General features: G+C 34.1%; 3 protein-coding genes and 1 long non-coding RNA gene across 4 annotated transcripts; 1 reads left to right on the top strand and 3 right to left on the bottom strand.

Moving 5' to 3' along the window:
* Positions 1 to 65,887: 65,887 nt before the first annotated feature.
* LOC149771235 (uncharacterized) lies at positions 65,888 to 68,301 on the bottom strand. Its single transcript, XM_089948684.1, has 3 exons — positions 68,187 to 68,301; positions 67,179 to 67,310; positions 65,888 to 66,949 (listed from the first exon to the last, which is right to left on the bottom strand). Exons 1-3 carry the CDS (start codon positions 68,272 to 68,274, stop codon positions 66,684 to 66,686), a joined length of 486 nt encoding a protein of 161 aa, XP_089804810.1. The 5' UTR covers positions 68,275 to 68,301; the 3' UTR covers positions 65,888 to 66,683.
* Positions 68,302 to 68,336: 35 nt separating this feature from the next.
* LOC149771234 (uncharacterized) lies at positions 68,337 to 197,977 on the bottom strand. Its single transcript, XM_089948683.1, has 14 exons — positions 197,928 to 197,977; positions 195,740 to 195,793; positions 190,788 to 190,915; positions 185,043 to 185,124; positions 178,465 to 178,725; positions 175,952 to 176,659; positions 167,519 to 167,625; positions 162,770 to 163,024; positions 127,989 to 128,110; positions 109,710 to 109,876; positions 104,105 to 104,226; positions 91,279 to 91,854; positions 68,684 to 68,938; positions 68,337 to 68,465 (listed from the first exon to the last, which is right to left on the bottom strand). Exons 4-14 carry the CDS (start codon positions 185,110 to 185,112, stop codon positions 68,430 to 68,432), a joined length of 2,679 nt encoding a protein of 892 aa, XP_089804809.1. The 5' UTR covers positions 185,113 to 185,124; positions 190,788 to 190,915; positions 195,740 to 195,793; positions 197,928 to 197,977; the 3' UTR covers positions 68,337 to 68,429.
* A 2,487-nt stretch (positions 197,978 to 200,464) lies between these two features.
* Positions 200,465 to 266,697, bottom strand: LOC149771233 (uncharacterized). The gene is made up of 8 exons (XM_089948678.1): positions 266,652 to 266,697; positions 266,183 to 266,252; positions 226,651 to 226,792; positions 220,033 to 220,679; positions 217,956 to 218,063; positions 208,112 to 208,165; positions 206,480 to 206,533; positions 200,465 to 200,760 (listed from the first exon to the last, which is right to left on the bottom strand). Exons 4-8 carry the CDS (start codon positions 220,643 to 220,645, stop codon positions 200,465 to 200,467), a joined length of 1,125 nt encoding a protein of 374 aa, XP_089804804.1. The 5' UTR covers positions 220,646 to 220,679; positions 226,651 to 226,792; positions 266,183 to 266,252; positions 266,652 to 266,697.
* A 449-nt stretch (positions 266,698 to 267,146) lies between these two features.
* Positions 267,147 to 278,132, top strand: LOC149771232 (uncharacterized). Its single transcript, XR_016418386.1, has 5 exons — positions 267,147 to 267,219; positions 271,029 to 271,188; positions 272,392 to 272,484; positions 273,693 to 273,772; positions 277,751 to 278,132. It is a non-coding gene; the product is annotated as an uncharacterized LOC149771232 (long non-coding RNA).
* Positions 278,133 to 288,358: the final 10,226 nt, after the last annotated feature.

Genomic DNA, 288,358 nt, shown 5'->3' with positions numbered 1-288,358 from the left:
GATACAAGAGAAACTGACACAAAATACAGTAAAGGATGCCAATATTACATTGCTGGGGAAAAACTAAAACCATCTGAAGACAAGGTAAAAGCTGTCTTGAGAGACTGCTCCATCTCGAAACACAATAGGTTCTCTCAAGAGATGTGGCTCCCAAAGAAGTATTGTACAAAAAGACAAGAATCCAAGGTAGGATTTGATCATCTTATGTTACTTGTTTAGGCTCGAATAAACAGTAACACAAGAAATAGTGAAAACAACAGGCTTTGAAAAATATCATTTCTTTTGATAGAAAAATTCTTTAAAAGTGAGAAAAAAAGTATGAATTTACGGTTTTAAGAATCAAATACAAAAATAATCCATGAATACAATTTTAGTAGTCCTAATAATAAAATTTTCTAATGATTTCAAGTTTCAGTCGCCACGAAGAATCCATGATGGAAGATGACATATACTGTAATCTATAGTGTTGAAGTCTACAGCTCCTTATATAAAGAAGAATTATCACTCCTAGATTTGGAAATCCAAATAAATCTTTCAAAGAGATGTCTTTGCTCAGGAATCTCGTATGCAGAACATGTATTTTCCAGGAAAAAGGAATTAATCCTTTTGAATTCAAGTAATTTGAAATTATTCCAGACAGCACAACATACAATTTCCAGTGTAAGAGCCCAACTACTACTGAGAATGTCTCTCCAAAACAAAGGTTATATTGTATTCTAAAATGCAGAAAGGGGATGATGTCATCATGTTACAGAACATCGTCGAAATTATTTACTTGTTAAAGCGCATATACATGTAGTGTGGTCCTGACGAAAACCAATCATTTTACTCTAAGAAATACAATTTTAAGAAATTGTTTACATCTTGAAAACGTAGTCCCATCATGACCTCGACAACAAGCAATCATTTTAAAAGAAAAATAGAACCAATTTACGTGGGTGCTACTAATTTTGAATCGAAGTCAGGATCTAGGTCAACACCTGGTGTTTACAAAACGAAAAAGTCAAGGTCAAAATATTTTCTGAAAAAGGTATCGTTTCAAGTGAATAAATTTACATTAAAAACGCATGAAATCAGAAATAAATAAAATTCAAAACTGACAAACAAATAAATTGATATAAATATATTTGAAAGAACAGAGAATTAAATCAAATACACATAACAAGCACTTTTGAAGAAGGAGAAAGAACCACAATCACTTTACATACAAATATCAGATCCAGTATTCATAGTTTTTGTTAAAATATTGTATTCATTCTTTTGAAAACAAAATTATATGGCCAAAAAGTGATAGATACTTCAAACATTAAATGTCAATCACATTTACATTTGAAGATGTATTTAAATGACTTAACATATAAAATTAATTTCTAGTTTGTTCCTTGACCGTTTTAACACCCTGAATATTGTTTCACTGCACATTTAAATTGCTATTTTAAAATAGTTTCTTTTTCATTTCTTTCAGTTACCATAATGATTTTCTCCAGTGTTAAAATTCTCTCCTTGTACTGGGAGTTTATGCCGTTGCTTTTAAGGTTCTAGGTGTTAACATTATTAGTGCTCAATAGTAACAACAGCTGTAATAATGGTTTTGATCATGCTTTGGGGAAACTTCGAATATACATAAATGTACGCTGTACATATAAAAATGAATGAAATAAAAAGACAACTATCACATCCACAAACAAAATCATTAACTCAGAGACTCAAGTCAGTGGCGTAATTTACAGATAATATACAGGAATGAACTCTATAAAGAAAGGATGTAACCGACTGCACCAACTTTAACTGATGACTTGATGTGTGGGATGTGATTAATGTAGCATCGGAAAAAAAAGGATCACACAACCCAATCATTTAGCAATATCAATCGAATCCGGGAAACAATAATTACTTGCTGGTTTAATAGGCAAAAAGACCTCCTTCACCCGAAGTTAATATGGTTTAACTCCAAAGACAAACTATGTACACAAATGCCTACTTGCCTTTGGCACTGAAAGGTTCGTTCGTGACACGTACTTTAGTCTGGTTTATAGTCTATACAACAAATCATACTAAATACTTGACCTGCCAAACTACATTCTCTTTCAAGATTGTTAGAAAAATTAGTTATTTTTCTGCCTTTTTATTCTCTATTTCAGATGAATGTATTACTGTTTAGACCAAGTAACAGAAAACTTCAAGATATAATACTTACACACTGTTTTGTGAAGGATATGATGAAAAAGAAGAAAATAACAAGAATTCAATAATATGATACTGATTAATATCATAAATAGGAACATACTAATATCATTTGCTGTAATATTAAAAATACATAAAACATTTACTGAATACATTTATCCTCCATCACAATAAAACAATTTCCTCCTTAACAATCAGCAAGTTCTACATGGTTAAATCTCTTACGTTACATATCTTGCATGACAGTAAACTTGCTAGCATATACTAGGACAATGAAAGAGTTTGATACATGTATCTATGAAGGATGTATGGATGTTTATGTACATATATGCATGCAACCATGTTGAGATGAATTTAAGCATGTACCCCTGTATCTTTAAAAAAATTCTCACAAAGTTTTCATACAAATCTGGACAGTATTCAGTTTTGGGAATGAATTCAAATAGAATTAGGAAAAAACTTCAAAAATGCAAATTATTTACAAATAGTTAGATATCCACAAAACCCTAAAATTCTGATGCATACATGAATAAATGAATACTTAAATGGAAGCAAAATCTCAATGAAAGATTAAAGAAAATCAAACTTTTTGGAGGTAGTTGGCATTACACTGCCCAATTGGAATTTAAATCATAATTTCATGGATGCAAGAGAAACGGACACAAAATATAGTATAGGATGCTAATATTACATTGATGGGGAAAAACTAAAACCAACTGAAGACAAGGTAAACGCTGTCTTGAGAGACTGCTCCAACTCGAAACACAATAGGTTCTCTCAAGAGATGTGGCTCCCATAGAAGTATTGTACAAAAAGACAAGAATCCAAGGTAGGATTTGATCATCTTATGTTACTTGTATAGGCTCGAATAAACAGTAACACAAGAAAGAGTGAAAACAACAAGCCTTGAAAAATATCATTTCTTTTCCGGTTTTAAGAATCAAATACAAAAATAATCCATGAATAAAATTTTAGTAGTTCTAATAATAAAATTTTCTAATGATTTCAAGTTTGAGTCCTCACGAAGAATCCATGATGGAAGATGACATATGCTGTTATCTATAGTGTTGAAGTCTACAGTTCCTAATAGAAAGAAGAATTATCACTCCTAGTTTTGAAAATCCAAATAAATCTTTCAAAGAGATGTCTTTCCTCAGGAATTTCATATGCAGAATACGAATTTTCCAGGAAAAAGGAATTAATCCTTTTGAATTCAAGTAATTTGAAATTATTCCAGACAGTACAACATACAATTTCCAGTGTAAGAGCCCAACTACTACTGAGAATATCTCTCCAAAACAAAGGTTACATTGTATTCTAAAATGCAAAAAAGGGGGTGACGTGATCATGATACTGAACATCGTCAAAATTATTTACTTGTTAAAGCTCATGTACACGTAGTGTGGTCCTGACGAAAACCAATCATTTTACTCTAAGAAATAAAATTTTAAGAAATTGTTTACATCTCAAAAACGTGGTCCCATCATGACCTCCACAACAAGCAATCATTTTAAAAGAAAAATAGAATTAATTTACGTGGTTGCTACTAATTTTAAATCGAAGTCAGGATCTAGGTCAACACCTGGTGTTTACAAAACGAACAGTCAAGGTCAAAATATTTTCTGAAAAAGGTATCGTTTCAAGTTAATAAATTTACACTAAAAAGGCATGAAATCAGAAATAAATAAATTTTAAAACTGACAAACAAATAAATTGATATAAATATATATGAAATCAGATAGAATTAAATACATATAACAAGTACTTTTGAAGAAGGAGAAAGAACCACAATCACTTTACATACAAATATCAGATCCAGTATTCATAGTTTTTGTTAAAATATTGTATTCATTCTTTTGAAAACAAAATTATATGGCCAAAAAGTGATAGATACTTCAAACATTAAATGTCAATCACATTTACATTTGAAGATGTATTTAAATGACTTAACATGTAAATTCATTTCTAGTTTGTTCCTTGACCGTTTTAACACCCTGAATATTGTTTCACTGCACATTTAAATTGCTATTTTAAAAGAGTTTCTTTTTCATTTCTTTCAGTTACCATAATGATTTTCTCCAGTGTTAAAATTCTCTCCTTGTACTGGGAGTTTATGCCGTTGTTTTTAAGGTTCTAGGTGTTAACATTATTAGTGCTCAATAGTAACAACATCTGTAATGACGGTTTTGATCAGGCTTTGGGGAAACTTCGAATATATATAAATGTACACTGTACATATAAAATTGAATGAAATAAAAAGACAACTATCACATCCACAAACAAAATCATTAACTCAGAGACTCAAATCAGTGGCGTAATTTACAGATAATATACAGGAATGAACTCTATAAAGAAAGGATGTAACCGACTGCACCAACTTTAACTGATGACTTGATGTGTGGGATGTGATTAATCTAACATCGGGAAAAAAAAAGGATCACACAACCCAATCATTTAGCAATATCAATCGAATTCGGGAAACAATAATTACTTGCTGGTTTAATAGGCAAAAAGACCTCCTTCACCCAAAGTTAATATGGTTTAACTCCAAAGACAAACTATGTACACAAATACCTGCTTGCCTTTGGCACTGAAAGGGTAGTTCGTGACACGTACTTTAGTCTGGTTTATAGTCTATACAACAAATCATACTAAATACTTGACCTGCCAAACTACATTCTCTTTCAAGATTGTTAGAAAAATTAGTTATTTTTCTGCCTTTTTATTCGTATTACTGTTTAGACCAAGTAACAGAAACTTTCAAGATATAATACTTACGCCCTGTTTTATGAAGGATATCATGAAAAAGAAGAAAATAACAAGAATTCAATAATATGATACTGATTAATATCATAAATAGGAACATACTAATATCATTTGCTGTAAAATTAAAAATACATAGACATTTACTGAATACATATATCCTCCATCACAATAAAACAATTTCCTCCTTAACAATAAACAAGTTATACATGGCTAAATCTCTTTCGTTACATATCTTGCATTACAGCAAACTTGTTAGCATATACTAGAACAATGAAAGACTCTGATACATGTATCTATGAAGGATGTATGGATGTTTATGTACATTTATACATGCAACCATGTTCTGATGGATTTAAGCATGTACTTCTGCACTTTTAAAAAAAATTCTCAATGAGTTTAAAAGGAAAATGAGTTATATTTTGCAAATGAATCTATATCTTCCATAAAGTTATCATACAATTCTGGACAGTATTCAGTTTTGGGAATGAATTCAAATAGAATTAGGAAAAAACTTCAAAAATGCAAATTATTTACAAATAGATATCCACAAAACCCTAAAATTCTGATGAATACATGAATAAATGAATATTTAAATGGAAGCGAAATCTCAAAGAAAGATTAAAGAAAATCAAACTTTTTGGAGGTAGTTGGCATTACACTGCCCAATTGGAATTTAAATCATAATTTCATTGATACAAGAGAAACTGACACAAAATATAGTAAAGGATGCCAATATTACAATGCTGGGAAAAAACTAAAACCAACTGAAGACAAGGTAAAAGCTGTCTTGAGAGACTGCTCCATCTCGAAACACAATAGGTTCTCTCAAGAGATGTGGCTCCCAAAGAAGTATTGTACAAAAAGACAAGAATTCAAGGTAGGATTTGATCATCTTATGTTACTTGTTTAGGCTCGAATAAACAGTAACACAAGAAAGAGTGAAAACAACAAGCTTTGAAAAATATCATTTCTTTTCCTAAAAACAAATCTTTAAAAGTGAGGAAAAAAGTATGAATTTACGGTTTAAAGAATCAAATACAAAAATGATCCATGAATAAAATTTTAGTAGTTCAGATAATAAAATTTTCTAATAATTTCAAGTTTGAGTCCCCACGAAGAATCCATGATGGAAGATCACATATGCTGTTATCTATAGTGTTGAAATCTTCAGTTCCTTACAGAAAGTAGAATTATCACTCCTAGCTTTTCAAATCCAAATAAATCTTTAAAAGAGATGTCTTTGCTCAGGAATTTCATACGCAGAACACGTATTTTCCAGGAAAAAGGAATTAATCCTTTTGAATTCAAGTAATTTGAAATTTCTCCAGACAGCACAACATACAATTTCCAGTGTAAGAGCCCAACTACTACTCAGAATATCTCTCCAAAACAAAGCTTATATCGTATTCTAAAATGCAAAAAGGGGCTGACGTCATCATGTTATAGAACATCGTCGAAATTATTTACTTGTTAAAGCCCATGTACACGCAGTGTGGTCCTGACGGAAACCAATCATTTTACTCTAAGAAATACAATTTTAAGAAATTGTTTACATCTTAAAAACGTAGTCCCATCATGACCTCGACAACAAGCAGTCATTTTAAAAGAAAAATAAAACCAATTGACGTGGTTGCTTCTAATTTTGAATCGAAGTCAGGATCTAGGTCAACACCTGGTGTTTACAAAACGAACAGTCAAGGTCAAAATAGTTTCTGAAAAAGGTATCATTTCAAGTGAATAAATTTACACTAAAAACGCATGAAATGAGAAATAATTAAAATTTAAAACTGACAAACAAATAAATTGATATAAATATATATGAAATCAGATAGAATTAAATCAAATACACATAACAAGTAGTTTTGAAGAAGGAGAAAGAACAACAATCGATTTACAAATATCAGATCCAGTGTTCATAGGTTTTGTTAAAATATTGTATTCATTCTTTTGAAAACAAAATTATATGGCCAAAAAGTGATAGATACTTCAAACATTAAATGTAAATCACATTTATATTTGAAGATGTATTTAAAGGACTTAACATGTAAATTCATATCTAGTTTGTTCCTTGACCGTTTCAACACCCTGAATATTGTTTCACTGCACATTTAAATTGCTATTTTAAAATAGTTTCTTTTTCATTTCTTTCAGTTACCATAATGATTTTCTCCAGTGTTAAAATTCTCTCCTTGTACTGGGAGTTTATGCCGTTGTTTCTAAGGTTCTAGGTGTTAACATTATTAGTGCTCTATAGTAACAACAGCTGTAATGATGGTTTTGATCAGGCTTTGGGGAAACTTCGAATATATATAAATGTACACTGTACATATAAAAATGAATGAAATAAAAAGACAACTATCACATCCATAAACAAAATCATTAACTCAGAGACCCAAGTCAGTGGCGTACTTTACAGATAATATACAGGAATGAACTATATAAAGAAAGGATGTAACCAACTGCACCAACTTTAACCGATGACTTGATGTGTGGAATGTGAATAACCTAACCTCGGGGAAAAAAAAGGATCACACAACCCAATCATTTAGCAATATCAATCAAATCCGGGAAATAATAATTACTTGCTGGTTACTCGTTCACCCGAAGTTAATATGGTTTAACTCCAAAGACAAACTATGTACACAATTACCTACTTGCCTTTGGCACTGAAAGGGTAGTGCCTGAGACGTACTTTAGTCTGGTTTATAGTCTATACAACAAATCATACTAAATACTTTACCTGCCAAACTACATTCTCTTTCAAGATTGTTAGAAAAATAAGTTATTTTTCTGCCTTTTTATTCTCTTTTTCAGACGAATGTATTACTGTTTAGACCAAGTAACAGAAAAGTTCAAGATAGAATACTTACGTGCTGTTTTGTGAAGGATATCATGAAAAAGAAGAAAATAACAAGAATTCAATAAGATGATACTGATTAATGTCATAATAGGAACATACTAATATCATTTGCTGTAATATTAAAAATACATAAAACATTTACTGAATACATTTATCCTCCATCACAATAAACAATTTCCTCCTTAACAATCAACAAGTTATACATGGCTAAATCTCTTTCGTTATATATCTTGTTTTACAGCATACTTGATCGCATATACTAGGACAGTGAAAGACTTTGATACATGTATCTATGAAGGATGTTTGGATGTTTATGTACATACATCCATGCAACCATGTTGAGATGAATTTAAGTATGTACCCCTGCATTTTTAAAAAAAATCTCAATGAATTTAAAAGGAAAATGAGTTATATTTTGCAAATGAATCTATATCTTCCATAAAGTTTTCATGCAATTCTAGACAGTATTCAGTTTTGGGAATGAATTCAAATAGAATTAGGAAAAACCTTGAAAAATTCAAATCATTTACAAATAGTTAGATATCCACAAAACCCTAAAATTCTGATGCACACATGAATAAATGAATATTTAAATGGAAGCGAAATCTCAAAGAAAGATTAAAGAAAATCATGCTTTTTGGAGGTAGTTGGCATTACACTGCCCAATTGGGATTTAAATCATAATATCATGGATACAAGAGAAACTGACACAAAATACAGTAACGGATGCCAATATTACATTGCTGGGGAAAAACTAAAATCATCTGAAGACAAGGTAAACGCTGTCTTGAGAGACTGCTCCATCTCGAAACACAATAGGTTCTCTCAAAAGATGTGGCTCCCAAAGAAGTATTGTACAAAAAGACAAGAATCCAAGGTAGGATTTGATCATCTTATGTTACTTGTTTAGGCTCGAATAAGCAGTAACACAAGAAAGAGTGAAAACAACAAGCTTTGAAAAATATCATTTCTTTTGATAGAAAAATTCTTTAAAAGTCAGGAAAAAAGTATGAATTTACGGTTTTAAGAATCAATTACAAAAATGATCCACGAATAAAATTTTAGTAGTCCTAATAATAAAATTTTCTAATGATTTCAAGTTTGAGTCCCCACGAAGAATCCATGATGGAAGATGACATATGCTGTAATCTATAGTGTTGAAGTCTACAGCTCCTTATATAAAGAAGAATTATCACTCCTAGATTTGGAAATCCAAATAAATCTTTCAAAGAGATGTCTTTGCTCAGGAATTTCGTATGCAGAACATGCATTTTCCAGGAAAAAGGAATTAATCCTTTTGAATTCAAGTAATTTGAAATTATTCCAGACAGCACAACATACAATTTCCAGTGTAAGAGCCCAACTACTACTGAGAATATCTCTCCAAAACAAATTTTATATTGTATTCTAAAATCCAAAAAGGGGATGACGTGATCATGTTACAGAACATCGTCGAAATTATTTACTTGTTAAAGCTCATATACATGAAGTGTGGTCCTGACGAAAACCAATCATTTTACTCTAAGAAATAAAATTTTAAGAAATTGTTTACATCTTGAAAACGTAGTCCCATCATGACCTCGACAATAAGCAATCATTTTAAAAGAAAAAAAGAACCAATTTACGTGGGTGCTACTAATTTTGAATCGAAGTCAGGTTCTAGGTCAACACCTGGTGTTTACAAAACGAAAAAGTCAAGGTCAAAATATTTTCTGAAAAAGGTATCGCTTCAAGTGAATAAATTTACATTAAAAACGCATGAAATCAGAAATAAATAAAATTCAAAACTGACAAACAAATAAATTGATATAAATATATTTGAAAGAACAGAGAATTAAATCAAATACACATAACAAATACTTTTGAAGAAGGAGAAAGAACCACAATCACTTTACATACAAATATCAGATCCAGTATTCATAGTTTTTGTTAAAATATTGTATTCATTCTTTTGAAAACAAAATTATATGGCCAAAAAGTGATAGATACTTCAAACATTAAATGTCAATCACATTTACATTTGAAGATGTATTTAAATGACTTAACATGTAAATTCATTTCTATTTTATTCCTTGACCGTTTTAACACCCTGAATATTGTTTCACTGCACATTTAAATTGCTATTTTAAAATAGTTTCTTTTTCATTTCTTTCAGTTACCATAATGATTTTCTCCAGTGTTAAAATTCTCTCCTTGTACTGGGAGTTTATGCCGTTGCTTTTAAGGTTCTAGGTGTTAACATTATTAGTCCTCAATAGTAACAACAGCTGTAATGATGGTTTTGATCAGGCTTTGGGGAAACTTCGAATATACATAAATGTACGCTGTACATATAAAAATGAATGAAATAAAAAGACAACTATCACATCCACAAACAAAATCATTAACTCAGAGACTCAAGTCAGTGGCGTAATTTACAGATAATATACAGGAATGAACTCTATAAAGAAAGGATGTAACCGACTGCACCAACTTTAACTGATGACTTGATGTGTGGGATGTGATTAATGTAGCATCGGAAAAAAAAGGATCACACAACCCAATCATTTAGCAATATCAATCGAATCCGGGAAACAATAATTACTTGCTGGTTTAATAGGCAGAAAGACCTCCTTCACCCGAATTTAATATGGTTTAACTCCAAAGACAAACTATGTACACAAATGCCTACTTGCCTTTGGCACTGAAAGGTTAGTTCGTGACACGTACTTTAGTCTGGTTTATAGGCTATACAACAAATCATACTAAATACTTTACCTGCCAAACTACATTCTCTTTCAAGATTGTTAGAAAAATTAGTTATTTTTCTGCCTTTTTATTCTCTTTTTCAGATGAATGTATTACTGTTTAGACCAAGTAACAGAAACGTTCAAGATATAATACTTACACACTGTTTTGTGAAGGATATCATGAAAAAGAAGAAAATAACAAGAATTCAATAATATGATACTGATTAATATCATAAATAGGAACATACTAATATCATTTGCTGTAATATTAAAAATACATAAAACATTTACTGAATACATTTATCCTCCATCACAATAAAACAATTTCCTCCTTAACAATCAACAAGTTATACATGGCTCAATCTCTATCGTTACATATCTTGCATGACAGCAAACTTGTTAGCATATCCTAGGACAATGAAAGAGTTTGATACATGTATCTATGAAGGATGTACGGATGTTTGTGTACATATATGCATGCAACCATGTTGAGATGAATTTAAGTATGTACCCCTGCATTTTTAAAAAAATTCTCAATGAGTTTAAAAGGAAAATGAGTTATATTTTGCAAATGAATCTATATCTTCCATAAAGTTTTCATACAATTCTGGACAGTATTCAGTTTTGGGAATGAATTCAAATAGAATTAGGAAAAAACTTCAAAAATTCAAATTATTTACAAATAGTTAGATATCCACAAAACCCTAAAATTCTGATGCATACATGAATAAATGAATATTTAAATGGAAGCGTAATCTCAAAGAAAGATTAAAGAAAATCAAACTTTTTTGAGGTAGTTGGCATTACACTGCCCAATTGGAATTAAAATCATAATTTCATGGATACAAGAGAAACGGACACAAAATATAGTAAAGGATGCCAATATTACATTGCTGGGGAAAAACGAAAACCAACTTAAGACAAGGTAAAAGCTGTATTGAGAGACTGCTCCATCTCGAAACACAATAGGTTCTCTCAAGAGATGTGGCTCCCATAGAAGTATTGTACAAAAAGACAAGAATCCAAGGTAGGATTTGATCATCTTATGTTACTTGTATAGGCTCGAATAAACAGTAACACAAGAAAGAGTGAAAACAACAAGCTTTGAAAAATATCATTTCTTTTCCTAAAAAAATTCTTTAAAAGTGAGGAAAAAAGTATGAATTTACGGTTTGAAGAATCAAATACAAAAATAATCCATGAATAAAATTTTAGTAGTTCTAATAATAAAATTTTCTAATGATTTCAAGTTTGAGTCCCCACGAAGGATCCATGATGGAAGATGACATCTGCTGTTATCTATAGTGTTGATGTCTACAGTTCCTAATAGAAAGAAGAATTATCACTCCTAGTTTTGAAAATCCAAATAAATCTTTCAAAGAGATGTCTTTGCTCAGGAATTTCATATGCAGAACACGTATTTTCCAGGAAAAAGGAATTAATCCTTTTGAATTCAAGTAATTTGAAATTATTCCAGACAGTACAACATACAATTTCCAATGTAAGAGCCCAACTACTACTGAGAATATCTCTCCAAAACAAAGGTTATATTGTATTCTAAAATGTAAAAAAGGGGGTGACGTGATCATGATACTGAACATCGTCAAAATTATTTACTTGTTAAAGCTCATGTACACGTAGCGTGGTCCTGACGAAAACCAATCATTTTACTCTAAGAAATAAAATTTTAAGAAATTGTTTACATCTTAAAAACGTAGTGCCATCATGACCTCAACAACAAGCAATCATTTTAAAAGAAAACTAGAACTAATTTACGTGGTTGCTACTAATTTTGAATCGAAGTCAGGATCTAGGTCAACACCTGGTGTTTACAAAACGAACAGTCAAGGTCAAAATATTTTCTGAAAAAGGTATCGTTTCAAGTGAATAAATTTACACTAAAAACGCATGAAATCAGAAATAAATAAAATTTAAAACTGACAAACAAATAAATTGACATAAATATATATGAAATCAGATAGAATTAAATACATATAACAAGTACTTTTGAAGAAGGAGAAAGAACCACAATCACTTTACATACAAATATCAGATGAAGTATTAATAGTTTTTGTTAAAATATTGTATTCATTCTTTTGAAAACAAAATTATATGGCCAAAAAGTGATAGATACTTCAAACATTAAATGTCAATCACATTTATATTTGAAGATGTACTTAAAGGACTTAACATGTAAATTCATTTCTAGTTTGTTCCTTGACCGTTTTAACACCCTGAATATTGTTTCACTGCACATTTAAATTGCTATTTTAAAATAGTTTCTTTTTCATTTCTTTCAGTTACCATAATGATTTTCCCCAGTGTTAAAATTCTCTCCTTGTAGTGGGAGTTTATGCCGTTGTTTTTAAGGTTCTAGGTGTTAACATTATTAGTGCTCAATAGTAACAACAGCTGTAATGATGGTTTTGATCAGGCTTTGGGGAAACTTCGAATATATATAAATGTACACTGTACATATAAAAATGAATGAAATAAAAAGACAACTATCACATCCACAAACAAAATCATTAACTCAGAGACTCAAGTCAGTGGCGTAATTTACACATAATATACAGGAATGAACTCTATAAAGAAAGGATGTAACCGACTGCACCAACTTTAACTGATGACTTAATGTGTGGGATGTGATTAATCTAACATCGGGAAAAAAAAGGATAACACAACCCAATCATTTAACAATATCAATCGAATTCGGGAAACAATAATTACTTCTTGGTTTAATAGGCAAAAAGACCTCGTTCACCCGAAGTTAATATGGTTTAACTCCAAAGACAAACTATGTACACAAATACCTGCTTGCCTTTGGCACTGAAAGGGTAGTTCGTGACACGTACTTTAGTCTGGTTTATAGTCTATACAACAAATCATACTAAATACTTGACCTGCCAAACTACATTCTCTTTCAAGATTGTTAGAAAAATTAGTTATTTTTCTGCCTTTTTATACGTATTCCTGTTTAGACCAAGTAACAGAAAAGCTCAAGATATAATACTTACGCCCTGTTTTGTGAAGGATATCATGAAAAAGAAGAAAAAAACAAGAATTCAATAATATCATACTGATTAATATCATAAATAGGAACATACTAATATCATTTGCTGTAAAATTAAAAATACATAAACATTTACTGAATACATTTATCCTCCATCACAATAAAACAATTTCCTCCTTAACAATCAACAAGTTATACATGGCTAAATCTCTTTTGTTACATATCTTGCATTACAGCAAACTTGTTAGCATATACTAGGACAATGAAAGACTTTGATACATGTATCTATGAAGGATGTACGGATGTTTGTGTAGATATATGCATGCAACCATGTTGAGATGAATTTAAGTATGTACCCCTGCACTTTTAAAAAAATTCTCAATGAGTTTAAAAGGAAAATGAGTTATATTTTGCAAATGAATCTATATCTTCCATAAAGTTATCATACAATTCTAGACAGTATTCAGTTTTGGGAATGAATTCAAATAGAATTAGGAAAAAACTTCAAAAATGCAAATTATTTACAAATAGATATCCACAAAACCCTAAAATTCTGATGCATACATGAATAAATGAATATTTAAATGGAAGCGAAATCTCAAAGAAAGATTAAAGAAAATCAAACTTTTTGGAGGTAGTTGGCATTACACTGCCCAATTGGAATTTAAATCATAATTTCATGGATACAAGAGAAACTGACACAAAATATAGTAAAGGATGCCAATATTACATTGCTGGGGAAAAACTAAAACCAACTGAAGACAAGGTAAAAGCTGTCTTGAGAGACTGCTCCATCTCGAAACACAATAGGTTCTCTCAATAGATGTGGCTCCCATAGAAGTATTGTACAAAAAGACAAGAATCCAAGGGAGGATTTGATCATCTTATGTTACTTGTTTAGGCTCGAATAAACAGTAACACAAGAAAGAGTGAAAACAACAAGCTTTGAAAAATATCATTTCTTTTCCTAAAAAAATTCTTTAAAAGTGAGGAAAAAAGTATGAATTTACGGTTTGAAGAATCAAATACAAAAATAATCCATGAATAAAATTTTAGTAGTTCTAAAAATAAAATTTTCTAATGATTTCAAGTTTGAGTCCACACGAAGAATCCATGATGGAAGATGACATATGCTGTTATCTATAGTGATGAAGTCTACAGCTCCTAATAGAAAGAAGAATTATCACTCCTAGTTTTGAAAATCCAAATAAATCTTTCAAAGAGATGTCTTTGCTCAGGAATTTCGTATGCAGAACACGTATTTTCCAGGAAAAAGGAATTAATCCTTTTGAATTCAAGTAATTTGAAATTATTCCAGACAGTACAACATACAATTTCCAGTGTAAGAGCCCAATTACTACTGAGAATATCTCTCCAAAACAAAGGTTATATTGTATTCTAAAATGCAAAAAAGGGGGTGACGTGATCATGATACTGAACATCGTCAAAATTATGTACTTGTTAAATCTCGTGTACACGTAGTGTGGTCCTGACGAAAACCAATCATTTTACTCTAAGAAATAAAATTTTAAGAAATTGTTTACATCTTAAAAACGTAGTCCCATCATGACCTCAACAACAAGCAATCATTTTAAAAGAAAAATAGAACTAATTTACGTGGTTGCTACTAATTTTGAATCGAAGTCAGGATCTAGGTCAACACCTGGTGTTTACAAAACGAACAGTCAAGGTCAAAATATTTTCTGATAAAGGTATCGTTTCAAGTGAATAAATTTACACTAAAAAGGCATGAAATCAGAAATAAATAAAATTTAAAACTGACAAACAAATAAATTGACATAAATATATATGAAATCAGATAGAATTAAATACATATAACAAGTACTTTTGAAGAAGGAGAAAGAACCACAATTACTTTACATACTAATATCAGATGAAGTATGAATAGTTTTTGTTAAAATATTGTATTCATTCTTTTGAAAACAAAATTATATGGCCAAAAAGTGACAGATACTTCAAACATTAAATGTCAATCACATTTATATTTGAAGATGTATTTAAAGGACTTAACATGTAAATTCATTTCTAGTTTGTTCCTTGACCGTTTTAACACCCTGAATATTGTTTCACTGCACATTTAAATTGCTATTTTAAAATAGTTTCTTTTTCATTTCTTTCAGTTACCATAATGATTTTCCCCAGTGTTAAAATTCTCTCCTTGTAGTGGGAGTTTATGCCGTTGTTTTTAAGGTTCTAGGTGTTAACATTATTAGTGCTCAATAGTAACAACAGCTGTAATGATGGTTTTGATCAGGCTTTGGGGAAACTTCGAATATATATAAATGTACACTGTACATATAAAAATGAATGAAATAAAAAGACAACTATCACATACACAAACAAAATCATTAACTCAGAGACTCAAGTCAGTGGCGTAATTTACAGATAATATACAGGAATGAACTCTATAAAGAAAGGATGTAACCGACTGCACCAACTTTAACTGATGACTTAATGTGTGGGATGTGATTAATCTAACATCGGGAAAAAAAAGGATAACACAACCCAATCATTTAACAATATCAATCGAATTAGGGAAACAATAATTACTTGCTGGTTTAATAGGCAAAAAGACCTCGTTCACCCGAAGTTAATATGGTTTAACTCCAAAGACAAACTATGTAAACAGATACCCGCTTGCCTTTGGCACTGAAAGGGTAGTTCGTGAGACGTAGTTTAGTCTGGTTTATAGTCTATACAACAAATCATACTAAATACTTGACCTGCCAAACTACATTGTCTTTCAAGATTGTTAGAAAAATTAGTTATTTTTCTGCCTTTTTGTTCGTATTACTGTTTAGACCAAGTAACAGAAAAGTTCAAGATATAATACTTACGCCCTGTTTTGTGAAGGATATCATGAAAAAGAAGAAAAAAACAAGAATTCAATATTATCATACTGATTAATATCATAAATAGGAACATACTAATATCATTTGCTGTAAAATTAAAAATACATAAACATTTACTGAACACATTTATCCTCCATCACAATAAAACAATTTCCTCCTTAACAATCAACAAGTTATACATGGCTAAATCTCTTTCGTTACATATGTTGCATTACAGCAAACTTGTTAGCATATACTAGGACAATGAAAGACTTTGATACACGTATCTATGAAGGATGTATGGATGTTTATGTACATATATGCATGCAACCATGTTGAGATGAATTTAAGTATGTACCCCTGCACTTTTAAAAAAAATTCTCAATGAGTTTAAAAGGAAAATGAGTTATATTTTGCAAATGAATCTATATCTTCCATAAAGTTATCATACAATTCTGGACAGTATTCAGTTTTCGGAATGAATTCAAATAGAATTAGGAAAAAACTTCAAAAATGCAAATTACTTACAAATAGATATCCACAAAACCCTAAAATTCTGATGCATACATGAATAAATGAATATTTAAATGGAAGCGAAATCTCAAAGAAAGATTAAAGAAAATCAAACTTTTTGGAGGTAGTTGGCATTACACTGCCCAATTGGAATTTAAATCATAATTTGATTGATACAAGAGAAACTGACACAAAATATAGTAAAGGATGCCAATATAACAATGCTGGGAAAAAACTAAAACCAACTGAAGACAAGGTAAAAGCTGTCTTGAGAGACTGCTCCATCTCGAAACACAATAGGTTCTCTCAAGAGATGTGGCTCCCATAGAAGTATTGTACAAAAAGACAAGAATCCAAGGTAGGATTTGATCATCTTATGTTACTTGTTTGGGCTCGAATAAACAGTAACACAAGAAATAGTGAAAACAACAAGCTTTGAAAAATATCATTTCTTTTCCTAAAAACAAATCTTTAAAAGTCAGGAAAAAAGTATGAATTTACGGTTTAAAGAATCAAATACAAAAATGATCCATGAATAAAATTTTAGTAGTCCTAATAACAAAATTTTCTAATAATTTCAAGTTTGAGTCCCCACGAAGAATCCATGATGGAAGATGACATATGCTGTTATCTATGGTGTTGAAATCTTCAGTTTCTTACAGAAAGTAGAATTATCACTCCTAGTTTAGCAAATCCAAATAAATCTTTAAAAGAGATGTCTTTGCTCAGGAATTTCATATGCAGAACACGTATTTTCCAGGAAAAAGGAATTAATCCTTTTGAATTCAAGCAATTTGAAATTATTCCAGACAGTACAACATACAATTTCCAGTGTAAGAGCCCCACTACTACTGAGAATATCTCTCCAAAACAAAGGTTATATCGTATTCTAAAATGCAAAAAGGGGCTGACGTCATCATGTTACAGAACATCGTCGAAATTATTTACTTGTTAAAGCTCATGTACACGCAGTGTGGTCCTGACGAAAACCAATCATTTTACTCTAAGAAATAAAATTTTAAGAAATTGTTTACATCTTAAAAACGTAGTCCCATCAAGACCTCAACAACATGCAATCATTTTAAAAGAAAAATAGAACTAATTTAAGTGGTTGCAACTAATTTTGAATAGAAGTCAGGAGCTAGGTCAACACCTGGTGTTTACAAAACGAACATTCAAGGTCAAAATAGTTTCTGAAAAAGGTATCATTTCAAGTGAATAAATTTACACTAAAAACGCATGAAATGAGAAATAATTAAAATTTAAAACTGACAAACAAATAAATTGATATAAATATATATGAAATCAGATAGAATTAAATACATATAACAAGTACTTTTGAAGAAGGAGAAAGAACCACAATTACTTTACATACAAATATCAGATGAAGTATTAATAGTTTTTGTTAAAATATTGTATTCATTCTTTTGAAAACAAAATTATATGGCCAAAAAGTGATAGATACTTCAAACATTAAATGTCAATCACATTTATATTTGAAGATGTATTTAAAGGACTTAACATGTAAATTCATTTCTAGTTTCTTCCTTGACCGTTTTAACACCCTGAATATTGTTTCACTGCACATTTAAATTGCTATTTTAAAATAGTTTCTTTTTCATTTCTTTCAGTTACCATAATGATTTTCCCCAGTGTTAAAATTCTCTCCTTGCACTGGGAGTTTATGCCATTGTTTTTAAGGTTCTAGGTGTTAACATTATTAGTGCTCAATAGTAACAACAGCTGTAATGATGGTTTTGATCAGGCTTTGGGGAAACTTCCAATATATATAAATGTACACTGTACATATAAAAATGAATGAAATAAAAAGACAACTATCACATCCACAAACAAAATCATTAACTCAGAGACTCAAGTCAGTGGCGTAATTTACAGATAATATACAGGGATGAACTCTATAAAGAAAGGATGTAACCGACTGCACCAACTTTAACTGATGACTTGATGTGTGGAATGTGAATAACCTAACCTTGGGGGAAAAAAAAGGATCACACAACCCAATCATTTAGCAATATCAATCAAATCCGGGAAACGATAATTACTTGCTGGTTACTCCTTCACCCGAAGTTAATATGGTTTAACTCCAAAGACAAACTATGTACACAAATACCTACTTGCCTTTGGCACTGAAAGTGTAGTACGTGACACGTACTTTAGTCTGGTTTATAGTCTATACAACAAATCATACTAAATACTCGATCTGCCAAACTGCATTCTCTTTCAAGATTGTTAGAAAAATTAGTTATTTTTCTGCCTTTTTATTCTCTTTTTCAGACGAATGTATTACTGTTTAGACCAAGTAACAGAAAAGTTCAAGATAGAATATTTACGTGCTGTTTTGTGAAGGATATCATGAAAAAGAAGAAAATAACAAGAATTCAATAATATGATACTGATTAATATCATAAATAAGAACATATTAATATCGTTTGCTGTAAAATTAAAAATACATAAAACAGTTACTGAATACATTTATCCTCCATCACAATAGAACAATTTCCTCCTTAACAATCAACAAGTTATACATGGCTAAATCTCTTTCGTTATATATCTTGCTTTACAGCATACTTGTTAGCATATACTAGGACAGTGAAAGACTTTGATACATGTATCTATGAAGGATGTATGAATGTTTATGTACATACATCCATGCAACCATGTTGAGATGAATTTAAGTATGTACCCCTGCATTTTTAAAAAAATTCTCAATGAATTTAAAAGGAAAATGAGTTATATTTTGCAAATGAATCTATATCTTCCATAAAGTTTTCATACAATTCTAGACAGTATTCAGACTTGAGAATGAATTCAAATAGAATTAGGAAAAAAATTCAAAAATTCAAATCATTTACAGATAGTTAGATATCCACAAAACTCTAAAATTCTGATGCACACATGAATAAATGAATATTTAAATGGAAGCGAAATCTCAAAGAAAGACTAAAGAAAATCATACTTTTTGGAGGTAGTTGGCATTACACTGCCCAATTGGGATTTAAATCATAATTTCACGGATACAAGAGAAACTGACACAAAATACAGTAAAGGATGCCAATATTACATTGCTGGGGAAAAACTAAAACCATCTGAAGACAAGGTAAAAGCTGTCTTGAGAGACTGCTCCATCTCGAAACACAATAGGTTCTCTCAAGAGATGTGGCTCCCAAAGAAGTACTGTACAAAAAGACAAGAATCCAAGGTAGGATTTGATCATCTTATGTTACTTGTTTAGACTTGAATAAACAGTAACACAAGAAATAGTGAAAACAACAAGCTTTGAAAAATATCATTTCTTTTGATAGAAAAATTCTTTAAAAGTGAGGAAAAAAGTATGAATTTACGGTTTTAAGAATCAAATACAAAAATGATCCACGAATAAAATTTTAGTAGTCCTAATAATAAAATTTTCTAATGATTTCAAGTTTGAGTCCTCACGAAGAATCCATGATGGAAGATGACATATGCTGTAATCTATAGTGTTGAAGTCTACAGCTCCTTATATAAAGAAGAATTATCACTCCTAGATTTGGAAATCCAAATAAATCTTTCAAAGAGATGTCTTTGCTCAGGAATTTCGTATGCAGAACACGTATTTTCCAGGAAAAAGGAATTAATCCTTTTGAATTCAAGTAATTTGAAATTATTCCAGACAGCACAACATACAATTTACAGTGTAAGAGCCCAACTACTACTGAGAATATCTCTCCAAAACAAAGGTTATATTGTATTCTAAAATGCAAAAAGGGGCTGACGTCATCATGTTACAGAACATCGTCGAAATTATTTACTTGTTAAAGCTCATGTACACGCAGTGTGGTCCTGACGAAAACCAATCATTCTACTCTAAGAAATACAATTTTAAGAAAGTGTTTACATCTTAAAAACGTAGCCCCATCATGACCTGGACAACAAGCAATCATTTTAAAAGAAAAATAAAACTAATTTACGTGGTTGCTACTAATTTTGAATCGAAGTCAGGATCTAGGTCAACACCTGGTGTTTACAAAACGAACAGTCAAGGTCAAAATATTTTCTGATAAAGGTATCGTTTCAAGTGAATAAATTTACACTAAAAATGAACGAAATCAGAAAAAAATTAAATTTAAAACTGACAAACAAATAAATTGATATAAATATATATGAAATCAGATAGAATTAAATCAAATACACATAACAAGTACTTTTGAAGAAGGAGAAAGAACCACAATCACTTTACATACAAATATCAGATCAAGTATTCACAGTTTTTGTTAAAATATTGTATTAATTTTTCTGAAAACAAAATTATATGGCCAAAAAGTGATAGATACTTCAATCATTAAATGTCAATCACATTTATATTTGAAGATGTATTTAAATGACTTAACATGTAAATTCATTTCTAGTTTCTTCCTTGACCGTTTTAACGCACTAAATATTGTTTCACTGCACATTTAAATTGCTATTTTAAAATAGTTTCTTTTTCATTTCTTTCAGTTACCATAATGATTTTCTTCAGTGTAAAGATTCTCTCATTGTACTGGGAGTTTATGCCATTGTTTTTAAGGTTCTAGGTGTTAACATTATTAGTCCTCAATAGTAACAACAGCTGTAATGATGGTTTTGATCAGGCTTTGGGGAAACTTCCAATATATATAAATGTACGCTGTACATATAAAAATGAATGAAATAAAAAGACAACTAGCACATCCACAAACAAAATCATTAACTCAGAGACTCAAGTCAGTGGCGTAATTTACAGATAATATACAGGAATGAACTCTATAAAGAAAGGATGTAACCGACTGCACCAACTTTAACTGATGACTTGATGTGTGGAATGTGAGAAATCTAACATCGGGAAAAAATGGATCACACAACCCAATCATTTAGCAATATCAATCGAATCCGGAAAACAATAATTACTTGCTGGTTTAATAGGCAAAAAGACCTCCTTCACCCGAAGTTAATATGGTTTAACTCCAAAGACAAACTATGTACACAAATACCTGCTTGCCTTTGGCACTGAAAGGGTAGTTCGTGACATGTACTTTAGTCTGGTTTATAGTCTATACAACAAAATCATACTAAATACTCGACCTGCCAAACTACATTCTCTTCGAAGATTGTTAGAAAAAATTAGTTATTTTTCTGCCTTTTTATTCTCTTTTTCAGATGAATGTATTACTGTTTAGACCAAGTAACAGAAACGTTCAAGATATATTACTTACCATCTGTTTTGTGAAGGATATCATGAAAAAGAAGAAAATAACAAGAATTCAATAATATGATACTGATTAATATCATAAATAGGAACATACTAATATCATTTGCTGTAATATTAAAAATACATAAAACATTTACTGAATACATTTATCCTCCATCACAATAAAACAATTTCCTCCTTAACAATCAACAATTTATACATGGCTAAATCTCTTTCGTTACATATCTTGCATTACAGCAAACTTGTTAGCATAAACTAGGACAATGAAAGACTTTGATACACGTATCTATGAAGGATGTATGGATGTTTATGTACATATATGCATGCAACCCTGTTGAGATGAATTTAAGTATGTACCCCTGCACTTTTTAAAAAAATTCTCAATGAGTTTAAAAGGAAAATGAGTTAAATTTTGCAAATGAATCTATGTCTTCTATAAAGATTTCATACAATTCTGGACAGTATTCAGTTATGGGAATGAATTCAAATAGAATTAGGAAAAAACTTCAAAAAATCAAATTATTTACAAATAGTTAGATATCCACAAAACCCTAAAATTCTGATGCATACATGAATAAATGAATATTTAAATGGAAGCGAAATCTCAAAGAAAGATCAAAGAAAATCAAACTTTTTCGAGGTAGTTGGCATTACACTACCCAATTGGAATTTAAATCATAATTTCATGGATACAAGAGAAAGTACACAAAATATAGTAAAGGATGCTAATATTACATTGCTGGGGAAAAACTAAAACCAACTTAAGACAAGGTAAAAGCTGTATTGAGAGACTCTTCCATCTCGAAACACAATAGGTTCTCTCAAGAGATGTGGCTCCCATAGAAGTATTGTACAAAAAGACAAGAATCCAAGGTAGGATTTGATCACATTATGTTACTTGTATAGGCTCGAATAAACAGTAACACAAGAAAGAGTGAAAACAACAAGCTTTGAAAAATATCATTTCTCTCCCTAAAAAAATTCTTTAAAAGTGAGGAACAAAGTATGAATTTACGGTTTGAAGAATCAATTACAAAAATAATCCATGAATAAAATTTTAGTAGTTCTAATAATAAAATTTTCTAATGATTTCAAGTTTGAGTCCTCACGAAGAATCCATGATGGAAGATGACATATGCTGTTATCTATAGTGTTGAAGTCTACAGTTCCTAATAGAAAGAAGAATTATCTCTCCTAGTTTTGAAAATCCAAATAAATCTTTCAAAGAGATGTCTTTGCTCTGGAATTTCGTAAGCAGAACACGTATTTTCCAGGAAAAAGGAATTAATCCTTTTGAATTCAAGTAATTTGAAATTATTCCAGACAGCACAATATACAATTTACAGTGTAAGAGCCCAACTACTACTGAGAATATCTCTCCAAAACAAAGGTTATATTGTATTCTAAAATGCAAAAAGGGGCTGATGTCATCATGTTACAGAACATCGTCGAAATTATTTACTTGTTAAAGCTCATGTACACGCAGTGTGGTCCTGACGAAAACCAATCATTTTACTCTAAGAAATACAATTTTAAGAAATTGTTTACATCTTAAAAACGTAGTCCCATCATGACCTCGACAACAAGCAATCATTTTAAAAGAAAAATAAAACTAATTTACGTGGTTGCTACTAATTTTGAATCGAAGTCAGGATCTAGGTCAACACCTGTTGTTTACAAAACGAACAGTCAAGGTCAAAATATTTTCTGATAAAGGTATCGTTTCAAGTGAATAAATTTACACTAAAAACGCATGAAATAAGAAATAAATTAAATTTAAAACTGACAAACAAATAAATTGATATAAATATATATGAAATCAGATAGAATTAAATCAAATACAAATAACAAGTACTTTTGAAGAAGGAGAAAGAACCACAATCACTTTACATACAAATATCAGATCAAGTATTCACAGTTTTTGTTAAAATATTGTATTCATTCTTCTGAAAACAAAATTATATGGCCAAAAAGTGAGAGATACTTCAAACATTAAATGTCAATCACATTTACATTTGCAGATGTATTTAAATGACTTAACATGTAAATTCATTTCTAGTTTGTTCCTTGACCGTTTTAACACACTAAATATTGTTTCACTGCACATTTAAATTGCTATTTTAGAATAGTTTCTTTTTCATTTCTTTCAGTTACCATAATGATTTTCTCCAGTGTTAAGATTCTCTCCTTGTACTGGGAGTTTATGCCATTGTTTTTAAGGTTCTAGGTGTTAACATTATTAGTCCTCAATAGTAACAACAGCTGTAATGATGGTTTTGATCAGGCTTTGGGGAAACTTCCAATATATATAAATGTACGCTGTACATATAAAAATGAATGAAATAAAAAGACAACTATCACATCCACAAACAAAATCATTAACTCAGAGACTCAAGTCAGTGGCGTAATTTACAGATAATATACAGGAATGAACTCTATAAAGAAAGGATGTAACCGACTGCACCAACTTTAACTGATGACTTGATGTGTGGGATGTGAGTAATCTAACATCGGAAAAAAATTGATCACACAACCCAATCATTTAGCATTATCAATCGAATCCGGAAAACAATAATTACTTGCTGGTTTAATAGGCAAAAAGACCTCCTTCACCCGAAGTTAATATGGTTTAACTCCAAAGACAAACTATGTACACAAATACCTGCTTGCCTTTGGCACTGAAAGGGTAGTTCGTGACATGTACTTTAGTCTGGTTTATAGTCTATACAACAAATCATACTAAATACTCGACCTGCCAAACTACATTCTCTTTCAAGATTGTTAGAAAAATTAGTTATTTTTCTGCCTTTTTATTCTCTTTTTCAGATGAATGTATTACTGTTTAGACCAAGTAACAGAAACGTTCAAGATATATTACTTACCATCTGTTTTGTGAAGGATATCATGAAAAAGAAGAAAATAACAAGAATTCAATAATATGATACTGATTAATATCATAAATAGGAACATACTAATATCATTTGCTGTAATATTAAAAATACATAAAACATTTACTGAATACATTTATCCTCCATCACAAAAAAACAATTTCCTCCTTAACAATCAACAATTTATACATGGCTAAATCTCTTTCGTTACATATCTTGCAGTACAGCAAACTTGTTAGCATATACTAGGACAATGAAAGACTTTGATACACGTATCTATGAAGGATGTATGGATGTTTATGTACATATATGCATGCAACCATGTTGAGATGAATTCAAGCATGTACCCCTGCACTTTTTAAAAAAATTCTCAATGTGTTTAATAGGAAAATGAGTTATATTTTGCAAATGAATCTATGTCTTCTATAAAGATTTCATACAATTCTGGACAGTATTCAGTTATGGGAATGAATTCAAATAGAATTAGGAAAAAACTTCAAAAATTCAAATTATTTACAAATAGTTAGATATCCACAAAACCCTAAAATTCTGATGCATACATGAATAAATGTATATTTAAATGGAAGCGAAATCTCAAAGAAAGATCAAAGAAAATCAAACTTTTTGGAGGTATTGGCATTACACTGCCCAATTGGAATTTAAATCATAATTTCATGGATACAAGAGAAACTACACAAAATATAGTAAAGGATGCCAATATTACATTGCTGGGGAAAAACTAAAACCAACTTAAGACAAGGTAAAAGCTGTATTGAGAGACTGCTCCATCTCGAAACACAATAGGTTCTCTCAAGAGATGTGGCTCCCATAGAAGTATTGTACAAAAAGACAAGAATCCAAGGTAGGATTTGATCATCTTATGTTACTTGTATAGGCTCGAATAAACAGTAACACAAGAAAGAGTGAAAACAACAAGCTTTGAAAAATATCATTTCTTTTCCTAAAAAAATTCTTTAAAAGTGAGGAAAAAAGTATGAATTTACGGTTTGAAGAATCAATTACAAAAATAATCCATGAATAAAATTTTAGTAGTTCTAATAATAACATTTTCTAATGATTTCAAGTTTGAGTCCTCACGAAGAATCCATGATGGAAGATGACATATGCTATTATCTATAGTGTTGAAGTCTACAGTTCCTAATAGAAAGAAGAATTATCACTCCTAGTTTTGAAAATCCAAATAAATCTTTCAAAGAGATGTCTTTGCTCAGGAATTTCGTATGCAGAACACGTATTTTCCAGGAAAAAGGAATTAATCCTTTTGAATTCAAGTAATCTGAAATTATTCCAGACAGCACAACATACAATTTCCAGTGTAAGAGCCCAACTACTACTGAGAATATCTCTCCAAAACAAAGGTTATATTGTATTCTAAAATGCAAAAAGGGGCTGACGTCATCATGTTACACAACATCGTCGAAATTATTTACTTGTTAAAGCTCATGTACACGCAGTGTGGTCCTGACGAAAACCAATCATTTTACTCTAAGAAATACAATTTTAAGAAATTGTTTACATCTTAAAAACGTAGTCCCATCATGACCTCGACAACAAGCAATCATTTTAAAAGAAAAATAAAACTAATTTACGTGGTTGCTACTAATTTTGTATCGAAGTCAGGATCTAGGTCAACACCTGGTGTTTACAAAACGAACAGTCAAAGTCAAAATATTTTCTGATAAAGGTATCGTTTCAAGTGAATAAATTTACACTAAAAACGCATGAAATAAGAAATAAATTAAATTTAAAACTGACAAACAAATAAACTGATATAAATATATATGAAATCAGATAGAATTAAATCAAATACACATAACAAGTACTTTTGAAGAAGGAGAAAGAACCACAATCACTTTACATACAAATATCAGATCAAGTATTCACAGTTTTTGTTAAAATATTGTATTCATTCTTCTGAAAACAAAATTATATGGCCAAAAAGTGATAGATACTTCAAACATTAAATGTCAATCACATTTACATTTGAAGATGTATTTAAAGGACTTAACATGTAAATTCATTTCTAGTTTGTTCCTTGACCGTTTTAACACACTAAATATTGTTTCACTGCACATTTAAATTGCTATTTTAAAATAGTTTCTTTTTCATTTCTTTCAGTTACCATAATGATTTTCTCCAGTGTTAAGATTCTCTCCTTGTACTGGGAGTTTATGCCATTGTTTTAAAGGTTCTAGGTGTTAACATTATTAGTGCTCAATAGTAACAACAGCTGTAATGATGGTTTTGATCAGGCTTTGGGGAAACTTCCAATATATATAAATGTACGCTGTACATATAAAAATGAATGAAATAAAAAGACAACTATCACATCCACAAACAAAATCATTAACTCAGAGACTCAAGTCAGTGGCGTAATTTACAGATAATATACAGGAATGAACTCTATAAAGAAAGGATGTAACCGACTGCACCAACTTTAACTGATGACTTGATGTGTGGGATGTGAGTAATCTAACATCGGAAAAAAATGGATCACACAACCCAATCATTTAGCATTATCAATCGAATCCGGAAAACAATAATTACTTGCTGGTTTAATAGGCAAAAAGACCTCCTTCACCCGAAGTTAATATGGTTTAACTCCAAAGACAAACTATGTACACAAATACCTGCTTGCCTTTGGCACTGAAAGGGTAGTTCGTGACATGTACTTTAGTCTGGTTTATAGTCTATACAACAAATCATACTAAATACTCGACCTGCCAAACTACATTCTCTTTCAAGATTGTTAGAAAAATTAGTTATTTTTCTGCCTTTTTATTCTCTTTTTCAGATGAATGTATTACTGTTTAGACCAAGTAACAGAAACGTTCAAGATATATTACTTACCATCTGTTTTGTGAAGGATATCATAAAAAAAGAAGAAAATAACAAGAATTCAATAATATGATACTGATTAATATCATAAATAGGAACATACTAATATCATTTGCTGTAATATTAAAAATACATAAAACATTTACTGAATACATTTATCCTCCATCACAATAAAACAATTTCCTCCTTAACAATCAACAATTTATACATGGCTAAATCTCTTTCGTTACATATCTTGCATTACAGCAAACTTGTTAGCATATACTAGGACAATGAAAGACTTTGATACACGTATCTATGAAGGATGTATGGATGTTTATGTACATATATGCATGCAACCATGTTGAGATGAATTTAAGTATGTACCCCTGCACTTTTAAAAAAAATTCTCAATGTGTTTAAAAGGAAAATGAGTTATATTTTGCAAATGAATCTATGTCTTCTATAAAGATATCATACAATTCTGGACAGTATTCAGTTATGGGAATGAATTCAAATAGAATTAGGAAAAAACTTCAAAAATTCAAATTATTTACAAATAGTTAGATATCCACAAAACCCTAAAATCCTGATGCATACATGAATAAATGAATATTTAAATGGAAGCGAAATCTCAAAGAAAGATCAAAGAAAATCAAACTTTTTGGAGGTAGTTGGAAATACACTGCCCAATTGGAATTTAAATCATAATTTCATGGATACAAGAGAAACTACACAAAATATAGTAAAGGATGCTAATATCACATTGCTGGGGAAAAACCAAAACCAACTTAAGTCAAGGTAAAAGCTGTATTGAGAGACTGCTCCATCTCGAAACACAATAGGTTCTCTCAAGAGATCTGGCTCCCATAGAAGTATTGTACAAAAAGACAAGAATCCAAGGTAGGATTTGATCATCTTATGTTACTTGTATAGGCTCGAATAAACAGTAACACAAGAAAGAGTGAAAACAACAAGCTTTGAAAAATATCATTTCTTTCCCTAAAAAAATTCTTTAAAAGTGAGGAACAAAGTAAGAATTTACGGTTTGAAGAATCAATTACAAAAATAATCCATGAATAAAATTTTAGTAGTTCTAATAATACAATTTTCTAATGATTTCAAGTTTGAGTCCTCACGAAGAATCCATGATGGAAGATGACATATGCTGTTATCTATAGTGTTGAAGTCTACAGTTCCTAATAGAAAGAAGAATTATCACTCCTAGTTTTGAAAATCCAAATAAATCTTTCAAAGAGATGTCTTTGCTCAGGAATTTCGTATGCAGAACACGTATTTTCCAGGAAAAAGGAATTAATCCTTTTGAATTCAAGTAATCTGAAATTATTCCAGACAGCACAACATACAATATACAGTGTAAGAGCCCAACTACTACTGAGAATATCTCTCCAAAACAAAGGTTATATTGTATTCTAAAATGCAAAAAGGGGCTGACGTCATCATGTTACAGAACATCGTCGAAATTATTTACTTGTTAAAGCTCATGTACACGCAGTGTGGTCCTGACGAAAACCAATCATTTTACTCTAAGAAATAAAATTTTAAGAAATTGTTTACATCTTAAAAACGTAGTCCCATCATGACCTCGACAATAAGCAATCATTTTAAAAGAAAAATAAAACTAATTTACGTGGTTGCTACTAATTTTGAATCGAAGTCAGGATCTCGGTCAACACCTGGTGTTTACAAAACGAACAGTCAAGGTCAAAATATTTTCTGATAAAGGTATCGTTTCAAGTGAATAAATTTACACTAAAAACGCATGAAATAAGAAATAAATTAAATTTAAAACTGACAAACAAATAAATTGATATAAATATATATGAAATCAGATAGAATTAAATCAAATACAAATAACAAGTACTTTTGAAGAAGGAGAAAGAACCACAATCACTTTACATACAAATATCAGATCAAGTATTCACAGTTTTTGTTAAAATATTGTATTCATTCTTCTGAAAACAAAATTATATGGCCAAAAAGTGAGAGATACTTCAAACATTAAATGTCAATCACATTTACATTTGCAGATGTATTTAAATGACTTAACATGTAAATTCATTTCTAGTTTGTTCCTTGACCGTTTTAACACACTAAATATTGTTTCACTGCACATTTAAATTGCTATTTTAGAATAGTTTCTTTTTCATTTCTTTCAGTTACCATAATGATTTTCTCCAGTGTTAAGATTCTCTCCTTGTACTGGGAGTTTATGCCATTGTTTTTAAGGTTCTAGGTGTTAACATTATTAGTCCTCAATAGTAACAACAGCTGTAATGATGGTTTTGATCAGGCTTTGGGGAAACTTCCAATATATATAAATGTACGCTGTACATATAAAAATGAATGAAATAAAAAGACAACTATCACATCCACAAACAAAATCATTAACTCAGAGACTCAAGTCAGTGGCGTAATTTACAGATAATATACAGGAATGAACTCTATAAAGAAAGGATGTAACCGACTGCACCAACTTTAACTGATGACTTGATGTGTGGGATGTGAGTAATCTAACATCGGAAAAAAATGGATCACACAACCCAATCATTTAGCATTATCAATCGAATCCGGAAAACAATAATTACTTGCTGGTTTAATAGGCAAAAAGACCTCCTTCACCCGAAGTTAATATGGTTTAACTCCAAAGACAAACTATGTACACAAATACCTGCTTGCCTTTGGCACTGAAAGGGTAGTTCGTGACATGTACTTTAGTCTGGTTTATAGTCTATACAACAAATCATACTAAATACTCGACCTGCCAAACTACATTCTCTTTCAAGATTGTTAGAAAAAATAGTTATTTTTCTGCCTTTTTATTCTCTTTTTCAGATGAATGTATTACTGTTTAGACCAAGTAACAGAAACGTTCAAGATATATTACTTACCATCTGTTTTGTGAAGGATATCATGAAAAAGAAGAAAATAACAAGAATTCAATAATATGATACTGATTAATATCATAAATAGGAACATACTAATATCATTTGCTGTAATATTAAAAATACATAAAACATTTACTGAATACATTTATCCTCCATCACAAAAAAACAATTTCCTCCTTAACAATCAACAATTTATACATGGCTAAATCTCTTTCGTTACATATCTTGCAGTACAGCAAACTTGTTAGCATATACTAGGACAATGAAAGACTTTGATACACGTATCTATGAAGGATGTATGGATGTTTATGTACATATATGCATGCAACCATGTTGAGATGAATTCAAGCATGTACCCCTGCACTTTTTAAAAAAATTCTCAATGTGTTTAATAGGAAAATGAGTTATATTTTGCAAATGAATCTATGTCTTCTATAAAGATTTCATACAATTCTGGACAGTATTCAGTTATGGGAATGAATTCAAATAGAATTAGGAAAAAACTTCAAAAATTCAAATTATTTACAAATAGTTAGATATCCACAAAACCCTAAAATTCTGATGCATACATGAATAAATGTATATTTAAATGGAAGCGAAATCTCAAAGAAAGATCAAAGAAAATCAAACTTTTTGGAGGTATTGGCATTACACTGCCCAATTGGAATTTAAATCATAATTTCATGGATACAAGAGAAACTACACAAAATATAGTAAAGGATGCCAATATTACATTGCTGGGGAAAAACTAAAACCAACTTAAGACAAGGTAAAAGCTGTATTGAGAGACTGCTCCATCTCGAAACACAATAGGTTCTCTCAAGAGATGTGGCTCCCATAGAAGTATTGTACAAAAAGACAAGAATCCAAGGTAGGATTTGATCATCTTATGTTACTTGTATAGGCTCGAATAAACAGTAACACAAGAAAGAGTGAAAACAACAAGCTTTGAAAAATATCATTTCTTTTCCTAAAAAAATTCTTTAAAAGTGAGGAAAAAAGTATGAATTTACGGTTTGAAGAATCAATTACAAAAATAATCCATGAATAAAATTTTAGTAGTTCTAATAATAACATTTTCTAATGATTTCAAGTTTGAGTCCTCACGAAGAATCCATGATGGAAGATGACATATGCTATTATCTATAGTGTTGAAGTCTACAGTTCCTAATAGAAAGAAGAATTATCACTCCTAGTTTTGAAAATCCAAATAAATCTTTCAAAGAGATGTCTTTGCTCAGGAATTTCGTATGCAGAACACGTATTTTCCAGGAAAAAGGAATTAATCCTTTTGAATTCAAGTAATCTGAAATTATTCCAGACAGCACAACATACAATTTCCAGTGTAAGAGCCCAACTACTACTGAGAATATCTCTCCAAAACAAAGGTTATATTGTATTCTAAAATGCAAAAAGGGGCTGACGTCATCATGTTACACAACATCGTCGAAATTATTTACTTGTTAAAGCTCATGTACACGCAGTGTGGTCCTGACGAAAACCAATCATTTTACTCTAAGAAATACAATTTTAAGAAATTGTTTACATCTTAAAAACGTAGTCCCATCATGACCTCGACAACAAGCAATCATTTTAAAAGAAAAATAAAACTAATTTACGTGGTTGCTACTAATTTTGTATCGAAGTCAGGATCTAGGTCAACACCTGGTGTTTACAAAACGAACAGTCAAAGTCAAAATATTTTCTGATAAAGGTATCGTTTCAAGTGAATAAATTTACACTAAAAACGCATGAAATAAGAAATAAATTAAATTTAAAACTGACAAACAAATAAACTGATATAAATATATATGAAATCAGATAGAATTAAATCAAATACACATAACAAGTACTTTTGAAGAAGGAGAAAGAACCACAATCACTTTACATACAAATATCAGATCAAGTATTCACAGTTTTTGTTAAAATATTGTATTCATTCTTCTGAAAACAAAATTATATGGCCAAAAAGTGATAGATACTTCAAACATTAAATGTCAATCACATTTATATTTGAAGATGTATTTAAAGGACTTAACATGTAAATTCATTTCTAGTTTGTTCCTTGACCGTTTTAACACACTAAATATTGTTTCACTGCACATTTAAATTGCTATTTTAAAATAGTTTCTTTTTCATTTCTTTCAGTTACCATAATGATTTTCTCCAGTGTTAAGATTCTCTCCTTGTACTGGGAGTTTATGCCATTGTTTTAAAGGTTCTAGGTGTTAACATTATTAGTGCTCAATAGTAACAACAGCTGTAATGATGGTTTTGATCAGGCTTTGGGGAAACTTCCAATATATATAAATGTACGCTGTACATATAAAAATGAATGAAATAAAAAGACAACTATCACATCCACAAACAAAATCATTAACTCAGAGACTCAAGTCAGTGGCGTAATTTACAGATAATATACAGGAATGAACTCTATAAAGAAAGGATGTAACCGACTGCACCAACTTTAACTGATGACTTGATGTGTGGGATGTGAGTAATCTAACATCGGAAAAAAATGGATCACACAACCCAATCATTTAGCATTATCAATCGAATCCGGAAAACAATAATTACTTGCTGGTTTAATAGGCAAAAAGACCTCCTTCACCCGAAGTTAATATGGTTTAACTCCAAAGACAAACTATGTACACAAATACCTGCTTGCCTTTGGCACTGAAAGGGTAGTTCGTGACATGTACTTTAGTCTGGTTTATAGTCTATACAACAAATCATACTAAATACTCGACCTGCCAAACTACATTCTCTTTGAAGATTGTTAGAAAAATTAGTTATTTTTCTGCCTTTTTATTCTCTTTTTCAGATGAATGTATTACTGTTTAGACCAAGTAACAGAAACGTTCAAGATATATTACTTACCATCTGTTTTGTGAAGGATATCATAAAAAAAGAAGAAAATAACAAGAATTCAATAATATGATACTGATTAATATCATAAATAGGAACATACTAATATCATTTGCTGTAATATTAAAAATACATAAAACATTTACTGAATACATTTATCCTCCATCACAATAAAACAATTTCCTCCTTAACAATCAACAATTTATACATGGCTAAATCTCTTTCGTTACATATCTTGCATTACAGCAAACTTGTTAGCATATACTAGGACAATGAAAGACTTTGATACACGTATCTATGAAGGATGTATGGATGTTTATGTACATATATGCATGCAACCATGTTGAGATGAATTTAAGTATGTACCCCTGCACTTTTAAAAAAAATTCTCAATGTGTTTAAAAGGAAAATGAGTTATATTTTGCAAATGAATCTATGTCTTCTATAAAGATATCATACAATTCTGGACAGTATTCAGTTATGGGAATGAATTCAAATAGAATTAGGAAAAAACTTCAAAAATTCAAATTATTTACAAATAGTTAGATATCCACAAAACCCTAAAATCCTGATGCATACATGAATAAATGAATATTTAAATGGAAGCGAAATCTCAAAGAAAGATCAAAGAAAATCAAACTTTTTGGAGGTAGTTGGAAATACACTGCCCAATTGGAATTTAAATCATAATTTCATGGATACAAGAGAAACTACACAAAATATAGTAAAGGATGCTAATATCACATTGCTGGGGAAAAACCAAAACCAACTTAAGTCAAGGTAAAAGCTGTATTGAGAGACTGCTCCATCTCGAAACACAATAGGTTCTCTCAAGAGATCTGGCTCCCATAGAAGTATTGTACAAAAAGACAAGAATCCAAGGTAGGATTTGATCATCTTATGTTACTTGTATAGGCTCGAATAAACAGTAACACAAGAAAGAGTGAAAACAACAAGCTTTGAAAAATATCATTTCTTTCCCTAAAAAAATTCTTTAAAAGTGAGGAACAAAGTAAGAATTTACGGTTTGAAGAATCAATTACAAAAATAATCCATGAATAAAATTTTAGTAGTTCTAATAATACAATTTTCTAATGATTTCAAGTTTGAGTCCTCACGAAGAATCCATGATGGAAGATGACATATGCTGTTATCTATAGTGTTGAAGTCTACAGTTCCTAATAGAAAGAAGAATTATCACTCCTAGTTTTGAAAATCCAAATAAATCTTTCAAAGAGATGTCTTTGCTCAGGAATTTCGTATGCAGAACACGTATTTTCCAGGAAAAAGGAATTAATCCTTTTGAATTCAAGTAATCTGAAATTATTCCAGACAGCACAACATACAATATACAGTGTAAGAGCCCAACTACTACTGAGAATATCTCTCCAAAACAAAGGTTATATTGTATTCTAAAATGCAAAAAGGGGCTGACGTCATCATGTTACAGAACATCGTCGAAATTATTTACTTGTTAAAGCTCATGTACACGCAGTGTGGTCCTGACGAAAACCAATCATTTTACTCTAAGAAATAAAATTTTAAGAAATTGTTTACATCTTAAAAACGTAGTCCCATCATGACCTCGACAACAAGCAATCATTTTAAAAGAAAAATAAAACTAATTTACGTGGTTGCTACTAATTTTGTATCGAAGTCAGGATCTAGGTCAACACCTGGTGTTTACAAAACGAACAGTCAAAGTCAAAATATTTTATGATAAAGGTATCGTTTCAAGTGAATAAATGTACACTAAAAACGCATGAAATAAGAAATAAATTAAATTTAAAACTGACAAACAAATAAACTGATATAAATATATATGAAATCAGATAGAATTAAATCAAATACACATAACAAGTACTTTTGAAGAAGGAGAAAGAACCACAATCACTTTACATACAAATATCAGATCAAGTATTCACAGTTTTTGTTAAAATATTGTATTCATTCTTCTGAAAACAAAATTATATGGCCAAAAAGTGATAGATACTTCAAACATTAAATGTCAATCACATTTACATTTGAAGATGTATTTAAATGACTTAACATGTAAATTCATTTCTAGTTTGTTCCTTGACCGTTTTAACACACTAAATATTGTTTCACTGCACATTTAAATTGCTATTTTAAAATAGTTTCTTTTTTATTTCTTTCAGTTACCATAATGATTTTCTCCAGTGTTAAGATTCTCTCCTTGTACTGGGAGTTTATGCCATTGTTTTTAAGGTTCTAGGTGTTAACATTATTAGTCCTCAATAGTAACAACAGCTGTAATGATGGTTTTGATCAGGCTTTGGGGAAACTTCCAATATATATAAATGTACGCTGTACATATAAAAATGAATGAAATAAAAAGACAACTATCACATCCACAAACAAAATCATTAACTCAGAGACTCAAGTCAGTGGCGTAATTTACAGATAATATACAGGAATGAACTCTATAAAGAAAGGATGTAACCGACTGCACCAACTTTAACTGATGACTTGATGTGTGGGATGTGAGTAATCTAACATCGGAAAAAAATGGATCACACAACCCAATCATTTAGCATTATCAATCGAATCCGGAAAACAATAATTACTTGCTGGTTTAATAGGCAAAAAGACCTCCTTCACCCGAAGTTAATATGGTTTAACTCCAAAGACAAACTATGTACACAAATACCTGCTTGTCTTTGGCACTGAAAGGGTAGTTCGTGACATGTACTTTAGTCTGGTTTATAGTCTATACAACAAATCATATTAAATACTCGACCTGCCAAACTACATTCTCTTTCAAGATTGTTAGAAAAATTAGTTATTTTTCTGCCTTTTTATTCTCTTTTTCAGATGAATGTATTACTGTTTAGACCAAGTAACAGAAACGTTCAAGATATATTACTTACCATCTGTTTTGTGAAGGATATCATAAAAAAAGAAGAAAATAACAAGAATTCAATAATATGATACTGATTAATATCATAAATAGGAACATACTAATATCATTTGCTGTAATATTAAAAATACATAAAACATTTACTGAATACATTTATCCTCCATCACAATAAAACAATTTCCTCCTTAACAATCAACAATTTATACATGGCTAAATCTCTTTCGTTACATATCTTGCATCACAGCAAACTTGTTAGCATATACTAGGACAATGAAAGACTTTGATACACGTATCTATGAAGGATGTATGGATGTTTATGTACATATATGCATGCAACCATGTTGAGATGAATTTAAGTATGTACCCCTGCACTTTTTAAAAAAAATTCTCAATGAGTTTAAAAGGAAAATGAGTTATATTTTGCAAATGAATCTATGTCTTCTATAAAGATTTCATACAATTCTGGACAGTATACAGTTATGGGAATGAATTCAAATAGAATTAGGAAAAAACTTCAAAAATTCAAATTATTTACAAATAGTTAGATATCCACAAAACCCTAAAATTCTGATGCATACATGAATAAATGAATATTTAAATGGAAGCGAAATCTCAAAGAAAGATCAAAGAAAATCAAACTTTTTGGAGGTAGTTGGCATTACACTGCCCAATTGGAATTTAAATCATAATTTCATGGATACAAGAGAAACTACACAAAATATAGTAAAGGATGCTAATATTACATTGCTGGGGAAAAACTAAAACCAACTTAAGACAAGGTAAAAGCTGTATTGAGAGACTGCTCCATCTCGAAACACAATAGGTTCTCTCAAGAGATCTGGCTCCCATAGAAGTATTGTACAAAAAGACAAGAATCCAAGGTAGGATTTGATCATCTTATGTTACTTGTATAGGCTCGAATAAACAGTAACACAAGAAAGAGTGAAAACAACAAGCTTTGAAAAATATCATTTCTTTCCCTAAAAAAATTCTTTAAAAGTGAGGAACAAAGTAAGAATTTACGGTTTGAAGAATCAATTACAAAAATAATCCATGAATAAAATTTTAGTAGTTCTAATAATACAATTTTCTAATGATTTCAAGTTTGAGTCCTCACGAAGAATCCATGATGGAAGATGACATATGCTGTTATCTATAGTGTTGAAGTCTACAGTTCCTAATAGAAAGAAGAATTATCACTCCTAGTTTTGAAAATCCAAATAAATCTTTCAAAGAGATGTCTTTGCTCAGGAATTTCGTATGCAGAACACGTATTTTCCAGGAAAAAGGAATTAATCCTTTTGAATTCAAGTAATCTGAAATTATTCCAGACAGCACAACATACAATTTACAGTGTAAGAGCCCAACTACTACTGAGAATATCTCTCCAAAACAAAGGTTATATTGTATTCTAAAATGCAAAAAGGGGCTGACGTCATCATGTTACAGAACATCGTCGAAATTATTTACTTGTTAAAGCTCATGTACACGCAGTGTGGTCCTGACGAAAACCAATCATTTTACTCTAAGAAATAAAATTTTAAGAAATTGTTTACATCTTAAAAACGTAGTCCCATCATGACCTCGACAATAAGCAATCATTTTAAAAGAAATATAAAACTAATTTACGTGGTTGCTACTAATTTTGAATCGAAGTCAGGATCTAGGTCAACACCTGGTGTTTACAAAACGAACAGTCAAGGTCAAAATATTTTCTGATAAAGGTATCGTTTCAAGTGAATAAATTTACACTAAAAACGCATGAAATAAGAAATAAATTAAATTTAAAACTGACAAACAAATAAATTGATATAAATATATATGAAATCAGATAGAATTAAATCAAATACAAATAACAAGTACTTTTGAAGAAGGAGAAAGAACCACAATCACTTTACATACAAATATCAGATCAAGTATTCACAGTTTTTGTTAAAATATTGTATTCATTCTTCTGAAAACAAAATTATATGGCCAAAAAGTGATAGATACTTCAAACATTAAATGTCGATCACATTTACATTTGAAGATGTATTTAAATGACTTAACATGTAAATTCATTTCTAGTTTGTTCCTTGACCGTTTTAACACACTAAATATTGTTTCACTGCACATTTAAATTGCTATTTTAAAATAGTTTCTTTTTCATTTCTTTCAGTTACCATAATGATTTTCTCCAGTGTTAAGATTCTCTCCTTGTACTGGGAGTTTATGCCATTGTTTTTAAGGTTCTAGGTGTTAACATTATTAGTCCTCAATAGTAACAACAGCTGTAATGATGGTTTTGATCAGGCTTTGGGGAAACTTCCAATAAATATAAATGTACGCTGTACATATAAAAATGAATGAAATAAAAAGACAACTATCACATCCACAAACAAAATCATTAACTCAGAGACTCAAGTCAGTGGCGTAATTTACAGATAATATACAGGAATGAACTCTATAAAGAAAGGATGTAACCGACTGCACCAACTTTAACTGATGACTTGATGTGTGGGATGTGAGTAATCTAACATCGGGAAAAAATGGATCACACAACCCAATCATTTAGCAATACCAATCGAATCCGGAAAACAATAATTACTTGCTGGTTTAATAGGCAAAAAGACCTCCTTCACCCGAAGTTAATATGGTTTAACTCCAAAGACAAACTATGTACACAAATACCTGCTTGCCTTTGGCACTGAAAGGGTAGTTCGTGACATGTACTTTAGTCTGGTTTATAGTCTATACAACAAATCATACTAAATACTCGACCTGCCAAACTACATTCTCTTTCAAGATTGTTAGAAAAATTAGTTATTTTTCTGCCTTTTTATTCTCTTTTTCAGATGAATGTATTACTGTTTAGACCAAGTAACAGAAACGTTCAAGATATATTACTTACCATCTGTTTTGTGAAGGATATCATGGAAAAGAAGAAAATAACAAGAATTCAATAATATGATACTGATTAATATCATAAATAGGAACATACTAATATCATTTGCTGTAATATTAAAAATACATAAAACATTTACTGAATACATTTATCCTCCATCACAAAAAAACAATTTCCTCCTTAACAATCAACAATTTATACATGGCTAAATCTCTTTCGTTACATATCTTGCAGTACAGCAAACTTGTTAGCATATACTAGGACAATGAAAGACTTTGATACACGTATCTATGAAGGATGTATGGATGTTTATGTACATATATGCATGCAACCATGTTGAGATGAATTTAAGTATGTACCCCTGCACTTTTTAAAAATATTCTCAATGTGTTTAATAGGAAAATGAGTTATATTTTGCAAATGAATCTATGTCTTCTATAAAGATTCATACAATTCTGGACAGTATTCAGTTATGGGAATGAATTCAAATAGAATTAGGAAAAAACTTCAAAAATTCAAATTATTTACAAATAGTTAGATATCCACAAAACCCTAAAATTCTGATGCATACATGAATAAATGAATATTTAAATGGAAGCGAAATCTCAAAGAAAGATCAAAGAAAATCAAACTTTTTGGAGGTATTGGCATTACACTGCCCAATTGGAATTTAAATCATAATTTCATGGATACAAGAGAAACTACACAAAATATAGTAAAGGATGCTAATATTACATTGCTGGGGAAAAACTAAAACCAACTTAAGACAAGGTAAAAGCTGTATTGAGAGACTGCTCCATCTCGAAACACAATAGGTTCTCTCAAGAGATCTGGCTCCCATAGAAGTATTGTACAAAAAGACAAGAATCCAAGGTAGGATTTGATCATCTTATGTTACTTGTATAGGCTCGAATAAACAGTAACACAAGAAAGAGTGAAAACAACAAGCTTTGAAAAATATCATTTCTTTCCCTAAAAAAATTCTTTAAAAGTGAGGAACAAAGTAAGAATTTACGGTTTGAAGAATCAATTACAAAAATAATCCATGAATAAAATTTTAGTAGTTCTAATAATACAATTTTCTAATGATTTCAAGTTTGAGTCCTCACGAAGAATCCATGATGGAAGATGACATATGCTGTTATCTATAGTGTTGAAGTCTACTGTTCCTAATAGAAAGAAGAATTATCACTCCTAGTTTTGAAAATCCAAATAAATCTTTCAAAGAGATGTCTTTGCTCAGGAATTTCGTATGCAGAACACGTATTTTCCAGGAAAAAGGAATTAATCCTTTTGAATTCAAGTAATCTGAAATTATTCCAGACAGCACAACATACAATTTACAGTGTAAGAGCCCAACTACTACTGAGAATATCTCTCCAAAACAAAGGTTATATTGTATTCTAAAATGCAAAAAGGGGCTGACGTCATCATGTTACAGAACATCGTCGAAATTATTTACTTGTTAAAGCTCATGTACACGCAGTGTGGTCCTGACGAAAACCAATCATTTTACTCTAAGAAATAAAATTTTAAGAAATTGTTTACATCTTAAAAACGTAGTCCCATCATGACCTCGACAATAAGCAATCATTTTAAAAGAAAAATAAAACTAATTTACGTGGTTGCTACTAATTTTGAATCGAAGTCAGGATCTAGGTCAACACCTGGTGTTTACAAAACGAACAGTCAAGGTCAAAATATTTTCTGATAAAGGTATCGTTTCAAGTGAATAAATTTAAACTAAAAACGCACGAAATAAGAAATAAATTAAATTTAAAACTGACAAACAAATAAATTGATATAAATATATATGAAATCAGATAGAATTAAATCAAATACAAATAACAAGTACTTTTGAAGAAGGAGAAAGAACCACAATCACTTTACATACAAATATCAGATCAAGTATTCACAGATTTTGTTAAAATATTGTATTCATTCTTCTGAAAACAAAATTATATGGCCAAAAAGTGAGAGATACTTCAAACATTAAATGTCAATCACATTTACATTTGAAGATGTATTTAAATGACTTAACATGTAAATTCATTTCTAGTTTGTTCCTTGACCGTTTTAACACACTAAATATTGTTTCACTGCACATTTAAATTGCTATTTTAAAATAGTTTATTTTTCATTTCTTTCAGTTACCATAATGATTTTCTCCAGTGTTAAGATTCTCTCCTTGTACTGGGAGTTTATGCCATTGTTTTTAAGGTTCTAGGTGTTAACATTATTAGTCCTCAATAGTAACAACAGCTGTAATGATGGTTTTGATCAGGCTTTGGGGAAACTTCCAATAAATATAAATGTACGCTGTACATATAAAAATGAATGAAATAAAAAGACAACTATCACATCCACAAACAAAATCATTAACTCAGAGACTCAAGTCAGTGGCGTAATTTACAGATAATATACAGGAATGAACTCTATAAAGAAAGGATGTAACCGACTGCACCAACTTTAACTGATGACTTGATGTGTGGGATGTGAGTAATCTAACATCGGGAAAAAATGGATCACACAACCGAATCATTTATCAATATCAATCGAATCCGGAAAACAATAATTACTTGCTGGTTTAATAGGCAAAAAGACCTCCTTCACCCGAAGTTAATATGGTTTAACTCCAAAGACAAACTATGTACACAAATACCTGCTTGCCTTTGGCACTGAAAGGGTAGTTCGTGACATGTACTTTAGTCTGGTTTATAGTCTATACAACAAATCATACTAAATACTCGACCTGCCAAACTACATTCTCTTTCAAGATTGTTAGAAAAATTAGTTATTTTTCTGCCTTTTTATTCTCTTTTTCAGATGAATGTATTACTGTTTAGACCAAGTAACAGAAACGTTCAAGATATATTACTTACCATCTGTTTTGTGAAGGATATCATAAAAAAAGAAGAAAATAACAAGAATTCAATAATATGATACTGATTAATATCATAAATAGGAACATACTAATATCATTTGCTGTAATATTAAAAATACATAAAACATTTACTGAATACATTTATCCTCCATCACAATAAAACAATTTCCTCCTTAACAATCAACAATTTATACATGGCTAAATCTCTTTCGTTACATATCTTGCATCACAGCAAACTTGTTAGCATATACTAGGACAATGAAAGACTTTGATACACGTATCTATGAAGGATGTATGGATGTTTATGTACATATATGCATGCAACCATGTTGAGATGAATTTAAGTATGTACCCCTGCACTTTTTAAAAAAATTCTCAATGAGTTTAAAAGGAAAATGAGTTATATTTTGCAAATGAATCTATGTCTTCTATAAAGATTTCATACAATTCTGGACAGTATACAGTTATGGGAATGAATTCAAATAGAATTAGGAAAAAACTTCAAAAATTCAAATTATTTACAAATAGTTAGATATCCACAAAACCCTAAAATTCTGATGCATACATGAATAAATGAATATTTAAATGGAAGCGAAATCTCAAAGAAAGATCAAAGAAAATCAAACTTTTTGGAGGTATTGGCATTACACTGCCCAATTGGAATTTAAATCATAATTTCATGGATACAAGAGAAACTACACAAAATATAGTAAAGGATGCTAATATTACATTGCTGGGGAAAAACTAAAACCAACTTAAGACAAGGTAAAAGCTGTATTGAGAGACTGCTCCATCTCGAAACACAATAGGTTCTCTCAAGAGATCTGGCTCCCATAGAAGTATTGTACAAAAAGACAAGAATCCAAGGTAGGATTTGATCATCTTATGTTACTTGTATAGGCTCGAATAAACAGTAACACAAGAAAGAGTGAAAACAACAAGCTTTGAAAAATATCATTTCTTTTCCTAAAAAAATTCTTTAAAAGTGAGGAAAAAAGTATGAATTTACGGTTTGAAGAATCAATTACAAAAATAATCCATGAATAAAATTTTAGTAGTTCTAATAATAAAATTTTCTAATGATTTCAAGTTTGAGTCCTCACGAAGAATCCATGATGGAAGATGACATATGCTGTTATCTATAGTGTTGAAGTCTACAGTTCCTAATAGAAAGAAGAATTATCACTCCTAGTTTTGAAAATCCAAATAAATCTTTCAAAGAGATGTCTTTGCTCAGGAATTTCGTATGCAGAACACGTATTTTCCAGGAAAAAGGAATTAATCCTTTTGAATTCAAGTAACCTGAAATTATTCCAGACAGCACAACATACAATTTACAGTGTAAGAGCCCAACTACTACTGAGAATATCTCTCCAAAACAAAGGTTATATTGTATTCTAAAATGCAAAAAGGGGCTGACGTCATCATGTTACAGAACATCGTCGAAATTATTTACTTGTTAAAGCTCATGTACACGCAGTGTGGTCCTGACGAAAACCAATCATTTTACTCTAAGAAATAAAATTTTAAGAAATTGTTTACATCTTAAAAACGTAGTCCCATCATGACCTCGACAACAAGCAATCATTTTAAAAGAAAAATAAAACTAATTTACGTGGTTGCTACTAATTTTGAATCGAAGTCAGGATCTAGGTCAACACCTGGTGTTTACAAAACGAACAGTCAAAGTCAAAATATTTTCTGATAAAGGTATCGTTTCAAGTGAATAAATTTACACTAAAAACGCATGAAATAAGAAATAAATTAAATTTAAAACTGACAAACAAATAAACTGATATAAATATATATGAAATCAGATAGAATTAAATCAAATACACATAACAAGTACTTTTGAAGAAGGAGAAAGAACCACAATCACTTTACATACAAATATCAGATCAAGTATTCACAGTTTTTGTTAAAATATTGTATTCATTCTTCTGAAAACAAAATTATATGGCCAAAAAGTGATAGATACTTCAAACATTAAATGTCAATCATATTTACATTTGAAGATGTATTTAAATGACTTAACATGTAAATTCATTTCTAGTTTGTTCCTTGACCGTTTTAACACACTAAATATTGTTTCACTGCACATTTAAATTGCTATTTTAAAATAGTTTCTTTTTCATTTCTTTCAGTTACCATAATGATTTTCTCCAGTGTTAAGATTCTCTCCTTGTACTGGGAGTTTATGCCATTGTTTTTAAGGTTCTAGGTGTTAACATTATTAGTGCTCAATAGTAACAACAGCTGTAATGATGGTTTTGATCAGGCTTTGGGGAAACTTCCAATATATATAAATGTACGCTGTACATATAAAAATGAATGAAATAAAAAGACAACTATCACATCCACAAACAAAATCATTAACTCAGAGACTCAAGTCAGTGGCGTAATTTACAGATAATATACAGGAATGAACTCTATAAAGAAAGGATGTAACCGACTGCACCAACTTTAACTGATGACTTGATGTGTGGGATGTGAGTAATCTAACATCGGAAAAAAATGGATCACACAACCCAATCATTTAGCATTATCAATCGAATCCGGAAAACAATAATTACTTGCTGGTTTAATAGGCAAAAAGACCTCCTTCACCCGAAGTTAATATGGTTTAACTCCAAAGACAAACTATGTACACAAATACCTGCTTGCCTTTGGCACTGAAAGGGTAGTTCGTGACATGTACTTTAGTCTGGTTTATAGTCTATACAACAAATCATACTAAATACTCGACCTGCCAAACTACATTCTCTTTCAAGATTGTTAGAAAAATTAGTTATTTTTCTGCCTTTTTATTCTCTTTTTCAGATGAATGTATTACTGTTTAGACCAAGTAACAGAAACGTTCAAGATATATTACTTACCATCTGTTTTGTGAAGGATATCATAAAAAAAGAAGAAAATAACAAGAATTCAATAATATGATACTGATTAATATCATAAATAGGAACATACTAATATCATTTGCTGTAATATTAAAAATACATAAAACATTTACTGGATACATTTATCCTCTATCACAATAAAACAATTTCCTCCTTAACAATCAACAATTTATACATGGCTAAATCTCTTTCGTTACATATCTTGCATTACAGCAAACTTGTTAGCATATACTAGGACAATGAAAGACTTTGATACACGTATCTATGAAGGATGTATGGATGTTTATGTACATATATGCATGCAACCATGTTGAGATGAATTTAAGTATGTACCCCTGCACTTTTTAAAAAAATTCTCAATGTGTTTAAAAGGAAAATGAGTTATATTTTGCAAATGAATCTATGTCTTCTATAAAGATTTCATACAATTCTGGACAGTATTCAGTTATGGGAATGAATTCAAATAGAATTAGGAAAAAACTTCAAAAATTCAAATTATTTACAAATATTTAGATATCCACAAAACCCTAAAATCCTGATACATACATGAATAAATGAATATTTAAATGGAAGCGAAATCTCAAAGAAAGATCAAAGAAAATCAAACTTTTTGGAGGTAGTTGGCATTACACTGCCCAATTGGAATTTAAATCATAATTTCATGGATACAAGAGAAACTACACAAAATATAGTAAAGGATGCTAATATCACATTGCAGGGGAAAAACCAAAACCAACTTAAGACAAGGTAAAAGCTGTATTGAGAGACTGCTCCATCTCGAAACACAATAGGTTCTCTCAAGAGATCTGGCTCCCATAGAAGTATTGTGCAAAAAGACAAGAATCCAAGGTAGGATTTGATCATCTTATGTTACTTGTATAGGCTCGAATAAACAGTAACACAAGAAAGAGTGAAAACAACAAGCTTTGAAAAATATCATTTCTTTTCCTAAAAAAATTCTTTAAAAGTGAGGAAAAAAGTATGAATTTACGGTTTGAAGAATCAATTACAAAAATAATCCATGAATAAAATTTTAGTAGTTCTAATAATAAAATTTTCTAATGATTTCAAGTTTGAGTCCTCACGAAGAATCCATGATGGAAGATGACATATGCTGTTATCTATAGTGTTGAAGTCTACAGTTCCTAATAGAAAGAAGAATTATCACTCCTAGTTTTGAAAATCCAAATAAATCTTTCAAAGAGATGTCTTTGCTCAGGAATTTCGTATGCAGAACACGTATTTTCCAGGAAAAAGGAATTAATCCTTTTGCATTCAAGTAACCTGAAATTATTCCAGACAGCACAACATACAATTTCCAGTGTAAGAGCCCAACTACTACTGAGAATATCTCTCCAAAACAAAGGTTATATTGTATTCTAAAATGCAAAAAGGGGCTGACGTCATCATGTTACAGAACATCGTCGAAATTATTTACTTGTTAAAGCTCATGTACACGCAGTGTGGTCCTGACGAAAACCAATCATTTTACTCTAAGAAATACAATTTTAAGAAATTGTTTACATCTTAAAAACGTAGTCCCATCATGACCTCGACAATAAGCAATCATTTTAAAAGAAAAATAAAACTAATTTACGTGGTTGCTACTAATTTTGAATCGAAGTCAGGATCTAGGTCAACACCTGGTGTTTACAAAACGAACAGTCAAGGTCAAAATATTTTCTGATAAAGGTATCGTTTCAAGTGAATAAATTTACACTAAAAACGCATGAAATAAGAAATAAATTAAATTTAAAACTGACAAACAAATAAATTGATATAAATATATATGAAATCAGATAGAATTAAATCAAATACAAATAACAAGTACTTTTGAAGAAGGAGAAAGAACCACAATCACTTTACATACAAATATCAGATCAAGTATTCACAGTTTTTGTTAAAATATTGTATTCATTCTTCTGAAAACAAAATTATATGGCCAAAAAGTGAGAGATACTTCAAACATTAAATGTCAATCACATTTACATTTGAAGATGTATTTAAATGACTTAACATGTAAATTCATTTCTAGTTTGTTCCTTGACCGTTTTAACACACTAAATATTGTTTCACTGCACATTTAAATTGCTATTTTAAAATAGTTTATTTTTCATTTCTTTCAGTTACCATAATGATTTTCTCCAGTGTTAAGAATCTCTCCTTGTACTGGGAGTTTATGCCATTGTTTTTAAGGTTCTACGTGTTAACATTATTAGTCCTCAATAGTAACAACAGCTGTAATGATGGTTTTGATCAGGCTTTGGGGAAACTTCCAATAAATATAAATGTACGCTGTACATATAAAAATGAATGAAATAAAAAGACAACTATCACATCCACAAACAAAATCATTAACTCAGAGACTCAAGTCAGTGGCGTAATTTACAGATAATATACAGGAATGAACTCTATAAAGAAAGGATGTAACCGACTGCACCAACTTTAACTGATGACTTGATGTGTGGGATGTGAGTAATCTAACATCGGAAAAAAATGGATCACACAACCCAATCATTTAGCAATATCAATCGAATCCGGAAAACAATAATTACTTGCTGGTTTAATAGGCAAAAAGACCTCCTTCACCCGAAGTTAATATGGTTTAACTCCAAAGACAAACTATGTACACAAATACCTGCTTGCCTTTGGCACTGAAAGGGTAGTTCGTGACATGTTCTTTAGTCTGGTTTATAGTCTATACAACAAATCATACTAAATACTCGACCTGCCAAACTACATTCTCTTTCAAGATTGTTAGAAAAATTAGTTATTTTTCTGCCTTTTTATTCTCTTTTTCAGATGAATGTATTACTGTTTAGACCAAGTAACAGAAACGTTCAAGATATATTACTTACCATCTGTTTTGTGAAGGATATCATGAAAAAGAAGAAAATAACAAGAATTCAATAATATGATACTGATTAATATCATAAATAGGAACATACTAATATCATTTGCTGTAATATTAAAAATACATAAAACATTTACTGAATACATTTATCCTCCATCACAAAAAAACAATTTCCTCCTTAACAATCAACAATTTATACATGGCTAAATCTCTTTCGTTACATATCTTGCAGTACAGCAAACTTGTTAGCATATACTAGGACAATGAAAGACTTTGATACACGTATCTATGAAGGATGTATGGATGTTTATGTACATATATGCATGCAACCATGTTGAGATGAATTTAAGTATGTACCCCTGCACTTTTTAAAAATATTCTCAATGTGTTTAATAGGAAAATGAGTTATATTTTGCAAATGAATCTATGTCTTCTATAAAGATTTCATACAATTCTGGACAGTATTCAGTTATGGGAATGAATTCAAATAGAATTAGGAAAAAACTTCAAAATTTCAAATTATTTACAAATAGTTAGATATCCACAAAACCCTAAAATTCTGATGCATACATGAATAAATGAATATTTAAATGGAAGCGAAATCTCAAAGAAAGATCAAAGAAAATCAAACTTTTTGGAGGTATTGGCATTACACTGCCCAATTGGAATTTAAATCATAATTTCATGGATACAAGAGAAACTACACAAAATATAGTAAAGGATGCTAATATTACATTGCTGGGGAAAAACTAAAACCAACTTAAGACAAGGTAAAAGCTGTATTGAGAGACTGCTCCATCTCGAAACACAATAGGTTCTCTCAAGAGATCTGGCTCCCATAGAAGTATTGTACAAAAAGACAAGAATCCAAGGTAGGATTTGATCATCTTATGTTACTTGTATAGGCTCGAATAACAGTAACACAAGAAAGAGTGAAAACAACAAGCTTTGAAAAATATCATTTCTTTTCCTAAAAAAATTCTTTAAAAGTGAGGAAAAAAGTATGAATTTACGGTTTGAAGAATCAATTACAAAAATAATCCATGAATAAAATTTTAGTAGTTCTAATAATAAAATTTTCTAATGATTTCAAGTTTGAGTCCTCACGAAGAATCCATGATGGAAGATGACATATGCTGTTATCTATAGTGTTGAAGTCTACAGTTCCTAATAGAAAGAAGAATTATCACTCCTAGTTTTGAAAATCCAAATAAATCTTTCAAAGAGATGTCTTTGCTCAGGAATTTCGTATGCAGAACACGTATTTTCCAGGAAAAAGGAATTAATCCTTTTGAATTCAAGTAACCTGAAATTATTCCAGACAGCACAACATACAATTTACAGTGTAAGAGCCCAACTACTACTGAGAATATCTCTCCAAAACAAAGGTTATATTGTATTCTAAAATGCAAAAAGGGGCTGACGTCATCATGTTACAGAACATCGTCGAAATTATTTACTTGTTAAAGCTCATGTACACGCAGTGTGGTCCTGACGAAAACCAATCATTTTACTCTAAGAAATACAATTTTAAGAAATTGTTTACATCTTAAAAACGTAGTCCCATCATGACCTCGACAACAAGCAATCATTTTAAAAGAAAAATAAAACTAATTTACGTGGTTGCTACTAATTTTGAATCGAAGTCAGGATCTAGGTCAACACCTGGTGTTTACAAAACGAACAGTCAAAGTCAAAATATTTTCTGATAAAGGTATCGTTTCAAGTGAATAAATTTACACTAAAAACGCATGAAATAAGAAATAAATTAAATTTAAAACTGACAAACAAATAAACTGATATAAATATATATGAAATCAGATAGAATTAAATCAAATACACATAACAAGTACTTTTGAAGAAGGAGAAAGAACCACAATCACTTTACATACAAATATCAGATCAAGTATTCACAGTTTTTGTTAAAATATTGTATTCATTCTTCTGAAAACAAAATTATATGGCCAAAAAGTGATAGATACTTCAAACATTAAATGTCAATCATATTTACATTTGAAGATGTATTTAAATGACTTAACATGTAAATTCATTTCTAGTTTGTTCCTTGACCGTTTTAACACACTAAATATTGTTTCACTGCACATTTAAATTGCTATTTTAAAATAGTTTCTTTTTCATTTCTTTCAGTTACCATAATGATTTTCTCCAGTGTTAAGATTCTCTCCTTGTACTGGGAGTTTATGCCATTGTTTTTAAGGTTCTAGGTGTTAACATTATTAGTGCTCAATAGTAACAACAGCTGTAATGATGGTTTTGATCAGGCTTTGGGGAAACTTCCAATATATATAAATGTACGCTGTACATATAAAAATGAATGAAATAAAAAGACAACTATCACATCCACAAACAAAATCATTAACTCAGAGACTCAAGTCAGTGGCGTAATTTACAGATAATATACAGGAATGAACTCTATAAAGAAAGGATGTAACCGACTGCACCAACTTTAACTGATGACTTGATGTGTGGGATGTGAGTAATCTAACATCGGAAAAAAATGGATCACACAACCCAATCATTTAGCATTATCAATCGAATCCGGAAAACAATAATTACTTGCTGGTTTAATAGGCAAAAAGACCTCCTTCACCCGAAGTTAATATGGTTTAACTCCAAAGACAAACTATGTACACAAATACCTGCTTGCCTTTGGCACTGAAAGGGTAGTTCGTGACATGTACTTTAGTCTGGTTTATAGTCTATACAACAAATCATACTAAATACTCGACCTGCCAAACTACATTCTCTTTCAAGATTGTTAGAAAAATTAGTTATTTTTCTGCCTTTTTATTCTCTTTTTCAGATGAATGTATTACTGTTTAGACCAAGTAACAGAAACGTTCAAGATATATTACTTACCATCTGTTTTGTGAAGGATATCATAAAAAAAGAAGAAAATAACAAGAATTCAATAATATGATACTGATTAATATCATAAATAGGAACATACTAATATCATTTGCTGTAATATTAAAAATACATAAAACATTTACTGGATACATTTATCCTCTATCACAATAAAACAATTTCCTCCTTAACAATCAACAATTTATACATGGCTAAATCTCTTTCGTTACATATCTTGCATTACAGCAAACTTGTTAGCATATACTAGGACAATGAAAGACTTTGATACACGTATCTATGAAGGATGTATGGATGTTTATGTACATATATGCATGCAACCATGTTGAGATGAATTTAAGTATGTACCCCTGCACTTTTTAAAAAAATTCTCAATGTGTTTAAAAGGAAAATGAGTTATATTTTGCAAATGAATCTATGTCTTCTATAAAGATTTCATACAATTCTGGACAGTATTCAGTTATGGGAATGAATTCAAATAGAATTAGGAAAAAACTTCAAAAATTCAAATTATTTACAAATATTTAGATATCCACAAAACCCTAAAATCCTGATACATACATGAATAAATGAATATTTAAATGGAAGCGAAATCTCAAAGAAAGATCAAAGAAAATCAAACTTTTTGGAGGTAGTTGGCATTACACTGCCCAATTGGAATTTAAATCATAATTTCATGGATACAAGAGAAACTACACAAAATATAGTAAAGGATGCTAATATCACATTGCAGGGGAAAAACCAAAACCAACTTAAGACAAGGTAAAAGCTGTATTGAGAGACTGCTCCATCTCGAAACACAATAGGTTCTCTCAAGAGATCTGGCTCCCATAGAAGTATTGTGCAAAAAGACAAGAATCCAAGGTAGGATTTGATCATCTTATGTTACTTGTATAGGCTCGAATAAACAGTAACACAAGAAAGAGTGAAAACAACAAGCTTTGAAAAATATCATTTCTTTTCCTAAAAAAATTCTTTAAAAGTGAGGAAAAAAGTATGAATTTACGGTTTGAAGAATCAATTACAAAAATAATCCATGAATAAAATTTTAGTAGTTCTAATAATAAAATTTTCTAATGATTTCAAGTTTGAGTCCTCACGAAGAATCCATGATGGAAGATGACATATGCTGTTATCTATAGTGTTGAAGTCTACAGTTCCTAATAGAAAGAAGAATTATCACTCCTAGTTTTGAAAATCCAAATAAATCTTTCAAAGAGATGTCTTTGCTCAGGAATTTCGTATGCAGAACACGTATTTTCCAGGAAAAAGGAATTAATCCTTTTGCATTCAAGTAACCTGAAATTATTCCAGACAGCACAACATACAATTTCCAGTGTAAGAGCCCAACTACTACTGAGAATATCTCTCCAAAACAAAGGTTATATTGTATTCTAAAATGCAAAAAGGGGCTGACGTCATCATGTTACAGAACATCGTCGAAATTATTTACTTGTTAAAGCTCATGTACACGCAGTGTGGTCCTGACGAAAACCAATCATTTTACTCTAAGAAATACAATTTTAAGAAATTGTTTACATCTTAAAAACGTAGTCCCATCATGACCTCGACAACAAGCAATCATTTTAAAAGAAAAATAAAACTAATTTACGTGGTTGCTACTAATTTTGTATCGAAGTCAGGATCTAGGTCAACACCTGGTGTTTACAAAACGAACAGTCAAAGTCAAAATATTTTCTGATAAAGGTATCGTTTCAAGTGAATAAATTTACACTAAAAACGCATTAAATAAGAAATAAATTAAATTTAAAACTGACAAACAAATAAACTGATATAAATATATATGAAATCAGATAGAATTAAATCAAATACACATAACAAGTACTTTTGAAGAAGGAGAAAGAACCACAATCACTTTACATACAAATATCAGATCAAGTATTCACAGTTTTTGTTAAAATATTGTATTCATTCTTCTGAAAATAAAATTATATGGCCAAAAAGTGAGAGATACTTCAAACATTAAATGTCAATCACATTTACATTTGAAGATGTATTTAAATGACTTAACATGTAAATTCATTTCTAGTTTGTTCCTTGACCGTTTTAACACACTAAATATTGTTTCACTGCACATTTAAATTGCTATTTTAAAATAGTTTCTTTTTTATTTCTTTCAGTTACCATAATGATTTTCTCCAGTGTTAAGATTCTCTCCTTGTACTGGGAGTTTATGCCATTGTTTTTAAGGTTCTAGGTGTTAACATTATTAGTCCTCAATAGTAACAACAGCTGTAATGATGGTTTTGATCAGGCTTTGGGGAAACTTCCAATATATATAAATGTACGCTGTACATATAAAAATTAATGAAATAAAAAGACAACTATCACATCCACAAACAAAATCATTAACTCAGAGACTCAAGTCAGTGGCGTAATTTACAGATAATATACAGGAATGAACTCTATAAAGAAAGGATGTAACCGACTGCACCAACTTTAACTGATGACTTGATGTGTGGGATGTGAGTAATCTAACATCGGAAAAAAATGGATCACACAACCCAATCATTTAGCATTATCAATCGAATCCGGAAAACAATAATTACTTGCTGGTTTAATAGGCAAAAAGACCTCCATCACCCGAAGTTAATATGGTTTAACTCCAAAGACAAACTATGTACACAAATACCTGCTTGCCTTTGGCACTGAAAGGGTAGTTCGTGACATGTACTTTAGTCTGGTTTATAGTCTATACAACAAATCATACTAAATACTCGACCTGCCAAACTACATTCTCTTTGAAGATTGTTAGAAAAATTAGTTATTTTTCTGCCTTTTTATTCTCTTTTTCAGATGAATGTATTACTGTTTAGACCAAGTAACAGAAACGTTCAAGATATATTACTTACCATCTGTTTTGTGAAGGATATCATAAAAAAAGAAGAAAATAACAAGAATTCAATAATATGATACTGATTAATATCATAAATAGGAACATACTAATATCATTTGCTGTAATATTAAAAATACATAAAACATTTACTGAATACATTTATCCTCCATCACAATAAAACAATTTCCTCCTTAACAATCAACAATTTATACATGGCTAAATCTCTTTCGTTACATATCTTGCATTACAGCAAACTTGTTAGCATATACTAGGACAATGAAAGACTTTGATACACGTATCTATGAAGGATGCATGGATGTTTATGTACATATATGCATGCAACCATGTTGAGATGAATTTAAGTATGTACCCCTGCACTTTTTAAAAAAATTCTCAATGTGTTTAAAAGGAAAATGAGTTATATTTTGCAAATGAATCTATGTCTTCTATAAAGATTTCATACAATTCTGGACAGTATTCAGTTATGGGAATGAATTCAAATAGAATTAGGAAAAAACTTCAAAAATTCAAATTATTTACAAATATTTAGATATCCACAAAACCCTAAAATTCTGATGCATACATGAATAAATGAATATTTAAATGGAAGCGAAATCTCAAAGAAAGATCAAAGAAAATCAAACTTTTTGGAGGTATTGGCATTACACTGCCCAATTGGAATTTAAATCATAATTTCATGGATACAAGAGAAACTACACAAAATATAGTAAAGGATGCTAATATTACATTGCTGGGGAAAAACTAAAACCAACTTAAGACAAGGTAAAAGCTGTATTGAGAGACTGCTCCATCTCGAAACACAATAGGTTCTCTCAAGAGATCTGGCTCCCATAGAAGTATTGTACAAAAAGACAAGAATCCAAGGTAGGATTTGATCATCTTATGTTACTTGTATAGGCTCGAATAAACAGTAACACAAGAAAGAGTGAAAACAACAAGCTTTGAAAAATATCATTTTTTTTCCTAAAAAAAATCTTTAAAAGTGAGGAAAAAAGTATGAATTTACGGTTTGAAGAATCAATTACAAAAATAATCCATGAATAAAATTTTAGTAGTTCTAATAATAAAATTTTCTAATGATTTCAAGTTTGAGTCCTCACGAAGAATCCATGATGGAAGATGACATATGCTGTTATCTATAGTGTTGAAGTCTACAGCTCCTAATAGAAAGAAGAATTATCACTCCTAGTTTTGAAAATCCAAATAAATCTTTCAAAGAGATGTCTTTGCTCAGGAATTTCGTATGCAGAACACGTATTTTCCAGGAAAAAGGAATTAATCCTTTTGAATTCAAGTAATCTGAAATTATTCCAGATAGCACAGTGTAAGAGCCCAACTACTACTGAGAATATCTCTCCAAAACAAAGATTATATTATATCCTAAAATGCAAAAAGGGGGTGACGTGATCATGGTACTGAACATCGTGAAAATTATTTACTTGTTAAAGCTCATGTACACGCAGTGTGGTCCTGACGAAAACCAATCATTTTACTCTAAGAAATAAAATTTTAAGAAATTGTTTACATCTTAAAAACGTAGTCCCATCATGACTTCAACAACAAGCAATTATTTTAAAAGAAAAATAAAACTAATTTACGTGGTTGCTACTAATTTTGAATCGAAGTCGGGATCTAGATCAACACCTGGTGTTTACAAAACGAACAGTCAAGGTCATAATATTTTCTTATAAAGGTATCGTTTCATGTCAATAAATTTACACTAAAAACGCATGAAATCAGAAATAAATAAAATTTAAAACTGACAAACGAATAAATTGGCATAAATATATATGAAATCAGATAGAATTAAATCAAATACACATAACAAGTACTTTTGAAGAAGGAGAAAGAACCACAATCAATTTACACACAAATATCAGATCCAGTATTCATATTTTTTGTTACAATATTGTATTTATTCTTCTGAAAACAAAATTATATGGCCAAAAAGTGATAGATACTTCAAACATTAAATGTCAATCACATTTATATTTGAAGATGTATTTAAAGGACTTAACATGTAAATTCATTTCTAGTTTGTTCCTTGACCGTTTTAACTCACTGAATATTGTTTCACTGCACATTTAAATTGCTATTTTAAAATAGTTTCTTTTTCATTTCTTTCAGTTACCATAATGATTTTCTCCAGTGTTAAGATTCTCTCCTTGTACTGGGAGTTTATGCCATTGTTTTTAAGGTTCTAGGTGTTAACATTATTAGTCCTCAATAGTAACAACAGCTGTAATGATGGTTTTGATCAGGCTTTGGGGAAACTTCGAATATATATAAATGTACGTTGTACATATAAAAATGAATGAAATAAAAAGACAACTATCACATCCACAAACAAAATCATTAACTCAGAGACTCAAGTCAGTGGCGTAATTTACAGATAATATACAGGAATGAACTCTATAAAGAAAGGATGTAACCGACTGCACCAACTTTAACTGATGACTTGATGTGTGGGATGTGAGTAATCTAACATCGGGAAAAAATGGATCACACAACCCAATCATTTAGCAATATCAATCGAATCCGGAAAACAATAATTACTTGCTGGTTTAATAGGCAAAAAGACCTCCTTCACCCGAAGTTAATATGGTTTAACTCCAAAGACAAACTATGTACACAAATACCTGCTTGCCTTTGGCACTGAAAGGGTAGTTCGTGACATGTACTTTAGTCTGGTTTATAGTCTATACAACAAATCATACTAAATACTCGACCTGCCAAACTACATTATCTTTCAAGATTGTTAGAAAAATTAGTTATTTTTCTGCCTTTTTATTCTCTTTTTCAGATGAATGTATTACTGTTTAGACCAAGTAACAGAAACGTTCAAGATATATTACTTACCATCTGTTTTGTGAAGGATATCATGAAAAAGAAGAAAATAACAAGAATTCAATAATATGATACTGATTAATATCATAAATAGGAACATACTAATATCATTTGCTGTAATATTAAAAATACATAAAACATTTACTGAATACATTTATCCTCCATCACAATAAAACAATTTCCTCCTTAACAATCAACAAGTTATACATGGCTAAATCTCTTTCGTTACATATCTTGCATTACAGCAAACTTGTTAGCATATACTAGGACAATGAAAGACTTTGATACACGTATCTATGAAGGATGTATGGATGTTTATGTACATATATGCAAGCAACCATGTTGAGATGAATTTAAGTATGTACCCCTGCACTTTTTAAAAAAATTCTCAATGAGTTTAAAAGGAAAATGAGTTATATTTTGCAAATGAATCTATGTCTTCTATAAAGATTTCATACAATTCTGGACAGTATTCAGTTATGGGAATGAATTCAAATAGAATTAGGAAAAAACTTCAAAAATTCAAATTATTTACAAATAGTTAGATATCCGCAAAACCCTAAAATTCTGATGCATACATGAATAAATGAATATTTAAATGGAAGCGAAATCTCAAAGAAAGATCAAAGAAAATCAAACTTTTTGGAGGTAGTTGGCATTGCACTGCCCAATTGGAATTTAAATCATAATTTCATGGATACAAGAGAAACTACACAAAATATAGTAAAGGATGCTAATATTACATTGCTGGGGAAAAACTAAAACCAACTTAAGACAAGGTAAAAGCTGTATTGAGAGACTGCTCCATCTCGAAACACAATAGGTTCTCTCAAGAGATCTGGCTCCCATAGAAGTATTGTACAAAAAGACAAGAATCCAAGGTAGGATTTGATCATCTTATGTTACTTGTATAGGCTCGAATAAACAGTAACACAAGAAAGAGTGAAAACAACAAGCTTTGAAAAATATCATTTCTTTTCCTAAAAACAAATCTTTAAAAGTGAGGAAAAAAGTATGAATTTACGGTTTGAAGAATCAATTACAAAAATAATCCATGAATAAAATTTTAGTAGTTCTAATAATAAAATTTTCTAATGATTTCAAGTTTGAGTCCTCACGAAGAATCCATGATGGAAGATGACATATGCTGTTATCTATAGTGTTGAAGTCTACAGTTCCTAATAGAAAGAAGAATTATCACTCCTAGTTTTGAAAATCCAAATAAATCTTTCAAAGAGATGTCTTTGCTCAGGAATTTCGTATGCAGAACACGTATTTTCCAGGAAAAAGGAATTAATCCTTTTGAATTCAAGTAATTTGAAATTATTCCAGACAGCACAACATACAATTTACAGTGTAAGAGCCCAACTACTACTGAGAATATCTCTCCAAAACAAAGGTTATATTGTATTCTAAAATGCAAAAAGGGGGTGATTGTGATTGACATTTAATGTTTGAAGTATCTGTCACTTTTTGGCCATATAATTTTGTTTTCAGAAGAATGAATACAATATTTTAACAAAAACTATGAATACAGGATCTGATATTTGTAAAGTGATTGTGGTTCTTTCTCCTGCTCCAAAAGTACTTGTTATATGTATTTGATTTAATTCTGCTTTCATATATATGTATTTCAGTTTATTTGTTTGTTTTTCAATTTTAAATTTTATTTATTTTTCATTACATTCGTTTGAAATGTAAATTCATTCACTACAGATGATACCCTTTTCAGAAAATAGTTTGATCTTTAGTGTTCGTTTTGTAAACACCAGGTGTTGACCTAGATCCTGACCTTTATTCAAAATTAATGGCAACCACGTAAATTAGTTCTATTTTGATTTTAAAGTGATTAGTTTTTCTCGAGGTCATTTTCAATCTACGTTTTTAAGATGTAAACAATTTTTTAAAATTTTATTTCTTAGAGAAAATTATTGGTTTTCTTCCGGGCCACACTGCATGTACGTGAGCTTTAGCAAGAAAATAATTTCGACAAGGTTCTGGAACATGATCATGTGACCTCCTTTTTCCATTTTTTTTTCAGATTTCATTTCCATTTATATATTCATTTATTCATGTATGAATCAGTATGTAAGGGTTTGATGGATGTATAACTATTTGTTGAATAATTTGAATTTTTTATTTATTTTCCTAATTCTGTTTGAAGTCATTTCCAAAACTGAATACTGTTCAAAATAGTATGAAAACTTTATGGAAGATATAGATTCATTTGCAAAATATAACTCTCATTTTCCTTTTAAACTCATTGAGAATAAAAAAAAATAGAGGGATACGTACTGAAATATATCTCAACATGATTGCTTGCGTAGATGTACATAAACATCCATACATCCTTCATAGATACATGTATCAGAGTCTTTCATTGTCCTAGTATATGCTAACAAGTTTGTTGTAATGCAAGATATGTAACGAAAGAGATTTAGCCATGTATAACTTGTTGATTGTTAAGGAGGAAATTGTTTTATTGTGATGGAGGATAAATGTATTCAGTAAATGTTTTATTCATCTGAAAAAGACAATAAAAAGCCACATCTCTTGAGAGAACCTATTGTGTTTCGAGATGGAGCAGTCTCTCAAGACAGCTTTTACCTTGTCTTCAGTTGGTTTTGGTTTTTCCCCAGCAATGTAATATTAGCATCCTTTACTATATTTTTTGTCAGTTTCTCTTGTATCCATGAAAGTATGATTTAAATTCCAATTGGGCAGTGTAATGCCAACTACCTCCAAAAAGTTTGATCTTCTTTAATCTTTCTTTGAGATTTCGCTTCCATTTAAATATTCATTTATTCATCTATGCATCAGAATTGTAGGGTTTTGTGGATATCTAACTACTTGCAAATAACTTGAATTTTTGAAGTTTTTTCCTAATTCTATTTGAATTCATTCCCAAAACTGAATACTGTCCAGAATTGTATGAAAACTGTATGGAAGATATAGATTCATTTGCAAAATATAACTCATTTTCCTTTTAAATTCATTGAGAATTTTTACAAAATGCAGGGGTACATACTTAAATTCATCTCAACATGGTTGCATGCATGTATGTACATAAACATTCATACATCCTTCATAGATATATGTATCAAAGTCTTTCATTGTCCTAGTATAAGCTAACAAGTTTGCTGTAATGTAAGATATGTAACGAAAGAGATTTAGCCATGTATAACTTGTTGATTGCTAAGGAAGAAATTTTTTGATTGTGATGGAGGATAAATGTATTTAGTAAATGTTTTATGTATTTTTAATTTTACAACAAATGATATTAGTATGTTCCTATTTATGATATTAATCAGTATCATATTATTGAATTCTTGTTATTTTCTTCTTTTTCATGATATCCTTCACAAAACAGGTGGTAAGTAATATATCTTGAACTTTTCTGTTAATTGGTCTAAACAGTAATACATTCATCTGAAAAAGAGAATAAAAAGGCAGAAAAATAACTAATTTTTCTAACAATCTTGAAAGAGAATGCAGTTTGGCAGGTCAAGTATTTAGTATGATTTGTTGTATAGACTATAAACCAGACTAAAGTACGTGTCACGAACTACCCTTTCAGTGCCAAAGACAAGCAGGTATTTGTGTACATAGTTTGTCTTTGGAGTTAAACCATATTAACTTCGGGTGAACGAGTAACCAGCAAGTAATTATTGTTTCCTGGATTTGATTGATATTGCTAAATAATTGGGTTGTGTGATCCTTTTTTTTCCCGATGTTAGATTAATCACATTCCACACATCAAGTCATCAGTTAAAGTTGGTGCAGTCGGTTACATCCTTTCTTTATAGAGTTCATCGATGTATATTATCTGTAAATTACGCCACTGACGAGTCTCTGAGTTAATGATTTTGTTTGTGGATGTGGTAGTTGTCTTTTTATGTCATTCATTTTTATATGTACAGTGTACATTTATATATATTCGAAGTTTCCCCAAAGCTTGATCAAAACCATCATTAGAGCTGTTCTTACTATTGAGCACTAATAATGTTAACAACTAGAACCTTAAAAACAACGGCATAAACTCCCAGTACAAGGGAGAGAATTTTAACACTAGAGAAAATCATTATGGTAACTGAAAGAAATGAAAAAGAAACTATTTTAAAATAGCAATTTAAATGTGCAGTGAAACAATATTCAGGGTGTTAAAACGGTCAAGGAACAAACTAGAAATGAATTTGCATGTTAAGTCATTGAAATACCTTTTTAAATATAAATGTGATTGACATTTAATGTTTGAAATATCTATAACTTTTTGGCCATATACTTTTGTTTTCAGAAGTATGAATACAATATTTTAACAAAAACTATGAATACTGGATCTGATATTTGTTTGTAAATCCATTGTGGTTCTTTCTCCTTCTTCAAAAGTACTTGTTATATCTATTTGATTCAATTCTATCTGATTTCATATATATTTATATCAATTTATTTGTTTGTCAGTTTTAAATTTTATTTATTTCTCATTTCATGCGTTTTTAGTGTAAATTTATTCACTTGAAACGATACCTTTATCAGAAAATATTTTGACATTGACTGTACATATAGAAATGAATGAAATAAAAAGACAACTATCATATAAACAAACAAAGTCATTAACTCAGAGACTCAAGTCAGTGGCGTAATTTACAGATAACATACACAGATGAATTCTGTAAAGAAAGGATGTATCTGACCGCACGAACTTCAACTGATGACTTGATGTTTGGGATGTGATTAATGTAACATCGGGAAACATCGGGAAAAAAAGAACACATAGAGCAATCTTTTTGCAATATCAACCGAATCCGGAAAGAATAATTATGTGCTGGTTTAATAGGCAAAAAGACCTCGTTCACTTCAAGGTAATATGCCTTAACTCCAAAGACAAACTATGTACACAATTAAACACCAGCTTGCCTTTGGCACTAAAAGGGTAGTTCGTGACACCTACTTTAGTCTGGTTTATAGTATATACAACAAATCACACTAAATACTTGACGTGCCAAAACTACATTCTCTTTCAAGGTTATTAGTAAAATACGTTATTTTTCTGCATTTTTATTCTCTTTTTGAGATCACTATGTCTGTTTAGACCAGGTAACAGAAATGATCGAGATATAATACTTACACGCTGTTTTGTGAAGGATATCATGAAAAAGAAGAAAATAACAAGGATTCAATAAGATGATACTGATTCATAGCATAATTAGGAACAGACTAATATCATTTGCTATAAAATTAAAATTACATCAAAATTTACTGAATACATTTATCCTCCATAATCATGATACAATTTCCCCCTTAACAATCAACAAGTTATACATGGCTTAATCTCTTTCGTTACATATCTTGCATTACATCAAACTTGTTACCATATACTAGGACCTTCAAATAATTTGAAACATGTATCTATGAAGGACGTATGGATGTTTATGTACATATATGCATGCAACCATGTTGAGATATATTTCAGTATGTACCCTTGTACTTTTTTATTCTTAGTGATTTTCAAAGGAAAATCAGTTATATTTTGCAAATGAATTTATATCTTCCATAAAGATTTCATACAATTCTGGACAGTACTTACTTTTAGAAATGAATTCAAACATAATTAGGAAAAGAGCTTAAAAATTCAAATTATTCAACAAACTGTTATATATCCATAGAACCCTTGCATTTCGATGCATACATGAAAATCACATTTTTTTGGAGGCAGTTCGCATTAGACTGCCTAATTGGGATTTAAATCATATTTTCATGGATACAAGAGAAACTGACACAGAATACAGTAAGGGATGCCAATATTACATTGCTGGGGAAAAACTAAAACCAATTGAAGACAAGGTACTATCTGTCTTGAGAGACTGCTCCATCTCGAAATAAAATATGTTCTCTCAAAACGTGTGGTCTCCCATAGCAGTCTTGTACAAAAATACCAGAATCCAAGGTAGAATTTGATTTTTTCTGCCAGTACCACCCTCCTCCTAGTAGAAAAAACAAGCTGACTGAACCTCTATTTTTGGAGCAGTTTCCGAATCTCATGGAGTATGGAAATTCGATAAGTGGAAACCTCATTATTCTTGGAGATTTCAACTTTCACTTTGTCTGTCCTGGAAACCCAAACACTCGATTCCATTAATGTTTTTAACCTCAGTCAGTTAACCAACCCACCCATAAACATGGTCACATTATAGACTGGATTCTTCATAAACCTGATGATAACATTCTATGGTCCTCTCTGATATCCCATGAACTTGCATAAGATCACCTGTGCATTATATGCCATCTTGACGTATCAGTCCCTAACCCTCCACCTATATCTTCTACTAAGAGAAACCTGCGTATGATCAATAGAACCAAATGCATGGCATCCAAGCAAACCTAACAACCTGTTGACCCCCTACAGCAGAACAACTCGATAACTACCTGCATTCATTGCTCGACCAACATGCCCCAGCTACCAAGTGCAGAGTATCAATTCAAAAGTGTTCTCCATGGTATAGCAGTGTTAGGGACCAGCTTCGCACTGCTAAAAGAGACCACCATAAACCTGAGAGGCTTTTTCTTTCTGCCAGACTCACTATTCATAAGCAAATCTATGAAACCGCTAAGAAGAAGGTCACAGATAGAGTCCATGCAGTGAAATCAGCCCGCTTAAAATTACAGTCCCATTAAATTTAATAAAATGATCTGCAGTGTATATGTTTTCTTCATATATGAGCTTAATTAGAAATTAATGAGATAACACCATGTAAATATACACCTAGTTTGCAATACTGAAAGAAAGAGCCAATGCAATTGTTCAGCATATCTTTTGATGTCACCGAATGTCACAAATATAGTCCATGCAGCAAAATCAGCACACTACACATCTAACATCATGGAAAGTTCCAGCTGCAAAGAGCCCTTCGAGATTACTAACAAGCTAATGTCAAGGAACAAATCTACACCACCTCCAACTACCTTCCCTCCAGTTGACCGTCCGGACATGTTTGCAAAATTTCTTCCTTGACAAAGTACAAACCATTAGAGATAAGCTTGACTACACAATTTCAACTGACTCGTCATCATCATACAGTTGGGATACAGAATTTGAGCGGCAACCATTAGCAGCATTTGAACCTCCCAAACCAAAATGCATCCTTGCTGAAAGCTTGTGCCAAGCTTGCGGTAAGCTTGCGATAAGCTAGTTTGATGTTTATAAGCTAACATGGATGCTTGCGCAAGCTTGTACAAGCAAGTGCAGGCTTAGGCAAGATAGCTGGATATAACTGCAAGCTTGCACAAGCTTGTACAAGCTTTCTTGTTTGCTTCAGAAATTAAAACTAGCTTGCACAAGCTTTCTTGTTTGTTTCATAAAGTACAACTAGCTTGCGCAAGCTTTCTTGTATGTTTCAGAAAGTAAATTTAAACTAGCTTGCAACAAGTTTCTTCATATATATATATACATATATATATATATATATATATATATATATATATATACACACACACACACATATGTATATATCCATTGCTTGTGAAAGTTTGAGACCATGTATCCAAGTAGCAGGCACCATTACTGTCACGCCCCTACGAAAACAAATTCATGACTTGATGAACAATCATGAAGTGTTCATGAAAGTTCCTCAACTAAGTTCATGAACTTGAAGAATTTTGATGAATCATGTACTTGAAGTTCATGAACACAATGATGAATTTTTATGAACTATTATAATATCTTTGAAGTTCCTGAAATGTCATGAACTAATGGTTCATGAACAATTCAAGTACTTTGATGCAATACCATGGTATTTCTTAAAAAAATTTATATTAAATATCTATATCATTATATTCATAAAATGTTCATGAAAATTTATCATACAAACTTCTCACAATATTAGTGAAATTTAAATAAAGGTGAATTTTTTCTTCTTGTTTTAAAATGATATACTGTATAAAATGTTCATACAGATCTTTAATTCAATACTTGTGTACTTAACCTGAGTATTTCTGGATTAATATGGGAGAATATTTTCTGGCCAGCATCAACAAAATGTATTTGCTTTAAAAAGCTTTCAATGACTTTGTCCTAACGTTTTTTTTTTCTTCTCTCCATTACTGTTATAAACTTCACATTCTATTGACTTAGTCACTGGTTGCCAATTTGCAGTAAAAACCGAAATATATTAACAACGATTATCCTGATTGGATGACTTTGAAAAGAGACGTGATAGGATTGGTTAATATACGCGCGCGATTTCAACAGTTAAGCTTCCTCAGAAACCAAAGATCATGCAGATGGTTAGGCAAAAACCTCGAACAAAAACTGTGGACTCCATGGAATGGACAGATGAGAATATTTTCAATATCATTTTTTTTTTAAAGTAAGTAGAAGTGCAGAGAAGCGATTTTGAAGAATATGAAGGAAATGATTTGGTGAGAGCAAAATTAGGTGGAAAAGTGTACCAAGCCTGGATGACCAAAATTACGGTGAGTATATTTTTCTTGGTCATTCGTGATTATTTCATTAGAAGTTATATGGATATTTTATTGGTTTATATATGTCTTCATATTATTTATAACCAAGCTAATGACACGATTTTGTTCAGACCTAATTTAAACTTGCTCATCGAAGTTTTGAAAGTCACTAAACATTATCACCCCCACCCCCTAGACCAGCAAGTTGTTCTCCACCTTTTTTTTTTCTTTGACTGGCGGCGGAGACCAACGTTGTTCTGCACCAGTCGTGCTGAGACGTCCGAGCTATGTCACCTCGGATGATCGGACCGCACGCTATTAATTAATAAATTTATTTAGACTAACCTTTGTATCCAGACGGTAAGTATAATCCCTCTTCTAATGATCCACAGCGTTAAATCCTTTAGAACACACACTTTATTAGTATAAATCCCTGTCAGAACAGAACACCTGTGTATTCATCGGCTGTTGACCTCAGATTTGAATTACCCACGCATGCGTGTAAAGCAGCATCACCATGAGATAAGAGTAACGCGTGAAAACCGTCTAGCGAGGCGTAGATCACTAGGAATTTACTGATGCTTGGGTGGGAACTGTGTCGTTACGGCAGAAATTTAGGAGATAGAGAGAGAGAGACTTCATGTCAGAAATGTGAGATAGAGTGAATGATAAATAAATTGTAAAACGACTACAAACTGTATTCAGATGTGAAAATATGCTACACAATAATAATAATAATAACAATTTATTATTATTACTAGTGGTAGTATCTTCAATCATATTTAATAACATTTACAATGGTATAAATGGATTTTATGACATACATACATATCTACATATTAATACTTTACATTACTTATAAGAAGAACATGATTATTATGATGAATATTATTAATAACATTTGCAATGGTATTTATGAATACATACATACATTACTTAACATTACTTATAACATGATTAGCATGATGAACTTTATTAATAACATTTACAATGGTATTTATGAATACAAACATACATACATACATACATATATACGTCTGTTATAATTATACACCATAACTTGTAACATATGGATAATGTTATATTTTAATCAAAAACAATAGTTTCTTCTTCCCTTCTGACCACTGGTCTTCAAAATTCCTTGATAATTCTGTCCTATGTCTCTTGATCCGTGGAGGAATGATACTTTTCAATCAAACGTGTCTTTGCTGATTTTTCGCCTCGGTATACTTGGTCTCCCATTTCTTCAACCAACCATGACCAAACAATAAATACAGCACTGTATGTTCTAAAATAAAAGAATAATAATAATAACGATCCTTTTCATATGAAATATTCCCCCGCACTGCTGGTATCAAACCATGTACATCCGACTCACTTCCCCATTTCCTGTTTTGACTGCACATGTAAACCTTTCTCCTTCATACTTTAATCCCTCGTGCAACAAATCGTTACTTATAACATGATTAGTATGATGAACTTTATTAATACATACATACATACATTATAAATTGACATGTGAGCTAGCGATAATTTTGTTACTTTTGTCAAATTTGCATGATAATTTGTTAATTTCCGAGATGTATATGTCTGGGTTCTTTATTCTTGCTAATGAGCGGAAATTCTGATAAGAGTTTCTCGTCCTTCAGTACTCTGACAAAAGTCTCAATTTCCTTTCTTCGTGAAAACTTTGATTTTCCTGTCTGGAAACTTTCCAATTCGGAGACTGTTGTAGAGTATATTTTATCTAGAGCATGGCCAACCCCACCAGCCAACTTGCTATGCCTGTCCAAAGTGGCGTCACTCAGCTGATGACTGGCCGATCGTAAGCTTTCTATAAAGATAATAAAAAGTCAGCATTACTATTTTAACCTCCAAAATTAACATTATGTGATAGTTTTCAAATTAATGAACACATAATATATTAGACACCAAGAAATCATGTTAAACTCGTATTTCCACGAATTACAAAATACTGCATATACTAAGACTTCATATATTTATAAAACAAAATTCTTCTAGTTTAAAACGATTAATTATAATTCCGTTATCAAATGATTTACCTTTGAACTCCTTGTTCAAATATTCATTGACTAGGTCAACCTCATCATTGTTTCTGGCACCTCCTCGAAGATTAACTGTTCTGTTCCACATCAAGTCTTGCTGCATTCTCTCTGATACGCACCCAGATAAGTCTGCAAGAATTTAAATTGCTTTGTTACTTAGGACAGTTTTCTCGTTGTTTAACCGATTCTTATACAAATTTACTGTTACTGACCCACAAATGAAATAAAGATGTTATATACTACCGCAGAATGATCACACTAAATTAAAACTATTTTCTTCAGAATATTTGATATATGCATCTGATGATTCTGATGTAGTCCTAATCAGGGCCGGCGCTACCATATAGGCAAACTAGGCAGCCGCCTAGGGCGCTGATTTCAGAGGGCGCATTTTTTTTATTTTTTGTATAATTGTTTATAAATGTTGAAATTGATATATTTTTTTTGGGGGGGGAGGGCGGCGCCAGAATCTAACCTTGCCTAGGGCGCCAGATAGTCTGGTTGGGTTTGGCGCCCGCCCTGGTCCTAATGGGTATTCAGCTGTCACTTCCTTGATGTTCCAAAATTATATTAAATATAGGTGACTTGTTTTTAAATAAATGAATCGATACAATCTTTACTGTGGAACTTTTGTAACATCCAACTAAACACTTGTCATAACTTTTATAATTTATTTTCACATGACATTTTAATATTTTTTGTACAGTAACTCTAAAGCAAACACTAAGTACGGCAAAAAAGGACCCCAAAAAATATAAAGCAGGAATTTTTTTTAAAATTACATTATGAACAAGTAAGCATTTAGTGGATTTTTCTTGTATGTGTTTTGTCATGGATAACCATTTTGTTCTTTATAGTCGCTGGGATAATGAACTAATATAGAATAATTACAGTAATAAAAGTCTTCAATATAGGTTGTTCCTTCATAGATGTTAGATGGAGTTAGCTTGACCTAATTAACATATAAATACATTAATGCTCTGAAACAAATATTACATGGCTTACTTGTAATTAGATTGTGCCCCAGGATAAAGTATCTTCTGTGGTTATTGTTGTGGAATTTGACCGTGTCTTGCTTCCAAAAGGACACCATTGATGGGCCATCATTTTCTCTGACAGCATCTCTTCATACTTTATCTTCCATCCCTCGGATGAGAATCGTCTTTGTATACTCGAATTTACGGTCAGCAGCCTTTTCACTTACAGAGTCTTTCTTGCTCTTCCTTTTCTTAGATTTCCTTCTTGATATCATTTTGCAATTTTCAGAGCAAAACCATTCTTCGTCTGGAAATGAAAACACATGTATCTTACATAAAAATGAGAATATGAAAAAAAATTCTAAGTACGTCAATATGACCATTGATACTGATTTTGACTAAGTGAGGCACATTGGTACTGATGTTTATCACTTGTGCAAAAAAACAGAATACGGATAATTTTGAAACAATAGAATTTCCATCATAAAGCTGTACAAAACAAGCTATAGATGTGTATTATTTTACCTGAAGCAGTAGTATTCTTTTGTGAAATTCTCCAGGTGATGGCACCAAGCCCTCCAATCTTTGTACAGGATTCCCAGCATTGGATCTTGCATTTTGAGCATCTATGTGTCTTTCACAAGACAGGCCATCCCCCCAGCACACTATGGGATACACATGATTATCATCTCTTCTTGGAACATAATCATGCAGCCGCTCCAGCATCCTAATAACACCTGCGGTTGTTGAAGGATTTTCTGGGATCACACCAATATTAAACTGTGAAATGGAACACAGTTTAATTATAATAGAGTATGCAGTTAAAGCGTTTGAGACAAAAAATAATTTTCTCAACTTGCTATTGTTGTATTTTTGCCACAAAATAAAAACGCACATTCTCTTACTTTTCAACCTGTTAGAGTAAGAAAAGAAAAACAATTCAAATCTAAAACTAAGTGCACACATATCGCCTCAGATCGTAAAAGTACATTTGTTTAAACTGCTTCATGTAAACGTTTAATCCAAAACACGGACAAATCGTAGGCACTAGCATAACAATGTTGAACATACATCAATACAACGAACAGTACATCGTTTGAATGAGATCATTGTTATTATCGTGATAGGAGAATGGCATTTAGTATAAATATCAGGCAAGTACATACTACTTCACTTTTCCGCCTTGATTTGGACCAATGTTTGTGATCAATATGATGACAAACAAGGTCCGCCAGTGGATAGAGGCATGGGACATTTTCAGTCAGGATTCGAGACATCACAGCTTCCATTCTATCCCTGGTCGCTTGTATCTCCTCTCGAGAAGGAAAATAAGTGGACATTGGTAGATCTACAGCTCTTCTCACATCAGAGGCCTCCTTGTACATTATGGTGTTCACTGTTCTTTGCTATATATGCTAAGGCCCAAATCATGTACTTGTTGCCATGGTTCCTAGTATGATGCTTTGCCTTTAACTGTCGACCAACATTGTTCCAGCAAATAGTATAGCCTATTTATGGTGTGAAATTTAAGAAACTAATTAAATGCTGTGTTTAATATATGTCCGTGATTCACTGTACTATGATTTATAGTCAGTATTGAAATGTATCATTCTTCCACGGATAAAGAGACACGGGACAGAATTATCAAGGAATTTCGAAGACCCGAAAGCATAATTCGCTGTCTTGTTGCTACGGTAGCATTCGGAATGGGGATCCAAACTAGCGATGTAGATATCGTTATTCTTTGGGGATGCCCAAAGAGCATTCTGAGCTATTGGCAAGAGATGGGAGATGTGCCAGAGATGGGAGAAAAGGTTATGCTTGTCTCCTACCTTACATGACAAGCATGATGACGACAACAGATGAAAACATGATAGAAGTTGCGAAAAATCGTCAAGTCTGTTTAAGAAGAAAAATTCTTGAGGCATTGTGGATCCCCGAAATGGATAAACTTCCCGCTGGCCTAAAAGAATGTTCCGCGGGAAGTTGCAATATATGCTCTTGCGGCAAATGCAACTGTTATGTAAATTGTTGCAACACTTGTCAATGCAGTGATCAGAAGGGAAGAAGAAACTATTGTTTTTGATTAAAATATAACATTATCCATATGTTATAAGTTATGGTGTAAAATTATAACAGACGTATATATGTATGTATGTATGTATGTTTGTATTCATAAATACCATTGTAAATGTTATTAATAAAGTTCATCATGCTAATCATGTTATAAGTAATGTTAAGTAATGTATGTATGTATTCATTAATACCATTGCAAATGTTATTAATAAAGTTCATCATGCTAATCATGTTATAAGTAATGTATGTATGTATGTATGTATGTATTCATAAATACCATTGTAAATGTTATTAACAAAGTTCATCATACTAATCATGTTATAAGTAATGTATGTATGCATGTATGTTTGTATTCATAAATACCATTGTAAATGTTATTAATAAAGTTCATCATGCTAATAATGTTATAAGTAATGTTAAGTAATGTATGTATGCATGTATGTATGTATGTATTCATAAATACCATTGCAAATGTTATTAATAATATTCATCATAATAATCATGTTCTTCTTATAAGCAATGTAAAGTATTAATATGTAGATATGTATGTATGTCATAAAATCCATTTATACCATTGTAAATGTTATTAAATATGATTGAAGATACTACCACTAGTAATAATAATAAATTATTATTATTATTATTATTATTATTATTATTATTGTGTAGCATATTTTCACATCTGAATACAGTTTGTAGTCGTTTTACAATTTATTTATCATTCACTCTATCTCACATTTCTGACATGAAGTCTCTCTCTCTCTATCTCCTAAATTTCTGCCGTAACGACACATTTCCCACCCAAGCATCAGTAAATTCCTAGTGATCTACGCCTCGCTAGACGGTTTTCACGCGTTACTCTTACCTCGTGGTGATGCTGCTTTACACGCATGCGTGTGTAATTCAAATCTGAGGTCAACAGCCGATGAATACACAGGTGTTCTGTTCTCACAGGGATTTATACTAAAAAAGTGTGTGTTCTAAAGGATTTAACGCTGTGGATCATTAGAAGAGGGATTATACTTACCGTCTGGATACAAAGTTTTGTCTAAATAAATTTATTAATTAATAGCGCGCGGTCCGATCATCCGAGGTGACATAGCTCGGACGTCTCAGCACGACTGGTGCAGAGCAACGTTGGTCTCCGCCGCCAGTCAAAGAATAAAAAAAAAAGGTGGAGAACAACTTGCTGGTCTACCCCACCCCCCAGTTCTCGATACCAGACGTGGTACGATATCGATAGGAGTTGAGATGTTCGAGATCGTTTTCTTTTACATGACATCACTATTTCTATAATCTGATGTAATTTGGTAATTTAAAAAAAAAAACTTAAGAAAATAGTTAATGCGTGAAACTGTTCACAAAGAAGTGCAAATAACAACGTGATGAAACCGGAAGCAGCTATACGCAACATGCGGAGTCGGAGTGGATGCATTAGTGACATACTAAGGGCCTATACCACACAAGTCTGGCGTTTTATCAGTAAAAAATGGCGAGAATATTTGAAGGCATGAAATAACCGTTGTCTGTAATATATACGGTTATTTAGTGTAACGATGTTGTCAAAAAAAAAACCTGTCATATTTTACTGAATAAAACATCCGTCTCCTGTGACCATACCTATGGCTAGACAGATTCAGTTAATATAAAAGTGACAAAATTCTGCAGTAATATAAATGCTCAGTATTATGTGTCAGGGATTAAATCATTTTTGAGTTGGATCATATTATTCCAGTAAGTAAAGTGGGGTACAATGATAATGTGCTAAAGGCTAAAAACAATGTTGATCAGAGATTATCTGTAATTAACTAACTTTACCTTTTTTTCAGACCAGACAGCAGAAAAGTAAAATTGTTAGAGGATGAAGTTTGTAGGTTGAGGAGGAAAATTTGAAAACTGGAGGATCCACGATGGAAGAGACATTAAATTGTGACTGCTGCAACAATGTTAAAGATCCAAACAGTAATCGGATGGAACAGCTTAAGCTGCAGAAGGAGACATTCAGTAGTGACAATGGACAGGATTTGATTAAATTATAGACCCTGAACATCTTCACAAAATAGTTATCAGACAGGTCAGTCTCTGGAAGAAGATTGGTCAGGAGAAACCCCAGCTGAAAGACAGCCCCATGACGATGAAATATGCTTCAACAGTTGATTGCAGGCAACTGCCCCAATATCTCTTGAACATTTTTCAAAGAAAAATTACAGAACATACAAAAAGTGTTGCTAAGGGTAAAAAAAAAAGAATATCACTTGTCAGTTTAAATTTATCTGAAATCAAATACAGTTTTTAAGATATGTTGCATTTTATACTGTATTAACCCCATCCCCTATCTAAGGTTATTGTGTGATTCATGATGAAATAGGTATTTGTGACTTGTCAGGTAATCATATTTTGTTTTATAGGCACTGTTCATGAAGTCATGAATCATTGAGAGACTTTGTTCATCATAGTTCATGAATATGTTCATGCACTTGTTCATGAATGATGATGATCCAATTTGTGGACTGTTTTCAGTTCATGCACATTCTAGAATACTTCATGAACCTTTTGATGAACTTTCATCAATGGTTCTTGAACCAAGTTCATGAACAGTTCATGCCAGTTCATTCATTATTCATGATCATTTCATAGGGGCGTGACACTTGCAGCTAGGGGAACACATAAAGCTTCTGCAGCCTTGGGTAAGCTTGTAGTGAATGAATAAACTTGAACAATAGAATTAAACTTAATGTTTTGGTGGAACAGATTTGTTTTCCACTGCATTGCAACTATAAGATTACATTATTTAATCATTAAATATGCAGATTACTTCATTGGAATGAAGTAAAACTTTGCAATATATTATGATAATATGGTCCACCAGGAGCAGTTGAGTCTAAAATGCATGTTTGGACAGGGGCCTTCGGACTCCCAGACCCCCCCTTCACATTTTCAGGGTTTTTTTGGAAGGGGGGAAAACACAATCATGTCTGATTTTTGAAAGCCCAGATGCTTGTTGCAAGAAATCTCTGCAAGCTTGCAACAAGCTAGTAACAAGCTTGCGCAAGATTGCAACAAGCTAGTAACAAGCTTGCGCAAGCTTGTGTATACTTATTGTACTAGGTAAATAAATAACAAGCTTGCGCATGCTTGTGCAAGCTTAAGCTTGTGCATGCTTATGACACTTTTGTTAAATAAGCTTGCTGCAATGTTCCAAATACAAGCTTGTCGCAAGCTTTATAAATAAGCTTGTCGCAAGCTTGCTGCAAGCTTTAAAACAAGCTTGCGCAAGCTTGCTGCAATGTTCCAAATACAAGCTTGCCACAAGCTTTATAAATAAGCTTGTGGCAAGCTTGCTGCAAGCTTTAAAACAAGCTTGCAATTTTGGTTTGGGCTGTCTCTATGGATTTCGTACGTACAATCCTGATGACAAGTGCTCCAAAGTCATGTGAACTTGATCCAATTCCAACATCACTGCTGCTTGAGTGCTTAGATCCAGTATAGATTCACTGATGTTATTGTTACCGCTCTTTCATCAGGGGAATTCATATCCTTTTTCAAAACTGCCACTGTAAAGACTCTGATGAAGAAACCAACACTAGACCATAACGATTTAAAGAACTACCACCCAGTTTCTAATCTCCCATTCATATAAAAAATCTTAGAAAAGGTTCTTCTGTCCCAGCTTGTATCTCATCTAAATTCAAACAGTCTTTTTAGCAACGTACAATCTGCATATCGCCCTTGCCACAGTACTGACAATACTCTTCTAAAAGTAGTTAATGACATTCTCTCTGCTTTGGATAGCGGAAAGATTACAGTCCTCACCCTCTTTGATTTGTCTGTGGCATTTGACACAATAGACCATGATATATTACTTCACTCTCTCCAGCATGTTTTTGGCATTCATGATACAGCCTTACTGTGGTTCAAGACCTACTTGGTCAACAGGACACAAATTGTGTCTGCAAATGGAATACACTCCAGCCCAGTTGATCAATGTTGTGGTGTTCCACAGGGGTCTGTTCATGGACTTGTTTGTTTCATTCTATACACTCAGCCGCTCTCAATTGTCATAGATCATCATCCAGTGTCTCACCAACTGTATGCTGAAGACATCCAAATATACAAATCTAGCCACCCAACTGAAGTTGATGCTACTGGCCAAGGTGTAGAGAGGTGCATTTCTGATGTGAAATCATGGATGACATGTAACAAACTGCAGATGAATGATGATAAAACTGAGGTCATTCTGATCACAACACAAAGACTTTCTCATTCACATCCTTTACCTCAAACAATAAATATCAGCAACACCAACATTAAATTCACACAATCAGTACGGAACCTAGGTGTTACTCTGGACAGTACTCTCACACTGCACCAACATGTCATGAACATATGCAAGGCTGCATATTTTGAGCTGAAACGCATCAGCTCCATTCACAAATATCTTTCAGCTGATGCCACTAAAAAACTTGTGTTCATTGGTACATTCAAGACTGCACTATTGTACCTCAATTCTGTCTGGTTCATCTCAATATCTACTCCAGAAACTTCAAAAATTTCAAACACAGCTGCATGGATCATACTTACCATGATCAGAGCACACCTCCCCACTGCTCTGTACCCTAGACTGGCTATCCATTCAATCCAGAATCAAACACAAAATTTGTTCTCTGTGCTACGTTGTACTGACGGACTCCAGTCCAACATACCTATCCGACCTCACCCATGTGTACACACCAGCAAGATACTTATGCTACTCTCCTGACAATCGTATACTCATTTTACCCAATAAAAAAACAAAGTCCTATGGACAGCGTTCTTTTGCGTACCAGGACCCAGCAACGTGGAATGAATTGCCCACTGAACTTAGACACAAGGCGATATTTCAGTATCTACCCCGGTATTACTGTATTCTCAATGAGTTTAAAAAGAAAAATGAGAGTTATATTTTGCAAATGAATCTATATCTTCCATAAATTTTTCATACAATTCTGGACAGCAATCAGTTATATATCCATAAAACTCTTAAATTTTGATGCATACATGAGTAAATGAATATATAAATGGAAATGAAATCTGAAAAAAAGATTAAAGAAAATCAAACTTTTTGGAGGTAGTTCGCATTACACTGCCTAATTGGGATTTAAATCATACTTTCATGGATACAAGAGAAACTGACACAAAATATAGTAAAGGATGCCAATATTACATTGGTGGGGAAAAACTAAAACCAACTGAATACAAGGTAAAAGCTGTCTTGAGAGACTGCTCCATCTCGAAACAAAATATATTCTCTGAAGTCGTGTGGTCTCCCATAGCAGGCTTGTACAAAAATACCAGAATCCAAAGTAGAATTTGATGATCTTATGTTACTTGTTTAGGCTCGAATAAACAGTAACACAAGAAAGAGTGAAAACAATAAGCTTTCAAAAATATAATAATTTCTTTTCCAGAAAAATTATGTAAAGTGAGAAGAAAAAAATATGAACAAATCCGAAAATAATCAAAGAATAATCCACGAATGAAATTTTTGTAGCCCTATTAATAAAATATTTCTGGACAGCACTCAGTTTTGGAAAAGAATTCAAACTAAATAGGGAAAAAAACCTGAAAACTTAAAATTATTCATCAAACAGTTATACATCCATAAAACCCTTACATTCTTACTCATACAAGAATAAATAAATATATAAATTAAAATGAAATCTAAAAAAAAAAGATTAAAGAAAATCAAATTTTCTGGAGGTAGTTGGCAGTACACTGCCTAATTGGGATTTAAATCATACTTACTGTATATAAGAATAGTTCACACAAAATATAGTAAAGGATGCCAATATTTTATTGCTGGGTAAAAACAAAAAACAACTGAAGACAAGGTACAACCTGTCTTGAGAGACCGCTCCATCTCAAAACAAAAAATGTTCTCTCAAGACATGTAGTCTCCAATAGTAGGCTTGTACAAAAAGAACAGAATCCATGGTAGGATTTCAGAATTTTTTCAGAAGGAAAAGTAACCAGAATCACTTTACAGCTATTAGATCCTGTATTCATAGTTCTTGTTAAAATATTGCATTCATTCATCTGAAAACAAAATTATATGGCCAAAAAGTGATAGATACTTTAAATATTAAATGTTAAAATCATTTATATTTGAAGATGTATTTGCATGACTTAGCATGTACAATCATTTCTAATTTATTCCTTGTCCTTTATAACCTGATTGTTTCACTGACCATTTAAACTACTGGTTTCAAGTAGTTTCATCTTTTTCTCTTCTTTCAATTACAATAATGCTTTTCTCCAGTGTTAAAATTGTCGCGTTGTACTTTCTGTTTATAAGCAGTAGCATTAAACAATTTTCAAGGTGGCTGCTGTGGTGGAAAGGATGTCTGAGCTATACCATTTTCAATTGTAACAACCAAACCATGTAATCAGTTTGTTTATGTGCTTTTGTGTAATGTTTCTTGGCAATCATCTAAGAAGTTTAGGAGGAACAGCGATAACAAACTTGTTTAAATGGGTGGAGCTCTAATAGGCCATCTCATAAACTCTATACTCAGGAGAGCTAAACAAAACTGAACAAATGAAAAGTGAATGGTATTTTATAGGCTTTCCCTGTCATTAATAGTTGTCTATCAAGATACCAGCAGATTATGGTTGACACTAAAGATTATTGATCAAAAGGCTCTAAGTGATTACTACATTTGATATGGAATCTTAAGGCTAATTGTATGTGTAGTGACCATTCTTTTCTTATTAGACTTATCAGAACCATTACTTGGACTCTAGAATTTAGATTTTATTACCCTAATTGGAAGCAATCCACACAATTTGGTCAAAGTACTTACTCGAGAGCAAAAGTGATGCAAATGCCCATTTTTTGGCACCACTTTTCAAAACAAAACATACAGGACTATTCCATACCTTAAGTATGAGAATTCCACAAACCCACATCTAGAACTAAAGTTACAAACATTGTTCATCATTCAGTCACAGTTACCTTGACCTTTGACCTTTTGAATCCAAAAATTGATATTGTTGTGTACCCAATGTTGAAGTTTTCCCGAAACATTGGTGAAGGACATGATCAATAACTGAAATGTCTGTGTGGAAACTGTTTTCTTTCCAAATGACCCTGACCCGCACCTTTTGACTGCAAATTCAAAAGGCTTCTCCAAGTAAAGGAAGCCACAAAGTTTGTTACAGAATTTTCATGCAGAATATGACTGTTCAGAAATCATTTGTATTCTTACAATGACCTTCACCTTCAACCTTTGGGCCATCAATAGTCCTTTCATACCATCTCTCTTCTCAGAGTCAGTGACTTTGACCTTTTTATCAGAATATATAAAGGATTCGTCCTAACACCAAGTACAACTATCCACAATGTTTGGTTACTTATATTTGCAGAACTCAATGTGCAAAAAACAATGTTCTGCTATCAGTAATAGTGATTTTGAATGATGTTCTTTTTATGACACATCAACTGGATTCTTCCCAAACTTCAAGCCATGGACAAAAATTGTTTTCTATACATCATGAACAACTTAGAAACAAATAACAATAAAAAGGATGATGAGTCTGAAAGGTAGTCGCACAAACTATTGCTTTATTAAAGCACATCAATTCATATACTTACATCTTTCCCCAGAAACAATTTCCTAAAATAAAGAAAACAAAGTAACAATTTAATATTCATTATTTATTCTTATCATTTCTTGAATTATTTACATCCAACAATATGAACATTTCATTACATCATAAACCTGCATAATGAACTTGCTAAGACTGTGATTTAGATTATGGTGTAAGGAATCTTCAAATATTCTTCACTTGCCAAGCATGCTAGTGATACTGATGTTGTATGTGAGGAAAGAAAATGCACAGAAATTGGTTAATATAGCAAAATATAAACATCACACGTGTAAATAGCTATACTCCTGATTAGCAATTACGTAAGCAAATTCAATCTCCTCGATACACCAACATGTCAAGGAACAAATCTGCACCACTTCCAACTACCTTCTCTCCAGTTGACCTTCCGGACATGTTTGCAAAATTTCTTCCTTGACAAAGTACAAACCGTTAGAGATAAAAGTTTGATACCACAATTTCAATTGAATCGTCATCACTATACAGTTGGGATACAGAATTTGAGTGGAAAACATTAGCAGCATCTGAACCTGTCTCTATGGATTTTGTACGTACGAACGTGATGAAGAGTTCACCAAAGTTATCTGAACTTGATCCAATTCCAACATCACTGCTGCTTCAGTCCTTAGATCCAGTATTGCCTTCACTAACTGATGTTATCAATACCTCTCTCTCATCCGGGGAATTCCCATCATTTTTCAAAACTGCCATTGTAAAGACTGATGAAGAAACCAACACTAGACCATAACGATTTAAAGAATTACCGCCCAGTTTCTAATCTCCCATTCATATAAAAAATCTTAGAAAAGGTTCTTCTGTCCCAGCTTGTATCTCATCTAAATTCAAACAGTCTTTTTAGCAATGTACAATCTGCATATCACCCTTGCCACAGTACTGACAATACTCTTCTAAAAGTAACTAATGACATTCTCTCTGTTTTGGATAGCGGAAAGATTACAGTACTCACCCTCCTTGATTTGTCAACAGCATTTGACATAATATACCATGATATATTACTTCACCGTCTCCAACATGTATTTGGCATTCATGATACAGATATACTGTGGTTCAAGTCCTACTTGGTCAACAGGACACAAATTATATCTGCAAATGGAATACACTCCAGCCCAGTTGATCTATGTTGTGGTGTTCCACAGCGGTCTGTTCATGGACCGGTTCTCTTCATTCTGTACACTCAGTCGCTCTCAAGTGTCATAGATCATCATGCAGTGTCTCACCAATTGTATGCTGATGACACCCAAATATATAAATCTAGCCACCCAACTGAAGTTGATGCTACCATCCAAGGTGCAGAGAGGTGCATTTCTGATGTGAAATCATGGGTGACATTTAACAAGCTGCAGATGAATGATGATAAAACTGAGGCCATTCTGATCACAACACAAAGACTTTCTCATTCACATCCTTTACCTCAAACAGTAAATATCAGCAGCACCAACATTAAATTCACACAATCAGTATGAAACCTAGGTGTTACTCTGGACAGTACTCTCACACTGCACCAACATGTAATGAACATATGCAAGTCTGCATATCTTGAGCTGAGATGCATCAGCTCAATTCGCAAATATCTTTCAGTTACAATGATGCCACTAAAACACTTGTATGTTCATTAGTACATTCAAGACTTGACTATTGTAACTCAATTATGTCTGGTTCATCTCAATATCTACTCCAGAAACTTCAAAATGTTCAAAACACAGCTGCTCTGATCATACCTTGAGCACCATGATCAGATCACACCTCCCCACTGCTCTGTACCCTACACTGGCTATCCATTCAATCCAGAATCAAAAATAAAATTTGTTCTCTGTTCTACGTTTCACTGTCGGACTTTGGTCCAACATACCTATCTGACCTCACCCATGTGTACACACCAGCAAGATACTTACGCCCCTCTTCTGACAATCCTATAATCATTATTCCCACTATGAAAACAAAGTCATATGGACAGCATTCTTTTGCATAAAAAGGCCCAGCAAAGTGGAATGAATTGCCCACTGAACTGAGACACAAAGACAAAGTGATCACATTCACGAGGGCTCTCAAAACACACTTATTTCGACTGCAAGAACAAACCTAAAGACCCAATAATGTTTCCTACCTTAAATATTCTCAGCATGTTTTTTAATGTTTTCTAATTTCATGGTGTTGGTTTTTGTAATCATATCATTATATGTTTTTTTCTGTGACCCGGGACTTGAGTCGTGTGCTAATGTGCATGGTTGTTGTGAGTGAGTGAACGAGTGAGCGATCGATCATGGTGCATGATTCATGTGTGTCACGTGTATGAAAACCACATCTCTGCGATACTAAAAAAAGGGAATTACTACTCGAGGCTAGAGAGAGAGTCATACAATACCTCGAGCAGTACGGAGATTTGTCTTTCACGTAAGTGAAAGACAAAGGGATTGAATACCTTAATATATTTCGGGAAAGTAATACTCTTTGATCCTGGTAAGGAATTGTTTTTATTTTTGTGATAAAATTATAAATGCCGGTGGGTGGGTTATATAATGTGTATTGTATTTGTTATATTATGTATTTTGTTCGATTTACAAAAATGGCACTAACAGCTGCCTCGCTTGGCGCTCAGCATTAAGAGGTTAGTGTTAGGACTGGTCGGCCCAGTGTCAGGATAATGTGACTGGGTGGGACATCATGCTACATGTCTGCGGCATGATGCCCCAGTGCTAGACATCACTATAAACTGCCACATTGCAGACATCGTAGCGATATGACTGAACAATTATTAAAGCTACGTTAAAAATCAAAATCACATCGCATATTTTGTTCATCTTGTATTCTAAGTATGTGTTTTGTATTGTTTTAGGTTTGTTTATTGTACCTCAGACCAATTGTCATAAATCCCACAATCGACATCAAGAGTACTTATTTCTTTGCGAGAGGAGTGAGAGCTCACATAACTTATAGGTGTTGTCTAATGTTGTAAAGCGCTTAGAGCATCTAAAGATTAGGCGCTATACGAAGTCCTCATTATTATTATTATTACAAAAGTGCTAATTTAAGCACAAGTTGTTTGATAAATATCGGTGAATGTACGACGAAACTGAGTAACTGGAAGTAAAATAACCATCCTTAAGCCTGGATATATTGAATTTCAATGGGAAATGATGCTCATAATCGCTTTCACCATTTCATTCAGGGACATGTTCTACACATCAACTACTACTCACTAGCTATAATTTCCAATTAACAAGATAGTCCCTGTGGAAAACAAAAAAAAAAAACAACCAATGTCACATAATTGATACTTTACTGGATGAAAATATGGAAATACAAGAAGTTATTTTTTGACCAGAAATAATGGCATCATAAAAAATAAAACTTACAAACTATTTATACACATAAATACATCCTGTTCCATTTCCTCAGTTATAATACAGAACTAAAAGAGGAAGTTTAATAAGGGAAATTATGCAACATGTAAATTTCATTTCTGGCCAATATTCCTTTACATTAACTTTAGCAATAATTTGTTTGAGATTCAGCTCAATCAGAAGTTGGAATTTTGATCCTCACATTTTTCTTTAACAAGAATCTGTATGACAATAATTTCCTGGAATTCAAGATAAAACTATTTCAACAGACCAAATGCTGAGTGTTGAAACCATGTCCAATATTCTTTAGAAATCAAACAAGGATTTTCAAATTAGGTGTTGTGGTAGAGGATAGCATCTTGGCACCATTTTCATTGAAGAACACTAAGACATAGTTAGAAATCTTTTTGTGAAAACCCCAATATGAAAATAACTTTGTATTTTTTACAAGGAAAGATACTATTTTCAAGATCATATGGCCATATTGAGGGAAAATTTGCATCATTTTAAGTTTGAACTAATCTTCTGATAAAATCCCTTATCAGAATTTAAGGAGTTGCAATAACATTTTCAAGCTTGCCACCATATGTCCATATCTGACCTCAGATCAGCATCATTTTAATTTGTGACCAACATGCCAGTATAAAATATCTTTTAGTGAGAATCTTGATATGACTTTCCATTTCGGAAGAACAACAGTAATAATACTTTCAAGATGGCCTCCATGGTGGTCATGATGGATAACAGAAGCACACAATTTCTCCTGAGGGTCAATTAGAACTAATATCAAGTAGACGGTTCTGAATCTCTTGATCACATTCCAAACCTCTTTGAAGTGTGAAGACATGAGCTCGGTCTAAGAGAGAAAAAACAAAACCGAGAGAGAACTTGTAGTTTCTGGTATAGAAATAAAAGAGCCCCATCTTAACAGCAAAAATGGAATACACAACTAAAAAGCACAGTAATGGGAACAACCAGTCAATTTCCAAGACACTACTGGTTACTTTGTGATTCACTTGCAGTAATGGAGGCGATGTTATTCAAGAAATTTTTCAGAAGACATCTAACAAGACAGGATATACAATTTGTGGTTCTTTGATCACTAAAAGCCATGATGTAATTCTACTAGGCTACTTAAAATTGAGCAAAACATGGAACAACTTTTTTCAATGATATTCCTGATTTGAAATGAGAGAGGACATCAACAATGGGATCAAGGGGTGTGATATCTGTACAGCAGATAAGAGACTCAATAGAAAACCAAAAGTGCTAATGGGATTTATAGGAGTAGGACTTCCTTTCGATAAGCAACATACATATTGGGACCATTGCCAGAAAATACAAGGGGATAATAAGTACATATTAGTAGTCACTGATCACTTTTTCTGAATGGGTGGAGATTTTCTAATATGCCTGACCCAGTTTAATCAGCAGAAAATGCGCTAAAGATTATGGATGAAATCTTTAGGAGATATGGATACCCATTGTTGCTGCATGCAGATCAAGGAAGAAACTATGAAAGTGTCATATTTTCTGAACTTTGTAGAATTTTATTACTTTGTAAACAAGAACAAGTCACAGAAACCAAAGATGTTATGGCCAAGCTCAACAGCTGAACCGCACCTTGCTGAGGAAGATAGTCATATCTTAAAGAGGAACAATAAGACTCGAGATCTGCATATTAGGGTGTTTAGCTGCAGCATACCAAGCCACACAACAATTTACAACTATGACACCATATATTTTGATGCTAAGATGAGATACTGCTTGGAACAGTTGCAAGCAAGGAACAAGTTACAACTTATCAGGAATAAGTCGATATCTTTAAGAATAGATTGAAACATTATAATGGTGTCCTCAGGAAGAATTTAATAAGCAGCAAAAGCCGAACTGATCTGTATGATGTGAAATTATCCTAGTTAAATTACAGTCCTTGGCTTTGATCGTTACTGAAGCTAGATACAAGGTATTTCACCAAGGCTACATATGTTGTATGATGATCTGTTTGTAGTTAAGAAGAAGACCTATGGTCTGAATTCTATTATTCTACTGTACCAAAAAGGATGGGATAAGCTGTTACATAAACTGAAGCCTTATGTTGGATAGAGTCCACCAGAATGGATGATGAAACTATGGAAAAAAATAGCAAGGTTGGATTTGTATCAAATTTTAAGACTAGAATCCAGTCAAACATTATACTTGAATGAATGCATTACGTAAAGTGAAGCTGAATAAATTGTATCATAATTTGTGGGGGTTTTACTTGTTCTATCACATTGGACGCATCAAACAAGGTTGCAAATAAATAAACAAATACATAACTATATGTGTACAGATGTATAATGAAAAATAATGTGATGTGCAATTTTCAGTCATATCGCTACGATGTCGGCAATGTGGCAGTTTAAAGTTATGTCTAGCAATTGGGCATCATGCCGCAGACATGAAGCATTAATTCCCACCCAGTCACTTCATCCTGACACCAGGCCGACTGGTTCTAATACTAACCTCTTAATGATGAACGCCCAGCAAGGCAGCTCTTAGTACCATTCTTGTAAGTCTTTGGTAAGACTCGGCCAGGGATCGAACCCATGACCTCCTATATCCAAGACGGACACTTGAAAAATAATAATTATACAAATCTGCATGCACTTCAACAACATCAGAACAGAGCAGGATATCGCCTAATCATTTTTCAGGTTGAGATGGCATCAATACTGATTACTGTCAAGTCTCTAACAGTAGAAGAAGAGTCTAGCAGTGTCACAAATACATAATGGAGGTGGTTGTCATTGGAGATAAAGAGTAAGGTGGTGAGCCACATTCATAAGAAGCAGACACCCTAAGATCAAGTGTTGTTTCACTGCAACAGCGGAGGATTAAGATGCAAGTATTAGCATGCAATATTACCTGACACACAAGGAGAAAGTTAATCATCTGAGATAACTAGTGCATCCTGTAAATGAGGAGGATAACCTATTCCATGATCTAAGTCCTTATGTTCCTTGGAAAAATGATATGGGTGAGCTTCACCACGAAGAATCAAAGCAAATTTGGAAGGAAATGACATGCTAAGATGAGGAAGGAAGACTTCTGTCATCCATGCAGGTGTCTGCACATGTGGATCCAGAGCTTGGTACCATTATGACTAAAGGAATTTTTAATGTGGGGAAAAAAGTTAAAATATAAAAGTTGAATGGGCAAAACAAAACATAATAGCAGTGCCAATATCAGTTTTCTAACCAGCAATATGTTGGGTGTAAGAATTTGGAAAACATATCAATACCTAGTATGTGTGTGGGTAAAGCAGTGACAAATGTGGGTAAATGGGTCAGCATCATGACAAATATGGGTAACTGGATGATATTCCTGCTGTTTCAGCACAATTTAGTTATGGTATGATCTCATGGGAATCGGGCTGTCCTTCATTTATTAATGGTTAGCCAATCATATTATGTAAAGAAAGTGGGTGTGCAATTATCATATATATAGGTAAAAGACAATAGCCTGAACAAGATAAAAGTTTGATATATGAAATGGGAATAGAGACATACCCCAAAAAAATGTTTTTGAGGGACTCCATCACCAAGAATGAGGGACAGAGCATGCAAATGAGGAACATAAGTGTGTTAGAGTAATAAACATAATACATTCTCTCAAAACATCATTAAATACCAGTAATGCATATTTATAATAAATATTTATGTATAAAAACCAGTACCGACCTATTTACAATATATACAATATATAAAATTCAAGTCTGTGACTACTCAATTCATGCTAAGTGGCTATAGTAAGCACTTTTCAGGCCCTGCAGCTCATGTTCAGTGTAGATCCTGTTGGTAGCTGACCCTAGTCTACATTTTGAAATTAAATGTGCCCTACAGTTTCTGCAAACAATTTACTCCTGAACTCTGACTTTTTTTCTCACTAGAGAGAAAACTCGCTCAAAGTGTGCAGAAGAATGAGACATTGTCATTAATGAAAGCATTATTTTTGACAATATTTTGAAGACCACTGTTCGATCTTGCTTCATCTGACCGACAGCAACCCAGGTTTCATCAATTCTGTTTCTCAGACATGACTGATTATCTGTGGACTGATAAATTGCCATTTTCAATTTCACATCTGTTACAGTCACTTCCTTGGGTAATAATACTGAAAATCTTTCAAAGAAATAATCCAAAGATGCCATTTTAGCTTTTCAGATGCAATGCTGGATCCAACATTTTAGTATGCCTTAATAAATCATCCCAGTTGTCCCAGAAGACTTTGTAAGCACCTGTTGATGCTTAGCCATCTAGTTGAAACATTTTAGAATTGTATTTCCTTGGTAACATGTAGAACCTGCATATCTTTGAACACTGCTTGCCATTTACTGCATTTGTCCAAATAATAATATATATAAAAAGCTGATGAACATTAAGTGGCAGACATGCAGCTATATGTATCAGGTGATACACACAGCCTGAAAGATATAAATTGGGTTGCTCTTTAATCATAAACCCATATACTCCTCTGTCCTTCACAACCATCACAGTGGCACTGTTAGACCCAAGGGCCCAGCAATTCTTCCAAGGAATGTCATGAACTTGCAATTCATTCTGTATCAGATTGAATATTGCTTCACCTGTTGCACTGTCTTCACAAACAGGGATTGAAAGAATGTCTGATGTTACCGATGATGATAATGGATCAACAGATCTGATAACATGAGGAAAGATCTTGAAGTTTCCTTGATCACTGCTTTCATCTGTAGAAACAGTGAATGGGCAATTACGCATTCTTCCAGCTAATTGTAATGTAGTACTTGCTGCTATTTCTTCAACAATAGCAGTTCCTTTTGATCTGCCACAATGAAATTATTTAGCAATGTCAGAGTCACTAAACATAATTTTAAAAGCATTTGATATTGATTCAAATGCGCTAATAGGCAGATTGAGTTCAGTAATAATATCTACTAACATAACTTCTACTCTAATTATATCAGACTTAGGCACAGAGGATGAAGTCGCACTAGATCCAGCCAATAATGAAAAAAAAATCCCACAAAATTCTTAGAGCGTTTAATTTCTTTTTCAAGGTTGGAAAACCTTTTTCCTGAAATGTTTCTGCATATACCGAACATTCCTCTTTATTGAAAATTCAAAATTACAGAGTGTTCTTTTGATGTAAGTTTTGAATTACTTTCATTAATATCCAATTAGATTTTTGAAGCCTTGAATTTTTTGTCCAGAATCAAAAACAACTCATTGTAAACAGAATGTAAAAGAATCCATGAATGCTGATTTTTGTATTAGAACTGCCTCAGAACACGTTTGCAATGGCTATTTTAAACCACCACTCATGTACAGATTTGATTATTTCCTGTTCTGGTCAGTGATAGCATATTTTATGACAAGCGGAATTTTTATCCTCACTTTTGCGGATTTTCAACACTAAATAGGTATCTGTAGGACGCAAAGGCAAATTTGGGCATTTTGCGGGACTAATATACAAAATGTGGGATGGTAGGCATGTCTGATGGGGAATAAATAGAAGAGATATGATACCTAATAGATATGATGGAATGATAGATATTATGAATGGACATCTACATCAAGAAACCATGTACCTAAACGGTAGTGTAGAACTTGGAGAGGTAGACAGAACTTTAGAGCATATACATCAGAGATAAACAGTAGTTTGCAAAATGACGTGATTAAAATATTATATGGCACTGGTCTTGCCTCACCCTGAAGTCAGACAATAGACCTAACGCATCAGACATGGTGGAGAATTGGGGTAGCTGACTTTTTAGCTCATGTGGAACTGAGGGAAAAAATGGCTTCGGGTAAAGATCAAGGGAGAGACCAATATTCAGTTGTGCAGAGATTGGGATTAAGTGACAATGTGGCTGGTTATCTGGAAAAAGTTAGTTCAATGTGAAAGGACCTGGAAAAATAACATCAAAAATCTTTGACCTTACAATAAATGGACTTGATCCACATATCCTATCATTCGTCTTGGCCAAGGAGGACAAAACACTGGAGGAAGAATCAAAAAAAGAATGACTTATTTGGTGGTGGCAGTAAATTCATAAAAGAAAATCTCAAACTTAAAAACTAGAAATTCAAGAACTGAATCCCAAAATAACATTCTTGATGCCATACAGAAGGAAAGGGGCAGCAAGGAGGCCAAAACTGGAGTTTACAGGAACAAAAACACACCCGTGCTACAAAGGTGTTTACCACCATAAAGCAACAGATGGCGTATTCCAAAATGCAAGGTGCTTCAAATACGACACATTGGGGCATATCAAGGCTGCATGTCATTCTACATGATACATACCATCAAAGTAAAATAAAGATATGGGTATGAGCATATGCCAGGGCCTCTTACATAAATACCACAGGGATAGAAATTTTTCTAAGGTTGGAGATAATGTAAGGCAGGAAGGTAAAGGAAATACTGCATATAATAGTAACTTAGTAGAAGCATGATAAATATTAGAACAGGTATAAAAGTATTTCAGGCTTGAATAGTTACTAGTAAATGACAGGTAATACTGTATATACTGGAATGTCACTTAGACTTGATAAAAAAAATACAAGTAATTGAAAACCTCAGTTACTCAGTCATATTCAACACAGATTTCTTACAAAACCAAAATGCAAAGATAGATTATACAAATAACTGCATAGATATGCAGGGTGTATATCTGTGGTAGGAATACCACAATTAGTGGAAGAAGTTTGTCCAGAAGTTGTACTTGGTGAACTCCCTGACACACTGTATGTAACTGCATAACAGATGTTCACCACAGTAGTGCAGGTAGGGAATCCTGGCAGTGTTATGAGTGGTTTAAATCAACTCGCTGTTGCTAAAATAAACTTGACAGATGGAACCCTCCCAGCATCACAGTAAGTATTGGGTCCAGGATGCTGATCATAAATATATCAGTATAGCAATGACCTAGGAATTAATCTACCCAATTCTGACCTAGCTAAGTTTAAATAACAAAATTAACAAATGTTTTTATGTAATAATAGAGATGCTTGTGCCCAAGACTTGTCTAATGAGAGAGTTTCATATCTATAAAACTCTGAAGAAGAAAAGAAAATGAATGTTCAAACCATATAATCAATAAAGGAGGGAACAACCACCTAATTACATGCATGGGGGATCAGAAACAAAACAACACAAAAGAAAGAGACCCACACTATTGTCTATTTTGCTTTCTAAGTCTTCATTGATTAGAAAATGTCAAACAAAAAGCTTGTAGGTGTGACTATAGATAATAATTTATTATGGAATGACCATATTGATAAGCTTTGTAAAACAATGTCCTCCAAAATTGCCCAGCTCAGCAGAATCAAGAAATATTTACCTATGGAAACTTGAAATCTATACTACAAGTCATATTTTCTTATAACAATTAATTATTGTTCAAATGTACGGGAAAACTGTACTAAATCTGAGCTTGGCGGGATTTATAAACTTCAGAAACAAGTAGCACACATAATTTTAGATGCATCTGTTGATCATCCCTCAAAGGCATTATTTACAGAACTCAAATGGTTCACAATATATGACAGGATAGATTTTCAAGAGGCAGTTATTTTATATAAATGTCTACATGTAACTGCACCAGAGTATCTTCACGACTTATTCAGGCCTTTTTCAACACAATACCAATTGAGATCAATATCAGATGGAAACCTTCCAGCACCAAAACCAACAGAGCAATTTAAAAAGAGCTTCCAATACTATGGTACAGTTCTGTAGAACAAGCTTCCACTACACGTAAAATCTGCTGAAAATGTTAGAGTATTTAGGAAGAGATATCATGAGCATGGATGTGCATCTAAGAGATAATGGAATTTAGTATTTTAATGTTAAACATGTTAAAATAAACAGTAATTATTGATATCTTCATATAATGTGCATTGTTATACTCTCCTTAAGAGGGCCTCATGGGAGAACAGTCCTTGACAAATGAGTCACCCTCTATAACTAAAGCATTATTGTTATTAATATTATTATTTTTATTATTATTATTATTATAATTATCTATGAGGCCAGTTTAATGCAATTCATTAGCCAATTCTTGTCAAATTGTTAAAATTAGTGCCAGTTCAAGGAAAGTGGGTGTGGCATTATATATATATATAGAGAGAGAGAGAGAGAAAGAGAGAGAGAGATACATTATAATAGTTAGAACAAGATAGATATTTCAGATACGAAATGGTAACTTAACAAAACAACTTCATTATAGGACTTACAAAATATAGCTGGAAAAAGAAACAGAAATATAAAAGACTGGGAATTAAGAGAAGAGATAGGATGCCTAATATATATAATGGAGTGATAGATATTATGAGTGGACAACTACATCAAGAAACCATGTAGGTAAATTGAAGTGTAGAACTGGGAGAGTAGGACAGAACTTTAGAGTGTGTATATCACATACAGACAGTAGTTTGTGAAAGGACTTAGTGTTTCAAATATTATAACACTGATCTCCCGTCACCCAGAAGTCAGACGACACAACGCGTCAGACCGTTATCGTACTGGCTCACGCAGTGACCCTTACCATCCTTCCTCTGGCAGAAAGAAGTGGTGGTGTTTATGAATGACCCCAATTTCCAGGTTTGACAATTTTAAAGCTAATCAGTTTTATTTGTATTAATACACTTATTAATCTAGACTTTTAATTCAAATTATCCAATGATGTGTGGTTTTGTTATTATCAGTAGCAATGAATGGGTTACCCCATGTGTGTGTGCACTTGCAGAAGTTTTCTCTGTGGTTGCTACCCAGAAAAGAAGAGAATTTTCTCTGCCTGGTGCGTAATTCTGCAGACTTATGTGTGGAGTCTCAAGGAGCTTGTCAGCTTCTGAGCTATGACCTGGTCTAGTTTCCAAAGTATATTTTAAGAGTTCTGTGTGTTCAAACCATGCATGAAAAAAGTCATTTTAATATTTTACTACATAATCTATATAAGGAGTGCAAAATCAGTACATGTAATTTACAACTTTTTTGTGATGTCTAACATCTTTTTAGATTAAATTCTGGACAGGTCTAAAAGTCGGATGCAAAATCTGCATATATAATCTAAACCTATTCGTTCATTTATTTCTATGTTTTAAAACCAGCAATGTTAGAATAGATATTTGCCTATTCAGATAAATTATATGCAAACAATATTTCACATGACATTGTGAGGTCAAATTAAGTGTCCCTTGCAGATTAAATCAAAAAATATTACTTAAATGCAGTTCAATATAAAAAGGAAACAACAGACTAATGATAATAATGGTCTTCATATTTGTTTATTGCTATATGTATTTGTGACTCATTACACTAAATGAAACTTAAATCTGTGTATGAGCTTGAACCCAAAACCCATTTTTATGTATCATTTTATGTGTCAGTATGTATCAGTCTGGACTGCTACCAAGCATCCAATTTTGAAAACCCATATTTAGATATCATGTTCTATCAGACTTATTTCTCCTTAACATGGTAACAATTAGATGGTTTATGTGTATGGCCAAAATTATCAAACACCGTTGATGAAACTAAAATATACATGATGACCAGTTTTAGATGATGTTGAAACATGTTTCTGGTGAGTAATAGTATTCACTCCAAAACTGCTCCAGCTGTTAAATCTACTGCATACTGCTAACAATGTTCCCATATTCACCAGATCTAGCTTGCTTGTTCATCAGTGACTGTCCATAATCTATTATTGAACCAGGCATCTGACTCATATTGGTGTTCGCTTCTTTAACTCCAAGTCATATTTTCAGCAAGCAAAATTAGTTCCATAATCAATAAATATAATAGACAGTTAGGGTTAAAATATTCATATGGATGAATTTGAATAGATACAATCGGTGATGATATATTGCACCGATACATAGATAAATAATGTAATACCCATAATTTAAATTTTTGTGTTTGTTTTATCATTTTAAAGTATTGCTTGCATTAGAAAAGGTTTCTGATTGTACTCAGACTCCAAGAAGAAAGAATTTAAGAAAATACCTTATTTTGAAACCAGTATTTCAGAAGGGTGTTTGACTCAACAGTTTTATCATCATGGAAACGGCATGTCAACTCAGAATTGCCCTCTAGATCTTTCACAGAAAGCATACTGTCCAAACAATCACCAATGGAATCAGGGCACTGGCACTGCATGAACAATTCAAAGTTCAAGTTCTGGCTGAGGGTTCCAAGAATGTTTGAAAGACTGTCGTTTATGAATTCTCTGACAGGGATGCAAACACTTGCATCCAATGTCTGTTCTTTGGATCCAGCTGCTAGTGAAACTCTTGCAAAAATAACATAGCTCTTGAAATACAGAGTCAGTCTGTGAAGACGGTCGATTTCAAAGACTCCACAACCACAGTAGATCTGATTTGTTCCCCTCTTTGTAAGTATCGGCCATTTTGCAACACAGACAGCGAGAAGCCTATGAAAGATTGGGGATGGTAGAAACTTCCCCTTAAAGACAAAACAAAGGACTGATGATCTCTTCATCTCAGGTTTTACTTTAGGAGAAATTATCTCCCTTGGGGATGTCTGCTGAAGCATACATGGGGCAAGAAAGAAATCTTCTGCCTGAAAATACAAATTAATTAATTTCTTGAGAAAAAAAAAATACAAATATTTTCCAGAGATAATGAGTCTTTGCTATATAATTTGAATTGTCGATAATATAAACATACGAACAGATTCACAAGGTCTGGATACCAGATAAACAAGCTCCCAATATAAAGCAGATCTGCAAATGGAAAAACCAAAACTTACAAAGGTGCTAAGAATACTTGTACAAACTAATAAATGATCAAGGATTCTCGATATAATGATATGACACAGCAACAGAAATTGACAACAAAACATTTAAATGCAAATGTTGAAAGATCTTTAAATAAACAATATATACACATCTGAAACAAAAACACAGCAAAATATATTTGATAAACTCAGAAAATATATAAAAGGAAACTCAGAAACAGACAAAACAAAGAGATTTATAATTTCAAACATCAGTGTTGTCTATATATAAAACTTAGAATAATAATAATGAACATATAAAATAGAGAAATAATAAAACTTACAATAATAATAATGAACATATAAAATAGAGAAATAAAGAAACCTGACAGGACATACCAAGATGAATGACAGTGGGACACAGAAGCTAATGTTTCTAATCTGACTGAAATATGAAACTCTGAGAATTATGAGCAACATGCTGTAATTAGTTACACCATCATTAAATTGAACAGGTTTAATATCAACTGAATTAAAACTGCATTAAACTGCTGCACCATATTTTTAGTCCATGAAAAAGTGGTATCTTCAAAGTAATTAGCTATAAATACTATCTGTAATATGCACATGTACCAATTGATTCTTCCTGTTGTATAAAAACAAACCAGGCTGTAATGAATGGATTCCCTTTAGTTGTAATACTATCGAGAAAATAAATGTAACATGGTCAAATAATCATTCAACAGGTGTACAAGTACTTTATGATGAAACTCAACATAGCAAATAAATTGCTTACTAGCTAATGCTAATAGCATACAATGCTTTGCCTATATAAGGGTACATGCAAAACATTCACAGAGTTTCATGTTTCAATCAGATTATAAATATATTTGAAATTATATATCTCTTTGATTTGTATGTACATAACAACGTATCATCACTTTAAAATGTAGAAACCCAACTGGAATATTTAATAAAATCACTGTACATTTTATTCAGATCATAGAGAAGACAAGAAGACAATAAATGCATTATCACAAATGGATTCATTTATGTCTGCACTGAATAACCACTTTGTGGAATATATATATATATTACTATATGAACATGACATTTCTTGTTTCAACCAGAGTTAAAATTTAACCTTTGAGCTTAGAAATGTGCCCAGCAATTTGTAAGATTGTTATAATAATAAGCAACACAACTGGAGACAATCAGCTTAAATTATGAAATAGTTTTATTTAAATTCAACAAATGAAATGAATTGAATACTTTCATTTTACAGTTCATTATGAAGACTTTACAATAATAAGCCAGCACGTTCTTATGTCACGTGTATAGTCTCAAATTAGCAATAGCACAAGAAAGAGCAAAAACAACAAGCTTTGAAAAATATAATAATTTATTTCCCTGGAAAAAATTCTATAAAAATGAAAAAATATGAACTTACGGTTTTTTTATGATCAAATCCAAAAACAATCCAAAATAATCCACGAATAAAATTTTTGGAAGCCCTAGTATCAAAATGTTCTACTGATTTTAAGTTCGAGTCCCAACAAAGAATCCAAGATGGAAGACAATGACATATGCTGTAACCTGAAGTGTGTTGAAGTCTACAGTTCCTTGTAGAAACAAGAAATATCACTCTGGTTTTGGAAATCTGAATACAATTTTTATAAGCGCTATCTTTGTTCAAGAATCTCACATGAGCACACGTATTTTCCAGGAAAAAAGAATTAATCCTTTTGAATCCAAGTAATCTGAAATAATTTCAAACGACACAACACCTTCCAGTGTAAAGAAAAAGCCCAACTGAGATTATTTCTCTAAAACAAAGAATATATTGTATTCTAAAGTGTAGTTAAAAAAATCCCCAAGATGCGAAATCGAAAAGGGGGTCATGTGATCATGTTTATGACATATGCTTAACATGACCCTGATGAAAATTAATTATTTTACTCTAAGAAATAAAATAAAAAAATTGTATCTTAAACCACATAGTTATGTCATGACCTCAAGGACAACCATCATTTTAAAATAAAAACAGAACTTATTTACATTGTTGCTCTTGATTTTGAATCAAGGTCAGGCTCTAGGTCAACACCTGGTTTTTACTAAAATCAAACTATTTTCTGGAAAAAGTATCATCTCCAATGAATAAATTTACATTACAATAGCATATAATGAAAAATAACAACAAAAATACTGACAAAACAAACAATTAAATTGAAATAAATATATATTATATCAGATATAATTAAATCAAATATACATAACAATGTTCATATGTAACTCGAACATTATCATTTATTAATGTATATTGTTTTATTAAGTCCTGAGCTTATATGAGACAATTCATAAACTGAAGTGCATCAAGTGATATTCAATATCACTGCATTTCATACATGTAGCTTCAGTTGGGGTTTTGTTTTATTTTGATTTTCCAACACTTCGTGTAAAGAGATCTTGGGGAAGCTAAATGGCATTAAATTGCAACATAAATAATGCTGAAAAAGAATCTACAAATTTAATAGTCTCAAATATAACATTATTGCCTATATTGTATCTCACAAGTTTTTTATTCGACTAAACTGTCCTTCGGGGAGAAAAAAGCAATGCTGATTTCCATATTATTATCAATGATTATCTGCAATTAACCACTCGCTTAAAGCAAAGGATAATAACTGTGTCGATACAAGAGAGGGGAATACTACTGTTTTAATTCTTTCCAATATTATTGTTCAAGACAATTATCTATGACCATACTTTTACTTCATCCATGCATGACAGTAAGTAACATCTGTAGGCCAGATTTGGCCTACCTCCCTAAATAAATCCGGTATATACTGACTCCCATCCCCATTAATATTAAAATAAAAACAAACTTGTTATGGGGACAGATTTATCAGTCTACTATGAATATAACAGGACTCTCTTAATCTATCTTAAAACAAAAATATAAATTATCAGCATTAACAGGCAAGATCTAAATAGAATTAGCACCTTCAGAAGCAATCATAATCCATTTAATACAATGTAAAAGAATACACACTGATGCTTCAGTGTTTTCATTAGAACACTGCAGATCGAGACCAGAAATAGATACAGTAGTATGTTATAAACATAGGTCCTGTACAAGACCAGAAATTCAGACCAGTTTTAGTCAAGGGTATCATAGAACTAGGGTGTTAAAAATCACAAACATAAATTAGATGCAAAAGTTAACTTATAGGAAGTTTTAAATGATGCACAAACAATATGACCATGAAATGAGTGAAGATACAAAGTAAGGTTTTCTTAAGATAAAATACTACATAAGAAGAAAATCATACAAAAATGATGAAATACTATGCCTGTCTTACATTACATAATATTAAATATATCTTCTACACTGCATAAAAATGCTAAACTGACAAAATGATAACCAGTGTCGAATACCAAAATTCATTACATTGATAAATTTAAAACTGAATTCAACATTATATGTGAATGGATGCAAGACCATAGAGTGACTTATCAGGCCAGCTAGAGTTACAGAACCAGAAAATCACATTAGTTGTTATGTTAACTGTATTTGTTTGTAAAGGAATTATATAAATCCTTTTATTTATTAAATACATTTACTCAGGTTTCGTTTTTGTTGGGTACAACGATACATTCTACAAATATTTTGAAATAGTGAGTTCGGTTTATCCTATGCCGCATGTGCGAAGTTTATTCAATGGGAAGAACCGAATACTTCCAGCGCACAGACGATGTATTTCGGCATCGTCTGTGTATAAATACCTCACCGTAGGTCAAAATCTTTACAATATGGAATGTCTTGACAGTGAGTGGTCTACTTTAAGGACTTGCACATCTTCAGCTGCAGAGGTATGTGAGTTATTAATTTCTTGTGCATAAGTTATAACTATTGTACTACCACGTTTATTTCTGTATATTTTCTAAGTAGCTGCAGCTTACGTAGTATCGTGCAAATATTTTCTATTCTTGTTTGTGACTTAGGAAGAAATTTACATTAGCAATATATAAAGTTGCATTTTTAAGAAACATTTAGTACCATAGGATTTTTGTTGGGCAGTTAGGTTCACATCTTAACTTGTGTATTGTTTTGTAATTATTGTGCCAATAATGTAATCTGTGTAGCTTACCATATATAACATCATTACGTTTTTATCATATATGCCCGTGTCATGCATAGTGCATGGTGCTAGATGTATTTTCAGTTGACCAGAGTGATCGGAGTCACAGCTGTATAGCTGACCAGAGTGACCAGAGTAATCAGCGATCAGAGTTATCGGAGTCAACATGGTACCAGCTGCAGAGCTAACCATAGAAGTTGGCCATAGCAGCTGTGACGCTGAAGCATAGCAGCCTAGTTCTACCTAAACAGTGTTGCTGGTCGAGTAGCAGGCGATCAGGCATTGCTGATCAAGATTGGTGGGCACTGATTGCCTGATTGACCAACCTGGAATACTGACTGCTTGACTGACCAGTGTGACTGGTAGCCAAGTGTGCTGGTGATGGAGTGTGTAACTCAACACTTTGCCACTACCACGTTGGCCTCTTGTGATGCTAGACTGGTTTTCGTACCTTCCATGTAAGGAAAGATATGGATATTGAACTGACTTTGAAAATAAAAGTCTACTAGATGAATCTAATCCACTGAACGTTTGGATTGACTCAGCATATAAGTTTAATGCAAGCAACCAAATAATACATAATGCACCCTCTGAATATTCTGGTTAGAACTCGATAAATTTAACTCACGATCAGTTTAGTTATGACTCAATTATGTGACTGTTTCAGGCATCAAGTGGTGCCAAAAAATTCCTGGGTTTTTCCCAACTTTCGTCAATATTTGCACAATTCCAGGACTTTTCAGAGTCAGGAAAAACATTATCATTTCCCCCGACTTCCTGGTAGCGTGGGAACCCGGTATATAAAACAACCATCACATCATATCAGTATTATCCTTATAAAAGTTAACTTTTTGCATACATCTGGAATGGGATACAAACTTGATTTGCCAGTCTTACCAGAAAAAAAAGGCAATTGTATGCACAATTATAGCCTGCATTCCATTTTTCCCTATTTAATGAAAGCAGAGAAAGAAGTATTGCCACTTAATGATATGCACATACATTGTGCCATTATGAACAAACAAAACTTGCTGTATGAGGTAGAAAAGCAGTGCAGATTTGAGCAAACCTAAGATTCCTTAATAGTACACTCTAACTTTCATGGGCTATACTTCGAAAGAGAATTTATTTCATATAGCCTCAAGTTATACTGATAGGTAAGCATGAAAGAGACAGGTGATTTATAATTGTTCATGCCATAATTGTGTTGACCATAAACAATAAAGTGAGAAAGAATATTTTTAGTAAATTGTATTTCTCCAACAATACACACATGATCACATTATATTATGGATAACAATCCCTGCTACCTCTGAATCCATCCCTCATGAAAGATAAAAAGCATATTTCTGTCTTTACGTTACATAGACAAAGGGAAACAACTAATTCATGATGTCAGCATTGCAGGGAAGGTGGGAGGAGTAATTTGTAATGTGATCAGGTAAGTATCATCTGAAAAACATAATTTACACAAAAAAAACTGCTTTGTCCATCAAATACATTATCTGATCGCATTACATTAGGAGAACAGACGAGAAGAGGAAGAAATGCTGAGCATCCTACCTCACACAGTAGGAGCATGATTGCTCTACTACAAGGATGAACTTCTTTTCTTAGTTTAGCAGAAGTTTTATACAAATCCACAGGAGATCCTGTGGGATTCCGAACTTGGTTATTGTCTCAGAATCAAAAGTCTCCCAGGTGAATCCAGCAAGAGTGGAAAGGTCTCATTCAAAGGTTGCATTTCATGAATGGGAAAGTATCACCGTCTGTGCAGCTACCACTAACCTAACAAGATTCAGTTATTTCCTTAGCTTAGCAATGTAGAAAGGCAGACTGGCCATGCCAGTCGGCTGCTATGTCCCGATTCAAGACTTACATTTAAGGTCAGGCTAATAGCTGAAATTATTTTTAGTGTACCTGACTCGGAAAGAGAGTTCAGATTACAATGATTTAATAACTCTCTTTAGCCAAGCTGCCAGCAACTGTTGTGTCATGTCTTGCATTCTTGCCTTCAGCGATAAGAATTGTCTTTTACAGCGGATGCAGATACTGTCTGTGCATTTCAGATAACAACTGCAAGCTGCAGTTACATAGCGGGTCCTGCACCTTTACATCTCTTAACAGACTGATCAAGAAAAGGGATGAGATGGTTATTCTTCATTGATTAGTGACGGCAAGCTTTTCTTAGAAAGGAATCTGGCTGTGTCATTGTAATGACTAAATCTTCACAATGGAGCTGCAAGTTGTTCATATCTACAGATATCATATGCAGCTCAGTCACTCTGCATGTTTAAATTAACATTATCATAAATTGCACATCATGCAAAAATATGGTAGCTGCTTCAGTGTGGTGGTAGGGGGATGGTGAGCCAAGCTCAGATGACTTTGAACAGGACAAAACCCAGAACTGATTCCACTGCCAATAATGTGTGTGAGTGTGGTCTGGATGTCAGAACTGGACTGCAAGTTGGAGATTACCCATTTTGGGCCAAAATCATTTCTTCCATGAAGTCTGAATGTGTCTGAGATCATGTAACAGTATTTCTTGATTGTGATGGGGACTAACGTTTTATCTTCAAAGAAAAGAAGAAAGAAGTTTGTCATTGGGCAATGGCTACTGGCAGTGGTCTGCATTCATTGACATGACATCAGTCACTGACAACACATGATTTCCGCTTGGTTTGATCCTCTCCAAGGTTGATACTCCAAACTCCTATTCAACCAGAACATCCCTGAAATGTGCATGGAGTGAAGGGGTTTCCATGGAAATGGGTGGATTATTGGCAATCTTGACTGCTTAAGTGGAGTGGTGGTCACTATGACATGTCTAGGTAAGTCTGTCACTAAATTGAGCAGAATGTAGATGCAGGATGCTTCTTCACAGTGAAGCACATTTCATCACAGCGAAACAATCAGAGCTACTGCAGTCTGTACCCATCATTTTGTCATTGGTTTCATAATTAAAACCGATGGAGGGAAGGTATGTGCCCACATTGCCTCCCATCTGATTAAAAGTGCATGAATGGACCATGCTTCTGTGATCATGGTAAAATGAAAAAGAAATGTCAAGCAATGGATGGCCCCAAAAGGCATGGACCTGATGGAAGTTTCCTGGAGGGATAATTTTTAATGAAACAGTTGTCCACCTTTATCACTGAGCTGGCCAGGGATGTGTCAGACTTTGAATATTATCTGGGAGTACCCATGAAGATATTCCCTACCAGTAGGCATGGGCATGATGAATACCTCTTCACACCCCACGCACCCACTGAGGAATGTCACAGCAAGCAAGCTGTCCAGCATTTTCTATGTTTCACCAATGTGACTGGTTTGAAAAGCCTTCTTTAAAGTAATCCACATGCCACTAGCCATCACAGGTCCAGTAGTAAACTTGCATAGTAATGGGTACACAGCTGCATTGAGTAAGTCAAGGAGCCGTAACAAACTTCCTCATGTTAACAATGTCTTGCTGATGCTTTCTCCAGAGCATGAGTTATACCTTCAATGTATTTGGGCAAGTTGTTGTTGTTGTTGTTGTTGTTGTGGGGTTTAATGCCATTTTTCAGCACATGATAGGCTATGCATGGCGGCCAGTATTAATGGTGGAGGAAGAACCCTAGAAAACCCCAGGAAGAACCACCGACCCACGAGAAGCTACTGGCAAGCTTTCTCACATTCCCACATTAGCCGAATTCTGGACTTGAACCCATGCAGATAGAGATGAGATGGCAATGATCCATAATGGAGAGCACTTTAGACCACTTGGCCACTATTTGGGCAAGTTAGTATGTGCAAAGAGTTCCATATCTAGATGGACAAAATGCTGAGAAGGGAAAAACTCCAACTTCTCTACGTTTAGTATCCACTCTGAACTGTAACTAAGAGAAACAATGTTGCCCATGATGTGAAACAAAAACCATACTTATCCAATGGTTCTGTAGTGTCATCCAGGAACAACACATTCTCTGGAAAATGTCCTGAATTGGCATGGCTTAGCCTAAGTTCCTATTAAACGTTTTGGTTCATGCTTTCTTCAATGCTTGAAAGATTCATTTGATGCATCAGGGAAGACAAAACCAAGTTGACACATGTTTATGGTTCCACACAAGGAAGGACCAAAATGTTCTAAAAGGTCAAGGGCTGACTTCTCTACACTGATTATCCACCACACACGTAGGGAAGCAATGTTGTTCATGTCATGAAGGAAACACCAAACTTACCAAATACATTTGTGTCATACAGAAATTTCACCATCTCTGATGGATATTTTCAACAATTCGTGAAGACCCAAGGACTTAGGTTTGTGCCATATGAATAGAAATCTGGAAGTATGTGTCCATCAAGACTGGTATGTTCTCACTGCATCTCTATCACATACCTCAGCTGACATTTGACTTTGGAATCAGAAATGTTCTGGAGAAGAAGTCTTGTTTGTGATGTTGTCATACTACCTACATCACTCTTTAAAAACATTGTCATGTGTAATAAAAACATTCCCCTCTACTGAGTAGCTAAGAAGATCCTTCATGAAGGTAAGAAGATGAAAGTGGAGGCTTTTGGATAATCAAATCAAGGGGCCAACTGACACGGTTTGGGATCGGCTATCATTTTGCAAGAATGATTTGTCCATTTCTAACAAAAAGGGAGTGGTCTGGTGCTTCACCCAGGCATGTGAGAGTGTCGTGAGAATCAACACAGCAAATTCTCTGGCAACTATTGTCACTTCACTTTTCAATTCCCTAGGATGGTAGTGCAAGGATAGGAGATTGCACTTGAACTTAAAGTGCACCTCTTGTGCCTCTGACTTTCTCACCTACTCTGATGCCCGCACATAAGTGTAGAACTGAAAGGGAAGAAGTGTACAGAAAAAGTCATCAGACACACAATGTCAGGTATGGATGAAGTTGACACAACCTTGACATAGCATTAAAGACCTGTCTGTACATTTTATCAAGATCTATTAACAAGGTAAATGTGGAGGAAATATATGTGAATCTGACATTTTACCAGTGAGTGAGATAGTTCCACCTGGCCTAACATAAAGAAGCTCTTGATTTACTGGGACTGAAAATGCTCCAATCTTTAACAATTGTGTTAAGATTTTGAATGATGAGCTGACATCACCATCGTCTACATACACCAAGGTTATTGCCCTTGTAGTTAAAAACTGATTGAAGGTGGAAGATGGCATTCCAATGGTGACAAAATCTTACATATTTCCTCTCTTAATGTCATAATGTCCATTCCACTATCAGATCGGTATGTTATGGCATTTCCGTTTCATCTCTTTTATTAACATGAAATGATGAAGTATCACAAGCATGCCACCCTATATTTTCCACTGGATGTCATCACTAATGATCACATTATGGAATGCAAGTCCAGCAAGACCAGTTTAGTTCAGTTGGATGACTTCATAAGTAATGTTGGTTTACTATGAATTGGCAGAATGGTTGTCTGGCTCTTCAGTCAGAAAAAAAAGACTCATAACTGCTGTACATGTACATAGCTCATTCTGGACATTTTGGTCAGCAGCTTGAATAGCACATTAAAGATGGTATATGCCTTGCAATTTGGCCCACTGGTGCAGTATTGTCGATATGGCTGGCTATGTAGTTCGTATGGACATATGGCTTGCCAATCTGAGATTGCACACTCATGATTGCTGTAATTATACACTGTTCATTCCTAATACCTGGACAAAATTGGTCAGCAGTCACAATGGTGATATATGCCTTTTGGTCCAGCTGGCTGAAGCAGTATCATATTTGTATAGACTGTCCATCTGTACTGCATTGTTTAAAACTTCACATCCAACAGGCTTTCTTAATAATATCATACAAGGATGGGTAAATAATTTCAAGTCCTCATGCCTCAAGTAAGTGGTCGGATTTGTTTGTAAGCCATCATGAATAACTGGCAGTCCTAGGCCTATCTTCAGTGGGATTACAATATATAAACATCCTTTTTACTCATCAATGTATTTACAACAAAGCATGTTTTAATCAGATTGATCATATTCAATTCCAAGGCTCAACTGGAATTGCCTGTGCTATCTACTATATTCATGGATGCAATAAGTTATGGCATTGTTTCTTCATTTCCGTGGGGTGGTGGGAGATGGAGATGGCATTTCAACAACACAAATGAAATGAAAATGAATGATTTAATTGGTTTCATGGTTACATTATATTCTTTTATATTCTTGTGTTAGTCTGCATCTTCATGGTGGTGGTGGTGGTGAATTCTTCATCACCCATGGGACTAACCAACAATTCCAATGTATTCCTGCCTACATATGTTGCTATTCTGCATCTACATGGACATTGAGAGGCCTTCTCAACATCACCCACGAGACTAAACAACCTTTCTACTGTCATCATGTCCAGGTGCTGTTTCTGCATCTGTATGAGGGTGAAGAGGGTATTGCGACATCCAGCTCCCCTCGACAAGAATTATCAATAATTCAGGTGCAAGGTGTTGGTTAAAAGTCTTGACATGATGTTACTGGAGCAAGCTTGTTTTTGTGGCCTACGATTTGCTTTTTTGAAAATGGTGAAGAAAGTATGTTCATACCAAAGTGCCAAAGAGCAATTGTATGCTTAGACACAAATCATGCCAAACCTCAATGACCTTAAATTGTTTGCACTTCTTACAAGTAGTTGTCATCTATCTATCTATATATATATATATATATATATATATATATATATATATATATAATCTTTAAATGCTGTGATTTGTGTTATCACAATAACTTTGAAGTGTAATAGTAAAATCAGTGCCTGAGAATTATTTTTGGTGAAACTGAACGTTACCAAATTAAATTATGTGTGACAATAACAAATGGTTTGATAATTGCAAACATATTCACTGGAATTCACAAAAATATTGTAAGCATCATATAAAACACAATAACTAACTATACCACTGAAAAAAAACAGATGGATTACTTGAAATTTAAGAACAAGATTAAATGGATCATATTGATGACATCATTAGAGCATGACAGTGAAAGTAAAAACCGGTACATCCAGGTACAATGGTGGCCACCTAGTAGGTAGAAAGGGGAGTTAACCTGTAAGAGTTGTGTCCCTTTGTTTATTTACAACACACATATATATATATATATATATATATATATATAAAGGAAAGATGTTTTTCATCTTTCTGGGACTGGATCTGGAGGTAGCAGAGAAAGTTTTCCTTACAAAAAATTTGATACGGAATGTATTTGATGGATATATGAAAGCACACAATATTCATCAATAAGATATAAAGTGTTCTGTACCACTGCAATATGGGACAAGAAGCTGCATTTTTTATTCATGAAACATCTGAGATCATCCAGTCATTTTCCATCCCGAATGACATTTACTATACTTTCTTGTCATCAACCTCCAACACAGACTTGACTACATCGATATAAAATTGAGCCAAGGCAAAATATCGGCAAATACTTAACATGTACACATGTTCAACTGATGTACCTGCACTTCGGGCTGGGTGAAGAAAATGCTATTACTTAATCAGCAAATTAAACTGGTGAATGCTCATCTGTTGATGTACTGATCAACAGTGTGCAGTCCATGCATGTATCTATCTATCCATCTATCTTTCTCTCTCTCTCTCTCTCTCTCTCTCTATATATATATATATATATATATATATATATATATATATATATCTCAACCTGCTTAACACTGCTTAATTTCCCCCGAGCTTTACATAGAAGGATATGTTTTTAGCAAGAAACTTTACTAAGGACTTCATACCATCTATCACCTATTTTTTTAAATTTGGTTGAATGGATGATGATGGATTTTAGATTATGAATAGAGTTAGTATTTCTGCCAATTTCTCCAGATAATCAGAATCAAAAGTTGCTTGCAATTTTGAAACACAAAGTTCTAATAAAGAATTAAAATAGCTGAAAAATGACTCTTAACCTTAACTCCATCCTTAGTGAACATCCTGGGTCTGGCAATGATGTTCAAATGTTCCATTAACTGTAGAATGAGCTTCTTGTTGTCATATAGGTCTGCGTCATGCTCCTTACTCCAAATGACATCTGCAAAAACAAATTGCCATTCGTATTTTAAAATAGTTTGTCCAATATTTTATTCATCTAAAATGTCAAACAAAAAAAACTTATGGCCAAACTGTAATGACTGGAAAGTCTGATGACATTAGAGCAGGGAGGGAGGAGGGAATTAATCAATAGCGACAGGGAAGTATTACAGAAATAAACACAGTTCCCCCCACCAAAAAAAGATAAATTTTGATATCAATAATTACTTACCCATCATTATTTTGTAACTATATTTATCACCTAGGTGGGGTGGCTGATGCTCTCATTCTAACTGATCAACAACACAGACAATGGAATGTACTCACTATTGAGGGAGAGATCCCTGTTTTTCATCACAGAATATTTGTTTCTCTGGGCCACACTTTTTTGCAACAAAAAGTCCAAAAGAAAAAATGTCTGTGCTTTGTTAAGCTCGTGAGTGTATGCAAAAGGAGGAGAAATTAATGTGGCAACTCAAAAATGCTGCCTTCATCATATCCGCCAAGAAAGAGGGACTAAAGTAGGTCTATGAGGTAACAACGGTTCAAACCTCATGGGGCTTTTAGTTTCATGAAGGAGTGGTCACAATTTGCAATGTAATGACACATTCTTTTAATTGTGGTTACAATCAACCATGAGACAGTGGCATTAAAATCTTGTACTACTTTCCCTTTTTCCTTTAGTTGCCTTAAGATGGAAGTGGATGGATCTCACTGGGCACAGTAGTCTTGATTTTTCCTAGCATAGTTTCGACTGAAACTGGGATCTCTATATCAATAGTAGAGCTAAGGAAGGTTACTGAATTTCCCCCAAACCCCTGTTGATTAAGAAAAGAATGTTGTAATTTTTCTTAAACTGTAGACATTCTGTGTCAACAGACAAGGCATAAATCTGGCTGCATCTTCTCACAAACACTAGAGCAAGTACAAACAGTCTTGAGTATGTGGTTCTGAAAGAAGGCCTCACTCAAAGCCAAATGTTGATCCTGGTCACAAACAGGTCTGCAATGGGTCTTCCCCACTGTGTGAAATGAGACTCTGTTACAGGTTGAAGAGATGGATCTGCCATTCCTGTAAAGGCCATTCACTAATATGTTCTTCGTTCCCTGAATGTGGCAGACTTCGATGGTGATGTTCTCCGAGGTGGCCAAGCAGGGGATGTTCCAGACCTTCAAACAAAGAGAAGGAGCAGTGTGCCTCCTTGATGTTGGAGAGACTACAATGGACATGCTGTCTGAGGAGACCATGACAAATCAATCCCTTACTCTGTTGATGCACCCTTGCAACAACAGAGATACTGCTTTAATTTCTAGTCTGTTGATTTAAAGGGACAATTCAACCAGAGTCTAAAGACACTGGAAAATATGGTTCTAAATGAGCACCCAAAACCAGAATATGACGCAGTACAAACCATTAGGAGTGAGCCTCAGGTACATGCATTTGGACCCAAGTCAGGAATCTGTCCCAATTCATACACCAGAGCAAATGTTGATGGAAAATTGGTCCTACAAGTGATCAGGGTTGATAGAGAATATCTGTGTAGTTTCCACCTTGTGAGAAGGAGGAACTGTGGAGCATCTCACACATATGGATGTCCTAGGGGAACCAGTCTGCATCATGGATCCCAATAGGAATAAGGAAAGATAAGCAGATAAGGGTGTTTTTGTTCACAGCACCAGTGACAGTGTTAAAATTCAACCTATCTAGTTTAGTGGAACTGGACTATGTTCTGATTCATCAAGAAGTAGACAATGTCCTGGTGTAGAAAATCCAACTTCTCGAGGTTGGGCAGAAGACCCAATCGAGTTCCTGTGAATGAACAATGGAAAAGATACTGATGAAGGAAATGCACCCGAATAGTGTGGATCAGCCAATTGTCAAAATGCTGGAGGTCAATGGAGGCTGACCAATCTGATGGAAGATGTGCATTCTGCATTGAGGAAGTGGTCTCCATCTTGAAAAGTTAATGTGTTTAATTGTACACAATACAGGTGCAAATAACAACATGATGAAACCTGAAGCAGCTATATGCAACATGTGGAAGTAAATAGGATGCATTAGTGATATACTAAGGGCCTATACCACACAAGTCTTTTGTTTTATCAATAGAAAATAGCAAACAATTCTGAAAGCACGAAATAACCATTATCTATATATATATATATATATATATATATATATATATATATATATATATACATACATACATACATACACACAGATAAGGTTATCGGTGTAATGATGTTGTCAAAATTGATTGTCATATTTTAATGATTAAAACATCCGATTCCTGTGACTATACCTATAGTCAGCTTTCAGTTAAAATGCAACTAGTGACAAAATTCTCCAATAATATAAATGCTCAGTAAGTTGTGTATTAAGTGTAAGGGATTAAATAATTTTGAATTGGACCATAATTATTCCAGTAAATAAAGTGGGGTACAAAAATAATGTACTAAAAGCTGAAGACAATGTTGATCAGAGGTTATCTGTAATTAAATAATCTCACCTTTCTTTCAGATCAGACAGCAGAAAAGTAAAATTATTAGAGGATGAAGTTTGTAGGTTAACTTTTATGAACTGTTCATGAAGTCAGTTCATCAATATTTCATGAACTGTTCAAGAACAGTTTGTGAAGTGTGAGTTCATGAATTCATAATTTCATGAACTGACCATTTTCAGTTCATGCAAATTCATGAATAGTTAATGAACCTTTTGATGAACTTTCATGAACCATTCAAGAACAGTTCATGCCAGTTCATGAATTATTCATGATCATTTCATAGGGTAGTGCACCACCTGCCAAGTGGAAAGAGAAACACACTAACATGGGCATGAGATGTCCAGTGTACCACCTCATTAATGGGAGGGACCAATATGCTGGGATGGTGCTCCACCTCCCTAATGGGTGGGGTAATTGCGCTTATTTGGTGCTCCACCTCACTAAAGGGTGGGAGCAACACGCCATTTGGGGTTCAATATGAGCAGAGCAACACCTTCCTATCAGCAGGGAACAATGTGCTGCATAGAACATAAAGAGTTACTCATATCTCCTCCATTTTGGTGGGAGGCTATCAACTCCTTGAATGTTCAGTCCCTCTTTCTGGGCTGCTCTCATATGCTGCTTTAGCAAGTTGGTCCCATAAAATCCTGAGACATTGGCGTGCTCACAGTCCTGGGGAAATTATGATGAGGGGGATTCATTTTGTTTCCTCTACTGGCCATAGTTTTCGAAAAGTCATAATTTGTAGTGTGCACAAGGAGCAATAGATGCAATTTGGGTGTGCCAAGTGCCCTTCTTGTGGCCATACTGTCCTTCAGACTGTCCTTACATTATTCTGAAAAACAGAAATATTGGCAATATTTTAAATCTCCAGCGTACACTCACCTGGTTATATTGAGTGCATGCCAAGTACGTTCGTGTGTTTACATGAGGTAAACACATGATGACCCGATTTAAATATCTTATTCCTTTTATTTACAACAAGAACTTACCGTTTTAACTTTGTATGGAAGAAAAAGTACAGATACACATGAACTAACAGCAGAGTGAGAGCATGGATGTTATAAGTTTACTTATTATATGCTCATTTATTTCTCAGTTAACTTTACATTGTCAGAATCGTTCAGTATTACCCGATACTGAACTCGCGCGCCAATACGCATATAGCATTCACATGCATAAAGGAACGACTCTCTAATGCAAACAAACAATGGACGCAGACACAAGCACTTTTGATTTGTAAACAGATAATATACACTTGCATAAGAGGCAATTTACATTGTGGTTGTTTAAATGTTTCTGAATTAACTAAAATAGATGTTTCATGGACTGCCACATCCCAGCTGCTTTGGCACATTCCGCATTAAATTTGTTGATACAATGTTTCGGATTTAGGCTAGCTACAGTATACAACAGATTCAAGAAGGGTCCTTACAAATAACATACAAGTGACAAGTCATACACTGTCTTCTTTAGCTGGTGATAAGAATGGCAAAAGAAAATACTTACAGTTTTACATCCTGAATTTCCTCAAAATATACTTTCTTAGTTCTGCAAATCTGAATTACATGAGCCATCTCATAGGTTCTCAATCTTGATTACACATTTCGAAATTGTACTGTAATTTCGATGATAAGTGCAATTACATCCTCCTTAGTGCACTCAAAATGAAATAAGCATTAAATTCCATAGCGACTTTTTGATAATTGCAATTGAAAGACTTCATATTTTTCCCAAATTATGATTTCAAACATTCAATGACAGAAACAGAAACACATTTGCAGATGTCGACACATTTCTCCCTCGCTGCTTCAATCCCATGTATTTCATGTGGAATTGTCACATATAAATCCTGTCCATAATCACAAAAGTTTGTAGAATCGAAAAAAATACCAAAATCTATTAATTCCAGATCAAATGGAAAAGTTGTTGCAATATGCATTCATTCACAACATGACTCCAAATTTCAATTTTAACTAGACACACCATTTTCTTTCGAAAGTTATGTCGAGCACGCAGCTATGTTCAAATTTATCTTTGCAGAGTTATGTGCACAATAATAATGTTGTTGTTGTGTAACGATGAATACGTTCTGGTGTATTTAGTTTGAATGCAGCATACATTCAGTTACTTTGTTTCTTGTCGTGTATTTTGTTAATGTTATTAAACATTAGGCAGAATAAAAAAAATTAGCATATAATAAAAAGGTTATAGCATTTGTATGGGAAAATATGAACTCGTTTTGTCGGATGGGTATATTGCACTCCCGAGGTTGTGCAGTATTTCCATTAGAAAAACTCGTTCATATTTTTCCATACAAATGCAGTAACCTATAAATCTTAAAGGAAACACCAACAATAACATAATTTTTTACTCAGCATGTCAATTTTATTTTAATAGAAAGAAAATGCTAGCTTCTCATTGCCACTTAATGTTAGGCAAGTTATTGCTGTTATTTATTTACACTTTTAAGGACTTACTTGTACATTATTTGTTCATTTTTGAATGGTTTAACCAAACCCCAAACAGGTGGGATACTTAAGATAACTTAATGTCTCTTAATGAATTGGAATCTTTAAAGGGAGAAACCATTACTGGTACAGAATTATTAATTACGGAACATTTGATCATTTGAAATGACTAGATGGATGAGTGCTTAGGTGGTAAACACTGGCTAAAGGTAGATTTTCTCTAGTGAACAAACATAATGTCCATACAGCAAAACATCCTTGAAAACTATGACCATTCTTCATAAGTCCCAAGCCAGGTGCATAAGTGGTTTGCATCATACTGACAAATCTCTAGTCTGTAGGAGTCTGTACTCACACTGAATTCAGTGTTTTCTTGGCATGAAAAAGCATAAGCTACACAACATCAATGTGTAAGTAATTATTATAAAAGTTTTAAGAAACAAATAGCCCTAATGCAGAAGGAATCTAAAGTAAGAATTGTGACATTAATAACACACTATGTCTACAAACCTAGTAATTTTTGTGTCAGCTTTCCCTCTTCTTTAAACTTGCGCCAATATTTTGTGGCTTGGGGATGTTTTCTCAGGACAAACTTCTCAGCAGTGATGAGGGACTTCATAGCCTTGATCAACCATTGTGGTTCAAGCACAATCGATTCCCTCAGTTGTTCATTTGTGCTAGAAAAAAACAACAAACAATAAACAACAAAATTTCATTCAGAGACAGAGCATTTCCAATAAATGGTAATTGCAGCCTTGGTCAAGTAAAGGGGTATATACTATTCCTTTTCTTAAAATCACTCATTCTAGCCTTAACATCTTGAAGCAGAGCCAGTCTTATTGTTGTGTTCAGTTTTCAATTTGAGTGAAATTATTTATTCAAATAATTATTCACTGGAAATACAAAGTGCTCATCAATAATATTCTTCAACAGGAACATTAATCTGGAATGAAAGTTATTCAATTCAGACAAGGCCAGTTTTTGGACTGTATTATTGTGATACATCAAAATACACATTGCCACAGCCAAGGCCACTGGCACATAAGCATATTCAAGAATACTGGCACATCAACACATACATCTGGACTTGTGATAGAATGTTAAGGACTATTTTGAATCTAATTCACAATACTGTAAGTTCTTTATAAATCTTGCTTGACTTTGTATTCTAGGGAGATACATTATTTCTTGAATTTTACAAAACGTGTTGGTTTTTGTTCTTTTCTATAACTTAGTTTATGACCGCAAATTGAAATTGAAATCTATTTACCTCTACAACTATACAACTAGGTAAGCAAAATTTTCAAATGATTGTTCACAAATAAACACATCCATTAAGTGTATTTGATGTTGTTCTGCCAAATATGAGGTGCACTGAAGGTACAATATAACAAGTCTGCATGAAGGTAGACAGCATTAATGTCAAATTACCAGATTCAAACTTCTGTTCAAGGAAAAAGGCTTTTTAGAAAGTTACCACTATTTGTTTCCCACAATAAAGTCAAAATATGATAGCGGAAAACTTCACTGTGCATGTAAACTGAACTTTATTTAGTACAAGTCACTGACATAGCTTCTGTTACAAACATACTGAAGTCAAGATAACATTTCTTTAGCACAAGGTACTTCTGGTGCATACTGCCATGCAGAGCACAGGTACCTGTGACACATCCTTCCACCTAATTGCTTTTTCCTCAATATATGACATAGCCAGTGAATACATCTTGTACAAACTTATGGCAGAGTCAAACAATTATCCACCATAAGTGTTTTGTCATCATCTATGCAATAATAACTTCTTCACATCTGCACTGTAAATGTCGTGACTGCAAGATCTCAAGATGCTGAGACTTGACCACTTGTCTCTGAAATTTAACAGGCAAACTCTATAGTCATAACAAAATGTAATTTCTGGGGCAAAAGAACTACTTTTAATGATATAATACTTATATGTCATTTTTACCCTGCTCACATTTTGTCAGGACAAACCATGATCCACACTTTGATGTTCCCAATATCCCATACAGAAGTTTCCAAAACATCCAAAAACTGAAGTAAAAAAAAAGTCTGGCTCCACATCACAGGCCCTTGTGCAGTAGTCGTAGTCCTATATTTTTGCCTAGACAAGATCCTTTCCGAGTCTGCCCAGCTCAGCAAGTTCCAGCTCATCATACAATGCCTACTTAATTGGTTGATGTACCCCTGTTGGGCTAAGAATACTACCTTCATTTAATAAGAGACTCTTGTCAACACCCAAGAAGCAAGAGATGAAGAGGGTAGGGATTATTCAACCCAGTAATGCAATCACCTGTAACCAACCTCTGTCAGGTTATCTTATCCTGGACCATTAGCAGATGCAATGGTTGCTCCATTTCATGAGGTGGATGCCATTTCCATACTTTCAGAGTGGATGACGATTTTGAGAGCCCTTTCATAGGAAGTCTCAATTTACCCAAATCAAGGACCACTGTTAAAGACCCAAGCATGGTATACACACCCACTCCAACCTAACCTAGGTTATCAGACCTAAGATAAGAAAATAATGCTGAATCTTAATGATTGGAAGTTTGTGATATCTGTCTCAACTTTACAGATGGATAATCTTCTGTTCAGGCATACCTAGTTATGTGAAATTGTCCTTTAAAGCATATCACACTGAAAGTGTGTACACCTATTCATATATCGAGACCCCAACCATTTCAGGCATGTTCTAAACTATCTAACAAATGGAGAAGCAGACATGACCAGCAATTTCCCACACATTATTAGATACCCAAGTTAAGTGCAGAGGGAAGCAGAACACTACAACTTTCAGAATCTCAGTCTACATCTAGAGAGAAAACCTTCCCAACCAACCAAAACGAGAAATAGATTTTGTTCTTTATCTTGGTGTTAATTTTTTATATCTGTATCTTGAATGATTTTCATCAGGATTACTATGAAGTACTTTTGAAACAGTGTGGTTGTAAGTTTTTTTTCCCAATATAATATAAGACATTTCCATAATTAAATCAATTTTAATCACTGTATCCACTTTGTTATACTTCTTTGTGATGTACACATGTTGAAATGTATAATTACTTTTTAATTTTCATGAATGTTCTCAACTATGGGTGATAGTAGTATCGATTAATGGGAACATTTTTGTGTGATTTGTGTGTGTGTGTGTGTGTGTGTGCATGTGATTTGGATTTTTAACGCAGCGTTAACAATTTTTAGTCATATTGCTATGATATCTGCAGTGTGGCAGTGTATAGTGATGTCTTGCACTGGGGCATCATACCGCAGACATGTAGCCTGATGTCCCACCCAGTCATATTATCGTGACACCAGAATGATCAGTCCTAACACCAACCTCTAAATGCTGAGCGCCAAGTGAGACAGCTGTTAGTACCATTTGTAAATTTTTACTAATGTATCTGTTATATGTGTACACAAAAGCAAATTACATCTCAAATATAACCAAACCAATTTTTCTTATAAATGTTTTGCATAGAGGTTAAAATTAAATGCATGCTTAAGTTCTAAATACATTCAGGTTATGTGGTACAATAATGTGTTTTCTAACATTTATGCTGTTCTTATGAGGTCTGGGGACAAAATGTCCTTAAGAGGGGGCCATGTAATGAACACTGACCTCGATACCCATTGAATTAACAACTGAATTACAATCTATAATTTCCTGGATGCAATATATGATTTATGTATAAAAATATATAATGTGGTTATATATTGACATGTCTTTCAGTGTTTTTGCAAGTGAATTTTCTTATCAGCATTGTATATTGGGACAAGCCTTCTTGCAATGTTTTGACCCTGATATAAAGAGGTTTGGTACATATTTTAACCTTGTTTGATTATTCTGTGCACATTTTGTAATGTCAGTAATAAAAATATGATAAAATTACATTATTATGTATAATTTAGCTGGGACAAGAGTAATGAAACTTTAGATTTATAAAAAAATGTTTGCACTGGTTTGGATTTAAATGCTAAGTTATGATTCTGCAGCACAGAATGCAGCTTAGAACTTGGAAATCTTGATGCAATATATTTTCAGAAAAATTGTTCAAGAGTAATTTCTTCTTGATTACTTTGAATGTTATGTGCTTATAGTACATGGTACCATGGTGGATGGATTATTAGAAATTATTGTTGTAGGCAAAGTAGGATGTTGTAAAATAATTTGGATAGAAATTTAAAACAAATGAATCTATTCTGCACCACACTTGCACAGAAAAATGGTTGCCAACCTTTCTGCATTATGTGGGAGGGGGTGCTCTTCTGCAGATACAATGACATGTTTCTTGCCCAAGTAACAGAATTGCAAAGGCCTGTACTTAATGAAATGCCTGAAATGTTAGAACTTGTATGTGCTTTGTTAGTATATATATATATATATATATATATATATAGAATTAGTCATCGTTGGACTTGTGCACATATAATTAGGTATTTGTATATTTTATGTGTTGTTATAATTCATAGTGTAGGAAATGACTATGATTTTTGTTTATGATGATAGTTTACTACATTGAGAAGTTTATTATTAAGAATGTGTATGCATGTTTCAGAAGTCGTCAATCATATTGTTTTTGTTATAGCACAATTATTGTAGAACCAGGCGTATGTGAGTGTGCGAGTTAACCTGATATTTTATTTGCCATTATTCTGATGAAAGATCTGTGACAGTGTGGTTAATTCTCCTGAGATTAGAACATGGAGACCAAATTATAGGTCCCTTCTAATTTCATAAGAAGCTTTACAGGTGGGAGTGAGAGGCGACACCCAAGAATTGAAGAGAAGAAAGACACACTGAGACCATATGGAAGGTCTATTGTGACGTAAGCAGTTGGGAGAGAGGCCTAGTACTAGAAGGAAGCATAGAAGAGAGTTCCAGAAGTGCAAGGAGAGCACAAAGTCGAGGGTACCGGAAGTACCAAGAAAGAGAGAGGAAGGAAGCATGGAAGAGAGTTACAGAAGTGCCAGGAGAGCATGGAGTCAAGGGTACCATAAGTACCAGAGAGGAGAGAGGAAGAAAGCATGGAAAAGAGTTACAGAAGTGCCAGGAGAGCATGGAGTCGAGGGTACAGGAAGTAACAGAGGAGAAAAAATGAGATGAATAGACGAGTAATAGAATCAACACTGAAGGCAAACATATGCTCTTAAGACTGCAATTTCATATGAGGATAGTAACTGGCAATGGAATAGATCACTGTATTTGTCGAAAGAATTATGGTTGAGAAATCGTAGACGAAATAGTTGAATTACGTTGATATTTTACTAAATTGTTATAACTTTCACCTTGAGTCTTTTATACACCTAAACCATCAGCATTGTTGACTGGGGGCTCAAAGCTATTTAAATTGAAATTGTCTGCCCTTCTCCGGCATTAAAAATAATACCCATAGGAGGTACATGCCAGTCCTAATAACAATCTTTCTAAAAGCCCTAGCTTTTGTTGTTTTTCTTTCATTCTCAGAATCCTTAGTTTTTTCCACCTTTTTCCAAAATAGTCATACTATTCTATTTTTCAATTTTGTGTTGAGAATTGATTATGAATACAAATTCAGCTATGACATTTGTCATGTGTTGTTCAATTTTTAAGAATAAAGAGGCTACCCAGACTGAAAAAGATGTAAACATAATTATTTTGCTCAAATTTATGAAAATAATTTGAGTAAAGGTTTTAGTTTTTCAGCAACTGTCATAAATTTTACTATTTTTCTGAATAAAATATAACTTCTTTTCCATGTTGCTCTACTACATGTCCCTTCCTTTCCACAATGTGCTGCTATAATTACTGTAAATGAAAATTACGCAGATATGACATCTAGTATGTTCACCATCTTGACAATCTTGTGACCGCTACTCTTCCTTAATGGTCGTATTAACATGGGGTTTACTTCGTCCTATATAGAGATGGTGCTGACCTTACATTCAAATATAGCCTTACATACAGGCTGAGCATTCCTCCAATTCTACGAGAAATTCTTCAGAAAATACTGGACAAAAAATTATGAAAAAGAAATAAAATTCCCACTTTTTATAGAATGGAGTGTGATTAATAATTTTTAATAAAACTGAAGCATACTGGTAAGCCATTACCATTTAGTGTGACTTTAATCAAGAACTGCAAATCATGTAACGCACATGTGTATGTAATGGTGCCATGAGTGGTATAGAAACTGCTACTATATGACCATGAAAAGGCTGTGATTTGTATACTTAGCATATATAATACTGCTATAACTCTCTAAACAAAGCAGACTGTCAGCCGAAATGCTCAGAACGAGCTTGAAAAAACTGGGGGGAGGGGGCCTGCTGCTGCAAAAGGAGACAAAGATGGCAGAGAACACGATGTTCATGTTACAGAGGATGACTGCTGAAGCGAAATCCAAAGTTTCAGTTAGCATGTACAATAATATTTTCATTCAGAAAACTGGTAAAAAAGGTCGCATGACATGAGATCTGTCATTGCATTGCAAGGAAAGAAAACTTTACAGCTAAAAAGGATTTGTGTTAATTTCAGGACATAAATATTAACATGCTGATGAGTGTAAAGGTACACATAATTATGTACCCAATTAAATGTTTAGTTCAGACAAATAGTAGCAATTTCATGAGTAACCCCCACCTATCCAACCCTTGGCTGGGAAGGTGGGGGGTGTCTTTCCCATCATTTAAAATTCCTGTAAAGTTTGTATATACACTTGACTGGATGATCATATCAACGTCAAGGTTTTCAACAAAATTCTTAAGTCTTGTTTGAAACAAAATCCATTCTGGACAAGTTCTTGGCAATAAGCACATGGGCAGCTGTTTGTACATATATTCAGTTCATTACAGACCTCTCAATTTCTTTAGAGAGGTCTCTAATTCAATTAGATTCCTTTATAATTTAAATAGAAAGCTCTATATATAAATTATATACCTCTCTAATTCAATTTGATTAAAGACCTTAAGATTTTGTTTCATTTGTAGACATCTATAACTGAATTGCAGACCTAGGTAATAGAATTAGAGAGGTCTGTAATAGGATTAAAGCGATCTGTAACAGAATTTGAAACCTCAGTTCAACCTTATACCTCCAAAATATTCTTGAATTTCAAGAATGCACAGTAAAGCCCTAACACTCTGTCTGACATTCTTCATTGGGTTTTCTCCAAACATAAACTTTTTATCTTTGCTGAAAACATCTTTAGTTTCATCATTAAGAATTATTATTGACTACTGGTTTTCAAATGTCAAGTTATTTCTCTACTTAAACATTCAAATAAGTGATGCAAGATCTTGATGCGACTTCACTGTTTGCTTTCTTATAGTACATCTCCTTAAACCTAAACTCTTTCATCTTCTAATGATAGTGATTTCAAAACATAAAAAACTGACAGACACATTAACACCATGGGCAGCTGCTGATAATATTGTGAAACTGAAGTTTGAATGTGATAAATACAGATAGAAATTGTATCATCATCCATTTTATGGGTGAGTTTTGCTTGTCCAAATTATTTCTCATGTTCTATGGATCCTGTTGTGAAGCATTTTCAAACTATTCTGAATTTGCATAACCTAATATTCCATTCTTTACAGATATTTTTCTTATATTACTTAAATCTGTAATGGCTAAAAGTATTAGCATCTGCTTCTGACTGTTTCCCATAACAAATGTATCATTTTTAACTGTAATCAATATATTCATTAGTGCACATATAGCAAATGATGTTCAATATTCATCTTAAGCCATGCAGCAACCATTATATATATATATATATATATATATATATCATTAATTGATGTTAACCTTTCTTGCTCAGGTAGTTTCTCACTTTTGACCATGCACTATATTGATGAGTGAATCATGAATAATATCATGCAAAGAAAACCTTGTTTTTTTTTTATTATAAGACCAAATATTAGTGTAGTACAAGATGTCCATTTATCATCTGGACTTAACTTGCTATTCGACTGCAAGCCATAAGGCTAAACTGAAGTGTCCCCAGTTTCACAAACTTCTTGAAATTTCTTACTCAAGTTCAGAAACTTTAATCTTTTTCTTTTTGCTTAGTTGGGAAAACTGATTCTTTCAGAAATGTCAGCAGGAACCAGGGATTAGATGAAGCATAATTCATTATATTAGAATGGGATTGGTCAAATGTTCTAAAAACATAACTGCCCTTCTCCCTATATTATGAAAACATTTCAACATAATTCAACATGACAAACAGTCTAACAAAAACCAATACTGACAGAGAGAGAATGATATAAATCATGATTTGTTTAATTAATTGAATTTGTTAGGTATTGTTTATATATTTGCATTAAAGTTGTAAAATTCTGTATTTCTAATTTGTATCGTGCATTCCCAAAGCACTAAATCTAATGTAACAGTTGGATACAGACTTCTTCAGTACTGTTGTCATCAACTCATTGATAACTGTACTTGAGTGGTAGGAAAGGCCTTTGGCTTTTTATTTTATAAGCACCACAACTGCTATTCCCCATGACGTTTGCCAATTTTAGCAAAAAGAGAACACCCATTATGCACCTATGGATTGTCAGCATTAATAATCCATGAAAGTGAAGTGAACCAAACAAGGAGCCAGAATCATACAGTGATGCAGGGCAAAACCACTATTTCACTCAGGCCCTCAACTGTAATCCACTTCAGACTGCTAGATTTGCAATCACCGAGCCGGTATTGTAGCTGATCTCAGAGCAATTAAGCCACTTGTAATCCCCATTTTTTAATTCGATTCACAGCAATGTTTTTGATACTATCAGCAACTCGCATTACACATTGTTTAGTGATTAATGCAGTGATGACAATACCCCAAGCACTTTTAGTGCGCCTGTGAACAATACATGAACAATGTCACCAGGTCCAGTTCCATATTATTTCACATAAATCAGTTTTCCTGCGTTAACAATGGGTAAATGTTTCAAATGTCCATGTACAATTGTCATTATATTAAATTATAGGTCGATTTATTCAGTTGTATCGTTAATGTTTATTCTCAAAGATCTACCACGTGCCCCATCTTCATCCACAGGGGTAAAAGGAATAAGTGTCAACCATGGCCGATACACAGAAGCTGTGGGAGTGATTGATGTCAAATCATTTGGTTCCACAGTTGGTGAAAACCCAAACAGTGTATAACCTTGAACAACTATGCCTGCTGTATCAGACTGCTTTCATAATTGGCACTGATAATGTCACAGGTTAAACTGATTTGCGTTGTTGAGGTAATTCTGACTGTCATGTGCAAAATTATATCCAGTACCGGATGCAAGTGATGAATGCAAAACAAAATTTATTTTCGGGAAGATCTTTTGGCCAACCAAGAACTGTTGTCCATGAGGACTGTCCAGTGTCAACCAGATACTGCAGAGTTTAATTGAGATGACATAGCTAAGTGTGGGCTCATGTTCACACATAGAAATTTTAGAGTCTTTACTAGTCAACACCAAAATTCTTCATCAGCATGAGGTAATATCAATGCGCCTTAAGGAAGTTCTACCATACCTAATGATGTCAACGAGCTGGTGAAAACACAAATGTGTTGTTTGCAGGCAGACCCCCAAACAGTTGTGTTCAGATATTAGAAAAACTTTAATGTAACACATGTAGAAAAAGTCACACAAATTATGGTTTTGTTGATGAGATTGTAATATTCAAGGCAATGCATTGGGTTGCATTGACAGCAACCTGTTGCATCGCAGCACACATTTAGTGTATCACACGATGTGTCTCAATTGTTTCAGAACTCATCATCGGTGTTATACAAATAAAGTTTGCCATATAAATCATTGATATCTTCAACAAGCTCATGCATCAGCGCAATATATGTTTCTGTCCATGATGCCATTGGTGAGGAACCATGGACAAATCAATGCAGCCTCATGAATGATTTCTGGTGAGTTGTTGGCAGCACGAACTGATCCCACAAGTGTTTCCAACAGATCTGTGAGGTTGTTTGGGTCACACAGCCCAACAATGTCTTCTCCTTGTTTTGACAGTTGTTGTTGATACCTTTCCATTTGTTTTTCTACCCAGTGTTTGTATTCTTACATTGTGTCAAATTCGTAAATTATATGTCTAGGTTATTGATCTGATCACTCTGCCAATTTTTCCCATTCTGCTTCCATTTCGGCAAACAAAGTTGGAGACATGTGTAAATCTTGTGCTGTGGGATAAGGTCTTCATTGTGGGCTTTGTCCTGTTGGAAGTAAAAGTAACACTTCACTTTGTGGAGCATGTTTTCTTCCGCGTATACTGTACTGGTGGAGGCACAGGTAAATCTTTGCTTTTTCACGTTCTTGATGAGTAAGCTTTTGTTGTATTTGTTGTTGTTTCAGCCACTATGATGTTCTTCTTCATCTGGTATGGGTGCAGGATGTTTTTCTTTGGGTTGTTTTCACATAGCTTTTATTTTTTCAGGTTTAGTAAGTCCATTTTCTTTCTTTGGTTGTTGGTTTTATTGTTCTGATGCTTTTGCAAGTGTTTCTTCTGTGTTTGTGCAGGTGCAGGTGCAGATGTCTGCATATATTCTGGTGTTTTTGCACATTTGTTCATGCAAGTTTTTCAGGCCATAGCAGAGCTAAATCTTTGCTTTTGGGTGCACGTTCTTGAAATGCATGTCTTTGCAACTGTTGTTTCTCATGTTTATGATGGTATTCATAATATTGTTTTTCTTCTTCCTCTGTAATATGTTCCATGTCAGGATCTAGTGTTTGCAATCTAGGACACTGTTGTTGTCTTGGCAATACATCTTGTTGTCTTGACAATTCCTCTTGTTGTGGCTGCAATGGTATTACTGGATTACTGGATGAGATTCATATATTCTCTCCAAAAAGTTTTACCTTCTTCAGCTCTTCCACCAACAAATCAGTTAATTATTGGTTTCTTTCCAGTAAACTCTCTAAATACCGTTTTAGGCTATACAGTGCTCATAAATTTATGATGTGTTCTCGACGTCATTTTTATTGCATACTATTTCTAATGGTGGAGTCCATTAAGAGTGACATGTATTGGATTTGTGAAAATGGCCTGGTGAGCTGATTCTTTAAAATAGTGAACTGGTGTTGACAACTGCGACTTCTATTCGGTTGGCTCATTTAGCATCTTGGCAACTGCCAGTCTAACGTTTTAATCAAGGGTACGGGTGCCTTTTGCAAATACACCAACAGTCTCTCCAATTTCTCCATCTTCTTTGCATTCCTCAATCGCCTGTGGCAAGAGCATAATAGTCTCTGCAGTTGCTCTATTGGCATTTTTTATATCCTTGGTGTGTTTAGCTACTTTACGAATTGGATCTGGTTTTTCTTTTGTTCCCTGTTCTTATTGCCACCTGTTCCACCTTGCGCCCTTTTAATATCCACAGCACATTTGGCAATTTCTTTTGTTGGTTTAATAAGCAGTGTAAACGTTTGCTCAAACCCTTTTGTGAGATCGTCTCATGCAGCTTGTCGTGACTGTAACATGTCTTTGACATTTTGACAGCCTTCTATAACTTTATGAATCAATTCCTGGTGTTTACAAGCTGTTTTCAGAGACTGCTTTGCATGATATTCAATAACATCACTGGTGGACATTTTATATAACTGTTATGATTGTTAAATTTTATTTTCCAAATGTGCATGATATTTTCCCTCGTGACTTTAAGTTCCAGTCAATTCATTGGTGAGTAAACTAGACATATGTCCTATGATCAGCATAAACATGTCTTGAAACTCATCCCACAGTTGGAGATGCACCAAGTCCAATGAATGCTTCCAAGACCATGCATGTCAATGCCATGAAATATCAACATGTTCATTTGTCACAAATCACATTAAGAACCTGTGCGTATCATTGAACCAACTAAATTAAATGCCAGGTTATGCACGACTTAATAATAGTTTGATATTTAGTGAGTCTAATGCCCAATACTTATCATATATAATATCAATGAGTTTAACATAATTTATGATATATAATATCAAGTCCTACATAATTCACAATAAAAAATATTAATAAACCGAACACCCAATAATTTATGATGTATAATATCAATGATTCTAACACAAAATAATATACGATATATAATAATAATAAGTGTAACATAATGTATGATATATAATATCAGTGTCTAACATGCAATAATTTATCATATATATATATATATATATATATATATATATATATATATATATATATATATATATATATATATCAGTGAGTATAAAATAAAATAATTTATCATATATATTTAATTTGAAGATCTATGACCCAATAATACAGGTTGATGATTCAAATAATTCTTTTTTTAACGTAAATAATTAAATACCATACATAAACAGTAAGTTTTAGACCCATATGTACATTAGCAAGGGTGAATAACATAGGACAACACAGTTTTTAAAAAAATTCTAAGCATAAAGCAGACATCTCGGTTAGTTGTGTTATAAACGCAGACTCAACAATACCAGTTTAATGATCAACTATTTATTTTAAATATGAAAGAATTAAATAAGTTATACACAATATGGATCAATATATACGCAAGTACTAGTGAATACCACTTGATAAGACTGAGTTTATAATAAAATGCTAAGTATAAAGGATACATCCCAGTTATTCAAGTCATATAACACTGACCTGACAATCCACTTACCGTGACCTATTTATACCCAACAATACAGGTTTAAGGCTCAAATAATTTTTGTAGAAAGAATTAAATATGATATATAGGATATGGAATGATATATACATTAGCACTAATGAATTCCACATTACAAGACAGATTTTAATAAAATTCTAAGAATACAGGATACATCCTACTAATTCAGGTTATTTTAATTATTTAACAAAACCCATCAATCTATGCACTTTGAGTATGTATGTGTGTGGGGGGGGGGGGCATAAAGTACTCTCTGTCCCACCCTGACAATTTTGTTCATGCTCATTCACTTTTGTTGAAGTTTGATATGTCACTTTGCATTTAACATCTTGACTACAAAGTTCAGTTCTTACCATTTTCCAGCAAAATGTTGTTGTTGTTGTTGTTTTGGGGCTTAACGCCATTTTTCAGCACACGATAGGCTATACATGGCGGCCAGTATTAATGGTGGAGGAAGAACCCGGGAAAACCCCGGAAAGAACCACCGACCCACGAGAAGCCCAGCAAAATGTAATCAAGTTATGTTCCTTGCTTTAAACAGACAGTTTCTGATATTTTTTCAGGAATGTGATATGGAATGATGGCATCAGTGTGTTTCAGAACTTTCCATTTTTAATTTAGTTTCCTCTTAATAATGTTTGAAGGACTTAATGGATTCAAAATTAAATCTGGTATGAGGATTTATGTTAGGACAATCTAGGTCAATTTCAATTGTTATTGTTTTATGGCAAATGTTTATGGAGTTCTGATCAATGTCTGACTTTGCTCTTTGTTCTTCAATTTTGTTTTCATTCACTAACATTTGTGACACTTCATGCACTAAAATCAAACTTGGTTCAAAACACTATGTTAAGAAAATCCATGTAAAGTTAAATTTTCACTGGTTTCCACCATATACATATAGTCATATGCCCTTGTTAGACTTCAAACTTTGCCCTTTTATTTTGTCTCTTCTCAATAACTTGTGAAGGACCTCTGATTTGGCATGAAGTGTTTAATCAACAATATCTAGGCTAGGTTTGACTTCTACTTTTCAACAAACATTTATGGAAATTTGCCTCTGCTGTCTTTAAACTCTGCCATTTCTGCAATAACATTTCATGGACTTCATGGATTTAATTGAAGTTCTGCATGAAGGTTTACATTAAAAAGACTTAAGTTAAGCTTTTAGAACAAAACTTTCAACTGACACCATATGGCTATTGCTGTACTAGGGTGCAATTAAATGCTAGCGCATCCTCCCACCCATCCATCCATACATATTATATTTTCAGTGTTTTCTGGGAAAATGTTATGGAGTTTTGGCACTTATTTGACTCTGAACTTGCCCTACAATTTCCACTCAATAACTTCTGAAAGACTTCATGGATTGAAACCAAATGTTATTATTAATCCTTCAAGTTATCTTAAGATCTAGGTCAATGCTCACTTTTTAGAATATTTCTACAAAACTTTATTTCGTTACGGCGCCTATCTGACTTGTATATATTCCCTTCAATTGCAAGTTTCAAGTTATTCTAAACATGTATGACAGTGTTAATTAATTTCCACTTCACACTTTGTATGCAAAAGGCTTTCGGATAAGTGGTAACAAACTAATTTGTATTCTATGTTTGTCTACAGGAAGCAGTGAATTCAGATGCCTATTATAGTGGAGAAGTTATTTATGTCATATAGTGTTGTAGTTATCCATGTCTTTGATGAGAAGTTAAATTTGTATATATCTCTCTTCACAAAATTAATTATTGTTGGTTATGTTAGAGGTTTACATCCATATTTATTGTTAATCTTAGTAGCAGCAATTCCTGTTAAATATGGTGTTAACTAACCCACTCAGGGATGTTAACTTCAACAAATCAGGATTTCAAGCAATTGAAACAAAGAAATTCATTACGGCTTGGAATGCTGTGTTCATAGACTTATGATATATCACTGATAGCAAGTTTTCCCTTTAACAGTCAAACATTTAGATTTGTTGCAAAATGTTTAACTCTTTAAGTAGATGCAAAGTGTTTGAAATAGAGTTAAGTATCTACAGTGTAATTTGGAATTAATTAGCTCATAATAAAATGTTTCACAAGCAATATCCTGCTTATCATATAATTGGTTGAAATTGGTATATACATTAAATCTTACTAAGGAATGTGAATGGAGAGAGGATATACAGATATAATTTGGTTATTATATTTAGGTTTTGTGTATTTGAATTTGAATGATGGAGTTGGATACATGCCTGCAGTTAACACAATCAGACCATATGTTACCTCAGCATTAGTCTATAGTACAAGTCATATGGGGTGATGAATGCGCATTTACTCATTTTAAATTAAATATAAATTGTTCTTTTAAAATTTAACACTAATTTTCTTTAACCAATGTCTATTCAATCCTGATTATTGAATGCTCTGCACCTTAACTGTCATCAAGAAACTTCCAAATGAAAATGATCTATCACTATGGATTTTTACAATGGTAGCCTTATACTAAGATGGTTTAAAATAAGAGCATGTTGAGTGGAATCGTCACAATCAAGGGTAGTACAAATTTGTTTATCAATATGCGTAGCTTTCATAGTGACATCACAATTCGCGAATTTCAATCTGGATTATACTACATCACACCGTTAAGTTCATTTTGTCAAAAAATGTCCACACTTTAACACTGATTTATCCATATGCACCTCGCGGGGCATCTAAATAATGGCCTTGCTAAGGAATATGGATGTATACAAATCCAAATAAAGTGAATACCTGCCACTTAAAGGTATGTAGAATCAAATTCTAAAAAATGACACCAATTACTGAAATAGTCTGTTTTGAATGCCTACATGACCCCTGTGACTAATAATAAAGAAGGGTCTTCAGGGAATGCTTTTCATGAGGACTGAAAGGATAATTTATAATCTAGGGGCAACCATAATACAAGGGCATTCCCAGTCAGTGACCAGACATTGAGCCATCAAAATCGTAGTGCCTGTGAACTGTGGGGTGCCTATGCTGCTACGTGCAGCTAATGGCAAACTACTTGATACAAGACCATGTGTGTCATAGCTGCATATATGTGTCAGTGTGTCATATAATAGACACACACATCCCCCCACTGAATATTTACAATGAGACATTATAGCATCAGTTGAGAATATGGACAAACAGTCAACAATTATCAAGTGTAGGAGGCCGGGTATTACAGTCCAGTGAGCAAACCCACGAGGCCATGATTGGGAGGCAGTCATTCTGCAAAGAGGAGGCAGTCACCTGGGAACTCTAGGGAAGGAAACCAGCTGGTGTGCCAGTATTCCTGGGACCTGTGAACTGAGACAGATGGTGTGCTGCAGAGTAGGGAAAAATATCAGCAGTCCAACGGGGAAACCCACTAGACCATACTGGTTAGGTAGCCATTCAGCAAAGAAGAGACTGCCACCTGGGAACTCTAGGAAGAGAAAACAGTGTACAAGTCTTTTTACTGGGATTGCAGCATAAAGGCGTCTAGAGTAGATCAGCCTTCCCAAAGACAAGTAAAGAAGTAGCCAGTGGCGGGCAGATTAAGGTTGCCTGCTTGTATGGGGTTGTCATTTTGGCTTCAAAGCACATATTTTATCTATTCGATGCCAAGATCTAACTTAAAACTAGATACTGCAAAATATAGCGTGACACCAAAATAAAATAGGAAAAAAAAACTCACAGATTGGTTTTAAGTTTTGGAAATTGATATACACTTTGCATGCAAAGTTCAAACTTGAATAAGATGAAATAAATGAAATTAATAACTTATTCACTTGTCCTAATTAAATATGTGGCATATACATTATTGGTTAGGGATTGCCCGCATTGGTAGAACTGGGCAGAATCTGACCTAATATTATGTTAAAGGCATTTCAGAAAGTTCCAGGATGCATTTGGGTTCTCTGGCTGGTACTTTCCCTCATTTGCCTCACCCGGACATGATGTATTCCTGCTGTGTGAGATACTCTTATAGAAAGGCCCAAGACCCGTACATTTAAGCATGCTGGAATGGGTCGTCATCAAGTGGTTGACCCTTTCTCATATGAGAAACCTATTTTTTATTAATATGTTTAATCCCCAAATGAGCACGATGTGTGTACTGAGTGGGGTAAGCTCGCTGAGAGCTAAACATATGAATGCATAAACACAGATAGGTGGAGGCTCTCTTTCCCTCCCATGCAACCAATTAAAAATCCAGCAGTGCTGGGATTACCATGTTGCACAAGGCCTTTAGGCCATACACGACTATAATCGAATGATAATGCAAGTGAGAATCAGCATGTAGAACTAGAATAAAGAATTACATAGGTAAAAGAAAACCCCTCTTACTTGTCTAATACCACAAGTGAAGCGCAGTTACATTAGAACAGGCCCTAAAACAGGACACAGAACAAGAGTTAACACTGGTAGAATATGACAAAGAAACAACTGTAACTGGGCACTTTATAAAAAGAAAATTCAATTACATTTTGTAATGGTTCAATAGGAAAAGTGCACAATCAAGACTTAAAACAGCACGCAAAATGACACTGAATATTGAAGTGAATGACAGAATATTATAAATCTAACTTATGTAGACGCATTCTGGGACATGCTGCAAAAGATTTAATTTGCATGAAAAATATTAAAAAAGAGAACCTGGAAACTGAAATTAATAAAACTAAAAAAAATTATTTAAAAATAAGTGAGTCTGTATTAACTTTTGCTTAGAGAGCAGTCAGAACCTTTTAAGTAATCACTGTTTTGAATATTTAATGCTAAAATTGCCGTTCTGGTGGCCTATGTGGTTAGAGCATCCACCTCAGATGTGGGAGGCTGAGGGTTCAAACCCCGGCCAAGTCATACAAAAGACTTATAAAATGTTACTAGCAGCTGCCTTGCTTGGCGTGCATAAAAACTTCCCACATTCGAGGCAGATGCTCTAACCACTAGGCCACCAGAGCGGTCTATTAAGAGGTTAGTTAGGAAAAGTCAGACTGGTTTCTGGATAATATGACTGGGTGGGACATGATTTTAAATGTTGCGACGTGATGCTGCATTGTTAGGCATCTCTGTAAACTGCCACACTGCAGACATCCTAGTGATATGACTATATTTGTTAAAACTATGTCAGAAATCTAAACCAAGCACAAATAATGCTAGATTTTGAGAAACAGGTCATGTGTTGCAATAAATTCTTTTATTTGTCATGGCAAACACTTCATATGGTTCATTTCTTGGCAAATGCATACTGTATTTACCGTGTATATTGAAATATTGTATTTGTTGTCACACCATAAATTAATTTTTTGTGCACTGTATGTTCTGGGACACATTATTTTTTCGAGTCATAAGTTGTGGGACACTTTTTAAACCATTCAATAATTACATGTCAGAAAATGCACACAAGCTTAAATTTTATTTTAAAAACTATGAAAGTGTGTACTTGAGATAAAACACTATGATCACTGCAGCATCTTATAAATCCAACTTTTCTCCTCCACATGTACGATCCATACTTTCGGTGCATGAATATGTTTTAGCTTTCTCATGCCCTAAACACTTATTATTGGAGACAACACATCTCCTGAAGCAGAAACTGCAATAACTATAGTAAGATTTGTTTTATCTGCACCAGTCATACGAATTCTGACACTTGTGTTTTTTCAACAGTCTGTCCGGGAATAAGGTCAAAGTATGCCAGAGTTTCATCCATGTTAATGATCATATGGTATATATATATATATATATATATATATATATATATATATATATATATATATATATATATACACACACACAAGCATAAAATATTGCACTACCCTTGAGAAGTATGTAATAGCACCTTGAAGTAAATCATGAATAAATGTAACCCTTTGAAATTGACTTTCTGATTGACACTGGTAAGCAAAGTATTTGCAAAATATTAAAAGATAAATGTTCATGAAAAGAAGTCTTTATGAAGGTAATGGGCATCCAAAAATTTTAATAATCCCACCTGTACGATACTTTTATGTCATATTTTTCTATTAGTGGCATAATCAATGTGATGCATATAACCTTCTTTATCATTTCATCATACCCATCTAGATTACTGTCTCTTTCTCTAAGGAAATTAATAGTAGACATTAGTGCAGTCTTACCTGAAGTAGAGGATATTTCCGATATCATGTTGAAATTTCATGAATAGATTTAATTCCTCCATTGACTCAATTTTAACATCCCCTTCTTGACTCATTTTTTCTAGCAAATGGTATGGAATCACCTATATGATACAAGGAAAACACACACAGTTTACTAACAAGATTCCTTATGGATAACATAAGATAAAACTATGGTATATTTTCACATTCATTATTATATTGTTCCAAATCTGTGCTCTTAAAATAAGTAATAGAAAAGAGTGAAGACAACAAGCTTTGTAAAATTTAGCAAATAATTTATTTCCCTAGAATACAAAGTGAGAAATGAGAAAAAAGGAACTTAAGGTATTGTGAATTAAATCCCAAAACTAATCCAAGAATGAAAGACACAAGTCCGAGTAACAAAAAGTCCTGAATAAAACTTGGTTCAAGTCCCAAAGAGATCAAAAAATTGTAGGCAATGACGTGTCTGTTATAGTCAGTGAAGTGCTGATGTCTCTTGTTGAATTACAGAAATATTACTCCAGGTTTGAATTCAGTACAAATTCCAATGAATGTCTTTATCCAAGAATTTTTTCAGCACACTTTTGTATTTCCAGAGAAAATAATCATTTGAATTCATTAATCTGAAGAACATACAATTCAGCCTGAACTGGACACAACATTACAACACAATAGCCTATAAAATTCCCGTGGGAATCTCCAAAACCCTGACCCTGATCAACATATTTACCACTTTTTATTTACCTGAATAATAATTTGGTTAACTAGCTCATACACATAGAGTATAATGTAGCTATTTTTAGTTGTTTACATAAATGAAGAAAAAAAGTCAATCATGTCAAGCAGAAATGATCAAGTCCAACAAACAACGTTACATTACAATAACTTTTAATGAAATAAAAAAAATTTAACTAATAAACAAACAATTAAATTAAATATCCATAATATTATATGGAAAATAGAATGTAGGAGTTATTCTACATTAACAAGGATTTTAATCATCATTTAAAAGCTTAGGCTCTAAGCATTCTGTTTGTGCATTTTTTCTGGAAGAATAGTTGTTTACATTGGCCTATGCAATATTCTCATAATGTTTCAGTTTTCACTTGCCTTTAGATCAAAACATTGGATATTACACTCTACAGGTATTTTGGATATGAAACTGTTTCACTTAACTCATTAACCCCTGGCACCACATTTACATGTCCGGAGATAGCATCCTACTTCTGACCTCTGCAGTGTCAAGGTCATTTAAGATACGCAAAAGCAGATGATATTACTGAACAGTAGACAGATGTAGTTCTATAATGTTACCAAATAATCTGACCTTTATACTTGCATTACAAAATATTGCAGGAAAAACATACTTTTGAGACCCAATTTTTTACACCAAAGATTTGCCCGTTGTCAGATTCAGATTTTGTGTCCAGATTTTAGACTTTTTGGCCTTTTATCTAATGCTGACCAGTCTGAACTACACACAGACAGAGGAACCTTTGCAAAATGTAGGATAAGTTGGGGATTTGGAGTAAGAAGTGGCCGGTACATGAAAATGATGGCCCAATAAGCAACAAAAAAAAAACTGTTATTCTTCTGAACATGCACAGGCGAAATAGCCAATGAAAACCAACATTTCTAACACAACTAGGCATCAGCCTAAATGAAAATCTCTAGGAAGCAGATGCATTTGGATGTATTCAGAAGTAATCACCATTTCAGGTGAAAATGACAAAAATCTCCAGGGGTTAATAAGTTAAAAGCATAACAAATGTTCATGAAGATATAAAAGTTTAGTCTATTCTGATGCACATAAGAGAAAATACAGTAACTATTTTAATCAATCATTGATATCAACAAGGAAAAACAATATCATGGGTATATTTGTTATCAAGCACAATTGGTTTTATTTTACAACTATCTTGCAATAAAGGTTGAAAATATTTGTTGTTGTCCTTATATGCATTCCATCTGTTTACTTTCTCTTAGTTTTTATATTTAAATTATTTGAATGCATTGTCTTACTGTGATGTAAGTCACAAACTCTGATAATCAAGGAATTTTTAAAACAACATTCAACAGACTTGTGTCTCTATGACTTTAAGGAAACTATCAACTATTATGTAGAACCAGGCAGCCTTGTATTTCAATGATTTTAGACACCAGGATCAATTCCTGATACTCTTTACAAACTTTCTTGATACTCAAATACCCACCTACATAGTTTGTACTCTAGTTCACTGGTATGGCAAACAGTAGTACTATCTGGGAAGGGGAAGAACAATATCAAGTTCCTTCCATGTACCCAACGTGGTGAGGCATGGAGGTGTACCTTTGCCTTTTTTTATTTAATATATGCATAGACGTGTGAAATTGTACGCTGGTCATTATCACATGGGGGCACATTTGACACCAAAACGTGCTATTTCTTAATTTTTTTTAGTTTTGCTAATAATATGTCATCAATAAGTGCTTTTTCTCTCAGAATTATTGAAATTGTTACAGATATGTGAACCTTATGTGTTTGAGAATGATATCATCTATAATAAACAAAAATCTCTATGCATGGTCTTTCAGTCAACTTCCACCAATTACAATCTCCTCCCTCTGTATTTTTTAATTGACGGTCATGCTCTTGTACACATCAACATCTGTATGTATTTGGGTCATATTTTAAAATCAATTTGGTCAGATGATGAAGATATGATCAGATGTTACAGATTTGTTGTTTACCAGAACAATAATATCCTTAATTTAGAAAATGTTCTTTAGAATCAAAATTGGATCAATCAAATCTTATTGCTACATAATGTACAATGCTCCTCTGTAGACAAACATTTAGTGAAAGAAAACTAATTACTGATTATAATAACAGTCTTCATTTGCTGTCAATCCTTCCAAGATGGAACAGTGCCTTGACCATGTTTGTAAACTATACTGTATTCAGTTTTGAAGAAGTAATGAGAAAGTATGCGTTTTCAATGATGACAAGAGTATCTATTAGTAAGAATTGTATCTTTACATCTCTTTGGAACTATGACACTCATTTAATTTTTTGTATTATTGATAAATTTTGCAAATTTCTCATTAAATATCTTACATAAGTTTGATCTTCAAAATGCCATACTTCTCGAATCTTTACAATTACCTCCTTTATAAATATTCCTACTAAAACAATTAAATGTTTGTGGATAATCATCTCTACACATGGCAAATAACCTTGTAGAAAACAAAATATTCACACATTCATAGACAAAAAAATGGTTCAAAATATTTATAATTTTATTCATCAAAAATAATTTTAATTTAGATGATGTTTTAACTGCAAAGACAGATATTAAAACTTTATACAAACGTTATTAATGGTACTAATTTATAATGGTTCCATTTTAGAATCTTTTGCTGAATAATGCGCACAAGTGTCTTCTTGACGATTAATAAACAATAAAATATATTACATTTTTGGGTAGTAAAGAGGATGAAATCTTTTTTCATTTCCTGTTAAGCAAACATGATTTAAAAGTGTTTAAATAACAAAGACAATGTTGTGCCTGTTTGAGAGTTCAATACTGACTGTACAAAACAGGTTATGAATCTAGCAAAAACCTTTCTATTAAGTGTCCATATTACAGTCCACCACTTAACATTTAATGAACTTATAATATGTAACGAATATTTTGTTGTATGTCCTCATTTCCTAATAAATTCCCGCAAATACACCCTTCCCTCACAAGGTGTCGTGATGGAGAGAAGAACGAAAATTTCCTCACGTAACTGAAGGCTGTCACGCTATGGAAACTTGCCAAGCTTGAGGTACGTTTTGATATTAGTATATTTAGTTACCTTGATGTATGCTCTGTTAAGTATTAATGTATTTCTTTCACGATTCTTTGATTAACTTCTTTTTTTTTCTTTTTCTTTTGGGGGGGGGGGGCACGAGACAGATGCCCCCCCCCCAGTTAACCAAAGAGGAAAATGTTTATGTGTTTGTGTTTTCCCCCATAGATGTGTTGCATCTGTTGTTGTTTTTAAAGGAATTTAAAATTTCAAATCCAAGTTTGAATTTAGAAATTTCGATCAGGGTATTTCTAAAATTGGCCCTAGTGTAATCTATAAGGTTGTATGTCCGAATAAGGTTTCTGTTACCTTTTCCGGGTTTCCTCCCTTAGCTCTTTTTAATTGAGCTTGCTACAGGTCCCCTATGTCCCATGAGTGCTATATGTTGGTGCTATTTGTTTTGTTTGCTAGATTTGTTTATGTGTTGGGACTTAGCTCTAAATCAACTTTATAACCCAGTTGTTCTATTTCTCCCTTGATGGAATTTTTGTTTTGTTTTTGAATTTTGTCAAGAATGCGGTGTGCTACTCTATGAGTTTAAAACCTTAGTGGTTTGGGTGTGTGTTATATAATACCGCTCTCGTATGTCAGAGATAAGTAACTGTACTCGAGATGGGGTCAATACTTTATTTATTTCTCTCATCTCGAGCAGGTTATCTTGTATTTATTTATTAGCCAAAATTTTCCGAGATATTTTTTGATGAAAGAGTAGAAGGAAGCAAAGCAAGGTAGAAGAATATTAAGTATTTAAAATTAGTATATTTTTTATAGAAAGGAAAGAGTGTTTTGGCAAGGGAGCATCCGTTAGTCTTTCCCAATTTTTATTATTTGTCCACATGATCTCATTGTGTCCACTATGTAATCCATCACTGTATATAAAGTATTTTTGTCAAAATTTCCGTCTAAGTATAGCAGATTTTGTGTCTTATATGTAGTTGTCTTTTTAATCTCATCGATTACTTTTTGTCTTTTAATTTGTCTTTATTCACATTGATGTATTGTATGTGTCTTACTTAAGTTATATTTTTTACACAGTGGGCATTTAGGCGATACTCTGATCATATGCCGCTGCACTGCGACCTCTCCTGTTACCATACATTATGCATGCATTTAAAGCAGAGGCTCTGTATTTTTAAAGATCCTAACTTAATCCAATTCCTCCATGCTAATTTCCAATTTACATATCTATTTTCCAACTCTACTTGGCTAATTACTTTTTCTGTTGCATTTTCCCTAATCCACCCGTATGTTTTTTCCTTTCCTATACCCCATAATTCTACCTTGTCTCTATATTTAATTAAAACTTCCCTAATTTCTCTAAATGTTCGCGGTGTTTCTAAAAGTCTACTTAATTTATTGTTTGTATATATATCCTTTCTGTGTCTCATGAGCAAGCCAAACCAATATGTGTATATGGCTTCCCATGCCATATCGGGAACTGCTTTTAAATTTTTAAATCTATTTATAATATTAGTGTATTTCAGTATAATAGGATGCGTAATAGATAGACCCCCCTTCCCTAGCTTTATATATAGTTTCTTTCTTTACGTAGTGTGTTTTATAATCCCATATATAGTCAATAATGGAGTTATCTAATGTTTTAAGTATGTCATTTTTTAGATCTATAGATTTCATTATATAATTAAAGTTTGCATACATGTATGCTTTTGCAACCTGAATCCGTTCCATAAGGCATAGTGGCGTTAGGGCCCAGATATCCGTGCTTTCTGTTATTTTATTTTTTAAGAGTTTAAGGTTTTCCTTTTCTTCATTTAAGCCAAAGTATATTCCTAATGCTTTGACTGTTCCCTTTATTTGGTATGGGGTGAAACCAGAGTGGTTTCCCTTCCAGTTTCCTATTTTTAGAATTTCAGTTTTGTCATGGTTTATTTGGGAGCCTGATGCTTTACCGAAATTGTTAAATTCATTCATCAAGTGTTTGAATGAATTCGCATCCCTTAGAAAGTTAGTACAATCATCTGCGTATTGTAGCATTTTTATTTCTTCCTTTATATTGGGAATTTGAATGCCTTTAATGTTTTCATTCTGTCTTATGTTTAGGTTAAGCATTTCTATTGCTATCACGTATAATAGCATGGATAGGGGGCAACCTTGCCGCACCGATCTTTTTATCTCAATTGCCTCTGTATTAGTTCCGTTGACCTGTACGACTGAAGTTATCCCACTGTACAGGATTTTAGTCCAATTTTGGAAATTTTTTCCAAAACCAAATTTCTTTAAAACTTTTTGTATATAGTTTTGTTCTAATCTATCAAAAGCTTTTTCCTGGTCGAGAAGTACCATGGCCCCTCTCTGTCCAGAAATGTTAATGTAATCAATAATTGTTCTAATATTTAAAATATTATTTTGAATGTCACGCCCTTTGGCACCACATGTTTGATTTTTGTTAATTATTTTATCCATACCTTTTTTTACTCGTTCAGCTAGAATTTTGCTGAAGATTTTATAATCGGTTTTTAGGAGGGAGATGGGCCTCCAGTTTTTTATGTCATTCCTGTCTCCCTTTCCCTTATACTGTATATAAGCGTAATCATTCCCTCCCTCATACTTTCTGTCATCTTGTCATTTTTTAAAAGTGTATTATTGTATAACCATTCGAGTATGGGCGACAACTCACTACAGAATTTACAAAAGAATTCTGCAGTGAGTCCATCTCTCCCTGGTGCTTTCCCTTGTGCGAAGTCCTTTATCACTGCCTCAATCTCGCTTTGCGAAATGAAGTCATCACATAAGGCCTTATGTTCTGATGAGATCGTTTCGCATTTAATCCCATTCAAATACTCATCTATAATTTTTTCCTCTATTGCCTGAGAGTTGTACAAATCACTGTAGTATTTATGTATATGGTTTAAAATTTCATTTTTTTCCGTAATAATTTCATTTCCTATTTTAAAAGTTTCTATAATTTTTCCCCCCTTTTCTTAATTCCTCTCTTATATAGGCCTTCTGCTTTTTTATAGACCTGTGTATATTTCCCTGCCCTAATTTCCTTCCCTTTAGTGTCTTCTTCTTTTATTTTATTCAGTTTTTGTTTTAAAATTTCTTCCCTTTCTTTTGTTATATTAGTTTTTAAAATTCCTAAAATAGCTTCTTGTTCTTTTTTATTTCTATATGCGCGTATTTGTGAATGTTTATTAGCAATATTTTTAGAAGTTTTTTTTAAGATCTTCCCATTCTTGAAGGATATCAATGTTTCTTTCATTTTAAAATTATTTATTTCATTTTGAATTTCTTTACTGAGATCCTGCGATTCTAAAATTTTACAGTTTAGTTTCCAATTCCCTTGGCCCCATCTTTTTAAGTTTATTGATTTCACTTCCAAATATATGTTTGTGATCTGAAATTTTGAAATTTTTGATTCCTGCTTCTTTATAAATCTTTTTGTTAAAATGGGTTCCATAAAATTTATCTAATTTGCTACCCTCTCCCCTTTTGTATTCATATGTAAATTCTGTTTTTAGCATATTTAGATGCCTATATATATATCTGTAAATTTATGATTTAAAAAAAAAAAATTCTATTTCTGGTTTAAAGCGCGTATCATTCCTTGTAAGATGTTGATTTTTTCTATCTATCTCATCCCCTACCCAGTTTAAATCCCCTCCCATTATTAGTTTTTTCCATACTATAGTTTTCAATATATTTATTTAATTTGTCTAGAAATTCCTGATTTTTATACTTATTCGCCGGTACATATATATTTACTAATTCTATTTCTCCAATACATATATGCAATAGTCTACCTTTGAAAATTTTTACTTCCTCTCTTTTCTCCCATTTAATTCCCCTTTTATTCTTTATAACAATTGCTACCCCACCCCTCTCATCGTTTCCTGCATAATCATTTAAAAGCAGAATTCCATCTAGTTGCTCTTCACATAGCTTTATTAGTTCCTTGTTAAATTCATTATGCGTTTCCTGTATAAATAATATATCATAATTGGTTATAGCAGCAGAGGGGGCGAATCGGACATTTTGTCCAATCGTTATTTTGCTTAATTATTACTTTCTGCACTCAACGATCTAGTGTCGTCAGCGCCTGGTAAAAAAAAAACGACGACGGTCCATCCTACACGATGGTGACGTCATTTGGTTTAATTAACACCTTCTGCGCGTCGATCCCCAGCGTCGTCAGCGTCCGGTAAGCACATCGACGACCGCGTCGATGTCATTGCCCCCTCTGCTGCTAAGTGGTTATTTACAATGATCTTACAAACAGAGTGATCACTAACTCCTCCTCCTGTAGATCAATTAGGTTATTTGACTGATCGGTGAGTTTAAAATTAATTCTCGTTAAAAACCGATCATGGCATCGCATATAGACCGGATTAATCGGATTCTCAACGATTAAAAATCCCGGAGGGGCTGTTGGTGAAAATGAATAAAGGATATATCCCTGTTGAGCTTGATTTGATTGATTGGTATCTACCTGGTAACTCCCTTCGATAACATCACACACTAGATTGATTGCTATCACCGATGCGATATTTACGTTGTATGGAGCAATATGCCTACCATCATCCCCGTTATCGTGTCTGAGGATATAAGTTGATGGACCGATAAAATCATTAAGAGACTTTCTTAGTTCTGGCGTGTTGTATCTTGGAAACTTAAAATCGGGTAAATCGGCTTCTGCGATATTATACTCGGTTAGGAATTTTTGTTTATTATCAATTCTGCTAGTGGATATTACCCCGATGATTCTTTCATTGATATATTCCATGTCTGATATAAGTTGATTTAACACCTCAACGTGTTTTTGTGCTTTTGTTTCCCGTAGCTGTTCTAGTTGTGATTGGTAAATACGATTAATCTCGATAAAAAACCTATCGATATCATTTAAATTAACCTCGGCCTCGACGACCGATCCAGGAGTTTTCTCGTACCTAAAATACCAATACATGGTATTCCTGTCTTGAAATGTAAACCAGTCGGGGGGTGACGAGTTTTTCATAACAAACAAAACATCTCGATAATTGGGATTAATCTCATGATACGATTGTTTGCCCTCGGGGTTTTCATAAGGTGGATTCTTAGGCCATCCTAGTATGGTTCTTATTGAACTGTTATAAATATCAACCATATACCCCGGTGTGCTTATTTCAATCGTCGACGATAACGTCGGTTCATGAACCGTAATAGCGATTTTTGATTCCTTTCCTGTGATCGATTTTATCCTGCGTTGAAATTCTTTATTGATTTGTTCTATTTGGTATGACCCAGTTGGTATTGTAACCTCCTCCCAGTTTGGGGTTCCATCGGGTTTATTTTTCCGTGCAAAAACCAGCGAGTTATTAGGTTGTTGTCCGTTAAATGCGTCCGCTCGAATATTAGGCCAACTGTGATATACTCGCAATTTTGCCAGCGCTATTTCCTTCACTGGAACCGGTGATGGAAAGTTTACACTGAATTCGGGTTTCGTTGATGTTATCGATATCATATTTGTTTGTACCGGAGTGGTGTTCTCCGCGATCCGCTGAAGTAATTGAAACCCTTCGGGGTTCAGCGACATTATTATTATTTGTTGTCTTTAGTGTTTAATATTAATAACCAGAGCCCATTGAGGTGGTTCCGGCTTCCAGTTGAAAATCCTCGATTTTTGACATCGCGGAGCTATACAACTGGACCATCGTGGAGAATTCAACATCGGATACGAACAAATTATCAATCGATAACGAGATCAACCCGGATAATTTCGAGTATGCGTCGGATACTATTTGATGTTTTACTGTATACTCGTTGAGTTTTTTCTGAAAACACGATGATATCTTTTTAGTGATTGCGTTGGCGACTCCAGCAACTGTTGTCATTGCGGAGACAGCGATTGGAACAGCGATCGGGGCTATCGTGGTTACCGTGGATAAAATAACACCGGTACCGGCTATTATACCCGACACCGAGTACACGACCGCGTCGATGGCGGTTATTTTACGACGGTATTTTTTTATTTTTACACGGTATTGTTCGGAAAGCGTTTTCAAGTTCGCGGAAAATTCTTTTGCGGTATCGAATCGATATTGATGTGACGTCGGTGATACCTCTGATTCAACTTCCTTGGTGGTCATTTTTATTTTAAAAGAGCTAGTGTTTTTAATTACTTAGATTCGCTGCAAATTCCACATACCATGTAATGTTTGCCCGGGCTAGATTTCTATCAACGGCATAAATTGTAAACTGTTCAGTTGCGTTCCTGTCTATAATTGTTGATATTGTATTGTTAAACCCGGATGAACTCGACGATAATATATTAAACTGCATCATTGAAACCAGTGTCAATCGATAAATACCCTTAACAGTTGCGGTAATATTTACTGTATTCTGTGTAGGAGTCCAATCGAATGATCCATGCCGAATTGTGTATACTGTGTTGATGATGTTCTCATGAGGGATTTTTATTTTTTCGAATTGCTCTGCTACTCTCGGTAGTCCGTCTTTAATCGCTTCAACATCAGTTTTAATCGTTCCTATTTCCTGTATATGCGTGTCCACATCTTTTTTGTTCGCTGCAACCCTAGTAATGAGTGTATTTATTTCCTGTATATGCGTGTCTATACTTTTTTTGTTCGCTATAACATTAATTTTGAGTACTTCTATTTCCCCTTCATGCACGTCTATACTTTTTTTGCTCGCTATAGCATTAGTGTTAATTGTTTCTATTCTCTGTCTATGCGCGTCTACATTATTTATGATCGTTACAACATTAGTTTTGATTGTTTCTATTTCCCGTGTATTCTCGGTCATACTTTTTTTGTTTGCCGCAACATCAAGTTTGATTGTTTCTATTTCATATGTATGCACGTCTATACCTTTTTTGTTCGCTGCAACATCAGTTTTGATTAATCCTATTCCCCGCCAATACGCGTCTACATTTTTTTTGTTCGCTTCGACATCAGTTTTGATTGTTCCTATTTCCTGTGTATGCGCGTCCACACCCTTTTTGTTCGCTTCAATATCAGTTTTGATTGTTCCTATTTCCTGTGTATGCGTGTCCATATTATTTATGATCATTGTAACATCAGTTTTGATTGTTTCTATTTTCCGTCCATGCGAGTCTACATTATTTATGATCGTTGCAACATTAGCGCCGATTATTTCTATTTCCCGTTCATGCGCGTCTACACTCCTTTTGTTTGTTGCAACATCAGTTTTGATTGTTTTTATTTCCTGTCCATACGCAGTGATATCATTTATAGTTATTGTAATCTCATCCAGCTTGGTATTTTTTTTACCAAAGAATTTATCAAAGTTGTCATCGATCCTGTTAACATTTTTTCGCAACGGGGGTAAATTGGCCGACATCTCCATAAGATCCGAAATAGCATTTTTTATTTTTACAAGATTTGGTTCGTCTGCCGTCGGGGGTCCCCGAAAAAATCTTTCGACAATGTCTCGCATTTCGCCGATGTGCGTTATTATCGACCTGAACTGTTCTCCCTGCAAGTTAAATTCACCACGTAAACCCTTTAACGAATCCGACATGGTTACATAATTGTTGCCAAGTGTACTTATTTTTCCATTTATCGTCAAGATGGATTCACCCGGTTTGAGTCGTCCGTCGCTGGTATACAGCGCGATAGTGTCCTCGGCGGCATCACGCTGTCGTATTAAAACGTCATTCAGTGACACATTACCGGATTTCAATTTACCCTGGCGGTCTTGAAATACAACTATTTCGCCCGGGTCAACACTTGTTAGATTCAACATATCAGCGATTTCATCCTCAATTAGTTTTTTTATGTCGGCGGCGGTCGTTTCCGTGGATTCTTTCAGCGCCGAAACCGGTCGCCCCCAGATATCAATCATTATTATTGTAAATGTTATTCTCTAAAATCCGTTGAGCTTCTACGACCCCACTAGTGTATTCGTTTACAACCACATGAGGTGGTTTTCGCGATGATGAAATCGCCGCGAGTACGTTCAATACCTCACGGCCACATATCGGTGGGTCACTTAATCGCTGTGTTGGCAGCGTGGAATAAAAAACCCGGGCTGAACACGCCCGGGCTGAACACGCCCGGACATACCGCATGAACTCTTTCGGCGGGGCTAACCCGTATGAATCAAAATAGACGATTGCACGCGGATCAATCGCGTACGCAACCCAATGAGTTCCCGCTCCGGAGGACCCATCGAGGTTAATTATGCCTGTTTCAGTATTCCTTGGGGCCGCCGGTAATTGATCCCTCATAAAAACACCTCTGAAGTTTTTTATCGCTAACGCGTTTGCGGCGTCTATTAAATCAAAATTAGACATAGGAGTCATAGACTCAGGAGTCATTGACTCCCGAGTCAATAAACGGTTCCCGGTAGTCTTAGACCCTTTCCCGAATACCATGAATACGGGGTTCCCGGTAGTCTTAGACCCTTTCCGGCCACGGGTCGTTTTTTTTTGTAGCCTTTCCCGGTTGCCTTCTTTAATGCCATTCCCGCCGCGGTACCAACGGCCCCCAACGCCGCCGCCTTAGCCACTGCTGGTGCGGCCGCGGCAATCAACGCTGGAATCGCAGCTAACAGCGGAAATATCCCACCGGTCTTTTCCATGTTTTTAATTGCTGCGGCGGAAAAATCTATTTGAACACCCTTTTTATTCTTCATCGCGTCATTGAAATGTTTTATTTGACGCGCCGTCAACGATATCTTATGATTACCACCTGCCATCTGCGACGGCTTCAGCGTTATTGTGGTCCCGCATTGTTTAGCCGACTTTGATCGTAATTTCTTGACTTGACCATCAGTCAACTCTACACTGACGACACTATACGACATTTTATTGTAAACGCGTTTGTGTTTTCAATTACATGTTTTCCACTGGCGCATCAACGATTCTCATTCGTCCACCAACACCTTCTAGCAGCATTGATTTATCGCTGAGAATGACAGCAACCGCTCTATAATTAACACCACCCGGGGCTATACGAGCTCGGAAGTGTATATCAACGACGGATTGTCTCGTTAAATCAAGATGTTCCAACGAAAAGTAATAAATCGGATACAGGTTTTTAAAATCAAGTTGTGATATTTGCAAACCAGTGTCGACGTTTTGATCACGACCCATATATGACAGCAATCGATGATACACACGTGCGATATGGTTGTCGCCGTAATTAAGCTGTATATCCTCGGATGGTTCCTGTTGTCCGTTTATTCTCAGCGAAACATCCCTGACTCCTAATTGATCAAATATCATATGGCTGTGTTCTTGACTACCCAATCGATTCCTATTCTGCAGCGCTATGAATATATGACGCGGGGCTGAAACACCCTGTTTTGACGCCAGGTGCCATGTAAACGTATCGGCGACGTTATCCTCTTTAGCATCAGTTGTTACCGCTAGCCAACTCAACAGCGATTTCCCTCCCTGTTCCATAAATGCTAACAATCGTGCTTCCGTGGTAACTGATGGAGTCAGCACCGGCATCCACAATGCCATTTTAGTTAAAATGACTTTACCGGCGGCGACACCAGCAGCACGCCATATTGCATTGTTATCATCGCCCCTTCGCGTCAGCGCGATTGTATGCTTAGCCCCATAGATAACTTTTCTGACATTTCTGCAGAATCCAAATATGTGATGGAGTGGAATCGCGCATGAAAACTTTCGGCGTGGTCCTTGCAACATTCCTACTCGTGTTGCGAATCCTAGATTGAAATCATTGTTGGTGCTTTTTATAACAGTGAAATTGTCACCTGGTTTTGCTCTGCGGTCTGGGTTAGCTGCTTCATCCTGGTCAGCTGCGGTATTTCGTGGTGTCAGCACGTTAACGTACTGAAGATGGTCAGCGTTATTGGTGGTGTCCTTCGAAAACATCATAGATGGGCCCGCCGATCTTGTATAATCATCCGAGTATCTCGCCAACCCAATTATCGTTGTTGCAACATCAACCTCGCGTTCTATTGATTCAATTTCTCGCCCGTCAATAAGATATCTGGCGCTCTCAAATAACGCCATGATACCGTTGTTGACGAAGCCAACTCGAACACGATGTTCATCTGCGTATGGTGCATTATCGGCGGCATTTGTCACGAGTTCTCCCTCGATTTCGATAAACGCTTCACACGGCAAAAAATATTTACTGGTATCTTGGACTTGAAGTTCAATTCGCGATCGTAGGTCAGGTTGCGCTGCATAATAAGAATAATATTGATAATCACGGACAGAATCATCCCTGCGTACTGGGGCGTCCATATCAAACGCGGGATCAGCGGTACGCGCAAACATTCTATTATTTATCATGTTGATGTTTTCAATTGCGATTTTTTCGTCGTAAATTCTTTGAATTTAAACCACTCCCCGCTATCGCGTTCATGAGCGCGTTGGTTGCCGCATCGGCGGATGGCGAAGTCGTCGCCAACGACTCTAATTTTTCTTCCACGGCGTTATTTATTACTTTACTGACATTTGCAGGCATCACTGTCGTTGATGGCATTACCGGTGGTTTCTGTTTTTTTCTCCTGAATTTCACCAATGACATTAGTTTGTCCCGCGCGGCTGAAAACGCCCTTCCGGCAACATCTCCAATGGCACTAATACCCTTATCACGAATAACATCAATAGCCTTCATTCCTAATTGTTTGGCTAACGGCGCTACTTTTGGAGCCATTCTTGTAAATAACCCCGCAATGGTGCTACCGAGACCATCTCCATAGTACGCGCGGTAAACAGGCAATCGCGAGTTTACCAAGTAGACGAGTACTGGTTTATCATGGTTGTAGTGTATGATCATCCTTATTAAAAACACCAGTTTTCCAATTAATCATCCACGAGTTCGTCTATGAGCGTTCGATATGCATTAATGTCCATAATACCGCCTGCAAATAACCGCTTGCAAATATCAGCGGCCTCATTGATTATTTCCGTAGAGTTATTTCCGGCTCGTTTTCCTCCAATTAGTACTTCCAGCCGTGATATATCACTGAGAACACTATTAGGGCAGGTAACGCCGTAGGATTCTTTACCAACAGGGTATCCTTTTCCTTTTTTTGGTGTTCTACTCTTAACTTTCTCGAGGAATTTATCGTAATCGGGATCACCACGATGTGGTAATGCTTCTCTATGTTTACTCGCTAAATACACTATTCTTGCCCAGTTCTCCGTCGAGGTTATTTTTTTCTTGTAACCTTCATTGATATACTCATCTCGAATGCTCTTAGTTGATGTTGTAGCAACAAAATTAACTAATTCTTCATCGTCGTCGATGTCTCTAATTTGATCTATTGCGGACTTTTTAAGAACATTACGGGGTATATTTCCCTCTTTCTTTTTTTCTTTCGATGTTTCTTCGGGTGTTTCTTCGGGTATTTCTTCTTCTGGTTCTTTCGCAGTAGCACCTAATTCTTCCTCGTCGGCCATTGTAACATAAGGTTCTTGTGGTTCGGTTATAGCGAGTGGTGGTGGCCTCCGTGTTGTAGCAGCCGCTATTTTTGCAGGGAGTGTTTCTAAAGACCTTTTTGTTTGTTTTGTCTCTGCCGCTATCTTTTCAAGCGCACCAAGAACGGGTACAGTTGCCGCTGTAACATCCTTAGTCGCTTTAGTTACCGGGGCAAAGAGTTGTTCGCTTCCAACAGTAAAATCGGTTTGCATTTGTTGTCGCGTTTGAAGTTTCTCTCTCACCCTGTCTCGTAACGGTATAAACTTTTTAAGCGCTGCTAGCCGCTCTCTGGCTAGCCGAGTAGTAAGTGATTCACCTACCATTATTGTAAATTGATCCGCAATTTTCTAATTTTCCGCCGAGTGTACCATCGGGAGCTCCACGGAGTTTTCGTCTATAATCCTTCTAATGTTTTTGATCTTACTAGAAATCTCCCGGCGTCGTTCATAAACACGTCCGAGTTTTTTTCGTATTATTTCAACGGCAGTAAATAGTCCAATGAATGCATTTGCGTCATTGTGGTACAGGTTCTCATTAATCGTATGTTGTAATCGTTTTATAAAAAAATACTCGCGGGCCAGGGTAAAACGCCCCCGTTTCGACTGTTCGTTAATAATCTCATAATCGGATAATATTTTTTCACTGTCGAGACCATCAGATAATTCAATTCCTTGATTTTTTAATTTTGAAATCTCAGTTAATATATTATTGATGTCTTCGATATTCATTATTCTTATAAAACATCTTATTTCTAATATCAAAAATTTTAATAAAATTATTGGGGTCATTTTTGACCCCGTTTTTTGTATGGACAGTACAATGCCGTAGATCTCCACTCGAGTGTTGTGGCAGATTGCAGGCATACATGGACAGTACAATGCCGTAGATCTCCACTCGAGTGTTGTGGCAGATTACAGGCATACATGGACAGTACAATGCCGTAGATCTCCACTCGAGTGTTGTGGCAGATTACAGGCATACATGGACAGTACAATGCCGTAGATCTCCACTCGAGTGTTGTGGCAGATTACAGGCATATACATATACTTAATTAAGGACATTCACATCTTGGAACCCCAAAGCATACATCTCCGGGAGGGAGGCCTAGGGTGACAAACGTCATCGTAGACCGCCCAGAAGATATGCTTGGGGGACATCACTACATGTACTTAATTAAGGATGAATATATTTACAATGAAATGATTGATGGATGATGGGACGGCACAAGACAGCACAAACATAAAACGGCGGGGCGGAACTCTACGGCCAATTCAACCAATCAAAAGCAACCCAATTAAATTAACCCGGTTGCATGATTGTGAACAAAAGACAACCACACGCCCGGGTCAAGAGCGTGGGTTAGTTTTGATTAGTTGAATTGGCTTTCGAAAGCCCCAGGCTTATAACGAGTCATCTTATATATAAAGTGACTAATACAGCGGCGTCAGTCACAAGGTGTGTGTTAATTTGAATTCCCTTGAATCGTTTGAATCCTTAAATACTTATTAATGGTGTTTCACGGCATTTAAATGAAACCAAATACTCAAATAAAACATTAAAAAAAAGAATACAGCTGTTAGATAATAGCGTGTATTTCATTAGTTTTCATCGTAAAATGATTAATTAATCGCAACATTAATTGGACTTCAAGGGACGCAACATTAATTAGACTTCAAGGGACGTAACTCTTGTCATGCGACGCTATCACAAAACGAGTTATCTCCCTTTGATGTTATATATGAAAATCGAATTCTATGACCCGTCTTTTTTGAGATCGCTGTTTGATATATTCGTTCTGCAACAAATTGTATTGAGGCGATACAAATGTCAAAATATTTTCCTGCCTCATTCATCGACTGAAATATTTTTTCCTCGTGAGTTGTTGTATCAAATGACTTTACGGGTTTTGCTTTCTTTGAGTATTTACCAGTTTGGCCTTTTTTACTATTTTCACTCTGAGAGATGGCTTGCAGATTACACAGTCTATTATTTTGATAATTAGAATCAATGTGATCAATAACGAGACTATCTTTGATCAATCCGTGGAAACATTCATAGATGATTCTGTGACAGAGATATTTTTTCCCTCCAGCAGTAAACATTAAATACCCGTGATTGTTTTTCCATCCAACCGGCTTCTTCAGTCTACGATTTCTAACAATACCGTCGCGAGATGCCTCGTAATTGACGAGCAGGGGATGCGGCTGAAATTCTTGGTCCATTTGTATAATAATACTACTTGTCTAATTTATTATTTGGTTTAATTATGAATCTTTCAACGTAGTCTTGGGGGGTTTTGATGACGAAGTCGGCGGTGGGGTCAATGACGGCGTTTTTTATTCGTTTGTCATAATAACGTTTTAACTCTCTGTATCGCTTTCCGCCACAATTGATACACAACTGCGATTTTCCTCTTACACCGACGTGGCAAACCAAGCACGGGAGGGGGCCAAGAGAACCATTACGAACGCTTTGTAAATGATACCCGCAGAATTCACCTCTACATGATTTATTGCACGGGGTTGTCGACCCAATCATCAACCATTTGCAGTGATTCATTATACTATATTCTTTCATTTAAATACTTGTTTTAATTATATGGATGAGTTCGAGAGATTGGCAGCAATTAAACCCCGGAAAAATATTAGGTTTAATCTCGATAGAGTCCTCAAGGACACACCAAAAGCGTTAATAAACGATAAAACCCTGTTGAGTAAAATACGCGATTGTATCAATGAATTCAAGCGTGATGGCGCATCTCACAGTTGGTCAACATTTCGAATTGATGGCATTGTTGATGCTACCATGAACGACAACCGCGCAGCAATGATAATATCACAACTTGACGGTAAAAGGTATTTCTTCAGAGTAAAATTCATTGTCCGGGTGGAATCAGGCGATTGGATCATGCGTGATAAATTTGAACCAGTTCTCAGCGACAAGAAAACAGTCACTGTCAGCCGCGACTCCAAGCCGGGGTTGTTAACCGGAATTGACAAACCATACTATGAACGAGCGTATCCTGAAACAGCAGTTGTTTATGGAATATACCCGTTAAATAAGAAACCTGATATCGGAAAACTGAAACCGATGAAACAGTCAACTGGGATAAATTGTGTAGCAGAACGAATAATAGAGCATTTTACAAATGCATGTCGAGGAAACAAATTGACTGATTTACGACGTAGCAAAATCAACCAGTGGGAACTAACCGTAAAAGAGCGTGGAGCAACCATCAGCGACATAGCGAGATTAGAAACATCGCTGAGATTTCCAATAACCGTTACAACAATAACCGGTGAAGTATTATACGAATCAAAGTATAAATCAAAGGGAACCCCAATCAAAATTATTGATCATAACGAACACGCGTGGACGCCCGCGATCACAATATTTCCACGGGATAGAACAGTAAAGTATATACCCGAAGAATTCCTGGGAGAACAATTCTCCAGGGATGGTTTTCTCGCGGAGAGGAAACTATTTGATGCTATTGCCTACTTGTGTAAAAACGACCCTGTATCAGTGTGGTTACTTCGCAGCGCTGAAAACGATGCGGATACCTTTGATCAGTTTGTAAGACCAAACGGCGAATTATATCGCACTGAAGCATTTCACAACAGGATGAAAAAAACCGCCATAGAATTTGAGGAGCATGATGAACAACTGCTAACAAATTGTTTTACGATTCCATCGGTTGTAGCTCATGTTGCAGCAAGGAAAAATGCGTGGAGACCAACGCGCAAGGAATTTCTGCCGGATGTACAATCCAGTTGTTTGGAGTATTATCACGGTGGATTATGGAACACTGAATACAACCGCGACGCTATGATCTCGGTTGATATGGTTGCCTGTTATCCAGCGAGTTTTCTCGGGTATGGATCCGCCGCTGAGTATTTCAAACGATTTGGACACCCCAGACATGAAATGACTCGTGTTGCTATTAATGGACCACTGCCTGATTTTGATTTAACCGGATTCGCTCGCATAGTATCATTTGAATTCGCGGCAGGACTCCATCGCTGTTGCTATATTTGGATCGGTAGACACATGGCTGAAAAGAAGTGGCTGCCAATAGCGCTGCTACGGTATATGATTGATTGTAGCATGCTTGTATCGTTGATTGTCAGTGACGCGATTATATCATATCGGGCGCAGACTGAAGTGTGGTTACCAGAACCAGAGCGTCTAGATAGCATAATTGACGAGTCCAGAAAAAACATTGATGCCGACGAGGAATATATCATCGAATGGTCCAGGAGGATATTTAACCAACGAAACCGCGAGGCAAAAGATCTCGGTAGAAGAATAATCGGTAAGTTCACACAAGGTGGAAAAAACCACGACTACAAACGATATTGCTCACGGCTGATTATAGATGACGCAGAATATGATTTCGTAATCAAGGACGCAGTGGCAAAAAATAGATACGTGAACTACAAAACAGCTTTCTTGTCCAATGGAACGAGGTTGGGTACAGTTGTTACCTACAGCGATGGAGACAGCCCAGCATACCCGCATTTGAGGGCGTCTATGCTGGGTTATGCCGCTATCAATTTATTCTCGATGATAAATAGATTCCCCGATACCGCGGTTAGAGTAGCCGTTGATTCATTTTATATTGACGTAGCGTATAAGGGAAACGTAGCCGAGTTTACTAGTCCGGACGAGAGTTGGGGTACATGGAGAATTAAAAATGAAATACGACGCGATTATTCCCCGTCAGCAGATGTCACCGTTGAAAACAACTACTTACGCGGTGATAAATTGTCAGAATGGTCTAATGCACCATCGTGTTCTGATCCAATTTGTAGACACAAGACGGTTTATTTAAGCGGCTGTGGCGGGTCAGGAAAGACGACTCGGGCAATTGAATTATTTCGAACGCGGGCAAGTATAATCGTGCTTACACCGACCCATAGACTAGCGCGAGAGATAAAACAACGAAATGTTGACGCCGTTACTTATCACAGCTTTTTTCGATACAGCGGCGGTGAGTGGACTCCTGATCGAATGGGTGAAAAATTTATTCCCGACATTATCATCTGGGATGAGATATGTACTGTTTCGTTAGATACTTTACAAATGTTTCTTGAGTGGTTGTTGCGCGCGAATACAGCGGTAATCATGTGTGGGGACCATGGCCAACCACCACCATTTGTCGGCGAGGGTCCACATGATTGGTTGAGCGGGTTCGTGGACTATTATGAAGAAACCGATACTGATTACCGAGCACTTGATGAACAACTGCGCGAGGTTAAAAAATTAATCAGATTACAGCCAGATAGAATTCAATGTGAAATAATCCGCGAGGTGATTCCGGAAACGCCGTTAAATGAATTCTGGGAAACATGGAGACCAAACGATTTGATTGTAGCGAGTAGAAAGATAGTCAGAGACACACTTCAGCGGAAGTTGTTTACGTTGCATAAGGAAAAGTTTCCAACGCGTCCAGTGCCGTTATGTTATAGATCCGCGGACACACGGCGGCAGAACATTGAAGTTGAAATTCCAGGCCGGACAGAAAAACAAATTCTCGTGCTGAATGATATCGTGCTCGTTGATATCGGTGTCGTCGAGGACGCGCTACGTGCTGATAAATCCCCGTGGACGCTAGGATACGCAACAACAATACATTCCTCGCAGGGACTAACCATCACGGACACAATTGTTTGGATAGTTGATAATCGCATCGAATGGTCGAATCTAGTCTATCTTGCAGTGTCCAGAGTACGAAGGATAAATCAGCTTCGAAGAATTGTTATTGACGAAGCCACCGACGAAGCCGGCGACAAAGTCACCATCGATGCAAGCGTCATTGATAGAAAACTCTCCGGTTACCGCCAACAGGATAAAAAAAAACAGCGGCGTTTTGATATTGATGCCGAATTAATAATCTCGCTACGACAACAACAGAATAATCACTGCGCGAGTTGCAATTGTATAATGAGTTGGCGTTATTCGGATAAAGACACTCGCCAATTTACCGTGGATAGGATCGATAACAGTCTCGGTCATGTCAAAAACAATGTGAGGTTGACCTGTCTTGAGTGTAATAGACGCAACGGCGCTAGTTAAGACCACGCGGGGGTAATTGAGTATCGTTAGGTATCACTTGTAGTTGCTCGCGTGTAAATCCGCGCTGAGGAGCAGTTGAATCCAGTCTATAGATCGGTGGTCTACCAGTTGATCGTGTTATCGTTGATATGTTATGTGTGGTAACACTCCAAATAGGATCGGTAGCCCTTTTTTTACCGCCTTCAAGCTCTCCTGGTTCATATAGATATCTAACAGTGACATCGCCAAGAATCGGCTTAGAAACGCTATTTATTTTTAATTTTCCGGGTATATACTCGTATTTAATCGCGTCGCTGGGCTTCATGTTGATTACTCGGGTAATCTCGTTATTTAACGCTGCAATTACACCTGGCAACCTTTTAACCCATTCACGAGATCGTTTTTCTTGGATGAATTCCTTCGCGTATTGATATCCAAATAACCGTTCAGCGAAAGTCCGATTGAATCGTTCAACAATTGCCTGATCACGATGTAGCGCAGTATGACCTCGTCGTATCGCGACGCTATGATGTTTCAGCGTTGATAAAACAGCGCCGCGAAATTCACTACCGGGATCAACTTGTAATAGATTTGGCCAGCGCAGAGGACCTCTTCGATAAATTCTTTCAAACGCAGCGGCTACTTCAGTTGCCGACTTTGTTTTTAACGGCTCCGCTTGTTTGTATCGACTCGCAACATCAACTACGGTTAGCGCGTATTTGTAACCGTTGTCATGCGGCAAAAATAGTATATCAGCCTGATGAACTTCATTAGGTACGCTGACATCAAAGCGCGAGAAGTTGATTTGTTTAGGCGGTGGTAGATAGATTTGCCATATAGCCTGTTTGGATAACCAATTAGCCGCAGTGGTCTTTGTTACCTTTGCAGCGCTTGCAAGCTTACCAATTGCGGCCTTCCCCTTCCAGTATCCTCTCGGAGAATAATAGATGGATTCCATGTTGTTATTATAAACGCTATCGTTTTCAATTACCAGCGCCAGAAGCTCCGCTTCCAATCATTAATTTACCTTTCATAGCCGATTTTACCAACCATGAGGCCAATTTTTCTTTGACGGATTTATCAGGAATAGCATTTAATGCGTGAATTAATTTTACATCCGCGATATGACGCTGTTGCAGATCGCTACTTTTGTAAGCAACATCATGAGCATGACACGCCTTATCGATAGCGTTTATTGGATACTCACCGGGTTTGGGCTGATTTTGATCATCGAGTCTAATATCTAATCGTGTTCCGGGGCCACAGTAGTTATATCCTGGGAGGTGTTTTTCTCCTGGATACTTTGCCCACGGTGTTCCGGGGAGTTTTGCCAATTTGGCTGCGATGTCACCTCCTCGCTTTTTTTTAAAACATCTCCGGGTCTAATAGAAATAAATCTAAATTTCTTTGTACCGCATTGTACACACTTGCCAGTAAGGGCCGATCTGTTATTTCTTGTTGTAGCGGTTGTCATATCATTTGTGCCAGTACGTACTCTACACTTCACACAATATAGATCCATAATTTATGTATAGAGATATGAATATAATTGATTTTTCGGCGACTAAAACAAGAGAACCAGTTAAGCATGTTGCAGCGTTACCAAACTCGATCCGGATGATTATCATCGGACCATCTGGATCCGGCAAGACGCAATTGTTACTCAATTTAATAATGAGATGGATGAAGTGGGATAAGTTGTATTTGGTTGCTCCTAGCGTAGATGATCAACGATGCTACGAGGTGTTGAAAGATTTCAACGAGAATGCATCAGCGATCGCTAAAAAAAATGTTATTGAGTTTATTACGGATATCAATGATGCACCGGGTATTGATGATATTGATGGCGACGTTAACAATCTAGTCGTGTACGATGATGTTATGTTAGACAATCAAAAAAACCCAGCTAGGATATTTTCCAGAGGCAGGCATAAAAACACTGACGTGATATATGTCACTCAACGATACACTCAGATTCCAAAAGTAATTAGAGACAACTGTAATATTCTTGCTGTGTTCAACGGCGTTGATACACACACGCTACGAAATATTTGGCAGACATGGTGCGGCGGTGACATGGACTTTAATGTTTTTCGAAACTTTTTTAGTCATGCTCAGTCGACCCCACATGGATTTGTAACGATAAATTTACATGATCCTCGGACACGATATCGTATCGGACTTGACCAAATATTCGGTTAGTTGTAAATAATTTTCATTGTAAATAACCACTTAGCAGCAGAGGGGGCAATGACATCGACGCGGTCGTCGACGTGCTTACCGGACGCTGACGACGCTGGGGATCGACGCGCAGAAGGTGTTAATTAAACCAAATGACGTCACCATCGTGTAGGATGGACCGTCGTCGTTTTTTTTTTACCAGGCGCTGACGACACTAGATCGTTGAGTGCAGAAAGTAATAATTAAGCAAAATAACGATTGGACAAAATGTCCGATTCGCCCCCTCTGCTGCTGTTATTGTACTAAGTTTACTAATTTTTTCTTTATTAATTCCATTTGTATTTATAGACAAAATCCAGATGTTCTTTTCCTCCATTTTTTTGTCTGTACCCCAGGTTGTCGCTGGTTATACTTATCTACTATTGTTTAATTTATTCTTCATCAGTATGTTAATTTTATAATAGAATTTGATGAAATTTTAATTTACACTGAAATTTTTTTGAAGTTTAAGTAGAAATTTTATAAAATAATTTTGGTTAGGTTATGTTGGGGGAATTGGGTCCCCCCCCCCATGATCTATTCTCTACCATTGTCTGTGATTTGTCCATGTATTCTGTGTCATTCGTGTCCGTCCTATTTTCTGTATCCATTTCATCAGTCGTATTTAGGTCCGTTCATTCCTCCGTATGTGTTGCTATCGTTTCCTCGTCCATTGCCTTTTCATCCTCTGTCCTTGTCTCCATTCCTTTGTCATTGTTTTTGTCCTCTGTATCTCCTCCCTCCACTCTTTCCTTAAGAGTTTCCCTTTTCTTTTTCCATATTTTCCCTATTGTAGTGTTGTCATTTAGTTCATCATGGTCCTTCTCATTACTCGGTGGTGTGGTCAGTGTCACTGCTTTCCGTTTTTGAATTTTTTTGTTTTGTAATGGCATCGAGCAATCTAGGGGGACCATTCCGGATATACTCATCCCTCCTTCCCCCTCACCATCTGTCCCTTCTTCACTATCTGTCTCTTCTCTTTCTTCCTCTTCCTCGTCTTCCTCTCTTAAAAAAACGTACCTATTTGTTAGTGTTATTTCTTTTCCCTTTTTGTTAGGCGTCTGATTTGGTGCCGTTTTATATGGGCTCAGATACTTGTTCCAGTTTATATTTGTCTTTTCTGCTAAGGCAGCTACATCCGAGATTGGGGGGGGGGGCTCTCCTTCTTTCTCTCCTTCTTTTTCTCTGTCGGTTTCCGGTTCGACTTCTATTTGTCTTTCTCTATCTTCCCCTTCCGGTGCTTGTACAACCTTGCTTGCATAGCTGTCTCTCTGCTTGTTGTTGTTTCATTTTTACAGTCTTTAAGGGCGTGTCCCACTTGGTTGCACATTGGACATATTCTATGATATTCGCAGACACGATACCATGACTTTAGCCTGAATCCCATAACATAGAAGTATGGGGGGATTTTTTTTGCCTCTTCTTTTTGCATTATTAGAATCCTGACCCCAGACTTTATGGGGCCAAGCCCCACACTGTTGCCATTTTGTGGGCTTTAACTTTTATTTTAAATTTGTTTTGGGCTTTCTTTACTACTTCTTCTGTATCTATTTCTAATAGTAGCCCCATGATATGTACTTCTGTCGTCTTCTGTTCTATGTACCTAGTAAAAGAGGGGCATCTTCGATCGTTGCTATTTTCCCCTTGATTTCCAGGGTTCCCATATCTAGCAACTTGTTTTTCCTACCCCTGGGGTATAGGCAGAATCTGTTGTAACCCACATTTTGGAGGGTGTCTATTTTTCCAATGTCAATTATATTATTCAGCACTGCCAAGATTTCTCCCTGCCTGGGGGTCCCATCTGCATTTCCAAAATCTATAATTTGGCATCCCTCTTCATGTACTGCAACTAATTGTCCTTGGTGCGTATACGTATTAAAATACGTACTCAGTTTGGTCCCTCTCGGCTCCTGTACTAATCTTTCTCCTATTGCAGCCATCCTAAGCCTTAGGTCCGAGTTGTATTCACATTACAGGTCCCACACCACTGTGTCACTAGTATATATGTACTGAGTCAATGTTCAGTCTAGACTGAAGTGGTCAAATGTTAAGTTTTTATGGTCACCGTCACTGCTGATATAAATATCTTAATTCCCCACATATTTATGTAAGGAATAAGAAAAAAAAACTTTGAATTGCAAACAATTATACACATGGGAGTTTATCCATACAACAGATAAATTCAGTGTTCACTTTGAATAGTCACACACAGATGCAGGAGCAAGTCATCAAAAAACACAGGGGTTCCCCGTTATAAACGAGAAATCCAAATAATAAATGCAAAATGAAGAGTGAAAAGATGCAAAAAGAAAGAAGGAAGAAAGAAAGAAAAAAAGAAGAAAAAGTGAAGAAAAAAAAGAAAATGAATAATTATGTCACGAGGCAGGATGCATTACGCGTTTTCATTGGTTGACTGAATTTCCATTAGCTACCATATTTGTATATAAATACGTCTGCATCAACAGATGAGAGCTGCTCTCATATACTGAAACGCCGACTTAAGCGGTTGTAATAAAATTAACAAAACCTTAAACCATGGCTATGGCACTGCTTCAGGTATCATTGAAGTTAATTAATACCAACCATAAAAATATTTGATGAAATATAATTTATCCTGTTTGGAAATACATTCCAAAGTACCGTATTTCTCCATCTGTGGAGACATACTTCTAAAATCTTCTCTCCAATCCTGGTAACAGTCCCAAAGAAAATATATGTAATAATATAATATGTGTGTGCAAAGAAGTAAAGTAAGGAAATGATTAACCTTACAAGCCACAAATATGAGATGTTTTACATTGTATAAATTGTGGAGTAATGTGAAGACTTGTAAACTTGTGTCTTTCTCCAGTATTGGTTACATGTCAATACCCATAGATGGGTAAACCATATGTATATATACACATATAATATGATTGTCTGTAGTGTGTGATTCCAATGTTTGTATAACATAAATCTGCTATATTTTATTTATCCTGACTTAGTTTTCTTTTGGTCAAGTGCTAGGCAGGGACGAACCTATTATTTTCTTATGAAAACGTTGACCGTATGTGGATCAAGAAAATGTTACAAACAGTAGAATGCAAATTCTGATTAGTATAAAGCAAAAGCAAAATAAGAAAAATACAGTTTGCATTACTAATTATTATAAAGATGAAATTTGATACCATGATGAATGCATGAACATATAAATGAAAATATGTGAATTACTAATGTTTGGCACTGTTCAAAATTGGTAGACAGCAAAGTTACATTACAATCATGCTGCCATACATGACAATAAACGTTCATGTGAGGGCTGTTCCAGGAAAGCATATATCCCCCCCCCCCCCCGGGAACGGCACTTAAAAAAAATTTCTGTAGGATGTTGTGTTTCGAACTATTTTGATTCCGACAGTGGAAGGTTGGTTAGGAAAATCACATCTGTTGTGGGTTGTACTAACAAAATGAGAAATCGCCGGTGGAGTTGTCAGAAAGAAGAAGAAAAAAACGAATATATATTTAAAATCGCATCTACCCCCCCCCCCCAGCGGTCTAACGTGAATAAAACAATGGGTCAGAAAATGATGCCAGTACACACGAGTGTACGTAATTTGTACGAATTTGCGTACTTTTAAAGCAGTGATACACGTTTGGCAAATTACGTCAACGCCGCGGATATAAAAAAAAAATGTGCTTTGTGCAGTATGCAAGTATTATTAAACTTTTAACTTAACTTTAAAAGTGCATTTCGCAACGTAATTCGCACTGCCGCAGCTTTTTCACAGCGCTTGATGTGACATCCAGATATCTGGATACTTCGGTTTGACATGAATGGCTGTTAAACTAAATTTGATTCGTTCACTGGCCCTGGAACATGCATTTTATGGAGTTTTAGCCTTACTTTCATCGTGGCAGTTTTACAAATGCATGTTTCCAATAAGGGCCACACAGGAAACCAAAATGGTTGAATCACAACACGGTTTGTCTTCAGATGTTTTCAGTTGGCAAATACTGGTTGGTGATAGCTATGATGACAATGAATTTCATGTATATCGGTCAGTTGGACATTGGAAAAATGTCACTGGAAATATCAGTGTGTGATTTTGAACCCACAACTGATGTTGAGTGCAAGTCCGATGTACATGTTGGATGGACAATATGCCGGTTATATTTATTAAATATACCCATGTCTAAACAAGCAGACTTTGGGAATGTTGGACTTAAAACCCTAATACAGCATTATGGAAGAGACAAATCTGGCATAAGAGGCAGCAAAACACTGATTCAAGGAAATGAATCTTTGGCAGGGTTCATGTTAGTGAAAACTGACAGAGGTCTCGGAAATGCTTATAATCATGCGTATTTGGATGCCAATTTTTTTTATATTTAGGTGGGCAGTAAAATTCAAAGATTTACCAGTCCTGCATTAATCACCTGCATAGAGGGAAAATGTGTTGATCAGTTAGCTGTGATGAAATTTACAATGAAAGAATTTAGTGGTTGAAAGCACCCACCCACCCACCCACCCCGTCATCACCATTATAAGAGTACATCAAAAGAACATGCTGCAATAGCTAAGCGGCGAGATCAAAGGCTTTGACTGGCGGCTGGGTGGGAAAATCTACTGATATTTAGAGTGCTTGAATTCAGAGGCAGAAATACCTAGAGATGTACATGTGGTCATTCATAACAGTACATCAAATAAACAACTTTAGCTTTCATTATTGTGTTCATTTCGGAGTGTAACGGAATAAGCAGTGCACGTGACCTCGGAATCATGACATGTTGAGACATAGACTTGAATGAGTATTTTGGGGTTCAACAGCAAACTGACAAAGATTGTGAGATTCAGGAGAGGGCTGAAGTTGCTAGAACTGATAGTTTGAAAGGGACATTAGCCAAGTGTAAGAAAGTGTGATGCCTGGCTTAGTGCTTTGAGTAAGACCTTCCTTGGATCGAAACTATTCAGACTCACTCTGATGAACAAGCAAGAGCTGTGTCAGTGTTATAAAGAATGTAGAAATTAAACTCTGGCAACCAATAGTTTTTATATTTGGCATAGTTTTCCGAGAGGGGACTGCAACTTTTCTTGATGGGACTCATATTTTTACCAAAATGGGAGCCATGGACTCTTAGTTTTAAAATCCTAACGAGACCTCTGGTTCAAAACTTTTCTTTTTGGGACAGAGATATCCAAGAGAGAATACCCATGGGGCCATACATGAAAGATGCTGAAAATTGCACAACCATAAAGAACAGTAACTTGTTCAAGCTAGTTATGCATATGCGTTTCAGACAGCAGGCAATGAAAGGAGTTCACAGCACAGAATAATATTTGTACACAGAGGAGGAGGATCATATTAAATTCAGATACAATTAACAGATTAATGCTCATAGGGAACATCAGAGAATCCCCATACAACATAATTACGTGTGTGTAGATCTCAAGTTGGCAGAACCACTGAGCAACAAAAGAATAAAAAGACAAACTTTTGTATCATGCAGATGTATGACCAAATGATGTACATGCTCTCTATGTGAAAAATTAAATGACATTAAACATAAGAGACTGTCTGATCTGTGTAAACTCTAAGCAAGATGGATAAAATTTGTCCTGTTTGTGTTCGGTTCTTCCTATGTATATTTTGATCATGGTGATATTTTCTGCAGACCTTTTGGCACTTAGTTCCAAGCCATCATTTGGTATTTGTATTGCAAAATGGATAACTAAAAAAGTCTATTATCTAGTACAATACATTTTAAAGCAGTATCATTAATAATAATAATAATAATAATAATGACCTTATTTAAAGAGGGTAACACAATTAGCTAAAAACTAATCTACCTTGAGGCCCTCATACAAAGGAATTTATTTATTTAAGCTGCATCTCTGAAGCCACTGGATATATTGGGTTGGGAAGAAGTAAATAGAGTGGGCATTTCTAATCTCAACTGGAATACTATTCCAGAGCAGAGTTCCAGAGTATTGGAAACTTTTTTTTTAAATAACTCCTTATTTGGTTTGGGAATTTTATACTGTTTGGTAGACATGGATTGCAGGTGGGGAGTATTACCAGGTAGCCTATACTTGAATAGTGATTGTAAATATTCAGGAGCACTATTATGAGATATCCTGTACATTAATTTGGCTTTTCTCAAACAGATTCGGTCTTTAATAGGTAATATTTTTAACCTACCAGCTAAACTTTCCTTGCTTTCTTTCTGAATTGATATTAGCCCAAATGCTCTTTTTTGAAGATGTGCCAGCTTTGCTATGTTTTTATCATTTGAATTACCCCATACTGTACTACAGTAGTCCAAATAGGGTTGTATGTAACTGTTATAAAATAGTTTTCTGTGCCTTTCAGGGAGAAAATGTCTTTGCCTACTGAGAAGCCATAAACTTGAATTGACTTTTTTACTGGTATGTTTGATATGTTCAGTCCATGATAGGTTATTATCTACCAGAACACCAAGTAGTCTACATTAACTGATGATGAAATTGATGAAAAAAATACTTGATGTCATTCTGATATAAGGATTCTTTACTAGACTACTAATCTGTTCATCCTGATTCTTTTTTTCTACCATCTCCTTTAGTCTTACTGGTACCAGTGCTTTTAATAAAATTGTAACTTCTATTTTCTTGCAATCTAAATATTTGTAGTGATGTGTTATTGTCAAAAGGTAAAATGTGCTTAGTGTTGTAAAATCTAAAACTATGAATTAGCAAGGGACTAAAGTAAAAAGTGGACAGAAATTATTGCCATATTACAGTGCTGTTAGAAACAACAGAATAGTCATACAAGATGTATTTTGCACAAAGTTGTAGTACTAGCCCTCGTACTGTCAACATATATTCTACTTAAATAATCATATCATTATCTCTGTATATTCCTATCAGTATTTTCCCAGTGGTAGTAATTTTCTGATCTGATGTTGTTCATTTCTTGCGCAATTTTTACACATAAAGAATTCTCACTGTATCATTAAAAAAACAATGTAATCTGCACCAAATTGAGTTGTTTGAGAAGAAATTAATTTTTTTAACCCAAAAATCACTGAAGCTACGAGCTCTTGCATTAAAGTCTCACATTAAATAACATTTGAAGTAGCCACAATAGTAGTTTAGGATGCAACTGTACCAATTTCACCTTCGGTATATTTAAATCTTGAATGTGATTGAGGAACATAACTCCAAAATAAACACATCAGTTTTAGAACCTGTTCATTGACTATGAATCAAGTATCCGAGTCCAACTGAATTGCTAGAAATTTTTTAATTCTTCTGACAACATCATAATTAGCTGTCAAATATGGAGTAAGCCTATAGTGTTTATGCCATCCCAACCAAGACCCCACCACAACCACGTGACCATGCCCAATGACATCACAGTAATAATCACTATACAACTAGAGATGACATCTCTTCGAGAATTTTGATTTCAGTAGAGCTGTAACAGAGTGGAACAGTAAGAAAGAGTGACAGATATTTAAGTGTTGGGAGATATTTAACAATGGCTATTCCCACCACCACCACTTCCTCGTTGGAGATCACACACACACAAAACTTGGAGTACATCCTGAAATCCTGGCAGCATCCCTGCAGAGGAGATAATCTGACTATTCAATTTTATTGGTCTCTGGTTATCCCATGGCATTTCTGTTACTTGAACATTATCTTACAGTGTGTCCATTCAGCATGGTCGATAAAGGCTTACAACCATTGAGAGCTGTTCAAGGACTCATTACTACAGGTGTGAAAGAATGAGAACCATACTATAAATCAGTGAAGATAAAAATAGAGTATATATGTGTTTGACTGTCCTTGATTGGTTGATAAAGAAAGTAAGATTTTAGTAAAAAAAACCTTTTGAGATCTTGTCCTACTTTAACTGATAAAAGTGAGGGACATTGTTTTATTAACATAATTTCCATCCCTTTACAGACCCGAGTTTGGACGACTCATTACTGAAATCAGTAGCTGACTCTTTGGTGCAGTATTGAAAGCACACATTTCAAATTTGTATAGATCCAGAAAATGGTGCAGCTGTTATGGGTTTCTTTCTTCACAAAAGCTGTCATCATAGATGTGTCTATACTGATATAAATTTGATCATGAGCGCTAAAAATTTTAAGTTACTGAATTTTAATATCGTGGTGTCTGCACAAATTTACAGTGGGAACTAAATTAGTGCAGAGTCCTGAACTCTTGAGTTTTGTGCAGAAATATGGTATCCAAGCAGAATACATCCAGAAATGTAGAGGTTTTCAATCTTGGATTTAGTCTCCCCATTGTGTTTCACACTGATATGCATATTCACAGAACATTTGTATAGTAGTAGGAAAAGTAAATGAGAAATTTAGACACATATCATAAACAAGACAAACAGTATGTGGGGGGAGAAGATCATAAAGAACAGGCTGGAATGGAGAAGTATAATAAAAACAATAATGAGTAGAAGTGTGCCTCTTTTTTTATGTGTGCAACATTAATTTCTTAGCTTAAGTAAGAAATTTCATCAAAAGGAAGACAATAAAGGGTGTACTGTTAACTAAACCAACATGAATAAGCTACTTAAAAGAGGTTTCAAATTGATTTTAACCTTCTGGTCAGTTTCTGCCCATTCTGGTGATATGTCCACTGAATCAGTATGGTTGAAAGAAATATTTGGCAAATTTAAAAAATGAAAAATCTTTTGGCAGATTATGATTATACCCTACTTCTGCCTGAGAGATGTGAATAATTTTATTTCTTGGTTTGCTGATTGTGGTTGTTGCTCAATTCAAATGCATCATTGAAAAACATTGATGCATTCTCATACTTTGTTACAAATATTTATTACAGATGCATATCATCACATGTTGGTGAATATAGCTTGAATAAGTTATAACAGTTCTAGTTGGAACAATGAACATTGTTAAGAGAAAATTTAAGTGAGCTAAAATGTAAACTTGTTGGCAGTGTGGGATGCAGGATTGCTCAAGACTTTTCCATCTCATGCTCACCCTGAAAATTCCATTTGCACCAATTGATGATAACTTTTAGGTAACTGTCAGAAAGGCATAGCTGATGATATTCAAAGGTCTACAAAAATTACTAGAGTCAAAAGTTATAAACTCATACAGCTGTGGCAAAAATGATTGACTAGTATCTTTGCTGCTGTTGCACAGTTGATTAGTTGGTTGATTCAGTGTGGTTTGATTTGGGGTTTTTTGGTGATTTTTTTACAATATATTAGGTGGAGGAAGAACCCCGAAAGACTATATATGGCAGCCAGTTTTACTGCTGAAGAAAATCCAAGTCCTTTTGAGACATCAAACACCACTTATGTAGAACCAATGACCTTCCACAAGTAACTGGCAACATTCTCATTAGCACATTGGAGGCAAGTAATCACATGACAAGCATCTTGTACCACTGCCATGGAAGCCCCTCAATTCTGTATCACAAGACAAGCATCTTAAACCACTCTGCCATGAAAGCCCCTCAGGCCATAGGTGCAACTCTCATATGAAAGACTAGAAGTGGGAGATAGAACCTGTCACAACTGGATTGAAAGTGCAGAATGTTACTACTAGGCCATCAGTGATGATTATGATGCTGTTGACAATACAGTTAACTGCAATGACATTGATTTTATGAGTGCTCTGGAAAAAATGATTCCCTGACTTTTTAAAATCTATGATATAAAAATGTTTGACTTGCTATATTTTTTTTTATAACTTTATATTAGTCTTGCAACAAGGCGTAAAAATAAGACATCGGTAACTGAAAAAGATGTTCTTACAAGAAATGATATAGTGTAAAAGTAGACAAATGATGCAACATCACTTCCACAGGCATCATTGATTTTTTTTCCCTGACAAATCATATAAGTTTACCAAAACATTTATTGGAAAAAATAATAACAATGAATCATAGAATCTGACCACACATTTAAAGCAATACAAGATTTAACTATTATTCTAATCAAAAGCAGCATGCCTGAGAACAAAGAAAAATAGCAAGACATATTGATCACTTTAGGAAACACAGAGTTTAGTAAGGATACAAATTTATGATTTCTGTATTAGAATAGAAATATCTATTATAAAATCTGTATTCATGGATGTTAAATTAGTAGGTATTAAGGACTGATCAATGGCATCTACAAATAATAAGTCACCATGAAAATCTGTGATTTCACAGTATCAGAGACATACTTGGCTGACAGACAAACAAACAAAAGAACAAAAGACTGATTATAATGAATGAATACAAACAAAAATATGCAGTAGATTATGTGATGTATATGAATTCAGTAGATTACCTCCAGTCAGCTGTCATTTAAATTGCTTCTGTACCCAACCCAATATTAAAATCGCTTCTATCGCCCACTAACTTAAAGCCAGAAATTATGTTAAAAAAATATACTTCTGTAGGGGGCAGTGTTTCTCGATTAAAACACATCTGACGGTGGATCATAATTTTTTTAAATTGCTTCTGTTGTGGGTTGGTTGAATTTGAAAGTGCCTTCCCCCCGGGGGGTATATGTTTTACTGGAACAGCCCTAGGAATATAAGTTTAGAAAAAATGAGAACTACTACGTATATAAGTATTCTATTCTGTATCAAACATTTAGAGATTAAAAATACGGTCCATCTCACAACGAGCACTATCATATAAACTTTGTACCATTAAAAAAATAGCATGTACTAACAAAAATACTGGTGTAAAGCATATTACTGCATCAACCTTTCCCAACCTTACTTGCTGCCAAAGGTGCCCATATTACAAAGGTATCAACTGAAAGTTGACATTACTAATTTGGAGTCATGGTGGTTCAATTAACTGCATGCAGGAACTCATGACAAAAATGGTTCGGTTTGAATCCTGTGCAGACCCGGTGGTACACTGTCATGAACAAGGCACTTTATTTCTGTTACATCATCACATTTACTCAAATGTGTCGGCAAAACATAATCTTTCATGTCCTGATATGTCTCTGAAAACCCAATGAAGCCAACTTCCATCATTATACATAATTATTTAAAAAAGACTATATAATGCCAATTGCAAGATTGTTTACAGATTTGCAGGAAAACAAACTTTCATTATTAAGGAGATCCACTAACGAGAAAGGTTTTTAAAGAAAAGTACAAAAAGTGCAGGTATGTTTCTATTTTGATACACTGCTAAGCTGGATAACTGATAATTCAGTAATCTAATTTAATGAAAATGATCCCTCACATATGCTGATATTCTAAGAAAGCAATATATACAACATGTTTAGAGCAAGTTAAACAAATTACCTTGACACCATTAGCCTTTAGGCCCATCAGTAATTCTTCCAAAAGAAGCCATCTCGCTGGAATACTTTCTCCCCAATGTTTCTGTTTAGATGCCAGCTCCACAATCTTCCTTTGTAAATCCTTAAGCTTAGGGTCAACAATAGTGTTGTCTATGGAAAAATCCTCATCAGCTAGGTGAAATCTTGCTGGCCTTCCTTTCAGATAGTGAAATCTAAGCTGCCTGAACACATTTTCACATGTCTCCTGTCGGTTGTCCTTGAATTCAAAACAAACTTCTCAGACTTGTACAATTAATAACAACAGCACATATGAATGGTATAGTTTCAGTCACAGACACCAGTTTACTTCATTCCCAATATTTTCAATTTAGAAAGTAAAAAATTCCATGACATTAAATAGTTAGAATTTAAATAGTTAGAATAAGGACAACAAATCTCTCTCTCATCTTAAATCTATGAGTTGTGGTTATGACAGAAATTGAAGATTATTTTTATTACTGGGTCAGTTTACCTGATGAAGAAGTTGCACTCTTTTACATCACAAAAGTTTAACTACCACATGTATGGTTTAAATGCAGCAGTGTTTTCCACATCTTCCATCTCATGCACAATATTAAAATTAAGAAGAATAAAACAACAATGTAAATCTGAGTAACATTTAATGAGAAAAGATGGGACTGAATTCAAACCATTTGATATTTTAACAATAACAGAATCATAAATATATATCAGTGTGAGATAGGCAAATTATTTGTCATATAAACACCATTTTTATTAAAAGAACTTTCAGACATTATAAGATATCTTTGTACGAAATCCCCATGTGAATATGCCTTTCTGTTCAGGTGTTGTCATAACGTGATTTTAAATTGGCTGCTATTGTGGCCATAACTAACATCAGACTTTTGCTATTTTCATTTAGACTTTATCATAAGCCTTCCAGTGATAACCACATGTTCATTTGGAGGACTAGCAATGACAAGATTTTCAAAATGTATGCTGTGGTGGCCATAATGGATGTTAAAATAAACATGATTTATTCTTTTAGGACCAACAGCGAAGAAAAAACATGCTGATATGGCAATCCATGTAGGAGGAGAAACAAAAATAAAACTTTCAAAATGACAGCTGTTATGTTCACATTGGACACCAGATCCATTTTCATTCAGAATCAATAAGACATTGCAAACCTTTTAGCTAAAATCCCATTGTCATGTGTATCTATACTGTGTGCTTAACCTTTTGCTCATGATTGTAAGTTATAAACAGATTTGTTTGTTACATAGGTAATTTATGTCCATGATTGTATGTTTTGCTGGTACACAAAGACTTTTTATAACATTTTAGTTCAAGGCCAGTCTTGTTTACAATTAGATTTTGTCTCTAAGATTCTTTGACCTCCTTTTATATCATAGGTCAAGTGAAAATGTGTTTAAATAGAGAGCTGATAAATAATTAATTCCTGTTTAAAATCAGTGTTGCTGAAATCAGAAATAATTGGAGAGAAATTATTTGTTCAAAATATTTAATGAATTACTAAAGTGCATATTGACTTTTGGATTGTTGCTGGCTTACTTTGGAATTTCCAAACTCATTCAAAGACATTCTGGACTGCATCACTTGTATATTAGGACATTCAAGACCAATGGTATACCAGGGCATTCACAACAACTGGAATTCACTCAGAGCATTCTATATTTCTGAACTTGCAATAGGACATTTAGGATTATTTGAAATTTAATTCACAATACTGTCAGTGTCTTTCTATTTTCCATCTGTATACTAAGGAAATAAATTACTCATTAAAATGTACATAAACTGTTCTTTTCACTTTCATTCTGTTACATATTTTAAGACATAGACTTATAACACTATTCTGAAATGACCACCCCTTAAGGAGATGTAGCGATAACATTTTCAAGATGACACCCATATTGGATTACCAAGCAGCACCATATTCATTTAACAATAGCTACCCATGAATCTCTAAATGTCAGTAGGATTTTCGCAACTGACTCAGCATAGTTTCTTAGTGAAATCCAAAAATGAACAGTCACATGTGGAGTTGGAATCTAGCTTTGTATACAGTACTTGAATAATCTACAACGTCAAGGTGTTTGTTCAGGTTCGCAATGGCAGTTTTGGACAAAACAGCGGAAGATGATTTAGTCATGAGAGGCAAAGTCACTACATATATAATCAACAATTTTATATGGCAGTGTAAGCCCATATCAGTCAAAGTAAATCTGATATTGAAGCACTATCACCTATGTGACCCAATGAGTAACAGGTCCTGTTGCTGAATCCAGGTATGTGGTGCAGGTTTCCCACTTATGGGAGATCATCGACACATGTTAATCTCTCATATAGACACCTTAGACATGCTTCACAGATTTTGTCATAGCTAGTGAATTACAACTGATCAATGAATACCTGACAAGCATTGTTTCTGTGACCATCAAAACTGAGGTCACAACCGAAGACCTCTTCCAGTCTGGCACATGGATAATTTAAGACCTTTATCATTTTTTTATCTATCCCCCAAACTGCTCTTTTTCTGATCCATCCCACATGCAGTTCCAATGGCCTTAAAGGCAGCTGCTTTTCCAACCATTGGAGCTGCAACTTCCAACAGCCCTGAGATTGCCAAAACAGAAATAAAATGTGCATTAACACACATATAGACTATGGTCTGCTTGAACAGCACCAGGTGTTCAAATGAAAAGTAACTGTGTGGAATATAGTGAAAACTCTGGGCAACATGCAGGACTATGTTTATGTTTTGAGCCTGGACCATGCATCCTACCTGCTCCAATCATCCCTAGCCTGAATAATTTATAAAAATGCTACAAATCTAGCCAAAGAATCTATTGGGCATATTTGATTACTGATATAACAATACATTCAAGCTAAATAGTGATACAGTCTTGTCTTTCATATTACAAACAAAATACTGGTCTGATAATTACATTCCTGCAAAAGCCACAGAAGCAAATTCTATAGCACTACTATTTGGGTCCAACTGTGTGGATTCTAATGGCATTATGTAATAGCCCACTGCAATTCTCAAAGTGGGCACATACAAGGCCATGCTTACCTATTATGGCTTCCTATCCTGTAAACTCATGATGCTGACTTCAATACAGACTTATGAAGCCTAAAATCACAGATACACATGTGTGCAAAAATATATCAATGGGGTAAAGGTCATGGAATCCTAAAAGTGTTTAGGGATTGAGAATCTGGTTCAGCCAGCTTAAAGCCCCGTTAATATACTACTCCATTCTACAATGAATTTCATTCTGATTTAGTTCTGACAGTTAAACCTAATCATATTTCAATCTCTTTCCCCAGCACCAGTTGACAGGACAAAGTTAAAATTTGTTATTCCAATTAGCTATTGATGTCTAAAACACAAACAATATAGTTCCTTTCCAATGCCCTTGTCACTTCTTTTCATTTAAAATATTGTCTGTCTTGTCCTTTGATTCTTAACAATTTTACTAACTGAAATGATATTCACAATCATTTAAATCATTCATATGCATTTATTGTATTACAATTAACCATTACTCCCATGCTTTACATTTTATTTTAATAATGTGCCAGTATTCTTAATTTTGTTTAACTTTGATTTTTCTACAGCACTCACTAATTAAGTAATGCTGCCGTAATAGTATTAAATTGTCCATAATGATGTTAAGGTACATAGTACCTTTACAATTTTGTTCCAGCTTTTTATTGTTTAGGCAATTTTCTATAAGTCTTTCAGCAAAGCTACAACATATTAGCCAAATGCAGCCATCAAAACATTTCATGGGATACCAATCCCATCTTTTTGGCATGCATTAAGTGTATGCACATGGAGAGACGTCTTTTCTGGACTTTATGAGCAGATGATGGGTGGGCATTTAGCTGAAAGCTGCCACTCATAAGGAATCAAGAAGAATCAGGTAACCTCAGTTCAAAGAATTTGGCAATCCATTATTCTGGAGTATGGGACTCACATGGAAGATCACTATCATTTCGCTTCAGGCACCATTCAGCAGGTACTAAACAGCAGCTCAAGACACCTGTCAGCAAACACTGTATACTAAGTACGTGGCATCAAGCGCCAAGTACACATCTTCCATCACTGAGCTAAGCAAACTATGATAGGTGATGGGCACGAGGTTCAGGCGTTAATTCATTAATTATATCATAACAAACACATTTCTAAAACTAAGCATATTTCTAGTAGCATGCCACCGATTGTGCTTCGTGTACAGTTTTAGTTGTCATATAGTAATATCCACTGGTTCACTCCCATATTTCTATGAATTAAGATGTCATATAAACAACATGAATCATACACAATTATTGTGTTCAATATGTACATGTTTATCCGCCTCGGATGTGGTAGGTCACTGGTTCGAACCCCAGCCGAGTCATACTAAAGACTTATAAAAAATGGTACAAACAGCTGCCTCGCTTAGCGCTCATCATAAAAAGGTTAGTGTTAGGACTGGTCAGCCTGGTGTCAGGATAATTTCGCTGGGTGTGACATGATGCTGCATGCCTGCAGCATGATGCTTCAGTGCTAGACATCACTATAAACTCACACTGTAGACATCGTAACAATATGACTGAAAAATTGTTAAAAGTTACGTACAAAAATCCAAAATACACACACAGAAATTATAATACGGTGTGATGATGAACACATTCAATCTATAACAATTACACTGTGATGAACTGCATGTAAACTTACCTCCTTAATCTTATCCATGTGTGTTCCCACTAGAATCACAGGAGGACTGGCTGATTCAAGCGATGGTGCACATGAATGTATAGAGTTCAGCCAAAGCTCTGCAAGTTCTGAAAAGAACAGAAAGCTTCAGGTTTGGATACACCATTGAAGAAGATACCACTTGAAAGAGGTTGATTGAAGATGATACCAATTATGCCAATTCAACTGACAACAATAAATTAAAGAAAATACCAATCATGCTTATGGTCACATTTTATTCACTGCAACTTAAAAGAATGCATGCAATGTCTATTACCAATTCCCTCCAGGAAAATTAGGTACTAGTATCATACACAGTAATGGGCAGATATAATTGTAACCCTACAGGAAAATTAGGTACTAGTATCATACACAGTAATGGGCAGATATAATTGTAACCCTACAGGAAAATTAGGTACTAGTATCATACACAGTAATGGGCAGATATAATTGTAACCCTACAGGAAAATTAGGTACTAGTATCATACACAGTAATGGGCAGATATAATTGTAACCCTACAGGAAAATTAGGTACTAGTATCATACACAGTAATGGGCAGATATAATTGTAACCCTACAATCAAGGATCAGGAAAAGTAACCTCATTGCAAAGTTTTCACCATAATTCTTTCAAGGTCAACTCATCCACCACAAAAAAATGAAGTGTAACAATTTAGGATAGCTACTGTTAGCATTCCATTATTATATGTTTATAAGAAATCTCTATTTATTTCAATAATTTGTATTTCCAATAATATTAATGTTGTATATTAACATTTTAGTGGTTTAAGTCATGATCGCATGTCATTCATATTATGTTTGTTGATTTTCATTGCAACCTATGCCACAACCATCCCTTTCACTGTTTTACCATACTTTTAATTTACCCTTTCCTATCTAAATGCAATCTCCCATTTATGTTATTTATTATATGTTACTCCACATGACAGTCTTTTGTTTAACGTAAGGGAATTCATAAGGTCCTGTGAACATGTTTTCTAGCTGTTGGGCAACACTAAGTTGTAAAATATGTTTAAACTGGAGGGACGAAATAGAACTCAACTGAAATTTCTGATGGAATACCATGAAGGAATCTATAGAAAAATGTGACTTATCTCCAACTACTGGACCATGACACCCAGTTCACTGAGATTTAGCACCTCGGACAAGATTATTATTTATTTATTTGTTTATTTATTTATTTTTAAGCTACTAAACATGAGCAGCTGGATTATGGCCGAGGTATTTTATACCCAGCCAGTCCATGGCAAGAGAGTTGAAGCATCTGGAATTTCACCCATTTACCTTTTTTATACATTGTTATTAAATATTTGCACAAATAACAACAAACAATACACAGCATACATACAACTCAAGTTAATTTATTTTTTACTGCATTTTTTATAATGCTAATAGGCTAGATTAAAATAAATTTACAAAGTGGTTATAACAAATTAATAGCAATACACTAGACTTGATCAAGAATAAACGAAATACCTATCACTGATAATGTTTATACAGATTATAGAAAATCCCTATCTTGGACTAACATTATGTGAGAACTTCAAGTAGGAATCGCATTTTATCAAATCAGCTAATAAAGCCAGTACTACATTGGCATTTCTAAAAAGAAAATTCAGAGACAGACCACAGACATGTAGACTAAATGATTATCTAGCAATAGTCAGATCCATGTTAGAGTATGCTTATGTTATCTGGGATCCATAATAAACTAAATATGTTGATAGAATTGAGAAGGTTCAACACCAGGTAGTAAGACTTGTATCTGGTGACTACAAAACCATTGAAGCAAGATGCGTCACAAAAAGGTAACTGACATGGGTCTACCAACACTCCAAGACAGGCATAGTATGATCCATTTGACATACCTCTAAAAGGTAGTCAAGGGATTAGTGCAGGCTCTCACCAAATATATTTTTTTAAAAAACATTAAGACAAAAATGCCAAATTAAAGACAAAACTTTTCCAATTTTGAAACTATATACATTGTTAAAAAACTAGTAAAAATAGCAGTAGATGTTTTGTACTTGAGCTATGTAGAACAGAAAAATTAAGAAATTCTTTCTTCGTAAAAACATGTGTGGACTGGAATCATCTGAGTGGCAGTGTTGAGTGTGGGCAATCAGTGGAGAGCTTAAAGACAGTTTGTATACAATTTTACTAACTTTTTAGTGGCTCTCTCTTACTGTGCAATTTTACGCTATTACTTGCCCTGCACTGTACACATTCAGATTCAGAAATCATAATTAGCATCCCTTTTCATGAAGGCAAGTACAAAAAAATGGATGAATCAATCACAGTGGTAGCAGTGATGTTTGATTCAATAGCAGGATGGAAGTTTATTAAACTATATATATATGTATATATATATATATACATATATATATATTTGCCTCGATAACTCGAGCACAATGGGATCCAAAAACATCGACCACACTATAAGCAAGGGCAGGAGTTACCAATGGTACATGTAAAAAAATGTGATGCCATCCCCACTAGACATCCAGAAAACTGCTCAGGTGAGGCTGAGAACTTGGCTGTTTAATGACTGAATCTTCCTTTTATAATCGCATTTAAAATAACTGTCAATGCACTTTTTCTAAAGATGTTGTTTGTTATTTCTTATAAATTACATTTATTTTCAAGATGCCCAGTATCTGAAAATTCATTCCAACTGGTTTCAACAACCATCATGTGTACACAAAAACATCTCTGTACTACGTTAATGCTTTTTGTTGTTGTTGATTAGCCTGGTTGACTGAGTGGTAAGCACAGTGGAGTCTGATGCAAGGAGGTTAAGAAACTGGAGACCAGACTAACCATTGATATACCACCAATCAAGATTTCTTCTTTAAACAACACATTTATTTTGTGAGACAATCATCTATGTCAAAACTCAGATTTTGCATTGTTAAGCTAGTAAAATATTTATGCTGTGATTTCACTGCAAGTAATAGTGAAACCTCGTATCATCCTTGAGGATATCTCTATGTGCCAATTCTGGAATTCTCAAATACTTGTTTCTCCACAATGGTCCGTGTCTGTGAAATAAAGCTCTTTATTTTTCAAAGTATTTATTTTGCTTCATTGCCTTGCTATCTTTGATCCTATTTATGACTAAGTAGGTTAATTTAATGTAGTCTAATTATATTACATGTACAAAAACATATGAACAGGGTTGCTAGAGCTTAAGCATGTAGGATTTCCATTCCTTTTAACTTTACTTTTGTTCCACCTTTTTAATTTGATACAAAAGATTAAACTAATATGATAATACAAAGGAGTTCATCCTCTAATTCAGTCCAACAATACAACCAACACTTCCACAAATCAGATATCATACACAGCCTGGACTTAATTAAGACCTCAGAGAAACACTCACTAACATAGCTGTGATGGTAGATTCACACATTCATTTTATATTTAAAAACAAGAGGACACATTGCATTTATAATTAAACTTAAGAGGGACTAAAAGACAGAACTAAAACAAATTTCACTTTATAAAAATAATAAAATAGTTTCTTTTTATTCATTAAAGTATTGCCTCCACTAGGCATGACATTTTCATTCAACAAAACTGTGTTGAACATCGTTAGTTACTTTGTGCTAAGAATGTTCTTTGGAAAGCAAATGTAACAAATTATATAATTTCTTATAAAAAGTTGAAAAGTTCATAATGTTGATTAAAATTACCAAGTTATATCTACCATTTTTGACAGTAAAACAAGCAATATATCAAAGTTTCAGTTTTGATCGCGATTTTCTTCAAGCTCAACAAATAGGGATCAATGATTTGGTATTATTTGAAGAAATAAATGGCATCTAAAGCTGAGCAGCATTATAAGTGGGTTCACAAATGATCAGGGAATGAGTAATTGAGTGTGTGTGTGTATATCTGTGTGTGTGTGTGTCTCTCTCTCTCAAAACAGCCAGGACTATAACCAGGCAAGAGTTGTCATTACATCAGCTGTGCATACTTTATGACTATGAGACAGGAAAGTCAAGAGTTTGCACAGACTGAAAGGAAATATTCTTTGTTTTGTTATTTTTCCTTGAAAACACTTTGTGCAGACTGACAGGAAATCTTTTTTCTTCTTAATTTTCCTCGAAAACAATTTGTACAGTCTGACAGGAAATATACTTTCTTTTCTTATTTCTCCGCAAAAACACTATAAAGTCTAGAAAAATATTATTTTTCTTACCACTAACGAACTTGTCCAGATTTCAGTTAATATGCATGTGTGGTATATACTGGCGTATAAACAGGTTCACATATTAGCCGATCCCCCCATAAAACTGAATACGTATAAACACTAGAAAGTGTATGACCGGTGTATAAGCCGGCCAAAAGAGTCAGAGACAACATCACAAGATGAATGTGGTAAGTTCTAAATGCATTTATGAAGGCAAACTTGCCTTAGCATAAATTACCTATATAACTCTCTCTGGGTTGGCATGTACAATGCTACATAGAAATGGTATAAATTTGTTTGAAAAGTCAAGAAATTTATTTAATTTGCTGTTTTCTTAATGTTTTTGCCTAATTCAGATTCATGTATAACTTGATCAGACAATGGCATGACTTGAACATTAGCGGGTTGCAGTAACACTACCTCTCTTTTTTGACTCAATTGTTTATTTATGCGTTATTACATTAGTCTTTTTATATCAGTGCACCAGTAATTATGAGAGCTTTTTGCCTTGAAATTGCAAATGCCACACTCATTAAAATATTATCCCAGTATGACAACAATGAACAGCAATAGGGTTTGATTCAATGCTCGCAATTTGGCTAGTGAGCGTATTTACATAAATGAAGCCACTACATGTACACTGTAGTTTTGAACATGCACTGAATGAGTGTGTGAGTGTGATTTGGAATTTTAACGTAGCTTTAACAATTTTTCAGTCATATCACTATGATGTCTGCAATGTGCCAGTTTATAGTGATGTCTAGTACTGGGGCATCATGCCGCAGACATGTAGCATGATGTCCCACCCAGTCACATTATCCTGACACCAGGCCAACCAGTCCTAACACTATCCTCTTAATGCTGAACGCCAAGTATAGTTGCTGGTCAAAATTCCCTCTTAACCCAAGCCAGTTTCATGGTTATAACGATTAACTGGCCTACAATGATGTCCGAAAACAAAATACAAATCTGCTAATTATAAATAAAGGAGATGCCAAAACATCCAGCTTTCCATTGTGTGGAAAATTATGATTTTGTTCAGTCAAAACACAAAAGTAAAATAGATCAATGATGATCTTAGTTGATCTATATTCAGAATTTTAGCCTCTATTATTATCATACTTTCATGAACACGCAACAGTTATGCTAGTTGTGCTTTGCACAATTGAATTTATGTACATTTCATAAAGATTACCTCAATTTGTAGCATCGCTTATATCATTGAAAAATAGAGTAACTCGTGAGCGCTTGGATCAATGTAAATGAAAAAGCTATTACCAAATAGGTGAAGTGTTATCTGGAAGAATGCAATCGAAAAAATGAATAAAGCAAAATCTGCATCTAATATGTTTGGGAATAAACAATGATTAAAGTGACGCTAGGCATGATTTGCACCGTGTAAGTACTGTACATTACAGCCTGGTCTCCTGGGTAAACTCATACCAGCCCCTTGAATTATGAAGTTTTTTGTTTACCTTTATTTAATTTCATGTCGGAGAAATCAGGAAATATGCACATGCAAAATAATAACAAAAGCAATCATAGTAGTTTATAACAGTTTAGTAAGTCTTCACTGAGAATATATTTTATTCCCATGCATATACATCTTAGGACAAGGAAACTAATTGTATTTTTGTGTCCCAAAATTTACAGCCATTATGGGAGTCAACCAAAAATAATCTTAAAAACTTTCAAGTTTATACCTTGACCTGCAGATAAGCCGACCTCCCTACTTCCAGGCCTTTATTTTTTCCTAAATTATTCATCTTATATGTGAGTATATATGGTAGTTTTCATCACTGGTTGCTTTTTATTATTTTAATTTTAAAGCTTGCCTAAAACTGCTCAATTAAGAAGGTAAAATGCGGTCAGCATTAATAAGCATTTTATTTTTGACACATTAGTGACACATTCTTCAAACAAGGAGAATCACGAAACATTTTCATGGCAGGAACACCTTTTTGGCTTGGTGCAAACAATGAGAACACTATCTGAAGAAAGCTAGGATTTCAGGAAATACACTCTTAATGAAGCATATTCAAAATGAAAAATGTCTATGTTAAGTGCAAATGATTACAATAACTTGCAGTAAGGATTTGGATTCCATATTGTATCCTTCACAGAGAGAGAGGGAGAGATAGGTACTACAAACAGTTAGTAATCATAAATGCCTTGGATCATGTTCACCTATTTTTTATCTGTATTAGGCATAGTATGCAATAGGAAAAATTAACTGAAAAAGAAACAAAAGGTAAAATATTAATTTCAACTTATGCTCAAATTTACTTGCTAATATAAATATACATGATGTACAGTATTTATATACAACAAATGGCTATATCCTGATCAAGAATCAAGTAAGTTTTGAGGTTTTGCATAAATGATTCTGCTTGTAAATCTATTTGTAAATGGTAAAAAAAACACGAATTAATTAATTCTGCAGAAGGGGAACAAAAGGATAAAATGCTGTAGTTCTCACTGTTTAGAACAAAAGGTCAAATTATACCTTTATAAGTAGTTTGAAGCAAAGCCATTATTTATTTTAAACAATTAATCTGAATAATGCAAAGATTGGAAGGGGCCCCAAGTGGCCGAGTGGTCTAAAGCGCTCACCGTTACAGATCACTGCCATCTCACCTCTGTCTGCGTGGGTTTGAGTCTCAGATTTGGCCAATGTGGGTATGTGAGAAAGCCTGCCAGTAGCTTCTCGTGGGTCGGTGGTTCTTTCCGGGGGTTTTCCGGGTTCTTCCTCCACCATTAATACTGGCCGCCATGTATAGCCTATCTTGTGCTGAAAAATGGCGTTAAGCCCTACAACAACAACAACAACAATGCAAAGATTGGAAGGCAATAAAATCAATGCAAATAAATGATATTAGCTCTACTGATCAGTTTAGAAGATTTTTCTATCACTAATTTGTTTTTCACGAGAATGAAACAATGGCACAGCCTATAGTTATACAGTATGATTCACTTGTCAGAGTACATTGTTATTATCAACATAATGGCAAAGAAAAACAAACCTTTAGAAGAGCTGGTGTTGTGCTTTTAGGTTATCAGTTCGTATATGAAATTAACACGTCAATCGTAAGGAAAAGAAGCTGTGTTATGGCTTCTATTGTGCTAGGTTAGGTTTTGTCCAGAAGCGATTATCTTCAAATACTGTACGTGTCAAACTTGTGTTTAGGATGGCTTTGTGCAACCAACTGTATAAATAAATGAAATGCTACTATGATAATTAATGTAAAATAGTACAGTTTAAAGTAAAATAAAGATTTAATAATGCTTTTCTTCGCAAGATTTTTTGCTTTTGCAGCAACCACCAGAAGTATGCATTATCAAGTTTCAATACTATACTGTAATGGTTGGATGTTGGAAGAAATGGTACATTATGATAACGATAGTGTGTGATCATAGTAACCATCAAAAACTGTGTGCTTTTATTTCACTTTAGTCAGATATGAACGTGATTCTGTCATCAATTTATTTGACATAATCTTTTTTACTGCAGGGAGCACACTATCACACACATTCAGATGATCATTAAACAAGTATACTAAGAAAACTACAACAGAAATAACGACATGAATACATCTGTAGACTTCAGTAACATAGAATTTAAAAAATGGATTTATTTAATTAATAGTTTGCATTGCATTTTCATATTATAAAACATTTGATTTGGCATTATGTACATGTATCACACAACCTTCAATAAAACTAGGAAATCTATAATTAGCTGAATGATAAGTTTACAGACAGTACAAAAGAGTAAATTCCTCCCAAATCGATAGCAATTTTGATAGATGATACACCTCACTCACTCTCTCTCTCTGGCATGCTTGCTGGGGTAATAAACAGTAAACCATACCCATAATATCGATACCATGTACAATCCAAGGCAGTCATCATATGTGTTTCCATGACAAAGCATGGTGTACAGAGATATTATCAGCAAGACACTGTAGCAACTCCAGCATCAAAAGCTGAAAGATGGTGGAAGGTTTTTGTTTTAATCCTCTCGACTCTCATTCCACTCCTACTACAAAGCGTGTGCATGGGGTTCCCAAATATCATGTGTGTGTACTGTAACTGTGACATACATACAAACATACTTACATGCATAAGTACTAGCCTATCCATGTTCCATCATTTTCTTATGGTGATAAGCAACATAGCCAGATTTGAACTAAACTTACCATGAACTTGATACTGTCTTTTCCCTTCAATATCAAAGAAGATATCATCATCTGTCACATCATCTGTCAGATGCTGAGTAAAATCTATAACCAATAAGTAAATGGCTCGTTGTGTCAAGAAAGTTTGATGTGTAGTGTAGTAAATGTATTGACCGGCAAAATCCCACATTGCCAATGGTGAATACTCTTCTCTACTTCTTACTAGTTTGTCAGCATTTTCATTTAGAAACTGAAGTATATTCTTCACTGCATCCGTACTGATGTTCATATCAGTATTTCTTAAACTTTGTTCCAGTATTTTCTCCTCTGAAATGTTACTGAAACTTTTCTTTTTATCTCCTGGCAAGATTTTGCTGCTTGCATTTGAACCTTCATCATCCTCATCGCTATTCTGATCCTCTGATGAATTTGATGAAGATGATTTTCCTCTCATTTGATCTGTTCCTAAGCATGGTGTTTGCTTTACATCATCCCTACTTGAATCTTCATCAAATACATCTAATGGCATGGATGAGGACTCTTGGATGCTTATTTGGTCTGTTCCAAAATTTCTTGGTTCCATGTGCTGAATGTCAGATTCCTCTACATCAGGAGCTGTCTTCACCTGATGCATGCCATTGCTGTTTTCCACTTCCTCACTGTCAGGTACCTGGCCTTGATTATTCAGAAGCTTGCAAAAGCGTTGCAGTTTATCGGATTGTTCTCCATCTGGAATACGAAATAGGAGAGTGGATTTTAAGTATTATGAGTGACTCTAATCCACTGCATATACAAAGAAACCAACATAAACTTTCAGAAAGTCATCCAAAGATTTTTCTAGCATTAGTAAAACAATTGGCAAATAATTTTGCTTCCAGTTATATATATATATGGTATTGACAGGTACAGGACCAAGCGTAATTTTGCGCTACCAACTAAAAACTATTGCAGCCATCTAGTTCCTTACCAGTCCATTCCTAATATATATATATAAGCATGACCCGTCTTCACCACCTACAATGAACAGAAAGCAAACAAATATCTTTAGCTCCCATAAGATGGACAGATTAAAATTTAAAAGATGACTGTCATCCAAAAGATTCGTTCATTGTATGCTCATAAGAATCTTAATCAGACATATGTACATATAACAAGGCTGAAGAATCCAGTCACACCAAATACAATCAATCCAAAAGTATTTCAGACCAAATACAATTTTTGGCATAATGGTAAAGGTGGGTGGGTGACAAAATTATCAGTATCTCAACATAATCATGCCTAAGAGATATTTTAATCAAGTATCATTACATCGACTATGAGACAGGGAGGAAAATGTTATATACGTTTGATTGTATAATCCATTATGTAGATCAGCGTTCCTAGAGAAGTTACTGCTCATATGTGCCAGGCTAAACAAAACGTTAATTCAATGACCACTCAATCCAGACGGGGCTGCCATCTCATCAGCAAATGAAGCTATTGAGGACCCCCTTATTAAAATGCTGAGATGCTTAATCTCAGATTTATGTGTTACATCAGGGCTTCATATAATGCCATTCTACATGAGCATTTACCATAGTATATGCCTACCCATTCCTAGAAATACGCTGTAGTACAGGCAGTTTGATCTACCTGCACCAAGTACAGTTTCATTATATGTACTGTGGGTCAGTTATTTTTCTAGGGTGTAATCGTTCAGATTCTGTCAAAAGATGTATCATCTACTTGCATCACAGATTCATTATGCAAGTCTTTGTACAATAATGTGGTGTTAGCAAGTAGTGTGTCATTGTATTCCTCTTCAATGTGATCATTCAGATTCTTTCTTGGGATGTTTTCCTCTTGAATATGAGCAATTAGATTTCTTCAAAGGAGGTTTATTCCACTGCAGGAAGGGTACCTATTTTCATGGTGCTAAGTGTTTCAGAGTCTTTGGAAGATTAAGACTTCATCCTAGGTATATACGTCAATAAGTCGTATTGGCAATTCCGCCTTAAAACTTTGGCAGTTCTGCGTTATCAATTATGTCCTTCAGTCATACTGGCAATTCTGCCTCTTAGATATTACATATGGGAGACCCAAGGAATGTTATTATATAAATATGCATAGTTTAATAATCATGTAATAGTTATTTCATTAAAATATCACATAGACTACTTGTCTATTATTTCTTCTTATGCTATAATGTACGTTATGTATAGTTCATAGTGGTCTAAGTGCTCACCTTTACTGATCACTGCCATCCTATCCCTGTCCATACAAGATCATGTATCGAGTTTAGCCAGTGTGGATATGTGAGAAAGTCTGCCAGTAGCTTTCCATGGGGAAGTGGTTCTTACTGTGATTTTCCAGGGTTCTACCTCCACCAACCTGCTGGAAAATGGCATAAAACCAACAAAAACAACCATCAGTCCATAAAATTGTGCATGAATATTGAATGAATTAGCAGTTTTAGTTCATAGTATACTTGTACATTGTTCCATCTATTTATTATGATATCTAAAGTAAATTACACTGAAAACTTTACACTTTACCTTTATCTAGTTTTACCCATTCACCAGTTGCATGGGAGACTCTGCAGCGATGGATATGCACATCAATTCCTTCAGTACTTTTTCTCTCATCAATGTTTACGTCATCCCCCAAAAGTCGCTTACACAATGTTGTTTTTCCGACTGCAAATTGTCCTACAATCTGGACCCTGATGTTATAAACCTTCTCTGTTTGATCCCTCAGAGCTTCTTTAAACATCTGAATGGATTCTTCATTCATCTGCAGGATTTCAGCTGGAATAACTGTTTCAGACATAAAAACTTGATTGATAACATATACAAGATGCATGCAAATGCACCAGTGGGAACTAGCACATTCAACATTCTGAGGTGTGGATCATTTGCAACCTTTAACACAAACTATTCTCCAGTCTCATAAATATTATTTTGATCTTCTGTTAGCACTGGAATACAATGATCTCCATTTCTTGTTGTATTAATGTTGTATTAATGCAAAAGCAAGTTATATTAATATGTATGATGTCCAGTAGTTATTAAAATCACTTTTATCCTGGATATACTATTAATTCCAACATATGTGTGTCAGTTTGTTTATTATTTATTTTTTATGACCAAAATCAATTCAGGCATGATTTTTTGAGTGGCAAACCTCAGCAATTCAGATGCAACCTTGACTCGTTATTATGCATGCAATTCACTCACTATCATTCATACCTTCACCTCTGTAACATTTTTCAGAAATTTATTTATTTGTTAATTCTTCTCCTTCTGCTAACTCTTGCAGTCTTTCACATTATGTTGTGTTTTTCTCCATCAAAAATAGGAATATTAAACATAAATACATTGTTTTGTATGACTTTTCAATTGTCTTCAATATCTGAAACACCTATGGCTGATTGGTTATCAATTATATCTATCTTTTTTTAAATTAGTATAGTATAAAAGATACTTGAAAAACTTTTTCATCTTCAATTCCCTGCTCTGACTGTTGCAAATCTATGTTGGTATGAAGTGCTCCAAGTAGATACTATATATGCTTTGTTAATATATTTTAGGCCTGGATGAACTCCTACCAGTAAGACAAAGACTTTTTCCCCACTAGAGTAAAATAATCTCCAGTTATTCAAACATTATTTATTGTTCAGAAACTTTCTTATATTTTTTACCATCCTTTCCCACCATTCCAATAACGTTTTATTGTTATAATCTTGTTCTAACCTAATATCATTTTCCAAACCAAACATTCATAAACATCTTAAATTCTTTACTCGCTTCCTTCATCTGCTGTAATTCTTTGTCATTAATCAATTTATAAATACTTTACTTGAAGGTCCTATCTGTTTTATATGGTATATTAGTTTTAAATTGGTGCTGAAGTTGTATCTTTTTTAAATGTTGTTAGTTTAACAAATTACATATTCTACTAACCATATTCTTCTAGTTTTGTTTCCTCACACATTCTATGTTACATCAGTATTACTACCCTTTCTAAAAGACTTCTGCTCTATCTCAGGATCTTTCCCATTTACTGGTCTGTGTGTTGGTTCAAAATAATAATGAATATTTTTAGTCTTATTTTATACCACACAAGAGTTGGTGATTGGTATTATAGGCATTGTCCGTAGTTCTTCAAACAATGCCTTGAAGAATATTCCAGAGTGTATATTATCTAGGGTAAGGTAATTTTAAAATTTGTTAACAAATTGGGTTCAATAAAAGTGCCTAATGTGGACAGGTATAGAACAAAAATGATATATATGCATTTTGTTAGGCTAGAGTGCTGTTTTTCGAAGTAAGAGCAAATTTTAAAATTTCCAAGTAATTTATCTAGTTATTTTCAACAATCAACTGAATGTTAGAACTAGTATTTGTTTTAAAGAACTTGTTTGCATACTCATAGTATACAGTTGACACTTACAAAGAAATCTGAAAAACATGCAATAATTTTTGTGGTGTATCTGGTATGAATATTATGATAAAAAGCAGTTATAATGTTTGAATCACAATGTTTCACACACTAAAATTACATGAAATAAGCTATCATAGCTTATCCTACCTTAAAAAAATAGTATTATTGCTGAAATTGGATGTCAAACCCTCACATACTGCTGTTATGAAAAAGTGTCCCTGTTGGAATTACATCAAAATCTCTTTCTAATTCAAAAGAATCACTTGATGCCATGTTATTCTATATAACAAACACTAGAAAACTGCCAAGGTAGCCTGCATAAAAAGTGAAAGCAAATTTCTCAATTAAAATTAATTTTCTCCTAGAATACATTCCCTGAGCACTTTAAGGTTAAGAATATCAACTCTTCTCTATCCCAAATCCAGCCTTGCCAAAAGACTAAAAATCATCTTTCCTGTCTATCGTATATAGACAATGGGCAATAACTCTTCCCTAGTACCGCCTTGCACCAAGAGGTGGCATTAATTTTCAGCTGAACAGAACATTGTATAATGGGATGCTTGCACTGCAGAGGACAGGAGGATATTAAAGTAATGTGATGGGTAAGTGTTCTAAAAGAAACAAAATTTACTAAAAACAATTGATTTCTTCTTTGAATATGTTCCCTGATCACATTAATATTAACAGAATGAGTAACAGGCAGAAGGAATGTTGAGCATGTAACCTATTCCTTGGGTAACATCGGTGGGAAAAAGGAATCTACTTTGGAAACAATGGGAGTGATTTAAGCCTATTCAAGTCAAAGTTGGGCAACAAGTCAGAGAGGTCTTTGTTATGATCAAGATCCTCCCTGCCATGATGATGGAATGTGTCTATTATCATAGAACAGTAGCCCATATTATTCAGAGCCAACTCTTCAAACAGCCAAAGAAAAAAGTCTGCTACTTGTGTGACAGAGACACTCAAAGGCAAAATATTGTTGAATCTATACCAGTACCTGGAAACATGCTACTTCCCTTGGTATGCCTTTAAAGTGGAGGGCCTTCTAGCTCATGCAGGTCTATCCACAACTGAAGGATTGAATTGTTTCAGCAACAAGGATTTCCAGACAGGAGCCAAGCATGAAGAAGAATAGAGACCAATGGATCGAGGGACAAATCTGTACGGAGAATCTGTCCCTTCCTTGATAGAGAATCACCCAAGACAGAGTATGCCTGGAATGTATCTGACATGGTTGTCAATGTTGCATTGTGCAAACCAATGGTGGAATTCCAGACAAAAAAGCAGTGTTGGAATGATTTGGCCATGCTTGAGGAGGTATGTAACTACCACTGAGTTGCCTGACATGCTGAGCACATCCTTGTTCTGGGGATGGTCGCTCAAAAGTGAAAGGCTTTGATGTTATGACCGGTGTCAGCAGTGTCAAAGCCCAGTAAATTTATATATATATATATATACAGAGTTGGGCACCCAAACAAAGTTATTTGTGTTGGCACACACTCGCATCCAGTATTCAACAGATATTCCTGCTGTGAGCCAATCATGACTACCACTGTGCCTATAATGATACAATCATGCTCATCATGCTAATCCTGTAATTAAGTAGCACTGAAAAGGAGTGCCCCTGAAAGAGCAAGGCTATCAGCAATGGCATACATAGAGGCAACCCAGTAGGATATGATGTGCTGCAGCAATTGACAATCTGAGGAAAAGTAGTCAAGAGGATGATAGGGTGCCTGCCTCTGTAAATCCTCCGTCTTGCCACTGAACATAAGAACTGAATCAAAGAGAGTGGTTTGCAAGGTCAGGACATGATGAGGCCTGAGTGAGTAAAGTGCAAGCACAAGATCACAGTTAGCAGAAGCTGTCAAAGCATTCAATAATGTATGGTGGGCCACTTGGATATTCTAACCACTGACTCCCTGACCTCGTCTGCAAGTCAAAAAATTGCCAGAAATTCCAAGTCCAACAATTGTGATGTGTCCATGATATTACAAACGAAATTCAAAGTAGTGCACAGAATAGCCTTATCCACCATACAGTAAGCAGGTGAAGTCAGATTGACCCCAGCATAGCTCTTGCCTAATGCCCAGAGATCTGTTGAGAACATGTAAGAATGGGTTTTGTACCAGCATAATGCTTAGCTCACTCCCAGAAAACAGACTGGAATTACTAGGATAGCTAATCATGGCAAAAAGTCTCAGAGATTTCCTTGATTTTTCATCACTGCAGAAGAAGACTGAGGAAAGGGTCGACTTCTTCGGGGTCAATATCGAGCAAGGACTTAATCCTGTATGCTGGTGTAGAGGAGAAGGTGGTTAACATTCTGAGTCCAATATCACCTGACAAATTTCCTCTACACCTACCTTCAAGTATATACCCTGTCCACTAAATGGTGGAATCTGAGCATGAACTGTCATCAGAAATATCCACACACTCATTGTGCATTGTGTAGGTCGACCTGGTCATAATCAAGAACTATATCAGGACAACACATACCCGGAGGCATAGATGAGGCATAGCCATCATCTCTAAGACTGTCACAGTACTAACCAAGAGAGTAAGCAGCGAGTAAATGGCTAGCCACATTTGTATGATGTAGAAATTGGATCAAAATTGGCTCGTAGAGGTATTGGACATATATAAGGCATTATAAACCACAGCACTACCAGAGCAGTGGTAATGATAGGCCAATGGACGAATCCATGGCAAAGTTTATGGACCATGGCTTGACTTGGTGAGGCCTAGTAACAGATGGTTGGTCTGTCCAGCTGGTATCCGATATGGCATCAAACTAAGTGCAGCTAGATGGCATGGCTCATTTAGAAACACCATGTGCTAGGATTTACAAGCCTTAAGGCCATGCCTGGTCAGGTGGTGGAGGGACGTGCACAAACTTGGTGGCCTAGAAATGGGTAAAACAAATCAATCCAGAGTGTTGACATTTTCAGTTAAGAAAAGATGATATGGAAAAATAGACCAGAATTAATCAACTCTGTCATTGCTTGCTGTACCAGACAATGCACTTTCAACTTCAGAGACAGCACAGACAGTGAAGGAGAAGTTGCAATGTTCTCCAATGCCCCATTTCAGTAGTAAGAGTTGGTACCATTAGTCATCTTTTCATTGGGAGGAGGAGCCTAATGGCATCCCCAATCAGGCTGGTGAATGACTCTGTATAAGGGTGAATGCACAAGATATCTATACTGCTTTTGCAGTTTCCCTTAGAATTGTTGACTCTGTAGTCGCTGACCAATTAGTGCACATGATGCAGGTAGCCAACAATGTAATTATTAATTTGAAATCACAAGGGAAGAAAAGAAAAGAGAAATTAAGTTATATGTTTTAACGTCAGAGATTCCTGCAACATCAGAGTGCTGAATAAATAGACAGCATGGATGAACGTAAACTACAAACACGGTCTAATACAAAGCAGCAGGGAAGACTATGCAGTCAGAAAATGCAAAAACCCATGTAGGTGAAAAAATTCACCTATACCCCAAATTCAACAAATAATCTATACCACCTGCATAATAAACTGTAATGCATCTGAAATTAACAAACTCCTTAATGAATGGAATGAAAAAACACAACAATCCACTTGGTTTTGTGAGGAAAGTCAAAGATGTTGTCAATTCACTTTGAAAACTTACAATGCCAGTTGTCGGTAGCAAGAGAAGGTAATAGGCGAGAGTTGTTGCACTTTGTAAATATAATATACAATATAGCCAAGGAAGTCATTCTTTTTTCATCTTTGGGAGGGCTGGATGCGGGAGGTAATAGAGCTAATGTTCCTAACATTAATGTGATCTGGGAACATATTCAAAGGAGAAAGATATATTAATGTTACCATATTTTCTGTATGTTTTCATCCTTAACAGAAATAAACTTTCATGAGTATTAAGATCTAGCCTTATGAATGGTAGAGATAAACATATAAATGTCCAGTTCTTGCTTCATCAGTTGCTATTTTGAAGTATGTGTGCTTACTGATTGATAAGGACTCTGCAGCTAAAATTTGTGTGGCTCTTGGTGGTTCATTAACAAAACGGGTCTAGATTATAAAATGAGGTGTTTACTTGTATGCATCCAAATATTCACATGTACTGAAAGTGTAATCAAATTAATAATTTCTTGAGTATTTCAATTCAAGGTAGTTTAGGGATATCTTTGAACACATTCATGCAGTATTAACAAAACCATATTTCACACTTAGTGTCATATTTTCATCTCTATAAAGTATGGGGATCAGATGTGGCTTGATTGGTGCAAACATAAGCCAGAGTATAACAAAAACATCTGAGCTAGATGACAGTCATCAAGGTCTCAGGATCCATCTCTAATGTAACCGTTGTATCTCAATAAACATGGTCACACATGCAACAACTTATTTCTGAACTGCTTACAAAATTGAGTATTATATTGCAAAACATCACAACATTAGATGAGCACATACAACTGCAATCAGCCTAATCACAATAAAAATTAAACCAAAAAAATTTAATCTTAAACCCATTGCATACAGACACATCTGACTTATATGTGCAATCCATAATTTTAAAAAAGCAAAAGGTCTGACCCTATAACCAAGTTTTTGTGATTAAGAAGTGCAAAAAGAAAAAAAAAACTACATTTGGTAGAAGTATAAATATTGTTTTCTACGATTTTCTTTTCAAATGAATAAAGTTACCCTGTGTGCCAGCTTCAGGATCATTATAGCTCTCAACAACTGGGGTTACTTCCATCTCATCAGTTGACATCTGTTTTCCATCCTAGATCAAATGCAGAAGAAAATACTGTTCACTGTATTTTTGTCCTTGACTGCGTTTTTCTGCTTTTTAGTACCAGACAATTTTATCACATCTTTATCTTTATTAATTTGTGCACTATGCAGTGATAATTGTATCGGACATGTTATGTTTATTATTCAAGCATTCCATATTCTAAACCTAAAAATTGCATTAAAGTCATAAATTGTTCTCAAACACTCATATGACAAATGGGATTCAGGACAAAAACAAATGCACTGGTAAATTCTTGCTTGACATATATATAACTAAGGCAATAAGAGAGTGACAAATACAAATAATAAAGGGAAAGATCAATGTATAACATACAACAATTTATAATGCAGCAAATATGACCTTTATTAAGTACAAGAGGTGATCCAATGAAAGTGAACATCATACTTCATTCAGACCTCCAAAATTGGTAGCAATATTACAACATTTTGGACCCTGAAGTTGAAGCTAAAGTCAACTTATATAATACATTTCTTCTTTGTATTAGCCTCTATTTAAATATGTGAAGTCTGATCGACACTGGATCTCAAATAATGTATCCAGAGTGGTCACTTTCTCATCTAGCATATGCAAGATCACCACATTATTATACATTTAATATTCATTGTTGAACCTCTCCATGATCTTCATGATTAAAATTTAAATTTTATCAAAATCTGATCATAAATGTGACTACCTGATTGATCATATTCATTACTGAACTTGTCCAAATTGTTAATAATATAAAGTTTGATCTGATACATCTCCATCAGTCTTATGGACTGCAGATTGTAAAAAATAATATTAGCCAATCTGACTCAAGATTAACTCATCATTTTGTATGGATCCCGCTAATTTATTAACTCATTTGAGATTTTGTTGACATACACCAATATTCTAAGAAATCAGAAACATGGACTCCACAGCGGTGATTAGCAACTGTTCATGAATGTTTGATGCACAATTCACAGAGAGCCATACCATAAATACACTTGTCCTTAATGCCAGGTGAGCTAAAATGGAATAACAGTGGGCTACTCTGAACATGTTAAGGTGACATAAAAAAAATACATTTCTGGTTACTGTATTTTGAAGGTGACAACTATTTTATTTGTTCTTTTCAAAAAATATTCTTGAACCAACTTGGATTTTGAAAGTTTTGAATCTTTTGTACCAGAAGTAGACAGAATTCATGTAACATATATTTGTATCTTTGTGTAGTTCAGACGAAAATACCACAAATGACATATTAAAAAATTTAAATCTTTAAGAAAGAACTTCTCAAAATATAATAATAATAATAATAATAATAATAGCGCCTAATCTTTAGAAGCTCTAAGCACTTTACAAGATTAGACAACACCTATAAGATAAAAAACATGTAATGATTTGATTACAAAAACAAACACCATGAAATTAGAAACCATTAAAACATATGCTGAGAATATTTCAGGTACATTATTAGGTCTTTAAGTCTGTTCTTGCAGTCGAAATAAGTCAGTTTTGAGAGCCCTCTTGAATGTGATCACCGTGTCTTTGTGTCGATGTTCAGTGGGCAATTCATTCCATGATGCTGGGCCCTGGTATGCAAAAGAACGCAGTCCATACGACTTTGTTTTCATAGTGGGAATATTGAGTATACGAGTGTCAGAAGAGGAGCGTAAGTATCTTGCTGGTGTGTACACATGGGTGAGATCGGATAGGTATGTTGAACTACAGTCCGACAGTGCAACGTAGCACAGAGAACAAATTTTGTGTTTGATTCTGGATCGAATAGATAGCCAGTGTAGGGTACAGAGCAGCGGGGAGGTGTGCTCTGATCACAGTACTCTAAGTATGATCCAAGCAGCTGTGTTTTGAACTTTTTGAAGTTTCTGGAATAGATATTGAGATGAACAAGAATTGAGTTACAATAGTCCAGTCTTGAAAGTACTAATGAACATACAAGTGTTTTAGTGACATCAACTGAAAGATATTTGCGAATTGAGCTGATGCGTCTCAGCTCAAGATATGCAGCCTTACATATGTTCATGACATGTTGGTGCAATGTGAGAGTACTGTCCAGAGTAACACCTAGGTTATATACTGATTGTGTGAATTTAATGTTGGTGTTGCTGATATGTATTGTTTGAGGTAAAGGATGTGAATGAGAAAGTCTCTGTGTTGTGATCAGAATGGCCTCAGTTGTATCATCATTCATCTGCAGCTTGTTACATGTCATCCATGATTTCACATCAGAAATGCACCCCTCTACACCATAGATGGTAGCACCAACTTCATTTGGGTGGCTAGACTTGTATATTTGGATGTCATCAGTGTACAATTGGTGAGACACTGAATGATGATCTATGACACTTGAGAGCGACTGAGTGTACAGAATGAAGAGAACAGGTCCAAGAACAGACCCTGTGAAACACCACAACATAGATCAACTGGGCTGGAGTGTATTCCATTTGCAGATACAATTTGTGTCCTGTTGACCAAGTAGGACTTGAACCACAGTAAGGCTGTATCATGAATGCCAAATACATGCTGGAGACGGTGAAGTAATATATCATGGTCTATTGTGTCAAATGCTGCAGACAAATCAAGGAGGGCGAGCACTGTAATCATTCCACTCTCCAACATAGAGAGAATGTCATTAACTACTTTCAGAAGAGTAGTTTCAGTACTGTGGCAAGGGTGATATGCAGCTTGTACATTGCTAAAAAGACTGTTTGAATTTAGATGAGATACAACCTGGGATAGAACAACCTGTTTTAAATTTTTTTTATATGAATGGGAGATTAGAAACTGGGCAGTAGTTCTGAAAATCATCATGGTCTAGTGTTGGTTTCTTTTCAGCAGAGGTTTTACAATGGCAGTTTTGAAAAATGATCGGAATTCCATGGATGAGAGAGAGGTATTAATAACATCAGTCAGTGAAGGCAATACTGGATCTAAGCACTCAAGCAGCAGTGATGTTGGAATCGGATCAAGTTCACATGACTTTGGTGCAGTCTTCATCACGACTGTACGTACAAAATCCATAGAGACAGGTTCAAATGCTGCTAATGGTTGCTGCTCAAATTCTGTATCCCAAATGTATGGTGATGATGAGTCAAATGAAATTGTGGTGTCAAGCTTATCTCTAATGGTTTGTACTTTGTCACAGAAGAAATTTGCAAACATGTCTGGAAGGTCGACTGGAGAGAAGGTAGTTGGAAGTGGTGTTGATTTGTTCCTTAACATTAGCTTGTTAGTAATCTCGAAGAGCTCTTTGCAGCTGGAACTTTCCATGATCTTGGTAGTGTAGTGGGCTGATTTTGCTGCATGGACTATATTTGTGACATTCTTCTTAGCGGCTTCATAGATGTGCTTATGAATAGTGAGTCTGGTGGAAAGCCAGAGCCTCTCAGCTTTACGGCGGTCTCTCTTAGCAGTATGAAGCTGGTCCCTAACACTGCTATACCATGGAGAACACTTCTGAATTGATACTATGTACTTGGTAGCTGGGGCATGTTTGTCAAGCAATGAACGCAGACAGTTATCGAGGTGTTCTGCAGTAGGAGGTAAGCAAGTTGTAAGGTTTGCTTGGATATCGTGCATTAGTTTGGTTCTATTTATAATACGGAGGTTTCTCTTAGTAGCAGATAAAGGTGGAGGGTTAGGGACTGATATGTTAAGATGGGATATAATGCAGAGGTGATCTGATGCAAGGTCATGGGATACCAAGGAGGATCGTATAATGTTATCATCAGGTCTATGAAGAATCCAGTCTAAAATGTGAACATGTTTATGGTTGGGTTGTTTAACTGACTGGTTCAGGTTGAAAACATTAATGGAATCTACAAGTATTGATGTATTTAAGTTTCCAGGACAGTCAAAGTGAAAGTTGAAATCTCCAAGAATAATCAGGTTGCCACCTATCAAAATTTCCATAGTCTAGGACATTCGGAAACTGCTCCAAAAAGACAGAGTCAGCCAGCTTGTTTTTTTAACTAAGAGGAGGGTGGTATAGGCAGAAAAAATGAACTGACCTTTGCTCCAGTGTGAGTGTGGTTTGGACTAGTTCAAACTATGTGGTCAAAATTGAATGTTGTGGTGTAGTTAAGATGTTTTATCATAAAGAGTTCTTTGTGATGACAGCAATTCCACCTCTGCGAGAATTACGGGGGAACAACTTGATGGAGTAACCAGTGGGTGTTAGATCCTCACACTTGGGCTCATCACCTAATTTTTTAGCCATGTTTCTGTCAGCAAAAATATGTCAACATTTTGGTCATTGATAAAATTAACTATTTCTGTGCGTTTTTCCGGTGGTCCTACTGACTGGGCATTGCATAATGCAATGCACAGAGGTATTTCTTGGATAGTTGACACAAAGGTTGACGAATTAATAGGGATTTGAATTAGGTTATCTAAATTAACGGTCAAATTTTTTTTATGGCTGTGCAGAAATCAGGAAGATAAATGGGATTCTTCTTCCTGTTCTGCGCCAGCCAGCTTTGAAACGTTGCTTTTACTGCTTCTGTTTACATTTAGGTAATGATGAATGTAGTTCCAGTTCGTTTAGTCTAGAGCACAATATAGTGTGGAGAGCCAAGGAGTAATCATTTAAAGCAATTAATGAGGGTCCATCATAGCATAAATGGGTTGACTGGCGAGTATCACGTGATGGCGATTTGTTGAAAAACAGTGGAGCAAGACAGCTGAGAAAAAGTCTAATTGTTCTCATTTGCAAAACAAGGAGATGAAGAAACACATACGAATTTAAAAGCCAATACATAATGAACACAATAATGAAGATGAAAACAGGCAACAAGCACAAATATCATGAAAACGTCAATAAAAAACAGAACAGCTGCTTCAAGCTGGTTAAGCAATAGCGGCCATCTTGTATCATTCATCAAGATGTAGCAAGAAACAATATGTAGCAAGAAACAAACTACAGTTAAGAAAGGAAAGAATAAACAGGAATACACTTCTGATGAAACAATGCCATGAAACATTTTCTAATGTATCCAGCAGGTACATAATAGTGCAATTCTCAAGTGTCTATCAAAGGGAACCCCTTTTAATCAACTTCAGAATTTTCATTCCGTACACTGTCGTTATTGTAAACCACATCTATAAAAAACATATTTGCTTTCAAAAGAAAGGATCTAGACATTTTACTGATGATACTAAACAGTGAATATGATGAAGAGAACAGACAAGATGTTCATCCTGTGGATACCTAAAATCAAGTGACAACAAATTAGCTTAGATCAAAACCGATTACAATGGACATGAATAAATACAAACTACAATTTCATGACTTTTAATTCCGATACATTTTCAAAGCAATGTTGCTTCCATCCTATATTTCTGCTTATTCTAAAATAAACATCTGAACTTGTAAATATTTTTATTCTGGCAAATTGGTGACTGCTTAGCAAACTCCAGCCTCAGTTTATGAATATATGTGACATTCCTCTACATTAGCTTCCTGGAGAGCTTTTGGTGTTTGTGGCACAGCAACACTGTGGAGGTTACATCAAGCAAGTTAAAGGTCTCACTACAGATACATGGTAGCCCATCTAAGCTGATCAGCAGTACTTTTGAATTTGACAGTAGATTATATTCCCTCCCAATAGGTGCATCTCCCAGGAAATATGACAATACAAAATTACCTGAAATGGCTGTAAAGAAATATCATTCCCACCAAAGAGCTGGAAGTCTTGATCGCAATTTAATGAACGAAAACATGGACAGCATATGCACCTCCAGACTGATGCAGATTGTTTGGCCTGCAAATCTTCTACAAATAAAATAATATTATCAACACAACAATAAGACCACTATATCAACCTTGGTGAAAAATATCTGCAGTCAGATGGCCAAACATGATACAATAAAAGAATATTTAGTAATGAAGATTCCATCACATATTTCTATCACCACTGCATAACTACTTCAAATTTATCATCGACTACTCATATCCCAATTGTAAACCAGTACTCAGAGATAAGGTGCCCATTCTGTTTTCAAAAAACAGAAAATAGTCTAACAGTACAGCTCATGTGTGTTTTCAGAACCCCATACATCCTGGTGGGAGACTTAATCCCTCTAATTATGCTCTGTGATGGAGCAATAAAATACTAATAAATCACCACTGTTCCTAGGCTGGCACACTGATGGCATCTCCAGAGTAGAGTCACTTATCAGCATTTTTTATCAAGATTTCTACATCCAATCAAGGAAGACCACCCACTGACAGACTGACAAGTCACGCATGATTAACAATCAAATACCATTTCACCAATCAGTGATCATTATTTAAATCATATATATGGACCATACAAATTAATCTGAAAAGTCCTGTCTATTTTGTACAATTAGAAAACTTACACGCCAACTTGACAAGAGGTCCACCTTGTTCAGCTTCTCTTGAACAGTGGAAATTTATTATACTATTTAAATATGAAAAGTAATCCTCCCAGGTATGGTCAATTAAATTCCATCAGGGATGAATTTCTAATTCCAACTGTGGTATTTTTTTTCATTTCATTCATCACATAAAAACTTTCATTCAAATAAAGCAATGAATGGTATTATTTTTCTACCACAAATCAGAAAAAGACAATGGTTTTCAGGCATTTACCTACCTTTAGAAATTTAAATGGTCTCCCCCTAATAAACACTTGACTTCAGTAGATGTTTAGCAGAAATCAAGGCAGTGACCACTGTAAATACTGTTATAAAATGTTAGAACCAGAATGTCAATTTCAGCTTGGGAAAAGTGCATTTCTATAAAACTTGTCAAGTTGCACCTAATACATTAAGCTCAAATTATGTACCTGTCATTCACAATGGAGATTTTACTGATTAACATTGGAACAGTTGATGGATGATGACTGATGACCACCAATGGAAAGTTTGAAACGGAATGTGTGATTTACAATCAGATACTATTTCAAGGATCAAGTGATCTTAATATCTATAGAAAAAAACTCATCGGGCCAGATCAGGGTCCCTACCCCATCCCCACCCAACTAGAAATAAAAACAGACACACACACACACACATGTAGTCACTTGAAATTTTACTGTTTTATTCCTGCACATGTTTATTGAGTATTATGCACACTTTGAGTAAATACACACATAGACATTTGCTCTGGTGCCCTTCTGAGGAAAGTTGGGGACCTTTCTAAATCTTGGAATACCAATCAACATTTTACCTGATTCAGTCTTACTCATGCATGGAGTTACTATATGAACGTGTGCTATACTGTTTCACATCAGTCAAATATGTGACTTTATTGTAAATTGTTGGACATGTATTGTTCAATATTGTTCTTTTCACTGCAGAATACAATAATACTGAATTTCAGATGATACTTAACAAAGCATATTGCACGAACTGCAACAGAAATAAGGAAATGAATGTGTCTGTACATTCCGATTACACAGTATTGCAAGATTTTGTTAACTATTTATTGTGCCAAATCTATACCAAACATAGAAATTGGCTAAATACTATTGAAAGAAATTAGTCTGCATGTTTGGGTGATTTTTTTTTATTGATTTTTTTTGTCTCACTAGCTAAATGCTCTAATATTCACAAACAGTAAAATATGACTGATCAGTTTTTTCAAAACATTAAAAATTTTGTTTTATATTTTCCTTTTAAGAACAATCAAATAATAGGACATCTGAATAATAATAATAATAATAAAATATAATATATAATATAAATAATTATAATTATAATAATAATAATAATAAAAATAATAATTTATTTATAGAGGGTGGCTCATTAGTCCAGTAGTCCAGGGCTATTCTCCCTTGAGGCCCTCTTAAGGAGAGTATAACAATGCACATTATATGAAGGCAGCAATAATTACTGTTTATTTTAACATGTTTAGTATTAAAATACTAAATTCCATTATCTATTAGAAACTCATTCATGCTTATGACATCTCTTCTTAAATACTGTACTATTTTCAGCAGATTTTACATGTAGTGAGAGCTTGTTCCACAGAACTGTACCGGAGTATTGGAAAACCTTTTTTAAATTGCACTGTTCTTGGTTTTGGCGCATGAAGTTTTCCATGGTATTGTGCCTGAATAAATCCTGAAGATACTCTGGTGCAGCTCCATGTAGACATTTATATAAAAGAACTGCCTTGTAAAAATCTATCCTTTTATGTATTGTGAACCATCTGAGTTCTATAAATAATGCTTTTGAGGGATGATCAATAGATGCATCTAATATTATGTGTGCTGCTCATTTCTGAAGTTTATAATTCCTGTCAAGCTCAGATATAGCACAGTTTCCACATACATTTGAACAATAATCCATTGTTGGAAGAATATATGACTTGTAGAATTGATTGCAAGTTTCATACATGAATGCAAACATGCAGAATGCCTTAAATTTGTTGAACATGTTAGATTTGACATTTTTCCACATTATTATTCATTTCAAAAATACAGTGAAATCAGATTAATTAGAAACAATATTAAACTTCTGCTATCAATCATGGAATTATAATTTGAACTGTAAAACACAATGTACCAAGTCAGATGGCTTCATGTTAAAAATATGCTTTCTCATGGTGAAACTGACATAGTCTTCTGATGCTAGTTTTATAACAGTTTTACAATGGTCGTTATCTTTATTTCTATAGAACATCAACTCAAGATCAGACTGTCAGATTTTCGTTTTTTGACTAGATTTCTAAAGCAATGAAAAATAAATGTATATATGCATCATTCAAATGCAATTTAAAATCTGTTTCTGTTGATGCCTCTTACAATATATGAAGCTTTATGTCTATGTTAATAATATCTAAAATTTGATTTGGCATCATATCTATTAAAGTCTTCATTAAAACTAGGAAATGTGTATAATAATCATATGGATAAAATTGGCATATCTCTCTCTCCCTCTCAACCTCTAAAGAGCATGCTTGCAGGAGTCATACACAGTAAGCAAAGCCCTTTGATACAGACCATGGCCAGTTCGCACTGGTCATCCTCAAACACTCATCTAGAAAGCGTGTTGTGCAGAGCAATGCACCATGAAATCCACAGCAACTCTGTCAGGATGAATGAAGAGATGTGGTTCTCTTAATATGCTCTACTAATGGTTCTTAAATACACGTGAACTCTACGGAATGTATAGTTGAGTTTGTTGTTACAGAAATATGATACTGACATCAGGCACATCAAGGGAAAGATAATTTAATAGCAGATGTACTTTCCCATGTATAGAAATTTATTATTTCATGTACACTTGATATAATTTATACGAGTTCTTTCTAACCTCGTGTATAATTAATCTATGGTAAAAAGAAAGCTTTATCATATAAATATTTCTTTTTCTTTATGGATGGAAGTGTTATTTATATTTGATTTAATTTGTATTTGATTTAATTTAATTGTTTGTAAGTTTAAAAGCCTTTTCATTTTTAATTTCATTACATGTCAGGGTAATGTAATTTTGTTTACTAGGAATCTGACATTTTCCAGAAATTAGTCCGACCCGATTGTTTAGTCGTAAGCACCAAACTTTGTATCTTTTGCTGACCTAGTTCCTGGCTTTGGTTGAGAAGCAAGTAAACAACTTCTTTTCCTTATTTGTCTTTTTGTTGGATACATAGAGTGAGATCAATGCTGTATTGGAATACGTGACCTTAGACATGTAAATAGCTTCTAAACTGTTCTGGAATGTGATCACGTTCCCCTCATACGGGTATCTATTTTGCATCTTTTAGACTTATAACCTTTGCCTATAGAGAAATTAGTTAGTTGTGCCTGTACACTTGAAAGTGTTTGTTTGTGACCAGTTTGGAGTTACATTTAAATATTTATTCAAATTATTTTGGATCCTAAAAGATTAATTATGTTTTCCAGAAAATAACTGAGTGCTCACACAGAATTGGACAAAGGCATTTCTTAAAATTTTATTCAGACATTCAAACACTGGAATCTTGTTTGTGAATCAACAAGGAACTGTAGACACAACATCACAATACAAGGCCATTTCTAAAGGTCACCTAGCCTTTTGGCCTGGTGAGCTACATGTAATAAGAAAAGCTTAAAGATCATGCACAAGTATTGTCAATAATGGATTGAATCTTTTCTTATAAGTGTGGATGTTTACATAATCAAGCCTTAGGTAAAATAAGAAAATGAGCATATAATAAAACGTTACTGCATTTGTCTGAGAAAATATGAATTCGTTTTTATGAATACACTGCACTGCAAATATTGAGCAGTATTTCCATCCAAAAAACTCGTTCATATTTCACATACAAATCCAGTAATCTATATTTACTGATTCAATTCGTTAATTCTGCTCATTTAAATGCCTCAAAGATTCATCACCGATAATGATGCCCTATTTCAAAAACAGCTTTCCAGCACAATGACCATATATTATGCTCATTTACAATCTGATGTTTTAATATGTGCTTCCTGTTAAAATGTTGGTTTTCCTATAACATGAAATGTCAAAGCAATAAATGTCACTGGATCTGGTTCTATCAAACAATACTAAATTTTGAAAAGAATCATATAAATACATTTTATTGCCCAACTGAAACAATCAAAATACTTTGTATACAACAATTTACCTTTTGATAAGGCATCATGCTTCTTCGTAGCAGTTTCTTTGATTTCAACAATATCTGGAATAGAGAGATTCATTTCTGACATTTTAATGCCTTAATTCCTTAAGGAAAACTATGAAAAAATCTATAAAATAATGTATGCACAATCTTAATTATTTTGTGTCTGCCATCACCAGTTAAGTCCCTTACAGTCCTTATTCTTCCTGCACAGAAGGAAGCAATGCAAATTGTTTTACCAATACAGTGCAACAGGTCAATATATCTGATTACAGGATTATGCACAAAAAGATAAAAAGTTCCTATCAATGACATTAAAATTAAAAGAATAAGGACAACAACTAACTTTAATTAAAGAAATGGAACATATATATATCCTTCTAACTGTTGATTCATAAAAGAAGCTTTTAATTCGCACGCATGCAATATGGCCTCAAAAATATGCATATATCAATGTCATTATTTACATTGATGATAAAATCATACATTGTAAGTCAGATCACAAATATGCTTCCTAGAGTGGTAGCAAGCTCAGGCAATCAGATTACATTATTAATATCTATGGACCTCACTCAATATTTGAAAATATTCAATATCTTTATAATTTTCAACATTTGATCAGAACTCAACGAGACATGTGCAAAAGTTGAGCTAATTTAAGCCCATGTTTCACTCTTTATCAAAATCAAAAGTTTGGCTTTCAGAGGGTCAGAAAGTTCTGTCAATCACATGGACATTCTCCACATTAGTATGTGTGGATTTCACACACCAGGAAACTCATCCAAGACCTTAATAATACAAGCATACATTACACGCTTGATGAATACTGCATCAGCCATATTACCCACAGAATGATAATAAGGTTAACCAATAGAATACCAAATCACTCAACATGCAACGATCTTGCTCTTTATAAAGCACTTCTGCAATTTTGATGATATTTACTCCAAGCTGTACTGAAATCAGTTGAGAACTACAAATCCCAAAAAGGTAAAATGCAATTGTTTATGGACAGACAACAAATATAGACAGGATGCCATTTCTAAAGGTCACCTAGCCTTTTGGCCTGGTGAGCTACATGTAATAAGAAAAGCTTAAAGATCATGCACAAGTATTGTCAATAATGGATTGAATCTTTTCTTATAAGTGTGGATGTTTACATAATTAGCCTTAGGTAAAATAAGAAAATGAGCATATAATAAAACATTACTGCATTTGTCTGAGAAAAATATGAACTCGTTTTGTTGGATGAATACCCTGCACTGCAAATATTGAGCAGTATTTCCATCCAAAAAACTCGTTCATATTTCACATACAAATCCAGTAATCTATATTTACTGATTCAATTCGTTAATTCTGCTCATTTAAATGCCTCAAAGATTCATCACCGATAATGATGCCCTATTTCAAAAACAGCTTCCCCGCACAATGACCATATAGTATGCTCATTTACAATTCTGATGTTTTAATATGTGCTTCCTGTTAAAATGTTGGTTTTCCTATAACATGAAATGTCAAAGCAATAAATGTCACTGGATCCGGTTCTATCAAACAATACTAAATTTTGAAAAGAATCATATAAATACATTTTCTTGCCCAATTGAAACAATCAAATACTTTGTATACAACAATTTACCTTTTGATAAGGCATCATGCTTCTTCGTAGCAGTTTCTTTGATTTCAACAATATCGGGAATAGACAGATTCATTTCTGACATTTTAATGCCTTGATTCCTTATGGAAAGCTATGAAATAATCTATAACAATATGTATGCACAATCGTAATTATTTTGTGTCTGCCATCACCCACTGATACACTTACAGTCCTTATTCTGATCACACATATGGTTCCTAGAGTGGTAGTAAGTTCACCAATAATGATGCACTATTTCAAAAACAGCTTTTCTGCACAATGACCATATATTATGCTCATTTTGAATTCTGATGTTTTAATATGTGCTTCCAGTTAAAATGCTGGTTTTGCTATAAGATCAAATCTTTAAACAATCATATAAATTGTGTTGTATATTCAAATTCTCAACCTTTTACCAATTCCTTGACAAAGATAGGTCTAAACATGCATCATTGGAACTGGTTCCATCAAATGAACAATACAAAATCTGTAAAAGAGAATCATATAAAGAAATTTTATTGCCCAATTAAAACAGTGAATACTTTGTCTAAAACAATTTACCTTTCGCTAAGACACCATGTATCTTCGTAACATTTTCTTTGATTTCAGCAACATCTGAAATAGAGATCCATTACTCAAAATCTGACATTTTATCATCCTTGATTCCTTAATGAAAACATGAGAAAATCTATAAAAAATGTATGCATAACCTTAATCATGTTGTGCCTGCCATCACCAGCTTATCCACTGCCAGATCTGTCTCTTTCCACACAGAAGGAAGCAATGCAAATTAATTAAGTAATACAGTGGAAAATGTCCTTATATTTGAATCTAGGATTATGCACTATAAGAAAAAAGTTCCTATTAATTACATTAAAAATAAATGAATAAAGAAAATCATTAAGTTTGAGAAAAAATGGTGCCAGATTATAAGCGAGAGCAAGACACATTACAGTGTGACTGGTCGATGTTACACGACAAAAATGTTAGAGTTGATGGATCTTTGCAAGCTTTGCAAATAAGTATAGTGCACATGATCTAGAAATGATGACATGCCAAGGATTCAAAATTAGAAGATAAACCCTACAATAATAAATATTATTACCATTTGTTGCTTTCCCATCGAGACCTGAACAAAATGCCGTTTGCAAATCTGAATAATTATTTTGGGCGTTAAATGCATGCATGCCAGCCATTATGCTTTTGTGTCATAATCATTATGCCTTTTTTCAACAAATTACATTTTATGTTCTCCAGTACATGGATTAAGCTGTTTTGGTAAATTAAAAAACAAAATAAATCTAAATCAGTAAAAAGTTGTGTTTATCATTTTTAGTATCATCTCTTTAATTCCACTCTTATAAATTTGAGAATCTGCTATCAAAAGGTCACTGCTGAGTAAGAAATTTCCATTTTCTATTTATTTAACTATATATGACCCAGTTTGTTCCCAAGAAAACAAATGGGTTTCATCAACTTGACCTTAGCCTCATATATTCATTATATTCATATTAAAATTAGGTAGTGGACCCGTCTGTGGTTTTATAGCAAATGGTGCCAGATTATAGGCAATACACTTTACAGTGTGACTGGTGGAAGATACATGACAAAAATGTTAGAGTAGATGGATCTTTGCAAACTTCAAAACATGTCAGATCAGAAAAAGGACAAATCAGCACCGTTTTACAAACTTTAAAAGAAGAATATGAGAGTAATGAAATACAGCATTCAGGATTGTGCACAAAAACGCTCATTGGAAAATTTTCAATTAAATACACCTTCATGAAATTCTGTAATTAAGATGCCTTGCCCCATATTTTTGTTTTGGAAGGTGCTACATATTAATGTCTAAATAACGTCCTCGAGTAGCGTGTTCCCAAGTTGACTGATGGGATATCAATTTTAATAGATGAATATTTAAAAGAATTACATATAAGTAAAACTGACAATTCTGCAACTGCTGAAATCATTAACAAAGGCTGATCCATTTTGTGCTAGTGTCAAGACTGAATTCTTTCGGAACTCATGGTTGTGCCCTGCATCTGGTATGGAGCAGTATTTGAGTCAGTGGCGGCAAGGTACTTTGGCTGCAAGTCATGGCGCAAATGCTCCTTTATTTGTGAATTCCATGGGCCATCCATTTAGTAGGGAACTTTTTTCTGTCATACTTAAAGGTCCTGCTGGCAACCATGGGCCAAGATGAGCAAAAAGGCATCTCATCATTTGTTTCGTATTGAAGAAGCCACAGCTGCACCTGCCGTTGGTTAGGAAGACCATCTAATTAGGACTTTAGAACAACGGTCTTCATCATGTTGTATGCTCTACATCAGAGTTCACTCTAACCAACTCCTTTCTGCTCAGTAACAGTTATGTACATCCATTTAGTATCATGCTTTGGAAACCAGTCCTTCCAAAAGGATTTTCACATTACAAACTGGCATCCTCTTGGGGGCTCTCATTTGATATTTTTTAATATAAAATTCAAATTGGCATTTTTCCCCAATCGGATACTCATAAGCCATACTAACAGCATAAAGGTCATGCCCATTAAATACAATACTTTCACAGTTTAAATAGGAAAATCTAAGAATATTTTCTTCATGCTTGGATCAGTCTAGCTATTTCACAAATCTGGGATCAACCCAGAATACACTCTTATGTGGGGATCAGCCTAGCATAGATTTAGTTAAGATGGGATAAGTCCAGAATACATTAGCATGCTGGGATCAGCCTAGCATAGATTTAGTTAAGTCCAGAATACATTAGCATGCTGGGATCAGCCTAGCACATAGTCTACTTAAGCTGGGATAAGCCCAGAGTACCCTGTAATGCTGGGATCAGCCTGGTACCGAATGGGTTATCAGCCTTTTACACTGAGCTGGGATCAGCCTAGCACCAATTCTACTTGAGCTGGGATCAGCCAAGAATACACTGTAATGCTTGGATAAGCCTAGCACCGATTGGGAATCAGTCTTTTACACTGAGCTGGGATCAGCCTAGCACCAATTCTACTTACGCTGGGATCAGCCCAAAGTACCTTGTAATGCTGGGATCAGCCTAGCACTGATTGGGAATCAGTCTTTTACACTGAGCTGGGATCAGCCTGGCACCAATTCTACTTCAGCTGGGATCAGCCAAGAATACACTGTAAAGCTGGGATCACCGTAGCACTGATTGGCAATCAGTCTTTTACATTCAGACTGGAAAATCATTATTTCACATTGAGCTGGGATGAGCCTAGCATGAATTCTACCTGAGGTGGCATCAGCCCAGAATACACTGTAATGAAGGGATTGGCCTAGCACCGATTGGGAAATCAGTCTTTCACACTGAGCTGGGATCAGACTAGCACCTATTCTATCTGAGCTGGCTTCAGCCCTCAGCCCAGAATACACTGTAATGCTGGGATCACCCTAGCACTGATTGAGAAATCAGTCCTTCACATTGAGCTGGGATCAGCCTAGCACCAATTCTATTTGAGCTGGCATCAGCTCTCAAACTAAAATACACTATAATGCTAGGATCAGCCTAGCACCAATTGGGAAATCATTCTTTCACACTGAGCTGGGGATCAGCCTAGCACCAATTCTTTTTGAGCTACATCAGCCCTCGACCCAAAATAAACTGTAATGCTGGATTCAGCCTAGCACTGACTGGAAATTAGTCTTTTAGCATTTTTCACCAATCGGATACTCATAAGATATACTAATAATGTAAAGGTCATGCCTGTTAAATACCTTACTTTCACAATTTAAAAAGGAACATATAAGAATATTTTCTTCATGCTGGGATCAGCCTAGCTCTATTCCACAAATCTGGGATCGACCCAGAATACACTCTTAGATGGGGTTCAGCCTAGCATAGATTTACTAAAGATAGGATAAGCACAAAATAGATTAGCATGCTGGAATCAGCCTAGCACACAGTCAACTTAAGCTGGCATCAGTTCATTTACATTTCTCAAAGACTCATCATTGATAATGATGTCCTATTTCAAAAACAGCTTTCCTGCACAATGACCATATATTATGCTCATTTACAATCTGATGTTTTAATATGTACTTCCTGTTAAAATGTTGGTTTTCCTATAACATGAAATGTCAAAGCAATAAATGTCACTGGATCCGGTTCTATCAAACAATACTAAATTTTGAAAAGAATCATATAAATACATTTTATTGCCCAACTGAAACAATCAAATACTTTGTATACAACAATTTACCTTTTGATAAGGCATCATGCTTCTTTGTAGCAGTTTCTTTGATTTCAACAATATCTGGAATAGAGAGATTCATTTCTGACATTTTAATGTCTTGATTCCTCAAGGAAAACTATGAAAAGATCTATAAAATAATGTATGCACAATCTTAATTATTTTGAGTCTGCCATCACCAGTTAAGTCCCTTACAGTCCTTATTCTTCCTGCACAGAAGGAAGCAATGCAAATTGTTTTACCAATACAGTCGAACAGGTCAATATATCTGATTACAGGATTAAGCACAAAAAGATAAAAGGTTCCTATTAATGACATTAAAATTAAAAGAATAAGGACAATAACTAACTTTAATTAAAGAAATGGAACATATATATCCTTCTAACTGTTGATGCATAAAAGAAGCTTTTAATTCGCACGCATGCAATATGGCCTCAAAAATATGCATATATCAATGTCATTATTTACATTGATGATAAAATCATACATTGTAAGTCAGATCACAAATATGCTTCCTAGAGTGGTAGCAAGCTCAGGCAATCAGATTACATTATTAATATCTAAGGATCTCCCTCACTATTTGAAATATTCAATATCTTTATAATTTTCAATGTCTGATCAGAAATGAACGAGACATATGCAAAAGTTGAGCTAATTTAAGCCCATGTTTCACTCTTTATCAAAATCAAAAGTTTGGCTTTCAGAGGGTCAGAAAGTTCAGTCAATCACATGGACATTCTCCACATTAGTATGTGTGGATTTCACTCACCAGGAAACTCATCCAAGACCTTAATAATACAAGCAAATATTACATGCTTGATGAATACTGCATCAACCATATTACCCACAGAATGATAAAAAGGTTAACCAATAGAATACCAAATCACTCAATATGCAAGAATCTTGCTCTTTATAAAGCACTTCTGCAATTTTGGTGATATTTACTCCAAGCTGTACTGAAATCAGTTGAGAACTACAAATCCCTAAAAGGTAAAATGCAATTGTTTATGGACAGACAACAAATATAGACAGGAGGCCATTTCTAAAGGTCACCTAGCCTTTTGGCCTGGTGAGCTACATGTAATAAGAAAAGCTTAAAGATCATGCACAAGTATTGTCAATAATGGATTGAATCTTTTCTTATAAGTGTGGATGTTTACATAATTAAGCCTTAGGTAAAATAAGAAAATGAGCATATAATAAAACGTTACTGCATTTGTCTGAGAAAACATGAACTCATTTTGTTGGATGAATACACTGCACTGCAAATATTGTGCAGTATTTCCATCCAAAAAACTCGTTCATATTTCACATACAAATGCAGTAACCTTTAATTACTGATTCAATTCATTAATTCTGCTCATTTAAATGCCTCAAAGATTCATCACCGATAATGATGCCCTATTTCAAAAACAGCTTTCCTGCACAATGACCATATATTATGCTCATTTACAATTCTGATGTTTTAATATGTGCTTCCTGTTAAAATGTTGGTTTTCCTATAACAAGAAATGTCAAAGCAATAAATGTCACTGGATCCGGTTCTATCAAACAATACTAAATTTTGAAAAGAATCATATAAATACATTTTATTGCCCAATTGAAACAATCAAATACTTTGTATACAACAATTTACCTTTTGATAAGGCATCATGCTTCTTTGTAGCAGTTTCTTTGATTTCAACAATATCTGGAATAGAGAGATTCATTTCTGACATTTTAATGCCTTGATTCCTTAAGGCAAACTATGAAAAGATCTATAAAATAATGTATGCACATTCTTAATTATTTTGAGTCTGCCATTACCAGTTAAGTCCCTTACAGTCCTTATTCTTCCTGCACAGAAGGAAGCAATGCAAATTGTTTTACCAATACAGTCGAACAGGTCAATATATCTGATTACAGGATTATGCACAAAAAGATAAAAGGTTCCTATTAATGACATTAAAATTAAAAGAACAAGGACAATAACTAACTTTAATTAAAGAAATGGAACATATATATCCTTCTAACTGTTGATGCATAAAAGAAGCTTTTAATTCGCACGCATGCAATATGGCCTCAAAAATATGCATATATCAATGTCATTATTTACATTGATGATAAAATCATACATTGTAAGTCAGATCACAAATATGCTTCCTAGAGTGGTAGCAAGCTCAGGCAATCAGATTACATTATTAATATCTAAGGATCTCACTCAATATTTGAAAATATTCAATATCTTTATAATTATCAACGTTTGATCAGAAATGAACGAACATACGCAAAAGTTGAGCTAATATAAGCCCATGTTTCACTCTTTATCAAAATCAAATCAAAAGTTTGGCTTTCAGAGGGTCAGAAAGTTCTGTCAATCACATGGACATTCTCCACATTAGTATGCGTGGATTTCACTCACCAGGAAACTCATCCAAGACCTTAATAATACAAGCATACATTACACGCTTGATGAATACTGCATCAACCATATTACCCACAGAATGATAATAAGGTTAACCAATAGAATACCAAATCACTCAATATGCAACGATCTTGCTCTTTATAAAGCACTTCTGCAATTTTGATGATATTTACTCCAAGCTGTACTGAAATCAGTTGAGAACTACAAATCCCAAAAAGGTAAAATGCAATTGTTTATGGACAGACGACAAATATAGACAGGAGGCCATTTCTAAAGGTCACCTAGCCTTTTGGCCTGGTGAGCTACATGTAATAAGAAAAGCTTAAAGATCATGCACAAGTATTGTCAATAATGGATTGAATCTTTTCTTATAAGTGTGGATGTTTACATAATTAAGCCTTAGGTAAAATAAGAAAATGAGCATATAATAAAACGTTACTGCATTTGTCTGAGAAAACATGAACTCATTTTGTTGGATGAATACACTGCACTGCAAATATTGTGCAGTATTTCCATCCAAAAAACTCGTTCATATTTCACATACAAATGCAGTAACCTTTAATTACTGATTCAATTCATTAATTCTGCTCATTTAAATGCCTCAAAGATTCATCACCGATAATGATGCCCTATTTCAAAAACAGCTTTCCTGCACAATGACCATATATTATGCTCATTTACAATTCTGATGTTTTAATATGTGCTTCCTGTTAAAATGTTGGTTTTCCTATAACATGAAATGTCAAAGCAATAAATGTCACTGGATCCGGTTCTATCAAGCAATACTAAATTTTGAAAAGAATCATATAAATACATTTTATTGCCCAATTTAAACAATCAAATACTTTGTATACAACAATTTACCTTTTGATAAGGCATCATGCTTCTTTGTAGCAGTTTCTTTGATTTCAACAATATCTGGAATAGAGAGATTCATTTCTGACATTTTAATGCCTTGATTCCTTAAGGCAAACTATGAAAAGATCTATAAAATAATGTATGCACAATCTTAATTATTTTGAGTCTGCCATTACCAGTTAAGTCCCTTACAGTCCTTATTCTTCCTGCACAGAAGGAAGCAATGCAAATTGTTTTACCAATACAGTCGAACAGGTCAATATATCTGATTACAGGATTATGCACAAAAAGATAAAAGGTTCCTATTAATGACATTAAAATTAAAAGAACAAGGACAATAACTAACTTTAATTAAAGAAATGGAACATATATATCCTTCTAACTGTTGATGCATAAAAGAAGCTTTTAATTCGCACGCATGCAATATGGCCTCAAAAATATGCATATATCAATGTCATTATTTACATTGATGATAAAATCATACATTGTAAGTCAGATCACAAATATGCTTCCTAGAGTGGTAGCAAGCTCAGGCAATCAGATTACATTATTAATATCTAAGGATCTCACTCAATATTTGAAAATATTCAATATCTTTATAATTATCAACGTTTGATCAGAAATGAACGAACATACGCAAAAGTTGAGCTAATATAAGCCCATGTTTCACTCTTTATCAAAATCAAATCAAAAGTTTGGCTTTCAGAGGGTCAGAAAGTTCTGTCAATCACATGGACATTCTCCACATTAGTATGTGTGGATTTCACTCACCAGGAAACTCATCCAAGACCTTAATAATACAAGCATACATTACACGCTTGATGAATACTGCATCAGCCATATTACCCACAGGATGATAATAAGGTTAACCAATAGAATACCAAATCACTCAACATGCAACGATCTTGCTCTTTATAAAGCACTTCTGCAATTTTGATGATATTTACTCCAAGCTGTACTGAAATCAGTTGAGAACTACAAATCCCAAAAAGGGAAAATGCAATTGTTGATGGACAGACGACAAATATAGACAGGAGGCCATTTCTAAAGGTCACCTAGCCTTTTGGCCTGGTGAGCTACATGTAATAAGAAAAGCTTAAAGATCATGCACAAGTACTGTCAATAATGGATTGAATCTTTTCTTATAAGTGTGGATGTTTACATAATTAAGCCTTAGGTAAAATAAGAAAATGAGCATATAATAAAACCTTACTGCATTTGTCTGAGAAAATATGAACTCGTCTTGTTGGATGGATACACTGCACTCCAAACATTGTGCAGTATTTCCATCCAAAAAACTCATTCATATCTCGCATACAAATGCAGTAACCTATAATTACTGATTCAATTCGTTAATTCTGCTCATTTAAATGCCTCAAAGATTCATCACCGATAATGATGCCCTATTTCAAAAACAGCTTTCCTGCACAATGACCATATATTATGCTCATTTACAATTCTGATGTTTTAATATGTGCTTCCTGTTAAAATGTTGGTTTTCCTATAACATGAAATGTCAAAGCAATAAATGTCACTGGATCCGGTTCTATCAAGCAATACTAAATTTTGAAAAGAATCATATAAATACATTTTATTGCCCAATTTAAACAATCAAATACTTTGTATACAACAATTTACCTTTTGATAAGGCATCATGCTTCTTTGTAGCAGTTTCTTTGATTTCAACAATATCTGGAATAGAGAGATTCATTTCTGACATTTTAATGCCTTGATTCCTTAAGGCAAACTATGAAAAGATCTATAAAATAATGTATGCACAATCTTAATTATTTTGAGTCTGCCATCACCAGTTAAGTCCCTTACAGTCCTTATTCTTCCTGCACAGAAGGAAGCAATGCAAATTGTTTTACCAATACAGTCGAACAGGTCAATATATCTGATTACAGGATTATGCACAAAAAGATAAAAGGTTCCTATTAATGACATTAAAATTAAAAGAATAAGGACAATAACTAACTTTAATTAAAGAAATGGAACATATATATCCTTCTAACTGTTGATGCATAAAAGAAGCTTTTAATTCGCACGCATGCAATATGGCCTCAAAAATATGCATATATCAATGTCATTATTTACATTGATGATAAAATCATACATTGTAAGTCAGATCACAAATATGCTTCCTAGAGTGGTAGCAAGCTCAGGCAATCAGATTACATTAATAATATCTAAGGATCTCACTCAATATTTGAAAATATTCAATATCTTTATAATTTTCAACGTTTGATCAGAAATGAACGAACATAACGCAAAAGTTGAGCTAATATAAGCCCATGTTTCACTCTTTATCAAAATCAAATCAAAAGTTTGGCTTTCAGAGGGTCAGAAAGTTCTGTCAATCACATGGACATTCTCCACATTAGTATGCGTGGATTTCACTCACCAGGAAACTCATCCAAGACCTTAATAATACAAGCATACATTACACGCTTGATGAATACTGCATCAACCATATTACCCACAGGATGATAATAAGGTTAACCAATAGAATACCAAATCACTCAACATGCAACGATCTTGCTCTTTATAAAGCACTTCTGCAATTTTGATGATATTTACTCCAAGCTGTACTGAAATCAGTTGAGAACTACAAATCCCAAAAAGGGAAAATGCAATTGTTGATGGACAGACGACAAATATAGACAGGAGGCCATTTCTAAAGGTCACCTAGCCTTTTGGCCTGATGGGCTACATGTAATAAGAAAAGCTTAAAGATCATGCACAAGTACTGTCAATAATGGATTGAATCTTTTCTTATAAGTGTGGATGTTTACATAATTAAGCCTTAGGTAAAATAAGAAAATGAGCATATAATAAAATGTTACTGCATTTGTCTGAGAAAATATGAACTCGTCTTGTTGGATGGATACACTGCACTCCAAACATTGTGCAGTATTTCCATCTAAAAAACTCATTCATATCTCGCATACAAATGCAGTAACCTATAATTACTGATTCAATTCGTTAATTCTGCTCATTTAAATGCCTCAAAGATTCATCACCGATAATGATGCCCTATTTCAAAAACAGCTTTCCTGCACAATGACCATATATTATGCTCATTTACAATCTGATGTTTTAATATGTGCTTCCTGTTAAAATGTTGGTTTTCCTATAACATGAAATGTCAAAGCAATAAATGTCACTGGATCCGGTTCTATCAAACAATACTAAATTTTAAAAAGAATCATATAAATACATTTTATTGCCCAATTGAAACAATCAAATACTTTGTATACAACAATTTACCTTTTGATAAGGCATCATGCTTCTTCGTAGCAGTTTCTTTGATTTCAACAATATCTGGAATAGAGAGATTCATTTCTGACATTTTAATGCCTTGATTCTTTAAGGAAATCTATGATAAAATCTATAAAAAAAATGTATGCACAGTCTTAGTCATTTTGTGTCTGCCATCACCAGTTGATACACTTACAGTCCTTATTCTTCCTGCACAGAAAGAAGCAATGCAAATTGTTTTACCAATACAGTCGAACAGGTCAATATATCTGATTACAGGATTATGCACAAAAAGATAAAAGGTTCCTATTAATGACATTAAAATTAAAAGAACAAGGACAATAACTAACTTTAATTAAAGAAATGGAACATATATATTCTTCTAACTGTTGATGCATAAAAGCTTTTAATTTGCATGCATGCAAGATGGCCGCAAAAATATGCATATATCAATGTCATTATTTACGTTGATGATAAAATCATACATTGTTAAGTCAGATCACAAATATGCTTCCTAGACTGGTAGCAAGCTCAGGCAATCAGATTACATTAATAATATCTATGTATCTCACTCATTATTTGAAATATTCAATATCTTTATAATTTTCAACGTTTGATGAGAACTGAACGAGACATGTGTAAAAGTTGAGCTAATACAAGCCCTTGTTTCACTCTTTATCAAAATCAAAAGTTTGGCTTTCAGAGGGTCAGAAAGTTCTGTCAATCACATGGACATTCTCCACATTAGTATGTGTGGATTTCACTCACCAGGAAACTCATCCAAGACCTTAATAATACAAGCATACATTACACGCTTGATGAATACTGCATCAACCATATTACCCACAGGATGATAATATGGTTAACCAATTGAATACCAAATCACTCAATATGCAAGGATCTTGCTCTTTATAAAGCACGTCTGCAATTTTGATGATATTTACTCCAAGCTGCACTGAAATCAGTTGAGAACTACAAATCCCAAAAAGGTAAAATGCAATTGTTGATGGACAGACAACAAATATAGATAGGATGCCATTTCTAAAGGTCACAAACAAACTGGAAAACTGGTGCACATGTAATGGCATGGTGGTAAATACTGTTAAAACTAAAATATTACTTATCTCAACACGGCAAAGAAGGACAAATCTTGATAGTGATGAACTATGTCTGACATGGAAGGGTACAAATCTGCAAATAGTCTGTCATGATAGGCTACTTGGTGTTCTGGTAGATAATAACCTATCATGGACTGAACATATCAAACATACCAGTAAAAAAGTCAATTCAAGTTTATGGCTTCTCAGTAGGATAAGACATTTTCTCCCTGAAAGGCACAGGAAACTATTTTATAACAGTTACATACAACCCTATTTGGACTACTGTAGTACAGTATGGGGTAATTCAAATGATAAAAACATAGCAAAGCTGGCACATCTTCAAAAAAGAGCATTTGGGCTAATATCAATCCAGAAAGAAAGCAAGGAAAGTTTAGCTGGTAGGTTAAAAATATTACCTATTAAAGACCGAATCTGTTTGAGAAAAGCCAAATTAATGTACAGGATATCTCAGAATAGTGCTCCTGAATATTTACAATCACTATTCCAGTATAGGCTACCTGGTAATACTCCCCACCTGCGATCCATGTCTACCAAACAGTATAAAATTCCCAAACCAAATAAGGAGTTATTTAAAAAAAGTTTCCAATACTCTGGAACTCTGCTCTGGAATAGTATTCCAGCTGAGATTAGAAATGCCCACTCTATTTCCTTCTTCCAAACCCAATATATTCAGTGGCTTCAGAGATGCAGCTTAAATAAATAAATTCCTTTGTATGAGGGCCTCAAGGTAGATTAGTTTTTAGCTAATTGTGTTACCCTCTTTAAATAAGGTCATTATTATTATTATTATTATTATACCTAGCCTTTTGGCCTGGTGAGCTACATGTAATAAGAAAAGCTTAAAGATCATGCACAAGTATTGCCAATAATGGATTGAATCTTTTCTTATAAGTGTGGATGAGTGGATCATACTCATTTTTTTTCCAGTTTGAAGGACAATCAAATGAACAACTATTTACCATTCGAGGTGCGGGTTTTAAAGTCATTATGGTAAAAATGAAATAACACAATTTAAATTTCAACTGCCTTGGAAAAAAATTTAATGATATAAATAGGTTGTGCATGTATATGCTTGGAATCAACACCTACATTCCAATTATATAAGAAACACTTTTAAAAAAATAAAGTGTAATATTTTATTATTCACCAAAGAATTGATAACCACATCATTGTTATACACTAAATATCAAAGTTTTAATATCTGATACTTCTTAGAAACACTCGCACACATACACATATGTGCCTTTGTGGACATAAAAGCACATCAATACAGTTAAATAAACATTTCCCACATTCTTGTGCTAATCAAGCTCATTGCAGTGGAAAAAAAAATCAACTTTCACAAACCATATATACACCAACACAAGTCCTGAAAATATTAACTATTTCAATGACAACAAAAATAGTTCAATACTATAAAGTTGAGTCAAAAAGCAATACCAATATGTGTAAATCACATTTTTATATTTTCATTGGGGTCTGAATAACAAATAGTTATTAAAAAAACTTGAAACTTGATAATCCATGTAACTGCAAGTTATTCAAATGGAGAACCAAACTGATTAGTTCTAATTCCAGGCCAAGTGACATGGGGCAGAAACCATGCATAGTGAGAAACGTCTCCATCTAAGATGGAAACTACTATATATACTAAAAGTATGTCCCAGTGGAAAAGGTAGTAAAAGTGCAATGAGAGCAGGTAGGTCTTCCTATAATGCACAAATGTGCATACCAAATGCAATAAAATTAAAAATGATGCATCAAAATCCAAGCCAATGGGTCCTGTAGGACACAATAAAAATTGCTGATGAAGTCGATTTCCAGCTTGCTGAAAAGGTTGAGGTTTCTCGAAATGGAGGTATCAAGGATTTTATATGCTATCTGTTGAAGTCATGCTCATTAATTATGCATTGTGTTCATTTCCAAGTGTAACCAAATAAGTATAGTGCACATGATCTCGAAAGGGTGACATGCTAAGGATTCAAAATTAGAAGATAAATCCTACATTAAATATTATTACCATTTGTGGTTTTCAATTGAGACCTGAAATGCCGTTTGCAAATCTGAATAATTATTTTGGGCATTAAATGCGTGCATGCCAGCCATTATGCTTTTGTCGTAATCATGTGCCTTTTTTCAACAAATTACATTTTATGTTCTCCAGTACATGGATTAAGCTGTTTTGGTAAATTAAAAAACAAAATAAATCAAAATCAGTCAAAAGATGTGTTTATCATTTTTAGTATCATCTCTTTAATTCCACTCTTATAAATTTGAGAATCTGCTATCAAAACGTCACTGCTGAGTAAGAAATTTCCATTTTCTATTTATTTAACTATATATGACCCAGTTTGTTCCCAAGAAAACAAATGGGTTTCATCAACTTGACCATAGCCTCATAGATTCATTATATTCATATTAAAATTAGGTAGTGGACCAGTCTGTGGTTTTATAGAAAATGGCGCCAGATTATAGGCAAGATACTTTACAGTGTGACTGGTGGATGATACACGACAAAAATGTTAGAGCTGATGGATCTTTGCAAATTTCAAAACATGTCAGATCAGAAAAAGGACAAATCAGCACCATTTTACAAACTTTAAAAGAAGAATATGAGAGTAATGAAATACAGCATTCAGGATTGAGCACAAAAATGCTCATTGGAAAATATTCAATTAAATTCATGATCATGCAATTCTGTAATTAAGACGCCTTGCCCCATATTTTTGTTTTGGAGGATGCTACATATTAATGTCTAAATAACGTCCTTGAGTAGCGTGTTCCCAAGTTCACTGATGGGATATCAATTTTAATACATGAATATGTGAAAGAATTACATATAAGTAAAACTGACAAGGTTTGGTGTCTCATTATTCCTGGCATTATAATAGATATTTATCCACTTCATGTATACCCAACATGCTTGTGAGAGGGGACTGCAACTTTTGCTGGTGAAACTCTTATTTTCACCAAAATTCTAGTGAAACCTCTCTCTCTCTCTCTCACACACACACACACACACACACACATGCATGCATAGACACACAACCTACTGTATAAACTATAAAGTGGAACCCTTTAACATCTTGTAAGGACCCTAGAAAATTCAAATGTGGGGATCCTTGGGACTCCATATAAAATCGATTTAACAGAAGCCCTGTCAGGATACTGAACTGTTGCAAAGATTTTGGTTTCATTTCATAAACTGAAGCTGAACTTAAATATTTGCAAGCCTGCAGTGGGATGTTTATATTTTCATTGAGACCAATTCTCTCAGCTAAAATTTCATGTCATCCTTTATTACATCACTTTTTTGTACATTCTATAGCAGTCAGCCAGGTTACAAGTAGACTCAGAGATTGCATCTTGAGGTTACTGTTCAATGACCAGTGCACTTGTAACTTTTAACATTGATTTTGCTGTGAATCTGACCCTTGTGATTGTGCATTTGTTTTATGATGCCAATGTTTTCACAAAGGTATTGAATGACACAAATTATATATGTTTAAAGATACATTCAATCTTGACTGCAAGTCTAAACATTTAAAATTTAGTAACGCTCATTCCTGTAAGTCAATTTTTTTTAACAATTTGGACTGAAGAATTGTGTTATAGATTAGGCAGCATTTGCCTTTACAACTGTATGTGTCTGCATATGTGGTCTCAAGATGCCTTTGAATATAGTGATGGTTTCTTCTGTATACAACCATGGAAACTTCTTCAGTTATGCTTTTGAGATGGTAATATAATTTTTGCAATGCTTCTAAGTGATCTGTTATCAGTTTAGGGTATCAGGGTTGTAAATAACCAATAATGGAAACCGTTTGTTTGGTTTCATGATTTTATATACAATTACAATTTAACATGTTAGTTAATATATTTCCAATGTATTCAGCATTTCCTTCTTTCTCGCTGATACTGAATTTGGTCTTGTTTATATTATAATAATGTGATTAATGAAAATGTAAAATGAATGATTTTATAGAGAACTAATCATTATCGTTTAATAAAAAATACTTGCAATGTAGTCATGTAATGCTTTTAGAACCGAAAAGCAATGTTTATGTATGTTTCTCTCCAAAGAAATAAGAATTTTTACTTCCTTCTTAACAAATGACATTTAAAAAGAATGAACCTAAGGAAATATGGAAATGAAACTCTTCTGAAACAACTTTAAAATAAATGGTTTTCACTATCCTAGAACAAAATTCATCTTTTAACTCAATGTGAAATGAGTCAAAATGGATATGGAACCAAAGACCTTCAATATCAGATTAGATCTGGTAGGTTCTCTTTGGTAAATGAATGAAAAGATGCTAATAAGATTATGATATGCTCATTTTTCTTCGCCGTTAACTTTACATTGTCAGAATCATGCAGTATTTTACAATATTAAATGCGCGTGCAATTCGTATTGAATTCACGTGAATAAAGGAACTACATTCTATTGTAAACAAACAATGGATGCAGACACCAGCACTTTTATTTACTGAAGTATCATCAATTTTCTTGGGGGACCAATTTTCGTAGTTTTCATTGTTCACCCAAACCATGAATTTAAATCCCCAATGAAAATGAGCCACATAGGATAATGAGCCCAACATATTTCCTTACAGTGTTCCATTCCCAGAGATTAATGCAGCTACTAGTATCTGATAAATAATAATAATAATAATAATAATGAGGACTTTGTATAGTGCCTAATCTTTAGAAGCTCTAAGCACTTTACAACATAAGACAACACCTGTAAGATAAAATACATACAATGATATGATTACAAAAGCAAACACTATGACATTAGAAAACATTAAAAAACATGCTGAGAATATTTAAGGTAGGAAACATTATTGGGTCTTTAAGTTTGTTCTTGCAGTTGAAATAAGTGAGTTTTGAGAGCCCTCTTGAATGTGATCAATGTGTCTTTGTGTCTAAGTTCAGTGGCAATTCATTTCAATCAAGGTCAATACTGTAATCTGGTAATTAGATATTAGCTTTAACACGTGATTGTTTTACTTTTTACTTTAACCTTTTGAAGCAAAAAGTATAAATCATTTTATATTGTTTCAAGGCACAAGTTTGATGAGGGTATCTGATTGCTGTAATTTTACACTCACTGTCTTAAATCGATATGTGAGGTAAGTAAGGATAGAGAGAAAATACAGTAAAAGCATAAGGTATTCAAACAATAGTAATACTGAAAATGAAAGAAAAGATAATACAAAATAACAATATATGAAAATTAAATTTAATACTTATTCAAATCGATACTTTATTTGAGTACAACTGTTGTTGAAACATTTAAATCCTTCTGAAAGTACATTCCATATTATAAATGCATTTTTAATCCAAAAGAACACCAATTATGTAAAATACTAAAAGTATTTCTTCAAACACTATTATTAATGAGAACTACAAATCCCAAAAAGGTAAAATGCAATTGTTGATGGACAGACAATAAATATAGACAGGAGGCCATTTCTGAAGGTCACCTAGCCTTATGGCCTGGTGAGCTAAATGTAATTAGAAAAGCTTAAAGATCATGCGCAAGTATTGCCAATAATGGATTGAATCTTTTCTTACAAGAGTTGAATGCTGTGAAATTTTCTCCGCAAACAAAATCACATCTCCATTTCTGCCAAAGAAACTTGACCAGATAACACCTGACATTCCTTTACCGTATATGTAACATTTAATTACCATAATTAAATTAAAACAAGGAATAAAACAAAATATACCATGCAGTATATGTGCCCCCAAAGAACTAATTCAGAATAAATATTTTATTCTGCAAACAGTGGTACATGCATTAAGACAAACCTAAGGAAATATTAAATCACTCAATATGCAAGGATCTTGCTCTTTATAAAGCACTTCTGCAATTTACATGATATTTACTCTGGGCTGTACTGAAATCAGTTGAGAACTACAAATCCCAAAAAGGTAAAATGCAATTGTTGATGGACAGACAATAAATATGGACAGGAGGCCATTTCTGAAGGTCACCTAGCCTTATGGCCTGGTGAGCTAAATGTAATTAGAAAAGCTTAAAGATCATGCACAAGTATTCCCAATAATGGATTGAATCTTTTCTTACAAGAGTTGAATGCTGTGAAATTTTCTCCGCAAACAAAATCACATCTCCATTTCTGCCAAAGAAACTTGACCAGATAACACCTGACATTCCTTTACCGTATATGTAACATTTAATTACCATAATTAAATTAAAACACGGAATAAAACAAAATATACCATGCAGTATATGTGCCCCCAAAGAACTAATTCAGAATAAATATTTTATTCTGCAAACAGTGGTACATGCATTAAGACAAACCTAAGGAAATAAGGTTGAGCACAAAACGTGGGAAAAATAGTTGCCACATGCACATTAACTTGTGACTGCAGATTTGAACTGTTAAAATGAAGTCCATGGCATCGTAAGTAACAACAAAATAGGCATCATTTATTTGGCAATCAATTGCTGATGCTTACATACACACACTGTCGAACATGGTTTCTTTGAAGTATGTCCTAAGGATAAGAATTACTGTTTATTAGTCACAATGGCTTTATTGTTTGTGTACTTAAATCAAAACTTTAGCTATTTTGCAATTTAGCCAGAGCTGACCAGAATATGCAAAACGGGCTTGTCCTGGGGGGAATAATAAGGCGTATCACAGGGAGAAAAAGCATGTTCCATGTGCGCTCACACATTGGGCAAGGGGGTTGGGTCAATAGTCTGCCCCACCCCCCCAGTTTCTAATGTCAGCCAGTTAATGTGAAACCTTGACCTCTTTTCTTTTAATCGCTGATATTTAAACTGCCAAAGGGATAGTTTTATATCAGTTCCAATCATTACCGATTAATGTTTATACATACTACCTGTACCATGCATACACTCAAAGTTTTTTTTTTAATTTCTAATTTTTTTTAGGATTACTGAAAATTGTGTTTTCTTGAAACATGACAGGTTTAGAATCTTATTTTTAGCAAAACTTCCATTTGATTCAAATCAGATCTAAATTTCACCTCGGGCAGTGGTGATTTGATTTAGATTTGATTTAGATTGTGCCGTGTTAAGGCATGTATGTCAACATCTTGAAAATATATTTACTCATTTCACCTATTTTCGTAACTCACACGTTTAACACTTTTCCCAGGATTTAAAATGTCCTAAGGTATGTCTGGAACAGTGCCAACTTTTAGTCTAGGCCTAGCATTTGTGTATCTTTGAGCTGCCATTTTTTCATGATTCCTCTCATAACATTACTTTGAGAAATGTAACGACCACAGAGTGCTGTATGATGTTGCTTTGAAGTCGACTTGTTTGTAATAATGTATCCATTCTTTCATTATGCCTTATCTTTCGGAAAAGAAAAAAATGTTGTCTACAGGCTTTTCTTAATGTTCTATTACACTCGTAAGCAACGCAAAATGGCATTGTCTTTTACTATGGCAACTCCCACTTGGGCTGCTGTAGTTGCTACTATGACGTCACATCCTGAAAGTAACCGAATAGGCGCAGAAATTTTGCATACTAGGTCACGAAAATTCAGCTCCTAGAAGATAGGCCAATATTTAAATATTGGCACTATGGTCGCAGATGATATTTCAGAATAACGTTTTCTGCCATAGTGCTTTTATTATTATTCTAGGGGCCCACGAGTGGCCAAGTGGTCTAAAGCACTCTCCGTTACGGATCACTGCCATCTCACCTCTGTCTGCGTGGGTTCGAGGGTATGTGAGAAAGCTTTCCAGTAGCTTCTCGTGGGTAGGTGGTTCTTTCCAGGGGTTTTCCCGGGTTCTTCCTCCACCATTAATAATGGCTGCCATGTATAGCCTATCGTGCTGAAAAACGGCGTTAAACCCTACAACAACAACAACAACAACGTTATTATTCTATATTTCCATAGGTTTCTGGTCTCCTTTAATGTGAAGTAAATTTCCTGCAGTATCTTTCATTATGACCTTAAAGTTTTCAGAATGAATGTGATGTATTAAATATAACAGATACATACACACAAACACTAGTTATTTTTCTCATGCGAGAAACCTATTAAATGATCAATAATTGAATTCAAATATGCTTATGACTACTAGATTTGAATATGATCTTATTCTGTTTAATTCTGTCAAAAGATGTATGTATTCAATAAAAACTAAATACTATAGTTGTGGGGTTTTTTTTTGTTTGCTCATGTGAGCAAGATGTTACTCACATGAGCAAGATCTTGCTGATAAGCATGCCATTTTCACATGAACAGACTTGCTTATGTGGGCAAGAAATTTTTCATGTTAACAGTTCCTGCACATGTGATTTTCTTATTAAACTCTTTTTGCTCAGGTGAATTCTACCTAATTTGCATCTTAAAATGCACATGAGATTAACCTAAGTTAGATGTCACATGAGAATCTCGTGTAGAAGGGTCTACAGTTTTGGTGTGGGGGCCAGAATGTGAAGATTCTCAAATGAAAACCTTAGAGGGTCAACTATGTAAGCCTGGTACCATGTTATCAGCCTGAATCTAGTGCAGGACATCCCAAGACAGATTTTGGAAGAGATATCATTGATGAAAGAACATGGTACTTCCAACTGGATAGATATTTTAAGAAATGTTTTTCAACAACAAATAAAATCATTAGGTTTGCATCATTTGAGAAGACATATAATCGTGATCAAGAGCAAATATTTCATTTCTTACTAAAATGGTGAGTACCTTATGTACATATCTTACCTTTTGCAACACTTTCTCCTTTTTGCTTTACATCACCAAGTTCCTGCTTTAAGCCATCAACTTGCTGCATTACACTGCCAACCTGTTGCTTTACATTTTTCACATCATCTGAGAAAAATAACAGTATTGTCTATAGACATTCTACATGATATGAATTGGAATCTTTAATTATAAGACACAAAGCTTTTGAAAGATGAATTTTGGAAAGTATATATGGCTTGAGTATCACAATTAACAGCATATAGGCAAACTCGATAAACTGATGGAAGGATTGGAATCCGAATCAAAACTACACTTGTCTATCAATCCGTCTACCCATACATATATTCATCTAAATCAGACCTGCGCACACCATCTAAATGCTTTTCGGAATTTTTGGAGAAATTTTAAGTAGTTCATGTCAGTTTTCAGTATTCTTGACAAGTGCACACTACTGGTATTGCACCAAATTACCAATACATCCTTATTCCATCTTGTAACCAACTGTCAATGCAAGGAATGATTCATAGTGCAGTTGGTCCAATGTTTCCTACGCGAAAAGAACAATGTAATTGTCAATGTGAGGAATGATTCATACTGCAGTTGGTCGAATGTTTCCTACGCAAAAAGAACAATGTAATTGGAATTGATTTTCTAGCCATGTCGATTTCTTTCTGCTTATCTTATTTTATGTGGCAAGACAAGTCATTTTCAACACCACTCCCAACGGAAATACTGTGTCACAAAGTCTGCGGGAGGCATAAGTATCACCCTTTCTGCTAGCAGAAATGAACTACCAGGTCTTGCTGTATCGAGACATCAAATAAAGATGATTCTTCTTCTTCCACTCTATTCCTCATAGATGTTATCTTAAATTCATTTTCCAAACCTCACTCAGACATGCTGTTTACACTACACATGGAGCACAAAGATGCCCTATACATGTGCCTAGTCACAGCATTTTACACACAACCCTCATATTTAATATAGAGCTAACTAACCCTGGCGGTTTTTGCTTTATCATTTGCACTTCTTTTACTTTAGTTTCGCACTTGCTAAATAACTATTTTTCGTATTATCATCTTATACAAAATTGGATTTGGCACCTGAAAGTCATATTTCACTCTTTGCTTTTTTTCCCCATACAAAATATGCGGAGGGTGCACAGGTCTGCCTAAATGTACATACAAGTGTTTGCTGTTCACTATTTCTCTGTAGCTATGTCTCACAATCTTCAATTCCTAATATTTTGAGGTAATAGTATTCTTGATATATTTTCTAATATTGATATAGCATGATTAGTTTCCTTACATATCGTTTCACAAACGTAAACTAACGTCTTTGGAATACCTTAAGGTGTGATTGGCTAACGAGTAGAACAATACTGTTATAAATCTTTAAACCCATCACATTGACAAGTGTAAACAAGTACACAAGTAAATATTATTTTCTCTAAAATTCTACCTTTAAAATGAGGTAAAAAAAAAATAGGAAAGTAATATACTGGTAGACTTGTTCAAATATATATTGTATGCAATGTCGAAGTTGCATATACAAAAATTACATACTTCAATCTTACTGGCTTTGATGGTTTCATCAAGAAAAATATTAATAAAATATAAAATGGAAAAGAAAGCAGAATCAATGGCTTCAAATGGTAAATCTAATTTTGTTTTCTTCCAGGTTTTGTTTGGCTGTCACTTCTACATTTTCCTTAAATACAACTAAATAGTTATCATGTTTAAAACACCCAGTTTGGTTCTAAATACTGGCATAAAATGAGTCAAGTTCAGTAAATGATGCATAAATAAATGAAAAGTTTGCATTTTGCAGGTGAAGCTTAAAATTCAATTTTCAAAACCTCGCCATAATTATATTTGTGCATTAATCATTTTTTTATTAACCATGTATACAAAAATTAAACAGTGGCCCAAAATCATGCTGAAAATTTCAGCAAGAAGACCACAATGATTTCATATATGAACTTTTAAAAGGCAAATATATCTCAAGAAGACAATTTAGATTTCCACCTTGTAGAATGTATTCATATCCTGCTCCGTGAATAACTTGAATTATGGATTAAAGCATGCTCTAATACCTGATAAAACAGCAATTTCCTTCATTTTGTCAATGTACGTATCCTGAAGGGGTTTGTCCATAGTGCATGTAAGAATGGTATCAATATCCCTTATGAAATCACATTTCATGGATTTGGAACTAAAGTATGCATCAAACCTGCTGACAATGTTCTTAATATCACTGCAAAGGTTGTTGAAATCTGCAGTGTTTATGTTAGCCTGTGTTGCATGGCCATAAAGAGTATTCCTGAACTCTCTTACTCTCTCTATGTCATCGCCCAATGCTTTTCCACCTGGGGGTGGGGTTTTTCCCCACTGTGTGCTTGGAGCTGGGACCTGGCTACAAAAGTTCCTTATTAATGTGTAAAGTGAGCTGACATCAAACTTTTCGGCAATGGGAATCTCAGGTGAGGAAGGAGATATGCCACACAACCATTTATTTATCTTTGCATCAAGTTTTCCCAATTTCTTTTGATTTGCCTGAACTCTGTTCGGTAGATCAGCTGTAGGAATTTCATGTATTAGCACCTGCCAGAGAATGTCTCTTAACACATCAACCACTATTCTGCAAATGCGTGCAAAGTGTGTTGTCTCCTGGCTGGATGTGTAACAGCCACCACTGGAACTTGCCATGGTTATTTTGCTGATATGGTCCTACCTGTCATATCTGCAGAAAAAAAATATCATGTATGATTTAAAACCGCCATACATATTCATATATATATATATATATATATATATATATATATATATATATATATATATATATATATATATATAATGAATCTTTAATTTATACAATGCATGAATTATTATTAATATCTGCCTCTACAAACAGATAAGGCCACAAAAATTATGTTTCCTATTGTACTGATTTTAAAATTAGGGCATTTTTTAAAACTATATATATATATATATATATATATATATAAGGTACTAAGTGCTTCAAGTACCGGGCTAAACCAACTCAATTAGATATAGAAATCAATTTCGGAAATTTTAATTTTTTTTAAATGTTTGTAAAAAAGAAAATCATGATAGACACATTATATATATTATAATGATTAGTATGAATAATGAACTGGTACATAGATGCACAAATCAATTTTGGAGATTTTAATATAATTTTTACCCTGGGGGAAAATAAGTGCTAGGATCAGCAATGAAAAACTGGGACAGTCGACCAACCAGAAACATACATTTTTGTTGTGTGCCTAATCTGACATAGCAGTGGTCTTTTAATACAGGTTCTACTGTAATACAATATAGAACCTATTCAAGAGTAGCAATAAAAGGACTGTTAAAATGGGGCTCAGCACCATTTTAGTTTAGGACCAACAAAACACATCTTCTTGATTGGCTTTCCAATTTTTGAGATGGCTGCCATGCTGGCCATATTTGGATATCAGAAACACACCATTTAAGACAAAGATAAGAAGATACAAATTCTTTATTTCAGACTACATAGTCCACACATCTAAATTAAAATATAGATATAAAGTAAAAACATTGTAAACATAAAAAAACATAATATCACACATACAAGTATACAGATACATCATATGCTACACAATTATCTGCACCCTGCATTGTTAAAAATGAAATTAGGTGGTGATTTAAAGAGTAATTTTTTCCATCTGCTAATAATATGAGAATTTAATTGAATGTCATAGTTCAAAAGATATTTTAAGATACAGTTCTTACTACTAGATATTCTTGTCATCATTGAGAATAAATACTTTCTCATTACTTCATCAAAACTGAACACATTATAATTTACAAACATGTTGGAGGCACTGTTCCATCTAGGAAGACCTAATAGAAAACAAAGACTATTATTATAAACTATTATTATAACCATTCATACATTCACTAAAGTTTGTCCACAGAGGAGCACAATACATAGTGCAGCAATAAGACTTGAATAACCTAATTTTGATATCCAATTAACAATTCTTAAATTTACATAGAAGCATGTTTGATCGAATACACAAATATCGGTAATGTCTCATCATATCGTCATTATCCGACCGATTGGATTTCAAAATATCATCCAAATAGGTATAACTGTTGACATACATACATACTGGGGGAGGAGATGGTAATTTGAAAGAAGCTGATTGAAAGACCATGCATACTGATTTTTCTGTAATTAAGATCATATCATTCTCAAATGCATATTGTTCACATAACTTTAATAATTTCCTTAAACCTGAGATAGAAGGACTTATCACTGACATATCATCAGTAAAACTAAAATTGTTAAGAAACAACACATTTGATGGCAGATGTAACTCCACCTAATACTGTCCCAACTTACGATTTAACTCATATTACATATATATATATATATATATATATATATATATATATATTAAATAACAAAGGGGAAAGAATACCCCCTGCCTCACCCCACTAGTTACATGTAAAGCGTTTGAGATTACACTTCCCCATCGCACATAATACAACTGTTTGCCATACCAGTTAACTAAAATATGAACTATGTAGACAGGTATTTTAATATTAATCAACATTTTAAAGAGTGTCAAATGATTGACCCTATCAAATTCCTTACTAGCGTCTAAAAAGCATGCAAACACTGGGCTGCCATGTTCTACATAACAGCTGACAGCTTCCTTAAAGGCATAAAGGCATAAATCTGTTGAATGCTGCTCTTAAAAACCAAACTGATTACTGGAGATTGTGACTTTGCAGCATGATGCATTCAAATATTTTTGAAATAATAGCAGACCTGCCAACTCTTACGATTTTGCCCTAAGTCTTACGAAATTTACCCATAAAATACGGACTTACAAGCAAAAACTACAGACAAAATGATCACTGCCGAAAACTCCAGAAAATTTGTTCTTCCATGTTTGATTTGGATTTCATATTATTAGAAGCAGTGAAATTGGTCAGTGAACCAGATTAACTTTACAGCAACACATTGGATGCTTTAAACTGCACACATTTGTTCATGCGAAGCGTCTACATGATAAAACTGTTCATCATAGAATTTTTTTTTAAATGGCATCCAGCAAGCGATGCATGTTTAAGACTAAAAAGGAAATAAGCCTCTTGAAAAAATGTTAATAATTAACACAGAAAAATAAAAAGGAATATTCAGATTCTTGTGAATGAAAGCTGGAAGGGACACAATTATGTTTATTTGGACAACACGAGCCAATTTCGAGTATGACTCATGGCAGGAAATATGATTGCCATCGTCATATGAAATGAAAAAAAGAATTTCCAAGAATTACATCAAGCCACTGAGCTCCATAGTGTTTGGGACTACAAATTGTGCATCTGTACTAGTGGTAAATAAAGTACATGTATACTTTACAAAATTTTCAGTTGAACATAATGTTTATCATCACTGCATGTTCCGAATACCAAATTTTTAATTATGTTTTCCAGCTTTAGAGTAACAGTTTATGGTATTTTGCTACACATTACTGAAAACGTAAAACTTACAGAAAAAAATCAACTGCCTTACTGAGATGGACCCGTCAGGGTTGGCATGTCTGTAATAGTTGTGAGAGCTATAGGTCTGTAGTTATATTTGTCCACCAGATTACCAATTTTGCTTTTTAGTAGCAGTATAATTGTAACTTTTGTGAAATCATCTGGTATAAAGTTATGCACAAAAATACAACTAAATAAAATCATCAACAGCACATGAAGCCTAGCATATGAAAATTTAAAATGTTCCCCAAATAAAAATATATAATCCTGGATATTTACCACCTTTCTGTCTTATTATTGCACTTTGGATCTCATATAATGTGATTACCTCAATACAAGCAGAAGTGGTATTCAATGTTGAGAGCACATGCTTCTTATTCAATTCATTTTGAAAACTATTGAGTAAGTCTTCAAAATGAATTTTTCCACATGTTGCATATATTATTCTGAGCATGGTTCCCATCAATGCAAATTGGTACTTTATTGGAAGCTGACATAGCATTTTGTTTAATTGCTTCCAGAATTCACATTGGTCGACATTTTCATATTTTTGTGCTTTTTTTTTTTGTTGTTGTGGGGTTTAACGCCATTTTTCAGCACGATAGGCTATACATGGCGGCCAGTATTAATGGTGGAGGAAGAACCCGGAAAACCCCGGAAAGAACCACCGACCCACGAGAAGCTACTGGCAAGCTTTCTCACATGTCCACATTGGCTGATATTTTTGTGCTAGTGAGTCTGCCATATGTTTTACTTCCTCCTTTTTACATAATCTAAGAGCACACTTAAATTGTGCTCTTCTTTGGCACATTTGGTTAATGAGATGGCCATGATGAGGTTTACCGTTATCACACCACATAAGGTAAGCATTTCGTGCAAAAGTTGTGTAGTTCTTTGACACAGTCATTCCAGCCTGATATAACCCGGTGACCATGGTTGGATTTACTAGTCAAGCTATTACCAGAGTTCGACAAAGCTTTTACTATATCAGCGTATAATCCATTATCTGTTTTATATGCACATGATTAGTGCAGCCATGGTCATTACAGTTCGCAACACAATGTGGGATCTCAATCTTGTTCAATAAGAATCCAGATGTCTGAATAATATAATTTAGTATTTCGTCAGAAGTAAGGTGTGACCAATTGTTGTATTTCAAGTTGAAGAGTTCAATGGGGCAAGAATCAAATCTCAAAGAGTAACTAAACAGAATTTTCAATATATCTACTGTGGTGGCATTACTGGACATCAGATTGGCACAATTTTCAATTAGGACCAACTAGGTATTATAACCAGTCTTTCACTCAGAAAAGCCCATGCTGATATGACCATTAAATCAGGAGTAAACCTAAGATTTTCAAGATGACCACCACGGCAGACATATTAGACATCAGATATGCACCATTTTCACGTATAACCAACTAGACTTCATAAAAAAACTTCTGGTGAAAAATCCATGGCAATATGTCAAACCAGAGATCATAATAACTATTTAGTGAAAACAACATGCTGATATGTCTATCCGTATGGAGGAGTAGTAATAACAAGATTTTCATGATAGCTGCTGATGTGGCCATATTGTATGCCCAAGCGGCAGTATTTTCTTATGGGTCCAACAATTAAGTTTTAAGTAATATATGGCGGTGAACTGAGTTTCCAACTTAATTATGAAATGTCTGCAATATGTACTGCAATCTTCAAATGGAAATAGAATGACTGGAATGACTGGCAAAGAATGATCTTTTTTTTAAATTGCACTTAAAGAGTAAAAGTGTGTAAACTCATCTAAGAATTAAGTTAAATATTAATCAGATCCTTATAAGGATGAAGCTGTATGCTGAATAATCACGAGTTATAAATACACTTATATACACTTTAAGGTAGCCTAATTCTACAGAAAAACCGGCATTGTCATTTAAACATGCATATGATGAAATATACTCTGGCAATTCATTTTATGTTGCTGTAATGCATATTAACTGTTAAAAAAAAACACATATGATTTATTAAAGAATCAGAGCAGCCAATAAAACTTCTCAATTTATTCCCTATGTGCAAGTATTCTCATTCTCTTTGTATCCATATGAAAAATAATATATATATTAATAATACAAGAAAGAATGAAATATACGCATAAATAAACAAACAATAAATATGAGAACAAAGTAAATTATTAAATGAGTGATTCATTTTAAAAGATACATCAAATTAATCAACTGAAGTAACAAAATCAACACAAAGCTGAATGAATGAAAATTATGACCATCTTAATGATAAATAAGTATGTAATACTAAAACAGATAATTTAAGTACTACTCCTATTGCCTAATCAACTGCCCAATGGTTTACTATTGCTATCAACTAATGTATTATACTGAACTATCACATGTTTAGAATAACGAATAGTTCTCTACTGCTATTGTCTAATCAACTCTTGTAGTTATACTGAATTGCAACATATTTAAAATTACCAGTAGTTTGCTCATAAATATGGACTGGAGCATATTAGAAATTCTGTCATAAAAATAAACTGTAATACCTAAGAAGTTCACTAACTTGTTCAAAACTGTTCAGTAGGGACTAACCCACTAATCATTCTGACATGTACTAAGTGCCCAGTTTACTCATCCCTATGAAATTATTTTAGAACGATTGAAGGTTTTTCTCTCATAAAGAACGAAAACTCTGCTCTGGCTTACACAACCAAAAGCATACATGGTCTGACTGTGTGTATGTGACTCTAAAGTTTTTTTATTATGTTAGGTGAAGCAGATAAAAGTAAATCTTCCAATTTGCAACTCTTTGTCCTCCAAGAAAAGAGGAGTGGTAATAAAACTGACTGGGGTAAAAATATATATATGTCATACGAGCAATGCAAATAGAAAAGAATTTCACATTTGCAAAGAAATAGCAAGAAACCCTCAATGGTAAAGACAACAGTAAACAAAAATGAATGGATATTAGAAATTATAGTCATGTTTATACCTCTACTGCGCAATGAAAATAAATTCTATATATTTTGTGGATAATGTAAGATAAATAACAACTTCAATTACACAAGCTTGTTAATCACGAATGAACATTACTGCAATGGCCTACATTTACTGATATGTACTGAATCCACTATGAAAAGTGAAGGCTGAATACATGTATTTCATAAATTTATTTACCAATAAATTCCATTACATCTTCATCCAAGTTGGTCCCATGCCACACCTTCAATGACATGTCAGTCTATCAGTGATATTGAATTGGGCCATGGCTGCATGAACTGTCATCTTGGAGAAGGTTGCTGCATATTGTCTACCATTTCTGGCACAAAAATAAATGATTGTATTAAAATGGTGTTCTGCTTTACAGTCACTAACCAAATGGCAGCAGCAAGTTGTTCTATGGGACGTATAGGACTCCACTTAGACTGGGCTCTCCAGTAGTTGTAATAACTGCTTGGGTGGTTGCTATGCCACAGCCAAAACATGAAGCCAAATATTCTGAAACAAAGCAAAATTATTATGCAAACCAGTATACTTTGTGCTCTAGATAAAACAAGCTTTGTCTATAAACCAGTATACTTTTAACTGTAGATAAATACAACTATCAACCATTAAGGTCAAATTTTAAGATACATTGATACTTTATTCACAATGATGCTAGAAATACTAATATTGAAACACAGGATACAATATGATAATGTTCAAACTTCCTTCCATTAACTATTGATGATTTATATTCCCCACTGGGATATTAAATCATCTTGCAATGTTATCAATCCAAAGCAAGTAGTTAAGTCTTCTCATTAAAAAACCCTTTCCAGTTAGAAGTAGCAATAAAAAAAAATTCAATCCGAAGCAATGGGGATGTAGAGTCAGACTAGTTATCATAGTTATTCTTCTCATTAAAACCCCATGCTGTTATATCTCTCCAGATAGGACAAGCAGCAATAAAAAGAATTTCAGAGAGCAACCATCATGGCCACATTTAATGTTAGATCAGAACTATTTTTATTTAAGACCAACTAGACTACAAAAGAATTCAGTCTATTGATGAAAATCCCAGTTGATTATATTCCAATATGGCAGAGTAAACATAAAGTATTCAACATAGCTACTGTAAAGGCCATACTGGATGTTAGATAATGACCATTTTCATTTAAGACCAAACAGACAACATCCATGACATCTAGGATTAGCATTATACAATTCATATCACGCATGATGCTATACCAACTTCAGATTGCATCATTCATTGTTTTGCCTAAAATACAAGTACTGTCCACACCAAGTCATAGATGTATTCACAGATCCAGTCAAATATGTATTTTAGTCATTCCTGGTTTAAACTGAGATCATTTCCCTTTATAACTTACTTATGCCATTCCCAAGTCAAGGGTCGTATATACTGACACAGCATCATATCTTTAAATCAACAATTTTAAGCATCATTTTCATTATCAGTGACCCAGAATTAGTAAAGTTCGACTACATTTATTTCGGAAGCATTTTAGCAGTAGACCAAGATGCAACATATTTGTCAACTCTTCAGTCAAGTTCTAGTATTGATCATGGCAGTTCTCAACTTGGTATATCTTGTGTTTTCTGCATCAGGGTCAGACAGGAATCATGTCACAACAATCATCTGTGGATTCTGAATGAGATGAAGAAAGAATATTGGTCTGGTGAGACCAGGGTCAAAAGTAAACCAAGTTAGGCTGGGAGTAATGACTGGTCAGGCGAGGCCAGAGTTAAAGGTCAGCCAGGTACAGCTGAGGTTAAAAGCTGGTCAGGTGAGACCAAAGTTATAGGCTGGTCAGATGAGACCAGGGCTACAAGTAAATTTTAACAAATAATTTATTTCCCTAAAATACAAAGTGAAAAATGAAAAAAAAAAGAACATATGGTATTGCAAATTAAATCCAAAACTAATCCAAGAATTAAAGACGCAAGTCCTAGTAATAAAAAGTCCTGAATAAAACTCAGTTCAAGTCCCAAAGAGATCCAAAATTGAAGGCAATGACGTGTCTGTTATAGCCTACAAAGTACTAATGTGCCAACAGTCTCTTGTTGAATCACAGAAATATTATTCCAGGTTTAAATTCAGCATAAATTCCAGGGAATGTCTTTATCCAAGAATTTTATCAGAGCATGTTTGTATTTCCAGAGAAAATAATCACTTGAATTCAATATTTGAAGAAAATAAAATTCAGCCCACACTGGTCACAACATAATAATTAAATAATATAATGCTAGATGTTAAAACTCGACTGGTAAAGTCCTCACAGTCACAAGATAATATAGTTATCTGCTTGATCTCAGGTCACAATTATAATTTTCTAAAAACAGCCATTACCAAAATGGAAAATAACCTTCTAGAATGATCCAATAATAATAACAATAACAATAATAATGCTTTATTTATAGAGGGTGACTCAATAGTCAAGGACTATTCTCCCTTGAGGCCCTCTAAGGAGAGTATAGTAATGCACATTATATGAAGATAGCAATAAATACTGTTTCTTTTAACATGTTTAGTATTAAAATACTAAATTCCATTATCTATTAGAAGCACATATATGTTCATATCTCTTCTTAAATACTCTAATATTTTCAGCAGATTTTATATGTAGTGGAAGCTTGTTCAAAATAACTGTACCAGAGTATTGGAAGCTCTTTCTAAATTGTTCTGTTCTTGATTTTCGTGGTAGATTTTCATGTGATATTGATCTCAACTGGTATCGTGTTGAAAAAGGCCTGAATAAGTCTTGAAGATACTCTAGTGCAGTTCCATGTAGACCCTTATATAAAAGAACTTCCTTGTGAAAATCTATCCTGTCATATATTGTGAACCATTTGAGTTCTGTAAACAATGCTTTTTAGGGATGATCAATAGATGCATCTAAAATTATGTGTGCTGCTCGTTTCTTACGTTTATAAATCCTGTCAAGCTCAGATTTAGCACAGTTTCCCCATACATTTGAACAATAATCCATTGTTGGAAGAATATATTCCTTGGAGGGGGAGGACAAATGCAATACAAGTTTATTTCATTTCTTAAGTCTTGGGACATATGACATAGGTGAAAAAAAGTTTCACCATAAGTTCTGGAACAGAAAAAAAATTATTATTTTATTGTGTCCCAATATATATGGTAAATACAGTAACACTATTTAGAGGCTTATTTTCCCCTTTCGATTTCGACATGCATCGCTTGCTGGACACCATTCTAAATATTTTACGATCAACCGTTTGATCATGCAGACACTTTGCATGAAAAATATGAGCAATTAAAAGCATCTGAGGTACTGCTGGAAAGTTAGTTTGCTTCCCTGAATAACTCTCTCTCTCACACTAATAACATGTTGATTTTGTACGTTTGTACTGTTAGGTTGTCGTGTATCGTGTGTTCTGTAAAACTTAATTGGGTACAATCCCTTTATGTCATGTACAAACAAATAAACAAATTATCTTGAGCCACACATTTAGAATGTAAAAACCTTAATTTTACCAAAGCATTAACATTCAACATAGACTGTACATTTGCTTTGGAGCTGCATCATTAGTGGACAAACATAACTCTGAATTGCCATAAGGTTCCTTACCTCAACCAAAGGTAGCTGAGAACAGCATAACCTAAATATTCATACTGTATATTAAATAATTCTAACATATCAGAACAATGTTCATGGAATATTATACACCAATGAGGTCAGGTACCGTCAGGGCCGATTGCACTGACAAAACATGTGACAGTTTTGCTAACAAGATTTATATTCCAGAAAAATGGTCTGTAGATTTCTAATTTTATGATCATCTTTCTTTACAATAATTGCTTGCAGCAACAATCAGTCAGATAGATAGATAGATAGATAGTTGACATTGTAATGCATTCATTTTGAATATATATATATATATATATATATATATATATATAGAGAGAGAGAGAGAGAGAGAGAGAGAGCAAAAGATGAATGGGTGATATTGTAATGCATTCATTGTTAGCAAACTTTCAGCGAACAATTCTTAAATTGTAAAGAGGCTCTCACCTTTACAGATCACTGACATCTCACCTCTGTCCTTGTGGGGTCAAGTCTCGGCTTGACCAAATGGGTGTGAGCTTTAGCTAACCCAATATGGATATGTAAGAAAGTTGTCCAGTAGCTTCTGGTTCTTGCCAGATTATTACACCACCAAATATACTGACCACCATGTATGGCACATCTTGTGTTAACAAACAGTATTAACCCGCAAAACCACAAACAATTCAGTTGTAAAGCAAATGGCATGCTGACAATGTGCTTTGATTGATTTTTATGAAGATAAAGTTAAAAAGGGACTGGACCAGGATATATATTAATGGGATTTGATAAATTCCTTAAAAATATGTGTGTGTGTGTGTGTGTGTGTGTGTGTGTGTGTGTGTGTGTGTGAGGAAAATCTACGGTTTATTTTTTACCATAAATAGATTATATTCTTCAAATTTTCAATCTTCAGGGCGATGTAAACTTCCAAACAATATGTTTACATATTGATTATTGAGATGACACTGCTGAATAGAAATGTCCAAATGCCACTGCAACTTAAAAAATGGTACTAACAACTGCCTCGCTTGGCGTTCAGCATTAAGAGGTTAGTGTTAGGACTGGTCAGCCTGGTGTCAGGATAATGTGACTGGGTGGGACATCATGCTACATGTCTGCGGCATGATGTCCCAGTGCTAGACATCACTATAAACTGCCACATTGCAGACATCGTAGCGATATGACTGAAAAATTGTTAAAGCTACGTTAAAAATCAAAATCACATCACATCACCCAAATGCCACTGCAATAAACCGCTGTGAATAGCCATGCTATGGTAACAGGTCTCAAGTAAATGTTATTGTGGTCATGTAGGCAGACCTTGTAGGTAGATGTATTCAAATTCAATTAAATATTAATTGTTCTTCTTAAATTTAAGGCTAAAATATTTTAACCAAAGTCTATTCAATCTAGACTGTTGAATGCTCTTCACCTTAAATGACATCAAAAACTTCCAGATGAAAATTGTGGATTATTGTGGACTTTTACAATGGTGGCCAATTACTAAAATGGGTAAATACAATAAAGTAATCAGACCAGTTTGTCCAGCTGGATAATGATATATGGAGGGGAAATATCGCCATAATTGTATGCATGCATTTTCTATATGCAACATTTTCTATTGCAGAACAACATACACATTCCCTGGCTGTGGGCATTACCGAACAATGGCCACAGCTGCACCTAAAGTTTTCTTTAATGCATAGTGTTAATGCTTCTCAAATTTATAAAGACAGTAGCAGAAACTGGCACAATCTGACTAAAGTTAGGAACACATAGAACACTTAGTATTGTAAAATTAAATTAGATAAGAAAGAAAAACATTTGAAAGTACCCGCTTTGTAACCATGGAATAAAGGATTTATACCATAGTTTATAAACATCAGCTATTAGTATACAACTGAAAGATCTGAAATTCAACTTATAATAGTGTACTTGAAGTGAAATGATACATCAGTGACACGTAAGATGATTCATGGTACACTGCATACGATATGACACATTATTGATACATGTATAAACTTGATGGTCATTCCATCTTTAGAAGGTCTGTCAGTGGTAAGTGTTGCTCTTTTATGTGATTTCCTGGTTTTATTTCCAGTATGCAGATTACAGATATATACTTGCATCTATTTATATGCTATTCTCATCCATGACAAGACAACAAAAACACTTTCAGACAGACTACCTGTTAAATGTCAGTGATTGGTATTGAACATTGTTTGCCAGATATGAAAATTACAGTTTACTTTTAAATTGTCTGTGCTGTAAGATGGCTTGTTAACCTGCATTTTCTATATTTGCTGAATGAGTAGCAGCAGAGGGGGCGATCAGACCACTTAAGGGAACGGTCACCTTGTGTTTGGATCAAAAAAAATAATGACACTTCATAGAGGTCAAATACCACGTCTACGATTATTGTTTGTCCCCAAAATAATTGTAGACGAGCCCCCTCTGCTGCTATAATAATTAAATCATTATGTTATAATAAAATGGTACATCCGGAATCTCATACTGCAAGAATAGCTCGAGAACGATTAGAAGCAATCAAAAAATTTCTTCCTGTTAGAGATTCATTTAGAAAAAATCTACAAGCGCAGCAAGAAGCACAAATTGAGTACGAAGAAGACACTAAAAAACTGTTTAAGCCCGTTACTGCAGCTACTGAGAAAGTTACAACAGTCATCAAGGAAGATCTTCTTCCGGTATCAAAACAAACAGCAGAACAAACTGAAAAAATAGCAAGAAGAACTAAACAGACAAAGAAGATTTTACGAGATCTTCCACCTGGCATAGCCAGGGAAATAGCTGCAGCTCAACCTCCACCTGTCGGTGAAGAAATACTTGAAGGCGTACTGAAGTCGCCGACGTGAGAAAAGAACTTGCATCTGAACCCAAACCAGTAGAAGAAAACTTAGAATTGATTGCAAAATTTAGGAAAGGGGTTGTTGAAGAAATTAGAAATACTGAAAGAGAAAAATTACCCGAAAAAATATACAATGTAATACCTAACAAATCTGGTTTTTTAAACCCTCCTCATGAAAAGGCAAAATATGATAATATTGTTAAATGGATATATCGCATACATGCAAACAAAAGACGTGTTGAAAGTAATGATTCGGAATACAGAGCTCTTTATAAAGAAGTGGGAAGACTTTATAGAGAGGAACTGGAACAATTCTCCCAGTATCAACTTCCTTCACCTCTGCAACAAACAGAACAACAACAATCTTCTTTGCCGCAGCAAAGGTTGAAGCCGGAACTTAAAAGGTCTAAAGAGCTACCTGGAAAATCAAAAGAAGAAAGATCACCCTTAAGACTATTTAAGAAAACAGCAGAAGAAGGAGCTACTGGCAGTGGTTTGGAAAATAATTTTGTTTGTCCTGATACTCAATGATGTATCACGGTTAGAAGTTCTTATAGGGGGAAAACGTGCGGGAAATAATTCACCAGAAATAACCAATGAAGCAGCTGATATTTGTCGGCAATTATTTCAAGGTGGTATCATGGATATTGGCGTTTACCGAGAGCTTATTGACGAGCTCATTGATGATTAGTCACCGCGATTAGACAAATGGTAAATAAAATAAGATGATCATACACAATAATCATCGTAAATCCGTATCGGTCAGAGCGGTAAACTCACGATTACCAGTCTATAGGGCTATTTACGGAGATGGACTTGGTGATGTTATTCAGGGATTATTTACAAGGTTAGCCCCAAAAGCAGCGCCTATTGCAAAACAATTATCGATGAAAGCTATTGATATTGTTCGTGAAAAAGCTCCTGGTGCAATTGTCAATATTGCTGGGAAGGCGTTCTCGGCGATCAAAGATAGACTAGCACGATTAATAAGACGAAAACAACAACCACCAGTAAAACTGGCAAGTACTGAAATTATGCCCGCAGACGTGAGTAAAATAATAAATCAAGCTGCAAATCAAAAACTAGCAGCATTAGCAGATCGGGGACTCGGTGAATCGGGAAATAATATTTCAAGTTTAATATCAGGAAGTGGAACTTCCCGAGGTGGAACTTTACGAACGCGGTAGTCAATGTGTTAGACGAAAATAATTATAATAAAATGTTCAAGCGCGTATCCGACACAGCATTTGACATGGAAGCACCTGTCCTTAAAGATGAATCGGTACGTGATTATCAGTTTTATTCTTATGACGCACGAACACCAGATCAACGTGGAAGAATTGAACTACAAGTTCATGACACAAGTAGATATTTTCTACCCGCTGAGGCTTTTATTGAGGTAGAAGGTACAATCATAAAAACGGATAATACTAATTACTTAGATCCATTAAAAGTTGGTTTCGTCAACAACGGGATCATGGCATTATTTGATAGCGCCACGTATATGATTGATGGAAAAACTATTGAATCGATTGAGAAAGATGTAGACGTTGCTACAACAATAATTGGTCTAGCAAGATATTCTGATGATTATACAAGATCAGCAGGTCCCACAATGATGTTTGTGAAAGATAATTCTAATAACCCTGAAAGCGATCCGTATAATATAAGACGACCAAGAAATTTTGCCAATAACGCGGATGCCGATGTGTGGCCGATGGTTCATGGTTCTAGTGAAAATTTCAACTTGGGATTTGCAGCGCGTAGAAATATGTTGATAGGAAACAATAGAAAATTTTCATGTACAATTCCACTATCGCATATTTTTGGATTTTGCAGGAATGTTAAAAAGGTTATTTTTGGAGCTAGACACACTGTTGTTCTTGTAAGAAAGGTTAATGATAACGATGCACTTTGGCACCCGGCTGGTGATGATGGTAAAGTAGTATTATCGAAACTTTCACTGTGGATACCGGTAATGACTCCAACGATCGCAGAAGAACAGAAATTAATTTCTTTCATGGACACAGGTGGTAAATCCTTGTTGTCATGGTTAACAACAAACACAGATAGTATGCAAACTAACGTTAACGGTCAGTTTACATGGCATATAGCATCAGAACAAGGTGTTTCTGCACCACGGCATATTTTTATTGCGTTTCAAAACCATAATCGTTTAGGTAATCAAGTTCACTCTCATATGATATTTGACCAACTAGGTCTTACAAATATTTCCTTGCGGATAAACGGACAACAAGAACCAACAGAGAATATACAACTAAATTATGCACTAAATCACATAGGACGTGCATATCATCATTTGATGTCATTCATGGGACATGATCAAAATGTAGATACTGGGTTGCAAATATCACAATATGATTTCAGGACGTTGTATCCGATTTATTATTTTTCACTGGAGCATCTTGATCTATCAAAACAATCTGTCGTTGATATACATCTTAAAGCAACATTAAATACAGGTGGTGTTGATTACAGAGCAATCGCGGTTATACTTAGCGATAAAGCCATGTTACTTGAAGGTGGTAGTGGTCGAATGAGGGTCGTTGATGCACCAGTGGAAAATCTTTAATTATTATTTCGAGCGTGGTAAGTATTTATCATAAAATGCCATATCATCACGTTAGTGTCAGTCTGACTCCTGGTCAGATTAAAAACCTTCAATCAAATTCAGCAAAAAACTGTGGAATGAAAATATCACTAAAGCGAGATCAGATCACGGGTGGTCAAAATAAACTATCATTATCAGAACGCCAGCTTAAACATTTCAATGGCGCTAAACAATCAAAAACAGGCGTCAAACTCAATCTCTCTGCGGGTGCGATTAAGGACTCAGTTAAAACTGGTGGTATTTTTCCACTTCTCGCGGCTATACCAGCATTAATAGCTGCTGCCGCGCCAGCCGTAGCAAAAGCAGCCGCGTTAGGTGCTGTTGGAACAGCTGCTGGAATGGCTCTAAAGAAAGCAACAGGAAATGGATACAAAAAAAGGGATGCGGCTTAAGATTGCCAGGATCTCGTTGGGGAAAGGGTCTGAGGCTTCCACGTTAGACGTTCCAGCATCAAATTTTGATTTACTTGATGCTGCTAAACGATTAAAAATAAAAAACTTCAGAGGTGTTTTCATGCGAGATCAATTACCAAAACAACCAAACAAACCAGAAACAGGTATTATTAATCTCGATGAACGTTCTGGACCTGGTACTCATTGGGTATCATACGCGGTTGATCCACGTGGAATCGTTTATTTTGATTCATACGGGTTAGCTCCACCTGTTGAATTTATCAAGTATGTTGCACCACTCCACGCAGCAACCTCTGGTTGTAAAGTTTGGTATTCAACGTTACCCACACAAACAATGACAGATCCGCCAATATGCGGTCGTGAAGTAATTAATGTACTTAACGCTATATCAAAATCATCCAAACCACCACATAAAGTCGTGCATGATTATACAAGCAACCGCTTCGTTGCGCGTAAAGCGTTTTAAACAACAGGTCTTATTATAATGGTTGATATTTACGGAAGATCTTCTTCACGTGTTAAAAGAACATCCGGCGATGTTGATTTGTCAAAGTACGCGACTAAGGATGACCTCGCTGACGTTATGAACCTGGCTGGAGTTGACCCAGATGAGGTTGTTATTTTTCAAGATTGATATGGTAAACTAAAAACGAGCAATATCAAATGGGATAACATAATTCGACGAGTACTCGGTGCAGTTACGGATAATATACCCGTGTTTACTGACAGCGGCAAAATCAGGGATTCAAGTATGTCACTTAAAACCATCAGAGATGAAATTGCAAAAAGTGTTCCTAATCGCGTAAAAAATACCGGTGACATAATGACAGGTGAACTTAGCATGAACGGAAACAAAATAGTAGTTTTAAGAGATCCAACATCCGACGAAGACGCAGCAACAAAAAAATACGTCGACACCGTAGACGGTAAATTATCCACGTTACGGGCCGAGTATGATGTTCACGCAGGCGCTTTTGGAAGATTTCGAAGAAATTTTCAAAAAACCGATGATGCCATAGATAAATTCTTCGGCACTCCACACGCCATTGACATGAAACTCGTTGATATCAAAACTAACCTAGACACGATTAAACAAACACAGCAAGACATCATAGCGGGATTCCTGAGATCGTCAATAAAACCAGTCTGATTAAAATCCCAGCCGGAATAACTCCCGGACATATCACAAACATCGTATACACAGTATCATCGGGATTTGCAACATGGTCGCAGCAAAATAATACAATCAAATATACCGCAACAGTCACTGGCGTGTACAGGTTGTCCGTGTTCAGTGCTGCGCGATTTGAGATCTTCACAATGTATCCATGGCGTCATTCCACCGACAGGTTTTCCGGGGTTGCATCTGTTATATTAAATAACGGAACTGAAGAAACATTTATTCTGGAAGCAGCTGATAAGAAATTAACCGCAACATCTTACTGGTGGTGTTTGGAATTTGTAGCTGAAACACCTCAATTGGTTACTGCATAAAAATATAGGGACGGTGCACAATACAGATACAGTCAAGCGCGTGAATGGCAGGCGGTGCTAAAAGATCAAGTCGAACAATATACAGTAAAAGTAAAAAAATATCGACGACGATTAGTTATCGTTGATGTGATTATTTATTCAGTATCCGCTGCTGTTGCTGGAACGGGTGTTATATTATCAGCGGTGACAATGATGGCACCAGTAGCTGTAACTATTTGTATTTCAGCAGCAACAACTATTGCAGGTGTGCTTAATATCATCGCAAAAAAAATATGTACTTGCACGAACGAAAAATTATCCTATTACATAATAAAATTACACACAGCGACGGTAGCATACTCGAAATTATCCTCGTTGTTATCAGCAAGTCTCAGTGATGGAATTATATCTGATTTCGAGTTTTCAATGATAACTAAAATATACGATGAAGGTATCGGTATTAAAGATACAAGTATTAATAATGACGGAATTACTCCAGCAGATCGTGACTAACACAACCCCGCACAAGACAACGATGATCTCGGTAAGCTCTATTAATCCTGAATTTAATATCAATTTTCCAACTGCAATTCGCACTAATGAAATTGCACTAGCGCAATTACGGGTATATTACAGCTGGCCAAATATCAGATCAAAATCATTTCATGGTACACCAACAAATAATTCGCTCGTATTTGCTAATAAAAACAAACCCGATGGAACACCTGACTGGATTGTTGCTGGAATACCCACTGGTAGTTATGAGATCGAGGAGATCAATGATGAATTTCAACGTAGAATAAAATCAATAACAGAAAAGGAAGCGAAAATATTTATTAATATTCATGAGCCGACGCTGTCCTCGACGGTAGAGATACATTCTCGTGATTATGCCGTTGATATTTATCAATCTTCAATCAGATCCGTACTAGGTTGGCCTTGTTCCCCCGGTATATGAAGGACCACCAGAACCAAAATTAATTGAATTTCTTACTGACGAAGCCAGGTTTATAACAACTCCAGAATACCAAGATTCGTATCCATGGGTTAGAATGGAGGATGGTACTTATATTATTCGTGGTGATGGTAAAAGATATCCTATGACACCGTTTTCTATCTATGATTTTGATGCAAAAACTTCAACTAATATTGTTTATGAAAGATATTTCAGATTACATGCTAACAGAATTAGAACTGAATACACAACTACATTAACGAAACTAGCACAGTTGTTTAAAAACTATATCCTGGAATATCCTAATGACGATCTAAGACATCAGATCATTGCAACGATACAACATTTAAATCAAATTGTATTAGATCTTAAATATTTTAATCAGACCATTATTGAGGTAATAAATGCTCATGATTATATAGATACAAGAGAAAAAAATAGTATCAAACAAGCATACACTGATCATTATAAAATAACTGAAGCAGAATTATTAAAATTTACACTACCAGGATTTGAAACCGGCGAATTGATAAGATCACTCAACGATCTTATCACGGAAAGTTTTTTCTGAAATACTTAATGCATGGAGAAAAATAGCCCCACCAGCAACTGTTCTTAGATATAATAATGATCCACTCGGCGGTGGAAGACACGTATCTCCGGGAATCGTTAATATAACATCGACAATCATGGTTAATCTAGTTTGTGACGTAATAGAAGGCAGTTATCAAATAGATCTTGGAAAATCAAATCAAGCTCAACAAGGATATATTTTATATACATTTACACCACAAGTTTCCCCTGGAAGTTTAATCGTGCAAGTACCAACCAATCCTGTTTATTTATGCACGCATAATCAGTATTTGTCACGAATAAATTTCAAACTCACAGACCACCTTAATCGCTTAATTGACCTACGTGGAGAAGAGCTTGTGATAAATTTATATGTAAAATCGTAGATCTTTGATCAAGAATCTTCGATTCTAAATTAATCCAATAAATATTAAATAATGTACCAGCACGTGAGGGTTTTTATACATGACAAAGAAGCACTTGAAAATGCCATCAGAACAGCGTTTTCACAAAACACAGAACAATTTAATGTTGATTTAGTTATTGATGAATACGGAAGCGAGGATTTCTTATTAACACAAGAAGTTAGATGAACTCCGTCGAGAACATATTATCGAGATCATTTGTGACAGAGATCAGATTCTAAATTATGCACACTCCTGTATTAAAGTCGATCAACTTAAAAAAATAATTAATAAATAAAAATATTGGTGCAAAATATATCTGATCAGGTAATTGTGTTGAAAAATTCATCTTTTTTGAATATTTTTTTTTTCTGAAAATTTGATCATTTCACATAAATCTGAGTCATCAACTAACACATCAAATTCAGAATAAACAATAATAATTCAGAATAAATAATAATAATTCAGAAAAAATGATAAATCTGAGTACCAACTAACCCATCAGAATTATAAATTTGATCATTTCACATAAATCTGAGTACCAACTAACCCATCAGAATTATAAATTTGATCATTTCACATAAATCTGAGTACCACCTAACCCATCAAATTCAGAAATAAATATAATAATTCAGAAATAAATATAATAATTCAGAATAAATAATAATAATTCAGAAATAAATATAATAATTCAGAAATAAATATAATAATTCAGAAATAAATATAATAATTCAGAAATAAATATAATAATTCAGAAATAAATGATAAATCTGAGTACCAACTAACCCATCAGAATTATAAATTTGATCAGGTCACATAAATCTGAGTACCAACTAACCCATCAAAATTACAAATTTGATCATTTCACATAAGTCTGAGTACCAACTAACCCATCAAAATTATGAAATTTATTGGTTTGCATGATTCTGAGTACCAAGCAGCCCATCAAAATTATGAAATAAATAATAATTCAGAATAAATAAATAATAATTCAGAATAAATAATAATTCAGAATAAATAAATAATAATTCAGAATAAATAAATAATAATTCAGAAATAAATAATAATTCAGAAATAAATAATAATTCAGAAATAAATAATAAATCTAAGTACCAACTAACCCATCAGAATTACAAATTTGATTGATTTGCATAAATCTAAGTACCAACTAACCCATCAAAATTACAAATTTGATCATTTCACATAAATCTAAGTACCAACTAACCCATCAGAATTACAAATTTGATTGATTTGCATAAATCTAAGTACCAACTAACCCATCAAAATTATAAATAAATATAATTACAAAATAAATATAATTTCAGAAAAAATATAATTTCAGAAATAAATAATAATTCAGAAATAAATAATAATTACAAAATAAATATAATTTCAGAAAAAATATAATTTCAGAAATAAATATAATTTCAGAAATAAATATAAATTTCAGAAATAAATGTAATTTCAGAAAAAAAAAATAATCTCAGAAATAAATATAATCTCAGAAATAAATATAATCTGCACGTGGTCAGAGCGAATTATTTTCACCAGAATTATTACTTTGGACGGGGTTGCTCGCTAACATAAGTTTTCTCAATAGTCTTATGCGAGTACTAATTGTTTTCTTTTCCTCGTACTCGTGGGATAACAACGATCTAATTCTTTCTACTGCGGCAGAGAGAGGAATGAATTCCTTCACCTGATTATCTTCTACGGTAGCTAGCGACTGAAACATTGCTGCCTGAATCCATTTCATGAGCTTGTATTCAGATGATAGTGTGTGTATTCCTTGGTTTTTACGTTCTTGTAAAATCTCAAAATCAGAAACTATTTTTTCAGGATTTAGTTCATTAGATATATTAACTCCATCTTTTTTCAATTTTTTAATAGCAACAATTACATCATTGATATTTTCATGGTTCATTATTTAGTATATAAATCTTTAAAATAAAATTTTTTTTATCCCTTTAGAACCCCTAGCGAGTGTTTAGCGAGTTCGTCGGGATGTTTCAAGGACGGCACAAACATATATTATGAAATGTGAACCTCTATTCGAGTCTTTTAGCAGGTTCATTAAGTATGCAATGAATGAATTAAGGACAGCACAAACATATATTATGAATGAACCTCTGTTCGAGTCTTTTATCAGGTTCATTAAGTATGCAATGAATGAAATGAAATATATATAATGAAATGAATGAATGAAGAGGCCATTTTCTCCGCTGAGAACCCACCAAATAATCAACCCGTGGGTGGTACAAAACATGTATCAACCACCAGTTGATATATGGGTGGTGTTTCTCGCGGAGAGAGGCTGGCGGTGCCCCAATTAATTATAAAAATCGCTAATATGCGTAACCACCCGACCAATTGTCAGTCATGGGATTCGATCCTGGACCGCGAGCGTCACAGTCCAATACGATACGGATTGAGCTATCGAATTTTTCTAACACTATATGTTTCGGAAGTTAATATATAGCTGAAAAGGAACTAATTTCGAATAATACAATTCTGAATTCAAGAAATACGTTTATATAATATAATTTCACCAAACAAAGCTGAATTAAGGAATTCCCCCCCCCCCAGATCATCTAACTGCTAGATTTTTGTATCCTCCCTGTGACAATTGCTAGATTTTTCCATCCTTCCTATAACATAACTGCTAGATTTTTCCATCCTTCCTATAACATAACTGCTAGATTTTTTCATCCTTCCTATAACATAACTGCTAGATTTTTCCATCCTTCCTATAACATAACTGCTAGATTTTTTCATCCTTCCTATAACATAACTGCTAGATTTTTCCATCCTTCCTGTGACAATCACGAGATTTTCCATCCTCTCTATAACTGTTCAGTGGAGAAATATATTTACGAGATTTCCCACTCGTAAATCTGTGTCATAGTCAGGGGAGTATTTAGTTGCTAATATTACTCGAACCACACATACGCATAAATACACACGTACACAATCTCGCATTATATTTCTGCACTGAACAAGGAAAATGCAACTGATTTTTAATTCCAAATACTATATGCACGTATTTCTGTAATCGAGTAAATGCACGCAGGATCCCTGTGCTGTGCTGTAGATCTAAAATTAACCCGGCACGATCGATACAGACTAGACGCTGGATTCTGCACTCAGTAAGCTGGAATATACATGTCGGTTTTCTGTAGGTTAGATAAAATATACATATATTCTACGTGTTGCGCTGTTCTAAATGTTTCACGAAAAGAACAGAAAAATACACGAACTGTATATTTTTTGTAAGTTAGAAATCATAAACGGGTAGGCATCACAGACCTTGGATGTTGTATATGATTACCTCCCTTTATGAACCAAAAAATAAGTAGTATAATAATGACAATTTCTGACCCCCCAAAAAATAAATCTAATTCGAAGTAGAGATGATAATTATTGATACTGAAAGGTGATTTTCTGTTTATATTTTTTGAGAAAGCAGATCTGGTTATATTTTCTGCGATAAATTGTACCAAACGCGGATTAACATCAAAGTATTTCGCAGCCGCGCTCATAGACTGAAATGTAATTTCTTCACCGGTTTCAATGTTTGTGGACTTTACTACCCTTCTAGAAACTGTCTTACATCTTCCAGTATTACCACGTGCAGAGTTCACGCTTTGCCTGACAACACGAAGGTTAGATAAGGAGTTGTTTTGAGGATCCCCATCAATATGATCAATAACAAAACCATCTTTGATCACTCCGAAGAAACACTCATACGTAAATCTATGACACAGATAATGTTTCTTTCCCCCCCCCCCGCATGTGAACATTAGATAACCAACATTAGTAATATAACCAACCAGTCTTTTTAACCTGCAGTGTCTGATCATATCATTAATATCTGATTCGTAATTCTTGATGACAGGATGTTGGATAAATTCATTTTGCTCCATATATGATAATATTATTTGTTTAAATCATTGTTTGTCTGAAAACTTAGTTAGATAATCCTCCACGGATTTTATAGCATTTTCACTATTATTATTCTTTTTGTCATAATATCTTTTAAGCTCTCTGTATCGTTTACCACCGCACTTTCCACATAATTCTGTTTTTCCTCGCACTCCAGCACCACATCGCAGACATGGTATTGGTCCTAAGCTTCCACGGTTAACGCACTGCATGTGTTGTCCGCAAAATTCCTTTTTGCAAGATTTATTACAACGAGTCAGTGAACCCACCATGAGCCATTTGCATTGAGACATTGTATACATAATATTCTTTATTTAAATATTTGTTTGAAATATAATATGAACGAATTCGATAGATTATCCCGAATAAAACCCTTAAGTGGAAATAGATTTAATCTTGACAGAATATCTCCTGGCCTACCGATACGAGATTTGGTTGATCCGAAAAACAGAGGTTTGATTAATAAAATTCACGACGCCAAGAAAGAATTTCACACAGATGGTGCATCTCATGTCTGGTCAACGTTCAAGATTATACGCAACAAAAATATCATCAACGCTATGATGAACGACAAACGAGCAGCAATTATCATTAACTATCTTGATAATCGCAAGTATCTTTTCAGAATAAAATTCGTCATGTTGACAGAAACAGATGATTGGATTATCCGTGACAAATATGATCCTGTCCACGGTAATAAAAAAACTGTCGTACTAAGTAGAAATTCCAAACCAGGTCTATTGACTGGCATTGACAAACCGTATTATGAACGAGCCTGTGACCGTGGTTATTTATGGAATATATGTGATAAATGAAAAACCCAGCGTTGATAAACTATCACCGATGAAATTTTCAAAAATAAATTGTGTGGCTGAACGAGTAACAGAACATTTTACAAACGCGGCCCGTGGAAACGGTCTAACGGATAAAAGACGTAAAATAATAAACACGTGGGGAGATATGGTTAAAGATACCGGTGAGTCTATCAAAGATGTAGCTGGGTTAGGAAAAATATTAAAATTTCCAATAACCGTAGCGACGATAACAGGGGAGATTTTGTATGAATCAAAATATAAATCAAAAGGAGCCTCAATTACAATTATTGATCATAACGCACACGCGTGGACTAACGCAGTAACAGTGTTTCCACGAAATCGAACTGTTAAATGTTATCCCGGAGGTATGTTTGATTTTATTAACGAAATAAGTAAAAACGATCCTGTGTCAGTATGGTTATTTCAGAGTTCTAACGACGAATCAGATATGAAATTTGATCAGTTTGTGAGACCAAATGGCGTTATTTATCGAACAAATCCTCTTCACGAAAAAATGAAAAATCTTGCACTGCAATATACTGATGACGCTGACGAATTATTGAGCAGCTGTTTTACTGTTCCGTCAGTTGCGGCTCATTTTGCTAGAAAGAAAAATTCGTGGAAACCAACTCGGTTTGATTTTCTCAATGACATAGTATCCAGTTGCGTCGAATATGAACACGGCGGATCGTGGAATACTAAATACGATCACAGAGATGTTATTTCAGTTGATATGGTTGCGTGTTATCCCGGAAGTTTTCTTGGATACGGAGATTGTTCTGTGTATTTTGAGCGATTCGGTCATCCGACGCACGAAATGACGAGAGTATCGATAAATGGACCATTACCGGATTTTGACCTAACTGGATTTGCTCGTATCGAGTCATTCGAAATGTCTAAAGGACTTCATCCAATTTGTTATGTTTAGTTTGGAAAACATTTTTCAGAAAAAATGTGGACACCAATAGTACTATTACGGTATATGCTTGATTATACGATATTAACACGGTTGATTGTAAGTGAAGCAATTATATCATATCGAAAACAAACCGAGGTTTGGTTACCACATTCGGACGAAACCGATTCGAAGGATCTTGGTAGAAAAATAATTGGCAAGTTTACACAAGGAGCAGCATATGATCACAGACGACATTGTGCAAGATTGATCATGGACGATACTGAGTTAGATTTTATAATCGTTGATACAACGAACAAGAACACGTTTATAAGTCGAGAAACAGTTTTCTTGTCAAATGGAAATAAACTAGGTACAATTGTGAGCTACATGGACGGTGAGTCACCTCAGTATACTCATTTAAGATCATCGATGCTCGCGTATGTTTCAATAAATCTATTATCGATGATAAATAAGGTTTCTGCGCATGCCGTCAGAGTTGCTACTGATTCGTTTTATATCAATAAAAAACATTCAATACTGTTAGAAGGATTAAACATAGGCACTCATACATCGTGGGGTTCGTGGAGAATAAAAAATGAATATATGCTCGATTACTCCAAATCCGCTGATGTTGCGGTTAAAGATATTTACTGTAAAAAATATCAAACGTTGACAACTTCGTTGTTACCATCGGTATACGATCCAATAACTAGACACAAAACGGTTTATCTAAATGGACCTGGCGGTTCTGGTAAAACCACTCGAGCTATCGAACTATTTCAGAATTCAGATATGATTGTACTAACACCTACACATAGACTAGCGAGAGAGATGAAACAACGTGGTGTTAATTCCTGTACTTATCACAGCGTGTTCCGATGGAAGGGTGATACATGGACATCTTTAAGGATGGGAGAGAAATACATTCCAAGGATCATAATATGGGATGAGATATGCACTGTACCACTAGAAACATTAAAAACATTTCTTGATTGGTTGTTAACAAGAAATACTGCCGTGATAATGTGCGGCGATCATGGTCAACCACCACCCGTAGCTGGACCATCTCCACATGATTGGCTGAAAAATTTCGTTGACCACGCTGAAGAAGTATCTGATGATCATAGAGCACTTGATGCAGCGTTGAAGGAATTTAAAAAGTTAATCAGACTACAACCGAATAAAATTCAATGTGAAATAATGCGCGAAATAATTTCAGAAACACCCATGAAAGACTTTCTGCAAACATGGCGACCAAACGATTTGATAGTTGCAAGCAGAAAGATAGTTCGTGATAAACTTCAACGGGAATTGTTTCAGTTACAACGAGAAAAGTTTCCAACGTTGTCAGTTCCGTTATGTTATCGACCAGGAGATACGCGACGGCAAATATCGACGTTGATATACCAGGAGAGTCAAAGAGGAAACAGAATCTTGTATTGAATGATATTGTTGCAGTTGATGTTGATGTTGTTGAAGATGCTCTACGTGCTGATAAATCCCCGTGGACGCTTGGATACGCGATGACGATTCATTCATCTCAGGGATTAACTATTACTGATACAGTTGTTTGGATCGTTGATGATCACATCGAATGGTCGAACCTGGTTTATCTCGCAGTGTCTCGAGTTAGAAAAATATCTCAATTGAGACGAATCGTCATGGACTCGTCAGTGATTAATGATGATGATGTTGACGGTAATATAATAAGAAAAAAATTATCTGGTTATGAACAATGTGATAAAAAAAATAAACGCGACTTTAACCTTGATGTTGATTTTATTAATGCGCTGAAACAACAACAGAATAATCATTGTGTAAGTTGTAATTGTATAATGCTATGGCGGTATCTGAAAAATGATCCAAGACAATTTACCGTAGATAGAAAAAATAACAATCTTGGTCATACACGAGAAAATATAATGTTGACCTGTCTTGAATGTAATCGACGTAGAGGCGCCAGCGCCTTGGGTGCTAGTTAAGTGATCGAAATCACCGAAGTGATTTTGGTGGTAATTGTGTGTTATCGGGAATTATCTGTAATTGTTCACGCACAAATCCACGTTGAGGAGCAGCCGAATCCAGTCTGTAGATTGCGGGTCTACCTGAGGATCTTGTCACGGTGGATATCTTATGTGTGGTAACGCTCCAAATAGGATCAGTTGCTCTTTTTTTACCGCCTTCAAGTTCACCGGGCTCGTATAAATACCTAACAGTGATATTACCTAATAATGGTTGTGCTGAAAAATCACGTTGTTGTGTAGGTATGTGCGCGCTTGTAATTGCATTAATAGGTTTCATGTTGGTCGTTCGAGTAATCTCATTATTTAATGCAGCTATCACACTTGGTAATCTTGCCACCCATTCACGAGATCTTTTATCCTGAATAAATTCCCTCGCGTACTAATATCCAAATAACCGCTCAGCAAGTGTTCGATTAAATCGTTCAACAATTGCCTGATCACGATGAATTGCAGTATGTCCTCGTCGTATTTTGGTATTATGTTGTTTCATCAACGATGATACTGGACCAAGAAATTCCTTGCCAGGATCAACCTGTAGCAGCTGTGGCCATCGTAGACCACTTTGTGATCCACCACCTCGTTGATAAATTCGTTTAAACGCGTCGGCTACCTCAGTTGCTGTTTTAGTCGTTAACGGTTCTGCATCTTTATATCTACTTGCAACATCAACAACAGTTCGCGCGTATTTGTATGTTTTTCTACGTACAGTATCATGTGGTAAAAACAGAATATCAGCTTGATGAACCTCATTAGGAACACTGACACTAAAATGAGCAAATTGAATTTGCTTAGGACGTGGTAGATAAATTTGCCATATTGCTTGCCTGGACAACCACGCTTTAGCAGTAGAATGTTTAACCGCTGCTGCATCAGCGAGTTTACTAATTGCTGCTTTACCCTTCCAGTATCCAACTGGTGAATAATAAATCGATTCCATTTATATATTACCAGCCCCCAGTGCTAATTTACCTTTCATCGCGGATTTTACTAACCAATTAGCTAATTTTTCTTTTATATTTTTATTTTTTATAGCATTTAACGCATGAATTAATTTCACATCTGCAATATGCCTATTTTGTAGATTTTTACTCTTATAAGCTACATCTTGAACATGACAAGCTCGATCAATAGCGTTTATTGGTTCCTCGCCTGGTTTTGGTTGATCCTGATTATCAAGCCTGATATCGAGTCGAGTACCAGGACCGCAATAATTATATCCTGGTAGATGTTTTTCTCCCGAGTATTTAGCCCATGGAGTACCTGGAAACTTTGACATCAAATTAGCAATATCACCACCGCGCCTATTAGGTAAAAACGAAAATTTCTTTCTACCGCATATAGAACATTTTCCACCATATGCTATTTTTTTATTTTTTGTTATAACCGTAGCTAAATCAGTGGTTGGAGTTTTAACTTTACAGCGTAAGCAATATAAATCCATAGATATTTTATACAACATGGATATAATTGATTTCTCAGCGACAAGAAAACAAGAACCTGTCAAGCACCATCCTGCGTTACCAAATTCCATCAGAATGATAATAATAGGACCATCTGGAAGTGGAAAGACACAGTTGTTACTTAATCTTATAATGAGATGGTTAAAATGGGATAAATTATATTTGGTAGCCCCATCAGTTGATGATCAGCGATGTTATAATGTACTTAAGGATTTTAATGAAAACGCTAACGACGTTATCGTGTTTATAACCGATATTGATGAAGCACCATCAGTTGATTGCATAGACGGACTTATTAATAATTTAGTTGTATACGACAATGTGATGCTGGACAAACAATCAAACCCAGCCAGGATTTTTTCTCGAGGTAGACATAAAAATACCGATGTTATTTATGTTACTCAACGATACACACAAATACCAAAAGTGATCAGAGATAATTGTAATATTTTAGTTGTGTTTAATGGCGTAGACACACATACGTTGCAAAATATTCATCAAACCTGGTGCAGCGGTGACATGGATATAATTAAATTCAGAAATTTCTTTTTACGAGTGCAAGCTACTCCGCATGGGTTTATAACAATAAATTTACACGATCCTAGAACAAGATATCGTATTGGACTTGATAAAATATTTGGATAACAGGGGTGATGATAAAATTAAACTGAATTAAAAAGATATCATTAATATAATGAACAATTGTGCGTGGCTGCGTCAAGGAACCACTAATAAATGTGATAAAAAATGTCGTGGAGAATATTGCAAAAAACATAATTATCTTATAAAGAAAAACCCTCATGCTGGTCCACGAAGATGTGTTGGATGTAACAACGGCATTAGAGGATTATATCAGATTTGCAAAAATTGCGGTGGAGATCGATACAGAAGTTTAATGATATATTACAGAAAAAGAAAAAACATAAATCCAAAAATAGAAAAACCACCATCAGAACTTGAATATTACTTGAAACATAGAACAAAATCCCAGGATTCAGATGAAGATTCCCAAGATTCAGATGAAGATTCCCAGGATTACTGAGCAGCAGAGGGGGTTCGTCTACAATTATTTTGGGGACAAACAATAATCGTAGACGTGGTATTTGACCTCTATGAAGTGTCATTATTTTTTTTGGTCCAAACACAAGGTGACCGTTCCCTTAAGTGGTCTGATCGCCCCCTCTGCTGCTTGAGTGATTGACTAGCATGCTGCCTATTTTTGTCCATCCAACTAGTTCATCAGACTCATATTTAACACCTTTCTCTAGCTCACATTCACCAATTGGTATCTCCATTAAGACTTTTCCCAGGTCCATTAAATTAATTGACTTCATAACTTTAAAAATTATTGTAATTATAACTTTAATCAGCCAATATTTGCTGAGTAAAATCGACATACGAAGATAAATCACACTGGAAATCAGCCATGTTGGATTTTCTCTGTACCCTGTATTTTAAACACATTTGTAAAACTTCCTTGCAGCAAGTTCAAACTATGACATAATACATGTTTCAGGGCACAATGTACCAATCAAATTTAGTTTAACAACCGTTTGTGTCATGTGACTAGCAGTGCAAAGGGCGAGTGCCACATCGATTTCATCAATGCTTTAGTTTTGTCTTGCCTGTCGACAGAATAAAGACATACCAAATGTTTCAAGTGCAATTTGTTGCAGGGTTCATAAAACGTTTGGTTAAAAGGATTTCAGCTGTTTTCCAGACCCCTCTGGCACATGTATTCAAGTCTGTGTCACTATAAATGAGCATGTAGTATCTGCATGATTTAAAATATTATCCACCAATCATGAATAGATGATAGGTCATACATATCTCACCAACTGCACTGAACATGGAAGAGGATGCTCCATCTAACCCCACAAAGATATATACAGGCGCAACACATGAACATGTTCAAGCAACAACCAAAATAAAAAAGAGCAACCAAAAATGCCATGCTTTTTCCAGACTAATAGGGCAAGATTTTTTTCCCCATACTTTTTCCAGACTTTGTACAAACCCTGTTCTGAGAAAATAAATAATTCTCCAATCTATTTCATGCAGGTAGAGCCCGATGTAAGAACGCTCAAGTTGGCAAGGCAGGCTAGTAAGTGGCTACCTTACATGCCAACACCACATTCAAACTTTTTAATAGGCAATCTGAAACTATGGCCTAGCATAAAAAAGTCTAAATATCAAAAATGGGATGGCAAGGGCCAGAGGAAACCCAGACTACTTTGTCAAACAAGCTGCTGCAATAAAATAATTACCATGGAATTTGGGGTGCAATGTTACAAAACACGTCACGTGGTCTTCCTTTCTAGATGGAGACTAGTATTGTCAAGTCTTTTCATTTTAACTAACAAAAATGAGTGCTTGTGCATGCAACAAATGAATTCTCTCTTTAAAGATAACAAGACAAACAATTTTTTGATGACTACTGAAGATTAAAATAAGTTACATACTGCAGATATCGTTTTGTATTGATTTTCCACCACCTGTATCGATATTTGTATCAGTACAGCAAGAAATCATTGCATCGATATATCAATGACGTTTTTAACCCCTACAGTGTACAGATAATTAATTCTATTTTAATGTCATGAAGGTATGGTGATTTCCTGTCTATTTGAACAGAGATGCGCTAAAGAGAAAAATTATACTGACTCCAGAATGACAATAAACCAGGAGTTTATAAGCTTCCACCTCTAGGAATCTGAAATACAGTAGAATTGCATCCATAATCAGGTTACAGGTTTTCAAAGGTTACAACTGTGATAATAATAATAATAATAATAATAATAATAATATATCCGGTGTACCTTTTAATTATCAACATATTCATTTTTGTCTGTCCCTAAAATGCAATATAAGGTAGCTATAACACAGGTGAAAAAATATGTTTGTAAAATGAACAGCTGACTAATGATCAATACTTTAAGTATCGTTGGATACATATATTTATCACATCGTATGGCCTTTGACCTTATTTGGACAATAATTACCATGTCCATCAGTCTATTTGGTCTTTCTTCATCAGCAGCTTCAAATTTGTCAGAGTTAGAAATATATGGTTCAAACTGATGCAGATTAATTTGTGTGCCTGCCATGGAACTTACTGCCCCATCTACACCATTATCAGAATTATCCTCTGAGATTCCTTCCTGACCATCTTCGAATGGCAAAGACACAAACATCAGTGACAATTCACTTGCTTTAGGATCATAGCTTTTATTTTGAATTTCTAAGGACGTTTCCAAGACATAATGATACTGTATCAGCCTTTGTTTACAACAAGTGTTCAAAATGGGATGTGACACTTTGTTTTCACTAAATAGTGGTAGTGGTCAGCGGTTGCATTCGGTTATTATCATAAACAGCTATGAACGCAATATTCTACTGGCTCCCATGCAGTTGTTACTGATAATTTTGCAATCGGTTTTTTTGTTGTTTACATTTGTATTTTGAATATATATTCTCATTCACTAAGAAATAAATGGAATAAATGAAGCTATACTGTTATGGCATTTATTTTATCTAATTTATTATTTATAAATTGGTTTGATAATGGTAAGACTTACAATACATGAAAATAAAACCATCTTCTGCCTGATTATTTGCACTTTTAGAGACACAAGCTATGATAGATGCAACCCAGTTTCAAAGTTTAAAAAGCAATAAGACATTCAAAAATATTGAGGTTCTGCACATTAACATCACTAAATCTATTTTTAGTCATAAGTAATTTTTATCATGATACTAATATGATTTTTCCTCAACTTTGATTAATTTGGCTTTTACTACAAACTCCAAGATGAAGATTATGATGAATATAAGAAAAAAAGTTGGAATTCTAATAATAATTTTTATGTCACTTTTTCTACAAACTCGAGTTTTTAATGTGCTGTTGATGTTGCTTTGAAATAAATTATTTTATCCGGTGCACGTTTACAATAGTATCACAGGAAAAAAGAGGCTTCTGTGAGGTGCATCAAAATGGGTGACGTTCAACATGATCTTCAGTTGGCAGGGGACAGTTATTATGCACAAATTTAATGTTGCATACACCTGCCTAATATAAAAATTCATAAAAAATAAAATACAAAAGTGAGGTAAAAAATGTCCTTATTTTTTGGATATGTATAATAAAGCAACACATAAGAATATCATTCATTAATTGATCTGACAAGTCAATGGAAATTTCTGAAGAATAAAAAGTTAATGCATCCCACCCCCAAATTTATACCTGCATTTTTCATGTCTGAAGGCTATTTTGAGAACATGTGGTTCTCAGATTGCAAACACAAGCCCTTTTCTTGCGTGATAATTTTGAAAAGCATTATGTACTTAACAAATCTGATGCTATTCAAAATAGTTGTCATTCAATCATTTTTTGAGATATTCTACTTGTCTTGAACGAATGTATCTACTGCTGTAAGTTGCTAGTTCTGCTTCCCAGCCGACTATTGTTATTTCACTGGATAAATACTTTGCAGTTAGTCTGGTTCCCTGCTTAGTATGCTCCCCGCATTGCTCTCCGCTATACTGATCAGGCCCACTCCCAATAATAAAGTTTGTCTGATGGTATTTTACGCTCCTTCACCACCACCCAAGGTTGTAGGTTATTGTTGTTGTGGGGTTTAATGCCACTTTTCAGTACATGATAGACCATACATGGCAGCCAGTATTAATGGTGGAGGAAGAACCCGGGAAAACCCCAGAAAGAACCACTGACCCACAAAAAGCTACTGGCAAGCTTTCTCACATACTGACATTGGGCGAATCCAAGACTTGAACTCACACAGACAGAGGTGAGATGGCAATGAATTGTAACGGAGAGCGCTTTAGACCACTCAGCCACTCGGGGTCCCTGTCCCTGGTTGTAGGGAATGCTATACCACTTTCTTTCAAAAAATCAATCTGAAATGGAACTGACTGCAAGAAATGTCCAATGTAAGCCAAATTGTCAGCCTATTAAAAAATAGTTGGTATTTTGGTCTTAAACTTTCACAAAATGTGGGGTTGTCATGTTCAACAATACATCAATATCAATGTAAAATTGATCAAACAATTGATTTAAAATGAAACATTGAGATGATGCTGTCTAAAATATTCAGTGTTTGGCAACATTTGCCTCCCCCCCCCCTTACTGAAGGGATTTGATATTAATATTTGGCCAATTAAGGATGTCATCTATCACCTTATACTAATTCCTACATAATAATTATCAAGTAATCGATAGCAAATGGAATGTCCTAGATGATACAGTCGAAATGGGCAATATTTGACAAAATGTCGTCACTTTCAAAGAGAGCTGTTCTATCAATCCTAATATTTCACAAAATTTGGGCTGTCGTGGAAAACGATATATACATGTTGATATAAAACTGGTCAAGGAATTTATTGCAACTAGAAGATTTAAGATGACGCAGTGTGAAAAGTGCAATATTTGCAAAACAATCGTTACCCTCACCCCTGGTAAAATGGGGAATATATTCTCGTCTTAATCTTTGGCAAAATTAAAGCTGTCATACGTAACCTCATACCAATTTCGATGTAAAATTTATCAAGTACTCGACTGGAAAAGGCATTTTTGAGATGACGTAGTGAAAAACGTGCAATATTTACAAATTAGTGTTGTGTGTATCCCTATACTTCGTCTTCACCTAATTGTAGAAATATATGTAAAAATACCTATGTAGCCGATTTGCTGGTTAAGCTTGAACACAAGATAACTACTGCTATAGTTAAAATCGAAAGTATTAGTGAAGTTCACACTGTGTCACTAACAAACAGATTATTAAAACAATAAATGTGCCACGGTTAGATTACCGATATCTCTCCATGTGAGGCCAGTTGTTTTGATCACGTGACAATATGGCATCGGTGTTCGCCTGATTTAGTATAGGGAGCGCTCACCATCTATTATCTACTTTTGAGAGAGTGACGTATATAAGGTGAAGCTGTTTGCATTTAAAACATGCACAATGGAGAGAATGGTGGCATACCTCCATGCTACATTAATGTAATGTGGATGATATTTCTTTGGATATTGTACTTTTGGAAACTGTACATGACTTAAACACAATGCTAACTTAAATGAATGCTCCCTTGTGCTAAAAAAATCAGCCTGAATTTGTCTGAGGGGGCAGGGTCCAGTTTTTATGTACAAATTTAATGCCGCAATCAGCGACCTAGTATAAAAAATCATAAAAAATCAAATACACAGTTGAGGTCAAAAAGGTCCATATTTTTGGATACCTATATTAAAACAAAGCATAAGAATATTATTCACTTGACCAGAGAAGTCAATGGCAGTTCACAGCAGAAGAGGATCATGCACCCCAACCCCTATTTTATACCTGCATTTTTCACATCCAAATGCCATTTTTGACACCATGTGGTGCTCACAGTGCAAACGCAAGCCCTTTCCCTGGATGAAAATTTTGAAAAACATTGTCTACTAAATAGTTTGATGCAATTCAGAATAGTTGTCATCCAAGCCGTTTTTGAGATACTCTAGTTGCCTTGAACCCACATGTTTACTGCTATGGGAGGCTAGCTCTTCTTCCTAGCCAACTATTGGTATTTCACTATCAACATACTGCACAGCAACTATGGAAGGTGTACATGCCTGACATCAATTTCAAGAACAACACAAGCCCAAAACACCTAGTTCACAAATATATCCATATATATCAATACTAAACAATAATAGCTGACAAAGTCACACCATAGCCTTAAGTTAAGAAATTTGCCAGGGGCCAATTTACAAAACTGGACCCTGCCACCTGAAGTACACTATCCATAGCAGCTATTAAAATAGGGAAAATGAATTTTGCCAGACTAGACAATACCAGCTTCTGAAAAGGCAAAGAATGAATTACCAAATATATAAAATGTAAAAAAAAAGTTATCATCTCTTTTTTATACAATTTACCTCTATAATAATAATAATAATAATGACCTTATTTAAAGAGGGTAACACAATTAGCTAAAAACTAATCTACCTTGAGGCCCTCATACAAAGGAATTTATTTATTTAAGCTGCATCTCTGAAGCCACTGGATATATTGGGTTTGGAAGAAGGAAATAGAGTGGGCATTTCTAATCTCAGCTGGAATACTATTCCAGAGCAGAGTTCCAGAGTATTGGAAACTTTTTTTAAATAACTCCTTATTTGGTTTGGGAATTTTATACTGTTTGGTAGACATGGATCGCAGGTGGGGAGTATTACCAGGTAGCCTATACTGGAATAGTGATTGTAAATATTCAGGAGCACTATTCTGAGATATCCTGTACATTAATTTGGCTTTTCTCAAACAGATTCGGTCTTTAATAGGTAATATATTTAACCTATCAGCTAAACTTTCCTTGCTTTCTTTCTGGATTGATATTAGCCCAAATGCTCTTTTTTGAAGATGTGCCAGCTTTGCTATGTTTTTATCATTTGAATTACCCCATACTGTACTACAGTAGTCCAAATAGGGTTGTATGTAACTGTTATAAAATAGTTTCCTGTGCCTTTCAGGGAGAAAATGTCTTATCCTACTGAGAAGCCATAAACTTGAATTGACTTTTTTACTGGTATGTTTGATATGTTCAGTCCATGATAGGTTATTATCTACCAGAACACCAAGTAGCCTATCATGACAGACTATTTGCAGATTTGTATCCTTCCATGTCAGACATAGTTCATCACTATCAAGATTTGTTCTTCTTTGCCGTGTTGAGATAAGTAATATTTTAGTTTTACCAGTATTTACCACCTCTAAGTTCAGGAAGTGAAAATGACCAAGAAGAGCTAGCACTTTACAGCCATCAATCATACACCAAAATAAAGGGAATTAAAGGTTCTTTGAATTATACCATAGATATAAAAAGTCTTTTTTAAATAGCCAGCAAATTATGCAAAATACGAAACTGTAGAGCACCACCACAGTGGAGGACTCACAGTACTATAAATTCCACTCCAATGGTAAACATATGGAAACACTATCATATTCAAAATTCAACAAATTAATATTTTTGGGTGCTCATAATGACACCTATAATTCTTCATGCACAGCTAACCTTGGTGCAAGTTTATGTGTGGAGAACACCATATGACCCGTGGCACTTTGTTTACATACATGTGCATGAAACACGTGTCATTGGTTCTGCGCCAAATGAATCAGGTGCTACTTTCAGTACTGAGTTCTCCCGAGTCAAGCCTGTAAAAATGCTAAAATTGCATCAGTAGAAACTTGTCAATATTTTTTTTACATTACATATAGGATAAGCTCTCAAAAGATATTTTTCCTAACATCCGCATAACATGTTGCTGTGTTGTATTGTACTTATTAGTGGCTTATTCTTGTTATTAAAATAATTGTTTTCTGCGTTTGTATCTTCATGTTATCTTTCTATGGCATGCATGCTACACAAAAGAAACACAAGCATGCTGACATCAGCAAGTATGACATCACAGGGTATCAAATTACATGACGTATTGTATTTTCATCTCTCATTGGCTATAAGACAAGTTTTAAGTGTTTTAAATTTCAAAACTGCATTTCTTTTCTTGCTGACTCTCACAGAAATAAGATGCAGTGCATCCCTATTCACATCAATCAAACAAAACAAATAAGTGTGCCACATGACAGGTCAAAATGATACGAGGCCATTGCCCTTTTGTGACTAAAACAAATACACACACCCATGAAGCATCAAGAGATGCTGATATTCCAAACTTATTTAAACTATCATCACATGTGATTCATGACCCCCAAATGTTAATAAAAAGGTATAAAAGCCAAGGAAGAGTTCCATAAGCTGTATTATACTGAATAATTAAATAACATAGTGCTACTTTTTAGTATAAAACTATGGGGAAGGGTGAATAAGCAAAGAATAGACAGAGTAATTTCTTCAAGCCTGGTAATGTTCCCCACAACAAAGGGGGTGGGGGGAATGTATATCAACCCAAATAACACATCAACATGAGGTATGTTACATAAGGACATCAAGAGGCAAATTTGAAAAAGCTATCCAAAGTTCCTATAATGCTGACATTGATGTTGGAGACAGAAAGTGTATGCACAAACTGTTATGACTCAAGCTATTAAGTATGCTGGAGGTGGAGAAATGTGTGAAAACTTTGCTATGCCAAGACAAGTTCATGTCTCTATGCAATATGCAGACACTGATACAAATTGTCACTGAATACACTACTTGTTAAATTTAAGTAATAGAACTGAATTGCATATTGAAGTTGTCTAATACATAAACATATACCTACATTTACCCAAAGCTCATAAAAAGTTAAGAAAAAGTCTGAAAATCATTACTGTGGCTGCTTTCCACTATAAGCAGTGTTAAATTACTTACTTTTTAATATAAAGCTGAAAAAATGCATACATTATTGAACAAAAGAGAAACAAAGCAAACATTGCAATCACTCAATTACAGTCAAAGGGGAGGTAATACACCTTGATTTGGCAAACCAAATAGCAAGCTCTAATTTACAGCTAAATGATTCCTTACTATTACTTGATGGTAAGAACAGAGCAATGTAGGTTTTATAAATAGCTTTTGTTTCAAATATGAAACCATATTTCTGACATGAAGCTTGTTTTCATTTATTCACAACAACATATATGGTGAACAAAACACATATCGCTTAGTGCACGCAGTAATCAAATGTTGAGATTTGGAATAATGTGTTCTGAGACCACAAGTTGCAACACCCTGAGTATGAAGGTTTTCTATCATGGGACTTGGTACATGAAGAAAAAAGAGATCTAGTTTGGTGGGAGAGAGCAGTATGTTCACCATGCAGTTATACATCAAGAATGTTTCAACTGTATGAAGAGAGGTTGGGGAAGAAAAACTGCCTGTGTAAAGAATGCAATACAGATAGGACTTTTGCAGAGTTATATTTGGAATGAAGGGTTGAAAACTATTATTTTAAGTGAAAATATCCCTCCCTGCTCCCTCAACAAAAGGAATGCAGAAAAGTTCCAATACTGTTTACCCAAAAATGTAATGTACCAATATGAGAAACATGCTGAACATAGAATAGGTGTCAAGGAGTTTAATTCTAGGATAAGAAATAAGACCGGTATAATTGATATTCAATGTGACTCGACATATAATAATTCAATTTACAGGTTGAGGCAATGCAGCATGTGCAGTTTTGTGCACAGTCCTTATTTTTACAATGTTCTCTGCTTTGATCTGCTGAGTGTGTCTCTAAAGTTAAATGATCAGTACTGATACATAAGTGATTGTGACATAAGTGGCTTACATATAAAATCTCTCCCACCCCCACCCCCATTTGGGGAATTGTTGCATGTGTTAAATGGTATTCAACCATATAGGCCAATCTATGGGTACCATCATATGAAATTCTGCCATCAGGCCATACTATGCTCTTTTCCCTATGGCCTGAGCTTTCTACTTCCACTCTCCAGTGTATAAAACCATCCCCATCTGTCTTTTGTATAGAATTTTTCTCCAAAATCACATTCAAACCATGATAAAAAGACTCCATTATGATTGTCATATGTAAAAACCACCAAATTGATACCCTGTATGCACGTGGTAACCATGGAAACAACAAACTCCTATTATGGTATAGGTCGCATATAGGACTCACGGTACTAATTCCACTCCAATGGTAAACATATGGAAACACTATCATATTCAAAATTCAATAACTTAAAATTTATGGGTGCTGATAATGACACCTATAATTTTTTGTGCACATCTAACCTTGGTGCAAGCTTATGTGTGGAGAACACCATATGACCCGCGGCAATTTGTTTACATACATGTGCATGAAACACGTGTTATTGATTCTGCACCAAATGAATCAGGTGCTACTTTCAGTATTGAGTACTCCTGAGTCAAGCCTGTAAAAATGCTAAAGTTGCATCAGTAGAAATTTGTCAATATTTTTTTTACATTACATATAGGATAAGCTCTCAAAAGATATTTTTCCTAAAATTTTAATTTTCATTATTAACCAATTATGGACCACCAAACCTGTAAATACTCTATTATTTCTTCACCCATTTCTAGACTGGTTCACAGTTCTTCCGTATAATTAGTACCGTGTGTCCTATAACCAGATTTAATTTTTTTTGAAAAAGTTGTATTTTACTCCTTGATATTAGAGCATAATTGTAAGAAAGAATTGGCCATGCTTGTGCATGGATAATAGTGCAATAGCATTTTATGTGATACCAATATCTGTAGTTAAATTGCATCCGCATTACATGTTGCTGTCTTGTATTGTACTTATTAATGGCTTATTCTTGTTATTAAAATAATTGTTTTCTGCCTTTGTATCTTCATGTTATCTTTCTATGGCATGCATGCTACACAAAAGAAACACAAGCATGCTGACATCAGCAAGTATGACATCACAGGGTATCAAATTACATGACGCATTGTATTTTCATCTCTCACTGGCTATAAAACAAGTTTTAAATGTTTTAAATTTCAAAATTGCATTTCTTTTCTTGCTGACTCTCACAGAAATAACATACAGTGCATCCCTATTCACATCAATCAAACAAAACAAATAAGTGTGCCACATGACAGGTCAAAATGATACGAGGCCATTGCCCTTTTGTGACTAAAACAAATACACACACCCATGAAGCATCAAGAGATGCTGATATTCCAAACTTATTTAAACTATCATCACATGTGATTCATGACCCCCAAATGTTAATAAAAAGGTATAAAAGCCAAGGAAGAGTTCCATAAGCTGTATTATACTGAATAATTAAATAACATAGTGCTACTTTTTAGTATAAAACTATGGGGAAGGGTGAATAAGCAAAGAATAGACAGAGTAATTTCTTCAAGCCTGGTAATGTTCCCCACAACAAGGTGGGGGAAATGTGTATCAACCCAAATAACACATCAACATGAGGTATGTTACATAAGGACAACAAGAGACAAATTTGAAAGCTATCCAAAGTTCCTATAATACTGACACTGATGTTGGAGACAGAAAGTGTATTGTACAAACTGTTATGACTCAAGCTATTAAGTATGCTGGAGGTGGAGAAATGTGTGAAAAACTATGCTATGCCAAGACAAGTTCATGTCTCTATGCAATATGCAGACACTGATAAAACTTGTCACTGAATAAACTACTTGTTAAATTTAAGTATTAGAACTGTATTGCATACTGAAGTTGTCTAATACATAAATATATACCTACATTTACCCAAAGCTCATAAAAAGTTAAGAAAAAGTCTCAAAATCATTACTGTGGCTACTTTCCACTATAAGCAGTGTTAAATTACTTACTTTTTAATATAAAGCTGAAACAATGCATACATTATTGAACAAAAGAAACAAAGCAAACATTGCAATCACTCAATTACAGTCAAAGGGGAGGTAATACACCTTGATTTGGCAAACTAAATAGCAAGCTCTAATTTACAGCTAAATAATTCCTTACTATTACTTGATGGTATAAGAACAGAGCAATGTAGGTTTTATAAATAGCTTTTGTTTCAAATATGAAACCATATTTCTGACATGAAGCTTGTTTTCATTTATTCACAACAACATATATGGTGAACAAAACACATATTGCTTAGTGCACGCAGTAATGAAATGCTGAGATTTGGAATAATGTGTTCTGAGACCACAAGCTGCAACACCCTGAGTATGAAGGTTTTCTATCATGGGACTTGGTACATGAAGAAAAAAGAGATCTGGTTTGGTGGGAGAGAGCAGTATGTTCACCATGCAGTTATACATCAAGAATGTTTCAACTGTATGAAGAGAGGTTGGGGAAGAAAAACTGCCTGTGTAAAGAATGCAATACAGATAGGACTTTTGCAGACTTATATTGGGAATGAAGGGTTGAAAACTATTATTTTATGTGAAAATGTCCCTCCCTGCTCCCTCAACAAAAGGGATGCAGAAAAGTTCCAATACTTTTTGCCCAAAAATGTAATGTACCAATATGAGAAACATGCTAAACATAGAATAGGTGTCAATGAGTTTAATTCTAGGATAAGAAATAAGACCGGTATAATTGATATTCAATGTGACTCGACATATAATAATTCAATTTACAGGTTGAGGCAATGCAGCATGTGCAGTTTTGTGCACAGTCCTTATTTTTACTATGTTCTCTGCTTTGATCTGCTGAGTGTGTCTCTAAAGTTAAATGATCAGTGCTGATACATAAGTGATTGTGACATAAGTGGCTTACATATAAAATCTCCCCACCCCCACCCCCTTTTGGGGAATTGTTCAATGTGTTAAATGGTATTTAACCATATAGGCCAATCTATGGGTACCATCATATGAAATTCTGCCATCAGGCCATACTATGCTCTTTTCCCTATGGCCTGAGCTATCTACTTCCACTCTCCAGTGTATAAAACCATCCCCATCTGTCTTTTGTATAGAATTTTTCTCCAAAATCACATGCAAACCATGATAAAAAGACTCCATTATGATTGTCATATGTAAAAACCACCAAATTGATACCCTGGATGCACGTGGTAACCATGGAAACAACAAGCTCCTATTATGGTATAGGTCGCATATAGGACTCACGGTACTAATTCCACTCCAATGGTAAACATATGGAAACACTATCATATTCAAAATTCAATAACTTAAAATTTATGGGTGCTGATAAATGACACCTATAATTCTTCATGCACAGCTAACCTTGGTGCAAGCTTATGTGTGGAGAACACCATATGACCTGCGGCACTTTGTATACATACATGTGCATGAAACACGTGTTATTGGTTCTGCACCAAATGAATCAGGTGCTACTTTCAGTATTGAGTACTCCTGAGTCAAGCCTATAAAAATGCTAAAATTGCATCAGTAGAAATTTGTCAATATTTTTTTTTTACATTACATATAGGATAAGCTCTCAAAAGATATTTTTCCTAAAATTTTAATTTTCATTATTAACCAATTATGGACCACCAAACCTGTAAATACTCTATTATTTCTTCACCCATTTCTAGACTGGTTCACAATTCTTCCGTATAATTAGTACCGTGTGTCCTGGAGTGCCACGCAGGGAGCATACTAAGCAGGGAACCAGACTAACTTTTGCAGTGACTATATTGGGCTGAAATTTGGAATAACGCAACAATTCGGAATTCCAAGTTGTTGCGCTCTTTCTCAAGAAATTGCGTGACCGTGTCAAGCGATATAAACAGACCTAGTGGCTGGATTTTGTAATTCAACATACATGGCCGAATTGTTGCACATGTCAGAAATTGAAGAGAAGTAACTAAGCAAGTTAAGTGATTTTGGATCAGTTCCATTTTTGCCTTTGTATAATGGAGGATGTTAATAGAGAAATTTTTAAAATTCCTTTTGCAGGGAAAGTTACTTGAATAATAAGACAACAAATAATTTTGTGATAAGGTTATTTTGACAATAATGTATTTTATATATTAGATGGGAGACCTAACGATGTGTCAGGTTTTTGAAACTATTTATTAAACAGTTAAATTTTAACATTGTACTGTATTGACTTCTGAGAAGCTGTCGCAACTGCATAGCCCCGATGGTATTTCAGATCATATTAATACCGTCACTAACATACCATCTGCTCTTGTGGAGAAAGTATAACAAACTTATAGCTCATTTACAACAGACTGAACCATTTCAAAGAAGTTTACAGTGTAAGAAATATTCAATATAACAGATGACAATTTCAACCTGTTAATGAAGATAGTGTACAACTAGTTATGACTAAATCAAGCTAACAAAACATGTTATGAAAAATATCCATCCTGCAACTCATATCAGCACTTTCAGACTTCTATACACTAACATGTTTACAAACAAACGTTTTAAAGAAACCTAAAAAATATTTGTATAATGGAGACTCATTTTGGTCCTTGTTTGAAATTCTAATCCATGTATTTCACATCTTGGATTGAAGTGTTGTTACAGCAATACAGAATATTCCTTGTTAACTAGACTAGATGTGCTATAAGATGATATAGCAACTTAATGGGTGTGAATTGCAAGTAAATCATTATGTTCTTGTTATTTTTACCAGATGTAGTATATACAATGTACAGGAAACCAATAATAGATTCACAGTGTATGATGAAACACAAAACTCATAATAATATAACAACAAATAAATGAAAACATCCATTTTATGTATTAAATAACAACACATTTAGTCTGGATTATGTCTAAAACTGAAACCAGATTTACATTATAAAAATTCATAAACAAATACAGTAGAAATAGCCAAAAGATATAAGATGTATAAAGAATTGTATCATAATTATGAAACAAGTATGAAAATATTACACTAAAAATCATCAAGGAATGCATACAATATTTATTAATGTAAACACACAAAAGAATCTAAAACAGACATTTAGGATTACATCACTGTGATTCATCAAGACTGTTAGCACATCAATACTATTCTAGGCTATTTCAGGCTGTTGGTACATCAGCATTTCACAAACAGAATTCATTCAGAACACCATTTGAATTCATTTGAAATACTCTACACTTTTTGACTTGCGATACAACTGCTTGGACTATTTGCAATTTAATTAAAAATACTGTAAGTCATTTTAAATTTTCACTTTGACCAGTCCACCTTGGATGAGAGAGGTTACAGGTTCGAACCCCAGCTGAGTCATGCCATAGACTTATAAGACTGGTACTAGCAGCTGCCTTGTTTGGTGCTCAGCATTAAGGCTAGTGTTAGGACTGGTTGGACTGGTGTCAGGATAATGTGACTGGGCGGGGCATCATGCTACAGGTCTGCAGCATGATGTCTCAGTGTATAACACATAACTATACACTGCCACTGTAAACCTTGTAGTGATATGACTGCAAAATTGTTAAAGCTATGTTAAAAATCCAAATTATACACACACACACAAACACACACACAAATTTTCACTTTGTATTCTAGGGAAATATTTTTTTTTTAATTTTATAAAACCATTGGTTTTCATTGTTTTCTGTTACTGACTTTCAGGCCAAAGAGTCCTAACAGTGCATCTTGGCATAAATATGAATACATATTGAATTCAGTACTTGGACACCTTAGATCACCTTCTCAAGTTTGATCAAATATTTTAAAGCAGCTTGTATTTCTTCATCATCTTCAAGGTACTGATACACGTAATAGCAGTTGTTGAAGGCATCCCCATCTTGAGACTGAGGTCATCATCCAGGACTTTTGTCAACAGAGAATTAGTTCTTAATAGGTGTATTTGTTGTCAGTCTGATATATATAAAACTGTAAATACGAACGCAAATAACATTCATAAAATCATCACGTAGATGTTGTTGTACCATTTGTACCACATATTAAATGACAATACATTTAACACAGCATGAGATTTCTTCTAAATATTTCTCAGCTGTAACCGTTGTAACAAAATGTGCCATACCTTTTACTACTCATTTGTTGTAAGGAAGATATCAAAGAAAACACAAATTTATTTTTCAGTCTCTTTGTATGTCTACATGCATACTTTATACTGATCCAAGACTCCCTTAAAGACATTTCCAACATTTAAATCAGTCTTCCTAAGATTAAATTCCCAAAAGTGGCATGCAAGCATCATGCAGCAAGTTGAAATAACCCCATAGCAGTGAAATATGGAAAGATTGCCAGTAGCTCCAAGCGTGTTCGTGGTTTTTCTCAGGATTTTCCCAGATTCTTCCTACAATGGCCAGCATTTATAGCCTATCATGTTCTGAAACAAGTGGCATTAAGCCCAAAACTAAAACAACTAGAGGGTCCTGGCTGATCCAGTGGTCTAAATTGCTCACCTTTACTCACTGTCATTTCAAAATGGTATTTAAATGTTTCAATTTCCAAAATGGCATGCATGCACCATGCAACAACTTGGAAAAAATATTCATGACTGTGAAATATAACTCTTTGGGGGGATAGTAACAATCCCTTTAGATGTTTAATACATTCCAGATATATCTTTCATGAAACGACTCTCTTTACGACATCAGGCAACAGTGTGTAGTAGTTTCATATTGGTGAAACTTTACAATGGTCCAATCAGATCTTTCCTACATTCAAGCTATTCCTTTAGGACTAAAGTCAGCAACACTAAATCCAACTTATTACAAATATAATACAAAGAAATAATATTAGTGGTTAAATCAATCAACCAATCAATCAATAAAAATTAAAATATATTATTTTATTTAAAAAAATTACAAACATGTTTCAAGAACAAATATTTTTTCAAACATATATTTCAAATACAAATTTTTTTGAAAGATACTTCAAGTACAATTATTTAAAACAATGCCATGAAAAAGAAAAATAAGATTAAATAAATAAAAAGATTTGAAACAAATATTAAATTTTTGAAAACTAGCAATTAATTTGTTATTCCAAGTTATTGCGCGCAATTTCTCAAGAAATGGCTATTCCAAGTTGGTGCAAACGACCATGCAATTTCTCGAGAAAGAACGCAAGAATTTGGAATTCAAAGTTCTTGCGCGCAATTTCTCAAGAATGGCCAATTCCAAGTTTGAGCCAAATAACTACATGAGGTGTATGTACATGCCTAATATAAGTCTCAAGAACAAAACAAGCCGAAAAGTAGAATTCACAAATATGTCCACATCTTTAATTATTACAAAATAATAGCTCAGAAAGTTACACCATACCTTCATGTTACAAAATTTGCGAAACTGTCCACTGCCACCTCAATAGAAAGGGTCGACTTGATCACAGCTCCTTAAAGAGTAAGAAGCAATGCATGTCATTTCTTAACCATACTTTGCTGAAATATCTAATGTACCCAAAATAATGAGAAATATCACTGTAACAAAGTATATTTCTGAAAAGGTGCATGTAAGTAAAACTGGGGGAGGGAGGAGGGAGATGGGTTGAAAGTAGCTTAGTACTAATATTAGTGCCCTTACTCGTACCTCGTACCTCCTCAACCACAACAAATCGAGCTGAGGCTACGACATCGTAGCTAAAACTGAAAGATAACTCATTCACCATGGCTCTACTTGATTGATCAACAATTGAATCACATCCATATTTGTGCATAATTTTTAGATTTTAAAATGATCAATGACATTACACACTTCTACAAATCTCAATGACAATTATTTAAGAAACAACAACCTGTATTGCTATGTGGCGTCGGTGGAAGAAGGAAGTATAAACTCTTAGGAAAACTTTTATCACATGACTAATTCTATCGATCCCATAGATGGCGTTCTACAAAAAAAATATTATTTTGCAGAGGTGGTTAGAATTTTAAAGAAAATTAATATGCCCCGGTTTCCTCGCTGGTTATTCTGACTATTAAAAAAAATGACCTAGTATATCTTAGGTATTATTCAAAGAACCTTTAATTCTCTTAATTTTGATGTATGATTGATGGATGTAATATGGGTTATAAAGTATACAGTACATCTTGTCACAAATATTACTCCATTACAAAAAGATTCTGTGAAAGTTTAGGCTTTAAACCCGACAACTACACAGTGCCGGGTTACCAAATAGGCCGAGTAAGCACCGACCTATGGGCCCCGCGACAGCGGATCAAAATAATATTGTTAAATATTCATTTATGCAAATGACTTTGGTTGAAACGATGGTTTTCATTGGACATTGTGGTTATAAAAAAAATATAACATTGACGTTGAGAATTTGGCTACTAGAAATTTAGCATTTTGGTATCTGACCGGTAGTGTATATAATTTAACCGTTACTAATAATTCATTGTACGTTTCATTTCAGCGCTGATAATTACATTTTAGTTTGTTTACTATTTAAATTTTTTAAGTACTATTTGAAATTAGACCTCCATTGGTGGCGTTATCAATTTTCGCGGATTGGTCGAATCGCAGGTTATTTCGCTAGTAGTTTACTTTTTTATTGTTATTAGTATTATTATTATTATTATTATAACCGTAACTATGAATTCTTTGTACGTTTATATTTTTTAATTGACACGTTTTTAAATTAGAATTGAAATTATACGATACGCCTCATACACATTTATGACCGTTATCAGTTTTCGTGGTTTTGTAATGAGATTGCATTATTTTATTTGTACGGCAGTACCCGTAGTAGTATGTATACTAACATCGTTACTATGAAATAAGTTACATTTAATTTGGGTACTGGCAATTACATTTCTTTCTAATTAATCCATTTTAAGTTTATTACCGTTATTAATTTTCGAGGACTGGTACAAAAATCATTGAAAAACCCACAGGGGCTCGTATCGTTGCCTACAGTTGCACTGTCATACATGTACTATATTGTATTTATTATATAGTACATTAGACTGAGTTTCCTCTGACCCTTGCCACCCCATTTTTCATATTTGGACATTTGTGTTGGGGTGTAGGGGCCCTACACCCCAACATAAATATCCAAATATCAAAAATGGGATGACACAGGTCAGAAGACATTCTGACTAATGGTACATGTATGACAGGTCAATTGTATGCAACAATACGAGCCCCTGTGGAAAAACCAGTATGGTGTGGCCTAGCTTCTGACGATATTGGTTCTATGGTATCTCAATATTTGAACTTATCAGTATTTATTTTATCTATTGCGCCATGTATCGTGTACTTATATATACCACATGACCATAAGTTACTAGTTCTGGTTTATTTTGGGAAAATGTGGGGATTACTGATGAGTACTCTATTTTATAAATAAACCCATGAATATTACTGTCTCAAAATAATATCCTTACCCTATGTTCTCCGATATAATCAATATTTTCTTAAAATTGCTATCACTGTAACAAATTGTTTAGCCAGTTTGTTGTCTGATAATGTGCATTGATGTTATACAAGAGTTAGATCACATGATTACTGTGATGGTCAAGGACTAGGAGATCGAATCCACACCGATTGTTGTTCATTCTCAGCACCAATCCCAGAGCATTTCCAATCATCATGGGTCGTTATTTACAAATGCATTTCTGTAATTCTTTCTTATAAGTTTATGTTACTGTAGGGCACAGGTGGCATAATGAGTGCCATAGAAGTAGCTTCCATTTTTCAAGTTGATTACATTAAGTTTCAAACATTAATACATGTATGTGCCATCATCAGATTATTTTGTTGTTGTTGGTCTTACTGCGATATCAGAGTAACTCCCTTTCATAACAATGCCTGTACATAGTGTCTGTTTATTGTTTATTTCCCGCAGGCATCTGATTCATAGTGGAAAATAAATTAATTTTAATATAAACAACAACAAACAGACTTAAATTATATCTAGAGGGTCATTGTCTTTATTTACTTATTTACTGATTGCAGACTTTATGACCTGAAATATCATAGCAGTCATGTATAGTAGAGAACAGAAAATCAAAACAAAAGGAAAGAAATAATTCAAATTTTTCAATCATTTTAAATCAAAAACTGAATTGTCTGATTCTTATAAATTATGTGACATACTACACAAGTTTTAAGGTCCATTTTGGTCTGCTTAAATGTTAAATATACATTACACAGCTACATCACTCAAATGTGTGTTACTGTAGTAGTTGTAAAGGCTTTGCTGGGTCTGTATACTGGTCCAAATCTGCTCATATCCTATATGTATCAAAATCCATCCAAAAATCTCCTAAAACAAACATTTTACAACCTTGATGGTAATCATATTAATATTTTACAGTCAGCTGATCATTAACATCAGATGTCTGTTCAGCGGATGCAGTTGAGTGATAACTTTGTTAGTGCTCATCCATATCTGTTGACAATAACAATCATTACTGTTCGAGTTTTACAAATAACACATACATATAAATATACATTTGCCTGTATATTATAATATGTGTTTTGTATTTTTGACATAACTTTAACAGTTTTTAAGTCATATCACTACGATATCTGCAGTGTGGCAGTTTATAGTGATGTCTAGCACTCGTGCATCATGCCCGAGACATGTAGCATCATGTCCCACCCAGTCACATTATCCTAACATCAGGCTGACCAGTTCTAACACTAACCTCTTAATGCTGAGTGCCAAACAAGGCAGCTGTTAGTACCATTTTTAGAAGTCTTTGATATGACTCAGTCAGGGTTTGAACTCAAGACCTTCCACATGTGAGGCGGATGCTTTAATCACTAGGCCACCAGAGCGGTCGCCTGTATATTATGTAATAATTTATGTACTAGTAAATCTTGTGATAATGACATGATTAGTTCATTCTGTCACTTTATTTATTCTGTCACACTAATAGGTTGTGCATAAAGTATGCATTCATTGAGTGGAGGTGGGGGGTGTTGAAAATTTTTTAAAAAGCATTAGCTTGTATATGTGGCAGGGTGACTGTTAAGTATGTTCTGCAGCGGTAGGGGTCAATATTCCTTGATAACTGTGATGTTTATGAAGAGTAGTCAAGTTATAAACATAACTAGCAGATGAGTTAGATGCAAAGTGGCTGGTATGCCATGTCAGGCAGAGCCAATATCTGCTTAAAATTATGAAGTGTGATATGTTTAATTTTATTGCACATGGTGTACTTTGTGGAAGACATATTTTCCTCTTCATTTTCTGACATGACCAGTTATTTTATCTCATGATTCCGACAGGTTATGAATTCCAGATCCTGGTGCCTCATGCAAATTTGTAAAGCCATACCTTACCAGACTGGGACAGTGTATTGTATTTGGATAGACACGTGGATTGCCTTTTTGACACATATTGTCCTTTACTTTTATAATAGTGAGATTCAGAAGCGTGTCTTAAATTTAATACAAATCCTAGGCCAACATGAAATGTCACATGATCGCACACACACCTTACAAAAATTGTCACCCAAGAAAATTACTGTTATGGTTCATGATTTGGATGATATCAAGGCTGATGATAAAAATGTGAGGTCCAGTCATTCCAAATGATGATAAGGCTGATAATATTCCAATTTTCCACAGTTGATGTCAAACTTTTAGTCACTGGCTGATATTTGACTATTAAAGTTAAGGTCTACTAAATATTAGCAGCTGTCACTTGTTTAAAACTATTATTAGAGATAAATATTTACATTTTCCTTCGAAAGCATTGGTTATGATTTCTGTACGATTCAAGCTATTACTGTTATAGTTGATGTTAATACTGTCCTACTTTAATTTTCAAAGTTCGTTTTACATGGTATTAATTTAAACCTCTGTTTATTTGTAATGACTACTAATAATTTCATCTTTTAAAATTAAATTGTTTCAGCTATTCTTGAAAAGGGGTGGTGACTCAGCAATGTACATACACATGTGGGATACAAAAATGTATGCTGTGCAATGAGTAAGGGGGAAGGGGGTAAAAGCATAACCAATTGTTTGCATATGGACAACTCAGAATGTTATTATTGCCAGAGTAACTGTTCTTGGGTAAAGTTATTGGTTCGATGAAATGGTATTGTTAACATGTTTTAACAGCTGACCATAATGTCATTATAGTTGATTTGTGCATGAAATATCATTCTACATTATAACTATTTTCTTTTCTTTTTATTAACTTTGTTTGCAGATTTGTGTAAATTTCGGCTGATTTTGGTAATTATATGGACTTTTACGAATGGGCCTTGTCACCTGATAGTCGAAAAGATGTTCACCTGACCATTCCTCTGATAAAGGTGTGTAGATGAGTCAGCAGCTAAGAACAAGCTGAGAAATGTGATGCTGCAAAGGTATATTTTCCATTAAATATATCATAGATGACTCGTATTATCATCCATCCTTAAGCTGTAGATCAGCATTTTGAATTATGTATTATTTTTAACATTAACATGAAAACTTTGCAATATTTTTGTGATTGCTCCAATTTACAATACACTAAATCGTTTAACCTTCTTTGAGCAACAATTATTCATTTTTCGTACAAACACTAAAGGCATTACGTGCTGCATTCCTGGATTAAACTCATTAATTCCTTTATGTCTTAGATATTTCACTTTGAATTGTTCGCATGTAAATATAAGTTATTGCACACATATTGTATTATTAGTTGCAGTATTAATTTTAATCCTTATGGGGGGGTATTCATAGTGATGATTTAGTGTCATTTAATAATCAGCTTTACATGCTGGGTATGCAGATGAGTTTGACAGTTTATAATCATCTGTTGCTTTTAACTACTGCTGTTCTAGTATATTGATAGCCTCTGTATCACAAGTAGAGCCAACTTTTACCTAAAGTTAAGAGTGAAAGCAATTTTACATTGTAGGTAATAAGTACAGAGAGAGAGGGGGAGAGTTCACAGGCATTGGACAAACTGAAAACAACTTAGTATGATATATCACAAAAGATTACAGTCTAGCAAAGAATCTTACAATTGCCAGTCACGAAAATATATCATGTGTTAATTATACCAGAGACAAAGAACTATGTCCGAAAATCTTAGAAATAGACAGTTTTGTAATAAGTCCCAGATGAAATCAAAGCACACAGTACTGTGATAAAACTAAATGTAACAACACAGTTTTCACTAAAAAAATACGCCTTGTCACTGACTGTGCACAGCTTCTAACTTACAGAGAACTGTACCAAAGGGACACTGTTACAAACAGTAACTAACATACCTTCCAGTCAATAAACAAACAATATGATTACACTATTGAGCCAGCAGGAGGGGGGTATGTGTTAAGAAAGGTAGGGACTAAATTTTGAGTACTGACTTAATGTTAACTCAGATGTAAATAGTAATCACCTAGATTTTCTGATACTTACAAATAGACTTGGTACCTCGTGCAATTAAATGTGACCTCTGCTTTATGTCGGTGAAATAAATTAGGTAAGATGGGTATGTTTTGATTCCTTTTTGTTTCCACCAATGGTATGCAAGGTGTTCAGACATCTAATGCAAAATGTTTCTTTTTCTTTCATTTGTTCAGTGATCCAATAAAGGCAGTGAGCAATTCCAGAAGGATTATATCATCAAAGGTAAAGGGAAATGCTGCGTTACCAGACTACATTCAGTTTTTTGGGTAAGTTAATCAGTATGACGAATGTTTATTTGGATTAAGTTTTTTTGTTTCTTGAACACACTGGACACTGCACACTTTCACTGCAATCATTCAGGTTGTTGTTGTTGTGGGGTTTAACACTATACTTCAGCACGTGATAGGCTATGCATGACGGCCAGTGTTAATGGTGGAGGAAGAACCCAGGAAAACCCCAGGAAGAACCACCGACCATGAGAAGCTACTGGCAAGCTTTCTCACATACCCACATTAGCCAAATCCTAGACTCGAACCCACGCAGACAGAGGTGAGATGGCAGTGATCTGTAACGGAAAGCGCTTTAGACCACACAGCCACTTGGGGCCCCCGCAATCATTCAGGTTCATTTATATGGATAACACTCCAATTTCATGTATTTGAATGCAGTTAAAGCAAGTTTTGGTCTGAATTTATATTATGCAAGTTAGAGGCCTCATTTGTCTCAATAGCAATGTAATGAGCATTGTTGACAGCACTTTGATTTTAGTTTACTTTTTTAACATCAATTTTTATTGTTTAAACTGCTGAAAAAATTTAGTTCAGTTTATCAGTGTTCAATGTTGCTTCATTGCAAGGTATATATTTATGGGATACTTTTTGTCTCTGTATTGTATAATCAAAAAGTTAGACTGTAACATATGAAAAATCTACTACATTTCACAGCTTTTTAGAGAGAAAATTACGGTGGTTCTAATAAATGGATGAACTATATTGAACATATACACAGATACATTTTATCATTATTGTTATTGCAGAGGCTTCATTGTTTATCATTATTACTATAAATTAGTGCTACTTGAATTTTAATAATAACTGTATATATTGCACACAATAAAATAATTATTTTTTCCTGTACTAGAACTTATGGTGAAGCTTTTATACACCTAGGTCATATGTTCCAAGACTTAAGAAATGAAAAAAATTTGTGTTTAATCTGCACCCTGATGTTGCAGTAAAATCGATAAACAAAATGCTTATTTGATAATAAAATGAAAGAAATTAACATTGTATTGTTATCACTTATTCCTCTCTTTTTTTCCATCGTGAGCATTAAAGAAAAGGTATCCACAAACTCCATAAATGTAGCGTAGACATCCATACTGTAGCACATATCATTTACATCAGATAACACAAGTCACATTGTTCACTGACATGAACAGAGAGAAACAAATCGTGTTTGGTTCTACTCACAGGTTTGAATGTGTTATCTGACTGAACATGGGATCCAACAAAATCACAAACAAGAGTGAGAAAGTGAAATGATTGCTTGAAGGTATGTGTCATTCACACATGATGCGGTGTTATCTGCAAAATAAACAAGATTATATTATATTATATCCAGTTCAATTATATGACAGTATCTTGCAAATAAAAACCATTATTTGTCATTTCGCCAACAGGTCAAAAGGTATTTTTATTGTAAAGCAAGCTGACCCTGGAAGCTGATTTTGGATACTTTAAAGCTGATTATTTTATAAAGGGTATCAATAAAAAGTTGGTTTTTTTTCTCAAAGCAAGCTGACTTTGGATTCTTTTAAATGATGGATATTTGACCAGATCGTCTGTAGGAGATTAGGTTGTTTGAAAAATCTTGTTTGGAATTTTATTGGCACAGATAAATTCAGCTATAAAATCTTTTCGTTACAGGACAAGATTAGAATTATTTGCATTTATTGTTATTTTTATATACTGTAGCAGAAAATGTTATTTTCTATGAGATGCATATATATATACTATTTTAGGTGGGTTATAGGCAGAATTGTTGTTCTCATATTCACGTTGTGGGCAGATTGGAATCTACCCACAACCAACGTCATCTTTATCTCCACTATTATCCCAGATTTCAATAGCATACATAATCGTTTCTAGATCTTAAATCTCCTACAAACATGTATCTACTACACAAGTGATTGCCTTTTTCATGTTTAATTACGATTTCTAGTGTATTGAATTGAATTGAATTATATATATATGAGTTACTTCCTAAGGCTTAACAGGCACAGCGAAAGATTGACCCGGAAGTAATTCCTTTCATATTGTCTGCCCGTTCTCATGTGAGGGATCTCAACTGCCCAGAACATAAGTTTGCAGGATGAAAAATCCGCCTATAAGTCGCCTATAGTCATATATATATATATATATATATATATATATATATATATATATATATATATATATATGTGTGTGTGTGTGTGTGTGTGTGTGTGTGTATATGTATATATAGGCAATATTTCTTATTATAGAAGAAGTATTGAGCAGTTACAACTCTTAACGCATTTTGAATGATATCTTTTAAAATATCATAATAACTGGCCTCTAGCCATGAATGTTTCGTCTTTACTGTGTACTAATTATTTTATTAAAAAAGGAAACAATATGTTCACTCCATGTAGTGTTGACTGCACTCTCCAAATAATACTCTTTCAAGGGGATTTAGAGTATCACGCAGGTACAGTACAGTGAATGGCTCCATCACTCGGAATTGGGGGTGGGGTGAAGGGAAGAGGAAATCGTGTAAGCATATTGAAAAGGCCAATGGTGGCACTCTACAGTTTCATATTTTACACAGGGTTAGGATTTTAAAGAAAAAGAATTTCCCTGGCTTTCCTCACTGGTTATACTGGCTATTTAAAAAAGACCTTGTATATCTTAGGTATAATTCAAAGAACCTTTAATTCCCAATATTTTGGTGTATGATTGATGGGTGTAGATGTGCACCTTACAAAAAAGTGCTAGCTCCACTTGGTCATTTTCCCTTCCTGAACTTCAAGGATAAATTGTATAAAAAAGAACCGATAACTTTTTTTACATTTTATATATTTGGTAATTCATTCATTGCATTTTCAGAAGCTGGTATTGTCTAGTCTGGCAAAATTCATTTTCCCTATTTTAGTAGCTGCTATGGATAGTGTACTTTAGACTGATTTTTTAGCACAAGGGAGCAGTCATTTTAGTTAGCAGTGTGTTTAAATCAGAGGTGGGCAAACTTTCCAGTACAAGTGCTGCATTCACAAATTTACACCTTGTCATGGGCCTCATAGTTCATTAAGTAAAATAATTAATATTTGAAATAGCAAAAACAAAAGGTTTTTCTAAATAACATCTAGTTAATTTTTAGTTGTTAATATGTTGTTAATATTTGAAAACTTAAACTTCAAAAGAAGCACATTTATTTGATAAACAGAGTAACATAAACAGAGTCAGTACGAATGATGACTTGTTCCTAGGCCGCATGAAAGCCCTTGGCGGGCCATAGTTTGCCCACCCCTGGTTTAAATCATGTACAATTTCCAAAAGTACGATATCCAAAGAAATGTCATCCACATTACATTAATGTAGCATAGAGGTATGCCAACATTCTGTCCATTGTGCATGTTTTAAATGCAAACAGCTTCACCTTACATACATCACTCTCTCAAAAGTAGATAATAAATGGTGAGTGCCCCCAATAGGAAGCCAATTATCGATGGTGGTAAATAATCAAATACCCACGTTTTTCTTCCTTAGTTATGTATATGAACATCGCTTTTAGGTAATAAACTTGACATCTGAATAACATCAGCTGTACAGTCAATTTGCAAAGTACTTACTTTGAAATGCTACTGTCTTGATAGGACTACACCACATTTATTTTAGTAAAGGAAATACAATTTTTGTGTTGCATCAAAGTTGGACAGCAAGGGTTGTTAGAGTTGCATCACATATGCTATAATTTTGCTACCTACTGGGACAACCCATGCAACTGGAAATTACTGTTTAGCATGTTTGTGCCAGATTCCATTGAAAATCTTCATATACTATGACAATTTTGCAGAATGGACTTATCCAGATTTTGGTCATCGTATTGGAATATACTAAAATGTTAGGTTTGTACAGTTTGTTTTCAAACTGAATTATATCTTTTGATAAAACCAAATTTAATAAATGCCAGTGTAAGCTTATTTGGCACTTACTTTAGACAAGTTTCAAAATGACACTATTCCCTCCTGTTACTTGTGAAGTAACTCAATGCTGGATTCATGATTGCTTGGTCGCCACTTTGATTCCTTCACCAATTAATTGGGTTGGCTGTTGTAGGTCTGTAATGGGTTTTAACATGACATCATTCCCGTCCAGTTAATTGGGTAGTGACTCAGTAGTTAGTATGCTGGGTTCATGAGCATTTGGTTGCCAGTTTGAATCCTGCCTCGATTAACTGGGCTGGCTGCTGTGGGTCTCAGAGCAAAGAACTTGACTCCCCCAGCCATAGCACTGAATAGTCAAAATGTGATGATGTGCCTTTAAGCACTATTGCCAGCCAATCAATTTGGGTAATTTAGGCCCGTAATTCATGGCAGCTGAAGAAGGATTACTGTCATTAGTATTGGTAAAAACAAGGTCTGACAAATAAACTAATATATTTTGCCGAGTCATTAGATCAAGAAAGACTGTTTCTTGTTCGTGTGTAAATAACTTATGAAGATCTTATGATACTTGTTTTTATAACAGGTAGAGTTGCCAGATTGCAAATGCTGATTTTTGTGATATTTTTGAAAATTTTATCAGAACTTTATATTGACTGCAACCATGTCAACACCACATACATTCTTTCTTTGGCATACCTGTTTTTATGTTATGGGGCCCTCTTGGTACATCATGTAATTTAATTCTCTGGTCCACCCATTAAGTTTAACAGCCAATCACTATTTTAATAAAGTAACTTAGCACTTTACCAATTTCATCTACTTCTAACAATTTACTGTTTTATCAAAAGATCAAAACTTTGGTACTAATGAGTGATATCACATACTTCCCTAGTCTTGGTCACCACGATATTTGCTTTGTGTCAAGGTATATAACTCCCATTGTTTTGACTGCTATTTTTGTGCAGGTCACCACATGACATTGTCTCTGTAAAAATGAGATGTGGCATGCATGATTAAATATGTGTATGATAGTGAATGCATAACACTTTCAGAAAAATTTCAGTAGATGTATTATCATGTGTACTTGTATTTTTGGGATATCAAAATGTATTGGAAGGGTATTTATTATTGTTTATTTTTTAATTGCTTGATTCATTTAACACAAGTGTGATTGGTTGTCAATGTAGACATATTTCACAAGAGACAAACAGGAATATCAGTATTGTAATTAGCAGCCATGAACCCCTATTTTATAACATCAAACAACAGATAAAAGAATAAAATTACAGGGATTCTTGAAACAAAAGATTCAGCCCCTAATGCAATTTGTTTTCTTTTTTCTATAGAACCAGCTTATCACGTGGTCACATTGCATCGAATACGGTTATGATAAAGCCGGTATTATGGTAGGCAAGAACAGCTCAGTTCTGACCATAATTCGCTCAGAGTCCAGCAGGGAACTTTGAACAACAGTACCATGCAGTCTCAAATGAATGCAAAGACAAACACAAATGACATTTATATTTTCAAACTCTAAACTGCATTTGATTAAGACTATACTGTAATGTCCATTAGATTTTAAAGAAGAAACATTGTGCATTTTTTTAAATGTCTTTTTGGTGGTGATTCTGTGAGTGCACATGTGTGTTTGATTGGTGATAATATTTGACAATGCTAAGTGAACCAACTATATTTTGTTTGTAAGCGTATTAAATGCTTTAAAGAAAACACGCGTTATTTTCTTGTATTAAGGTTTGAATTTCCAGTCATCTTCAATAGATTTATATGAAAAGAGTTTAGTCTGAATTGGACAATCATGTTTTCGGGTGGTGGTGAGCACACTGGCCCCCCCCCCCCCCCCCCCCCCCCCCCGCAAAGACACGTTTTTGAGTCTCAATAACCATCTGGAAATATGGCAGGTATGCCATTGTAAAGCCCTGTGTCCGTCTGTCGACAGTTGCTTCTTACCATCCTGGAATCCATATTCTGATCCAATTTCAGTCAAACATGGAATATATGTGTATATCATCAAAAGTTCAATAATAAGTAAGATGCTTGCATATTAATGAGTTGGTCCGATCTAAACTTGTTACCACTCTGGAGGCCCTATATTTTTTATCTGATTTTGATCAGACTTGGAATATATCCTTATACCATTAAGATCTCTGACAAGATTGTTAATGACCAAGATCCATGCATGCTAATAAGGTGAACTTGCATTTGATTGGTTGAGCTTGTTACCACCTATGGAAGCCATTTTTTATCTTATTTTAATAGAATTGCAATAGGGATTTATATTATTAAGATCTTGGATGGAAGAACAAGAGCTACATATATTAATCAGATAATCTTGAATCTGACTGTCTTAGATTGTTACTACTCTGAAAGCCACATTTCTAGTCCGATTTTGATCAGGTTTGGAATATATGCTTAAATCATCAAGATCTTGGTCAACAGTGGCAGATCTAGGAATATTGTTGGGGAGTGTAAACAAGTAGGCATAGGGTCAGTAGGATGGAAACTATGGTGGTGGCCCAGGAGGCAAAGGCCCTGGAAGGTCCTGCATTATAAGTGCTTCCAGGAAGAACTTTTAACGATCTATACATTAAACGAAAATACTCTTGGAAATGTTGCATTTGTTCATTCTCATTATTGTGGGGGTGGGGGTTGCATGTCATTAAAGGTCAAGTTCAAATTAACATTAAGTGAGATCCACGCATATTAATATGGTGATCTTGCATCAAATTGGCTGTTCTTTTTACCTTTCTGGAAGCCTTTTTTCTGATTAGATATTTATCTGACAAGCAATAAGGTTTTTATCATCAAGATCATGAATAGATCTGGTATTAAGATCCACACAGATAATCCTTTGCATCTGATTGGCTGACCTTGTTACCACTCTGGAGGCCAGATTTCTGATCTGATTTTTATCAAACTTGGAATATACACATATATCATCCAGATCTCAGATGGATTTGATAGTGAATGAAATTAACACATATTAATAAGGTGATCTTGCACCTGTTTGGCTGAACTTGGTACCACTCTGGATATCATATTTCTGATCTAAAGACTAAAAGACTTCTTATGATGTCTGCTTTGTCCTAAATAAAAATGGTGCTGATCAGACATCCAGTATGGCCATCATGGCAGCCAGTTTGAAAAATCTTATCGCTACTGTTCCTAGATGGATGGTTATATCAACATGTGATTTTCACTAAAAAGACTTCTTATGCTGTCTAGTTGGTCCTGATTGAAAATCGTGCCAATCTGACCTCTAATATGGCCACCATGGCAGCCATCTTGAAAATCTTGTTATTGCAACTGCTGCAGAATGGATGGTCATGTCAATGGATTTTCACTAAAAGACTTCTTATTTTGTCTGGCTGGTCCTGGATGAAAATGATGCTGATATGATGTCCAATATAGCCGCCACAGGAGCCATCTTGAAAATCTTGTTATTGCTGCTACTCCTGAATGGAAAGTCCTATCTTGAAGATATTGTTATCTTTACTCCTCTCCAAATGGATGGCTATATCAACATGGGGCTTTCACCAATAGAATTCTTAAAATACCTTGTTGGTCCTAAATGAAAATGGTGCAAGTCGTATGTCCAATTTGGCTGCCACGACAACTGTCTTAAAAATCGAAAGTCTTTAGTGAAAACCCCATGTTGAATGAATGATCATTATGATGGGTTTTTCACCAAGTCCTAAATGAAACTGGTGTCAGTATTACATCAAAATATGACTATCACGACGTCTGACTTTAAATCTTGTTGTCACTACTCCCCTTGAATGAATGATCATTATGACACGTGGTTTCACCAATACACTTTTAATGATGTCTACTTTGTCCTAAGTGAAATTGGTGCCAAGTTGACATCCAATATGAGTACCACAGCCGCAAATTTAAAAATCTTGTTATTCCTGAAGGATATGGTAGATGGTTTTAATACTAGACAGTTAAAAGGAAGAAATTGTCTTATCTTGAATTCCTGGAAATTCATTTTGCCCAATAGAGTGTCAGTCCCATTGAGGGACTCTATTTATATTTTATATTTCATTTATTGCACTTTTAGAAGTTAGTATTGTCTACTGTTACAAAATTAATTTTCCCTACTTTAATAACTGGTAAAGTTTGTATACATTTGACTATTTCCAGTTCATTTCTCAAGCACATGGGTGTGGCCATTTTTTGATCCGCCATCTGCCTTAGGCAGCATGCAGTTTTTCTCATATCACTTATAAAAACATTTTCAGTCACAGTACATGAAAGCAGAATAAAGGTGTGTTAACATTCTCTCCGTTGTGCTTGTTGCAAATGCACACTTCACCTTATACCAGTCCGGTTTTAAAAAGTAGGTAATACCAATATAGCAAAAAGTTGCATGTTTGTGGTTGCAGAATTCTTCCTCTTGCAAGAATGATGAAAACCATATACAAAATAAATTTTAGATTACAAGATGCATATGTTTCAATAGAACAGTTTATAAACATTTGCAAACTAATCCAACTTAGAGATTCAAGCGGATAATTTGTAATTTATAACTGAAGAAAAATTATGAAATATAAGTACTGTTAGAGGAAATGTAGAATTGTTGGCTAGCATAAACTGTGTGTAATGTGGTAATGAAGGAGCAGAGTATAGTTGCACAATTTTATTTTATGTAAAGTCATGTCTGAGTTTATAAATATAAATACACCAGGCACCAATCTGTCTACAAGTGCAGTGGTGTCATTCAGGTATCGTTACACTTTATTCTGCCTTCCAAATTGTTTAAATGCATTTTTAGTCACAGCCAAAACACAGACTGTTCAATGAGATGAGTCTATATACCGTAAATGTATTAGACATTCATACTCCTATTGTATCTTTAAAGTAAGGTTTACACACAATGCTACCTGGTGATAACAAAACAGTTAAAAACTATATTTGTATCCTCTTTACAATTGCAAACGGTTATACAAAACACATTTACAGTGTATTTTGAATTTCCAAAGGTATAATTTAAGTAACCTGGAAAGTAAGCCGTGAGATCAGTGTAACATTAAAGTGTATCTCTCTCATTATTAGAGTCAAAACAAGACAAAGGGATACACTTTGCAAGTATTGTTAGAAAATTATGCCCATCCACTAACTCTGTGCGTACATTTACTTTAATAAATCAGTTTGACCAGTGTACTTCACTTCTGGAATTATGGAACATCAATGCTATTACACCAGCCGCCAGTGCTATAGTTCTGTTAAATTAGATATGTTGTGTTTTGTTTTATAATGTTTGGTATACTTGTGTTCCTTGTGTTGAGATTGATATAAAACACTCTTCACAATACAGTACAAATAACGTTGTATACATCCTCAATTTATTCAAGTAAAGTGGCTTGAAAATGACGAAGTCGCCACGAAATATTTAGTATGGTAATTTATCATCAAAATATGTGGAAGCATGTCAACAAGGCAGGGGTAGAGGCTCATAGCCCGTAAAGTAGCTTATCAAAGCGATATTTAGGAAAGAATACCAGCTTTTTTATTTTGCGTTTTTATACATACATAATGGCATAGATCGATTTAGATTGCTGAGAAACATATAAATTAGTAGTAAATTTGTGCAAATCTGTGGTTGTAGATGAATAGTAAGACTTATTTACCTGTAAGGAAAAATTATGTATCGGTGCACGGACAGACAAATGAAGAGTTATTTAACTTGATACCTACACATTTTATATACTGTTGGATAGCTTAGACTCTATGCTTTATATCTATAGTATTATCACCCATTTACATGGAAACATCATACCAAGGCAAGGGTACAAGCACATATCATGAATATTTCTATCCGTAATGTCCCTTAGCTAAGCATTATTGAGGAAACAATACCAACTCTTTTATTTTGCATTTTTGCACAAATCTAATGACATGTATCGATTTAGGTTGCTGAGAAACATATAAATTGATATCAAAATTATTCAGATCTGTGGTTGTATATGAATAGTAAGACTTATTTACGTATACAGAAAACTTATGTATAGGTGCACGCACAGAGAAATGAACACTTATTTAACACGATACCTACACGTTGTATATACTGTTGGATAGCTTAGACTCTATGCTTCATATGTTATCAAAAAAATTTGTGGAATCGTTGCAACAAGGTTAAATTGTGTGAAATGAGCAACTGCTTTTCTGAAAGATGGGACACTAAACCGCCAGTCCGACACTTTTTTGTGGTAACTCTGTTGCTTGATATTGCTCTCACCAGGGACTTTGTGTTAAGCATCGTAGATAGGATCACAGTGTATCGTTGGCAGTTTTTGCTTTTACTTTGCGGCTAAATCCAAGTGGCTGATAGTTCAATATAACTGTAAAGAGGGACCATACATCAAGCCTGTTAGTAATGTTCACTTTGTGTATTCAGTGTGAAATCTAACTTGACTCTCCTAGCTGCCTGAGCTCCCAGGAGGGAGGATGCAGGTTCGCCAAATTAGCATATTGAGGAAAATACGTTGTCTATTTCAGCAGCTTCATACAAAGTATATATGCTGACTTACTTTCATGGTGAGAACAGGAGAATGACTGAAACATGAAGGCAATCAACATGCTAACAGATTTAAGATTGAGAAAATATTATTTGTTGATTAAGTGAATGACAATGACATTAATATCAGTCAAGTAGAACAATCATTAATATCAGTCTTATAGAACAAGGAATTGTGGTTATTTGTTAACTGAAAGGGGCCCGAGGATTTGTTCAACAAACTAAATGTTTCATAGAAGTAATGCCATGTTTGTGTGTAACACTCAAGTTTGGCTTTAGTTTATATTCTGAATTTTAAGTTCAACTCCATGTGCGTTTTCATTGATGTAAGACATCTAATGGAAAAAAGTTGCCATAAACTTCCACATGATTCAAGAAAAACAGACTCTTTAATATTTAACAGGGACACATGCCACCAAAGTTCAGTCCCATCAGTATTTGTATTGACTTAAAGATGTAGGCTCACATCTTTCCTTCAAAATACTTAATACACTTCATGGTGAGCTGCCAATGTACTAATAATGACATTAGTGGTTAAGCAGGGAAGAGGTTTTGAAACGATACATAAATCATCTTCCAATAATAGAAATCTTTTTTAATCTAAATAGAAATTTAACATGAACAAGATGACAATTAGTTCCTTTAAGATCATATTAAATAAACAACAAAAATTACATTGTACACAAAATACGATTACATTGTAACATGTAAAGGACACATACAATGCAAAGCAGAAACGTAAGTAGTATGCACAAATACTACTACTACAACTAATAATAATAATAGTAGCAATCCAAGTATTATTATAGTCTGGATAAATGTATCAATGGAAAATACCACATACTGAGACAAAAATGCTTAAGAGAAAAAAATAAAGGTGAAAAATAGCTCAAGTCGGTTCACTGCAGAAAAGGTGAGTTTTCTGAGCTTTCATGAATTGTGTCGCAGTTACATTATGATTAAGTTGAAGAGGCAGACTATTCCAGAATGTTGGGCCCTGATAATCAAAAGGATGATTTCCAATGTATTTTAATCTAACATTGGGAGTAATGATGATATTAATACAGGAGATGAGTGCAACTGTCACGAACTCAACAGTGTACTTAGGGTTTGACATATAAAAAATGTTTTAACAGAGAGGTCACTTTTTATTTAATCCTTGATATAACCTGAAGCCTGTGAAGGATGCCACGAATAGAAGGTAAGTACTCACTGATAGGAATTCATTGACAAAATAAGGAGCATTTTGTACCTTTTGGATTTTATTTTTATTTTACTATGTACTGTGGTAAAAGCAGAGAGACTGGAATCGAAATAATCAAGTACAGAATTTATAATGCAAAGATACATCTTGAGACGAATCCAATGATACCTCGTTGATGAAAATCAGTTGAGGCTTTTGTGAGAAAATTGTGTTCTTGTGACTTACGGTAGTAACATACGAACAGATAGTGCCATTTTGGATATCATATTCACTGAAATACTTGTCTCATGGAGCCCAATAGATAGGTATTTCGTTCCTGAAATTCGGTCGAGTAGTTTATGAGAAAATTGAATTGTTGTGATTTCCCGTATGTTTTGTTTGTATATGTTATGGTTAGGGTTTTCTGGTATTAACGTACGAATGGACCCAACGATTTTGATGCGCTTTTTGTGCAGTACGTGTGTCATAGTGCCCGATAGATAGGTATTTCTGTCATGAAAATCGGTCAAGTGGTTTGGGGGAAAATTGGATTCTTGTGATTCCCCATATGTTTATCATAGGTTAGGGTTAGGGTTGCAGTTTTATGGTAATACGAAAGAATGGACTCGGTGATTTTTATGGTCATTTCACTGCAATATGCATGTCAATGACCCCGATAGATAGGTACTTGGTTCATGAAAATTGGTCGAGAGATTTTGAAGCAAAACTGAAACATTTGTCATGTTGTGTTAATTTTTAGAGTTATATATGAAGCAACTTTGTTAAGATAGAGAGCTTGATTTTTGTTTTTGCTAAGTTATAGCCTTTCCAATAAAATGTTGACTGTGTCGTCTGTAGATGAATTTCGTCTTTTTCGGTGAGCAGCAGAGAGGGTGAACAGACCCAAGAATTCCGACAAAAAAATAAAACCTCCATGAAAAAATCATCTCGTAGAAAGGTCCAGATTTTTACAAATAAACGTTTCCTTGAGATGATTTATTTCTGTAATGGCTGATTATATTAATAAAACCTTAGTTCGAAATAGTAGCTGAAAAATAAAGTATTCTACGTGTTTATTTATTTTTTTTCTACTAGACGACCAACATTGGTAGGCGCCCTCTCTGCTGCTATCCAAATATTTTATCAAGACCTACACGATATCTTGTTCTAGGATCATGTAAATTTATTGTTATAAATCCATGCGGAGTAACTTGCGCTCGTGAAAAGAAATTTCTGAATTTAATTATATCCATGTCTCCACCACACCAAGTTTGATGAATATTTCGCAGCATATGTGTGTCTATGCCATTAAACACAACTAAAATATTACAGTTATCTCTGATCACTTTTGGTGTTTGTGTATACCGCTGAGTAACATAGATCACATCTGTATTTTTATGTCTGCCACGAGAAAATATCCTGGCTGGATTTGTTTGTTTGTCTAGCATCACATCATCATACACAACTAAATTATTAATAAACCCATCAAGATCATCTACAGACGGCGCTTCATCAATATCGGTTATAAACTCTATAACATCGTTATCTTCATCCAGTAATCTTGCATTTTCATTGAAATCTTTAAGTACATCATAACACCTCTGATCATCAACGGATGGTGCTACCAAAAATAATTTATCCCATTTCAACCATCTCATTATCAGATTAAGTAATAATTGCGTCTTATCCAATCCAGATGGTCCTATGATAATCATTCTGATGGAATTTGGTAACGCAGGGTGGTGTTTAACTGGCTGTCGCTGCCGAGTTGCTGAGAAATCAATTATATCCATATATATTATAACATGAATTTATATTGTTTACACTGTAAAGTTAAAACTCCAACTACTGATTTAGCTACGGTTACAACAAAAAATAAAAAAATAGCGTATGGTGGAAAATGTTCTGTATGCAGTAGAAAGAAATTTTCATTTTTACCTAATAAGTGCAGTGGTGATATTGCTAAAATGATGTCAAAGTTTCCAGGTGCTCCATGGGCTAAATACCCAGGAGAAAAACATTTACCAGGATATAATTATTGCGGTCCTGGTACCAGACTTGATATCAGGCTTGATAATCAGAATCAACCAAAACCAGGTGAGTATCCTGTAAACGCTATTGATCGAGCTTGTCACGCTTATGATGTAGCTTATAAAAGTGAAAATCTACAATACAGGCATATTGCAGATGTGAAATTAATTCATGCATTAAATTCTATAAAAAATAAAAATATCAAAAAAAATTTACTAGTTGATTAGTAAGATCCGCGATGAAAAGTAAATTAGCGCTAGGGGCTGGTAATATATAATGGAATCAATTTATTATAGTCCAAGAGGATACTGTAGAGGCAGAACAGCAATTAGTAAACTTGCTAATGCAGCAGTGGTTAAACATTCTACTGCTGAAGCGTGATTATCCAGGCAAGCGATATATCAAATTTACCTACCTCCACTGAAACGAATTCAGTACACGTATTTCGATGTTAGTGTTCCTAATGAAGTTCATCAAGCAGATATTTTATTTTTACCACATGATACTGAACGTAGAAAAACATACAAGTACGCGTTAACTGTTGTTGATGTTGCAAGTAGGTATAAAGAGGCAGAGCCGCTATCAACGAAAACATCATCTGAAGTATCTGATCCGTTTGAACGAATTTATCAACGAGGGCCATTACGATGGCCACAATTATTACAGGTTGATCCTGGTAAGGAATTTCTTGGTCCAGTATCATAGTTGATGAAACGACATAATACCAAAATACGACGAGGTCATACTGCAATTCACCGTGATCAGGCAATTGTTGAACGATTTAATCGAACACTTGCTGAGCGGTTATTTGGATATCAATACGCGAGGGAATTTATTCAAGATAAAAGATCTCGCGAATGGGTTGCAAGATTACCAAGCGTGATAATTGCGTTAAATAATGAGATTACACGAACAGCCAAGAAAAAATACTGGGTGATGTTACAGTTAGATATTTATATGAACCGGGTGAACTTGAAGGTGGTAAAAAAAAGAGCGACTGATCCTATTTGGAGTGTTACCACACACAAAATATCTAACATAACTAGATCTACTGGTAGACCAGAAATCTACAGATTAGATTCGGCTGCTCCTCAACGTGGATTTACACGTGAACAACTACAAATAATTCCTGAGGATACACAATTACCACCTCGATCACTTAACTAGCGCCTCTACGTCGATTACACTCGAGACAGGTCAACATCATATTTTCTCGTGTATGACCGCGATTATTATTTTTTCTGTCTACGGTAAATTGTCTTGAATCATTACTCGAATACCTCCACAGCATTATACAATTACAACTTGCGCAATGATTATTCTGCTGCTGTTTTAAATCGATAATAAATTCAACATCAAGATCAAAGTCGCGTTTATTTTTTTTATCAGATTGTATCCGATTAATTTTTTTCTTATGATATCATCATCGATGATGTTAAATATATTAACGATTTCAGGAATTATAATTCTCCGTAACTGAGACATTTTTCTAACCCTTGATACCGCTAAATAGACTAAATTTGACCACTCGATACGATCGTCTACAATCCAGACTCGTGTATCAGAAATAGTCAATCCCTGAAAAGAGTGGATCGTCATAGCGTATCCCAATACCCATGGAGATTTGTCAGCGCGTAATGCATTTTCGACAACACTGATATCAACAGCGACAATATCATTTAATACGAGATTTTGTTTCTCAGTCTGCCCTGGAATATCAACATTAATATTCTGTTTTCGTGTATCTGATGGTCTATAACATAACGGAACGGGCAATTTTGAATATTTTTCTTTATGCAGCTGAAATAACTGCTGTTGTAAAGCGTCTCTGTTTATTTTTCTGCTTGCTACTATCAAATCGTTGGGTCTCCATAAATTCAAAAAATCGTTCATTGAGGTCTCTGAGATCACTCCGCGTATTATTTCACACTGAATTTTGTTTGATTGTAATCTGAATAATTTTTAAACTCTTTTAAATTTGCATCAAGAGCCTTATGATCATCATCTATTTCTTCGTAATAATCAACGAAATTTTTTAACCAATCATGTGGAGATGGTCCAACAATTGGCGGCGGCTGACCATGATCGCCACACATTATTATAGCGGTATTTTTCGTCAACAGCCAATGAAGAAACGTTTTTAATGTATTCAATGACACCGTACATATCTCGTCCCAAATAATTATTTTGGGTATGTATTTT

This window comes from Sinohyriopsis cumingii, unplaced genomic scaffold, assembly GCF_028554795.1.
Source record: "Sinohyriopsis cumingii isolate HCF-2022 unplaced genomic scaffold, ASM2855479v2 utg002017l, whole genome shotgun sequence".
Taxonomy (NCBI): domain Eukaryota; kingdom Metazoa; phylum Mollusca; class Bivalvia; order Unionida; family Unionidae; genus Sinohyriopsis; species Sinohyriopsis cumingii.
Note: the sequence above shows the minus strand (reverse complement) of the source record. Positions and strands in the feature narration are given on the sequence as shown.

What these genes read in the sequence shown, in the direction of transcription:
- LOC149771233 (XM_089948678.1), bottom strand. Translation starts at nt 220,645, where the DNA reads ATGGCAAGTTCCAGTGGTGGCTGTTACACATCCAGCCAGGAGACAACA. An exon ending in GCATGATGCCTTATCAAAAG is followed by an intron (nt 206,534 to 208,111) that starts GTAAATTGTTGT and finishes TCTCTATTCCAG; the next exon opens with ATATTGTTGAAATCAAAGAA. An exon ending in GCATGATGCCTTATCAAAAG is followed by an intron (nt 200,761 to 206,479) that starts GTAAATTGTTGT and finishes CCAGCATTACAG; the next exon opens with TGTATTCTGGGCTGAGGGCT.
- LOC149771234 (XM_089948683.1), bottom strand. Translation starts at nt 185,112, where the DNA reads ATGTCAACTGATGAGATGGAAGTAACCCCAGTTGTTGAGAGCTATAAT. An exon ending in TCCTGAAGCTGGCACACAGG is followed by an intron (nt 178,726 to 185,042) that starts GTAACTTTATTC and finishes TGTCTGAAACAG; the next exon opens with TTATTCCAGCTGAAATCCTG. An exon ending in TAAAGGCTAATGGTGTCAAG is followed by an intron (nt 128,111 to 162,769) that starts GTAATTTGTTTA and finishes TGTATCATATAG; the next exon opens with GTGATTCCATACCATTTGCT.
- LOC149771235 (XM_089948684.1), bottom strand. Translation starts at nt 68,274, where the DNA reads ATGGTGTCCTTTTGGAAGCAAGACACGGTCAAATTCCACAACAATAAC. An exon ending in GGGGCACAATCTAATTACAA is followed by an intron (nt 67,311 to 68,186) that starts GTAAGCCATGTA and finishes AAATTCTTGCAG; the next exon opens with ACTTATCTGGGTGCGTATCA. An exon ending in TTTGAACAAGGAGTTCAAAG is followed by an intron (nt 66,950 to 67,178) that starts GTAAATCATTTG and finishes TTATCTTTATAG; the next exon opens with AAAGCTTACGATCGGCCAGT.